Below are 273,808 nucleotides of genomic sequence, written 5' to 3' on the forward strand. Positions count from 1 at the left end.
GAAGAAGGAAAACTTACTATAGCCTTGAAATCAAAACACAAATAATAAAGGAAAGAAGTAGTAAAACACACTTGCCTTCATGAACATTAAGGTAAGACCCAATTCCATTTGGGCCTGTACCATGCCGATAATCAAGACCATTTTTCCATAGTGGAACTCAAGCAAGAATGTTTAGGGCATTCCCTATAGGAAAATGAACATGTACCTTCCTATCACAAACTTACAAGAATATGGTCAATACATTTCACCTAAAATGAAATACATTATTTGAAAAAGAAAATAAAATACCATTGGTTCCATTAGGAAATCGAGCATTTCCAAGTGCAATATGACCCTTGAGGACCTGTAAAATGAAGCAAACAAAATTACTTTGCAATACTTGAAAAAAATATAATAATAATAATGATAATAAAAAGGAAAAACAAAACAGATTAGCATTTACTGCAGTATAGCATGGTTTTTCATGTTCTGATGGTTTTCCAAAATGAACTGTCCTTCTTATATCAGTTGTTCGATGTAAATACTGCATAAATGCCCATAAAGATAACCACTTATAAGTTAAAAATGTATCAATAGAAAACATAGTCTATCTAGCTAAAATATTTAATAAAAATAAGTGCATGAATGTAGTTTGTAATTTTTACATAATCGTTACCAGTCAAGTACATATAATAGTTAATTATAGCTAACAAGCCTTTGCTCCTGAGTCAAAAAGATATATGCTGTCTGGATTAAACTCAGCACAAGTTTTTGCTTGTGACGCATAATGGATGATTGCAGCATTTGGACCAACCAACGAAATAGTAGGAAAACTTAAGCCTCTAAAATACTGCAGATATAACAGAAAAGAATATCTCTATCATGACAAATTTTGTAACAAAAACATACTCCTCTAGTGTATTACATAATTCAAATTTCAGTTGCTAATTAAAGCAAAGCCCTGACATGTAATGTATAATTAAATTAGCTTCACTTTTCAAAGGATTTTTTATCAGACCTATGCTATGCTAACTAGAAAATCTATCAAAATTATCATTATTTGGTCCATAAGATAAGAAACAAACATAAAACTATTTTGAGGAATGGTACCCCAACATTTTTACTATATCACTTTTTAAGAAGAACATTTAAAAGTGGTTGATAAAGTATGAATTAACATATCCATGTCAAAGTTCATTTAAAAGTTGAATACCCTTCATTTCTCTTCATATGTTGCACGAAACACACATTAAGGGACTTGTGGGAGTCAAAAAATTTGTCAACTGTAATTACCGAAAGTCCTTCGATAATTACCGATGAAACCTTCGATAATTTTTCTAGCAAGGGCAATTTGATTACCGATGGTTTCATCGGTAATTACCGAAGGTCCTATGGTAATCAAATTTTTTTTGGCAATTTTAGAACTTTTTTTGAACTTTATGGGGATTTTGCTATTTAGAATCATTGATGAATGTATATTTTGCATGTTGTTGCATGAAACACACATTAGGGGACTTGTGGGAGTCAAAAAATTTGTCAACTGTAATTACCGAAGGGCCTTTGGTAATTACCAATGAAATTTTCGATAATTTTTTTAGCAAGGGCAATTTGAATATCGATGGTTTCATCGGTAATTACCAAAGGCCCTACAGTAATCAAATTTTTTTGGCAATTTTAGAACTTTTTCCAAACTTTATGGGGATTTTGCTGTTAGGATCATTGATGAATGTATATTTTGCATGTTGTTGCACGAAACACACATTAAGGGATCTGTGGGAGTCAAAAAATTTATCAACTGTAATAACCGAAAGGCCTTTGGTAATTACCAATGAAACCTTCGGTAATTTTTCTAGCAAGGGTAATTTGATTACCGATGGTTTTATCAGTAATTACCGAAGGCCCTACAGTAATCAAATTTTTTTGGCAATTTTAGAACTTTTTCCGAACTTTATAAGGATTTTTCTATTTAGGATCAGTGATGAATGTATATTTTGCATGTTGTTGCACAAAACACATATTAGGGAACTTGTAGGAGTCAAAAAATTTGTCAACTGTAATTATCGAAGGGCCTTCGATAATTACCGATGAAACTGTCGGCATCGGTAATTACCGATGCACCATCCGTATTGATTTTTTTTTTAAATGTTTTCACTTCTTAAGGTCTGTTTCTCTCTTATTTAGTTTCGGATAAACACTATTTAAATGTTTTCACTTCTTAATGTTTTTTTTTCTTTAATTTTGTCAACGGTTATCATTAATAAAGCTAGATTTAACATGTTCTTAGTGGAAACACATACTATCATCGGATGGAATTGTGGTGATTCTTTTGTGACGGTGGACAAATGTCAATTATCGACGATGTATCGGTAATTACCGTTGGGCATTAATAACATCCTTGTAACAGTAAGAAACTTACAAAATACTGAACACAAAATGATATTTTACTAACACAATACAATAGATGACTTATAAAAAGGAGAAATGCAAATCTAAAAGAGGTTGGAAGAAGCTTTCAAGCTGGGAATATTCTCCAATCTAAAACTAACTAAATTTTAATGCATACCATTAAAACAAGTTCAAATGGTCCCAGGAATTTTAATCTTTCATCTATATGATTAAGTTTGGGGCTTTGAGATTTTATATCATAACAGCATATGGTTATATAGATGGGGTCTATTTAAGCATTAAAAGTGCCTTTTTTTTATGATGAATTAAAAAGATATCTTCTGCTAGATACTGTTAGTACTATAGGCACTATATCAATGGTCCCATATGCCACATGGCCATTACAGAGGTATAGGACCTTACGAGGCGATACAAAGGTAAATCAAAACACAGCATAGTTGAATCGGTTTTTTTCTGCTGTGCTGGTGGTAAAAGTGGCTTGTCCAAACGAAGGGTAGGAACAAATATAGCAGATAATTATGAAACATAAGTACGATAATAGACAAACCTGCCCTTGTCATCCAGGCCCAATAAATTATCTCCAACTGGACCCTACAACAAATGACACTTGGATTTTGTTACGTTTGAAGGAGAATGACTGTCTACACAAGGAGCAGAGCTCGTTTAGATCTTTATAGAAACTTAGTAATGCCCCAAAAAAAAAAAAAAAAGGCAAAGAACAGAGGTCCCACCTTAATTAAGCAGATGTTGGAGGACAAAGAACCATTTATGTTCCATGCCACAACTAAGCAAAAGTCCTTGTATCAAATTAAAATTATTTTGTTTTGGAAAGGCTAAAGAATGAAGATGATAAAAGCAAGCATCATAGAGATATAACGATTGAGAGACTAATTTTCATTTTCATTATTTTTGTTCCATAATAGAGAACAAAATAAGTAAAAGAGTACTTACCAACATGTATAATATATATACATTCTTGTATGGTTCGCATTTTTATTTTTTTTTTTCCTCTCTGCAATCTCACAGGTTTAGAAAAATTACCTCTTCAAGTACCTTCTAACCTAAATTACCTCTCCAGAAAAATTACCGCTTCAAGTACTTTCTAACCTATATATTAACACTTCTTCATTCACTTAAGATATAGTCCCTTCCAAAAAAAGCAAAAATTTAACAGCTGGTTTTTATTTCCTTCTAGTGTCTCTATATGCTCTCTCCCCTTTCAGATTAAGAATGGATGCAATATTAAATTTGTTTCACAACTTGAGAAACCAAGCGGATACTGAGAGTACCAAAGTATCTGTTTATATAACAATTAGCATACTCAGATAACAATATAGGACCCTTCTGAACACATACCACACTCATTCTTGCTTTAACTTTAAAATAATAACTTAAATAAAATAATACAATTCATATTCTTGTGAACAATACAACTGAGGGGAAAGATTGATAGTCTCCTACAGAAAAAATCGTCTGAGATGAATTATCAAAAATAGCACCTCCAAGTGCTTCAAGAGTGATAAAAAAAATTTTAAAAAAAAAATTCAAAATGTTAATGGAATGGCATAAGGTAAAAAATTTGGCATTTTGAGACATGACATCTTTGTCGCTGCATGCTCAAACTTCTTGATAGTAGCTTCATTCTCCTCCAAGCTAGTCTGAACAAAATACTTGACCCACCAGGATGAACTCCTCATCTTAGCCTTCAAAAAGGAAAATAAAAATAAAAATGCCAGTGTGTCGGTTATTTAGAAAATTAAATTGTTTATAAGATGATATTCAGACTAAAGCAGCCACGAGACACAGGAATATCTGCAGCACAATAATATGAGCTCAAATATTAAGATAAACCAGCCTTTCAAATGAAAACCTTTCATTCCTAAAGCAAAAAAGGTTGTTTTTTTTTCTTCGGTAAGCTTTTTAAATTCCTTATATTTTCTTTGATTCCTAAACCTCTCCATCCAATCTCACCATCTCAAGCAAAGGAAGATTATCATGAAAATGATCAATAACAAAATGTTAGCAGTTAATAGCTTATCACAATGAATTAAACAACTTTTGAAATAAAAGAAAAGCATATGAAAAATAAGTTTCAAATGCAGATATTCTTACCACCCTTCCATATTTGGATTCTGAAACTTTAGCTTTCCGATGACCAGGAGAGCCTGAATGGACATTTCAAAAGATGTCACTAGAAAACAATCATATATTTTTCATCCCAATATAGAAGTTTTACTACCATAAGTATCAAGCAAAGATTACTTTGAAGTTTGAACATCATAATAGAGCAGTTTTCTCAAAGAACTGATATCATTTAAATACTATGACTGTCCAGTACATTCAAACACAACAAGGAAAATCAAAATTTGCTGTCAAATAGAAATGTGAATATTAGAGAACCTTCTTTTAATTTATTAAATGTTTAAAGCATCTCATAATATTACAACATAATTTATACGAAAACTTTAAAAACATCCTACCACCTTTTGCTTTCGTTGGCATGTGGGAAGGCATTAAGGAAAAAATCTTAAAGCATTCCAATTTAATAATTGTGAAACTTGGGATTAAGAAAAATGCACCAAGATTGGAAGATAACATCATAATCTCATATAAAATTTGGTTTTCATGGTCTTCACTAAAAGATACTTATGTGCCAATTATCCATATATCTTATGTTCAGGAAGCACAGATTGCCAATCAATGCAAAAAAAAACAGTTACTAGAGACTCAGAATAAAGAGAGCATAAAGAGCAGCAATAGATAACCACATAGAAATGCAATTAACAAACAAAATACAGGGTAAAGCCTCTGTACTTTCACAAAATCTATTTAACAACTGTACGATCTTTTCACCTGTAAAGATCACAAGCCCATCAATAGATACCCTTGCCAGATCTGGGAGGGTCTTGTTAAGGTACCTAGGAGACAAATATTCCAATGCATCTGAAACAATTACGAGAGAAAATGATTTTGGCCTGTATGGAAGTGGAAACTTGATGTCGGCAATAGGCACAATGCCTTTCTTCATAAGAGCTTTGCAGTTTCTATCAGCATCCTCTATGTCATATGGTTCCACACCCGAGGCTTCAGTTTCTTTCTCCTTTAGCAATTTAGAAACCACTGAACAAGTATCAGGGCCAACATGCAGAATTTTGTGCATGCTGTCACCATATGCCTTTGCTAGGATGGGAATTGCTCGTTGGACCTCCACCGTGCATAAAAATCACCTGGAAATAAAAGGAAGTTAAAATCCTCAAAAGAGGTGACACCATGGAAAGTTAAGCTCTTTTTCAGAAGGAACAATTTCAACTTAATCTACCATGAACTTTTATATAACTTTTCAATTGGGTTGGCACTTCTACAATGTTCAAACAAGCGAGCAGCAAATATGCATTTTAAAGTTAGTTACTCAACAGTGAAATACATTATGAATTGATTGATCATAGGCTACATTGTTCATGGAAAATATGGTTTAAGCATGGTCGAAGCCTTACTACACAGGAATAGCTAAAGGAAAGCTCTGGGGAAAAAAATATCATCCGAGACTAAATCATCAAATACATAGTTATGCATCCATAATCACTCCACCTTTGATTTCAAAATCCAAAATTCATGAATAAATTCCAAGTAACACAAAATATGCAGCAACTAACATACGAAAATGTCAAACAAACAAGAAAAAAAGACCCAAAAAAAAAAATATTTACCTTCAACCTTGCCAACAGCCTCCTTAATGTTGACAAATCCACCTGTCATATTAAAGCTGAATTGCAGTCAAGCATAGCGAGTATAACAAAAATATCCCGCAAAGTAGTTCTCAGCCAAAACGTGATTGATAAACAGCCTCCCTAATGTTGACAAATCCACCTGTCATATTAAAGCCGAATTGCATTCAAGCATAGCGAGTATAACAAAAATATCCCGCAAAGTAGTTCTCAGACAATAACAAATTGATCATAAATTTTATGATATGATTACAGGGTTTAGATAATGAAAATTTGTGGTGGTCTATAACAAAAACTAGGAAATACACGATCAGACAATCATTTCCAGAGAAGTTCATATTCCTAAAGTGCGGAATTATAAGATGCCATTATCAAAATCAGCTCTTTATGTGTGTTTTACTTGCACGTACGTGTGATAAGTTAACATAGATAGTAACAAGGTAAAAACAACTATACTAAGATACGAATCAGTATCTTAAGACGGTGTATTTTATGACAGTTGTGCTGTCAAATATGGCATAGAAAAGGCTCAGAATTTATGACATACCCATTAAATTGAACAAGCGGAATGGTGACAACACGAATTTGATTTTTGGAAGTGCAACGAAAGCCCATGAAACAGCTCCTACAAAAGGCTCTGTTGGTATCAATCTCAATTTGACCCAAAGTTCCCCATCAATATCAAAATCTCGAACACCAATTGACACCACAATTGGTATAATGCCAAACTTTAGTGACAGCATTAAAAGCATACAGGCACCTCCAGTATAACAGAGACAGATTTGGTACCTGGATGAAATCAAAAGAAATATCTGCAGTTAGTTAAAATATTTAGCATACAAGTTTCAAAAAAAATAATTAAATATTTAGAGTATCCATAAAGAAAAAAAAAAACATAATCCTAATTTTGATTCCAACTTATCCTAAAATTAATCAGGAAAAAAAAAAAAACACCCACAAATGTTTTAAAAAAAACCCCCAAAAACTAATCAAATCGAAAAATCAAAGGAAAAATAAAGCAAACAGACCAAGCGTTTTATCAAAGAGGCCAAGCAAAACAACAAGCTTGGGCATTTGCTTCCGCCATGAAGCACCACCCTTGAGCTTCGTATAAAAATCCATGTCCTCCTTCTTCACAATACCCTAATTTCGAATTCCAAACCATCAATTTCTTTGTATGGAATTTTGACGACCAGAGAGATGAAACGAGGCTGTTTGGCAAAAAGGCAACTAAGTGAAGAAAGCTTGATGAATGAGAAGAAATGAGCCAGCTTTGGGGGAAAGATGATGAAAGAGAAGAGAAAAATCGGATGAAAAAAAGAAAAAAAAAACAGAAAAAAAATTAAAAAAATAAAAATATTTAATTTGGATATAAAAATATTTTAAGATAAATTAAAAAGGTATAAAAAAAATACTAAATGAAAAGGTAAAAATCGTTAAGGTCGTTCCTACAAAGACATTGGACCAAATTTTCCAAATAAATATTATATATATGTGTATATATATGAAACAAGGCCCAACCCATTAATAGAGGGCAACCAATAACCCCAAGCCCAACCCATTAATAACAGAAGACTGAATAAAAGCAAAACCCTGGCTGTACCTCGCTTCCTCTTTGGAGCCTCTCTCTGTGCCGCTCTGTGAAAACGAAGACGCTGAGAAATATCTGAGATTAGGTAACCGTCTCTTTGTGCTTTCAAGATTTGGTTTTTATTTTTCATTATTGTTAAGTTTTATTCAAATTAGGCTGTAAACGAACTATAGCTTTCTGGGTATGGTTAAATTTATACGTTTTCTGTTTATTATATGTTTAGCGCTCTTTATGTCTATATAGGGAATAAATTCTTAAAAAAAAAAAAAAAAAAAGTTTCAGTTTTTCATTCTGGTTCTGCGCCAGTTTTCATGTTTGTTCTATTTTGAGCTTGTAGAAAAGATTTCCAAGCTTTAATTATATAATATATATATATATATATATATATGTATATATATATTTTTTACACTTTTCTTACTCTATCATGTACTTTACCCTTGGAAAAACTTTTTATGTTTCGTGTTTGATTGAATCTCTTGCTTATCAATTATAGATTGGTCTTTTCTTAGTTTTTCTTTTCCTTTTCGAAGTATCGTATTGTTTATGCCAAATGTTCTGGTTAGAATTCTTGGCTTTGTTTGATGCTGGTGAGATGAGATTAAGAGTCAGAGGTTTATTTTCACTTTGCTACAATGTTTAGGTGCTGAGACGTGGAAGGAAAAAAAGACTTTGGATCTCAAATAATCTTGCATGTAGCTTCTTGCAGTTGATTTTGTTATTCAATAACCCTGTCTTTTTGTTTTCCATTGGTCAGTTTAGTTGTCCATAAAGCTGTTAGTTAACTGTCAGGGTATTTACGTGCGTCTATCTGTTGCTTCAGCATATAGGATTCTGGAGCATTTTTGCTGGTTAAGTTGCTGCAATTTGATATTTGGTTTTTCATTTCAAAAGAAAAATAATTGAAAGGAATATAATATTGGCTCTATTACAAGGGATAGGGAAAGCAACTTTAGAGTGAACTAGGACAAGGAATCCCTGATTCCCGTTAATCATAATAATTAGATATACTTACAAATAGCTTACACTTTCATGACCTTGTTTTCCCAAACTCATTATCTTTGGTTATTTTGACTTTCAAAATTTTGTTCCAATTTCCCTTGTATTTACAGCAATTATTTTTATTTTATTTTTTTAAGGTTAGTTTAAACTAAATTTTGTTGAATCTCTCAAGGTTCAGAGTTAGAACAACTGGAAAATGCAGTCTAAGGAGGCTCCTGCTTCCATGGAAGTAGAAGAAAATCATTCTGGACCAAATTCTACATCTGGTTCTTTGCCACCAAAGCCGAAGTTTGAGCCTTTGAAGCCTCATGAGATGTCTGATGGTCAAATTCAATTCCGGAAAGTCTCGGTTCCTCCTCATCGTTATTCGCCTCTTAAGAAAGCATGGATGGATATCTACACGCCAATATATGAGCAGATGAAGATTGACATTCGAATCAATCTCAAGGCTCGCAAGGTTGAATTAAAGACCAGAACAGACACACCTGATGTTAGTAATCTACAGAAGTCTGCCGATTTTGTTCATGCTTTCATGATGGGTTTCGATGTGATAGACGCCATTGCACTTCTGCGGATGGATGAGCTCTATGTGGATTCTTTTGAGATCAAGGATGTTAAGACTCTTCGTGGAGAGCACTTGTCTCGTGCCATAGGAAGATTGTCTGGTAAAGGTGGTAAAACAAAGTTTGCGATTGAGAATGCTACAAAGACTAGGATTGTAATTGCAGACACCAAGATTCACATACTGGGGTCTTTTGCAAATATTAAGGTTGCTAGGGACTCTCTTTGTAGCCTTATTTTAGGTTCACCTGCTGGAAAGGTGTATTCAAAATTAAGAGCAGTGACTGCTAGATTGGCAGAAAGGTTTTGATTCTGTAAGGCAGTAAAAGTTTTGATTCTTCATTTGTAATATTGTGAGTGAGTGTAGTTTGGCTTAGTGTTAAACATGTGAGGAGCCTGTTATGTCAAATTACTCGATTGTTATGATTTCATGCATACTTACATTCCTTTCTTGGATCTTCATTCAACAGCAGATTAACCAAACATAATCGCAAAAAATATTGTTTTTCGTATCTAAAGGTCATATGCCTGCTACACGGAACATGAGTTTATATGCTATTGATGATTATTTCCCTCTTTTGTTATTATTATTTTTTTATAGACTATGAATCATATTCTATGGTAGGTGGAAGTTTATTCCACCACTCTGATTTTTGCTCCATCATGGATGTGTTATGTAATTACCTACCATAATCAGCTAGCAGATAATGTGCATAGCAGACGATGTATGTGTTTGAAAAGGGTAGTTTTAAATTAAATCGAGGTTCCAAAAGGTGTGAGGCAATAAGCTTAGGCGCGGCTTCATGATAACAAAAATATAGGAACACCCTATTACGCATTACCTTGAAAGTTAAGATATGTAAGTCTATATCATCCTGATTGATGCGTTAAAGTTAGCAAGAACTAATCACAATAATAGATTTATAAAAATTTCAAGTTTTTAGATTTCCAATAAAAATAATCTTTTAAATCATAAATACTATAATTACTTAACAATTTACGGGGATATCTAACCATAGAGAAGTAGTCATTTTTTCATTTTAATTTATTTTGGTTTATTGTTCAAAAAAAAAAAAAAAAAGAGACAAACAAACTTCATTGGTTTATTTAATCTTAAAAGATGAAATTTTTAAAAAAATAAAAAGGCGGGCCTTATTGCACGCACCTAAGCCTCGCTTTAGTGACAAGATAAATCGTTGAGCTAGCTTGTCGTAGGGTGATATGGTTACTTGCGCAGAAACAATCCTCAAAAGAATTTACCATTAAGAGATCTATAACAAAATGGAAGTTCTAACAGAAAAGAAAATTTCAATGGAAAAGGTTTAGAACATCAAATGGTTCAAGTTTTCATTTGAATTGCAACACTTTTCGCTGGTATAGATAGCTTAAATGAAATGAGCTACCTAATATACAATTTCTGAACTAAAATTTTTTTTTTATAATTGAATTTTTCCAATAAATCATTATTCGCCCAATAAATCAATTGAAGTACATGTCCGATTCAACCCCCAAAAAGAAATCCAGCTGCCTGTTCTTCGTTGCCATTAAATAATTTAAGAGCTTGTATGACCGCCTCTCTTCCGAACCCTAGCTCAACAAGCTTTGCAACTTTGGCTTCAAAATCATTCCCCTGCACCACATAATTATTTGATAGAATCTCAGGCAATTTCTTCTCATTACAAACTGTACCGACCATGAAGTGCTTGTATAATAACGGCAGCGGTAAACTCAACAAGAATTGTTGACTGATAGCTATAATATAGTAGAGGCTAAATTTCTACAATGAAATTATCAAAGATAAAAAGAACTTTTACCTGAGCTGTGTCACCGCGAGCATTTCCTGCAGATCCATCACATGGGAAAGGGACGAAAAAGAAGAAGAAAGAAATCACTCATTATCATGAAAAACCATTTCATGTCAAGCAAATATGAATAAATTCAAGAAGTGAGAACCAACGAATTAAATCATACTAATACAAAATAAATGGAATATGAAGTATCCCCTGACAACTACAACTAAATTCAAAAACTAACCAGAAGACTGGCCTCCTGTTGATACGGTTTTGCTTTTACCTGTTGTTCCAGATGTCAACTGAAGAGTAACAGAAGAATAAAGAAAGTTAGATAGAGTTCAGCATATATACTAGAACTGCAGTGCCAAATATGACTACACGAAAATGGTTTTTTTTTTTTTTGGTTTGGGGTAGGAGCCACAAGTATATGATGGAGTTAACCCAATTAAGAATTTAAAGTACTGCAATTTTTCACCTCACACAAAACCAATAAACTCCTACTGGCGTTATTAATATCCAGAAAACTATTGCTTTCAGAGTCAATGAGAGTAGCTATAAATTGTCTATGAGCCAATCTTTGTTATGTAAATTTTCTTTCAAACAATAGTACATTCACACTCATGCATGAGGAAAGAACAATTCGTTTTTGGAAATCTCTCTTTGAAGATGATGGAAAAGTCCAGAATGTGACCCTCTAAATTCTTTTTTCAATAATATGTGCAAGAGCAGAATTTGCATAAAAATGTTCTAAGAAATCAGATATAAACTGCAGAATTATGTGATCAGTCAATACAACATCCAGAAATATTCACTTAGAGGAAAACTACCAAGGTAAAGGTATACTTACCACATCTCCAGAACCAGATGCTTGCTTGGAGTGCCTTTGTTCATCAAGAAAATGAGAAGGTATGTCTTTTTCTGAAATTGATACATAACGGACAGTTAAATGTCTTTCTTTCAAAAAGATTGACCATGATGATTTCCAGAGATTTAGTTGCAAAGAAAGAAGCTCATGCATATACAAATTGAAAAGTGAGCAACTCTTAAGTGTTAGAGCACTCGGAGATTGAAAGACCAACCTTGCAAAAATGGGACAGAAACTTCTCCTCCACCAACTCTGAGAACATTCTCTCTTAAATCTATGATACACTGAAATCATAAGCTAACTCAGAAATGACAAGAGATTATGAACCACAGAGAAAGATGCATCTATAAGCCATTAATTAAATAAAGGACGCTACCTGATGCTTACGGAGCATATCCAGACCAAAGAGAAATTCCATATTGGGAGCATCCAGTACCAAGAATGAGCAAGGGTAAAATATATTCCCAATCTACCGGTAGAATATCAATTATGTGTTAGCCAAGCATCAAAAATGATCATTTAAATGCTAGCATTATCCAATTCATTAATTTTATTAATAATAACAAGGGCAATTAGGAAAATTATATCGATTGTGTATAGAAAAGGGACTGTGTGTTTGTATACTTTATACACATACATCTGACATGCAAAGAGAGGGGGGGTGTTCAATGGTATGAAAAGGAGCTAAAGATTATCGGTAAGTTATGTTTTTTTATCATGAGTCAAATAATCTAATTGTAAATACTTAAAAGTTAGAAATCACTCAAAAGTTAGAAATCATGTGTGAAAATGTCGTAACAAATTTGGTATCCAACCAAAGCTTAAGATTTATGAGGTATATAAACATTGAAATACATGCCTGTAAGATGCAAGCAGACATGTATACAAGTGCATCCTTGATCCAACACATCAAAGGACACAAGAAACCACTTGCATTGAAAAACAAGGCACCCCCATTCACACAAATGTTATAACAATATAATAACAACATAAATATCTGAAATTCATTCTCCAGACTGGTGAATGTTACCTTGATTGGAGCTACATGTATTCGACCTAATATCTCTGACTGACCAACCCCATGAGCAACGCCCTTGTAACGTTGATCTAAAAGCCTTAGCAATCTGGGACATACCATGCCCATAACAAAAGATCAAAAAGCCTTATCAATTGAAAGTTTTACAATGCGAAAAGAAACAGAAATAACATTCCTAGTGAAAAGATCTGTATAAATATTTTAAAGTAAAAGTTGTATCCTTGCTCAAATAAAACTTATTATGATTTGATCAAAAGAGTGGATAAAAGAATATAAATGAAAATATCATCAAATGAAAACTGTTACATAACCACTTTAAATTTTCTCTCCTTATCTAAGCCATAAATCTTTCACATACTCATGCATGCTCTTTTTGAATAAAAAATATACATTAGTAGCCAATCATGAAAAAACAGAACACATCCAAAAGTCCATGTGTAAGAGTCTAACAAGTACAGTACAGTGAAACAAGCCCCTGATTCGCTGGTTCAACTGACAATGCATTACTAAGCATTATGATAAGAGGCACAAACACATGCAGGATGTATACAATCATGGCTCTTAATAATGTATCAAGCATTGTTTTAAGAGAAAAAAACAAAAAAAAAAACAAAAAAAAAAAAAGCAATTATTAAATGAACTAGAATTCAAATAGAGTCCATTAGATATGGATACAACACATACCCACAACGCTCAGCACAGCTTTTTGATATGATTGTTGACTGAGCTCCACTATCAACAAATGCCTAAAACAAAGTTAAAAAAATTAAGCCAACAACTATATTTTACCAAAAGAGCTGCATAACTTATAACAATCTCAAGTGAATCTGCAAAAAGTCAAAAGGAGGCCAAGAATGTCATACAATTAGAGAAAGTAACATAAATAACATAAGAAACATTGTAGCCTTCAGTTATCTCATATTAAACTGAACTGAGGTAAAAGGAAAGTAGCAGCATAGCACATCCTTAACTATTTAAAACTTTCTATTTACCTTCAAAGGAACACCATTGACCTCCATGTCAACATACAACATAACCTGAAGGTTACAGAAAAAAAAAATTAAGCTTCCTACAAAACCAAGAGATGATGAAATAAAGAAACAGCATATAGAAGTTGATTTCATACTTACCACCCTGGCAAAAGCTTCTGGATTATGTTCCAGGGCTGCTGCCCAGTTTTCATCAATACCTTTCTGTAATGTATTTAGAAATATTGCAAAACGTTACAATAGAATGAATTCTTATATGCCATATTCATGCATGTTACCCTAAAAAAACAAAACACATACAAACCTGACGTATAGCTGCTTCAATCTTCTTTTGTGCTTCAACATCAAAGGGATCAGCATACAGAAGGGCCTACCTCACACAATAACATGAATATAGATAAATTCACAACCTCATCAATCAACGTTAGTTTTAAGTTTATTATGACAAATCATATACTTAAGAAGCCTTGTAAGACAAGAAGAAATAAACAACTTGCTAGAGAAATATAATTAATTGACGGTTGAAATTCTTAAATGTTTCCAAAAAACTAAAGACATCAGAAACCATTTTCAGAAAATAGTAAGATATGGAAACAGATGACAACTAAAGACAAGGAATCAGAAATTGAGCAGAACTTAACCAACAAAGGGTCTAGAGAACCAGAAAGGCTACTTACAAGCTCCTCTTCTTGTTGACGTTTATATTCAGATCTTTGTTTATTACGCTCCCGTAAAATGTCCTGCAATTTATTCAGATCGCTCCCAAGAACAGCTTGTGCTAATTCAGGATCACTCTGTAAGAAAAAATGGCTAATGGCATAAATTCTCAAGAAATAGTTCATGCCTATAAAATTACAGCATTGGAATTAAAAGAAATAAAGGGATAAGCAATAAGAAATCGTTATAAATGGAAGAACTGTTCATTATGAAAAACTAATTCATCTTATTGCAGCTTTCTTTAGAACCATAAGAAACTTTAACATACAACCTTACCTAAAACCAAAAGGAAAGCTTAGAAAAAAATACTACTTTACCTGAAACAGCTGTCCCATTAAATTAGAATCATTCCTAATTTGCTGCTGGAACGCCCCAGGGTCTACTGCAGAACCATCCTGATTGAAGCTCAGATCATTCGAAGAAGCACTGAAATAGTTTAAATTTGCAACAGTTAAAACGAGAAGGCATGATTAAATTCTTAGTACATACAAACCCAAGCAATGACAAAACCTAAAAGCTAAAACTAAAAGTTCAGATGCAAATCATCTGGGGTTCGGTGACTATGAATCACATAAGAATGGGACAGCAACTGTAAACTATATGCTGGCAATAGAAGTTAATATGGTCATTTTGTAAAGGAGATATTTTCTATCAAAATTGAAACCAAGCACACCCGGATTTTGTGGTCATTATATAGTTGGGTACTTTGAACATATCCGCGCAAAAACTAATGGGCTAATACACATATAAGTCCAACAAAATATTCTTTTGCATTCTTTGACTAAAAAAAAAAAAAATTAATAATAATGTTTTTCATTCTATGTCAAAAAAAAAAATTAATGTTTTTCATTCTATGTCCCCCAAAAAAAAAATAAATAAATAAATAAAATTAATCTTTTGCATCATTTAGCTTCCTGCAAATTCTTTCATAACCTATTCAACTAAAACTACCCCAATTCCTCAACGTAGATTGTGCTACAGTGCTCGTACTCCATGTGAAGAGGTTTACCAAACTTATTAACCCTTTAGACAATAAAGTTATAAGAAAAGTACCTAGATGCGGCATTAGATACCATCATCACCAAATCTTCATCTTTTACACCAAGAGCACTCAGTTTCTCAAAATTTCTCATCTCCTTCCCATTGAATAGCAGCTGCTGCTGTTGCAGAGGTACACGGGTCTGTTTATAGCACCATTCCAAAACGTCCACAAATCAGAAATTATACAACCAATAATCATCAAAAAAAACAATCTTTGTACACAATTATTGGTTACCCAAATAATCGAAAAACAAAGAAACAAATAAATCTACTGCATAAGGCTTCTCAATAGCACTAGTAAACGAGCAGTGAAAGATCTAAAGCTATAAAGTTCAATCCTTTTTCTGCATTACGGGTCAGAAAACACAGCCAAAAATAAAAAATAAAAAAATAACCAAAAATAAGCAGTTTTCTCACCTCTACTTCAAGCAGAGCCTTTACGTTTTCAACCTGTCGCAAATTAAAGGAAAATAAAAAATAAAACAAAGAACAAAATTAAATTAAAGAAATAAAATAAAAGGAGAGAAAAACAAATTAGGGTTTTATTTTTACAGTTTCATGAGGATCAACGTCTAGGGAGAGGATCTGTTCGTCTGCAGTCATCACAGTGATCTTCATCTTCTCTTTCTGGGAGTGAAAGTTTGAAGCTTTTTTCTTTTCGTTTTTTCTTTGTTCCTTCACTCCCACTTACCAACTTTAATATAAAGAAAAGTGATAATTCTAATGCTACTAAAGCTTTGTTTACTACTCTCTCTCTCTCCTCTTCATCCTTAAGTTACCTTCACATTTAAAAATTTTAAAAAATAATAATAATAATTTCTGAAAATAAATGGACTCATCCAATTTTTCTCATATATTTCTATATTTCAAATGATAAATTGAAATTTTAAAACATTGGTAAAAGATTAAATATTTCTTAATATCTCTGGATATTTTGATCAGTAAAGGCAAATTTACATTACTACTACTTGTTTAAAAAAAATCGGCGAAATCTATTTTGGTTTGTTGTATAATTTATCTTATTCAAAAGGGAAAAACTAATAATTATTTCAATATTTTGCTAATTATTTGTGGTTTTTTTTTTTTTGGGTCAAAATCATGTGAAGTGGTTTGACCATTGGCGCCAGAGAGGCACAATTCATATATTTACATTTTGATTCTGAATTTTTTTTTTATATATATATTTTAGTTTTTGGATTTTAATTTTTATTGTATACTGATCCTTAAAATTATTTTTAGTTTATTTTGAATAGTTTTGAGATTTACACATTTATTGTAGTGTAAAAAAAATAAAATCATATAATTAAACAACTTCATAAAATCTTTTTTGCGTGTGGTACAAATGCATTGCATACCAAAAAATTAATAAAAATTAGATTAAAAAAATTGCGAACACAAAATATAACAAAAATGAAAGTTTATAACTAAAATGTCCCAAAAAGAGTTTAAAAATTAAAGTGCAAATATCAATATAATTCAAATATTAACAATGATAACGATCAATTAGATTTTAATAATTTTTAATTTGGAAAAGTCACACTTTTAATTGTTAATTTATTTTAATTTAAATCTTTAAATTTTAATTTGTTTCTACCTATGCTTCGAGTCATGGGGATGCAATGATTTGAGTTAATTTGTAATGTTCAAAAAAAATTAATTTATTTTATTTTCACTCAATTGAATTTTTAACTAACAATCATTAATGGTTTAGAAGTATTAGCTTAAAAATACAGGTTTTAAATTGTAACATGAGAAGCTATAAATTATAGCCAATAATAATATTAACTAAATATTTAATAAAAAATATTGGTTAAATATGACAAATCTATTAATCATTATTGGAAAAAAAAAATCGAATTGAAATATATATTTTTTTTTTACTATGTAAAACAATTTCGAAGGTATAAATATAAGCCACGAAACAATTGAATTAACTTGATTTCCACTATTCTTGAATTGATAAAATAGAAGATAATAGAAAAAATTTTAAATTTTTTTGAATAATTAAAACGAGGGAAGAAAAGAAATATAATATATTAATTCTTTTAATTTAACCAAATTTGTTTTCCTATATAAATTGACCCAAAAAAAAAATGGAAAACAAAAACTTTTAATAAATTTTTAAATATTTCAAAATTACCATTAATATTATTACATGAAAATATATTTATTATTTCATATATTTTTTTTACTTACGAATTATTCAAATAATAATTATTAATAAATATTTTTATTTTTTATTATTATTATTTTTTTTTCATTCAACCCATCTTTTCTTTCATTCAATTCCAAGCATAAATCCAATTGAGCTAGAATGTGACAGATTGAAACTTGATAATCAAAATCGACATGTTCTAATTTTATATTATTTATAATATTTTTTTCATTTTCTCATTTCATAGTAGTTTACAAGTGAACCAACACATATTCTAAAAATTGAAAGATAAAAAATACAACCACAAAAATATATAATTAATAAAATAGAAAAATACAACTTCTTGAACATTAGTGGTAGGTATGTATATGCAAGAAAGGCCATATTCCTATTCGCTCGATGTTCATCGCAAAATGACTAATAAATTCCTCTGTTGGCGCTAAAAGCAGCCACTGGGAAGACTCGGAGTGTGAGTGAAAGAGAGAGAGAGAGAGAGAGAGAGATAGAGGAGCTGTCTCCTTTTCTAGCCTTAAACCCCTTAATCAGAATTCCTCACTCTCCCCCATTTCCCTAAAACCCTAGCGTTCTCTGAGTAATTTACACATAGCGTTCTCTGAGTAATTTACACATACTTACATATATAATATAGTATATAATTCTGCATTATTCGCCTTCTTTCTTTCTATACATACTACGCTGCCCTAGATCCCCTTCAAAAAAACATTTTTTTTGAAACAAATTTTAACCCCATTTTCCAAGATTTTTCAATTTGATTGATTTTGATTTCGTTGATCGAAAAATAAAAATAAAAAAAAAAGCATTTTTTTTTTATTGGATTATTAATCGGTTTGTGGGTGACGAAGACGAAGATGTCGAGTAGGGAGGTGATCAAGCGAGCTAAATACAAGATCTCAGTGAAGGACCCTGGAACTCCTGGTGTTCTCAAAATGGTGCATTTCTGCTATCCAATTAATCCATTGAATTAAAAAAAAGAAAATTTGCGGAATCTTTTTTCAATATTTTCTTTTTTTTCAATATTTTCTTCTTCTTTTTTTAAAATAAATTTTAAAGAATTTGTACCTGACGCAGAATGAAAATAAGCTTTTATTCAGGCCAAGTGATCCCACGTCTGCTACAAAGCTAGATGTTGAATTTAGACATATTAAAGGTATTTGCTTTTAAACCAGTTTGCTCTTTTGCATTAGTGGCTTATTATTTGATTTGGTGTAAGCATCATGGTAACACAATGGTGTCTTTTCTTTTTCATTAATCTTCTTTGGTTTTGTTCATCCTTGTTGGGAATGTTCAGGTCACAAGCACACAAAGGAGGGCTCAAATAAACCACCTTGGCTTAATCTCCCCCATGATCAGGTTTTGCTTTAATTTTATATCCTGATTTGTTAAGCCCCCAGGATATTTTTATGCCCACTCATCTATCCATCACTGATTTTGCTTCTTGGAGATTGATTTTTGAAGTCATTATAGTGGAAATTTGTTAATTTATTTCGTTGGATTGCCGTTGTATTCACCAAATGGTATGCCCTTTAAAATCTTGGACTGTAATATGAAAAAACTCAATGTTGCGTTGTTCCAGGGGGGAAGTTACATATTTGAGTTTGAAAGCTTTTCTGATCTTCATATATGCCGAGAATTTGTAGGTAAGTTTGAGTGACAGCCATGGCCTATCAGGATAATTGATATTAATTTTATTTCCACTTTCAGTTTCACATTCTGCTTTACCTCTTTCTTATTGTCATTTGTCATTGATGAAAGATTTAATAATTAAAGATTAAAAAATATACATTTGCATGAAGAATAGTGTTATTACTTGTTGAAAATGAAGCAGTGAGAAACTATAGTTTGGATCTTCTTCTTTTCAATCAGATTAAGAATTTTTGTCACAATATCTGATTTAAGATCTGAGAAAAATGTTTTGATGTCTTTACCTTTATTGTTTTCCATTTAATGGATTTTGCAATTTCTGCTCATTGTTTTCTTTAATCTTATGTGTCTTGGTGCATTGGGTGAAATTAAATGTGGCATCTGGTTCTTTTGGATAGGCAATGCCCTTGCAAAATCTGGGGAGGCTGCAAAAGCTGCTTCTGTGGCAAAAGTTTCTCCTGCTACAAAAGTTGCTTCTGAGGGATCTGCCGTTACGCATCTTGATGAGCAACTCAGTACCACAGAAATGGAGCTCAGGATGAAGCTCTTGCGAGAGAATAGGTAAATTTATGCTTCTGTTCTAATGCTACCAGAAAGCTTACATGTTGATGTCTTTTGTCCGTTTCATGGACATATTTTACTTTTATTGAATCAAATGCAGCGTTATCTCCGTTTCCAATAAAATACACCCCAACAGTAAAGAATCACTAGCAACTCATATGATTTCTGCATATATTGGTTCAAATAGTATTTCTGCAACCTTATCATGTACTTTAAACTGATCAACTTCTACTGACAGTACATTTTAAAAGAAATATAATACAACTATAAGTTGAATCACAACATAGATAGAAAATAACCCATGCCTAAGAAACTGCCATACTTGGTTATTATTCTACATGATCTTCTCTCCCAGAAGGTGAATGTAGGTATTCCTACTTCCTCTTTTAGTACATTTTTCTTCTTCCGTTTCACCAGTTGATTTGGTTTTACGAATTATACTTTGTATTAGGTGTTTTACCTTTGCTTGTATAAGTTTTAATGGATCATTGGGAAACTCTTATAATTTGCATTTTCAAAGATGGTTGGAGGTTGGACTTTGTACCGTTTTTAAGAATAATTAACTTGATCTTCCTTATTAATAAACTATTTTCCACCGGATGTAGTGTCTTCACTAGATGACTGATGATTTTTTAAACTTTCTGTTGATTGCACCTAAATTAATCCACTGCAGTGAGTTGCAGAAACTTCATAAGCAATTTGTGATTGGTGGCGTGTTGACAGAATCAGAGTTCTGGGCAACAAGGAAGGTTGCTTATTAGTTTTTTTGAGTTCTTTAATCTTACATTGGATATTTCTTGTTTCATCAACTGTTTTTGTTGATGAACAATTTTTTGTTAAATATTGATTTTGTCGCATTATTACAGAAATTGCTTGATGGAGATAACTACAGAAAGTTAAAACAGCGGGTTGGTTTCAAAAATTCAATGATATTGGATACCAAACCAATGACTGATGGTCGGGTACAGCAGACTCTCTCTCTCTTTCTCTCTCATCTTCTAACATTCTTACAGAGTGCTTGTGGTGAGATTTGTTTAGTTACCATACACGGTTTGCACCCAGCCACCTGCTTGATGCTTTATGAATAGAGCTGTCTTCCATATACTGAAGAAAGAGAAGATTTCATTTGCTCCTTTATTGATTATTTCGTCTTTTTCTTATTGTTTTAGCTTGTTTTTTATTATATGAAAATCTCTTTGTTTTTATTTTTCTGTGTTTTACAGACAAACAAGGTCACATTTAGTTTGACACCAGAGATCAAATATCAGGCATGTTTCTTTCTTTGCACCTTCGATCCCTTTTTTGTTTCTTTACCTTGAAAATAGTTTTAGCAAGTCATTCAAATTTCTGCAATGCTTATCAAACTTATCTTTTTTGTTTTTCTAGTCATTGTGCATGCCTTTTGAGTCTGTACTTGTTGCACTTCATGCAAGAATTTTAAATTTATTAAATGTTTTTGCCATGTGACTGTTGCTCATGTAGAAACATTTTTATGCTAGATTTTTGAAACTTCCACATTGTCTGATAATACTTGAGATAATTTAATAGGTAAGACCAAAGGGCATTGCCAGGTCTTTACGGGGGTATTTTTGAATTGGTCAGAGAACCCTGGGCTTTTTTGTTCTTCTGACCATAGAGTTGTTGATCTACTCGTTTTAGAATAATATCATGAGATAGTTTATCGTACAGTTTGTTTGAAAGACGGTCTACCATTGTGCAACAGTGATTATCCTTTGTTGTTTCTAGAGTCTGGGTTGACTCTTAGTTGCTGGAGCCAGATGAAGGATTCACAAGTTTGGCGTATGATTATCTTTGATAGGATTTCTTGCTTTCTATATATATTCATCATATATGTGTGACTTTTCTTGTACTGATCTATAACCTCCTTATAGTTTGTTATGTCTTTTGTGTATAAGACTCAATCCTGCTTTAACTTAACAGATTTGCTTGTTTTGCAAATACTCTGTCCAGCTTTAACTTCACAGATTTGCTTTTTTTTTGCCAATACTCTGGAAGAGAGTCTGACTTAGTTTTCCTGCAATAATTTCTTTCCTGCTAACTGTTCTTTTCTTTTTTATTTTATTATTATTATTATTATTTTTCAGATTTTTGTTCTGAAACCGGCTGTTCATCAGGCTTTCCTTAATTTTGTTCCCAGTAAGGTAGTGTGGATGTTGAAGCAATTTCCTCCATTGTCTGGGTGTTTACCATATCGATTCTCACCCTTGTTTATTTATTGAGGGGTAGGCGTAAAAGGACCATCTAATTAGTACTGTGTCTGTTGGTTTCTTAGTTTGCTCAGATTATGCTTTGCCTTTTTCCCTTGATTTTTGACTCCCAGATGACAGAGAAAGACTTCTGGAGTAAATATTTTAGAGCTGAATACCTTCACAGTACAAAGAATGCTGTTGCAGCTGCAGCAGAGGCAGCTGAAGATGAGGAACTGGCCATGTTTCTTAAGGATGATGATATATTGGCGAGAGAAGCTCGCCAGAAGGTGCTGTTTTGGAGTGATATTTTCTTTTTGTTTTTCTCCATTTTAATAATGTTGTAACATTTCTGTTGCATTTATATTTTATGAATACATAGAAAGCTTGGAATATTTGTCCTTATTGTTTTGTCTTGTTTGCAGATCAGACGTGTTGATCCAACTTTAGACATGGAAGCTGACCAAGGAGATGACTATACCCATCTACCAGTACGTTTTATGGTTTCATTCTTCATTCTATTATATTATAAAAGTTCTGTGATCTATGTAGGAGGTTGTTCTATTTTGACAGGTCCTATTTTACATTTGTCTTTGTTACCTGCATTTGGTTGATATTTTAGCTAATTAAAATATTTAATCAATGATGTAATATTGTCAATAGGGTTTCTTTTGATTACCAACCAAAAAAATTAGGAAGAGTGATAACTTTTTGAATCTGCTATTCAGAAGGAAGGTTGTATATATATACTTATAATGGAAGGGTGTCAAGGGTGCTTTGAGTTCTTCTATATCTTAAGTTTGTTATCAATTGCTACTTTTTTAATTCAGGATCATGGCATCTTTCGTGATGGTAGCAAGGATATAAGTGAATCACAGCAGGAGCATTACAAGAGGACTTTGTCACAAGACCTTAACCGACAAGGTGCTGTTGTTCTCGAAGGAAGAGCTGTAGGTAAGATTTTACTGTGAATATATTTTATTCTTTATGTTAGTTAACTTGTAAAATAACATACAACGTCTATCTTTAATAGAGTTATTTTTCAAACCAGACTCTCTTTGTCTTTTTCTCTTCTTTACTCTTCTTCTTGTTTTCATTTCTTTTTTCCCTCCAATAGTTAGTAAGATAATAGTGGTTTTATGAATTGTTTTTACAGATGTGGACTTGGAAGATCCAAGAATTGTTGCACAGGCACTTGTGCGGTCAAGACCCGGTTAGCATGGTTTATTTTGTTAATTTGGATGTTATGCTGTTTCCCTCAGTTTTGCTACTCTTCCTAGCATAGCTGCTTAGCTTATTTCTACTGTGATTTTGCAGAAACTAATGAAAATGCAAGCCAGGAGAGGCTTGAGAGGATTTCTAGGATGACTGAGATAGAGGACCTCCAGGCACCTCATGATCATCCTTTTGCTCCACTGTGTATCAAGGTTCATTATATCTACATTATTATGATAAATATTTTTCAGGTTTCTGTTGTTTTAAAATGGTGTTTCATGTTCTTTCTGAACTAGGACCCCCGAGAATACTTTGATGCACAACAAGCTAATGCGCTAAGATCTTTGGATGACACTAGAGCTGGAACAGAACAAATGAAATGCAACCTGACTAATGAAGAAGTGTATGGCTCCTTGAGGAAGTCCATATCTGAAATAAAGACTAGGGGATTAAATGATCCCATAGTTAAGCCCGAAGTAGCTCTTATGGTAATTAAATCTTTGTTGCCGGCTTTTACTATGCTATTTATGTGAAGGACGTGAATAGATATAAATATATATATCTATTGCAATGTGTATGCTTCTGCAGTAAGAATTTGTAACTGTCAAATTCTATGGTCTAGGTTTTCAATGGGTTGACACAGAATATCTCAAGTAACAAGTATCAACTTGGAAAGAATCCTCAGGAAAGTATTCTTGACAGGTTGCCAAACACAACTAAAGAGGAGCTTCTACATGTGAGTTGACACCAGCTTATTTGTCATTTTTATTAATGAATAAGAATTATCGACTTTGTGAAAAACAAAAATCTGACTCCAGGTACTTTGTTTATCTCATAGTTGATTAACCACAATGTTTACCGCATTAGATTTTGCTTCTTTTCTTCTTCTTCTTTTCTTTTCTTTTTCTTTCTTTCCCTTTTTTTTTTTTCTTTTTTTTTTTTTTTTTTGGTTTTCTCATGTTAGGAAACACATTTCTTCTTTCCAGCATTGGATGTCCATTCAAGAACTACTGCGACATTTCTGGTCTTCATATCCAATTACAACAACATATCTTAATACCAAGGTTTGCTTTAACTTTATTAGTAACACAGAGGTTCCTATATTCCATATAACCTAAAATCATCGATTGCATGATTTTATGAAATCCAATTATGGCTTCAAACTTCGGCAACTCTATAGATCTGGTTTTTTTGTTCGTCTCTTCTTGATATACTTTAGAAGTTTAACCTTTGAAACCTAAACTGTTCTGTATTTTTTTATTGTAGTTTTTCCAAAATGTTGCATGTTATGTAAAAATTCTATATTTCATGGTCAGAGCCAAAGTCATCAGAGGCTCAAACTGTTGGGAACAAACAAAAAGAATATATTTGTGCTTTTCTCATTTAGGTATACTCTATTTTTATGGTTTCATTTTATGGGATTCATTCACGTGTTGATATGCAGGTAACTAGACTGAAGGATGCGATGTCACAAATTTACCGACAGCTAGAGGTATCTCATTAGACTCAAATCCACTGATATTATATGGACACTTTTAATGTTCGTAGTGTTTAATCTTTAATCAAATCCTAGGATATAAAAGCGTCAATGCAGTCAGATTTCCGGCACCAGGTTTCCCTCCTTGTTCGACCAATGCATCAGGTCAACACTTTCTTTCCATTTACATTTATTTGAGAGATTTTTGCATTTACTTATTAAGAAATCATCATTTCTCTATTTTTTTTAAAGATATATTTTGTGTCTTTGTTTTGTTGCTTTAAATATTTAAGTTGCAAGTTTTAAGTTCTTTAGAGGCTTGGTTGCCTTTCGTGGTGGTTGCCAATTTCCAGTTGTTCCTTCCATAATTATGTTTATCCTAACCACTCCCCCCGGCCCCCAATTCAGCCCAACAAAAATTGAAACCAAAAAGAAAGGATTGTGCATGGGTCTGTTGTAGAGAACAGAAACTGATCTTTTTTATCATATGCTACTGAGCTATGCCTTTGGAGCTGAACCATCTTATCTTGCAACAATGGAAAACTTGTTTCAACAGTGATAATATCTTCTGCCATCCTAGATTCAAGCTGGTTTGTTGTGTTTTTAGCTCCTTGGTGCAAGACATTCATTCAGTTGAACCCCTTATGCTTCTTTCCTGTTTACTCTGGTTGCCTGGTTCCTGATTCACTTGTTTGCAGCCTCATCTTTGTGAGGGATAAACAATGGTCTTGTAGCATGGTAGTACTAGTTAGCAGAGGTTTTCATTTCACGGATGTTCTTCAAAATTTTGGTTCACGGTTGACTTATCTTTAGACCTCATCTAATAAAAATGAAATGATCTTAGCAATGGTTACGGTAGAACTCATGGACAAAGGTCATTGTTTTTTATTTGCAGGCATTGGATGCTGCTTTTCAACATTATGATGCAGATTTACAGAAAAGATCAGCAAGGACCGGGGAGACACCAAATGGATATTCTTAGGAAAAGTTTTGACATAAAGTTTAGTTCACTGGTGTCATGCTGTTACAATTTTTTTTTTTTTTTTGGTCCCTGCCTCTTATCTTTTTTGCTGTGGCATGAAATTGTACATCATCAAATCAATTTTGCTGTGAGCTTATACAGGATATATTCATAAAATCGGTGTTTCTGTCCCCTTTAGTTTTGGCCATTGTTGTAAAAAAGCGCATCAATTTTCTACTCTTGATGACCCATGTGCATATAAATTTTGAGAATAAACAAAATGAACTTCCCTTCTTATGTCTGTATCATGCTTTAAAATGAACAAAATGTACTTCTCTTCTTATGCCTGTATCATGCTTTAAAATGCCATTCATTTTCACAGCCAATTTAATAAAGCTGTGGGCTTTTTTCTTTTTCTTTTACCTTTTTTTTTTTTTTTTTTTTTTTTCTTTGGGCTACAATAATTTCTAAAGGAAAAACATCTAATGGTGGAGGTGAAGAGTTTACCATCGGATGAAAGCCAGACTAAAGCTGCATTTGGACTCCTATAGTCTAACTTGATTGCTTCTCAGCATTAACTTATTGAAAGTTCAGATAAAATAATTAAGCACCAAATTTCATGGGGAATTAAATTACATACAAGATGACACTTTTATTGCAAAACTGGATAGAATGGCAATTTATTGGTATGCAAGAAGAGTTCAATCTTGTTCCAGTTAGGTGGACTTCCACACTACGTAGAAGTCATATGGTACCTGTGAGGCTGAAACGGGAAGCTACGTGGCTTGTCCAATACAATGTGAACTGATTGAAAAATCATTAACCAAACAACATGACTTAAGAAATCATTTTTTCCAAATCCAATTAACTTAAGAAAAAAGGAATAACGGTGACAAAGGCAGCACAGAAGCAGATCTAATCAATAATTTTATTTCATTTTTTTTTTTTTTTTGGTATAACGATCTAATCAATAAATTGATTAAACCATTTTAAAACAACATCTTTCCAAAGCATTGGCATATATATATATATATATATATAAATAAATAAAAAATAAAAAATCTATGGCAAACAGCATACAGAAAGCATCAAAACATTAAAAATTATTTAACCATTATCAACAACTACAAAAATAATAATAATAATAATAATAATAATAATAAACCCAGGAAATACTTATAAAAAAATCAACATGACATCCCAAGAACAACCCAGATTCCTAAATAGTTCAAGTACCCATGAATTCCAAAATAAAAATTTACAAACTAAAATAAAAAGACAAAAAAATATTCAAAAAAAAAAGAGCATAAAAATTAAAAAGAAAAAAAAAAATTCTTAGAATGGAGGAGGTGCTGCAAAACCCAAGAAGGGTCTTCCACATAAAGATCCATGAGCAGTTGGATCGCAGTAATTGACGGTGTCTTTGAGCTTGTGGAAGCCATTCTTGAATACTCCAAACCCGAATAACAACCCGATCAGCACCACTACCAGTATCAGGCACGTGCACAGCATGCATATCCTGCCTCCACAACACATCTTTGGCAATTGGGCGGTGCTTCTGATAACTATAAGACCCAAAATCTCAGCAGCTCAGTATTGGGTTTTTTTTTTTTTTTTTTTTTTCCTTTTTTTGGGATCTTATATAGGAACTAAAAAAGATTGGATTTTTGAGAGACCCACAAGAACAATATTGGATCTCGGGTTTCGTATAATGGGAAAGTTGGAGACTTTTAAAGAAAAGAAAAACGCGGAATATATAAATGTGTTGGGAATTGTGGCGTTTCAATGTCTCTCTCAGGAGAGAGAAATTTAAGAAAAAAGAGAGCAAACAAAGGCGACGCTATGAAGGAACTCTTGGGCTAACGGGTTATATAGATAGGTATATTGTAGCTCAGCTTGAAAGAAAAGCAAATTGAACCGTTTACACTTTAAAAAGTTCTTTTCCTTTTTATTATTTTTATTTTTCCTTTTGGATAATTAAAAAGCGAATTTTTTTTATTAATAAAAAATTGCGAGTTTGTTCCTTTTTGTTATTGTCGTTTATTGGTGGTTGCATTTTTTTTTTCCTTTTTTTTTTTTTTTTTGGATGAATATTGATGGTTGCTTTCAAAACGAGAAAGATGGTATTCTTTTCCGGGATATTGATGACGTGGAAGGGTGTAATGGGTGTAGTGGTTAGTGAATTTTTGATTGGGTTTACGTTCTTTAAGGTAATAAATGGGTTTGTAGTTAAACCACTCCTCTACATTCATTAGGAATTCTATTTGCAATTTCCTTTTTTTCTTTTTTTCTTTTTTTCCTGCAATGGTCTTTTTGGATTCTACATACACTCATCTTTTATGCAAAATTTTAAAACAATAATAATCGTTTTCAGCAAAATATGATAATAAATAAAAATAATATTAATAGAACCAACTTTTTGTTCACCAAATTAGCAAAAAATAAAATAAAATTGTTTACCAAATTTCATGTAGCAATCGATTTTGCAGTGTTTCATTTTCTGCACTTATTTATTCATTTAGCTTATATTGATTCTTCGACTGTTAATGTCAAAAGAAAATAAGAATAAAAATCTATTGTTTTATCAATATTTTTTTTGATGAATTGTTCATTTATTGATTGGTTTCGATCTATTGTTCTTTTATTTTAGTTACAGTTGCATTTGACATTTTTAAAATTATTCTTTTAGACTCTATATGCTAATTTTTGGCAATTAATTTAATTGTTAAAAGTCATAATTATATTTTCACAATATTCTTCAATTATAAAATGCTGCTTTGTAATATTTTTGTGACCTTTAATTAAAAAAAAAAAAAAAAAAACAAATGGATCTATTTTGATAATTATAGAAAATTAAAAAAATTAACGATTATTTTTCAAAAATATGGGATCTAAGTATAATTATGGCAAAAGCCAAGAGGTGTAAATAAAGTTTACCCCATTTTTTTCTTTTATTTTATTTTATTTTTGCATCTATGCCTTCACTTGTCATGATTGGTGACATCTTTGCCTCAAGTCCAAACTTTTTAATTTGGCGTTGGTGTTTCCCTCTTTTAGGCAGACTAAGAGTTTTATGCCCAAAATGTTGGTTCCATTTGATTTGGGTGTCAAAATTGGTATGTGCCATGCACATGAAGAGTGCTACGCTTAAAATAGGAGTGATTTGGTCATTTGCACATAAAATAACACTTAAATAATATTCCTAAATAATTTAGTCAAAATATGCAAGACATTCATCTAAGTCACCTACTCCAGCTACCACCATTTTTGGCAAATAAAACCTTAATACCACCGTCACCATTGCCAAAAAAGGTTAACAAGCTGTCGACCTATGCAACAATGGTATTATCGTCATCCAACTCTATCAAAATCCGCAGCATCAAAATTTACCTTTTCCCAACCCCACCCCCCCCCCCCCTCCCCCCCTTCAAAACCATTATTTTAAAACGTTATTACCACCATCTAGGAATGTCAACGGGGCGGGGTAGGATCCATTTTAAAATCCCATCTCTATTCCCGTGGAAAATTTTTCATCCCATCTCCGTGATTTTTTCCGTTTCTTTAGATGCGGGGCGGAGATGGAGATTTCCCTATCAGGAACGGGACGGGACGGTTTTTTTCCTTTTTTTATAATTGATATATATATTTTTTTGCATATTTATATAAAATAAATTTTTTGTAAATAAAATATAAATAAAGTGACTAAAATGTAATGAAATTACAAAAAAATACATCAAAGTTTAAAATAAAAGTATAATAAAATATATCAAAGTCCATATTTTAAATGAGCTTTACAATTATTATTGTACTTAAAACGAAAAGAATTTATTTATATTAGTTAAGTACTGTACAAGGACCTTTCTAGAGAGAAGCAAACTCCTACACAATCAGCAAGCATCAAACTCTTTTGAACAACCAACCGGAGCTTTTTCCACAATAATAGGCTCCTATACTAATTAAAATGCAGACTATAGTTAGCAAGGAAATGAAGTAATTTATTATTAGATCTTCCTATATACATGAATCATGATTAACACTAATCTCCCAATCTCTACCTAAAAATATTTTTACAACCCTCCACTATTATAGAATCATGATTTCACATCATCACAGACACATAACCATACTAAAACAAGGATGAAAACGAAAAGTTTTTTTTTTTTTTTTTTTTTGGCATACCCTCTGTTCAAATTATCGATATCAACTCTGAACTCTATATCATATGTCATATACATTAATTTGAAGGACTAAACCCTAAAGAAATAAAATTGAGACAAGAAAAAAAAGGAAAAAACAAAAATAAAGGAAAGATAAGAGACACAAGATCCTATATTGGTAAATGGTCTGGATCTGATGCGGCAAATGGTAGTAGCTATAAGCCTGTGAGGTGAAGGTGAAGGTGAAAGGTGATGAGAGTTGGTGAATGGTTTTGGATCTGGTGAGGTAGCAGCAACTGTGATTGTGAGCCTGTGAGGTGAAGCCGTGAAGGTGAAGGTGAAGACTGAAGACGGCAGCAAGAAGAAAATGAAATGGGTTGTTTTTCTCAAGGATTTTATTTTACATAAATTAAATTATATAAAAATAAATAAATAAATATATATTTATCGGATCGGGTTCGGGCCGAGGTTATTATTCCTTGGGCTCAGCCTGGCCCCGAACCGGGTTTTAGTCTACTGGCCCGAGCTCACCCCACAAGCCCGATTTTGCGGAAAAAAAACCGCCTGTTAAGGGAGGTGCACTGCAGGTTTCGAGCCTTATGAGTCAAATTGCCATTCCTGCCACCGCCAAAAGGTTTGTAGGCTACCGATCTATGCAACCATGATGGTTATGTGATGTAACTCAAGTTACTCAATCAAAAACAACTTCAACAAAATCACCGCCCAATGCAAAAGAGTCACCTAAGCCACCCACTTTGGCTACCACCATTTTTCTAACAAATGAGAGCTTAACACTATCATCAAAAGATTTATAGACTAATCTATGCAATTATAGTGGTCTTGCAACCTAACTCTACAAAAAACCACACCTCAATTAACGTTAACCAATGTTTCAAAATTTATTAAAGCTACCCATTTTGGCGGTTGTCATTTTTGGTGAGTAAGATCAAATCATCACCATGAAAAGATTCATAGGTTGCCGATTTTTGCAACCATGATGGTCCAATGATCCAACTCTATCAAAATATCACCTTAACTAAGAGGCAAAAATGGAATTTGGTAAAACCCTAATTTACTAGATAACCAAAAAATCTTTGTTTTCTTTATGGTCAATTCATACTTCATACGTGAATAGCTGGTAATAAGGTACCCTCCAAATTGATGAAAGGATAGTTTCAATGGTTAAACATCTCTATTTATACTATGAAAGCATGAATTTGAATTATAAATATATAGAGATTTAGAATAATTTGTAATGTTAAAAAAAAAAAAAGTACCGTCCAAATGAAGAGAAACCCATGTTTTGGGGTACAATGGCACAATTTGCCCATTAAAGAGGCGCAGGTGCCAATTTCAAAAGTTCAAAAGCAAAATACGCCAATACCAAAGATTAGGGACATTGGGGTAAAAAGGCAATTTCAAAAGGCCGAAATCACTTTCCATGTAAAAAAGGGTGCGTAGAAAGAACCAATGTACGTTATCCCATCAAGCTAGGCCTATGCCAAGCAAGCTATGCGGAAGATTAGGCCAGTTAGGCCCACCAGGATACAGTCCATTTAACATTTTTCTTCTGCTGTAAGTTATGGATCCTTAAACTCTGCAAAAAGAGAAGCTAAAGAACAACCATTTACATAAGAGAAGAAAGACCAGGCTTTTCAACAATGGACGAAGAAGTAGAAGTCAGTGCATTTTCGTGCTTCATGAATAACCAAGTTCAAATACTTTGTATCTTAACCAAAAACCCTCTCCCAGCCCTTTTTTGTATTGCAACATCATATAAATTTTTAGTAACTACATCTTAGTCAAAAAGAATCCTTAATGCCAAGTTTATTACAACCTTGGATAACATTATAGTCCCAATCTTTCTTATGCATTAGTTGCATGTTCATCATGTCAAGTAATCATCCAAATGTGACAGGTTACTGTAAGGGAAAAAAAAATAAAAAAAACAAAAACAAAATCAAAAACAAAACAAAAAACCAACTTGTGCATGAGTAACATTTCAGTAATAAAAATAATTTTCAAACTCGAACTCAAAATTAGTTTGACCATAAAATAATAGTGAATAAGTCCAAAAAAAGGATTGAATTTTGGATCACTTTACCACCTAATTTTTTAAAATAAAATAATGATAAAAAAATAATAAATAATAAAACAAAGCTTATTGGAGTAATATTTCTTACCCTCATACTTAATTTTTATACAATAAAGTTTAAATTCAGGTGGATGGCAAAATCAAAACGTAGCACATACCACTATGCAAAATGGTGTTGCCACTTTCCAATGTTATTATTTCTCTGCTTGGTTAATGGATTTTTATTTTTAATTAATTAATGAACGTCAAGGATGGCCATTGATGGATTTCAATTTCCCAAAAAAACCCCAAAATTTTCATAATTTCCATAAATACTTTTACTAGAAAACCCCCCCATAAATCAACCCCAAAAAAAAAAAAAAAAAATTGAAAAGGATGATCGGCTTTGATAATACTCGATTAGTCTTTACCAAGTCACCACCTCTTCACTTCAAAGTCGTTTAATAATTTAGTTTTTTATTATTGTTATTTTTGTTTAAAGCAGTTTTGCGGCTTCCAAAGCCCCTTCTTTCTTCTTTCTTCTTCTTCCTTTCAAAGCTTTAGATCTCACTCTGCAAAATAAAAAACAAACCCCCCTTTTTTATTCCACCAGCCAAACAGAAAAAAAAAAAAAAAAAAAAAAAAAAAAAGAATCATTAATCATAACTCTTCTAATCTCTTACTCTCTCTTCAAAATCAACTCTCTCTCTCTCTCTCTCTCTAAAAATTCTGTCTTTCCCAAATCCAAAAATTCTTTGGAATTTTTGATCTGCTTTTTAATGGCGTCCCCTGGGAATCCAAATCAACAGCAACAGGCATTTGACATGCATAAGTTCTTTAAAACCACAAACCCACCAACACCCACTTCCCAAAACCCTAATCCCAATCTGGGTTCTTCTACCCCATTCCCAATCCCACCTTCGTCTTATCCTCCACCTTCTGGTCCTTTCTCTTACCCTCCCAATACCGCGCCGTTTCACCAGTTCCAGTACCACCCTCATCCCCATCAACCTCCTCACCCCCACCACCAAATCCCTTACTCTCAGGAGCCCTCTAGCTTGCACCACCAGAGGTCTCTCTCGTATCCTACGCCGCCTCTCCAACCTCCACCTAATTACAACATTGCCACTCCTCCTCCTCCTTCTCCGACTAACAACAATCCCAACAATCCCAATTCTGGTGCCAGAATCATGGCCTTGCTTGGTGCTCCGTCGCCCAATATGGAATTGCCTCCGCAAGCCACATCCGGCGTGACGGATTTCTCTGGGCCCGCCGGAGCTATTCCGGTGGTGCCCACGATCCCTATGGGCATAACTCCGACGGGCCCGATTCGAATGCCGAGCAGTAAGCTTCCCAAGGGCCGGCATTTGATCGGCGATCACGTGGTTTATGATGTGGATGTTAGGCTGCAAGGTGAAGTACAGCCTCAGCTTGAAGTCACTCCGATCACCAAGTATGGTTCGGATCCTCAGCTGGTGCTGGGCCGCCAAATTGCAGTGAATAAGTCGTATATATGCTATGGATTGAAGCAGGGGAACATTAGGGTTCTTAATATTCATACTGCATTGAGATCTCTGTTTAGAGCTCATACTCAGGTTTGTTTTTAATTTCATATTATGGTGGTTTTGATTTGTTTCTTTGTGTTTGAAATTAATTGGTTTTTTTATGTCGGGAAAATGAGATCAGTAGTGGTAGTGGTTAATTGCACTGCTTGTGCTAAGGAGTAGATGGTAATATTGACTATATGATTAATGAAATAAAAATTTTAAGTTGTAAAATACTTTGAATGCTATTGATTAACTGATTAAATGACTTAAGAGTATCTTGATTAGTTCGGTTGGTTTAACTATTAGTCTACTAGTTTTTTAACTGGTTGTAACTTGGTATAGCTATGATTGTTTATGTTTGTGGATGTAATGCAAACATTTTAAACTGTTTTTATGAGACTGTTTTCAGTACTAGCTTCTTCCAGTAATTTTCTTTTGGAATCTGAAAGTTGGAATATCATTGTTACTTGTTAGTATTTTTACTTGATGTAAATGTAAATAGCGTAGTGGTGGTTGTGCAAAAGGTGCATTGGTGCTATTACTTTATCATCTAGGTATTTGTTGTTTGATGTCATTAATTATTGGTTGGAGTTGGATCGTTCTTTTATTGAGCTGGGTACTTTTGCTCATTACCTTCTCTCTCTCTCTCTTTCTGAGTGTGCGTACATATTATATTTTCTAAAAGGGAGAATTTCTAATCTAGGAGGGGGTTCTATTGTCCATTTTCAGGTGTTACTTTTTTATCCTGGAATCAGGATTATTTTATGAGAGAAATAAATATGAATTGCTTTTGTTATTGTCATTTGGTTAACCTATGTGATATCTTCTTCTGTCAGAGGGTTACGGACATGGCTTTCTTTGCGGAGGATGTTCATCTTTTAGCTAGGTAGCTCTCAATTCTGTAATTTTACTCTCTTTTTGGGTTTGTCTTTTGGTTGTTTGATGTGTTTTTTGGCAGTGTGAGTATAGAAGGACGCCTTTTTGTATGGAAAATTTCTGAAGGTCCAGATGATGAAGGAACGCCACAAATCACAGGAAAGATTGTTATTGCCATTCAAATTGTTGGAGAGGGGGACGCTTCACATCCACGAATTTGTTGGCATTGTCACAAACAGGTAATGCTTATATTCTTGATCAAGGTTTATAGCTATTTGCTTTTAATGCTTTTTACCCCTCTGTTTTCTTATTTTATTTTTTTATTTTATTATTATTATTATTACTTTTGGATGTGAAGAAGGTTGTCAATATTTTCATACTTGTAATTGTTTTGGGCACTTTTATACAGGAAGTTTTGGTAGTTGGGTTTGGAAAACGTGTTTTGAGAATTGATACTACGAAGGTTGGAAAAGTTGAATCCTTTTCTGCTGAGGAACCTCTTAAATGTCCTGTTGAAAAGCTTATTGATGGGGTGCAATTTGTTGGCAAGCATGATGCAGAAGTGACTGATTTGTCAATGTGCCAATGGATGACCACCCGTTTGGTTTCTGCTTCTATGGATGGCACGGTGTGTATCCTTATTATGTAAAGTCTTGGATATAAGTTTATTTTGTGATAATTAAACAAACTAATTACTTAACATTTCCTTTTTTTATTTTGATATTTCATAAGTGTTTCTTGTCTAATGCATCAATTTATGTAGTGGAGTGGAATACTTATTTGTGTAGTATTTAGTCATTTTCATACATATGTACACAGCATTACATCTTTTTAAACCCATTTCATCATTTGTATATGGCAATTGAATTTCAATGATCAGACAAAGTTCATGTTTGGATACAGATAAAGATTTGGGAAGATCGCAAGGCACAACCACTTGTTGTTCTGAGACCCCACGATGGTCAGCCTGTTAATGCAGCTACATTCTTGACTGCTCCTCACAGGCCAGATCACATTATACTTATTACAGCAGTATGCTCATGATACCCTTTTATGGTTGATAGTACAATTGTCCTAGATAATTCTTAAACAGAGTCACTGTGGCTCAGCTTGTTTAATAAGTATGCAAGTTGTGGCTTGTTTCATTAATTACATAAAACCTATATATGCAGGGGCCGTTGAATAGGGAAGTGAAGATTTTGGCCTCAGCAAGTGAAGAAGGATGGTTGCTGCCTAGTGATGGTGATTCATGGAAATGTACCCAGACCTTAGACTTGAAGAGTTCAGCTGAACCTCGAATTGAGGAGGCATTCTTTAATCAAGTTGTTGCATTGCCTCAAGCAGGCCTTCTCTTACTTGCCAATGCTAAGAAAAATGCTATATATGCTGTACACTTGGAATACGGTCCTAATCCAGTGTCAACACGAATGGATTACATAGCAGAATTTACAGTGACCATGCCTATTTTGAGTTTTACTGGGACAAGTATTTCGCCTCATGGTGAACATATTGTTCAGGTTTATTGTGTTCAGACACAGGCTATTCAGCAGTATGCTTTGGATTTATCCCAGTGCTTGCCTCCCCCACTTGAGAATGTGGGATTAGATAAATCTGATTCCACTGTTTCACGTGATGCTACTAGTGTTGATGGATTTGCTACCTTGGACCCAACTGGAGCAAAGTCAAGTGAGATCCCAGGAATTGCTTCTGCTTTCAAACCAACTGGCTCTGAGAATGCAATTGCAGGGAGATATCCTGTAAGCTCTAATACAGTTGAGGTGCCCACTTCAAAAGAAACTGCCACTTGGAATACAGAATTGAAACCTGCCGCTTTGACACCAGCAACTAGTGATGCTGAAATTGTTTGTGTTCCGTCCCCACCTCTTCCTTTGAGCCCTCGATTGTCAGGGAAACTTTCTGGTTTAAGGAGTCCAGCAGATAATTTTGAGCCAGGTCCCTCATTCAATGAGCATGCTGGAGATCAAACAGTTAATGATTACTCAGTTGACAGGCAGATGGACCCTATACGTGCAAACCTGTCCGATGTGCCTACATTGGTTGATGATTCAAGGAATGATGAGAAGAAAGTGGTGCAGGATGATATGTCTGGCATGCTTAATCCCCCTGTCATGTTTAAACACCCAACTCATCTGATAACTCCGTCTGAGATTCTAATGGCAGCTTCATCCTCTGATTCTATCAAACCTATTGATGGAAAAAGTGAAAATGAGGCAAATATCCAAGATGTAGTTGTTAATGGTGATGTGAGTAATGCTGAGTTGGAGGTTAAAGTTGTGGGTGAAACAAGATCTACTCATACTGATGAATATGGTCCTCAAGGAGAACATCAAAATATTGTTTCAGAAACTAAAGAAAAATATTTTTGCTCCCAGGCGTCAGATCTTGGAATTGAGATGGCCCGAGAATGTGGGGCGATATCTGCTGAAACTTATATTGCAGATGAGGCTCGGCAGGCTGGTGATGGCAGCAATTCAGAGCAGCTGGCCCAACCTTCTCATACAGGTGAGGAAGACCAGGATTCCACGAAAGATGTATCTGGGAAGGGTTCAGAATCATCTACATCTGCAACAGCTATGCCAATACAGACCCCGAACTCAAAGGCGAAAAAACAAAAGGGTAGAAGCAATCAAGCTTCAGGTCCTTCCTCATCTCCAAGTGTGCTCAATTCAACTGATTCCTCTGGTGAACCAGTTGGGAATTCAAGTCTGGAAGCGGCATTTCCTCAAATTATGTCTATGCAGGAGATGCTTAACCAGGTAGTTACTCAAAATTTCAGAGTTTTAGAAGTTTCCTATTACCACTATTGCAATACTTTCTGCATTAGTGTAGTTGAAAGAAATATATAGTCATTTTCAGATTGAGTAGGTGGCTGTGGACAACACCTTTGTTGTTTTAGAAATAGATGATATTTTCCAGCCTGTTAACACTTTTTGTTTTGTTTAGTTTTGTTTTATTTTTATTTTTTTCTATTAATTCTTTTGATGTTGATTTATCATCAGTGTTACTTCGAATAACCTTCTCATGCTACTCTCGTGTATCTCCAGTCCTATTCTTTGTTTTTCTGTCTTTTTTACTCAGTATTTGAAGTTTTTTGAACTTACATGTTTATGCATCTTTATATTTTATTAAAAAAGGTTTTATTTTGCATTGAAACATTAGTGCATGTGACATTCACATTAACCCTGTACATATTTCTATCGGTTTCTTAATTTAATTAAAATTTTGGTGCCATGTCTCTTTTTGCAGCTAGTAACCATGCAGAAGGAAATGCAGAAGCAGATGACTATGATGGTTGCTGTCCCAGTCACTAAGGAAGGGAGACGACTGGAGGCTGCTCTTGGAAAAAGCATGGAGAAGGCTGTTAAGGCGAACAATGATGCTCTGTGGGCTCGTTTCCAAGAAGAGAATGCTAAAAATGAGAAGTTATCACGAGACCGTACACAGCAAATAACTAGTCTAATTAGTAATTTTGTGAACAAGGACTTACCAACCTTGTTAGAGAAAACTTTGAAGAAGGAAATTGCAGCTATTGGGCCAGCTGTAGTTCGCACAATCACACCAACTATTGAGAAAACAATATCTTCAGCAATTGTAGATTCCTTCCAGGTTAGGATTATGAAAATCTTATTCTTCTCCAAAATGTTGCCATACTGGGATCTAATTTAGTCTTGTGCTGCAGCGAGGAGTGGGTGATAAAGCAGTGAATCAATTGGAGAAATCAGTTAACTCAAAACTTGAGGCTACAGTTGCTAGACAAATCCAAGCACAGTTTCAAACTTCTGGCAAACAAGCACTTCAGGTATGTATAAGTTCACCTTGACTTAGTTTATTCGAAAAGGTTGTGTATTTAATCTGACAATGTTTGGCCATAAATATAATATATAATTATGATGTTGTAGGGAAATCTAATAGGACTAACAATTAATCTCCTTTGTAGGATGCTCTAAAGTCTAGTTTTGAAGCTTCAGTCATCCCTGGCTTTGAAATGTCATGCAAAGCCATGTTTGAACAAGTAGATGCTACATTCCAGAAAGGACTTGCTGAACACACAAATGCAGCTCAGCAGCATTTCGAGTCCTCACATTCTCCTTTGGCTCATGCTTTAAGGGTATGCATACTTTTACCAAAGACTTACCTCCTGTTAAAAAGTGGGTTGCAAATGTTCTTTGTATCATAAGCTTTCTTGTCCTTATTTTCGTTGTTTTTTTTCCTTTGTTAAAAAAATAAATAAATAAAAAAGAAGGAGATTTCATGGATTAAAAATCTTGGTTCTTCACAATTATATATAGTAATTCAAATTATAAGAGCAACAACATGAAGACTTTGAGCTGTGGGAAATATATGCAATTAAAATTTTATGTTTTCTTTAATTGTGAAATTTAGTTGCTCCGGCCGCATGATGATACAGAATTGTTTGTACCACTGTCCTGTTTGGTGTTGTTTTAAGTCGTGCACTCAATATGATTTCAAATGTTTGATATTTTTCGCAGGAAGCCATTAGTTCCGCATCAACGGTGACTCAAACATTAAGTGGAGAGTTGGCTGATAGTCAGAGGAAGCTGATAGCTCTTGCAGCTGCAGGAGCGAACACTAGCGTTCCATTGGTATCCCAACTAAGTAATGGACCTTTGGGTGGTCTCCATGAGAAGGTTTTGCCCTCTTTCTAAAGCTTTTAATGGGTTTCTTGCAAGAGAAAATTGAAACTGAAAACGTGTTGTAGTACTGGTGTTTACGACAGGATTTGGTTCGCTCTAAAGTATATGCATTCTTGCTATCTATGTTAGGTGGAGATGCCCATGGATCCAACAAAGGAGCTGTCGAGATTGATATCCGAACGCAAGTATGAGGAGGCCTTCACTGGAGCTCTACAAAGAAGCGATGTGACCATTGTATCATGGTTGTGTTCTCAGGTATGGTTTTAGCTCGATAATGTCTTAAAACTTCCATTTGTAACAGGGATAAGGTTTTTAACAGATGTATGGTTGTCAACAGGTTGATCTACGGGGGTTATTAACGATGGTTCCTCTACCATTAAGCCAAGGAGTGCTGCTTTCTCTTTTACAACAATTGGCATGTGACATCGGCAATGATACACCCCGCAAACTGGGATGGATGACAGACGTGGCAGCCGCCATAAACCCAGCAGACCCTAGAATTGCAGTGCATGTACGGCCGATCTTTGAGCAAGTATATCAGATACTTCATCATCAACGTAGCTTGCCTACGATGACTGGTGCGGAGCAATCCAGTATACGACTGGTCATGCACGTCATCAACTCCGTGCTCCTGACCTGTAAATGAAGGCTGTACCCAAAACTCACCATTTTGTGCACAAAAATGAGAAAAGTAAAAAGGAAAAGCAAGCAATTTTACTTGAGGTACCCTCTATAGTTTGTATAAAAGCATGTCCATTATGTGTGATCTTTTAGTGAAAGGGTCCCTTTCTCATCCACCATGTAGAGTCGGTTTATGTTTCTAGTGAGCTTTTTATTTTTATTGTTATTTTAGGTATAATTTTTTTTTTTTTTTGGGGGGGGGTTCTTTGTAATTTATCTTTTTTTTTCATTTGTGAAATGTCTTTCTGAGTTCAAAAGAAATTTTGCATTATCTTGAAACTGCGGCAAAAGCATGTGTCAATAGTTTCACCCCTTTTTTTTTTTATTTAATTTATTTTCCTTATGGGGGGTTTCAATTCTGGTCTAGGAAGCCTTGCAGTCATTTTATCCTAGATTGGCTTTGATTACAATTCTTATGTTTATAATCAATTTAACAAAATTATACTGGAAAGAACGACGAAAAAATTAACAGCTCATATCCTCTTAAATTTACTATATTAAAACCTTACTTTTATGATTCTTGTATTTACTAAGAATGGGAAAAAGAAAGATAAGACAGAAGAAATGGACTGCACACCTGAAAAATAATTTTAATTTTCTAAGGTGAATGGAAAATGTGAACAAACATTTTTGAAGAATTACGAACCAACTTTCTTTCAAAAACAGCCACATAAAACCAGTAAGAATTTGGACCCATGAAAAAATTGACAGAAAAATCACTGCTGAATTAATTAATAAACTTTTAAGCCAAAAAATAATTAATTAATTAATAAGCTCTTCCTATTATTATAGCACAAAAAATGCTCTTTTCTTTTTTTTTTTTTTAACTGATCAAAACCATTTCCATACTTAAAGTTGCAGAATTTAGTCCAAAAAAAGATATTCAGAAACCCCAAAAAGAATAATCTTAATAGCACAATAAGAATTTACATGACTCTTTATCTCTCAACTCTCTACATTGATATTATAAAAAGTGATTTTTTTTTTTTTGGGCATTTACATTACATGTTAGCTAATAATACTAAATTTAGAAGCTTTAGTTCCACTTAAACCAAAAAAAAAAAAAAAAAAAGAAAAGAAAAATGGCCAAAAATATCTGGTTGTATCGCCGGGTTAAAAAGTCTGACGCTATCGGAGCAAATTCTACCAGCACTGATCCGTTTCCCATCTGCGGGTCGGGCAAAAGTCAAACGGCGACGAGGACGAAGACGACACCGTTTGTCTCCTCTGACGACGAGCACCCAATGAAAGGTCATAAAGAGCCCTAGAAGCCGGGTCAGAAAGCGTAGCATAGGCGTTGTGAATCTCGATGAAATCTCGGCCGTCGGATTCCGGATGAGAAACCGATGCATCAGGATGGTAAACCTTAGCGAGGCTTCTATAGGCGGACTTGATCTCGTTCTGAGAAGCGTTGTTGTTGATCCGAAGAATCTCGTAGAGGCTACCCCTAGAACGACAAGTCTCGGGTCGGGTCTCGGTGCAAGCCCTGGCAGAAACCTTGCAGCGGCGAAGATGAGCGGCGGAGGGCGTTTTGGTAAAAGACGCTGGGGTAGTATTGTGGGTGGAGGATAATCGATTTTCCGGCAAGGAAAATAGGGTCGTAGCGGCGGTGAGGGTTAGGGTTCCGGACATTTGGGTTTTTTTGAGAATTGGAAGAAAGGAATAGGAAAAATGGAAGCTTTTTGGGTTTTTCTCTATGTGTTTGTGTGTGTGGTTTTTTTTTTTTTTTTTTTTCCCTCTCTGTGTGTGTGTGAAATGGAAATGGTTTTCCTATTTTTTTTTTTATAGGGGTCAAAGAAGAAGGAAGAGAAAAGAGAGAGAGAAAGAAAGAGGAAAAGAAAGGCGTTTTGCAGGCACGAAGATCGATGCACGATAAAATACCGTGTGTGGAAGAAATCCAGTAAAAAGTGCATAGCCTTGGTTTTGTGGGGATTTCAGGGGGTGATGACGTAGCTATGCGGATTCTTTTATGCTCCTTGTACTACTATTTGCAAATATGTTCTAGAAGGTAAATGTTATATCCCATAAAGGTTTTTTATTCAATTAATACATTCGAGTATTAAATAGATAAAAAAAAAAATAAATTATATTTTAGCTTAAAAAAAAAAAAAAACATTATAAGTGTTTCTACAGTATTAATGTCAACCAACCGTCCTTTATTTTACAATAAAAATCATATCCATTTATTATTATTATTATTATTATTTTATTTTTTTGAAGAAAAAATGTATTGTTCAAAAAAAGTCTACACTTTATTTATTTATTTTTTTTTTAAGAGTAACCAAATAATACACCTTTTGATAGTGACCAGCGTACTATTAGTCTCTCTTATTAAAATGCAACTTTAAATCTGCAAGGTGATTAGTGATTCAATTTTTATTAACTTGCCCCATCTTCTCTCTGTGTGTATATATATATATATATATATGTATGTATCTAGACTTATATTGGAAGCTTTGGACATGAATTATACTTTCATTCTATTTAGATTATTTTTTGCCTAAAAAATTAATATTACTTTTCAGTATTTAGATATAAATCAGGTTTAAAATAATTATTAGTGAATAATGTGAGTATATTATTTGTTTCCAAGTCTAAAGAAAATTGAAAATAATACTATTTATCATCACACACAAATATTATTAATTAATCTTACATATTTCAATAATTAATTGTTCAAATTAAAATTTTAAAATAGAAATCATATTAGTAATTATTATGTTTGTAATGATTTTAACAATAATCATCATCAATAATGAAAAATAATAAATTAAAAAAATTAAGCAAACCAAAATGTTTAAAATCGGTTAGCTTTTAATTTCCTTATATAACATTCCCCAAAATATATATATATATATATATATATATTTGTTTATGTTTTCTTATTCTTTAGAAAATTGAAAGGGAAAGGAAAGTTAATCAAAACCTTTTGGCAAAAATATCGAAACCGAAGAAGAAAATTAAAAGCTATAATAAAAGTTGCTTCTCAACCTACTGTGTACCTCACACGTGTCCATCTATCTACTATCGAACACACAGACCCCCAACAGTCCCACGTGCCTAAAGTTTCTAGAAGGCCAAATTTCAGCTAAGAGCCACAATCACATGCTCTACCCAGTCCTCTTCCGTCCTGTGGACTCCCATTTGATCCTTTTTAATTCAAACGCTCTTTTCGTTTTCTGGTCCACACCACACTAACACACCAAAGAAACTCACGCATTCAGCGATGCAGTTTCATGAAAACGACGTCGCTCAGAAAGAAAATATATAATATTTGTCAAGAAAAGGACGGCTCACCCAAGCGTGGGCCACACATACACTCACTCAGTGGGCCACATAGGCCTTCTAGAAGCCCATTGTCTTTTCTTTAACATCAAAATACAAAAAGCTGTTACCTCTCTGTTCATCTTTGGTCCAACTACACCATACAAGATATAAATGCTTCTAGAAGCTTTTTGGTTTGGGTTTGGTTTTTTAGGTTTTGTTGGTTAATTGCAAATTTCTCTTTTTCCTGATTAAGCATTTTTCAGAAACAGACACCAATTGGCCAACCATACACCATTTAAAGAAAATAAAAGGAGTCAAAAGAGAAATTGAAATGTTTGTATAAGTAAGTTTTATTCATGTATTTTGTAGCCTTTTATCTTATATATTTAGCTACTAATTAAATAGATCAGAAATAGGTATGATTTTGCCCCCACCAAACTCATTAATAAATTAAGTTGAAGATTAAGTAGCATGCAAGTCCATGATGGATTTTTTTGTTTTTAAATTGTATTTTTCATCATATTATATTTTAATCAACTAGAATATTAGGTGAGAGATGATAATAGCAGTCAACCGAAATTACCTCCTCAACTTTTTATCTATCAAACTTAAAATTTTCTTATTTAATTTTTCATTCTTGGAGTTCATTTGATTACTTTTTTAACAAGTCTATTATTATTGATAAAGTTGTCTATCAAATTTCATAGCTACCAATTGCTGTAGAAAAACATAGTCTTAGAAAGGATTTTTTTTTTTTATATATAAATAAATAAAATTGTACGTGTCTATTATATTATTATTAGTAGAGTTATCTATCAAATTTCACTTCTACTATTAATTAGTACAAATGCAGTCTTTTAAGAAAATGAATTTATTATAAATAAAAAAAGAATGCACGTGGTTATTATATTTACCATGAATTTTTCAGGACCAGCAGAATTCATGCTGAACAATATATATATATATAAATTATTATTTTCTTGTTTGACTTTAATTAGTTACTTAATTATAATCACGTTTAATTTATTAATGAAAAAAATGATTTACCAAAAAAAAATTATTAATGAAAATTTAATTAACTAGGTATCATAATGATGGATGGGCTGACTTCACTAACACTGCCTTTCATGGGCGATAATGTTTGCTTGTCAATGGAGTGTTATTGGATAATGTAACTTAATTACTCCAATCTCACTCATCTTTCTTTTTGAACAAGTTCTTGTCTTGGTACTAGATTGATGATGTTTTTACTTTTTGATTTTCAGTTTTTTTTTTTCTTTTAAAGTTGTATACCACTTGATTGTTAGGTTTTATACCTAACTATAAACTTAGGTTACGTTTGTTAAAAAAATAACTATTTTTAAAAATTAAAGATTAGTAATTCTTAAGAAAAAAATATAGAATAAAATATCTATTTCTATTATTTAATTTGATAGGAAAAAAAAAAGCAAAAAAAATAATATGAGACTAACAAAAATCAAAGCATAAAAAAAAAAAACACGTATAATAGCGCATTTTGTATTTTTGTATTTTATAAAATACAAATTCTGAATTTTTTAGAAGGGATAACAATTATTTATTTTAAAAAATTAGAATTTCATAAAAATATATAAAAAAAATTTTAAAAATCCAACCAAATAAAAAAATATCAAAATTTTAAGAATTCTTATTCTATCTATCTTATAAACCAAATAAATTCTTAAAGAAACTAGCTAAATTGTTTATAAAATGAGATTGATTTTGATTGACATTTTTTTTTTCATCATAATAAATGCATATTATAATAATTGTTTATCATTTATGTAAGTTTGATCTCTCAAACTAAAAATAAAAACAGAAAACCAAAAATATAAACAATATTATCAAAAGTGAAGTTAATTTAGTTTCTATTATTTAGCTTCTGCTTCACTGTAGTGGGTGGATATATGATTATTATTCATCACTGCTTAGTTGGATGATTTTGACAAACTAATTGATTATTTGAGTAAGATGAATAAATAATAATTCCATGTATCACCCTAGTGATGAATGATAATACTGAGATGGATATCTCAACATCTATAAATTTTGGGTGATAAGCTGTACATAAAATTTTAAAGCATGAAATTTAACCAAAAAAATTATAGCATGAAAGAATATGGATAAGTGGGTTCCAAGTATCTATCATGTATATATCTTTGGGTGGGGTGTAATCCACGTTTTTTTTTGCTCACATGGGTTGTCCCAATTATTTTCAAAACCCGTTTCAATTTAAGAAAAGCCCATAAAAAAAGTTTAAAGGGAAAGCAAAAAAGTTTCAAAACAAGCTGGAAAGTGGAAAAGCAAAACTGTGAAACCCACAGCTTAAAAAGGTTTACAATTTGCAAAGCACATAGTTTCAGAGATATTGATGTATGGCTAGCAAAATGTGCTAGGTCTCTGTACTTGGACATTGAAGATCAAATCTGTATTTTATTCCCACTGAAAACTATTCGGTGGATGTGCAAGTTTTGATAGTGACTGATCGATATAATTGCTGCCCACTTTGGCTCAATTTGGAACAATGGTAATTTTTGTAGCTATTTTTAGAAGACAAGTTAGTTATTCTACTTTTTGATGTTAACTTACTATTTTATATATTATATAACATGCACATCAACCTTTTATATATATATTTTTTTATATGTTGTCATGCATTTAAAAGTTTTACTGTTTTTCTATATATGATAGCAAATTACCATAAAAGTTTAGTTTTTGCCTCGTTGTATAATGTCTTACATCATATATATATATATATTCATATAACACCGTGCTTTTCTACTTACCACAAAAAATAAAAATTAAAAAACACTGTGATTCTCTTATTTAAAAATCATGTATAAAATATTTTTATTCAAAATTCATCTTATCATTAGTAATAAGATGTTTTTTGTTGCTCTATTGCGAGTGACAAAATGATTTGATATATCAAGATTCGTGAATAAAAAGAAATTTCATGTATGCTTATATATTAATTTTCCTATAGTATATTTATTTGCATAAGTGCCATAGAGTGGACATGGCCAAACCTTATCCGATGAAAGATTGGTGATTTCACATGAGTTACATGTAAATATTTGTGCACAATAATGTAAGTATGTAGGCCAAATATATATACATATATATATATATATATATACACACACACACACACACTAGCATTTGTTGAAACCACACCTCATATTTTTAAATCTTAGGAAAGTTAGGATACTTAGCTCTTACTTTTATAGTTATATACATTTTTTGACATTTTAATTGTCTATGTATATAATTTCAACTATACTTTTTGCTATGTATAGGAAAGTACATAGCCCTACACCACACACTTAATACTATACTTGGCCAAAAGCTAATTTGTGTATCAAGATTATTATGTAGAATGATGATAATAAATACGTTATTAATTATGAATTCCTTTCCAACAAATTATGGATTAATTATTATGCAAAGAAAAAAAGCAGCTAAACTGGAAGCAAAATTAGTTGTTTGAAATGGATACCAAAATTCCACCACCAACGACCCACAAAAAAAAAAAGTAGCACACAACTTAAGAAAAATGATAAATATATAGATAATATAAATAAGCAGGGTCCCCCAATGGCAAATATATTCCTATTTCATATTCATATAAGAGGGACAGAGGATCAGAATATTATGCAGCCTAAATTTGAACATGACCACATAGCTTGACATGAGCACATAGCTTTTGTCCTACTGGAAGAACAAATTAAAAGTTCTTTTAAGGCTGTGAAGGTGGGGTTTCCAATATTCAAGCAATATTGATGTTGGATACTCGGTATTAATATTATTATTTATTTGTCTTGAAGCTGGCTAGGATTGAATCTAATTAATCAAATGGTTTGGAACTGTATAGGGGTTTATGTTTCACATCCTGATCCTGTTGCTTTCAGAGACATATATTGGGGTTGGTGAGGAAATGGTTCGCATATAATCCAAGTAAGAAGTTAATTTAGATAATAATATGACATATATTACCTAAACTCATGGATACTCCATGTTATTTGAGGAATATGTGCTGAGAACCCTTCAAGAAATTAAAAAGAAAAAAGGGGTCGGCCACGCACATATAAAGATGTTTAATTAATTTGATTTGGGAAATATCTAAGTCAGTCTGTTTTGGAAAATTGTGTAATTTTCTGTGTGCTTGTGTGTCTTTCTCTTTTTTCCTTTTTATTATTGTTATTATTAATTGGTAATAATACTAAATATTGTGTCTCTCTTCCTTGTACCTTGTTTTCTGATCCTTCAGAATATAAACCACATGGTGCAGATGCCAGCTGCAAACGGATCATATATATATATATATATATATATATATATATATATAGAGGAAAATTATAACAACTTGATATATAGATTTAAAAAAAATCTTGATATATTTACATGCTAGTAAATGTAATTATCAGCAAGGATTACATGTAAATCCGTGGAAATACATAATATTTAAATTTTGTAAAAAGTTATATATCCACCTGAGAAAACGATTATAGACATTTGTAAAATTTTGCTCTCATCAGATAAATTAATTCAGACAAAATTTTTCCAAAAAATTTTACATTACGCATAATAGGTGTCTTTTTACATGTAATATGTGTTGATTACATCTAAATTTGTGTTTTTTTCTATAAAAGAATATACATATATATATATATATATAATTTTGTTATAATGGACATTGACATCTATATTATGATAAAGACAATAATTACATATTATTAGCAATACATATTATTAGGAGATAAAATATGTACAATACTTTCATGAATTATATATAATTAGATGTTGTCCTGTTATAACGTGAACAGCAACATTTATCATAATAAAATTATACATGTATAATCCCTTTTTGGGACACCAACTTTGCCTTGTGGAATATAGAATTTTGCTAAAAAAACGGTGCAATACCTACCATAATGTGTATACCACTAGTTTTTTTGGCTAATAAACTGATATATTGTCTCCAAACGACTAATGGTGTGCACGTTACAATGGGGGGTTTGGCACGCATTACAAGCAAAGTTGTATTTATATATATCTCTTATCAGATGGTAATTTTAAATTAACAACCAATAATATCATATCAACATTTTAAGTTTATTTTTCTAAAAGCAAATATTTTAAAATTTAATTTTTAATAAATGCAGCCTAGTTAAATAAATTTAAAGATAGATAAATCCATCATCATAACACATGATATAATAAACATTTTGATGTCTTTAGTATTATTTTAGTTTTAAGCCATGGATTGATATGATAAAAAATTGGTGATAGATATAGATTTGTTACCATATATGCCTTGAGATGTATATATCACGGTGCAAGTTAGCTCCACATTACATATAATTCATGGTTACTCTTGAATTTTGATCCGCACCATAATGTGCATATGAACATCCGTTGTGAATATATATATATATATTCATGCATCCAAACAACAAAAGAAATTAGGATGGAACTTGGTGTGGACTGCAATTCCAGGTGGTTTTTTAGATAGGGGGGACCAAAAACATCATGCACATACATCCACCATGTTAAATTGAGGATAAGTTATGCTTTGTTGGAAGATAGTGCAGGAGAGATGTGTATTCATTTTTGTCATCTTGGTTAAGTTTACTATTTCCATAAAAGTTTTCAAAGGGGTCAGTGCCATTTCTGATGATATATATATATGCAAGTTAAACCTATTACCATATAGTATCAATACCAGACAAAGACAAGGACAGCAAAATTGGGCCCATGCTTACCATCTTATGGAGATACATAGCTGGCAATTAAGAGGGCCTATGGGCATGCAGTTAAGGTAGCTAGTAATAATCTAATTCAAAGAAACAAAAAGATGCATGATTCTGGATAATAGATGCCACCACTCTGTCCCTTCAGTTCTCAAGGAGATCAAATTGAATTCAGAAAAAAATACGACTCTAAAGGTCCATATTCAATATGTATATATATATGTATTACATAAATTAGTGAATTTGAAATTCGAGGCATATATGTGTATATATATGGTGTATTATATATATATATATATATGGTGTATTACTTTCATTATCAAATATATATATATATATATTAAGCAAAGACACATGAGAACATGGGTATATATACTTCAACATGCTTTTGTTTCGCTAACAATTTTGGTATTTGGTCCATGGTGTGAGTACCCCACAGTTCCAACTTAAGGATAAGGAAACCAAGAAAATTAAACAAGGGCAAATGTGGGTGACCGAGTGTTTGTGCTTTTTTATTTGAAAATACTTACACACAACTATTTGTCTTTTGCCTTTCAATGCAAAATTTGCTACCTTTAAAAATTAAAAAACAGTTGCAAAATGCTACCACTTTTGGGTTTCCAATAGCATAAATATGGGCTTTGACATACTGGATCGAAGAAGTTGTATGCATGGTTGTAGATTGTCATGGACATGGCTTGTGAGCCCATGAAAGCCCATTAAGAAGTTTAGTTATTTTGGGTGATGGAAAATATTCATGAGCGATGATCTCATGTTTGTCCTATATAGCTTTTTCATTTGGAGTTTGGTAATTCTTTTTTTCTTTTTTCTTTGGATAATAAGTTTGGTCATTTACAAGTAACCTATTGCATATATTCTAAAGGGATATAGATTTTGTACTTTTTATAAAAAAATATAACATCCAAAAAAAATTAAATACAGAATTGGAATCTGTTCTTGTTCTTACATTCTTTTTGGTATTTGTTCTTGTTCTTATATAATTGTAAAGACCATGGATGGAGGTTGTTGCTAGATGGCTTATAAAATTACAACAGCATATATAGTTATATACACGTGTAGCTTATAGCGAGCCAATTGATATTCTTCTGCTTGATTATCTATATCATATATATTTTTATATTTCAAATAGTTATAAGAATATCATATGATTGACCCCGCAAACAATTTATGTTATAAAAGAAACCGCACAACCCCCAAAAGAATAACATGGTTCTCACCCCACATTGAGTGGTTGATATAGCTTATAAGAAATATAATCCTGCTTGAGGGAATCTGTTTTCCAAAATCACAAACAAAAAAAATAAAAAAAAATATTAAAAAAGAAAAGAAAAAGAAGAAGGTGATTATCATGGTCAAAGAAAAATACAACCAATCTCATAGGTCATGAATGTAGCAAGAAAGAATAAAAATATCATATATCATGAAACAAACACAAGTGGTTTATATTAATATATATGGTTGACGTGGTATATTATATATATATATATATATATAATAAATACAAAATAATTGCTACAAGTTAAAAACATTATGGTTTGAAAGGAGGTAGTTACTTTGTCAATTGCCAAAGCGAAAGCTAAAAGCTAAATGACGTATAAAAACTATAAATGCCAAGTAGGATCTGATCCATCTGACGTGGCTCCAAATACTTTGTTCTCACTTTTGCATCGACCATGACATTGCTTATATAATTGATTCATCATCATAAATTATTCATATTCATATTCATATGGCAATTATGCAATGCTGTTTCCTGTTGGCTTTCTATTCCAATCTTTAATTAGTTTCCACCTCATTCCCACGTATATTCCACCATGACAAAACTTTATGAACCCCACCTACCCCTCTTAGCTGTCCCAAAACTATTGGCTATGGACCACTAAATTAAGTCAACAGATTTTTATGGCCATATCCATCTATTCTCCGCTTAATTGCCACGTCAGTGGGGATAATATGAGCCCGACTTCATTGAATAACGACTTCATTGAATAACGGCATCAAGAATTGCATGGTCCAGAAACGGACGTTGAAACTTGTTTCATCAATCAACATTCTGCAGCGTGCTGACACACACACACAACATACAAGAAAAATAACAAAATAAAAAAAATAAAGACGAAAAAAGTAGCAGCCTAGCGGAAAACAATCCCCCAGTCATGACATTTATAAGGGGAGAGAAATTGTAATGTGGGTTTTGACAAACTCTCTTATTTATGTTTAAAAATCCCATACTGCAATGTTGCAGGGTGTAGGACTCTGATATGATGCATATGATACTGTTAAAAGATAATTTTTTTTAATCACCAAGAAAATAATAAAAATATAATGAAAACCAAAAGGTTTGGCCCCCATGGATCCGACGGTTTGGAATTGATGTTGGAAAGGCAGGTCAGTTCACGTGCAGCAAAGTGAAAGATAAGAAATTTTTTTTTTTTTTTCCCTATTTTGCTTTTACCATTTGGTGATGCGATTTTTGTTTTTGGTAAAATCATTTTCTGACGTGATTGAAATGATATGAATGATTGGAAAAGATTGGTGGCAAAGCTGCAATGAACATTGTTAGAAAGTTAATGTTCCCGCCAAATAAATAAAAGAGATTTTTTTATATCTTCAACTTTTTATTTATTTTGTATTATTTATATCTTCAACTTTTTATTTATTTTGTCTATTTTTACTTATTTTCATTTTGACACAATAGCCAAGGAAAGACCCATTTTACCGAATTCAACGGAGCTCCTTGATTGCAATTTCATATTTGCATGACGCCTTGTTTATGAAAATTTTTTCCATGAGATTTTTCAGCTACCTCATTGCTTTTTGCTTCCTATAAATAGGACTCCCACAAGACAAAGCTTTTGTGCCAAGGCATTTTAAGCGTAGCTCTGCTCGTGAAACACTTTTGCTTCTTGTTGTTGTTGTTGTTGCCATTTTCATATCATTTTTGTTTTCCAGCAATAACCCAAAAAAGAAAAGAAAACAAGGATGACGATTGGAGCAGGGATTTCAGTGGCTGATGGGAAGCTTACGGTGTTGGGAAATACAGTGTTGGTGGATGTACCTGATAATATAGTGGTCACTCCGGCCACCGGTGGTGCATTGGCTAATGGGGCCTTCGTCGGTGTCACCTCCGACCAGATGGGTTGCCGGAGGGTCTTTCCTGTTGGCAAGCTCCAGTATGTTTTTTAACTTCTCTTTATTATTTCTTTGTCTGCTTTCTTTTGCTGGAGAAATTCAGAGGAGAATCGTAAAGTTTACAACTTTATTTTTGAAATCTGATCTCGGTTTTAAGTAAAGTTCCAATCTTTTTTATCTACACTCATTAATGTGATATGCAAAGTGCTAAAGTTTGGATTTTTATTTTTTATTTTTTTTCCTCTTTTGTGGGGTTTCCTTGTTCTACGAAATGATGCTAATTTTTAACAGGGGATTGCGGTTTATGTGTGTTTTTCGATTCAAGTTGTGGTGGATGACACAGAGGATGGGTACTTGCGGGAAAGATATTCCGTTTGAGACCCAGTTCTTGATTGTTGAATCACAATCAGAATCAGGAGGTTCTCATTCTGATGAAGGAGGCAGAGTTGGAGTTGATGAATCTTCAGTATACACTGTTTTCTTACCAATTCTGGAAGGTGACTTTAGGGCTGTTCTTCAAGGGAATGAACATGATGAGCTTGAAATCTGTTTGGAAAGTGGTAAAGAAAGGAAGAAAAACGAAAATAATTCAATTACATGTAGCCAATTCTCAAGAGCTTCCAATTGTTTTTTGAATTATGAAAATAATTTTGGAACTTCACAGGAGATCCTGCTGTCGATGAATTTGGTGGTAGTCATTTGGTTTTTGTTGGAGCTGGATCAAACCCATTTGATGTCATCACAAACGCAGTCAAGTAAGTGTTAGAACTGTTTATTTTAGGCAAATTTTAATTCGAATGTCATTAGCTAATGGAAATTTCATATCTAAGTTGTTCTTAATCATACAGTTTTTGTTTTTTATTATTTATTTATTATTTATTTTTTTGGGAAACAAGTTTTAATGACCCAAATCTCCTTCCATTTTCTATGAGAATAAATATATTGAAAGTTTTGATCTTGCGAACGGGTTCTAAATATTGACTTGGTTGCATTTCCACCCAACACAGGACTGTGGAGAAACATTTACTAACGTTCAGTCACCGCGAGAGAAAGAAGGTATTTTGTTAAGTTTCTCTTTGAAAATTTAGTGGCTTGTAGCTTGTTTTTCCGTGGCTATATATTTGCAACCTTTTTTTATCCACTAATCTTTATCACTTACGGTTCAGATGCCAGACATGGTGAACTGGTTCGGATGGTGTACTTGGGATGCTTTCTATACTGATGTTACTTCTGAGGGAGTAAAGCAAGGATTAGAGAGGTATTGATTTTGGATATTCTATCTCTCTACTTTGGGCTTTAATTAGCATCAGACAAGATAATAGTAATGAGAAAGTGTTTCTTCTACAGCCTAGAGAAAGGAGGAATTCCTCCCAAGTTTGTTATAATCGATGACGGATGGCAATCGGTCAGCATGGATCCCAATGGCATCGAATACAAGGCTGATAACACAGCAAAGTAAGCTTTTGATCCTGAATGTGTATAAAAACAAAATCCATCTATGTTTATAGCTACAAGTTACTGATTTTCCATATTTTGAAATTTTTTCTGTCCTCCAGCTTTGCTAACAGGTTGACACACATCAAAGAGAATCACAAATTCCAGAAAGATGGCAAAGAGGGTCACAGAGTAGAGGATCCAGCTTTGGGACTTCGCCATATAGTTTCCGAAATTAAGGAAAAACATGCTCTAAAGTAAACACTTTTTATTCATATATTACTACTATTGATTTGGAAAGCTTGTTTGGCTAGGAAGTGAATTTAATTCAATTTAATTTTTTGTTTCTAATTTGAACACCCCAGGTATGTTTATGTGTGGCATGCGATAACGGGGTACTGGGGTGGTGTTAGACCTGGTATTACCGAAATGGATCACTACGAATCCAAGTTGGCTTATCCTGTTTCATCTCCAGGAGTTGAGTCAATTGAGCATTGTGATGCCTTGAAAAGCATTACCACAAATGGTCTTGGCCTTGTGAACCCTGAGAAAGTTTTTAACTTCTACAATGAACTCCACTCGTACCTCTCATCAGCCGGTATCAATGGAGTCAAAGTTGATGTCCAGAACATACTTGAAACTCTAGGAGCAGGACATGGAGGAAGGGTAAAACTTGCAAGGAAATACCATCAGGCATTGGAGGCATCCATTGCTAGGAACTTCCCAGACAACGGAATCATTTCTTGTATGAGTCACAATACAGATGGTTTATACAGGTATAGAAACTCTTTCATGTTCTTTCATATTGCAATGTCAAAATCTCATTTGCCTTATTGTAAAGTTGTCAGCAATAATGTCGTGTTTGAATTCGTGTTGCAGCGCAAAGCGAACTGCAGTTATTAGGGCATCTGATGATTTCTTTCCAAGAGATCCTGCATCGCACACAATTCATATTGCATCGGTTGCTTACAACACAGTGTTTCTTGGGGAATTCATGCAGCCGGACTGGGATATGTTCCATGTGAGAAAGATAGATATGATTTTCTTGTTTTTTGAATTTTAGAATGATGATCAAGTTCTAATGTGTTCTGATTGTGAAATTTTTGTGTATGTTAGAGCCTACACCCAATGGCTGAATACCATGGAGCGGCTCGTGCAGTTGGGGGATGTGCAATATATGTCAGGTATAACCGTTTGCTTCACAAAGTTAGTCCTGACTTGAAACTATGATCTTTTGGGAAACTTTGTAATAGCTTCATATCCGCATATGGTGCAGCGACAAGCCTGGACAACATGACTTTAACCTTCTCAAGAAGCTTGTACTTCCTGATGGTTCTATCTTGAGGGCTAAGCTACCAGGAAGACCAACAAGGGATTGCTTATTTTCTGATCCTACCACAGATGGTAAAAGGTACATTAGGAGATTTGAAAATCTTTGACATACAACTTTGATTCCACGAAACTTTAAAAACTTTTTCCTAACAATTTTCTCTTTGGTTTTGCAGTCTTCTAAAGATATGGAATTTGAACAACTTTACTGGTGTGGTGGGAGTCTTCAACTGTCAGGGAGCTGGATGGTGTAAGGTTAGCAAAAAGAACCTTATCCATGATGAAAATCCGGAAACAATAACCGGAATCATTAGGGCTAAAGATGTTGATCATCTGCCAAAGGTTGCCGACGAGAAATGGACTGGAGATGCTGTTGTATATTCCCACCTTGGTGGTATGTTTTGCATTTCATGCAGGCAAATGATGTTTACTTTTATGATTGAAAATTTTTCCTACTCAATTTTCCTAATGGGATTTCATTTTCAATGTGAAATTACAGGAGAAGTTGTCTATCTTCCTAAGGATGTATCTTTACCAATAACACTTAAATCCAGAGAATATGAAGTTTTTACAGTAGTCCCTGTCAAGGAATTGTCAAATGGTGTTAGATTTGCTCCCATTGGTCTTTTGAAGATGTTCAACTCAGGAGGAGCAATCATAGAACTTGATTATGAGTCCAAAAGAAGTGCGGCAGTTGCCATGACGATTCGCGGTTGCGGTGTATTTGGTGCCTATTCGTCATCCCGGCCAAAGAGGATTACAGTTGATGATGGTTCAGAGGAAATGGAGTTTGGATATGAAGAAGGATCTGGTTTGGTAACTGTTGCATTGAGGGTTCCAGATGGAGAATTATTTGTTTGGAATGTAACTATTGAGCTATGAAGTATGTAGTTGTAAGATTATGTATTATTGTAGAATTAGGAAAATCCATTTGGGGGGGAGATTATTATTATTAGTAGTGGTGGTAGTAGTAGTAGGAGGAGGAGGAGGAGGAGCTTTCTCAAATAATCTTCCAACTTAATGTAGGAATTGTTTCCCCCTTAAGGATCTTTGCAATTTGCTTAATTGTAAGCTGAATGGAAAAAATGGTGGCTTTTTAAATCCCACAAAAAATGTAGTCTACAAGCCATACTCAAGAAAAATAACAAGATAATCAACATATTGAAGTAATGACACACCAAGAAAATCATCAAACTATAAGATTAAAGAGAGGAAAAAAAAAATAAAAAAAAATAAAAAAAAACTAAGCTTCACATGATGGAGCAAGAGTGTGAGTGCGGGTTTGGATGTAACTTGAGATAAAATCAGAAAAATAACAAATTAAAGATACCTAAAACTAATATAGAATCCAAGTTAACATAGCCAACTAAAGCTGCCAATGGGCCTTACATCAAAACTAAACCATATGAATGTTTCAAGTTGTAAGAGAGAGAGATATTTATTCCAAGGAACTTTAGACCTTGGCAAATCATTTTCTCAGATTATCAGCTGAAACGAACAAATGCTTGAAATTCTTTTAATAAGAAAAAATCTTGCAAGAATTGCAATTTTCTTTCTTTTAATTGGATTAAAAAACAGGGGGCAGAAAAAAGGTTCATTGGTTTTATGAACTTTGATTCACTTAAAAGCAATAAAAGGGTTCTTTTAATTTTTGAAGTGTGATGGTGGCCGGTGGGGAGAGCATGTACCTCCACGCACTCTCTCACGTGTCTAGCACATTTTCCAATTGGAGGATCTACTTTTTTTTAAAAAAATTATTTTTAATTTTATTTTTTATCCATAATTTAACAAAGTTAAATTAAATATAAGAATTGACAATGGTGGCTAATTTTACTAAATTGAACAGTTTAATAAAAAAAATCAATTTTTTAAGGGATAATGTAAACATTTTTTTTATAATTTAAAGGACAAAGCATCGTAATTCAGAGAGGAGGGAAGATTATTCACATTCCAATTATATAATTTTTTAATCAAACAAATACTAATTATGCATGTGAAACGTAATCAATTCAACTATTAATAAATTTGGATGGCTATGTTGGTTTGAATTGATCTTTGATCTTGTGTCATAAAAATAAAGAAGTATTAAAATACAAAAATATTCAAATATTTTTTTAATGTTAAACTTTCCAAAAAAATATTTTAATAATTAATATTATTTAACTTTAGATAATGCATAAAATAATTCAATTTAATATATTATGAGTAATGTAATTATTTAAAAAATTAAGCATAACAATAAAAAAATAAATTTGATCTATTTGAACAATGTAATTATTTTAAAACACTAGGTGAATAATGATGAAATATTAATTTTTATATTTTTAATCATTTAATTATTAAAGAAAATTATATGAATAATGCATAATATCAATAGAGTATAGCATAATATATTACAATACAAGTTAAATTTAGTGCAACAAAATTAATATCATATAGTACTGCATACGAAACACATTGTGAATAGATAAGTAAAACAAATATAAACTAATAAAATAATATCACATAAGAAATTGAATGGTAAGTTTTATTGATTGTACATTGGAAATTTTTATTGAAATGAATGAATCACGAATATAAATTAGATACTTCAATATTTTCAACTGACCTTTTCATTATTGAAGCTAATTACATGTTTATTACCCCCAAAAGAGAAGAAGATAATTACATGTTTATAAATATGCCTCACTTTTTTAAATTAGGATTTTATTAGGATCTTCTGTTTGGTTTTTTCTATACTTGTTTATGTTTGTTTTTCAATCCTAATTGTGTATTGGAAATTTTTATTAAAAATGAAATGAATAAATCATGAATATATAGATTAGATACTTCAATATTTTCAACTGACCTTTCCATTATTGAAGCTAATTACATGTTTAGTACCCCCCCCTCCCCCCCAAAAAAAAAAAAAAAAGAGAATTATATGTTTATAAACATGCCTCACTTTTTAAATTAAGATTTTCTGTTTATTTTTTTTCTATATTTATTTATGTTTGTTTTTCAATCCTAATTGTGTATTGTTAATTCAATAGATTATATATATATCCATTTTATTAATAATTTTTTTTTAAACATAATTAAATTCAAATAAAATAAACGTAATTAAATATTTTCTATGTTAAAAAAAGCAAATACAAAAATAGGAGAAAAATAAACAGAAGACCCAGAGCCGACGTTCTTGATGGTAATGCTAAAAGGACCTGCAACACAAAGTGAAGCCCGTTTAAGACTTAACTAGGCCGTCTCAAACACAACAATCCGGCCCATATATATTGGAAATTATGTGTTATGGGTCGGAACCCGATCTCCAACTCTAATTCTGAAGAACGAATGTAGAAGCAGCTGTCTGATACACCAAAACCCAGCGAGGACCGGTGGCTAAACCTCGCGTTCCAACTTGCCCGAGCTCACCGGAACGGCGACACCTTGGTGATCCGATTGGAAGCTGAAGCTTTTTAATTTTATTATTATTATTATTTTTTCCCTAAAGTGAAAGCCTTTTTTAGCTCGAAACTTAATCACTGTTAAGTTTTCATTTTTCGACATACGAAGCCAGACCATGTTTCGTAGCAGATTGATGCCGTTTTTTCTGCGGAACGCCAACTCCAAAGCTCTGTCCAACTTCACCGGAACGGCGTCATCTAGGATTTTGAAGGAAGAAACCTCAAGAGTTTTCTTCTCGGGCATGGCTACCAAATCCTTCCATCGCTTCCAAAATTTCTACCCCAAGGTTCTCTTTCCTTTTTATTCATTTTCCATTTTTAAGGAAAAAAAAAAAAAATATATATATATATATATATATATATATATATATATATATATATATATATATATATATATATATATATGGGTTCAAATTTCCTTCTTTTCGATTGTCATTGTAGGATCACATACCTTGAATAATAAATGTGCATTTCAAATTCTGAACTTGGGAAAATTTGGAATCTGCCTAAATTGAATTGGGTCATGAATATTTTATGATTTGGTGTTTTTTTGTGTGATAAAAATGTGATTTTTAAGCTGCCAGATTAATGTTTTTGAATGAAAGCAGACCATTTGGTAAATTTGTTTTGTATTTTTAGTAGATTAGAAACGAATGGACTCTGTTTTTAATCACTTCTGTAGTTCTTTTTTGGTGGCTAACATTTTCCATGCGAATCGAAGTTTCCATGATGGATGTGTTTAGAAAAGTTTAAAGGAAATAAAGGAATTGCCTCAGAAATTAATGCACATGGAATCCATATGTAAATTTGACTACTAAAGGAAATCCTTATGGTGTTTTCAGGGTCATTTGTTGCCATCTCTAAGGAATATGTCCACTGTGGCATCTGTTGGTGTGGAAAGCAAGGAAGGATTAAAGGTACTAGTAAATGGAGGACGTCGAGCTCAGAAAATGGTTGGGATCTGGCTTTTTGGCTCTGCTGCATGGGTGTTCAGTATGGTGGTACTTGGTGGTATCACGCGACTAACAAGGTCTGGTCTTTCCATGACCGATTGGAAATTTTCTGGTGGTCTCCCTCCTCTATCAGATGAAGAGTGGTTGCTCGAGTTTGAGAAGTATAAGCAGTCCCCTGAGTATAAGCGGTTAGTGAAAACAATATCATGCGTATTAGTAACATTAAAACTGGTTTGCATTGCTAAGCTTTCTTTACTATACATTGCTGCAGTGTACTGATATTTCTTTTCTTTAGCATTAACGGTGTTACTTGGTTTTTGATGCAGTGTACTGATATTTCTTTTCTTTAGCATTAATGGTGTTGCTTGGTTTTTGATGCAGTGTAAACCGAGGGATGAGTATTGAAGATTTCAAATTTATATATTGGATGGAATATGCACATCGTATGTGGGGAAGGGCATTGGGTATCATGTTTGCTTTGCCATTTTCGTATTTTCTTCGTAAGGGATATATTACCTTAGGGCTTGGACTGAGACTCTCTGGCCTTTTTGCCCTTGGTGCTGGTCAGGGTCTAATTGGCTGGTGGATGGTTAAAAGTGGTTTGGAGGTTAGAATAGATACACATTATTTTGTATATGTTTAATTTGAAATTATTTAACCTTGTGGATGTTTAATAATATCCCTTTCCGATAGGAACCTGCATCTGAGTATTCTCAGCCTAGAGTAAGCCCTTACCGTCTTGCTGCTCATCTTACTTCAGCCTTTGTTATATACAGCGGCCTTTTCTGGACTGGTCTTTCTGTTGTTATGCCTGAACCACCTGCTGAATCAGTAGCATGGGTTAAGGGAGCAGCAAAAGTAAAGAGACTTGCTATTCCTGTAAGCATACTAGTTGGCATTACTGCTGTCTCAGGAGCATTTGTTGCTGGAAATGATGCTGTATGTAACTACATCTATTCTTGTCTTGCTACGTCCCTTTCATGAAGGAGGCCATGTGTTCTACAGAGTTACTAATAACAGATTGTGATTATGTTATAACTGCAGGGGCATGCCTACAACACTTTTCCAAAGATGGGTGATACGTGGATACCTGAGGATGTTTTGGAGATGAAGCCACTTATTCGCAACTTCTTTGAGAATACGTCAACTGTGCAGGTGAATTGTTTCTCTGAGCAAAATTTTTTATATACTCACAATTTGATAATTCAAGATGTTTGCTCCAAGTGATATAAATCTGTGCTAATGTGCTATACAAGAACTGGGGAAAAAGAACAACATAATTGAAGAAATTTGATGGAGAATGTTGATCGAGGGCAATGATGTTGTAAATGATAATTTTTCTGTTATGTTTTCTCATCAGTTGTATCTTTGATATTCTTTGGAAGATAAATTAGGATCTTCTACTAGTAAGATAAGTCTTAAATTTCGGACCCGTGAAGCCCTGAGCCATGATTCTCTCACCACCATAATACCCAACTGCTTATGAGTTTTGTATTTGAAATTACAGAATTGGTACATCTTTCTCATGTTTCTTAAAGATGGAAGGTAAATGTCACTTGTCAGTATACTCTAAATTAATTCTTTTCCTGGTAACAGCTTGACCATCGAATCCTAGCAACAGCAACGCTAATTGCAATTGGCTCTTTATGGTGGTCCACGAGGAAGTTGGATATACACCCTGCAATTCGATCCTTGATTGGAAGCACTGTTGGCATGGCTGCTCTTCAGGTGTCTGTTTCCACAACTATCTTTGTGTTGGTTTAAATTTGTTATCAGGACCAATTATTTTATCAAGAATGCTTCATGAAAACGGAGTTCTTTTGGTGGATTAAATTCGTTAACTACTGTAACTGTTGCAGGTTACATTGGGCATATCTACCCTTTTGTCCTATGTTCCTGTTTCACTGGGGACTGCACATCAAGCTGGAGCTTTGACTCTTGTGACACTGATGATCCTTCTCAATCACACTTTGCGGAGACCATCAACGGCCCTTCTCAAATCTCTCCCTCAAGTTGCAAAAACAATCTAGAAAAAGAACTTTAGGATGCTATTTTGGACTAAGCATTTTTACAATTTTCCAACAATTAGTGGCTGCACTATTTTTCAGCCTGTTGTAATTGAGTTGGCCTAAGCATTCTTCATTCTTGAATTTAATAGAATCTATGATTTCAAATTTTGTCTTTTTGAGGTGTAAATAGTATTGGTTTCTGATGTATTATTTGAATGTTGTCCAAATAAGGACAAAGGAGGAGCTTTGTCTACTAATTAAGCCAAAAAGGAGGAGCTTTGTCTTTTTTGGCTGCTGAATAGAGCTAAGCTTTCTTTGAAAAGGACGGCTTTGTAAAATTGGCAGGACTTTCTCTTTTTACCGAATTTTTTATGGACCAAATCAGTGCACGCGTGTCCTCTTTGGAAAATTCGAGAGCCACGTAGAATGTATAAAAAACTGTCTCGTGAGATTCAAAATCAAACATGTCACCAAGAGTACTTCCTTTTTCAAAATAATAATGCTGTTAAATTTATTAAAATATTTATTAAATTTATTATTTAAATGATGATACAAATAAGGTAATATTCACTTAATTTATTTTTTTATTTAAAAATTTATTCATCTATACTTAAGTTATATAAATATATAAAGTAATAACATTTTAACATATATTATTTGATAAATAAAATTATAAATATTTTAGTATTTATAGTATTACTATTTTTAAAAATGATATATGTTATCAACTATGAATATTACTAATGGGATAGTAGTGGGATCTATGCTTATGTGTCAGTTATTAACTAACTGGTTCATGCTAATAGGAGGCCTACAGTGACTGCAATATGAGAGTTGCTTCAATGATGGGGTTTAGTTTCTTGGCTTCATTGACGCTTTTGCTCATAAGCTTTCAGCTATTGATGGTATCCAGTCTGGTGCTGTTCTTTGCAGGCTTCGTGCTGGGTGGAGCCATGTGTCACGTCCCGTGCAAAAGGAGTAAAACCCTTGAGGTTTAACCGGAAGACTCCACACTCTCCATGAAGGATCAAGAGAAGCCCGGAATATTCTAGAAGATTCAAGAACAACCTAGACTTATGTAGATTGGAATCTCTCTAGAATACTCCATGTAAATATCTTGTACATAACCCTAGAATAATCTAGAACCATAACTAGATAGGTGACATGTGTACATATCTAGAACTTTCCTACATGCCAAGCCCTCTATATAAAGGGGTTGGTCTCTCATTTGTAACATATCCAAGCATATCCAAGCACACCAAGTATTCTAGCAATACAAGTATTCTCCACATTCTCTCAAACTCTCCTACTTCCTACTCTCTCACTCTTAGCTTCCGCATTTTCATAGCTTATGAGCAAGGCTTACTTAGCAAGGGAGGTGCTAAGTGCCGCACGGGAGTGTTGGAAAAGCTAGGCCCGTGACAGTTGGTATCAGAGCCAATTGCTGCTCAAGCATATCGTTGGTGTAACGTGGAAGTAGGCAAGATGGCTAGCTCGGATGTTACCATCAATGTGGAGGGAGCTACCGAAGTGCGAGGTCGTGAAGAGCAACGCAACCCCAATGCGGGGAAGCAGAGGCATAAGTCCAAGTCCAAGGATGTGATGATGGGCGTAGAGTTGCGCTTGGAGGAGCATGCATCCCGAGTACAAGAACGGTTTGAGGCGCTGGAGGGTCGCCTAGATGGGCTAGAGTCGGAGGACATTGCCATCAATCAAGCCGTGAGGGGGTTACTCAATGGGCTAGACGATGCCTTGAGGAGGGAGCTCCGCGCGACACGCGACCAATGCATGGGGGAGGTAGCAGACCTTCGTGCAATGTTGGAGAGAGAATTGGATGCCATTCGCAACCAAATGGAGGATATGCGGGGTGATTGGGCTCTTTGCAAGAAGGCGGTGGCGTCGGGGACGACCACCATACGCGAGGGGCCACGTATCGATGTGCCAAAGCCCAAGTCCTACTCCGGGGCAAGGAATGCGAGGGAGCTCGAGAATTTCCTTTGGGGCTTGGAGCAATACTTTGAAGCAATGGGCATTGCGGACGATGCTTCAAAGATAAGGACTGCCACTCTCTACCTTAGCGACACAGCAATGTTATGGTGGAGAAGGAGGCATAGCGACATTGAGCGAGGTACGTGCACTTTCCATACTTTTGATGACTTTAAAAAGGATATCAAAAGGCAATTCTATCCGGAGAATGCCGAAGATGAGGCAAGGAGTCGCCTTCGACGACTCAAGCAAGTAGGCCATATCCGGGAATACATCAAGGAGTTCACCAACTTGGTGTTGGAGATCCCGGACCTATCGGATAAAGACTCCCTTTTCTACTTCATGGATGGACTACAACCTTGGGCCAAGACGGAGTTGAAAAGGCGTGGAGTACAAGATTTGGCTAGTGCCATTGCGTATGCCGAAGGCTTTATCGACTACTCCAACCAAAGAGACTCTCCAAAGCCAAAGGAATGGAAGGACAACCATGGAAAAGGTGGGGGAGAACCTAGTAGGTCCAAAGAGGATGAAAGGGAAGAGAATGCACACAAGCCAAAAGGCTCGAAATGGAAGCCACCTAGGGAAGGTAAGGATGCTTCCAAACCTAAAAACTCTTGTTTCTTATGTGATGGACCGCATTGGGTTAGGGATTGTCCGAAGAGGAAGGCTTTGAATGCCATGACCACCCAATACGAGGAGAAGCAAGAGGAAGGAACTAGTATAGGTTCCTTACAATTGCTGAATGCTATCAAGGCTGCTCCTAAGGAGACCAAGAAGAGTGGCCTAATGTTCGTGGAGGCGAAACTCAATGGAGTGCCCACCAAGGCGTTGGTGGACACGGGTGCCTCACATAACTTCCTATCGGTGGAGGAGGCACAAAGGCTTGGGATTAAGGCAACACAAGGAAGGGGCTTTGTCAAGGCGGTGAATTCGGACGCGAAGCCGCTCCAAGGAGTTGCTCGAGGTGTGAAAACCACCATTGGCGATTGGGAAGGCCAATTGAACCTAACGGTTGTGTCCATGGATGACTACAAGGTTGTCCTTGGCATGGACTTCTTCAACCAAGTAAAGGCTTTCCCACTCCCATTTGCTAACAAGTTATGCATCATGGATGGGGGAACGACATGCATGGTGCCTACGGAACAAGCTAGCCAGCAGGAGACCAAGGTTTTGTCGGCACTGCAAGTTGAGAGGGAGGAGCAAATCAACTTGGTTGCTGCCCAAAAGCCTAGTGAGGATGTCCCAAGCCATGCCAAGACACCTCCTAAGGTACAAGATGTACCAAAGGAGTTGCACCAAGGGAGCTTGCGTGCATTGGCTTCAAGTTGTGGAGACAACAAGAGGAAGCTTGTGGAGGCTAAGGGCGGGGCCTTAGCCAAACCATCACCTCAACAAAACGAGGTGCATGACGGGAAGGCACGACGCTATGTAGAGTCACTTCCCATTGTAAGGAAAGGGGGCACGGAGGCCCTAGCGGAAGGTAAGTCAAGAAGGGCACCCATGGACATAGCGACTTCACCCGACAAGAATGTGGAAGCCACACTTGCGGATCGAGTCGGTCAACATAGAGGCATGCCCAACTACACCAAATACTTGGTGAAGGAGAAGGACCTGCTGAATGGTGAAGTAAGTGGGGAGCACGAAGATACACAACGGCAACTCAAAGATCACATTCGGCGGGCAAGGAAGAAGGCGCGACGAGGGCGTCGCGAGTTTAGGTGGGGGAGAGTGTCACGTCCCGTGCAAAAGGAGTAAAACCCTTGAGGTTTAACCGGAAGACTCCACACTCTCCATGAAGGATCAAGAGAAGCCCGGAATATTCTAGAAGATTCAAGAACAACCTAGACTTATGTAGATTGGAATCTCTCTAGAATACTCCATGTAAATATCTTGTACATAACCCTAGAATAATCTAGAACCATAACTAGATAGGTGACATGTGTACATATCTAGAACTTTCCTACATGCCAAGCCCTCTATATAAAGGGGTTGGTCTCTCATTTGTAACATATCCAAGCATATCCAAGCACACCAAGTATTCTAGCAATACAAGTATTCTCCACATTCTCTCAAACTCTCCTACTTCCTACTCTCTCACTCTTAGCTTCCGCATTTTCATAGCTTATGAGCAAGGCTTACTTAGCAAGGGAGGTGCTAAGTGCCGCACGGGAGTGTTGGAAAAGCTAGGCCCGTGACACATGGCTGGCTTCACTTTGGATGCTGTCATGGCGGTCACGGGTTTGTATGCCTTAAGGTGGCTTTTTGAGCAAGTCAGAATAAGTAGGAGAGTGAAGGAAGAAACTTGGGAAGATTGAAGTTTGCATGCAGTGTTTGAGTGGTCTGAATGTATATTGTGCATTATGGTGTATACTAGTTTTTTTTTTCTTTTTTTTAAATAAAGAAAAAATTCTTAATAATTTCTCTTTTCGTCCTCATGCATCAAATTCATGATTTTTCAAATATAAATATAAATAGTTTATCTGAATTTAATTCATTTGATTATATAACTTTTTAAATATAAATATAAATAGCTTACTAATTGAGTTCAACTCATTATTTATATATGATATTAACTTTTTTAAAAATTAAAAAATCATAAAACAATTTATTAAAAAAATAAATAAATTTTTTAAAAAATAATAAATAAATAAAAAGTTCCACAAAATAAAACAAGGGACTAGTTTTCTTTCTTTTGACGTATTATTTCTTTTGACCATACGAAATTACACTTAGACTTGTATGGCTTTGATTTTTATTTATTTATTTATTTATCAATATTTTGTATATTTAGACCATACTAGTTTGTGAATACATGCATAATGAATGAAAATAACATCTCTATATGATATTGTTCTTCTTACAATTCCTTGCCAGGCTAGCCTGGTAAAAGTTATTATTTTCCAAGGCAAAAATCCAATTCCCATTCCTCCACCTTTAATGTAAGAGGATTAAAAATTAATAACGAAGAATTACAAAATAATCTAGTTAAATATATAGATGGTAAGAAGCAATCATTTGTTGGTTTTCGGATAAGATCCAACATTTAGATTAGATATTTAAAAATAAAAGAAAAAAGATTGGATTAGAGATGATTCTATATTTTGAATATATATATATATATATAAATGTATATGAATTTTGATATTTTATTTAGTTAATACAATAGATAATTTTTTTTTAAAAAGAAAATAATAAATTATTTTATATGTAAAGAATTTACCTTTTTTTGAAAATTAAAGAACTTGCTCTTACTTTGCAAAATTAACTACAAATTTAAAGAAAACTAACTTCAAATTATTAAAAAAAAAAAAGCCCCAAATTAATAATCGTATCAAATTTTAAAATGAATCTTTTATTATTATTATTATTATTTATTAAAAATATATATCATCGTTAAATGAAAATTTAAAAACAAAGAAAAAGAATAATGAGAATAATAATAAAAAGAAAGGAATAAGAATAATAATAAATATCTGGATAAAAATCATCGAAGAAACAGAAGAATAGAGAAAGAAAAGAAAATGCTTTCAAGTTTTAACGCGCTTATTTTCGGAAAAGATAAAAATTTAAAAAAAAAGTTTTAACGCGCTTGGTGGGGTCTCTCTCTGGAACAAGTGACCCAACAACTGCTTTGTTTGCGAAACTGTGTTGTGGTTTCCTTCATTTTTTTCTCCTTTTCTGATCCTTCAAAGCAAACCAAGCCAAAGAGATCAACAAACAGATTGAGAGCCTTCCTTTTATATCTTCCAACAACCTTTTCTTTTTATATGTAAGTCTCTGAATGTTTCCTCTTTTCCTTCTTTCTGATTCTGTTCGCTATTTTTGTTTCTTTTTTTCCATTTTCTTTGAATTTTTTTTTTTGGGGGGTCATTTTAGGATTTTTATTTTATTTTATGGGAATTCTTTGATGACCCTTTAGAAATTGGCAATCAAAAACCACATGTTTTTAACTCAGATCCCTGACCAAGCCCAACTATTATTTTGCAAGATGCCAAATGAGAGTGGGTTTGCGGGGATGTTTCAACGTTGCTTCAGTTTCACTACTATATTCTTGAATATGTTAGGATAAAACTGGGTTTTTTCTTCTGAGGCATAGTCAAACATGCAAAATTATGTATTTTTTTACTTAAAGATTTCATTTTTATGTCCAAAGATTGGAAATTTTTTTTGGCTTTCACTTTTAGTTTTCCTTTTCTTCATGGTGTATAGTTTTGAAATTGGATTTGGGCTGGAATTGAGATTAGAATCATTATATAATGTCCTGGATCATATTAGTCTTAGCTTTGGAACCGTTTTATGCAACTCGAGTTCAAGAAGACGAGTTGATAGTAGGAACTATTTTATTATTCCTTAACGGTTCATAATTTAGTTAATGTGTTTTAAAAATAAACGTAGCCTCAAAGTTTTAACGCCTTAATTACTTGTTAAATGAGTGTTTCAATGGGTTAAGCCTTTTAGTTTGAAGTATGCCAAACCGGGGCGTTGTTTTTTTTTTTTTTTGGGTTAATTGTCTTCTTGTGTCAGATTTCCTGGACATGATAGGGACTTGATTTTTCCAATGCGAAGAAATCTATGGGTAACGACATATTAACCACGGTTAACGACATATTAACCACATATTGCACTGATACCTTTTACTGGGTGTCAGAGTAGTATTGTGCTTTCACTAGGAGAATATGGATTATAAGTCAATGGTGGGAATCCAATCTCAACTTGAAGTAAGTTTGCTCCTTATCTTCTTTTTTGATCAAGGAACTTTATTTTTGTTTGGGTTTTAGGCATTTTGTTTTTTCCTAGTTGCCTTTCCAAACACAGTTTCCAAATTAATTAATAGAAACTCATATTAGCCAATTGTTGCCCCAGTTTGGTCTTAGGAGTGATGGTTCTGAATAAAATCATGTTTATTGTTACAGATGAGTTCAGTAGACAAGAGATCTATGAATGAGTTTGACGATGAGAATCTTTTTAGTCCAGAAACTGATGCTCAGAAGGCAACGTCTACTCAACCAACTGATCAAAGGTCATTTCCTGGAACGTTGCAGGCTAATGGTGATAAAATGTTGATAACTCTTGTTTATAAGAGTATAAAGACTGTAGTTTTCTCGAATAAACTCAACTTGCTTATGCCCTTTGGGCCTCTAGCGATTCTTGTCCTTAAATTGACTGGCAATCGTGTAAGTTCTAGCTCTTTCCTTGTACTATCATAGATAGATAGCTGTTTAAATATACTTATTAGTTTGCTATTTTGAATTATAGGGGTGGGTATTTTTTCTGAGTCTGTTGGGCATAACACCTCTGGCTGAGCGTTTAGGTTATGCCACAGAGTAAGTGCTTCTTCTTCTTTTTCTTCTTTTTCTTCTTCTTCTTCTTCTTCTGTTTTTTTGTTTTTCCTTTTTCTTAATTATGTTTTTAATAATATTAGTCTATAATTAGGTAGTTGACTTGTTTGTTGTTCTCATAGGCAGCTGGCGTTTTACACTGGCGCAACTGGTAATGTTTGAATAATAGCTTCACACATTCTTTCCAGGCATATTTAGTGTCATAATATTTTTTTATGTTCTAAAATGGTCAGCAAACCTTTTTCCTTCTAAGATCACTTTTTGACCCATCAAACTGGAATTTGCAGTTGGGGGTCTTTTAAATGCAACTTTTGGAAATGCAACAGAACTGATTATCTCAATTTATGCACTGAAACATGGAATGACACGGGTTGTTCAGCAGTCGTTATTAGGTTCCATTCTGTCAAATATGTTGCTGGTGCTTGGATGTGCATTCTTCAGTGGTGGACTTGTCTGTCATAAGGAACAGGTGTTTAACAAGGTAAAATGGTATGCGTTTACTTCTTTGTTTGGCATATTGATTGTTTCTTTTCCTCACTCCCCTCTAATATTTCAAACACAATCTGAATATTATTAATGTTTATTTTTTTCATATCCAATTTTAAAGAAAGATTTTCATAGAGTGGGAGATATCAATAGAATCTTTCATCCTAAAGCTGATTCATGTTGGTTTGCAGGCCACTGCTGTTGTGAATTCAGGATTGCTATTAATGGCAGTCATGGGCTTACTCTTTCCAGCTGTTCTGCACTACACACATACTGAGGTGCATTTCGGAAAGTCAGAGTTGGCACTCTCAAGATTCAGCAGTTGTGTCATGCTTCTGGCATATGGTGCATACCTTTATTTCCAGTTAAAGGGTCAGAATAATATGTATGAGCCCATTGTGGAGGTTGGTTATGTTTCTGTTGCCAAGAGTTCTATATTTTTATTGGTTGGTCTGGGTGTGCCATTTTTTATTTTATTTTATTTTTAATCAGTGTAGTTAGGATTTCATAGTTTTGTTTTTGCTTTTGTATTTTTCGCTATTAACCTGTTGATTTATGGTATGAACTCAGGAAGGAAATCAGAATGGAGAGATGACAGATGATGATGAATCTCCAGAGATCTCTAAATGGGAATCGATAATTTGGCTTTCAATCATGACTGCTTGGATCTCTATCCTATCCGAATATTTAGTCAACACTATAGAGGTATTATCTTATTCCTGATTTCTTCTACTTGGTTAATTCAGTGATACCTTGAAGTCTTTATAAAAAAATAGGATTAGCTGGTTGTTATAAATTTTGTCCTCAGTTCCTTCCTAATATTGATTTCTTTTAAGCAAATATAAGATGTGTTTAATCTTATTTCATTCTGACTCATGTTCGGAACATTATGGCTTTTGAGCATGGAATAGGAGCACATGTGTGTCAGGCTTAGCTAGTCAGATGGTCCTATCCTTATTAACACAGATCCTATTTATAAACTAGAAAAGAGGAAGTGAGTTGGGATTTTTGATAATCTGTTCAATTGGTCAAACACCAACCATGTTGCGTCTTTTTCTTGCCACATATTTTTATAGTTTATGCTGCTCTTTTTCTTTGTTTTCTGTAAACTTGAGCAATGGGGTTGCTCCTCAGGGTTGTTCTCGATATTGCAACCGATTATTTGTAGAGTTTAAATAGAAGGAATTTCTTTGAAATTATAATTGGATGGAAATGATTGCCAATCTTTGAGTTCTTTTTGTCATGCTGCCACGCTAACCTTTCTTCTGGATGGTTGGTTTTAGGGAGCATCTGTTGCATGGAAAATTCCTGTTGCATTTATCAGTGTGATTTTGCTTCCCATTGTGGGTAATGCTGCAGAGCATGCAAGTGCTGTCATGTTTGCCATGAAGGACAAGCTTGTAAGTCGAAAGCTTTATGGCTTTTTTTCATAAAATTCTTATCCTATGAATTGTACAAGAGTAAAAGTTTCTCTGCAGGACATTTCCTTGGGAGTGGCAATAGGATCGTCAACACAGATATCTATGTTCGGGGTAGGTTCTCATCTATTTGGTTTCTCTCAGTATATATTCTACCGATGATTATTTAGCAATATTTTCAATTTATAGCCTTATCTTTAAACTGCATTGGTGAGTTGGCCCAAGTATTGTGGCAGAAAGGATGTCTAGATTTCTCACTCTTTATGAATGCAACTTTATGTTTATAGATGATTTAGCATTTGCTTATTACTCAAAGGTAAAAGAACTCCATACTTTTTAGAGGGTAATTTCAATTGAATAAACAGTGAGCGTTGAGGGATCTTGAGTTGATTTTGACGCCTGTAGTTATAATTTTGTATTGAAAGTTGTTATCTCCCAATTTAAAAGGTATTAGAATTTACTATTTATGAGTCACATGCCTGGGAGGACCAGCCTAGGTGCAAGTTTATTATGCTTTTTCCTTTTGCTTTCTGTTGCATGCTTGAATGGCTCATGTATTAATAGATTAATTCATATATTTATCCATTAAATATTGAAGATTACGTTTTGGCATGATTGACCTCTAAATTAAAATATATTTGCTGTGATTACGGCAGATTCCTTTTACTGTAGTTATTGGGTGGATTATGGGGCGCCAGATGGATTTGAACTTTCAACTTTTTGAGACAGCAACACTTTTTATAACGGTCTTAGTTGTGGCCTTCTTGCTGCAGGTATGAGTCAGAATCTGAAATAAAGGAGCAACCAAAAAAAAAAAAAAAAATTGGTGGAATATATTGTTGTTTTAGTATTTCTACTGTTTGTATGTCAAATTTGAAAAAAATTGGCAGCAATTGAAAACTTTTGCATTGGTTTTATGTCAAAGTTTGAAAATTTTGGCAGCAACTGGAAACTTTTGCACTGTTTGTATGTCAAAAGTTTGAAAATGTCCATTATTTTGGTACATTAAATTCCTTTTTGACCTTTATTTTATTTATTTAATAATATTATTATTATTTTTTTCTATTAATTTTGGAATAGTATTTTTTGTGTTCGTCATGGTATCATCACATTTCTTTTGCAGGAAGGAACTTCTAATTACTTTAAAGGATTAATGCTTATTCTTTGCTATCTGATTGTCGCTGCCAGTTTTTTTGTACATGTTGATCCTTCTACAGTAGGTTAGTATTAATTAACGGAAAACCTTTTCACATTCTTGTTAGAAACCATGTATAAATTTTCTGAAGTTTTGAATGTTTCGTTTATTTTATTTTATTTTTACATAAATTCGTTCCTTACATGTTCTCGCAGATGATCACAGTTGAACACGTAATCCGCGAAGATGTTAATAGATGAGGTTGAATATCGGTATAGATGATATAATGAAGATGACCAAATGTAGAAATGGAATGAATTAAGGTCTTCCAAGTAGATGCATAGTCACTGAAACTCTCTTTGGTTCATCATTCTGTTGTATATATTTCGGTTTTTCAACCATAGTCCCATTTTTTTTTTCCAGCTTCTGCTTGTGCTTGTTCAGTGGACTTCATTGTCCATAAGTATCTTGCTGAGCTCGTTTACTTGTATGCTAAATTTTCGGTTTAAACATTTTTTTTTTTTTTTTTTTTGGGGAACTTGGTTGACACACATGCAGTGTAATTAATTGGTTATATGCTCTAGACTACCATGGTATACATGTATCATTGTTTATTTGATTATCATATATTAATGTTAATATAATTTAAGTGAACATTTGAAAAGATAAATTTTGTTAAATATAAAATAATTAAATATATTAATATAATATAAAAGTAAACAAATTGATATTATTAAATATAAATCAATTAAATAATAATATAGAAACTCTTGATCTTAGGTATGGTAGGAACAAAAATATTAACCCAAAAAAAAAAAAAAAAAAAAAAGGGGGAACAGAAACTTCAAATACACTATATATTTGATGCGACAGAAATAATTTTAAACCAATTAGTATCCTACCACATGGTATATATAGTATTCAATAACCAAATAAGTAAAAATGCGAGAGAAACAGAAAAGATCACACTGCCTGTTTTTAAAAACAGAAGTTTCATTATTGACTGTTGCTCTGTAATCTCCAATATACAGACCAAGTACTTGTTCATCCCTAGTTTGGTATGGAGAAACAGAATTTAATTTGCCAATTTAATTCTCAGTTATAACAGCTTTTAATTAATGTCCATATATATATATATATATATATATATGAACTTTGCTGGTTTATTTTTTTTTTTCCTATATAAAGTATTGAATTTTTAATGCAGTGGATAAGAACAATGATACAAAATAGTAATGCATACGTTATATCATCCCGATATTTTCTCATATACCATTTTCAGTTTCTTTTATCTTCATATTAATATGTATCATATTCTGTATTCCAAAAGCACCATTTCTAAGCTCGGAATATATATTTCTTATAAAACATGGTTTTGGTAGACGTAATAAACATTATCATCTTCATCATTATACATGCTTTACGTATAGATGCTGCATCCAACCTTCTAAACGAAGTGTGCAGCAAAACACCAACTCCGAATTTTTGTCTATCAACTATCGGTGCAGAACCCGGGGCCGCCACGGCGGATCTCAAGGGGCTCGATGACATTGCTCTTCATTTGTCCTTGAGAACCGCGGCGCAGAACAATGCTTTGGTGCAGACATTGCGTCAGAATACGACGGAGCCGGTGTTGAGCGGCAACCTTGCACATTGCAGTGTCAACTACGGCGGTGCAATCTACGCGCTGCAGCAATCCATCGTAAACTTGGAAAAGGGTAACTTCAAGGCCGTCGGCGAGCTTGCCGGAATATGTGCGGAGAATGTAAAAGATTGTGAGCGTGTTCTAAATGGAGGACCTAGCCATCCCTTGAAAAATGAGAACCAGAAACTCATTCAGCTTGCTGGGATTTGTGATGTCATTATTGGCATGCTTGTTTGAATAAAAGTGAAATGGGAGATTTTTAAGTTCTTGAGTTTGTTTGCTTATGTCAAAATATATAGAACATATTAGTAGGAAAGCAGTAGTTTTTGTTTGTTTATTTATTTATTTAGTTTTTTTCCTATGCCAATAATATATATATATATATATATATATATTTATTTATATATATATTTTTTTTGGGATAAATATGTGCCAACAATATAATATGATGTAAAAGAATTAGCAATTAACCTCACATATAGATGGGTGATCCATGTACCTATACATTTAAACAAAGATATTTTACAAACTATTGTTAATTCTTTCTTTTCCATCCAACCGTCACTACAAGAAAACAAGTATTGGCCATACACTCCTATCATTGTATCATTTTCACTATAATAATTTAAATATATCTTGTTAAAAGAAAAATACATTTACAATTAGTAAAGTTATTTTTCAAAAAAATGTGAAACTTTTACGAACCATATATTTAAACCAGATATTTTACAAACCACTGTTAATTCCTTTCCATCCAACGTCACTACAATAATTCATTCGCCGTACACTTTTATCATTGTATCATTTTCACTATAATAATTCAAATATATCTTGTTAAAATGAAAATATATTTACAATTAGTTAAATCATTTTTCAAAAAAAATATAACCTTTTTTTTTTAAAAATTAATAATGTATTCTTTTACTGATAAATTAATATGTTATTAATTCATTGATAATCAAATAAACCATTTAACTTAATAAGTTTTTATAGTTCCATGGGTATTTATTTATAGAGATTTTATTGTGTATATATATAAAATAAGTAAGATTATATCCAACAAATCTATCCAATTTTTTAAAATTCAACAAAAACTCTATTACATCTTGCTAGTTTTACATCTTACAATAAAGTAAACATTGATACTTGAAAATAGGTTTAAAGAAATTGATTTTCCTATATACATTTGAAAATCTAAATCAATAATGTTCGGTTCTTTGTAAGAGTCCAAAGATTTGAAAACTTACTCTCTAGATCAACTATTTGGCTCTCTCGAAGCACATGAAAAAAGAATAAGCAAGTTTTCTAACCAATCTATGGAGCAAGCATTCAAATCTAATTGCAATATCACAGAAAAGAATTATGCAACCTCAACAAACAACTCTACAAGAAGAGGAGGTTTCTTTAGAAGAGGACGTACGTGGAAGTCAAGGTGAAGGTAGAGCAAGAAGAAACAATTATGACTAAAGAAACTTCCTAGGTAATTCTAAATCTTATTGTATTATTTGCAAAAAACTTGGACATGAGTCAAAAGATTGTAGTTTTAAATGCACAAAATGCAAAATTTCTAATCATTCACAAAGAGATTCTTGGTATAAATACATACAAGAAAAGAATGAAATTAATTACTCTGAAATGGTTGAAGAAAGTCAAGTATTTCATTCATACATATCTGTTGAACAAGAATCAAAACATACATGATATTTGGATAGTGAATGCAATAGTCATATGAGAGGTGATCCACAACTTTTTGTAAAGATGTATGAAATTTTTTTATCCGAAGTAAAACTTAGAGATGTAAAGTCACATGAAGTGAAAGGAAAATGAGTAATAGTAGTAAACTCTAAAGGAGGTAACTTTAAACTCATTCATAATGTGTTTTATATTCCTGGCTTAACATCAAGTCTTTTAAGTGTTGGCCAGTTACGTTGAAAGAATTATTCTATAAATTATGATAGAAATGAAAGATAATTATTGATGAAAATAAAATCATAGTGGCAAAAATAAAAATGAATCAAAATAATGTTTTTCCTCTTATTATGCCACATGATGAAAACCTAGTTTTTCAAAGTCAAAAACTGAATGAGTTATACTTATGGCATTTACGATATAAGCATTTAAATTATAAAAGCCTAAAATTATTAAAAGACAAAAATATGGTTTTAGGCTTACCTCCTATTGTCCACATAAATAAAGTCTGTGAGGGTTGCATATATGGAAAAATGCATATATTGTCATTTTTCAAAAATACCTAGAGAGCAAAAGACCATTAGATTTGGTACATTATGATATTTTTGAACCAACTCGAACTCCATCTTTGAATGGAAGAAGATATTTCCTTCTATTTGTTAATTATTATACTCGAATGATGTGGGTATATTTTCTTAAAAAATAACTCAGAAGCTTTTAAGAAAGTCAGAAGCTTTTTTGATCTTCCAACAATTTAAGGCGCTCATAGAAAAGCAAGTCAGAAAGCCACTGAAGTCACTCTGGATAGACCGTAGTGGAGAGTTCATTTCTAAACCATTCATAGAGTACCACAAGAAAAATAAAGTTCAAAGATAGCTCACTATTCGACACACCTGCAACAAAATGGTGTAGTAGAGCGCAAAAGTAGAACAATTGCAAAAATAGCGAGAAGCATGTTAAAGAAGAAAGGCTTCCAAATGACTATTGGCCGAAGCGGTTAATACTGCCGTCTACATTTTGAATAGATCTCCAACAAAAGCTGTCATGAACAAGATCCCATATGAAGTATGGCACAATCAAAAGCCCCATATACAATTTTTAAAAGTATTTGGATGCATAGCTTATGCATATGTTCCTTCACAATACAGAGAAAAATTTGATAAAAAAACAGAGAAATATATATTTCTTGGATACAACAGTGAGTTAAAAGGTTACCGGCTATACAATTCAAAAACAACTAAACTGATAATATCTAGAGATGTTATGTTTGATGAATCTGCAGCATTGAATTGGAAAAACACTCCCAAAACAAGAGCAAAAATACCTGAAGAAATTCCTATTCAAGTTAAGTCAAATTCTCAACCAGTTTAAGAACCTGGTCTAAGCACAAGTTGTCAAGAAACTCCAAACCCAATCCAAATAGTAGATATATCTTCATATGATGAATCACCACAAAGAAAGATATGCTCAATCGTAGATATCTATGAATCTACTAATATGACAATTTTTGCATGTGAGTCTCCTGGTCTAAGCACAAGTTGTCGAGAAACTCCAAACCCAATCCAAATAGTAGATATATCTTCAGATGATGAATCACCACAAAGAAAGGTATGCTCAATCATAGATATCTATGAATTTACTAATATGACAATTTTTGCATGTGAGCCTCAAAATTTAGAAGAAGCAGCAAAAGAAGATATCTGGATTAAAGTAATGGATGAAGAAATTGGAACAATTGAAAAGAATGATACATGGGAATTGGTGGATCTACCTGTAGGCAAATATGTTATTTGACTTAAATGGGTCTACAAAACCAAGTACAAATAAGATGGAACAATTTAGAAGTACAAAGCATGTTTAGTCGCCAAGGACTATTCGTAACAGCCATGAACCGATTTAAATGAGACGTTCACACTAGTTGCTCGAATGGAAACTATTACAATAGTTCTCACATTAGCTAATCAAATGGAGGTACCAGTCTATCAAATGGATGTCAAATTTGCCTTCCTTAATGGAGAACTCAAAGGGAAAGTATAAGTGGAACAACCTTTAGGTTATACCATTAAAGAAAAAGAAAACAAAATCTTACGATTAAAGAAGGCACTGTATGGACCAAAGCAAGCACCACGAGCTTGGAACAACAAAATTGATTCATATTTTAAACAAAATGGATTTCAATGAAATTCAAGTGAGCTTTCATTATATATCAAAAAAGAAGGTGGGCAAGATATTCTCATTGTCTGCTTATATGTTGATGATTTGATTTATGCTAGTTCTAATCCAAAAATGGTAGAAGAATTCAAAAGTGCAATAATAAAATAATATGAGACAACAGATCTTGGTTTGATGAAATATTTTCTTAGCATCCAAGTTTAACAAGCAAAAGGAGAAATATTTATTTCTCAAGAAAAATATCTAAATGATCTTCTCAAAAGGTTTCATATGGACATTTGTAAACTATTATCCACACTAATGGCAATAAATGAGAAGTTACATAAGGATGATGGTGCAGAGAACACTAATGCAAAAAACTACAGAAGCTTAGTTGGATGCCTTTTTTATATAACAAATACCAGGTTAGATATTGTTTTTGCTGTTAGTTATGTTTACAGATTCATGCACGGGCCTAGTAAAAATCACTATACTACAGTAAAGAGAAATTTTTGCTATTTACAAGGTACCAGAAATCTAGGAATTAAGTATGTCAGAGAAGTATATGACAAGCTCATTAGATATATAGACAGTGACTAGGCAAGAATTGTAGATGACCGCAAAAGCACCTCAAGATATTTATTCTGCTTGGGTACAAAATCAATGTCTTGGTCATCAAAGAAGCAATTAACTGTGACATTATCTTTAGCAGAAGCAGAATATATATCAGTTACAGATGCAGCAAATGAAGTAATATGGCTCAAAATTTTTTTATCAAATATGCAACGTAAAGAAACTGCTCCAAAAATCATTAAGTGTGATAATATGTTAGTAATAGCAGTGATAAAAAATCTAGTGTTCCACAACAGGATAAAGTACATAGAAATTCATTCTCCTTCATCAGGTACTTGGTCGAAGAATAAATTAAACTAGAATTTATTAATACAATTAAGCAATTAACAGGTTTTTTTACAAAGGTAACAACAACAGATAAGCTAGAAAACTTCAAAAATTTTGCCAAAATTACAAAGGGATGTAAAAAAAAAAAATATTATAATAATAATTTGTAATTTCATAACAAAGTTGACAACTAAGAAAAGTTTGTAAGTAAATGGTTATCATAGAAGGAAGCGTATCATTGGCTTAGAAAAGGTTAGCATGACACGTGTAAGCTGGACCTTATATGTAATTTACAAGTATTGTGTAGGAAGTTGATAAGTTGACACGTATACTCATTTGAGCTGCACCTTTACATGAACCGAAAGAAAACAGCAAAGCACATGGCCATGTGTTAATTTTTTTACCGATTTTGAACCTTATAAAAGGATTTTATATCTAGCTGTATGAAAATATATACGTGAGCAATTATGACGTACATTTTATTTTATTTTACTTTTCTTTTCCTTTCAATTTTATATAGTCTCTCTTGGCCCACTCCTTTTCTTTTTACCAAACAGTATTTTTAACCTCCTCTATCATATTCAAACCTCCAATTTTAAATACTTTTTTACATATTCTCCAACAGTTTTGTGTTATTAAGCAATGGTGGGAGAAAAAAGTTTTCGAAAGTGATTCAAAGGAATTCATTGGATGCTTGCACAATCAGGTAACAAGCTCTTCATGGATCTCTGATGAATCAGTTATTGAAGATATCCTGGGATTTTTACATCAAGTGTTTCGTTGGAAGGTAAAAATTTCGTTCCGCGGAAGTTGAATGAAGCGTTGGATTCCATTGCACGCGCTGTTAAAAAATAAATATCTCCTTCCTGGCTGGGAATCTTGTTTAACTTGTGATTTCAGGCTTATTTTAGCCTGACATTCACCTTGATGTATCTTGGCTTTTCTTTATGAAAGTATCCTTTTGAACAAGAAAAAAAAGAAAAAAAAAAGAAAAAAAGAACTATTAAATCTTGCTTTTGCTTTCATATTCTCTTAATAGATTACATCTTACACATGAAGCAAACAGTGGTATTTGGGAAAAAAAAAAAAAAAGAAATTGATTGAGAATCTGATTTTTTTCTAATTTCTATATATGCTCGGAAATCTATATTCACAACCTCCTAGCTAGCTAACTACCAACTCGTTGAATTTGATAGTCATGTACGACTTTCATTCCGTGCGTTTAATTTAATAAACAAATTTCAATTATTTGGGGCTATTATAATAGGGTAAATATCGCTTTCGGCCCCCCTATAAAAGGGTAACTATGAACGTCATGTACGACTTTCATTCCATGAATCCATGCGTTTAATTTAATAAACAATTTACAATTTTCTGGGCCTATTATAATAGGGTAAATATAATTTTTGGCCCTCTCTATTTTGAGTTTTTTTTTTTTAAATAACAAATACATCACTATTTTGAAAATCAAATTATAATGAACTAATATATTTTAATCAAAAACACAATTTTAACCTGTTTTTATTCAAAAATACATAATATATATATATATATATATATTACAAAGACCAATCAAATTTATTTTTAGTTATTAACTCTACATTATTTCTTACAACATTTATGTCAAAAAAATATTATAAATGAAATTAAAATTATTATTTGGAAATATATATAAAAGAGAATAATATTTCATTGATTTATATAAATAAGTAAAAAGGTTAAAAGTGTTATTTAAGTTAAATATATGAGTTGACAAATAGCCTTCACTAATAAAGGGGCTAAAGTGAGACAAAAATGAAATACAAAGGGGCTAAAACCAAACAAAAATGAAACATGAGAGGGCTATAATACAATTTGGGGCTAATTAAAATTTAATACCCTCTCTAGCTAGGAAAAAATTTCACTTTCGGTCCTCAAATTCAAAATGTTCAAATTTAGGCCCTTATATTTTAAGTTGTGGCATTTTTGTCTAATTGGATTTTTGGCAAACAATAGATAATGATTTAAGGGTATTAAAATGATTTTTTTTTATTTTTTATTTTTTATTGAAGGTATACATTGCAACAAATTAAAACTAGAGGAATCTAAATTGAAACATATTGATATTGGTTAAATTTGACGGAATCCTTAGGCATTGCTAGGCAAAATATTTAATTGAATAAAAATGTAAAAATTTGAAATTTAAGACCTGAAATTAAGAAGTTTTAAATTTGAGAACCCAAAGCATAACTTCTCCAAACCAGAGAATAGTAAAGCATATTTAACCTTAGAAGTTTATAAGAAGACTAACTGTGGAAAATATGCATTTGGAAAAAAGTTTCAAAAGAGGAGGCCACAAAGTGATAATCACCCTCAATAACATATTGCATAACCAATAATCTTTAGTTATTTTGCTGTTGGTCATCCAATGGGACCCATAGATTTTGGAGGAGGAATTCATATTAGACAAGTTAACCTTAAGTCTTGGTGATTATAATTACAGACCACTCCCAAAATGTTCTTCCGTTTCTCTTCTCTTTCCCTTTGTGATGTTTTTCTCTCCAAAAAACTGTTTTCCGAGCATCAAATTTTGAAATGATGTTCATATTGAAAAAATGTAATTCAAAATTATATATATATTGTCGGCAAAAATTGTTGGGTTTGGTTTAGAATTTGGTTCTGTTGTTATATACAATGCATGAATTATGGAAGGAATATAAAACATATTGATTGTGGAAGAAGCAATAACTCCACGCAATAAGACAGTGCTGTGTGAAATAATGAAAGTGACATCATAGAAAACGTTGTTTTACAATATTTTTTGCATCCACATGGGATATCAAAAGAAAAATATAAACTCATCGAAAAGAAAACAAACTTTGTGCAATAATCTGTCAGTCTCCACCAAACTGTCAATAAGGAAAGTCTATATATATGACTTTTGCTGGTTTTTAAGTTGCTTATGAAACATAATATATGACTAAGTTGATGAACTAAAAGATTTTGCCTAACAGTTATAACGATGTTGATTGATAACCAATCTAAGTTTTGATCTGTCATTTTTTCTGATTCATATCTAAGAATTATAAGCCAGAGAGAGCCAGGCTTTGCCGATTTTTTAAGTTACATAGAGAAAAAAGTCTTTGTCTTTGTGCCTCTATATAATTGTCAGGTAATAAAAATTGCAGTTTCTTCATGGGTTTCGGCCAAGAGAGAAAATAAAAATAGATGATAAAAAAAGAATGGGTACTATTGGTGAAGAAGAAAATGTACAGCAGTCGCCACTACTCAGAAGCTTTTCTTCTCCCGATGATGATGATGGTCAATTGGAATTGTCCCTTAAAAGAACCGGTAATACTAACTAACTTCAATCCCCCAATAATTAGCTTTTTTTTTTGCCCCCCTACTACTTTTATTTTATTTTTTAATTTTTATTATTATTGTTCTGTGTTTATATTTCTGATGGAGATGGTATATAATTTTGTGAAGCTCTATTATATATATATATATATATATATAGCAGGGAGCAAGAGATTAAGAAAACCCAGAAATCTAGATGTCTGAGAGAGGGATTGAGAGGGTCAAATCCAAAATAATAGAAAGAAAGATGCCAATCAATATGAGGTGGTGCATAAATAGTTTTCGCTTAATTTGTATTTGTGGCATAGTTAGGCACAGAACAAGGAGGCTTTAAGATCCATGCATGCATGTTGGTTTAACATGGCACCATTCAACAAACTGTGCCACGTGGCAGTCTTTGGGGTTCTCTCCTTTTTAATTTTAATTGGAAATATAAGGATATGGATTCGTACAAGATAGTTTGGCAATAATTTCTGAATTGTAATAAGTGCAGGAGTGATATATATGTATTGGTAGTTTGAAACTAAGAAAAAGGGAAAGAAGAGTAAGTGGGAATATATTCTAGTACTCCGGAAACATGTGCCTCCCTCCCGCATATTAGATGCGGGAGCAAGTGGCACCATAATATTTTAGTATATACTTTTTTTTTTTTTTTGTGGCTAAAATTTTAGTATATACTATAGATATATGATAATAGTCCTCCTTCATATTCAAAAGTCAGGACTTTAGACATGTAGATTTGAATCCAAATTAAAATTAAAATTATTATTGTTTTCATTTTTAAGAACTTTTCAAAGAACATTGTCCTATTCTATTTCAGTGGTATGTTTTTATTCATTAGGATTTTTTATAAATACCATTTTGAATGTTAAGTCATATGAATTTTTTCAATCTTATTTATAATGTGCCTGTTCAAAAATCATGATAAATTTTTTCATCAAATACATACATTCCTACGTAGAATGATACGTAGCCTACCTTCATTGCTTGAATGGCAATAACAAATTATTATTATTATTTTCTTTGAATTTTTTGAAATTTGTGGAAGAAAATCAAACAAAGAATGAAATGATCAAATTTCACATAATGTTGAAGGGACCACATGGACGGCTGTGGCACATATAATAACAGGTGTGATAGGAGCTGGGGTTCTGTCTTTGGCATGGAGTGTGGCTCAGCTAGGATGGGTTGCAGGTCCATTGCTTATGATAGCCTTCGCATCAGTCACCATTCTTTCTGCTAGACTTCTTAGTGATTGCTACAGATATCCTGATCCCCAATATGGTCCCTCTAGAGTCCGATCCTATATGGAAGCCGTTGGCGTATACTTAGGTGCACTATCCTCTCTCTCTCTCTCTCTCATTTTATTTTATTTTATTTTATTATTATTTATTTATTCAACGTTTGTCGCATCCCCTGACAACTTTACTAAACTTCCAAAAAAATGTGGGACTTAATAATTTTGGTATAATTGAAAAACATTGCCTAGCAATTAGCATGTTTCCCGCTACATAAAATATAATTAGCCAATGTAAGCTTGTGATTTACCGGGTTGTGAATAATATGTTACAAAATTTTAATATCTGTTTCCGTTAAATCAAATAATTTAGCAAAAAAAATAAAAAATAAAAAATGGTACTAAACCTGTATCATGGTCCAAGTGGTATGACGCACATAGTGGGACTGCCATGTCTAAATCAACTTTTTTTTTCGGTTTTTTTTGGTTTTGTTTTTTTGCTAGTGTGGCTGGGCCCCCAGGCTCCCCTTCTCCCCACCCTAAGACTCCATCCCAAGCTCTGCCACTTGAGCTCCATGGCGAGTCTCATGTCTCAATCAACTTTACTTTGCTATTGTTGTGGACATATAATAGGGAAGGATAATTTAATTAGCTCCAAGTTATCAAACCAAAGATGTGGATGTAACACTAATGGTCATACCAATAATTCAATCTGGTTTCCCAAAAAAACTAAAAAACCAATTCGGTAGTCTGCACCAGTCTAAAAATACTTTCTATAGTGTTTGATAAAAACAATTTAAAAATCATTTTTAGCTATTTTGTTATAAAAAAAAAATTATCTATATGATGATTCTAAAAAAGGTACCAATTAAATGATTTTTTAAACATTATTTTTAAGTGATTCCTAGGAATCACTCCCAAACAAACCTTTAGATGGGCAAATTGTAGGCTTTTATTTATTTTTTTTTTTTAGTAGTGTTGTTGTTTTAAAATTATGGATTCAATGTAAGAAATTTGCTAAAACTTCAAGTATATTGATGATGTCAAACAAATTATGCGTCATGATAATTAAAAATTAAAAAGCTGCACTTATACAGATGGTTATAATAAAGAAGCTAAATTACAAGTAAAAAGTTAGTCGAAAAAAGCCATAAATAAATATAAAGTGGAACACCATGTTTGAAGAAGTAATGATGGTTGAATGGAATTTGATCAGGAGAGACGCAGAAAATAGTATGTGGAATATTTGTGAATGAGAGCTTATATGGCTGTGGGATTGCCTATGTAATAACATCCGCTGTCAGCCTCAGGTTTTCCTCTCTCCTCTTTTTCATTTTCTAATGAGTTTTACTCCCACTACATTTCTTGCATACTTTTCTTTTGTTTTTATTTTTGATGAATTGCTTTTCTTTCATGCTTGTTTTCATTTCATACCTTTCCTTTTTGCTATTATTATGATGACATATAATATACATATTAATTATGCTACATTGGGCCACATACATCACACTCAATTCTTAATCTTCCATCAACATTCAAAGGATGTGTGCCACTTTCTATGGTGGTGGACTTTGCCCATTGTAAGAGGGCTACAAATATATTATTTATGTATAATATAGTCATCTATAAAGGGTAATTTTATAGAGTGATTTTTTATCTTCTTTACTTTTTTCTTTTGTTTACTGATATTTTATTGAAATAAAAAATAAATAAAAATATCTATATAATAAAAAAATAAAAAATGGAAGAAAAATAAGTTAGGGATTCATTCCACATAATTGGCTTGTAAATGAAAATTGCATGCCTATCCATTATCATTCTAAATAAATTCTGAACAAATTATATATATATATATATATATATATATATATATAATTAGGCAAAATAACAATATAGTATTTTAAGTAAGAGTTTCTCTTTTTGCACAATCAGTCACAATTCTTTTAATACGATCAATGATTTGTTCTATCATATTGTTTAATACAATCAAAATCAAACTAGTTTCCACCCAAAAAAAAAATAAAAAAAAAAATACAAATTAGGACTGAACATAACTATGAGAAAAACATATGTAAAATGTTAGATCAAAGTACCAAACAAAACCAAATGAAAATTTTGATAGTGTGACTGTAAGTAGAAGCTTTATTATTATTATTATTATTATTATTTAAGTGAATGAACGATCATCCTTTTAGTCCAAGTCTAATTCTATGGACTTGGGCTTTGAAACAATTCTTTCATATAGACACGGTAGGGCCATGAATATTAAGATGATAGCTCTACCGTTGGCATGAGAAACTTCCCCGAAAATTTAAAAAAGGTCATAAGAAAGGAGTCACTAAATATTTCCTTCAATGGTAGTCACGAATTGTGATTGAGATGATGAAATGAAATGTTCAGTGAATTGAATGAGTCAATATTTGTTGCTATCATGTACATAATATCACATTTCAAACCGAATCACTACTTTCCGTGATACGATCGAGACACTTGCCCACATACTAAACCTTTAGAAGGATCCTCAAAATAGCATCAACCTTATCAATATAAACACTACTAACAAAATTCATTTGTCTTCATCTTTTAATATAAAAAACCATAAAACAATTTTGTCATCATGTTTTAATATAAAAACCATAAAACAATTTTTTATAATTTTTTTTGAAAAGAGATTAATGTGAATAAAAAAAATCAAATTGTCATGGAATTAAATGATCTCCTCTTATAAATCTGTATAGCACCCACACATGGAACCAATATAATGTGAGATTTGTAAGATGGGATTAGGTCGTCCTATTTTTGCCCAACATGAAAGATAAGTATGAATTTTATGTTACTGAGTAAAAATCAAGTGGTTCCAGGATTTGATAGTTACCCTACACAATGTGTCAATATGAGACAAGTCCCACATGTGGATTCCACGTATGGATTGTTTGAGGGGACTCTTAAATTCTCAACCGCCTGATGACAAAAAGATAAATTAATACGAAGGGCCTAGACCTCTATCCTTTTCTTATTTATTTTGTTTTATATATGTATATATATATATATATACTTTAATATAAAATACAGGATTTATATGTAAAAGTGTCTTTTGACTAGTTTGAGAAATAGGTTAGCTTTTTGGAGAACGAAAGAAAGAAAAGATTGCCCAGCAGGGAGATGGAGATGGTATATATGTGACATAACAAAGATACATGAGAAAATGTCTTGGCACACCCGTTTTCCTTGCTTCAATAATTCACCAACTTGCGTCTTCCCACAATCTTTTGCTATGTAGATTAATTCTCATAATATATATATATATATATATAAAATATGATATATGTAAAATATATATATATATAGAGGTCGGTCTACTACCAAATATATGTTTATATATATTGACAGGTGATCTTTAAGAACGTGGTGCATGACTTTAATTAGGAATACCTTTCATGATTCAGTCTAATGCATATGCACTCATTGATGATTTTAGTTTACTTTTGTTAAAAGTAAGTCATAGTCAATATTGCCTCGGGTAGGCTATCTTCAAAATCTTAGTGCAATGTTACTCATCAATATGCAGTTTGATACGGAAGAGGTCCAAAATTATCGCACAATATAGGTGTGTGTTTTGTGTCGGGGGAAAAAGACTTCTACCCACCCAAACTTACCACCCTTTTTTTTTTTTTTTTTTTTTTTTGGGGTAAGAAAAAGTTACCACCCATTCCAAAGATTCGAAAGCGAACAAGTGTATCTTATGGCACCACGAACTGGTGTATTTTTTTTTGGCTGGAAATTGGATTTGGATTAACTGAGTATAAAAAGTAAAATAAAATACTAACAAGAATAAAAAAGTATTGTGTACAAGAAATTCTGATGTATCTTTCTCTGGTCAGTGTCCACATTATCGGTCCAGAAACAGTAACAGTAACAGACAAAAACTTTTTCCGTCGTTTATATTTCAAAGATGCCCTCTACTTTGTTAGATAAGGGACTGATCACCCACTCCCGGAACGTTTCAATTCTGGGTCTGGACCTCCTGAAAGCTAGGCAAGAACATGCTTTGATTAAAGAGGAAAAGTAGAGAAAAAGAGGAAAAAGACTACGTTAATGATGAATGTGACTCAAAATGCTGATTCCCTCTATTAATTAGAAGGTCACGGCAAACATACTCTTTGCAAGACCATCGTTAGCCTTATTTAAGTGTTGAATTTCCTCTTTGAGTACCTCCACAAAAAACTTCTTAGATGTACTAGAGTGGTAGAGTACAGAGTATATGACAGCTTCTTCCTTTATCATTCTCTCTTCTTCCATCATACCAACTGGTAAATCTGGTGTCTCTTTTACAGTCCAAAAACCTCCATAAATCTAGATATGAGAAATAAGTTTTCTGCTTTGTCATAGGCATTTTGTTCAATTTACATCGATATTGCTGGTCTTAGTCCCTCTTGTTAATCTGCTGCAAAAGTTCGAAAAGAATAACATGGCAACCCTGCACTCTTTTGATGTAGCTAAGGGTTTCTCTGCTGATGATGAGCATCTAGTGAGAGCTGGTAAAACTCTTCTGGGTACAAATGATTAAATTTAAAATGCATTTGGGTTTTAAAAAATTTATCTAAATCTGGTTGCGAAAAACTTTCACTAGGAACCGTATGGACTTCTGTGGCTCATATCGTTACTGCTGTTATTGGCTCTGGAGTTCTTTCACTGGCATGGGGTACTGCACAGTTAGGATGGATTGGAGGACCAGTTTCCTTGCTTTGTTTTGCATTAGTCACCTATGTTTCTTCTTTCCTCCTTTCTGATTGTTACAGATCCCCTGACTCTGTAACAGGGAAGAGAAATCGCTCTTATATTGAAGCTGTCAGAGTGAATCTTGGTAGTAAAACTTTTTAAATCAACAACCCCCCCACAACACACACAAACACACACACACCATTGTTGTTCTTCATAGATTGGGCTATTTAGTATGTGATCTAATTTGTTTAGTGGTAGTACTTCAGGTAAAAAGCAGACATGGGTTTGTGGTCTGCTTCAATATTTGAACTTGTATGGGGCCGATGTTGCTTATGTAATTACTACTGCAACAAGTTTGAGGTACATACTTAATAGAGTACTCAAAAGAGTTTTGAGGGTGTTTCTCCCCATGTGAATTGCTCAGATTAATTTTTACTGAGATTGACTTTTTGCACCATCTAGTTTCTTAGCAATATCCTTTTCTCGCACCCTTTTTCTAGTTGAATCCATTTTGGAGAAAATATCCAGCAGAGTGATATTTTTAGTTGTTTTATTATGTTAATGCAGAGCAATTCAGAAGTCAAATTGTTATCACAAAGAAGGGCATCAAGCTGCATGTGGATATGGAGATGGTCTATATATGCTGCTATTTGGAGGTATACAGATTGTAGTGTCACAAATACCTGATTTCCATAACATGGAATGGCTTTCAGTAGTTGCTGCAATCATGTCCTTTGCCTATTCTTTTATTGGACTTGGACTCGGCTTTGCAAAAGTAATAGGTAAGAACTTCAGATTTTGCTGCCTTTATTTATTACAGGCCTTGTTAGTTGTTAGCTTGCTTATGAAAGAACTTTGAAACTCAGATTTTATTATCAACTTGAACCAGAGGAAAACAAGTAACCTTGACCAGAAATGGGACTTAAACATTAGCTTTCTTCATTGAGAAGAGAATGATTATATTCAAAGCCAAAACAGAGAACTTATTGCTTTTTTTTTTTTTTTTTTTTTTCCTTTTTTTTTCTTTTTCAATTGATTTACTGTTTTATAGACATGTTTGTAATTGCATTGCAGAAAATGGGACAATCAAAGGGAGTATTTCAGGAGTTCAAACCTCCAATGTGGCTGACAAATTATGGTTATCCTTCCAAGCCCTTGGGGATATTGCTTTTGCCTATCCATACGCAATTATCCTTCTTGAGATTCAGGTTCGATTCTTGATCTTTTAAGGAAAAAATAAAAATGATCATCCAAAGCATAAAATTTAAGTTCAAACACCTATACTTATTCATATGTTTACAATAAAAAGGAAAATAAGATTCATATGGAAGCTAAACTTGAATATACAATTTGTTCAATGAAGGATACCGTAAAGTCCCCTCCACCAGAAAACGAGACCATGAAGAAGGCTTCGTTGATCGCAGTCTTAGTAACAACCTTTTTCTACCTCTGCTGTGGATGTTTTGGATATGCAGCCTTTGGGAGTGATACACCAGGGAACCTCTTGACAGGATTTGGATTTTATGAACCTTACTGGCTCATTGATTTTGCTAATGCTTGCATTGCTCTCCATTTGGTGGGAGGATATCAGGTAAAATACACAACAGTTTATTTGGAATTTTTATGTAAACTGTCAATACAATCTTTACTTGGTGCATATGGAAAATTTTAATCCAACTCTAGGGAAGTGTGCTGCATAAACGTTACCAAACTACCGCTGAGTTTGTTAAGCTCATTCTTTATAAGCACTAAACCGGTATGCAAATTACTCACACTTATTTTTTGTATGCTTTGTCTGCCAGATTTACTGTCAACCAATATTTGCAGTTGCTGAAAGATGGTGTAGCCAAAAATTCCCAAACAGTGCATTTGTGAATAACTTCTACACCATCAAACTCCCATTACTACCAGGATTTCAATTAAGTCCGTTCAGACTATGTTTCAGAACTGTTTATGTTTTGTCCACTACTGGAATTGCAATGCTTTTTCCTTATTTCAACCTAGTTTTGGGTGTCTTAGGGGCATTGAACTTTTGGCCTATGGCTATATACTTCCCTGTGGAAATGTACATTGTACAGAAGAAAATTGGGGCCTGGACAAGAAAATGGACTGTTCTTAGGATATTTAGTTTCATTTGCTTTCTTGTGACAGTAGTGGGCTTAGTTGGATCAATTCAAGGACTTGTAAGTGCCAAATTGAGTTGATTGTGGAGCAGTTCAAGGACTTATGAGGGCCAAATTGAGTTGATTGTTTACTTTAACATATAGATGTACTTTGGTCAGAAGAAAATTGGGGCTTGGACAAGAAAATGGATTGTTCTTAGGATATTTAGTTTCATTTGCTTTCTTGTGACAGTAGTGGGCTTAGTTGGATCAGTTCAAGGACTTATAAGTGCAAAGTTGAGTTGATTGTGGATCAGTTCAAGGACTTATAAGTGCCGAATTGAGTTGATTGTTTACTTTAGCATATATACATACATATATATATACACACATATATATATATATATGTATACTTATGTTTGTATGTCCTTCATAAGTACAAATAAATCCATTGTGACACTTGTGGTTTGATTATTGATAATGAGTTATATGAATCAGAGTTACAGAATGGGTTGGTAGTGCCCAATCCGTCAATAGAAATGGTAAGCTTGGGCTTTAAACTTTTAAGTGAAGGATAAAACTGTTAGCAACCCATAATAATGCACTAAGTCAAAGTTCCAAAAAACAAGGGTTTTTTCCATAAATAGCCACCTTACAACTCCATTTTAGAAAAATAGCAAATTTTTTTTTTTTTTTTAAAACTAGCCACCTTGGGACAAAAATACCCTTGATAAAATTGAAAATTACACAAAAGCTTTCCTTTCTTCTATACCGTTCCTTTGTGGGGGTGGGGTTTATACAAAACTGTTCGTGGGGTTTCTCTAAACTCTTTGCATCTCATCGCCTCTCACTCTCATTTTTTTGTATTTTCTCATATCTCAAACTAAAATCAGGTAAAAATTTTATCTTTTTTCTTATTAGATGAAAGTAAGGAAATATATGTTTTTTTTGTTTTTTCTCTTTCTATTTTTTCTTGTAAGTTTTATTAGTTTAGGGTTTTTTAAGCTTTTTATTTGATATGGGTATGCAAGAAATTGATTTATGAGATGTTCTATGTGATTTTAAAGATACTTTAGGTGGCATATGGTTTGAAAATGGGAGAAATTTTGTGTAAAACTGAAAAATCGCGAAAAACAGTAAAAACGGAGGAAATTTGGCGAAAAAGATGAATTTCCGCCAATTTCCTCCAGTTTGTCAGTTTTCGCAATTTTCCGCCAGTTTTTCGCCAGTTTTCCGCCAGTAGGAAAAAGCTATATTTGGCCCGAAAAAAAAAACAGAATCAACTTTTTTAATACAGTTAATATGTTTGTTTAATATTATTCAAAATTTTATATATTTATTGATTTAGTTTAACATTATTCATTTAATTTTGTAGTCAAATGGAAGATGATGACATTGTAATTGCGGTTTTATACAATGGAACATTGGTACAAAATGATAGTGGTGATTGGGAATATCGAAATGGTAAAAATGTAATGGTTTCCGTCGGCAAGAAATGCACAAAATCAGAGTTAGAGGATGAGATTTTCAATTCTATTGAGATAGATCGAAATGAATATTTGCTAAAGCTAAAATGGATATATGGACGATGTGCAGAAAAGTTGGATCCTACAGAAATACGATGTGATAGGGATGTGAAATGCTTTCTTCAAGAAGTGAGTAATGGAGGGATGACAATGATGTGGCCTCCATTGTATGTTGAGGTGATTTCAAAAGTTGAACATGTATGTAGAAATGTTCATCAAACAGCATTTGCTTCGGATAGTGGGAGTAATCTTCATTCTTTTTCTTGTCCTCCAATTGGCGGTCGTCTACCACAAGCTTCCGGTACTGAACCAATTCAGGCTACATCTCAGGAAATTATGGTTCAAAAAACTCAGTTTAGAGATCAAGTTGATGTTCGTGGGGGGGCCTGGACATCATTTAACATTCACGAAGGAGTTGATGTTGAAGGTGAGTATGCTGAACGGTTTCCTAACGACGAGGAGTATGAGCAGTTGCATCATATTGATCATGATGAGAATTACAATGCAGCAGGGGATGATGTTGGTCATAATGATGTAGATTTTGATCATGAGTTGCCGGATAATGATAATGATATGCATCCTAAAATGAACAATGAAGGAGTTGATGATGTTAGGGTTCATCGTGCTACAAGTGACCACATATCATCGAGCAACAGAAGTGATTCTATGGCCATATTTTCGTCAAAGTTCACTGGCTGTGAGAGCATAGTAGTTGGACAATTATTTCGCAACAAACGTGACCTACAGAATAAACTGAGTATCTATTGCATGCGAGAAAATAAGGAGTTCAAGGTGACACGATCAACTACACAACGATATGAGGTTGTATGCTTGGAAAATACTTGTAAATGGCGACTACGTGCAACCACATTTAAAAATGGAGAAATATTTGTTGTGAGAATTTTTGATAATGTACACAGTTGCTCGTTAGATATCGTGCATCGAGAACACAAGCAAGCCAGTAGCCGGGTTATCGGGCAATGTATCAAATCTAAATATGAAGGTATTGCACGTGTTTACAAACCCAAAGAAATTCAACATGATTTTTTGCAGAAATATGGGGTGAATATAAGCTACAACAAAGCATGGAGAGGTAAAGAGTATGCACTTAACAGTGTTAGGGGATCTCCAGAGGAGAATTTTGCTAAGTTACCTGCCTACTGTTTTGAGTTAGTGTCGAAGAACCCTGGAACTGTTACACGTATCAAAACAGACGATAATAACAATTTTGTATATTTCTTTATGGCGATTGGAGCAAGCATTAGGGGATTTAAATCCCACATAAGACCCGTATTGGCTGTTGATGCAACTACATTGAAAGGGAAATACAAAGGGTACATGTATATTGCATCGGGCATGGATGGCAATAAGCAAATATATCCTTTGGCTTTCGGCATTGGAGATGGAGAGAACGAGCAAGCATATACATGGTTTTTCCAAAACCTGAAGGATGCCATCGGAGATTTTCCAGATTTGGTGTTTGTGAGTGATAGACACCCCGCTATTGAAAGGGCATTACGCAAAGTTTTTCCCAATGCATACCATGCGTTGTGCACGTACCATATAAGCAGAAATATTAAAGCAAATGGACATGCGAAAGATGAATCAATAATACAATGTTTCATGCTCACAGCTAGTGCATATTTGGTTGAAGATTTTGAGTTTTATATGGGGCAAATTGAGGCAAAAAACAGTAGGGCTGCCCAGTACATTCGATCATGTGACCCTACAAGGTGGGCACGTTCTCTTTGTCCATGTAGAAGGTACACTATCATGACCACCAATATTGCAGAAAGCTTGAATGGCATTCTGCTAGATGCTAGAGAGATGCCAATAGTAGCATTAATAGAGCACATACGGGATTTACTGCAAAGGTGGTTTTATGAGCGACGTACTGCAGGTGCAAAATTGACAAAACCTGTGACTGACCATATGGAAGAGCAACTCAAACTACGAAATTTGGAGTCCATCGGACTACGTGTGAAAGCCATTAATATGCATGAATTTCTTGTGGAAGGTGGGAGTTTGAGGGGTACAGTTAGTCTCCAATCAAAAACATGCTCATGCAAAGTCTTCGATCTTGATCAATATCCTTGTGATCATTGTATTGCCGCTTGCAGAGACTGAAAAATTGCTCCTTATGGCATGTGTTCTCATTACTACACCGCGGATGCATATCGTGCAGCTTATGCTGAGTCCATTTATCATTTGTTAGATGAAAAACAGTGGCATGTCCCGGATGACATGGCAAGTCGCATTGTTCTTCCACCAAGATGGACACGTAGGCGAGCCGGTAGACCGAGGATGCAACGCATACCATCCGAAGGTGAAGATGTTATTGGACGTAGATGTAGCCGATGCGGTGGTGTTGGACATTATAGGCAGAGATGTACGAATCCATTGTCTTATGCTTCGAATTAGAAAGTTTTAATTTAGTGTTATGGTTTAATATGTTTTGATAATTATTTCATATCTTTTTTTTTTTTTTGAATTTAATCCTAAATGAAAAGATGCTTTCTGGAATTGATTTTCAATCTTTAGTTTACATATCATTTTATGAAATGTCCAAATGATTTTGAAAATAAAAACAAACATATATCAATTTTATTTTTATTTAAAATGGTTATTGATTTTAAATGTCACTACATTTTTTGTTAATTCCATCTTCATCTTATATAATATTTGTCTCCACTCCCAATTTTTTTTACCCTACTATTAACTTATATAATCTATTAGAAATTGATTTTCCAAGTGGAGGAAATTAGTTTCTAATAGGAGTAAAAATTATTCAACGATTTCCGTTTGGAGGAAATGTTTTCCAACAGGAGGAAAACTATTTCCGCTTGGAGGAAAATTTTTCCGCTTGGAGGAAAACTATTTCCGCTTGGAGGAATTAGTGACCTTTCGCTTTCCGCCAAAATACGTGTCACTAATACGAGTAGAGATGTTAACCTGCCTATTGGGTTCGTAACCAAACCGTAGACCTGTAATTATGGTGAAGTCTCTCTGTGTAAATCTAGCACCACGCCCTCCAAAATTGAATACCATAGAGTCCTTGTCGTCACAAACACATTGCCTATACAGCATGCTGTTGACGATGTGGCCACTAAATTGTATCTCGTTGGCCTTCAAAAAGTGGCCAAAACAGCTATCCTCAAACTTCTTTATTTGGGCTGGAGTCAGTTTGAACTTAATATCGACACGGCTTTCCAGAAGTTCGATCTACAATTAACCTTTGCCCTCGATATCTCCGAGTCCCAAAACCTTCGTTGGTAATCTGAATCCATTTATCTGCAAATCAAATACAACAAAACATAACAGATGGAGGAAACATTTTTTCCGACACGAGAAAAGCCTGAAGGACAATTTTTCCGCCTGGAGGAAAAGAGGAAATTTTTTCCTCCAGAAGTAAAAAAATTCCCGCCAGGAGGAAAAAAAGAGAAAATATTTTCCTCGAGGTGGAAAATTTTCCAGAACCAAAATAACATACACCTAACGGGATTTTCAAACCAGCGCATAATACATTATACATTAGTAGTGTACATTATACATTGCTTCGTAAAGATAACCTATAGATATATTATGGTTTCACATTCAAACCTCCCATTAAATTCAAACAAAAACACAAGTTCACAATAGTTTTAATTCACATTTCACATTCTAACCATGCAACACAAACATTTCTGACTCACATGCATATACAAGAGAACCTAACCATCTTAGACACATAAACAGGGTTATATGATAAAGAATAAATAAACTGACTCACATCCTTAAGAATAGGAGCAGGAAGGTAGCATATGTATTGACCATCTGGATGTCTTTCACAGTGTTGTTCTTCACTAGAATTCAATTTAGAGTAGCGTAAGAAAGTGATCTCATTAGTCGTAGGAACAACCCCGTCTTTGAGATATCTTCTTCCAAGTAGTGCATTGATTACAGTCGATTTACCAGAGTTAAATTCACCCTGGTTAAAGAAAAATAAACAATTCTTAGGCGAACTGAAAATCTCTTGCAACACTCAGAAAGATGTGTCCAAAAAAGCAGCTGATTTTCCTCATCATGAAAAAAGCTGCCTTTTAATTCGTAAGGATGAAGTTTATTAGATAAATATAAAGGACCAAAGCACAACAGAATTGAAGCTTCAGAATAAAAAGACTATTCTGAATCTCAGTGCCTTCAAAACGAAATATTGCAAATGATCAACACTAAAGATAAAACTGGATTTTAAGATCAGAAAATTATGATATCAACAAATTATTTCGCCTCCAAAAGCACTCCATGGAAATGGCATAATGGAGACTCAATGAGGACAAGTTGCATGCTTATAAAGGACTGATGATTTTTTGAGTGAATAGAAGAAATGATGCAGATGACTAAAGATTTTACCTAAAATACTGTTCCTAGGCAGAAAGGTATGATAAAGTTTGTCGTTGATCCCCGAACACAGTAATTACAATTCTCAAAAGAACCCTGTTTTGCATGGTGAATCCTTATAGTGGCCTCATTAACAAGCCAGACAAGTGAAATATTAGCACATAAACATTCATGACGTTGAAGTGCATAATTATAAACCATGTTACTCTTTTGTCAACCTTGCATAGAGAATATCAAGGACCATCTTGCTTCTAAAATTCTTTTAAGTAAAAAAAACGATTCATATGAAATTAAGAGCTAATACCAATGTATATCCCTGGAACCAGAATTTGTTGAAGTTCAGCACACAATTACCACTATAGCCAGTAAAAATGGCTCATCAATCTGAGAAACTGCATCAGTGAGAAGCGAAACCTCCTCCATCTGTCAATCAAAACAATATTCCAGGATTTACCATAAACCAGACAACTTACAAAGTTGATGAAAAACCGTATGAAGATTAACTTCAACTACCAAATATGCAATTAAAAGATCACTAGTGGAGCAGCTCTCTGAATAACTTTTATTGCTTCAAGCAATATCAATTTCTCCCTGTCAATGAATTGCTTTTCTCTATCCTCTAACTTGATAAATCCAGCAACCGCTCTTCCCTCACGTACATTGTTATCCACATCCAAGAATTCAAGATTATTCAAATTATCAAGCTCATCCTGAGTCCTTAAATTTGGCGTGTATACATTATCAAACAATTCGCTCAAAGCATCATCACTAAACATCTCAAAACCTTTCAAAGTGGAAACTAATCCACTAGCACCAGATTTCAGTAATACTAATGCCTCTTTGAGTAACAAATCCTCTCCACCCGAAGTAAACATGGCAAAAATTGGTATCTTAACATTTCGAAAAACCGAGTTGGGCACAACATCAACCTGATTCTCTTCCCCAATACTATATATGAGAAAATCAGCACCTTCAGAATTTGAAGCATTCAAAGCAGCATCCAATGTTTGCACATTCCTCGCCACCAATGGAAGGAATACTGAATCAGACTTAGAGTCCATCATTGTGTTTCTTGCAACAATGGCAGGAAGACCTTAAAGACAAAAGGAAAAAAAAAAAAAAAAAGCATTTAACTTGCCTAGTCATATGGACCTTAAAAGAAGCTAAACGAAGACGATGAAGTGAAACGGATTAACAAAGGACCAATACCCACTTGCTAAAATTGACCGAAAAGAATTTGAATAAGGAAAATAACCAACCTTGATCAGAAAGCACCACCCCACTAGCATTAGCTGCGGCAGCAATATCGACTCGTTCGGAGACCAATAAATAAGCTCGGTCCCTAACCAACGACTTCAACTTACAAGCTGCTTCGTAGAGCTTCCCACCACTGGCTTCGGCACCATTGAGCACCACGATCCTAACCCACTTGGATACTGCCTTGTCAATCAACTCCAATGTACCATCACCATCCGCCAAGACGTCGTTTGGTTCCAGTTGCAGCACGAAACTGGGGACTTTGATCTCCGCCCGCTTGTAGCCGCCAGGATAGAGAGTCCTCGGCGGCTGTTGTTGCCGTTGCCGTTGTTTTTGTGGGTCTCGACGGTTTTGGTTGGTTGCCTGATATGGGTTCTGAGGAATTGATGAAATGGGAAAGTGGGTCCGGCGAGGTTGGGTCTTGAAGCGAGGTAGGCGGGTGTGGATTGGGATTGGGATGCATAACAGAGGGTGTAACTTGGAGGTCTGCAGAGGCAGGAGGAGTACCATGGGATAGACCATGCGAAGAACCCCCGACTTTCTCTGATATAGAGAAATAAAGAAAGATAAAGAAATGGTTTTCTAATGGTTTTCTTTTCTTTCTGTTTTTTTTCTTTCTTGTGTATTTTAGAATTAAGCGCGACAGTGTGAGAGACAACGAAGAGCCTTATCGGCAACCACTCCGTCTCTATGAGTCTGGTGGACTATAGACTATTATCTTCTTATCCTTACGCCAATGAAATCAACTAGAATCCCACCACTTTCCCCCACTGGTCACTGTCATCTATCCATCCTATTCATTTTTTGTTACGGCGGCAAACGGTATGGAAGGCGTTGCCTTTTGTGTGTCTCCTCTGTCTCTGGTAGCTCTCAATCGAACGACTCTTGCCGACACAACAATGGACGAGGACGATGCCGGCGAATGGGAGACGAATGTCGTTGAAAATGGTGGCCGGGATGGTAAGATGTGCATATGCCCTAGCTGCGTTTTCAAACGTTTTCAAAGGGAAAGTGAAAAAACAAAACCAAAACCAAAAAAAATAAAAGGCTTTTTGATAGAGAAAAGAACAAAAAAAAAAATATATATATATATATAGATAAGGGTACTTTAGTCCAAACGGGTAAAATATTGGTTAGTTTTTAAAAAAATAAAAAAATTTGCTATTTTTCTAAAATGCAATTGTAAAGTGGCTAGTTATCGAAAAAATCTAAAAAACAATCCTAACTACAGGCTATATGATGGTTAAAATTTATGTACTAAATTATCTAGTTTAGAAAGGAATAAAAGTTATTTCCATTTCTGCCCATTTTCAAGGAAGCTACAGTGAATATGGAACCTTTTTAGGACTTTGTTTTATTTTTTGAAACTTTGATTGATGATCTTTTCCTACTTCTTATTCACATTATGAAATGCTTGATCGGTAACCTATTATATACATAACTATTTCAACTCATGTTGACCATAACATTTTGATGGAAAATTCTATCGAGAAGTTGGGAAAACGTATGGAGAATTATAAGCTCTTGATAGAAAATATATGATTAAAGTTATTCTGAAGACCCATTTTTTGTTTATTAAATTCAACCCCCAAAATGAAAGACTCTGGCAATGACCAATAAGACAAATTAAAAAGTCAACAAAAAAAATCAAAGTATCCTTTCCCGCTATTGCCTGCAAATGTTGTGTGGTTCAGAACCATTTGCGTGATTCCTTTGATACTGGTATGGATCATCTTTTTTTCAGCGAAAAAAAAAGTAGTATGGATCATCTTTTTTTCCTTCATTAAAAGGAAAAAAAAAAAAAAAAATTATCAAAGTATTCTTTGACGTCGGACTTATCAAAAACTGGAGAAACTTCTCATACAAAATTGGAAGTACTTTTACTATTTTTGAAATCAATAAATGAACTGGTTTGTAATTCATATATGTGTTTTTATATGAATACATAGGTTGTTGAAACAGGAACGCTCTATTTGTCAAAACCAATATTATTTTGAAATTTGAGCTAGAAGCCACCGACTTCCACGGAACATGCGATAAGGAATTTTACATGTTCGTTTCATTACGTGTGTTTTACAAGCAAAAATTGAATATCATTCCACTCTAGACCAACTACCTAACCAGAAACTTTATTCTTTTCGTGAGAAAAATAATAATAATAATATAAATAAAACAAATAAAAATTGTACCGAAAAACTTGCGTGTGCGACACAGCATAAAAAAAGGCCAGTAATTAATAAAGCAGGACACGAAATCCAAAGCTAACGTATGTTAGGCTTAGAGGCTTAGCCTTCATGTCACTCCCCTCTATAAATCGCTGTGTGTTCCTCTCCATCTCAAAACGGTGTTTGACATAATATTATTTGGTTTAGAGGCACATTCATGGGGATTTTAAATGATGCAAATGATCAGATTCCTCTGTTGCATACTCAAAACTCTGAGTCTTCTCTTATTAGAACTGGTTTGTCTCCCTTCTTTCTCACTTGTATCACCTTCTTCTTCAATTTTATCTTGTTTTTTGTTTGAAATCAATGAATGTTATGTGTTTATAATCTATAAATATCAGAAAGTTAAAGAAAACAGAATCATATATGCTTGCTTATATGTAACTTGAAAGTGCACCAGAAAAATCCCATGTATACAAATAAAGACCAAGGTAGTAGAAGATGGTTCATATATGTATTTTGTGATCTTGGACTTCATATTTTGTATATCTGAATTGTGAAATTGATGTTTAAAAAAAATGTTTGAATTTTGTATATTGAAGGGAATGTATGGACAGCAGTAGCACATATCATAACAGGGGTGATAGGATCAGGGGTACTATCACTTGCATGGAGTATGGCTCAGTTGGGTTGGATTGCAGGTCCTTTGGCCATGCTTTCCTTTGCGCTCGTAACACTCATTTCCACTTTCCTTCTCTGCAACTGCTATCGTTCTCCGGATCCTGAATATGGGCTTCATCGAAACCGCTCCTACCTTGAAGCTGTTCACAACAATTTAGGTAAGGAAATCAAGCAGCTCTCTTCTGTTTTTTGTTAATCATGGAGTAGGATTTTGATTAAACATCTGAGTGTAATCCAACTAGGTTTTATTGAATTATATTATTAAAAAGGTCTTAATAAATCTTCTCAATTTAGTCATAGATTAATTGATGAGGAAAAAGGCTAGCCTTCGAGAAAAAAATTTCATAATAATGTGATTAGAGAGTTGGATATTAATCGCTGGATATTCTGCAATTTTGTCGTTTTGTAGCAAATCTAAGTAAATTGGATGTTTTGTAAACTGAAGCATCAATCAGACAGTCACAAATTATTCATGATGATGATGAATCTTTTATGATTTGGTAAAGAGGAAAAATGAGAGGACCAAATTATCTCCACCTTAGCTAGCCAGACAGCTGGTTAGGTGGTCTTGGCTAGCTTTTTTCACGTTGAACAAGTTTATTGGTTTCTGTCAAATCAACACCTAAATTAGATGGCCTTTCTACTCAAGGTTCCTTGGCTGTAAGAATTAGTCTCTCTTTCTTAGAGTAATATTAGAGTAATAGAATCAATCACCCATATAACAAATCAGCTTAACGATATAAATTTATATATGCATACATATATAATGACAGAATTTGATTTTGGTTTCAATGATTTTTCTTTTCCTTCTGAAATAAGGAGGTATGGAAAGTAATGGTTTATATGATTTTCAGGGAAAAAGAATGCGATGGTATGTAGTCTATTTCTACAAGTGGGACTGTTTGGGGCTGATATTGCCTATACTATCACATCTGCTATCAGCTTAAGGTATATGAAGGTCATCAAACTCTAGACAGTGCCTACAAATGAGAGATTTTCCATGATCCTGCCTGTTTTCAGTTTGGAAAACATAATGTATTAATATTTCTAGATTAATCGTCAGAATTAGATGTAATACTAAATATTTTTCCATTTGGATGCAGAGCAATTCAGAATTCGTACTGTTACCCTATAGAAGGGAAACTAGCCAATTGTCAATATGGAGATGCTTCTTTTATACTAATGTTTGGAGTTGTTCAACTTTTTCTGTCACAGCTACCTGATTTCGATAATATACAATGGCTGTCAATTCTAGCTGCAGTCATGTCTTTCAGCTATTCTTTCATTGGTCTTGGACTTGGCTTTGTAAAAGTCATAGGTAAACAAAGTTTATGCTACAAATTGCTAGAGACTTAGATTGGTTTTCATTTTTTTGTTTTTTTTTTTTTTTTTTTTTTGCTCTTCCATAACCTATAATAAATTTTTTTTTTTTTTTCTCTTCCAAAACCTATAATTTTTTTGTCATTATATTCACAGGAGATGGTTATATTAAGGGCAGCATTACAGGAATCTCAGCTTTTACTGCAGCTGACAAAGTATGGTCGATATCTCAAGCTCTGGGAGATATTGCATTTGCCTATCCATACTCCTTAATTCTCATCGAAATACAGGTGTGAAACTACTTTTGATTGAAATACCTAATAGAAAACCAACATTAAATAGCAATTTTGGGCGTTTAAGAAATGATTTAAATTTGCAAAAACATGAAGGATACTTTGAAGTCACCTCCACCAGAAAACCAGACAATGAAAAAGGCCTCGACCATAGCAACTGTTATTACAACCTTCCTCTACCTCAGTTGTGGAGGTTTCGGATATGCTGCCTTTGGTGATGACACACCAGGGAATCTCTTAACAGGATTTGAATCTTACGGACCACGTTGGCTAATCAACTTTGCTAACGCCTGCATTGTGCTTCATCTGGTTGGAGGTTATCAGGTATTTTTCCTACTCAAACATACCAATATCATGTTCAAATTCTTGGGTTACAGGTATATCAGACCTCAAATGAGCACTGCTATTCAGCACAACTTACGCTGCGACAATAGTCCATGTAGCATGCTCTCATTTGCTGGCTGCATTGCCCTTGTCAGCCAAAACTTATTATGTTCAATTGCAAACTTTTTCAATAAGAAAGACCATCAACAAATAAAATTACGGCAACAATTGTTGCATTGATATATGAGGCTGTCTCTACTTTCTATTCTGTTACTCAAAATCTTAATATTAAACAGGTATACAGTCAACCACTCTTTGCAAATGTTGAAAAATGGTTCGCTGAGGAGTTCCCAGACAGCGGTTTTATGAAGGAAAATTACACAATTAGACTCCCATTGTTGCCGGTTTTTACATTAAATCCTCTCAGGTTGTGTTTTAGGACAGCTTATGTTGTGTCAACAACTGGAATTGCAATCATATTCCCTTACTTCAACCAGATATTGGGATTGCTAGGGGCTTTGAACTTTTGGCCATTGACCATATATTTTCCAGTGGAAATGTACTTGAGGCAGTCCCAAATTGAAGCTTGGACAGCAAAGTGGTTCATGCTTCGAATTTTCAGCATTATTTGCCTGTTTGTGACCTTGTTTGCTTTGTTTGGTTCAATCCATGGACTAATAAGTGAAAAGCTAGGCTAAAAGGTCACAGAAAATTCTTTCATAGTAGGATCAGTAACTCATTTGAAAGTGATATTATGAATGATCCTTCCAGGCCTAAATTGTAAAAAGAAAAACAAGAAAAAAAAAAAAAATTGTTACCTTGTGTAGATTTATTATCAATCTGTTTCCAATTTTTAAAATATGAATAGTTATTGGGTAAAAATGTTTCATAACTATTTCAAACAACAAAAGCAAACATTGAGTGGCAATAATACGAATGTTGACAATGTCAATGTTATTGTTTGACATAGCTATATGTATATATTAAACTATAATTTTAATAGTTTTAGTTAAAAAAAAATGTTAATTTAACATTATATTAGAACTCAAAATTCTAAACATCAAAATTCAAATTATATTATGGACAGTTTAAAAAAATAATAATAATAACACTTTTAAAGATAAAAACAACGTATAAATAAATGAGAATGTTAGATATAGATAAATAATATATATGGTAAACATACTTATTAATAATTTAAATTTTTACGAAAAATGACAATTTAAGAACAATAAGTTGAGAAAACATAGATCGATAAATTAAAGTTTATAGTTTCCAGCTTAACTTATATCTATAAATCATATATATATATAATTTCTAATTTCCAGCTTAATTTATATTCATAAATTAAAGTTTCATGTCCCTATTGGATTTGTACAAACTACAGTATATATACATAAATATATTATTTGACATAGCAAACTAGAGCAGGCGCAGACCCACGTAGGGGCGGTGCCACGTGCCTCTCCCTCCTCTCACAATGTTTTTAATGCTTTTTCATTTTTAATGCTTTTTCATTGTTTTATCATTTAGCCTGGTATAAGTAGTGATATGCCCATTGTATCCCTTCTTTATTTAGTAATATTTAATTAGTTTCATTTTTATCTATTTCAAAGTTGTTTATGAAAATAAATAATATTTTAATATATATTATTTGAAAAATAAATTTCGTGAATATATTGCGTTATTGTTCTCGCTCTTACTCATCAGTTTTATTATTTTTCTTTCCCATTTCTTTTTATAGTTTTAATTCTATTTACACACTTATCTATGTCTATTTTTGGTTTATCCCTCACTTATGTATAGATATAATTATACTTATCTATATTTCTGTAGCAATATAATACTTATTTAATTTGTATTTTTTAATATATACTTATCAATAATTATAATTAGTTGATACAATTATTTAATAACATAAAAAAATATGTAATTAAAATAAAAATATATTTATTTAATTACTATTTGGTTTGTTGTAATTGCAGGTAAATTTAGCTGCTATTTTCTTTGGTTTCAGTTACAATTTTTATTTTTTTTTTGGTAGATTATTCCTAACAAATCAAAATATTTTTATTTTATTTTCTTTTACATCAAGTAATATGTTTATGTTTTTTTTTTTATTTGTAATGAATTTATTGTGAGTACAAAATCATATTTGGTAAAATTTTCCAATGACTATTTTTTATTTTTTTTTAAAGAAAAATAAAGAAACTTCCACTTACGGTTTTTTTTTTTTGTTTTTGTTTTTTTTGGGCAGTCCCCTGTGCGCCGTGACTCGAACCCGACAACTGTGGTGCAGGTAGTGGCGCTCGACCACGCGAGCAAGGCCACTTTTTCTTTTCTTTTTATTCCTTAAAAATAAAGAAACTTCCACTTACTTTACGCTAACTTGACCATCATATAATATAAAATATTATAATTTTGCACATGTATACGTCTTTTCTAAATATAAATTATTAATCACTGTGCAATTGTGCCTCTACCAAACCTTTTCTGGGGTCCGCCACTAAACCACAGAATATTTATGACATATGTCACGTTGAACTCTTTCTTGGTGAAGATACCTTTTTTTTATGAAACTTGGTGAAAAGACGTTGTACTTATCAAAAAGCTAGTTTTTTTTTATTTATTTATTTTTTTGCAAAAAGCTCGTTAATCATTCAAAATTCGAAGCACTTATTATTATTATTATTATTATTATTATTATTATTATTATTATTATTATTTGGTGAATGTATTATTGTTTAAATCGATGAATGAATTGGTTTGTATTCATAAAAAAGAAAAAAAAGAAAAAGAATTGGTTTGTAATTTTTTTGATAATAATTGGTTTTAGGGGCATTGAACTTTTGGCCTATGGCTATATACTTCCCTGTGGAAATGTACTTTGTACAGAAGAAAATTGGGGCTTGGACAAGAAAATGGATTGTTCTTAGGATATTTAGTTTCATTTGCTTTCTTGTGACAGCAGTGAGCTTAATTGGATCAGTTCAAGGACTTATGAGTGCCAAATTGAGCTGATTGTTTACTTTAACATATATACATACATACATATATATATATGTATATTTATGTTTGTATATCCTTCATAAGTACAAATAAAATCCATTGTCACACTTGTGGTTTGATTACTGATAATGAGTTTTATGAATTAAAGTTACAGAATGGGTTGGTAGTGTCCAATCCGTAAATAGATATGGTAAGCTTGGGCTTTAAACTTGAAGTGAAGGACAAAACTGTTAGCAATCCATAATAATGCACTCAGTCAAAGTTCTCAAAAACCAATCCTAACTATAAGTTATATGATGGTTAACTAAATTATCTTGTTTAGAAAGTAAGAAAAGTTATTTCCATTTCTACCTAATTGCAAGGAAGCTACAGAGAATTTGCAACTTTTTTACGACTTTGTTTTTTTTTTTGAAACTTTGATTGATGATCTTTTTCTATTTCTTATTCACACTATGAAATGCTTGATTGGTAGCCTATTATATACATAACTATTTCAACTAATGTTGACAATGACATTTTGATGGAAAATTCTATTGAGAAGTTGGGCAAACGTATGGAGAATTATAAGCTTTTGATAGAAAATATATGATTAAAGTTATTTTGAAGACCCATTTTTTGTTTATTAAATTCAACCACAAAAATGAAAGAGTCTAGTTATGACCAATAAGAAAAATTCAAAAGTACACAAAAAATTTTGTACTCAGTTTTTGTGGTAACGATCAAACTATCTTTTCCCGCTATTGCCACGTCGTATTCTATACTGCAATGTTGTGTGGTTCAGAACCATTTGCGTGATGCTTTGGTGCTCTTATCGGTCATCTTTTTTTTTTTGTTTTTTTTTTTTTCATTAAACAAAAAAAAAATTATCAAAGTACCTTTCCTCTGAAAGGTACATATTAATGCTTATCAATATTGGCAGAAGAGTCGAAATCAGAAAAGTATGGATGATGCATAGTTGCATCAATCAATATATATATATATATATTATATTTAAACATAAATTTCTAATTATATACTTATTCAAGCTTTCGACTTTAGTGATTAGCAGGTAATTAATATTTCGAATCAAAGAAAACAACTTAATTGATTGACAAGTAGAAAAACAGCATGCAAAATATGGATCTTTACTTTCATTTTCCAAGGAAAGCCCTTAAGCTGGTTAAAATGGATAAAACATTTTGGCTTGCACTAGTCTTCCTTTTTTTTTTTTTTTGGGTTTTGGTAATATTCGGCTTGCATTAGTTTTTTTTTTTTTTTGGGTAAATATTCGGCTTGCATTAGTTATCATAGCGTAGATACAGACTAGTTAATCAAATTCATATTATTTTGGAATTTATAAATTCCAACTTTATTTATAATCTTTCATATCCTGTTGGATTTCTTTTTTGTTAAACGTCCTATTTGAATTAAACAAACTGCAATATGTATATTTAATACTAGGTGTGGCCACGTGTAATGCACAGGTGGTTTAATATGAAATTTAAGTATCTAATAGGTCACTTTTTATTTGGAATATTTTTAATTAAAATTATTTTATGATTGTTATGGCATAATAATTTAAAAAGCATTTATTTATTAATTATTTTTTCAATTTTATATTAATAGGAAAGAGAAAGTTTATTTGAATAAAACAACCATATAGAGCATTTTATAAAGGATTATTTAATTTTTTTTTAAAAAAATAGGATATTCTCTTACTAAGCAAAAAATTAAATAAGTAGTGAAAACATAAAATATTTACATCGTAAATAAAGATATCTTAGCATTATTGATGCTTTTCTAAAATATTTGCAAGATTTAATAGAAAACTAGGTAATATCTAAACTATTTTCTATTACATCTTGCATTTTACAAAATATTAATATTAGTGCTACTATTATAAAAAAACAATGTATTTTGTAATAGTTTACAAAAAATTACAATTGTTTATCATCCCAATATTGACAAAAAAAATGTTCCATAATGACTAATTAAGCATTATTTCTTTATCCTTATGTTGAGCAAACTTTTTTTTGCTGTCTTATCATATAATAAGGGAGACTTTTGCAGTTTCCTGTGATTGATATTTTTTTCAGCATCGTTTGGTTGTGAAAGATTTACACTACTTGCCATTTTTGCCTTGCTTCCAAAACCTCATCATTGTTGTTAACTTACCAAATATTATTGATTATGATTCTCTCTTATTTCCAAACATAATAGATTCTAAAAGTTATAAAATACATGCATTAATACATTAAATAAAAATTTATGTATTTTTATAGTTTTGAAAAAGAAAATCTCCATGTATTGAGTTACTTTTGTTAATTAGATATGGCACAAAATCATTCTTCTTCTGTTTTTGTTTTTGTCACATGGTTCATATATCTATTACATATATATATATATATATATATATATATATAATTCTACAATCCACTCAATATAATATTTCTAGCAATTAACAATTAATATTTCCTTGCTACGTACATTTTTATTTTATTTTATTATATGTTTCATCTATTTTCAGTTTGAATTAAAAATATAACTAACAAATTCTAATTAAATAAGTTTGAAAATTTAACTTATTTAATTAAAATTGTCAACATTACTTCAAGTTTCAATGTGATACTTTATAACAGTAATATATTGAATAATAATCTATTATTCAAGAACTTTTTCTTTTTTATATTTTATTTATTTTTTCAATTTTAGTGAGTCAGTTATTTGCAAAAAAAATTTCATTTCTTTTCTGTTAGAAAATAAATTCATTTTTAAGTAAATTTTTATTAAGATTTGATTAAAGCAACTATTAATTGCATTTATGCATTTTATAAAATAATAAACCTTGGTCACTTAATTTTTTGAAAATATTATCAACAGTAAACAATGAACTTGTCATCAAATGATCTAAACCAACTGGTAATTGGATGTTTGCTATACAATTACGGAAACTTTGATTTAGTTCTTTGAAACATGTTTGTATCACCAATTTGGATTGGCTTATGACAGAATATAGATTCATAGTGCACGTTTGGTATCCTGTATTAACACTCTCCTTGCATTGTATTACTGGTGCTATCCGTGGAGGTAAAAGCACATGCCCCAATTCATACCAAATTTTGTGAACCCCACCCTTTTACACAACTCAAGCCGCACCATACAAACCCAGGAGAGGGTTGGGTTTAACTTGCACCATATAAACCCAATTCGTTCTTTTTTTTTTTTTCTTTGCCAATAATGGAAATTGCATATTATATTTATATAAAAGAATGCGTTGTCATATAACTGATGCAATTAGAAAAAATATAACTAACTTCCAAGCCAAAAAGAAAAAGAAAAAAATATAACTAATGTTTTTGTTTTTGTTTTTTTTTTTTTTCCCTAAAGCATATTTTCTTTTTCTTTATATTCTTTGTTATGTTAAGTTGGAAACCGTAAAGCTGACGGATTTTTTTTTTTTTTTCTAAAACGTTGTTCTTTTTTTTTTTTTTTTGCCTTTTTACCTTTTTTTTACTTTGCCATGGTATATTTGAAAGTTTATGACTAATGCTTTTTTTATTCCCTAAAATGTTGTTATTTTCTCAATTTAACATGTTGTTGATAATTAATACTTTAGATAAGGTTAAAACATTTTATAGCTTTTTTAAATATTATATAACTTTAGATAAGGTAATTATTATCATAAATAATAATCAAAATTATATTATGAATAAAATAATTATTTAATATAATTATACAAACAATAATAAAAAATAGTTTAATCTATTTTAAGTAAGATAGTTAATTCTAGCAATACTATAAATAATAAAAAAATATTTCTTTATTTTTTAAAATGAAAAAAAATAAAAATATATATATATATATAAATACAGCATAATATATATTTTATATATATATATATATATATTAAAATACAACGCAGGCTGATATTCATATAATTGGTTTTTGTTAGGGCAAAATCCAGAATGGTCAATGTTAGGAGAGAGAGATAGAAAAAAAACCACAATGGTCAAAATCGTCCTAAATTAGTAATAGGGCAAGATTTGGGGGACAAATCTGACCCACTAGGGCCACCACGTTTCGTGAGTCACAGCGGGATTGCTTCTCTCTCTTGACGCGAAGCCGATCTCCGGTCTGCTTCTCTCTCGACGCCGGTCTCAGATCTGCTTCACTCTATCGACGCCGATCAATACCTTCTTTTCTCTCTCTTGACGCCGATCTCAGATCTGCTTCTCTCTCTCGACGCCGATCAATACCTTCTTCTCTCTCCGCGAAGCACCCAACCCAATCTGCGTCCTTCGAGAAGCACCAGTCTCCATCTCCGGTTTAATTCTGAACTCTAGTTATTTTTCCAGCTTTTGGTGATTGGCTATCAATTTTTGATATTTTAAATATTTTATCTCTAAATTTTTGGGTTTACCGTTCTAAGGTATCGTGCATTTTTTTTTGGCATAAACTGCTTTTTTTTTTTTTTTTACATATCAATTTGTCCTCTTCGCGAATGTTTGCTTTCAAATTTTTTTTTTTTTCTTACATTTGTTTGCTTGTTGGATATGTGATTGGTTGTGTATTAAAAAATTCAATAAATAAAAGTTTTAATGGCATGTTAAATTTTTGAGAGCAAGGGTATTTGTATAATAAAGCCAAAACCAGCGGTTAAGATGAAAAACAAGGTAGTTGAGAGGGTGCAACCAGCTTTTGACACTTGGAAAAAAGCCAAAACGTGTAGGGCCAGATGCATTGCATTGCATGTGGATCAACTATTTAATAGTATTAAATATTATTTTATTAATTTTTTATTATGTATAAATTAAAAATTTATCGGATTAACTTATAAATAATATAATCAATTTTAAAAAGATTTTATCCAAAAAAATTCTATAGAAAATTAAAATTAATATATACAAATCAATATATGTATTAATATTATTATTATTTTTTATTGAAAAAATTTTAAACAATTGGATAAAATAATTTTGAATTGTATTTTTTAATATATATATATATATATAATTTTTTTAAAAAAAATTGGCAAAGAAGTCTGTGATGATCCAAAGTGCTTAAACACCACGCGCCACACAGCTCCGAAAGTCGTCTGTGAGTGATAAAATTTGTCGATTTTTGACCGTCTCAATCTCTCTCTCTCTCTCTCTCTGCCAAGTGTCTCACATGAAACTTTACTCTTTTCCTGAAAATAATAAATAAAAGAAAAATGAAAATTGTCCCGAGAAACTTGCGTGTAACACAGCATAAAAGGAGCCAGTTTAATAAAGCTGGACACGAAAATCAAAGCTAACTTATACTAGTCCCGGCGGCTTGTCCTTTATTTCACTCCCCGTCTATATATCGCTGTCTGTTCCTCTCCATTTCAACACTGTATTTGACATAATATTATTTGGTTTAGAGGCAGATTATGGGGGTTTTAACACATGCAAATGATCAGATTCCTCTGTTGCAAACTCAAACCTCTGAGTCTTCTCTAATTAGAACTGGTTTGTCTCCCTTCTTTTACACTTATATCACTTTCTTCTTCAACTTTATCTTTTGTTTTTTTGAAATCAATGGATGTTATGTGTTTATAATCTATAAATATCAGAAAGTTAAAGAAAGCAGAATTGTATATGCTTGCTTATATGTAACTTGAAAGTGCACCAGAAAAATCCCAGGTAGACAAATAAAGACCAAGGTTGTAGAAGATGGTTCATATATGTATTTTGTGGTCATGGACTTCATGTTTTGTATATCTGATTGGTGAAATTGATGTTTGAAAAAATGTTTGAATTTTGTATATTGAAGGGAACGTATGGACAGCAGTAGCCCATATCATAACAGCGGTGATAGGATCAGGGGTACTATCACTTGCATGGAGTATCGCTCAGTTGGGTTGGATAGCAGGTCCTTTGGCCATGCTTTCCTTTGCCCTCGTAACACTCATTTCCACTTTCCTTCTCTGCAACTGCTATCGTTCTCCGGATCCTGAATATGGGCTTAATCGAAACCGCTCCTACCTTGAAGCTGTTCACAACAATTTAGGTAAGGAAATCTGGCCGCTAGCTTCTGTTTTTTGTTAATCATGGAGTAAGATTTTGATTAAACATCTGAAAGTAGTCCAACTATGTTTTATTTAATTATATTATTAAAAGGGTCTTAATAAATCTTCTCAATTAAGTCATAGATTTATTGATGTGGAAAAAGGCTGGCCTTGAGGAATAATTTGATAAAGATGTGATTAGACTTGCATATTAATTGATGGATATTCTACTATTTGGTTGTTTTGTATCCGATTTTAGGGGATGTTTTGTAAACTGAAGCATCAATCAGACAGTCACAAATTGTACATGATAATGATGAATCTCTTATGATTTGGTAAAGAGGAAAAACGAGAGGACCAAAATGTCTCCAGCTTAGCTAGCCAGACAGCTCGTTAGGTGGTCTTGACTGGCTTTTACTTTTCATATTGAACAAGTTTATTGGTTTCTGTCAAGTCAACACCCAAATTACGTTTCTTAGTTTCACTATGTTATTGGCATGAGATGGCCTCTCTACTCAAGGTTCCTTGGCTGTGACGATTAGAATCTCTCTTTCTTAGAGTAATATTAGAGTAATAGAATCAATAACCTATATAATGAATCAACTTAACAATTTAAATTTATATATACATACATAAAAAATGACCGCATTTGATTTTGGTTTCAATGATTTTTCTTTTCCTTCTCAAATAAGGAGGTATGGAAAGTAATGGTTTACATGATTTTCAGGGAGAAAGAATGCCTTGGTATGCAGCCTATTTCTACAAGTGGGATTGTTTGGGGCTGGTATTGCCTTTACTGTCACATCTACTATCAGCTTAAGGTATATGAAGGTCATCAAACTATAGACAGTGCTTACAAATGAGAGATTTTCCATGACCTGCCTGTTTTCAGTTTGGAGAACATAATGCATAAATATTTCTAGATTAATCCTCAGAATTAGATGTAATCCTAAATATTTTTCCATTTGGATGCAGAGCAATTCAGAATTCGTACTGTCACCCTATAGAAGGGACGCTAGCCAATTGTCAATATGGAGATGCTTCTTTTATACTAATGTTTGGAGTTGTTCAAGTTTTGCTGTCACAACTACCTGATTTCCATAATATACAATGGCTTTCAATCCTTGCTGCAATCATGTCTTTCAGCTATGCTTTCATTGGTCTTGGACTTGGCTTTGTAAAAGTCATGGGTAAACGCAGTTTATGCTACAAATTGTTAGAGACTTAGATTGTTTTTCATTATTAATATTTTTTTTTCTCTCTCTTCCAAAACCAATAATTTTTTTGTCATTATAATCACAGGAGATGGTTATATTAAGGGCAGCATTACAGGAATCCCAGCTTTTACCACAGCTGACAAAGTATGGTTGATATCTCAAGCTCTAGGAGATATTTCATTTGCCTATCCATACTCCTTAATTCTCATCGAAATACAGGTGTGAAACTACTTTTGATTGAAATCCCTAATAGAAAACCAACATTAAATAGCAATTTTGAGCATTTAAGAAATAACTTAAATTTGCAAATACATGAAGGATACTTTGAAGTCACCTCCACCCGAAAACCAGACAATGAAAAAGGCCTCGACCATAGCAACTGTTATTACAACCTTGCTCTACCTCAGTTGTGGTGGTTTGGGATATGCAGCCTTTGGTGATGACACACCAGGGAATCTCTTAACAGGATTTGAATCTTACGGACCACGTTGGCTAATCAACTTTGCTAACGCCTGCATTGTGCTTCATATGGTTGGAAGTTATCAGGTACTTTTCCTACTCAACACACCAATATCATATTCAAATTCTTGGGCTACAAGTAAAACAGATCTCAAATGAGCACTGCTATTTAGCACAACTTATGCTGCAACAATAGTCCATAGAGCATGCTCTCATTTGCTTGGTGCATTGGCCTTATCAGCCAAAACATATTATGTTCAATTTCAACCTTGTTCAGTAAGATAGAACATCAACAAATAAAATTACAGCAACAATTGTTGCATTGATATATGAGGCTGTCTCTACTTTCTATTCAGTTACTCAAAATCTTAATGTTAAACAGGTATACAGTCAACCACTCTTTGCAAATGTTGAAAAATGGTTCGCTGAGGAGTTCCCTGAGAGCGGACTTATGAAGAAAAATTACACAGTCAGACTCCCTTTGTTGCCGGTTTTTACATTAAATCCTCTCAGGTTGTGTTTTAGGACAGCTTATGTTTTGTCGACAACAGGAATTGCAATCATATTCCCTTTCTTCAACCAGATATTGGGATTGCTAGGGGCCCTGAACTTTTGGCCGTTGACCATATATTTTCCAGTAGAAATGTACTTGAAGCAGACCAAGATTGAAGCTCGGACAGCAAAGTGGTTAATGCTTCGAATTTTCAGCATTATTTGCCTGTTTTTGTCATTGTTTGCTTTGTTTGGTTCAATCCATGGACTAATAAGTGAAAAGCTAGGCTAAAAGGTGACAGAAAGTTCATAATAGGATCAGTAACTCATTTGAAAGTTTTATTATGATTGATCCTTCCTGGCCTAAATTGTGAAAAAAAAAAAAAAATGATAAAAAAAAGTGTTACCTTATGTAGATTTATTATCAATACTACGGTTTCCAATTTTTCAAATGTGAATGATTATTGGGTAAAAATGTTTCATAACTATTTCGAACAGCAATAGATTGGCACATCTGGTGGCTCGTTGGGCCCTTGTAAATGAGAATCTAGAGGGTTTTTTTTCCCCTCTCACCATTTGTAATAATTTTGTATCAATTATGAATACGGTATGATTACTACTCCTTGATTCATTAGCAACATGCTGGTTTGTATGTTCGGTCCTTTTGGTTTACATAACACCCCTTTTCTGGCCAAAAAAGGGAAAAAAAAAAAAAATTCCAAACAACAAAATCAATCATTGAGTGGCAATAATACAAATGTTGATAATGTCAATGTTATTGTTAGACATAACTAGATGTATATATTAAAATCTGTTAATAGTTTTAACTTTTGAAATAAATGATAAGTTAACATTGTATTAGAGTTCAAAATTTTAAACATCAAAATTCAAATCAAAAGTTAAAAAAAAATTAACACTCAATAAAGATAAAAAAAACCTACAAATAAATGAGAATGTTAGATATAGATAAATGAGTGATATGCCCATTGTGTCCCTTCTTTATTTAGTAATATTTAATTAGTTTCATTTTTATTTATTTCAAAGTTGTTTATGAAAATAAATAATATTTTAATATATATTTTTCGAAAAATAAATTTCGCGAATATATTTCGTTATTGTTCTCGCTCTTACTCATCAGTTTTATTATTTTTCTTTCCCATTTCCTTTTATAGTTTTAATTCTATTTTACACACTTATCTATATCTATTTTTGGTTTATCCCTCACTTATATATAGATATAATTATACTTAACTATATTTCCGTAGTAATATAATACTTATTTAATTTCTATTTTTTAATATATACTTATCAATAATTATAATTAGTTGATGCAATTATTTAATAACATAAAAAAATATGTAATTAAAATAAAAAATATATTTATTTAATTACTATTTGGTTTGTTGTAATTGCAGGTAAATTTAGCTGCTATTTTCTTTGGTTTCAGTTACAATTTTTTTTATTTTTATTTTTATTTTGGTACATCATTCCTAACAAATCAAAATATTTTTATTTTACCTCAAGTAATATATTTATTTATTTTTATTTGTAATGAATTTATTGTGAGCACAAAATCATATTTGCTAAAATTATCCAATGACTATTTTTCCATTTTTTTTTAAGAGAAATAAAGAAACTTCCACTTACTTTATCACTAGCTTGACCATCGTCAACATAAAATTTTATAATTTTGCACTTGTCTAAGTCTTTTCGAAATATAAATTAGTAATCACTGTGTAATTGTGCCTCTAGCAAATTTTTTCTGGGGTCCGCCACTAAACCGCAGAATATTTATGACATATATGACGTTGTACTCTTTCTTGGTGAAATACCTTTTTTTAATGAAATTTGGTGAAAAGACGTCGTACTTATCAACAACCTAGTTAATCATATAAAATTCGAAGCATTTATTATTATTATTATTTTGGTGAATGTATTATTGTTTAAATCAATGAATGAATTGGTTTGTATTCATCAAAAAAATAATAATAATAATAAAAAGGAGAGAGAGAGAGAGAATTGGTTTGTAATTTTTTTGGTCATAATTGGTTTGTAATTTTTTCTGAAATAATTTGTTTGTAATTCGTATCTTGTATATACATACAGATATAATATAACTCTGCGTTATAAGGGCACCATTAATTTATTGTTGGCAATAAATTTTATTGATAATAATGAACGGGTGATGCGTGCCTTTAGGTAAAGACAATTTTGTTAACAAAATTTTATGTATATTTTATATACATTTGTTGTCACAGTAACAGGCTTTTTGTCAAAAGCTTTATTATTTTAAGTTAGAAACGACCATGTTCCACAATATCAAGCCACGTGGTGACCTATATGTGCCTGAGAAATTTAGATTTTTTTTTTAATTTTTTAATTTTTTTATTTTTATGGTTTGTGAATTTTTGATATTTTACTATAAAAATTAATAATATCAACTACAATTGACAGCTTACCTAACTTAAAACTTTTCTCTCTTTTTTTTTTTTTTTTTTTTTTTTTCTTTCTTTTTTTCTTTTGGGTGAAATAAGAACTTGACTCTTTCTTAGAAAACAAAATAAAATAGGAAAATTTCATCAACATGAAATAAAATAAGAAAATCTATGGAAAATCTTGAATGTGACTCAACACATAAACAATTACAGTAGAGCTGGACTCGAAAAGCAAAAGACCAAGACCCAGCAAGCTTTACGATTATTCATTTCTTAGTCTTTGGTTTCTTTCCATTTTCTCAAATATATGAATCTCTGTTCCTTCTGAAAACCGTGTTTGTCTTAAATATTATTTGGTCTAGACTTTAGAGGCAAATTAATGGGGGGTTTTACAGATGCTAATGATCAGGCCTCTCTGTTGCATTCTCAAATCTCTGAGTCTTCTCTCATTATAACTGGTTTGTCTCCCTCCTTTCACTCTTTAGATCATTGTCTTCTTCAACTTTATTTCTGTTTTTATACATACATTCACACACACACACACACACACACATATATATATATGTATGTAATATATATGCATATATCAGAAAGTTAAATAGAGCAGAATTATATATGCTTGTTATATGTAATTTGAAAGTGCACCAGAAAATTCCCATGCAGAGAAACTGAACAGCTGCTGATAAAATGTTTTGCATCATCAGTGTATAATAACGATGATATGGAAATAAATTAACGAAACTAATTGAGTACCATGCATGAAATTGATGTAAAAATGTTCATATATTTTGTGATCGTTAACTTAATGTTTGGTATATTAGATTTGTGAAATGTGAAATTTTTTTTTTGAATTCTGTGTATCGAAGGGAATGTGTGGACAGCAGTAGCACATATCATAACAGCGGTGATAGGGTCAGGGGTACTATCCCTTGCATGGAGTATGGCTCAGTTGGGTTGGATTGCAGGTCCTTTAGCCATGCTTTTCTTCGCCCTTGTAACCCTCACTTCCGCTTTCCTTCTCTGCTACTGATATTGATCTCTGGACCCTGCATATGGACTTTATCGAAGCCGCTTCCACCTTGAAGCTGTTCATAACAATTTAGGTAAGGAATCAAGCAATTGTTCACAACAATTTTGATTTAACCTTGTATATGTTACTAAGTCATATGTTAATTATGCATAAATATTAATTGATGCTTGAAAAAAGGCTGGCCTGAGAAGAAACCTTCATATAAGTCTAACTATACTTGAATATTGATTGATGAAGTATTATACAATTTGGTTGTTTGGTCTCCAATCTTCACAAATTGGATAGTTTGTGAGCTGAAGCATCAATCAAATAGTCACATTCACATGTAACGCATAATAATGATGAATCTTTTGTCATTTGGTAAAGGAGAAAAATGAGAGGACCAAAATGCCTCCAGGGACTAAACACTCTTGGCTAGCCACGCAATTGGGTAGGTGGTTTTGGGTAGCTCATAGTTTTCATGTTGAACAAATTTTTTGGCGTCTGTCAAGTCAACACCCACATAAGATTTCTCAGTTTTTCTATTTTTTTGGCATGAGTTTGGCTTCTACTCAAGGTTCCTTGGGGGAAAACAACAATTAGACACTCTCTTCCTTAAGAGTAATGGAATTGATCACATATATAATCTGATGAATCAACGTAATAATATATTTATATATATATATATATCTCTAATCATCAGTTGCTCTTATAATATGAATGTTGTGGGTCATAAATGGGTGTTTTGAGTTAAACAAAGTGTTGATGGTTCAATTCAAAGGTATAAGGTTCGATTGGTTGCAAAGGGCTTACATCAAAAGTCTTTGTTTGATTTTAATGAGACCTTTAGTCTTGTAATTAAGCCAGCAACAATCAGATTGATATTAAGTTTTGCTGTCTCATTACATTGGCTAGTTAAACAGCTAGATATTAATAATGCTTTCCTAAATGGTTACTAACAAGAAGTACTGTATATGTCACAACCACAAAGATATGAAAACAAACAGTTTCCTAATCGTATTTGTCGATTACATAAGCCTTGTATGAGCTTAAACAAGCTCCAAGAGCTTGGCTTGACAAGTTAAAAGGAGCATTAATTCAAGAAGAACTTGTTAACTCAGTTGCTGATTCCTCTCTATTTGTGCTAAGAACTGCAAATCATCACTACATATTCTTGTGCTAGTTTATATGGATGGTTTGAATGCAATCATCACTGGTTCTGACTTGAAAGCTATTGAAGAGCTTATTGCTGGTTTGAATGCTCAGTTTTCATTTGCGAATTGATGTTGCAAGAAATTATAAGAGTATGTTTTGACTCAAATAATGTATATAAAGGATTTTCTCATTAACACAAAGATGTATGAAGCAAATTGTTTTCCTTCACCAATGATGGCCAATAAACCACTAACTCCATCTAAGGGAGATATTATGCATGATCCACGGTTGTATATGAGGACTGTTGATGCTCTCTAATACTTAGCCATCACCAGACCTGATGTATCATTTGGAGTCAATAAACTTAGCCAGTTTGTAAAGTCTCCAGCTACAACCCATTAGGAAAGTTGTAAACAATTGCTCAAATACTTGAAACAACTGTTTATCATGGTTTATAAAGTTATAAGCTTCCACAAAATTGGGTCTCTATGGCTTTGCAGCTCTAATTCAGCTAGTGACAGAGATGACAGACAATCCATCAGTGGTTATTCAGGTTTTTTTTTTTTTGGTCCTAATCTTATTTTTAGAGTTCTAAAAAGCAATTAATGGTAACAAGGTCAAGTACAAAAGCTGATTACAGATCAATTGCTCACCTTACAGCTGAATTGTGTTGGTAGAACAACTTAATTACTAAGTTAAAAATATATTTTCTAGTCCTTCATAATGTGGACAGAATCTTAATGCAACTACTCTGGCATGTAATCCAATTCTACAACAACGAACCAAGCATATTGAAATAGATCAACACTTTGTTCGAGATAATTTTTTGAAAGTTTCATGGAAATTAGGTGTATACCTATGAAAGAGCAAGTAGCTCACTTGTTTACGAAACCTTTTTGGTACAATGAGGCTTCTCTATCTGAAATCAAAACTGAGAGTTGTGAATACCTAATGTTAGTCTTATCAGTTGAAGGGGGAATGATTCTTGTCTAGCAAACTTGTGATTGTCGATTCAGACATCATCAAGTTTGAGGGGGAATGTTGGACAATAAGTATTAGTTGTTAGTTGTGCCACATCACTGCTAGTTAGTTTTGCTTTGTCAGCATCTAGATTGGTTTCTGTTTTTGTAAATAAGCACGTGTACTTGTAGTTTCATTGTAACAAGACTCTAAGTTTGTTACAGTGACAGTGTCATTATAATATAGAGTATAACTCCATTGTGAAGCTAACTCGAATCATTATTTTCTGGGAAATAGAATTTTCTCTTGCTTTCTTTTCTTTTCCTTCTTCTTCCTTCTTCGTCTTCTGTTCTGTAAAACTATTGTAAATGTGCATACATAATACAGAGTTTGAATTTTTTTTTTCTTAAAAAAAAAAAAATTCTTTTTCCTTTTGGTGTAAAATAAGGAGGTATGGATAATAATGCTTTACATGATTTTCACGGAAAAAGAATGCCTTGGTATGTAGCCTATTTCTACAAATGAACCTGTTTGGGACTGCTGTTGTCTATACAGTCACATCTGCTATAAGCTTAAGGTATAGCAGGTCATGAATCTCTAGATGGTGCCTGGAAATGAGAGATTTTCCTATGGTCCTGCCTGTTTTCAGTTTGGAGAGCATTAGTATAAATAGTTATAGATTAATCCTTAGAATTAGATGTAATCGTAAATAATTTTTCCAGTTGGTGCAGAACAATTCAGAATTCCAGAACAATTCAGAATTCATACTGTTACCACATAGAAGGGAAGCTAGGCAACTCTGAATATGGAGATGCTTCTTATATGTTATTATCTGGGGTTGTTCAAATTTTACTGCCACAGCTACTTGATTTCCATAATTTACAATGGCTATCAGTTGTTGCTGCAATCATGTTTTTTAGCTATTCTTTCATTGGTCTTGGACTTGTCTTCGCATAAGTCGTACGAAACCATCAGAGACTTCAATTTGATTTCTTCTTTTTCTTCTTCCTAAAGCAATAATTTTCTTGTCAATATATTAAGGGAAGCAATGCAGTAATCTCTACTTCTACTGCAGCTGAAAAAACATTGTTGGTATCTCAAGCGCTAGCAGACATTCTTTTTTCTTATCCATACTCCATAATTCTCATTGAAATACAAGTTTGACATTAATTTTGATTGAAATACCTACTACAAAACCAACATTAAATACCAATTTTGGACATTTATGAAACGATGAAATTTGCAAAAACATGAAGGATACTTTGAAGTCACCTCCACCAGAAAACCAGACAATGAAAAAGGCCTCCATCATAGCAGCTGTTGTTATGACCTTCCTCTACCTCAGTTGTGGAGGTTTTGGATATGCAGCCTTTGGTGATGAAACTCCAGGGAATCTCTTAACAGGATTTGAATCTTATGGACCACGTCGGCTCATCAACTTTGCTAATGCTTGCATTGTGCTTCATCTTGTTGGAGGTTATCAGGTATTTTTCCTACTCAGCATACACATGTCATATTCAAATCCTCATATTAACTTTTTTGATTTGGGGGTACGCTTAAAACAGATCTCAAATGAGCAATTTAGCAAAAACTTTGTTCAACACAAGTCTATGTGGCATGCTCTCATTTGCTGGCTGCATTGGCCTTGTCAGCCAAAATATATAAGCTGTGTAGTCGTTCAATGCAACCTTATTCAATAAGAAAATCAGCAAATAAAATTATAGCAACATTACTACAGTGATGAGGTTGTCTCTATTTTCTATAATGTACTTTCTATTCAGTTACTCAAAATCTTAATGTTAACATATATTCTGTCAACCACTCTTTACAAATGTTGAAAAATGGTTAGCCGAGGTGTTCCCACACAGTAGATTTATAGAGGACAATTACAGAGTTAGATTGCCATTGTTGCCAGTTTTTACATTAAACCCTCTAAGGCTGCGTTTCAGGACAGCTTATGTCGTGTCAACAACTGAAATTGCAATCATATTTCCTTTACTTCAACCAGATATTGGACACGCTAGACGGCATGAACTTTTAGCCCATAACCATATATTTTCCAGTAAAAATTACTTGAAGCAGTCGCAGATTGAAGCTTGAAGAGCAAGGTAGTTTATGCTTCAAACTTTCAGCATTGTTTGCTTGTTTATAACTGTGTTTACCTCTATTGGATCAACCCAAGGACTAGTAAGTGAAAAACTAAGCTAAAAGGCTGCAAAAATTTCCTTCACAATGGGATCAGAAACTCGTTTGAATGTATTATAATGAATAATCCTTCTGGCCTAAATTGTAAAAAGACAAAAATGTTACCTTATGTATATAATTATCACTATTGTGGTTTATGATTTGTATTTATGTAAATAATTATTCCTTAGAATGTTTCATAACCGTCCGAAATGGCAGAAACAAACACTGAGTCGCAAGAAAATCCAAATGTTTGATGATGACAATTTGATTGGGAATTTGAGAAAACCTATAGAAAATAAAAACCTGTCAAGCTACGAGCCTAGCTATGAACTATAAGAAAAACGCAATAGTCAAACATCATTTTCCTACTGTATTGACAACAATCAATGTATATTCACTTGTTGTATCGAATTTGCCATTGAACTACACATTATACTAGTCAAAAGCAGTAATGTCAAATCAGTTTTTATGATAAAATAGTTAATTAACTAATAAGCATAAATAGTTTATATATATATATATTATTAATAAAAAATAACTATAAAATTCAGTGTATATTTATCCCAGATTTAAACTATATTAATTTTTAAATCAACAGCAATCACATTTAGTTACTATTTAATGTCTTTATGGATAAAACTTGTGACTTATATCCATATTTGGCATTTAATTTATAATTCCAGCTTCTACAAATTAAAGTTTCATGTCCCTATTGGATGCACATTTATACAAAGGACATTATATATGTTTTTTGGTAATAACGAAAAACATATATATATATATATATATTTTTATATATATATTTTTCCATATATACACATATATGGGGCTAGACTTATCAAAAAGCTAGGTAGCTTCTCTTATAAAATTGAAACTAAAGTTTGCAGTGTTGGTGATATATATGGAACTGGACTTATCAAAAAGCTAGGCAGCTTCGCCTATAAATTTGGTAGTGCTTTTATGACTAATCAAGAAATAGATGAATGAACATGCTGAGTCGTAATTCATATCATTGTGAAAACGTGTTTATTATATGTAGAAATATATGGTGTGACACTGATTGTCATTTTCGTCCGAAACCCATTATTTTGGACTGGAAAAGCCACCGACTTCCACAAAATCAAGCCACGTGGTCACTAACGTGTACTAAAACTTACTGGATAGTTTTTTTTATGGTTATGATATTTTACAAGTACGAAGGAATACAATTTGTTTTTTGTTGACCACTCACATGCAAGAAACTTTACTCTTCTCCACATAAAAAATATTGTCAAGAAAACCTGAGTGTGACACTTCATACAAACCAAGTGTAATAAAAGTTGGACACGAAAACTATGGCTACGGCTTATGATTATTCGTGATTATTATTATTATTTATATTAGTATTATTTGCTTTTTTTCATTTCTCTCCAATATATAAATCTGAGTTCCTTCACGGAATTTTATTTGACATAATATCATTTGGTTTAGATGCAGATCAATGGGGGGTTTAGAAGATCCAGAGTATCAGACACCATTGTTGCACACTCAAGTCTCGGAGCCTCTTATCAGAACTGGTTTGTTTCCCTCCTTTTTTTTCATACATATATCATTTTTCTTCTTCGAATTTGTTTTAGTTTTTTACTCTGATATTAAGGAATGTGATATGTACATATATGCATAATCTATATATCTACCAGAAATTGAAGATAGCAGAAATGTATCTAACTGAAAAGTGCACCAGAGAATTCCCATGTAGAAAAATTTAATAGCTGCTAGTTAATATTTTGCATCATCATCATATATGTGTATATATGATCAGGATGTGTTAATTAGTCAATCAAACTGAAAACCAAGTAGAAGTATTTTGTTGGCTTGCTCTGCATATTGAATTTACTACCATGCTTGACATGCAGAGATTGATGCCCAAAAAAAGAAAAAAAAAAAAAAAAAAAAAGAGAAAAGAAAAAAGAAGAAGAAGAAAGGTTCATATAATTTGTGATGTAAGAAGAAACTTGCTGTTTTTGTAGATTAGGTTTGTGAAATTGATGTTTGTAAAAATTGAATTTTGTATATTATAGGGAACGTATGGACAGCAGTAGCACATATCATAACAGGGGTGATAGGATCGGGGGTACTATCACTTGCATGGAGTATGGCTCAGTTGGGTTGGATTGCAGGTCCTTTGGCCATTATTGTCTTTGCCCTGGTAATCCTCGCTGCTGCTTTCCTTCTCTGCAATTCCTATCGTTCTCCGGACCCTGAATATGGACCTAATCGAAACCGCTCCTATCTTGAAGCTGTTCACAACAATTTAGGTAAGGAAATCACGAAGCTAGCTTCTATATATATATATATATATTTTTTTTTTTTTTGGTTAATTATGAGTAGGGTTGTGATTAGACATATACAAATAATCAAACTATGTCTACTTAATTATATTATTAGAAGGATCCTAATAAAACATTTTTAGTTAAGTCAGACATTGACTGATGCTGGAAAAAGGCTGTCCATGAGACAAAATAACCTCAAAAATGTAACTATACTTTGGATATTAATTGATAAGTAATCTACAATTTGGTTGTTAAGCATCACTCAGATTGTCATACTCACAAATAATGCATAATAATGATGAATCCTTTTATGGTTTGATAAAGGGGAAATATGAGAGGACCACAACGCCTCCAGGGACCAAAAGCTCTTGGCTAGCCTTGCAGCTGGGATCGGTGGTTTTTGGGTAGCTTTTACTTTTCATGTTGAAACAAATTTATTGGTGTCTGTCAAGTCAGCACCTACACTAGATTTATAAGTTTTAATATGATATGGCCTCTACTCAAGGATCCCCGAGTGAAAGCAATTAGATTCTCTCTTCCTTGGAGTAATGGAAGTGATGATATATATAATATGATGGATCAACTAAATAATATATGTACACATACATATGTAATAGCAGAGTTTTATTATTATTATTATTATTTTTCCTCAGAAAATTTTCTTTTCCTTCTGGTGTAAAATTAGGAGGTATGGAATGTAATGGTTTACATGATTTTCAGGGAAAAAGAATGCCTTGGTATGTAGCCTATTTCTACAAGTGAACTTTTTTGGGGCTGCTATTGCCTTTATTGTCACATCTGCTCTCAGCTTAAGGTATATGAAAGCTATCAAACTCGAGACAGTGCCTGGGAATGAGAGATTTTTCTTTGGTGCTGCCTGTTTTCAGTTTGGAGAAAATTAGTGTATATAGTTAATAGATTAATCCTTAGAATTAGATGTAATCCTAAATATTTTTCCATTGGGTGCAGAGCAATTCAGAATTCATACTGTTACCCCATAGAAGGGAAGCTAGGCAACTGTGAATATGGAGATGCTTCTTACATACTATTGTTTGGAGTTGTTCAACTTTTCCTGTCACAGCTACCTGATTTCCATAATTTACAATGGCTATCAATTTTCGCTGCAATCATGTCTTTCAGCTACGCTTTCATTGGTCTTGGACTTGGCGTCACAAAAGTCATAGGTAAACACAGTCTATGATACAAAACCATTAAGAGACTTCAATTTGCTTTTCTTTTTCTCCTTCTAAAACCAATAATTTTGTTGTCAATACAATCTCAGGAAATGGTTATTTTAAGGGAAGCGTTGCTGGAATCTCTGCTTCTACTGCTGCTGAAAAAACAATGTTGGTATCCCAAGCTGTAGGAGACATTCTATTTGCCTATCCATACTCTATAATTCTTATTGAAATTCAGGTGTGACACTACTTCTGATTGAAATACATACTAGAAAACCAACATTGAATAGCAATTTTGGGCATTTAAGAAATGACTTAAATTTGCAAAAACATGAAGGATACTTTGAAGTCACTTCCACCAGAAAATCAGACTATGAAAAAGGCCTCCACCATAGCAGTTGTTATTACAACCTTCCTTTACCTCAGTTGTGGGGTTTTTGGATATGCAGCCTTTGGTGATGAAACACCAGGGAATCTCTTAACAGGATATGAATCTTATGGACCACGTTGGCTCATCAACTTTGCTAATGCTTGCATTGTGCTTCATCTTGTTGGAGGTTATCAGGTATTTTTCCTACTCTAGCATACCAATATCATGTTCAAATCCTCACATTAAATTTTTTGATATGGGGTTGCAAGTAAAACAGATCTCAAATGAGCAATGATATTCTGGAAAAACTTGTGTTGCTACACAATTCCATTTGACATGCTCTTATTTGATGGCTGCATTGGCCTTGTGAGCCAAAACATACAAGCTATGAAGTTGTTCAATGTAACCTTGTTCAATAAGAACATCAACAAATAAAAACAACACAACCTTGCTGCAATCATGTGGCTGTCTCGACTTACCATATTGCACTTCTGTTCAGTTAACTCAAAATCTTAATGTTAACAGGTATATAGTCAACCACTCTTTACAAATGTTGAAAACTGTTTAGCCGAGGAGTTCCCAGAAAGCAGATTTATAAAGGACAATTACACAGTTAGACTCCCATTGCTGCCTGCGTTTACATTAAATCCTCTCAGGCTGTCTTTCCGGACAGCTTATGTCGTGTTAACAACTGGAATTGCAATCGTGTTTCCTTACTTCAACCAGATATTGGGTGTTTTAGGCGGTGTGAACTTTTGGCCCTTGACCATATATTTTCCCGTAAAAATGCACTTGAAGCAGACGAAGATCGAAGCTTGGACAGCAAAGTGGTTAGTGCTTCAAATTTTCAGCATTGTCTGCTTTTTCATTACAGTGTTTGCCTGCGTTGGATCAATCCAAGGACTCATAAGCAAAAAACTAGGCTAAAAAGGCTACAAAAATTTCCTTTAAAATGGGATTAGAAAGACGGAAACCCATTTGAATGTATTATAATGAATGATCCTTCCTGGCCTAGATTGTAAAAGGAGAGAAAAAAAATGTTACCTTGTGTATATCACTATCACTATTGTGGTTTGTGATTTTTTGAATGGGAATAATTATAGGCTTGATTGTTTCATACCCATCTCAAACACCAGAAACAAACTTTGTGTCACTTAATAAATGACAATTGGATTGGGAATGAGAAAACGTAAAGAAACGGCAACCTATGAAGCATTGGGGCTACCTATGAACTACAGGACAAACTCAAAAGTCAACATCATTTCCCTACCATATTGAAGCTTTCAAAGTATATTCATTTGTTGTATAGAATTTCCCCTGAAACTATACAATATACTAATCAAAAGCAGTGTCAAAATCAGAAACACTATAGATGATGCACTCATCAATATTTATTATACGCCATATTATATATATTGATTTCATTTTCAATTCATAATCAAATGCTCAAACAAGGTTTAAACTTATGTTGTGTCAACAACTGGAATTGCAATCATATTTCAACCAGATATTGGGATTGCTAGGGGGCATGAACTTTTGGCCCCTGACCATATATTTTCCAGAAGAAATGTACTTGAAGCACACCAAGATTGAAGCTTGGACGTCAAAGTGGCCTAAATGATTAAAAGGGAAAAAAATTAAAAATGTTACCATGTTTATATTATTATCACTATTGTGGTTTCCAAATTTTAAATGTGTAATAATTATTGGTTAAATGTTTCATAACTATTTCAAACAACAGAAACAAACATAGAATAACAATCCAATGTTGAAAATGACAATTCTATTGGAAGTTGGGAGAAAATAACGAGGAGAAAAACTACACGCAAATGCAAAAGAGATGCAACTTTGCTTTCATTTTCCATTCACCCAAAAAAACAAATAAATAAAAACAAAAACTTTGCTTTGATTTTCCATTTAAAGAAGCTGGTTAATAATGGGTACAACTTCTTTTTTTTTTTTTTTTAATCAATCACATCGTAAAACTTCTTTTTTGTTTTTGTTTTTATTTTATTTTGTTTTATTTATCTTTTTATTTTTATTTTTTTTTTTGTTTGAAGGATTGTGACTTTTTGACTTCCACTAGTTACCATAGATAGACTAATTAACTAAATCCATATATTTTTTTTAATATTTCAAAAAAATTTCCAACTTAATTTATATCTGCAAATTAATGAAGTTTCATGTTCCTATTTGATTTGCACAAACTACAGTATATATATATATATATTATATATATGACGTTGTACTTTTTCCCCCTGCTTTTTTTTTTTTTTTTTTGGGTGAAAAGACTTTTTTTTTTTTTTTAATCGAATTTGGTGAAAATAAGTTGGACTTATCAAAAAGCCAGGCATTCATATAAAATTGGAAGTACTTTTATTATTGTTTTTTTTTTTTTATTTAGGTAAATGTACTACTATCATTATAATTCTTTAAGTCAATGAATGGAATTTTTTTTTTTTTTTGGGATCATAATGAATAAATTTCTTTGTATTTTTTTTTTTTAATAATTGGTTTGCAATTCATATCACGGTCGAATATATTTTTATTATATATATATATATATTATATAGATAAATTTTACAATATATTTGATTTGTATGTAAATTTTAATACTATTTATAATTTTTTTATATAATAATATTGATAATAATTTTTAAAAAAATTATCATCAATATTTAAAATTCGTATATAATTATCCCTATTATAAACAAACTATGCACGCATATCTATTTTGGAACAATAAGTACGTATTATATATTAGCGGCTTTATGTCAAAAACTCTATTTATTTTCAACTGGAAACAACCGACTTCCGCTAAATCACACCACGTAGGTAACTACTTGTGCTAATGAATTTAATTTAATTTATTTATTTATTTTTTTTATGATTTGTGTATTTGTGCTATTTTTCAAGAAAAAATTAATATTATTCACTGTAGTGACCACTTGTCTAACTAAAAACTTTACTCTTTCATAAAAAAATAAAATAAGAAATTGTTTCTCAAAAGTTGATTGTTGCACAATTAATATTATAAATAACAATGTAATAAAGCTGGACACGAAAAACAAAATAACAAAGATCAAGCAAGCTTTACGATTATTCGTCTATTAGTCTTTTGGTTTCTTTCCATTTCTCTCAAATATATAAAAAATCTCTGTTCCTTCTCAAAACTGTGTTTGACTTAATATTATTTGGTTTAGACTTTCGAAGCAGATTAATGGGGATTTTAACAGACGCTAATGATCAGACCTCTCTATTGCATACCCAAATCTCCAAGCCTTCTCTCACTAGAACTGGTTTTGTCTCCCTTCTTTCACACTTTATATCATTTTCTTCTTCAACTTTATTTTAGTTTTCATACATATATATATATATATGCAGTCTGTCTATGGTGCGGACGGTACTTATGCGGATCACAATATTGGTGACAGTTTTTAATAATATTGGTGATGATTTTCTAAAAACCTGTTGTTAATACTATGAAAAACCGCCACTAATACTGCGGTCTTCATGCGGACTGTCTTCACCATAGAATTTCTATATATATATGTATGTATATATATCATCTACAATCAAGATAGCTAATGAAATTATAAATTATTATCATATATAAATCAGATTATTGACATAAAATATTAAAATTTAAAATTTAAAAATAATAAATAATTAAATATAAATTTAATGATGTATTAAAACTTTATTTATAAAAAATGAATATTTTTGGATTCGGTGGTGATTGGTAAATGCAAATTTAAAACCATGAGATTGTCTGACTCTAAGTAAAAGATAAATAAACCAGAATTATGTATGCTTGCTTATATGTAATTTGAAAGCACAGTAGAAAATTCCAATGTAGACAAATTGAACAACTGCTGATAAATTTTTTGTATCATCATGTGTGATGATATTGATGATTAATTAACAAAACTATTTGAGTAACATGAATGAAATTGATGTAAAAAAAGTTCATATATTTCATGATCATGAACTTTTTGATTTGTATATTAGATTTGTGAAATTAATGTTTGAAAATTTTCTTTAATTTTGTAATTGAAGGGAACGTATGGACAGCAGTAGCACATATCATAACAGCGGTGATAGGGTCAGGGGTACTATCCCTTGCATGGAGTATGGCTCAGTTGGGTTGGATTGCTGGTCCTTTGGCCATGCTTTTCTTTGCCCTTGTAACCCTCACTTCCGCTTTCCTTCTCTGCAACTGCTATCGTTCTCCGGACCCTGAATATGGACTTTATCGAAACCGCTCCTACCTTGAAGCTGTTCATAACAAATTTAGGTAAGGAATCAAGCAGCTGTTCAAAACAATTTTGATTTAACCCTGAATATGTTATTAAGTCATATGTTAATTATGCATGGATATTAATTGATGCTCTAAAAAATGCCGGCCCTGAGAAAAAACCTTCACGTAAGTGTAACTATACTTGAATATTGATTGATGAGGTATTCTACAATTTGGTTATTTGGCCTCGGATCTTCACAAACTGGATGGTTTGCAAGCTGAAGCATCAATCAATTAGTCACACTCACATATAATGCATAATAATGATGAATCTTTTATCATTTGGTAAAGGGGGAAAATGAGATACCTAAATGCCTCCAGGGACCAAACACTCTTGGCTAGCCACGCAGCTGGGTGAGTAGGTAGTTTTGGGTAGCTTATATTTTCCATGTTGAACAAATTTATTGGCGTCTGTCAAGTCAACACCCACATTAGATTTCTCTGTTGTTCTATTTTATTGGCATGAGTTTGGCCTCTACTCGAGGTTCCTTGGCTGAAAACAACAATTAGACACTCTCTTCCTTAAGAGTACTGAAATTGATCACATATATAATCTGATGAATCAATGTAACAATATATTTATATATATCTCTAATAATCTGCTGCTCTTATAATATGAATGTTGTGGGTCATAAATGGGTGTTTTGAGTTGAACAAAATTTTGATGGTTCAATTCAAAAGTATAAGGTTCGATTGGTTGCAAAGGGCTTAGATCAAAAGTCTTTGTTTAATTTTAATGAACCTTTAGTCTTGTAATTAAGCAAGCAACAATCAGACTGGTATTAAATTTGCTATCTCATTACATTGGCCAGTTAAACAGCTAATTTTTAATAATGCTTTCCAAAATGGTGACTAACAAGAAGTACTGTATATGTCACAACTACAAGGATATGAAAGCAAACAGTTTCCTAAGCATCTTTGTCGATTACATAAAGCCTTGTATGGGCTAAAACAAGCTCCAAGAGCTTGGTTTGAGAAGTTATAAGGAGCATTAATTCAAAAAGTACTTGTTAACTCAGTTGCTGATTCCTCACTATTTGTGCTAAGAGCTGCAAATCATCGCTATATATGCTTTTGCTAGTTTATGTGGATGATGCAATCATCACAGGTTCTGAATTGAAAGCTATTGAAGAGCTTATTGCTGGTTTGAATGCTCAATTTTCACTGAAAGACCTGGGAAATTTAAGTTTTTTTTTTTTTTTTTCTTGGGAATTGAAGTTGCAAGTAATCATAACAGTATGCTTTGACTCAAAAAAAGTATATAAAGGATTTTCTCATTAAGACTAAGATGTATGAAGCAAATTGTTTTCCTTCACCAATGATGGCCAATAAACCAGTAACTCCGTCTATGGGAGATATTATGCATGATCTGCGGCTGTATATGAGTACTGTTGATGCTCTCCAATACTTAACCATCACCAGAACTGACATATCAGTTGCAGTTAATAAACTTAAGTCAGTTTGTAAAAGTCTCCAACTACAACTCATTGGGAAAGTTTTAATCGATTACTCAAATACTTCAAAAACAGTTTACCACGGTTTAAAGTTATAGGCTTCAACAAAATTGGGTCTCCATGGATTTGCAAACTTTGAATTCGGCTAGTGACAGAGATGACAGAGGATCCATCAATGGTTATTCAGTTTTTTGTGGTCCTAATCCCATTTTGTGGAGTTCTTAAAAGCAATCTGTGGTAGCACGGTCAAGTACAGAAGCTGAGTAAGATCACTTGCTCACCTTACAGCTGAATTGTGTTGGTTGAACAACTTGATTACTGAGTTAAAAATATATTTTCCAGTCCCCCATAGCGTGGACAGAATCTTAGTGCGGCTGCTCTTGCATGTAATCCAATCCTACATTTGAGAACCAAGCATATTGAAATAGATCTACACTTTATTCGAGATAATTTTTTGAAAATTCATGGAAATTAGGTGTATACCTACTGAAGAGCAAGAAGCTGACTTGTTTACTAAACCTCTTTGGTACGATGAGGTTTCTCTGTTTGAAATCAGAACTCAGAGTTGTGAATACCTAATGTTAGTCTTATCAGTTGAGGGGGAAATGATTCTTGTCTGGCAAACTTGTGCTTGTCTATTCAGACATCATCAAGTTTTAGGGGAAACGTTGGACAATATGTATTAGTTAGCTGTGCCACGTCACTGCTAGTTAGTTTTGCTTTGTCAGCATCTAATCTGGTTTCTCTTCTTGTAACTAAGCACGTGCACTTGTAGTTTCATTGTAACAAGACTCTGAGTTTGTAACAGTGACAGTCAATATAAATACAGAACATAACTTCATTGTGAAGCTAACCCGAATCATTATTTTCTGGGAAAATAGAATTTTCTCTTGCTTTCTTTTCTTTTCTTTTTCTTCCTTCTTTGACTTCTTTTCTGTAAAACTATCGTATAATATACACACATGCATATATAATACAGAGTTTGATTTTATTATTTTTTTTTTTCCAAAAATTTTTCTTTTCCCTTTTGGTGTAAAATAAGGAGGTATGGATAGTAATGGTTTACATGATTTTCAGGGAAAAAGAATGCCTTGGTATGTAGCCTATTTCTACAAGTGAACTTGTTTGGGACTGCTGTTGTCTATACTGTGTCACATCTGCTATCAGCTTAAGGTGTAGCAGGTCATCAAACTCTAGATGGTGCCTGGAAATGAGAGATTTTCCTATGGTCCTGCCTGTTTTCAGTTCGGAGAACATTAGTATGAATAGTTGTAGATTACACCTTAGAATTAGATGTAATCCTAAATATTTTTCCATTGGGTGTAGAGCAATTCAGAATTCATACTGTTACCCCATAAAAGGGAAGCTAAGCAACAGTGGATATGAAGATGCATCTTATATGCTATTTTGAGGTTGTTCAAATTTTACTGTCACAGCTACCTGATTTCCATAATTTGCAATGGCTATCAATTGTTGCTGCAATCATGTCTTTCAGCTATTCTTTCATTGGTCTTGGACTTGGCTTTGCAAAACTCATAGGTAATTGCAGTCTATGCTATGAAACAGTCAGAGACTTCAATTTGATTTCTTTTTTTCTTTTTTTCTTATACCTAAAACAATAATTTTCTTGTCATTATAATTTCAGGAAATGGTTATATTAAGGGAAGCATTGCAGGAATCTCTACTTCTACTACAGCTGAAAAAACACTGTCGGTATCTCAAGCTGTAGGAGACATTGTATTTGCCTATCCATTCTCTATAATTCTCATTGAAATACAGGTGTGGCATTACTTTTGATTGAAATACCTACTAGAAAACCAACATTAAATAGCAATTTTGGGCATTGATCAAATGTTGAAATTTGCAAAAACATGAAGGATACTTTGAAGTCACCTCCACCAGAAAACCAGACTATGAAAAAGGCCTCCACCATAGCAGTTGTTGTTACGACCTTCCTCTACCTCAGTTGTGGAGGTTTCGGATATGCAGCCTTTGGTGATGAAACACCAGGGAATCTCTTAACAGGATTTGAATCTTATGGACCACGTTGGCTCATCAACTTTGCTAATGCTTGCGTTGTGCTTCATCTGGTTGGAGGTTATCAGGTATTTTTCCTACTCAGCATGCCAATGTCATATTCAAATTCTGATATTAACTTTTTAAATTTGGGGTTTCGAGTAAAACAGATCTCAAATGAGCAACGCTAGTCAGCACAGATTTTGTTGCAATACAAGTCTATGTCGCATGCTCTCATTTGCTGGCTGCATTGGCCTTGTCAGCCAAAAATATAAGCTGTGCAGTTGTTCGAGATAATCAACGAGTAAAATCATACCAGCATTACAGCAGTGATGAGGCTGTCTCTACTTTCTATAATGCACCTTTTATTTAGTTACTCAAAATCTTAATGTTAACAGATATTCTGTCAACCACTCTTTGCAAATGTTGAAAAATGGTTAGCCGAGGTGTTCCCACACAGCAGATTTGTAGAGGACAATTACACAGTTAGACTGCCATTGTTGCGCCTTTTTACATTAAATCCTCTAAGGCTGTGTTTCAGGACAGCTTATGTTGTGTCAACAACTGGAATTGCAATCATATTTCCTTACTTCAAACAGATATTGGGCGTGCTAGGCGGCGTGAACTTTTGGCCCATAAGTATATATTTTCCAGTAAAAATGTACTTGAAGCAGACGAAGATTGCAGCTTGGATAGCAAAGTGGTTAATGCTTCAAATTTTCAGCACTGTTTGCTTGTTTATAACTGTGTTTACCTTGATTGGATCAATCCAAGGAGTAATAAGTGAAAAACTGAGCTAAAAGGCTGCAAAAATTTCCTTCACAATGGGATCAGAAAGTCTTTTGAATGTATTATAATGAATGATCTTTCCTGGCCTAAATTGTAAAAGGAAAAAAGAAATGTTATCTTGTGTATATAATTATCACTATTGTGGTTTGTGATTTGTATTTATGTGAATAATTATTTCCTAGAATGTTTAATAACCATCTCAAACAACAGAAACAAACGCTGAGTCACATGAAAATCCAAATGTTTGATAATGACAATTTGATTGGGAAGTCGAAAAAATGTACAGAAAATAAAAACCGATGAAGCTATGAGCCTAGATATGAACTATAAAAAAATCGTCAACATCATTTTCGTACCTTATTGACAAAAATCAATGTATATTCATTGTTGTATGGAATTTGCCCTGAAACTACACATTATGCCAGTCAAAAGCTGTGGTGTCAAAATCAGAACACTATTGATGATGTGTTCATTAATATTTAATGTATACCATATTATATATATATTGCTTTCATAGTCAATTCATAATCAAATACCCAATCAAGGTTTAAACTTTATCAGTTTGCAGGCTATGCTCGGAATCCATAAATAGGGTGCGAAAAAAAGAAAAAAAAGAAAAAATGTACGTAAAAGATGGATGGGACATTTGCTTTGCTTTTAGATAAATGAATAAGATAAAGTTCATAATAATTTAATTTTTAAAAAATAATAACTCTATTTTTTTTAATATTTATTATAAAGTAGAAAATTTTGGTAATATATATGATATTGAACTTATCAAAAGGCCAGGTAGTTTCCGCTATAAATTTGGTAGTGCTTTTATGATTAATCAAGAAATAGATGAATGAAGATGCTTTGTTGTAATTCATACCATTGTGGAAACGTGTTTATAGTGTGTACAAATGTGCGGTGTGACAGCGATTGGCATTTTGTCCGAACACCCATTATTTTGGACTGGAAAAGCCACCGAACTTCCACAAAATCAAACCACGTGGTCACCAATGTGTGGTAAAAATTATTAGATTTTTTTTTTTTATGATTTTGATATTTTACAAGCACGAAGGAGTACAATATTCTACCATCGACCACTCATCTACAAGAAACTTTACTCTTCTCCACATAAAAAAATATTGGCTAGAAAAACCTGCATGTGACACTTCACACAAACCAAGTATAATAAAAGTTGGACACGACAACCATAGCTATTGGTTCATAATTAGTCGTCATTATTATTATTATTATTTTTTTTTATTTGCTTTTTTTCATTTCTCCACAAGATATAAATCTGAGTTCCTTCACAGAATCGTATTTGACATAATATCATTTGGTTTAGATGCGGATCAATGGGGGGTTTAGAAGATGCAGATTATCAGACACCATTGTTGCATACTCAAGTCTCGGAGCCTCCTCTTATCAGAACTGGTTTGTTTCCTTCCTTTTTTTTTTTTTTAATACATATACTATTTTCTTGTTCGAATTTATTTTAGTTTTTTTTCTGGTATTAAGGAATGTGATATGTAGATATATGCATAATCTATATGTATCAGAAGTTGAAGAAATCAGAAATGCATCTAACTTAAAAGTGCACCGGAGAATTTCCATGTAGAAAAATTTAATAGCCGCTGGTTAATGTTTTGCAAAAGACCAAGCAAGCATTACGATTATTTGTCTATTTAGTCTTTTGGTTTCTTTCCACTTTTCTCAAATATATAAAAAATCTCTGTTCCTTCTCAAAACTGTGATTGACTTAATATTGTTTGGTTTAGAATTTCGAAGCAAATTAATGGGGGTTTTAACTGACGCTGATGATCAGACCTCTCTGTTGCATGCTCAAATCTCCAAGCCTTCTCTCATTAGAACTGGTTTTGTCTCCCTTCTTTCACACTTTATATCATTTTCTTCTTCAACTTTATTTTAGTTTTCATATATATATATATATATATATATATCTAAACGTATATATATCGTCTACGATCAAGATAACTAATGAAATTAAAAATTATTGCCATAAATAAATCAGGTTATTGTCATAAAAGATAAAAGATAAATAGAGCAGAATTATGCATGCTTGCTTATATGTAATTTGAAAGCGCACCAGAAAATTGCATCATCATATCTGTGATGATAATGATGATCAATTAACAAAACTATTGGAGTAACATGAATGAAATTGATGTAAAAAAGTTTATATATTTTGTGATAATGAACTTTTTGATTTGTATATTAGATTTGTGAAATTAATGTTTGAAAATTTCATAAATTTTGTAATTGAAGGGAACGTATGGACAGCAGTAGCACATATCATAGCAGGGGTGATAGGGTCAGGGGCATTATCGGTTGCATGGAGTATGGCTCAGTTGGGTTGGATTGCCGGTCCTTTGGCCATGCTTTTCTTTGCCCTTATAAACCTCACTTCCGCTTTCCTTCTCTGCAACTGTTATCGTTCTCCGGACCCTGAATATGGACTTTATCGAAACCGCTCCTACCTTGAAGCTGTTCATAACAATTTAGGTAAGGAATCAAGCAGCTGTTCACAACAATTTTGATTTTTGACCCTGTATGTGTTATTAAGTCATATGTTAATTATGCATAGATATTAATTGATGCTCCAAAAAAGGCTGGCCCTGAGAAAAAAGCTTCATATATAACTGTAACTATACTTGAATACTGATTGATGAGGTATCCTACAATTTGGTTATTTGGTCTCCAATCTTCACAAATTTGGATGGTTTGTAAGCTGAAGCATCAATCAGATAGTCACATACCATGCATAATAATGATGAATCTTTTGTCATTTTGTAAAGGGGAAAAATGAGAGGACCAAAATGCCTCCAAGGAACAAGCACTCATGGCTGGCCACGCAGCTGGGTAGGTAGTTTTGGGTAGCTTATGCTTTTCATGTTGAACAAATTTATTGGTGTCTGTCAAGTCAACACCCACATAAGATTTCTCTGTTTTTCTATATTATTGGCATGAGTTTGGCCTCTACTCAAGGTTTCTTGGGTGAAAACAACGATTACACACTCTCTTCCTCAAGAGTAATGGAATTGATCACATATAATCTGATGAATCAACGTAATAATATATTTATATATATTTCTAATAATAAGCTGCTCTTATAATATGAATGTTATGGGTCATAAATGGGTGTTTTGAGTTAAACAAAATTTTGATGGTTCAGTTCCAATGTATAAGGTTCGATTGATTGCAAAGACCTTACATTAAAAGTCTTTGTTTGATTTTTATGAGACCTTTAGTCTTATAATTAAGCCAGCAACAATCAGATTGGTATTAAATTTTGTTGTCTTGTTACATTGGCCAGTTACACAGCTAGGTTTTAATAATGCTTTTCTAAATGGTGACTAACAAGAAGTACTGTAAGTGTCACAACCACAAGGATATGAAAGCACACAGTTTCCTAATCATGTTTGTCGATTACATAAAGCCTTGTATGGGCTAAAACAAGCTCCAAGAGCTTGGTTTGACAAGTTAAAAGGAGCATTAATTCAAAAAGTATTTGTTAACTCAGTTGCTGATTCCTCACTATTTGTGCTAAGAACTGTAAATCATCGCTATATATGCTTGTGCTAGTTTATGTGGATGATGCAATCATCATAGGTTCTGACTTGAAAGCTTTTGAAGAGCTTATTGTCGGCTTGAATGTTCAGTTTTCACTGAAAGATTTGGGAAATTTAAGTTTTTTATTTTTCTTGGGAATTGAAGTTGCAAGAAATCATAACAGTATGTTTTGACTTAAACAAAGTATATAAAGGATTTTCTCATTAAGATAAAAGATGTATGGAGCAAATTGTTTTCCTTCACCAATGATGGCCAATAAACCACTAACTCTGTCTATGGGAGATATTATGAATGATCCGTGGCTGTATATGAGGAATGTTGATGCTTTCCAAAACTTTAACTATCATGAGATCTGACATATCATTTGCAGTTAATAAACTTAGTTTGTAAAGTCTCCAACTACAGCCGTTGGGAAAGTTGTAAATGATTGCTCTAATACTTGAAAGAACAGTTTATCATGGTTTAAAGTTTTAAGCTTCAACAAAAGTGGGACTCTCTAGATTTGCAGACTCTGATTTGGCTAGTGACAGAGATGACAGACGATCCATAGGTGGTTAGACAGTGTTTTTTTTTTTTTTTTTTTTTTTTTTTTTTTCTTTTTTGGTGTCCTAATCTTATTCTGTGAGAGTTCTAAAAGCAATCTGTGGTAGCAAGGTCAAGAACAGAAGCTGAATACAGATGGATTTCTCACCTTACAGCTGAATTGTGTTGGTTGAATAAGTTGATTACCAAGTTAAAAATATATTTTCCACTCTCCTATAGCATGGATAGAATCTTAGTGCAGCTGCTCTTGCATTTAATCCAATTCTACATCAAAGAAACAAGCATATTGAAATAGATCAACACTTTGTTCGAGATAATTTTTTGAAATATTCATGGAAATTAGGTATATATCTACTTAAGAGCAAGTAGCTGACTTGTTTACTAAGCCTCTTTGCTACAATGAGGTTTCTCTATTGGAAATCAAAACTCAAGAGTTGTGAATAACTAATGTTAGTCTTATCAGTTGAAGGGGGAACGATTCTTGTCTGTCAAACTTGTGGTTGTCTATTCAGACATCATCAAGTTTGAGGGGGAATGTGGGACAATATGTATTAATTGTTAGCTGTGCCATGTCACTGCTAGTTAGTTTTGCTTTTTCAGCATCTAGTTTGGTTTCTGATTTTTTGTAACTAAGCATGTATACTAGTAGTTGTCATTGTAACAGGACTCTGAGGTTGTAATAGTGACAATGTCAATGTAAATACAGAACATAACTTCTTATGAAGCTAACCCGAATCATAATTTTCTGGGAAAATAGAATTTTCTCTTGCTTTCTTTTCTTCTTTCATCTTCCTTCTTCGTCCTCTTTTCTATAAAACTATTGAAACTATACACACATGCATATATAATACAGAGTTTGATATATATATATATATATATATTTTTTTTTTTTGTTTTCCCAAAAATGTTTCTTTTTTCTTTTGGTGTAATATAAGGAGGTATGGATAGTAATGCTTTACATAATTTTCAGGGAAAAAGAATGCCTTGGTATGTGGCCTATTTCTACAAGTGAACTTGTTCGGGACTGCTGTTGTCTATACTGTCACATCTGCTACCAGCTTAAGGTATAGCAGGTCATCAAACTTTAGACGAATGCTTGGAAATGAGAGATTTTTCTATGGTCCTGCCTGTTTTCAGTTTGGAGAACATTAGTATAAATAGCTATAGATTAATCCCTAGAATTAGAGGTAATCCTAAATATTTTTCCATTGGATGCAGAGCAATTCACAATTCATACTGTTACCCCATAGAAGGGAAGCAAGGCAACTGTGGGTATGGAGATGCTTCTTATATGCTATTATTTGGGGTTGTTCAAATTTTACTGTCACAGCTTCCTAATTTCCATAATTTAAAATGGCTATCAATTGTTGCTACAATCATGTCTTTTAGCTATTGTTTCGTTGGTCTTGGACTTGGCTTCGCAAAAGTCGTAGGTAATTGCAGTCTATGCTATGAAACCGTCAGAGACTTCAATTTGATTTTTCCTTTTTCTTCCTCCTAAAGCAATAATTTTCTTGTCATTATAATTTCAGGAAATGTTTATATTAAGGGAAGCATTGCAGGAATCTCTACTTCTACTGCAGCTGAAAAAACATTGTTGGTATCTCAAGCTCTAGGAGACATTCTATCTGCCTATCCATACTCCTATATTCTCATTGAAATACAGGTGTGGCATTACTTTTGATTGAAATACCTACTAGAAAAAACCAACATTAAATAGCAATTTTGGGCATCTATGAAATGACGAAATTTGCAAAAACATGCAGGATACTTTGAAGTCACCTCCACCAGAAAACCAAACTATGAAAAAGGCCTCCATCATAGCAGTTGCTGTTACGACTTTCCTCTACCTCAGTTGTGGAGGTTTTGGATATGCAGCCTTTGGTGATGAAACACCAGGGAATCTCTTAACAGGATTTGAATCTTATGGACCACGTTGGCTCATCAACTTTGCTAATGCTTGCGTTGTGCTTCATCTGGTTGGAGGTTATCAGGTATTTTTCGTACTCAGCATACCAATGTCATATTTAAATTCTTATATTAACTTTTTCAATTTGGGGTTTCGAGTAAAACAGATCTCAAATGAGCAACGCTAGTCAGCACAGAATTTGTTGCAATACAAGTCTATGTTGCATGCTCTTATTTGCTGGCTGCATTGGCCTTGTCAGCCAAAATACATAAGCTGTGTAGTTGTTCAATGCAACCTTATTTTATAAGAAATCAACAAATAAAATCGTAGCAACATTACTGCAGTGGTGAGGCTGTCTTTACTTTCTATAATGCATTTTCTATTCAGTTACTCAAAAATCTTAATGTTAACAGATATACGGTCAACCACTCTTTGCAAATGTTGAAAAATGGTTCGGGGAGGTGTTCCCACACAGCAGATTTATAGAGGACAATTACACAATTAGACTGCCATTATTGCCGGTTTTCACATTAAATCCTCTAAGGCTGTGTTTCAGGACAGCTTATGTTGTGTCAACAACTGGAATTGCAATCATATTTCCTTACTTCAACCAAATATTGGGCGTGCTAGGCGGCGTGAACTTTTGGCCCATAAGCATATATTTTCCAGTAACAATGTACTTGAAGCAGACGAAGCTTGAAGCTTGGACAGCAAAATGGTTAACGCTTCAAATTTTCAGCATTGTTTGCTTGTTTATAACTGTGTTTACCTCGACTGGATCAATCCAAGGACTAATAAATGAAAAACTGAGCTAAAAGGCTACAAAATTTTCCTTCACAATGGGATCAGGGACTCATTTGAATGTATTATAATGAATGATCCTTCCTTTCCTAAATTGTACAAAGACAAAAAAACAAAAAAATGTCACCTTATGTGTATAATTATCACTATTGTGGTTTGTGATATGTATTTATGTGATATGTATTTATGTGAATAATTATTTCCTAGAATGTTTCATAACCATCTCAACAACAGAAAAAAACGGTTTAGTCACATGAAAATCCAAATGTTTGACAATGACAATTTGATTGGAAGTTGAGAAAACGTATAGAAAAATAGTCAACATCATTTTCCTACTATATTGACAAAAATCAATGTATATTCATTTGTTGTATAGAATTTGCCCTGAAACTACACATTATACGAGTCAAAAGCAGTGGTGTCAAAATCAGAACACTATTGATGATGCATTCATCAATATTTATCGTATTCCATATCATATGTATAGCGGTTTCATAGTCAATTCATACCACTAGTGATAGAAATATTGGTGTTTTGTATTTATGGAAATATAAAAGTATAATTTTATGTATATATTTTTAGAAATATTGATGTCGACAGAAATATTAATAAAATTAAATAATATAAAAAATATAATTATTAGAATAAAATAATAATAACATAGTTTATAAATATTAAAAATTATTATAAATAAAAAAAATACAGTATTTATTATACATTTAATAAATATCTTAAATTATACTGTATATATATTTAATTATAAATCATTAATTTATATTGATATGACGATTTATATAGTTAAAAACTTCTTCACTCATGATATAGATATATTTAGATTAAAAGTTTATTCAAATATTATTTTTCATAAAAAAAATAATATTAATTAGCTATGGATAAATAAATATAAATTTATTATTATTTTGGATACACTTCTTGTTACTCTTATAAACATGTAAAATATATATATATATATATATATATATATTCCTAAAAAAATAAAAAGAAAAATACATGTAAAATAAAAGTTTTGTATTAAAATGAAACAAATGACAACATTGTAATAAACACAAAAAAATAAGGTGAAATTATTATTTTAAGCAGTGCATTGCTTTTGGAAAAAGTTGAAAGACACATGTCAATTGCATCGAAAGCAAACCAAAACAAAGTAATCGGAGTCCACAAAAAAGGAAAAAGAAAAAAGAAAAAAGAAAAAGAAAAAAAAAAATTGAGTCCTCCTGAAAATCACGGCTTTTCCCCCTTTCTTTTCTTCTTTTTCTGGGGCTTTCCTACTTTTTCAGAGTAATATAAAGAGGAAGAGACAGTGATAGAGAGAGGCGTGGAATATCTCTACAGCTTGCGAGCCACGGAGAGAGCCGAAAAGGCTAATGAGAGAAGGAGGACCCACAAGGTAAATATGGCTGATTTCGACAACATTTCTTCCTCCTATAGGTGTCGCCGCCCGTCGAAATCCAACATTATCACCAACATTTCGCTGAAGTCGTTGATATTTTTTTCCCCTGGAACTTTAAACTTAATCAGTTTGCAGGCAATATTCGTAATCCAACAATAGGGGCCCAAAAAAAAGAAAAAAAAAAAGAAAAAGAAAAAGTGTACTTAAAAGATGGATGAGACATTTGCTTCCCCTTTTCCGTTTAAAAAACGATTAGGGAAGGTCTTCTGTATATATAATCACTGTTAAACTATCTTTAATAATTTTGTTTATTATTAAATTTTTTATCACATTAAAAAAATAAATCATCATTCAAAATTTTTTTTATTAAATCTGTTTAAATATTCAGTTAAAATAATATAATAAATAAATAAATAAATAATGTTAGTGTGACCTTCTATTTTTGAAATTTTTTTAATATTATCAACTTTTTTTAAAAAAATAAACTAATATAAAATATTTAATTAACTAATAAACATAAATACCTTTTATATATACTATTATTAAAGAATACTTTTAATATTTATTGTACATTTACACCATATAAATTTAGACTATATTAATTTTTATATTATATAAATGAAAATTCACATTTATTTACTATTAAAGATGTGTTTATAGGTAAAATTTTTGTCTTGTACTAGTTACTAAAAATACAATCGAATTAATTAATATATCCATATTTGGCATTTAATTTATAATTCCAGCTCAAATTGTAAAGTTTCATGTACCTATTGGATGCACATTTATACAAAATACATTACATATATATTTTTGTAATAACGAAACACATATTATTTATTTATTTATTTTTTTCCCTATATACACATATATGGAGTTGGACTTATCAAAAAGCTCGTTGGGTTCTCTTATAAAATTGAAATAAAAGTGTGGTAATATATATGGACTTGGACTTATCAAAAAGCTAGGTAGCTTCACCTATAAATTTGGCAGTGCTTTTATGATTAATTAAGAAATAGATGAGTGACAAATGTACGGTGGGACAGTGATTGGCATTTTGTCCGGACACCCATTATTTTGGACTGGAAAAAGCCACCGCCCTTCCACAAAACCAAACCACGTGGCCACTAATGTGTGGTAAAATATAGTAGATATTTTTTTTATGATTTTGATATTTCACAAGCAGGAGGGAGTACAATATTCTACTACCATTGACCACTCACCTACAAGAAACTTTAACTCTTCTCCACATAAAAAGATATTGTCTATGAAAAGCTGAGTGTGACACTTGATACAAACCAATATAAGAAAAGTTGGACACGAAAACCATACCTACTGGTTCATGATTACTCGTCATTATTTTTTTTATTATTATTATTATTGTTATTTGCTTTTTTTCATTTCTCCCCAATATGTCAATCTGAGTTCCTTCACAGAATTGTATCTGACATAATATCATTTGGTTTAGATGCGAATCAATGGGGGGTTTAGAAGATGCAGATTATCGAACGCCATTATTGCATACTCAAGTCTCGGAGCCTCCTCTTATCAGAACTGGTTTGTTTCCTTCCTTTTTTTTTTTTTTTTTTTTTTTTTTAATACATACACTATTTTCTTGTTCGAATTTATTTTAGTTTTTTTCTGGTATTAAGGAATGTGATATGTAGATATATGCATAATCTATATGTATCAGAAGTTGAAGAAATCAGAAATGTATCTAACTTAAAAGTGCACCGCAGAATTTAATAGCCGCTAGTTAATGTTTTGCAAAAGACCAAGCAAGCATTGCGTTTATTTGTCTATTTAGTCTTTTGGTTGCTTTCCACTTCCCTCAAATATTAAAAAAATCTCTGTTCCTTCTCAAAACTGTGATTGACTTAATATTATTTGGTTTAGACTTTCGAAGCAAATTAATGGGGGTTTTAACAGACGCTGATGATCAGACCTCTCTGTTGCATGCTCAAATCTCCAAGCCTTCTCTCATTAGAACTGGTTTGTCTCCCTTCTTTCACACTTTATATCATTTTCTTCTTCAACTTTATTTTAGTTTTCATTTATATATATATATATAAATGCATATATATCGTCAACAATCAAGATAACTAATGAAATTAAAAATTATTGCCGTATACAAATCAGGTTATTGTCGTAAAATATTAGAATTGGTAAATGCAATTTCAAAACCGAGATTTTCTGACTCTAAATAAAAGATAAATAGAGCAGAATTATGTATGCATGCTTATCTGTAATTTGAAAGCGCACCAGAAAAATCCAATGTAGACAAATTGAACAGCTGCTGATAAATGTTTTGCATCATCATATATGTGATGATAATGATGATCAATTAACAAAACTATTTGAGTAACATGAATGATATTGATGTAAAAAAGTTCATATATTTTGTGATCATGAACTTTTTGATTTGTATATTAGATTTGTGAAATTAGTGTTTGAAAATTTTCATGAATTTTGTATTTGAAGGGAACGTATGGACAGCAGTAGCACATATCATAACAGGGGTTATAGGGTCTGGGGCATTATCCGTTGCATGGAGTATGGCTCAGTTGGGTTGGATTGCAGGTCCTTTGGCCATGCTTTTCTTTCCCCTTATAAACCTCACTTCCGCTTTCCTTCTCTGCAATTGTTATCGTTCTCCGGACCCTGAATATGGACTTTATCGAAACCGCACCTACCTTGAAGCTGTTCATAACTATTTAGGTAAGGAATCAAGCAGTTGTTCACAACAATTTTGATTTTTAACCCGGTATATGTTATTAAGTCATATGTTAATTATGCATAGATATTAATTGATGCTCCAAAAAATGCTGGCCCTGACAAAAAGCCTTCATATAAGTGTAACTATACTTGAATACTGATTGATGAGATATTCTACAATTTGGTTATTTGGTCTCCAGTCTTCACAAATTTGGATGGTTTGTAAGCTGAAGCATCAATCAGATAGTCACACTCACATACAATGCATAATAATGATGAATCTTTTGTCATTTGGTAAAGGGGAAAATGAGATGACCAAAATGCCTCCAAGGACCAAATACTCTTGGCTAGCCACGCAGCTGGGTAGTTAGTTTTGGGTAGCTTATACTTTTCATGTTGAACAAATTTATTGGTGTCTGTCAAGTCAACACCCACATAAGATTTCTCTGTTTTTCTATTTTATTGGCATGAGTTTGGCCTCTACTCAAGGTTCCTTGGGTGAAAACAACAATTACACACTCTCTTCCTAGAGTCATGGAATTGATCACATATATAATCTGATGAATCAACGTAATAATATATTTATATATATCTCTAATAATCAGCTGCTCTTATAATATGAATGTTGTGGGTCATAAATGTGTGTTTTTGAGTTAAACAAAGTTTTGATGGTTCAATTCAAAGTTATAAGGTTCGATTGATTGCAAAGAGCTTACATCAAAAGTCTTTGTTTGATTTTTATGAGACCTTTACTCTTGTAATTAAGCCAGCAACAAGCAGATTGGTATTAAATTTTGTTGTCTCGTTACATTGGCCAGTTAAACAGCTAGATTTTAGTAATGCTTTTCTGAATGGTGACTAACAAGAAGTACTGTATTGTCACAACCACAAGGATATGAAAGCACACAGTTTCCTAATCATGTTTGTCGATTACATAAAGCCTTGTATATGCTAAAACAAGCTCCAAGAGCTTGGTTTGCGAAGTTAAAAGGAGCATCAATTCAAAAGTACTTGTTAACTCAGTTGCTGATTAGTCACTCTTTGTGCTAGGAACTGCAAATCATCGCTGTATATGCTTGTGCTAGTTTATGTGGATGATGCAATCATTATCGGTTCTGACTTGAAAGCTATTGAAAAGTTTATTGCTGGCTTGATTGCTCAGTTTTCACTGAAAGATTTGGGAAATTTAAGTTTTTTTTCTTGGGAATTGAAGTTGCAAGAAATTATAACAGTATGTTTTGACGCAAACAAAGTATATAAAAGGTTTTCTCATTAAGATAAAAGATGTATGAAGCAAATTGTTTTCCTTCACCAGTGATGGCCAATAAACCACTAACTCCGTCTATGGGAGATATTTTGAATGATCGGTGACTGTATATGAGGAATGTTGATGCTTTCCAAAACTTTAACTATCAACAGATCTGACATATTAACTAAAACTTTAACTATCACCAGATCTGACATATCATTTTCAGTTAATAAACTTAGTTTGTAAAGTCTCCAACTACAACCATTGGGAAAGTTGTAAATGATTGCTCAAATACTCGAAAGAACAATTTATCATGGTTTAAAGTTTTAAGCTTCAACAAAACTGGGTCTCTATGGATTTGCAGACTCTGATTCATCTGGTGACAGAGATGACAGATGATCCATCGGTGGTTATTCAGTTTTCCTTTTTTTTTTTTTTTTTTTTTTTTTTTTTGTGTCCTAATCTTATTTTGTGAGAGTTCTAGAAGCTATCTGTGGTAGCAAGGTCAAGCATAGAAGCTGAATACAGATCGATTTCTCACCTTATAGCTGAATTGTGTTGGTTGAACAACTTGATTACTAAGTTAAAAATACATTTTACAGTCCCCCATAGCGTAGACAGAATCTTAGTGCAGCTGCTCTTGCATTTAATCCAGTTCTACATCAAAGAAACAAGCATATTGAAATAGATCAACACTTTGTTCGAGATTATTTTTTGAAAGATTCATGGAAATTAGGTATATATCTACTTACAAGCAAATAGCTGACTTGTTTACTAAACCTGTTTGCTACAATGAGGTTTCTCTATTGGAAATCAAAACTCAAGAGTTGTGAATAACTAATGTTAGTCTTATCAGTTGGAAGGGGAATGATTCTTGTCTGGCATACTTGTGATTGTCTATTCAGACATCATCAAGTTTGAGGGGAATGTGGGACGATATGTATTAGGTGTTAGCTGTGCCATGTCACTGCTAGTAAGTTTTGCTTTGTCAGCATCTAGTTTGGTTTCTGATTTTTTGTAACTAAGCATGTATACCAGTAATTTCATTGTAACAGGACTCTGAGTTTCTAACAGTGACAATGTCAATGTAAATACAGAACATAACTTCATTATGAAGCTAACCCAAATCATAATTTTCTGGGAAAATAGAATTTTCTCTTGCTTTCTTTTCTTCTTTCTTCTACCTTCTTCATCTTCTTTTATGTAAAACTATTGAAACTACACACACATGCATATATAATACAGAGTTTGATTTCAAACCACACCCCCCCCCCCCCCCCCCCCCCCCCCCCCCACGAAAATGTTTCTTTTTCCTTTTGGTGTAATTTAAGGAGGTATGGATAGTAATGCTTTACATGATTTTCAGGGAACAAGAATGCCTTGGTATGTGGCCTATTTCTACAAGTGAACTTGTTCGGGACTGCTGTTGTCTATACCGTCACATCTGCTATCAGCTTAAGGTATAGCAGGTCATCAAACTCTAGACCGTGCCTGGAAATGAGAGATTTTTCCATGGTCCTGCCTGTTTTCGGTTTGGAGAACATTAGTATAAATAGTTACAGATTAATCCCTAGAATTAGAGGTAATCCTAAATATTTTTCCATTGGATGCAGAGCAATTCTCAATTCATACTGTTACCCCATGGACGGGATGCTTGGCAACTGTGAATATGGAGATGCTTCTTATATGCTATTATTTGGGGTTGTTCAAATTTTACTGTCACAGCTTCCTAATTTCCATAATTTAAAATGGTTATCAATTGTTGCTGCAATTATGTCTTTTGGCTACTGTTTCATTGGTCTTGGACTTGGCTTCGCAAAAGTCGTAGGTAATTGCAGTCTATGCTATGAAACCGTCAAGAGACTTCAATTTGATTTCTTCTTTTTCTTCTTCCTAAAGCAATAATTTTCTTGTCGGTATGATTTCAGGAAATGTTTATATTAAGGGAAGCATTGCAGGAATCTCTACTTCTACTGCAGCTGAAAAAACATTGTTGGTATCTCAAGCTCTAGGAGACATTCTATTTGCCTATCCATACTCTATAATTCTCATTGAAATACAGGTGTGGCACTGCTTTTGATTGAAATACCTACTAGAAAAAACCAACATTAAATAGCAATTTTGGGCATTTATGAAATGATATAATTTGCAAAAACATGAAGGATACTTTGAAGTCACCTCCACCAGAAAACCAAACTATGAAAAAGGCCTCCATCATAGCAGTTGCTGTTACGACTTTCCTCTACCTCTGTTGTGGAGGTTTTGGATATGCAGCCTTTGGTGATGAAACACCAGGGAATCTCTTAACAGGATTTGAATCCTATGGACCACGTTGGCTCATCAACTTTGCTCATGCATGCATTGTGCTTCATCTGGTTGGAGGTTATCAGGTATTTTTTCCTGCTCAGCATACCAATTTCATATTCAAATCCTCATATCAACTTTTTCGATTTGGGGTTTCGAGTAAAACAGATCTCAAATGAGTAATGCTAGTTAGCACAGATTTTGTTGCAATACAAGTCTATGTTGCATGCTTTCATTTGCTGGCTGCATTGGCCTTGTCAGCCAAAATATATAAACTGTGTAGTAGTTCAATGCAACCTTATTTTATAAGAAAATTAACAAATAAAATCATAGCAACATTACTGCAGTGATGAGGCTGTCTTTTACTTTCTATAATGCATTTTCTATTCGGTTACTCAAAAATCTTAATGTTAACAGATATACTGTCAACCACTCTTTGCAAATGTTGAAAAATGGTTCGCCGAGGTGTTCCCACACAGCAGATTTGTAAAGGACAATTACACAGTTAGACTGCCACTGTTGCCGGTTTTTACATTAAATCCTCTAAGGCTGTGTTTCAGGACAACTTATGTTGTGTCAACAACTGGAATTGCAATCATATTTCCTTACTTCAATCAGATATTGGGCGTGCTAGGTGGAGTGAACTTTTTTCCCATAAGCATATATTTTCCAGTAAAAATGTACTCGAAGCAGACGAAGCTTGAAGCTTGGACAGCAAAGTGGTTAATGCTTCAAATTTTCAGCATTGTTTGCTTGTTTATAACTGTGTTTACCTCGATTGGATCAATCCAAGGACTAATAAGTAAAAAACTGAGCTAAAAGGTTACAAAAATTTCCATCACAATGGGATCAGAAACTCGTTTGGATGTATTACAATGAATTATCCTTCCTGGACTAAATTGTTAAAAGACAAAATTTTTTTGCCATGTGTATATAATTATCGCTATTGTGGTTTGTGATTTGTAGTGAATAATTATTTACTAGAATGTTTCATAACCATTTCAAACAACTGAAACAAACACTGAGTCACATGAAAATTCAAATGTTTGATAATGACAATTTGTTTGGGAAGTTGAGAAAACGTATAAAAAATAACAACCTATAAAGCTATGAGCCTGGCTATGAACTATAAGACAAACTCAAAAGTCAACATCATTTTCCTACTATATTGACAAAATCAAAGTATATTCAGTTGTTGTATAGAATTTGCCCTGAAAGTGCACATTATAGATGATGCATTCATCAATATTTACTATATACCATATTATATATATATATATTGATTTCATAGTCAATTCATAATCAAATGCTCAATCAAGATCTAAACTTTGTCGGTTTGCAGGTAATGTTGGGAATCAAAAAGTAGGTGGGAATTGAAAAAAGAAGAAAAAGTGTATGTAAAAAGATGTATGCTACATTTGCTTTCACTTTTCCATTTAAAGAACGGTTAAAGAAAGCCCTTAAGCTGGATATATAATTACTTCTTTTAATGGTATTATCTATTATTATATATTTTGTTACATTAAAAAAATAAAACCACAATTCAAAAAAAATTTTTTTTTTTATGAATATGTCTGAAGACCCTATCAAAATGATGTAGTAAAACAAAAAATAAACATTGTCAAATTATTTTGAAAACAAAATTTTCTCAAAAAAATTAATTTTTTCAAAAATAAACCAATAAGATATTTTATTAATTAATAGGCATAAATAGTTCTTATGTATACTATTATTGAAGAATCATTTTAAAATTGACTATACATTTATATAATATAAATTTAGACAATATTAATTCTTATATTACATAGACAACAATCCATATTTATTATTGAAAATATTTTTATGAGTAAAACTTTTAATTTATACTAGCTACTAAAAGTACAGTTGGATTAATTATATCCATATTTGGCATTTAATTTATAATTCCAGCTAATTTGAATCTACAAATTAAAGTTTCATGTCCCTATTGGATGCACATTTATACAAAATACATAATATATATATATATATATATATATATTTTTTGTAATAACGAAATACAGATCGTTTCCATATATACACATATATGGGGCTAGACTTATCAAAAAGGTTGGTAGCTTCTCTTATGAAATTGAAACTAAAGTTTGCAGCGTTTGTAATATATGGGATGGGACTTATCAAAAAGCTAGGTAGCTTCAGCTATAAATTTAGTAGGCTCTTATGATTAATTATAGATGAATGAACATGCTGAGTTGTAAATCATATCATTGTGAAAACGTGTTTATTATATGTACAAAATATATGGTGTAACAGTGATTGGCATTTGGTCCGCACACCTGTTATTTTGGACTGGAAAAGCCACTGACTTCCACAAAATCATACCACGTGGTCACTAACGTGTGCTAAAAGTTACAGATTTTTTTTTTTTAAAGCGCGAAGGAATTCAATATTCTACTGTTGGACCACTCGCCTAGAAGAAACTTTACTCTTCTCTACATAAAAAGATATTGTCTAGAAAAACGTGGGTGTGACACTTTCATAATAAAAGTGGGACACGAAAACCATAGCTATGACTTCATGATTATTCATGATTATTATTATTATTAATTGTTTTTTTAATATTTCTCTCGAATATATAAATCTGAGTTCCTTCACAGAATCGCGTTTGACATAATATCATTTGGTTTAGATGCAAAATCAATGGGGCGTTCGGAAGATGCAGATTATCAGACACCATTGGTGCATACTCAAGTCTCGGAGTCTTCTCTTATCAGAACTGGTTTTCCCTCCTTCTTTCATGCATATATCATTTTCTTCCTCGATATTTTTTTTATTTTTTTTGGTATTAAGGAATGAGACATATATATATGTATAATCTATATATATATATATATATATATATATATATCAGAAGTTGAAGAAAACAGAAATGTATCTAACTTAAAAGTGCACCAGAGAATTCCCATGTAGAAAAATTTAATAGCTGCTAGTTAATATTTTGCATCATCATCATCATCGTCATCATATATGTTGAGGATATGTGTGTTAGTCAATCAAACTAAAAACCAAGGAACTAGAAGTATTGTGTTGGTTTTCTCTGCATATTGAATTGAGTACCATGCATGATATGCAGAGATTGATGCCAAAAAAAGAAAAGGAAAAGTTTCATATAATTTGTGATGTAAGAAGAAACTTGCTGTTTTTATAGATTAGGTTTGTGGAATTGATGTTTGTAAAAATTGAATTTTGTATATTGTAGGGAATGTATGGACAGCAGTAGCACATATCATAACAGGGGTGATAGGATCAGGGGTATTATCCCTAGCATGGAGTATGGCTCAGTTAGGTTGGATTGCTGGTCCTTTGGCTATGATTTTATTTGCCCTCGTAACCCTCATGTCAGCATTCCTTCTCTGCAACTGCTATCTTACTCCGGACCCTGAATATGGACCTCACCGGAACATCTCCTACCTCGAAGCTGTTCGCAATTATTTAGGTCAGGAAGGAATCAAACAGTTGCTTCTTTTTTTCTTTTTTTTTTTCTGTTAATTATAACATTAATGAATATATATATATATATATATATATATAGATATATTCATATAATAGGAGAACTTGAATTTTTTGTTTACACTTTTCTTTTGCTTTTGTATAATTTACATGATTTTTTCAGGGGAAAAGAATGCCTTGGTGTGTAGCCTATTTCTACAAGTGGGTCTGTTTGGGATTGGTATTGCATATACTGTCACATCTGCTATCAGCATAAGGTATGATTTGAACTCTTGGTTTCTCTACAACCTTGTGCTAGTTAAGCTGCTCTGCTCTAACTTGGCAAAAAGCATTCGTGAAGTTGGAAATGAAACTTGCTTTGAAGCAATTTTTTGCCACCAAAGTATGTGGAAGTCATCCAACTTCTGACAATGCCTGCAAATAAGAGATTTTCCATGATACTGCCTGTTTTAAGTTTGAAGAGCAATAGTATGAATATTTACTATACTAATCCTTAGAATTTGATGCAAATCCTAAATGTATGCAGAGCAATTCTGAGTTCGAAGTGTTTCCACGTAGAAGGAATTCTAGCCAACTGTGCATATGGAGATGCTTCTTATATGCTATTATTTGGAGTTGTTCAAATCTTATTGTCACAACTACCTGATATGCATAATATAAAATGGCTATCAGTTCTTGCTGCAATCATGTCTTTCACCTATTCTTTCATTGGTCTTGGACTTGGCATTGCTAAAGTCATAGGTAATCCGAGTTTACACTATAAAACTCATTAGAGGCTTCGATTTGATTTCTTCTTTTTTTTTTCTTTTTCTTCCAAACCCAATAATTTTGTTGTCACTGTAATTGCAGGAGATGGTTATATTAAGGGGAGTGCTACAGGTATCTCAGCTTCTAGCACAGCTGAAAAAGTATGGTCGATATCTCAAGCTATAGGAGACATTGCATTCGCTTATCCGTACTCCTTAATTCTCATTGAAATACAGGTGTGACACTACTTTAGATTGAAATAGCTACTAGGCAACCAACGTTAAATAGCATTTTGGGCATTTAAGTAATCAGGAAATTTGCAAAAACATGAAGGATACATTGAAGTCGCCTCCATCAGAAAACCAGACTATGAAAAAGGCCTCGACCATATCAATTGTTGCCACAACCATCCTCTTCCTCGGCTGTGGATGTTTTGGATATGCAGCCTTTGGCGATGACACACCAGGGAATCTCTTAACAGGATTTGAAACTTACGGACCCCGTTGGCTTATCCACTTGGCTAATGCCTGTATTGTGATTCATCTGGTTGGAGCTTATCAGGTACTTTTCCAATTCCACATATCCATATCATGTTCAAATCCTCACATTAAAATTTTTTTGATCTGGGATTACAAGTAAAATAGATCTCTATGAGAAAAAATGCTTTTCAGCACAGCAAGCGTTGCAAAACAAGTCCATGTGTCTGATCATAGAAAAAAATTAAAAAACACACAAGTCCATGTGGTATGCTCTCCTTTTCTGGTTGCATTGCCCTTGTTGGCCAAAATATAGAAGTTGCATGGTTGTTCAATGCAACCTGGTTCAATAAAACATCAAAAAAATAAAATTATAGCAATATTTGCTGCAATGATGAGGCTGTCTTTACTTTCAGTAATCCACTTTCTATACAATTACTCAGTATCTTAATGTTAACAGATATTCAGTCAGCCGCTCTTTGGAAATGTTGAAAAATGGTTCATGAAGGAGTTCCCACACAACAGATTTACAAAGGACGATTACACGGTTAGACTTCCATTGTTGCCTGCTTTCACACTACATCCTCTCAGGCTGTGTTTCCGGACAACTTATGTTGTCTTAACAACTGGAATTGCAATCATATTCCCTTACTTCAACCAGATATTGGGAGTGATAGGAGGCATGAACTTTTGGCCCTTGACCATATATTTTCCAGTGGAGATGTACTTGACGCAGATGAATATTGAAGCCTGGACAGCAAAGTGGTTAATGCTTCGAATTTTCAGCATTGTTTGCTTTTTTGTCAGAGTGTTTGCCTTGATTGGGTCATTCCAAGGACTAATAACTGCAAAACTAAGCTAAGAGGCTACAGAAATCTCCTTCAGATGGGATCAGGAACTCATCTGAAGAAGATACTATGGCGAATGATCCTGGCCTAAACAAAACAAATGTTACCTTGTCTATATTATTATCAGTATTGTTGTTTCAGATAATCAAAATGAACTAATTGGTTCTGCTTGATATTATTTTAATGTGCAGAAACATGAAAATAACCAGCAATGACCTGTAAGTTGTAATTCTAATTTCATGTCATTCGAATAGGAAAATGGAATATCAGCTGCTAGGAAACCATCTTTGGAGATAAAAAGACTTGGCCGTTAAGATTATCTCTAATTAAAGAATGCTACAATGAAAATGGCATTTCAAAATGTGGAACTGACTTGAGCTCCAAATATTAAAACAACTGTAGGTAGCTCTCTGACGCAAATATTAAAGCAACTGCAGGTAAGGAACTGTGTGTTAGGTAATTGGTTTGATATACATAGTTGGATCAACTTTATACCAAATGATGGTTCAATATATGATATTAGAGCCTTGGTGGCCATGATGTCTTCGTGCATGGGCAGGCTTATATGTGAGGGGACAAGACAATATTTGATAATTTTCAAAGGGTGTTGTAACAAATTATAGAAATGTCATTCCCAATTCTGTATTTGGCAATTGCATTTTGAAATGAAATACTAGTTGTGCTCAAATTTGACTCGACACCTTATTTGCCTACCTACCATTGTAGGTACTATTGAGGTTTGGAACACACACATTTTGTTTGCTGCCCTATCTGGTCTGGATAGATAATTTTCCATAAGTGGATAGTTCTGTTAGCGGTAAGGAGTCCCAGAAGTTCGGCAAGAAAAATGTGTGAGCCTCACGTGCAACAATAACCCTAACTTTTCAAGTTGGGGGGCATGAAAGTCGATGGAAGTGAGAAAGAGTTGACCGCAGGTTCACCCATAAGCAATTACTTTCCTTCTCTTTTGCTTCTTTCCTTATATCAAAAGCAACATTCTTTTAATCCTTTTTTAAGGTTAAATCTCAGAATTTAAATCTCTTTCTTCATAACTCCTTCCTCAATTCATATCTTTTCTTTCCCAAATTTGGTTTATGGTACACCATTTTACTAGTTGGTATTTCTATTACTGTGGGATATGCATCCTTTGGGAGTGACACACCAGGGAACCTCTTGAAAGCATTTGGATTTGTATGAACCCTACTAGCCCATTGTTTTTGCTTATGCTTGTAGTTATTCTACATTTGGTGAGTGGAATGCCTAACCTTTTTATAAGCAATATTCAGACCAATGTGCAATTTACTTGTACTTATCCTTCTTTATCATGCTTTGGCGCTCACCCAAGTATTTGCAGTTGCTGAAGGATGGTTCAGCAAGAAATTCCCAGTGGACTTGTCAATAACTTCTACACCATCAAATGCCCATTACTACCAGAATTACCACCAAATCCTTTTATGACTGTTTCGGAACTGTTTTATGTTGTGTCCACTACTGGAATATCCATGGTTTTGGGTTGTAAAATGCATTAAACTTTGGACCTGTGGCTCATGTACTTTCCTGTGGAAATATACCCTGTGCAAAAGAAAGTTGGGCCTTGAGAAGAAAATGGACTGTTTTAGGGACACTTTTTATTCTGTTTTTTGTAACAGTATTGGGCTTTATTTAAAAAAACAGTATTGGGCTTCGTTGGGTCAGCTCAAATACTCATAAGTGCAAGCTGAGGGTATATATAAATAAATTGGGGGTTCATAGCTTAATGTAATGCATTCTTCATTAATGCAAAGAAATCCATTGTCAAAACTGGTTTTTCCATTGACAATGAGTTATACGAAAATGTGTAAGCTTGGGCTTTAAACTTCAACTGGAGGCAAAAACTGTTAGTTAGCGCATTCCAAAAGATTTTTTAAAATAAAATATTTTTTTATAATAAAGAATATTTTTTAAAATAATTTTCTACTTTTATTTTCTATTTTTATTTTTTCTATAAATATTTATTATTTTATTTGTAATTTTTTTTTATATAAATTATCTATCTTTTAAATATTATAATAGTAATATTAAAAAATATATTATATTCAATTAAATTTATATAATATTGAAATAAAAAATAATTTTAATTTTTTACATTTGAAAAATTAAATCAAATTTTTATATTAAAAAATTAAAATAAAAAATTTATTAAAATATTTTTTTAAATATTATTTTTTTAAAATAAAAAAAACGATACATTTAAACAGTTATTTGAAGATGTTGTTAGCCGCCAACCCATAACAAAGCATTATGTAAAAATTCTTAAAGCCCAGTATCCAAACGTATAGGTTATACTTTTAGAAAAAATAAAAATAAAAAGAAAAAGAAAAAGAAAGAAACACTATAAGTTATATTATGGTCATAAAATGTGTATTAAATTATCTTGATAGGAAAGTAGGAAAAGTTATCTGTATTTAATACCCATTTTCCACGAAACCTGCAGAATACAAAATAAAGGTGGAGGGGTCAATTTCAGACGCAAGAAAAGCGGGTTTGGGGATGTTTGATTGGTTATGAAGGGAACGATCATGGAGACACAGAAAATGGCAACAATGTCGAAACCTTTTCAACAACTATATGGGGCCAAGCAGTTTGTGACTGTCGAGGAGCTATTAAACTGTCACTTTTAAGGAGCTATTGGTAATTTGCCAGTATGTCGAGGTACTTTTAACTGTGTTTTTTTCACATAGGGAACCAATCCCGCAGCTGCTCATCTGTCTTGGCAAATTGGATAACTATGACTCTTCTTGGATGTAGTGAGAAGGTCTCAATTGGCTTCTTCCTACCATCCAGGGAGAAAAAAAGGTTCTACAGAGACGGATTGATTTTTTTACATATGCCTTTCTGGATCAGATGTTACTCATTCTGTTTATTTATTATATATCCATATATTATATTTAAAAACGAAAAAAAAAAAAAAAAAAAGAGTGTTTGAAGCTATTTTAAACTGTAGAAGCAACCATGGAAAGTTTGGTAACTAAATGGAAGAAAGGTACTTAACTACATCTGTAAAGTGTAATTTAAATTTTGACAAATCCAGTTATTGCATCAGAAAAGATGCAGGCTCCTATTTAATGTGATAAGGAGGTATCTTTCTTTTATTTTGTTTTAGCTAAAAAAATATTTTCAACTATAGAACTAAACATCAAGTGACACATAACCATCCGAAATGTTTGACATTGATATTTTGATGAAAATCCTATAAGGAAGGTGAGGAAACGTATAGAAAATGGCAATCTTTTGGTGTCTAATTAGATAATTAACTCATTCTTCAGAACTCTTTTTCTTTGTTTATTAATTTATCTCCCCCTCTGAACCTATTACTGGCCTAATGATATGACCCCTATACAAACGCAAAAGTCAATATTGTTTTGCTACAATAAATAATCAATGTATTTCAGTTGTTGTGTGGAAGTTCCCCTCCTCTTAACTGTTAATTATACCATTCAACATTGTTCAGAAGAGTCAAAATCAGAAAACTATTCATCAATATCATATTTCATCATCAACACGTAGCCTAATAGTTAATCGAACTTTAGACTTTTATTGGTTAGCAGGTAATATTCAGAATCTAAAAAATAAAAAAATAACTAAAAAAACGAGATAAACTGAATGCAGCAGAAGATGGATGCAAAGTTGCTTTCACTATCATTTTAAGGAAGGGTTACAATAGGTATAATCATTTACTTGCACCAGACTGGTTAATTATAAATCCATATTTATCCTTTAAGCTTAATTTATATCTACAAACTAAAGTTTTATATCCCTATTGGATAATTACAAAAAGTGCATATTATATTGTGAGGTTAGATATATAAAATAAACTAAGTCAGCTTCTAATATATATATATTGGGAGGGAGTATTTCAATAATTTTAATTTGGAAACAATGAATGAACGTGGAGGTTTGTAATTCTCAAATGCACATTAAATGTATGTACACTTTGTCACTGCAATAAGCCTTTTTTGTCAAAACTCCATTATTTTGAATTGTAAAACCAACGGAATCCGACAAAAACAGCCCACGAGCCCACCAACATCCGCTAAATAGTTTTAGAATTTTTTTCTGATTTTTGTTGATATTGATGTTTTTTAAAGAATATTATTGGATAATTGAAACAACAATACGCTCTTCTTGACCACTTACCCAATAAGAATTTCACTATTTTTTTCATTAAAAAATAATATAAAATAGTGTGACACTTAATAAAAACAAAAATAATAAAGCTGGAGATGAAAACAAAAAAAAAAGCCAGATACAGCCTCATGCCCAAAAAAGAAATAAAAATAAAAAAGAAAGCTAGCCATAGCTTCATGATTATTATTGCACTTTGCTTTCTTTTCTAATTTGTCTGCTATTATATAAATCTTTGTTCCTTCACATAGCTGTACCTGACATAAGATGGGGAGTTTAACAGATGCAGATTATCAGACTCCTCTGTTGCAAACTCAGTTCTCTGAGTCTTCACTCATAAGAACTGGTTTGTCTCAGTTCTTTCACACTTTATATGATTTTCTTCTTCAACTTTATTTTATTTCATTTTATTTTCTTCTTTTTCTGATTATATGTTCTGCTTGTATGTAATCTGAAAGTGCTAACAGAAAATTATCATGCAGACATATTTTCATTCATGATGTTCAAATTAATTAACCCAAGACCAATAGATTAGGAGATTTTGTGTTAGTTATCCGGCATGTTAATGGAGTCACCGTGAACTTTTTATTTTTTTTATATTAGATTTGTGACATATGACTGATTTGAAATATATAATTTTGTATATGGAAGGGAATGTATGGACAGCAGTAGCACATATTATAACAGGGGTGATCGGGTCAGGGGTATTATCACTAGCATGGAGTCTGGCTCAGTTGGGTTGGATAGCAGGTCCTTTGGCCATGCTTTCCTTTGCCCTTGTAACCCTCATTTCTGGATTCCTTCTCTGCAATTGTTATCGTTTTCCAGACCCTGAGTATGGGCCTCTCAGAAACCGGTCCTACCTTGAAGCTGTTCATCATAATTTAGGTAAGGTTTCATTATAAAGTACGCTCAGCTGCTTTTTTTTGGAGTTTGTTTGAACATCTAAAAATCAATTCAATATTAATATAAAATAAGGCCCGGTCCATTGATAGAAATTTAAAAGTCACCAAAGGTGAATTTTAGTTTAATAAAGTAATATGGATCTTACTGAAGATTGAATATAAATATATATATATATATATACATATATATCTGTACTAACAGGGTATGAGTTTTCATTTTTTTTTATTTTCTTTTGCTTGGTATGGAAAGTAATGCTCTATGCATGAATTTCAGGGAAAAAGAATGCCATGGTGTGTAGCCTATTTCTACAAGCAGGCTTGTTTGGGGCTGGCATTGCCTATACTATCACAACTGCTACCAGCTTAAGGTATATGAAGGTCAAAATTTAACTCCAAACTAATCCTTAAAATTTGATGCAAATCCTAAAATATTCTTCCATTGGATGCAGAGCAATTAGGAATTCATACCCGGTAGAAGGGAAGCTAGCCAATTCTGAATATGTGGATGCTACTTATGTGCTGATATTTGGATTTGCTCAAATCTTCCTGTCACAACTACATGGTTTCCATAACATACAATGGTTATCAGTTATTGCTTCAATCATGTCTTTCTGTTATTCTTTCATTGGTCTTGGACTTGGCTTAGCAAAAGTCATAGGTAAAATCCCCAATCTATGTTACAACAACATTTAAGAGACTTTGATTTGATTTCTTCCTTTTCTTTTTCTTCAAGGACCAACAATTTTTCTTGTCATTATAATTGCAGGAAATGGTTATATTAAGGGCAGCACTACAGGAATCTCATCTTCTACCGCGCTTGAAAAAACACTGTCAATATCTCAAGCTCTAGGAGACATTGCATTTGCCTATCCATACACCTCAATTATCTTTGAAATACAGGTATGCGACACTACTACTTTTGATTGAAAATACCCTATTAGTTAAAAAAGCAATTTTGGGGCATTTTAAGAAATGATTTGAATTTTGCAAAAAACATGAAGGATACTTTGAAGTCACCTCCATCAGAAAACTACGCTATGAAAAAGGCTTCAACAATAGCAATTGTGATCACAACCTTCATCTACCTCAGCTGTGGAGGTTTCGGATATGCAGCCTTTGGTGATGAAACACCAGGGAATCTATTAACAGGATTTGAATCTTATGGTCCACGGTGGCTTATTAACTTTGCTAATGTCTGCATTGTGCTTCATCTGGTTGGAGGTTATCAGGTACTTTTTTCAACTCAGCATACACATATTATCATGGTCTTGTCAGCCAAAATATTTAAACTGCTTAGCTTTTCAATTGAAACCTGATTTAACAAAAACGTCTAAAAAAAAATAGATAAATAAATAAATAAAAATAAAAATCATACTATTGCTGCAATCATGAGGCCGTCTCTTCCAGTATAGATTATGTTGCTCAAAAATGTTAATGTTGACAGATATACAGTCAACCACTCTTCGCAAATGTTGAAAAATGGATCGTGAAGCAGTACCCTGGATTAATGAAGGGAAATTACATAGTTAAACTACCATTGTTGCCTGTTTTTACATTAAATCCTCTCAGGCTGTGTTTCAGGACATTTTATGTTTTTTGTACAACTGGAATTGCAATCATATACCCTTACTTCAACCAGATATTGGGATTGCTAGGGGGCATGAGATTTTGGCCCTTGTCCATATATTTTCCAGTAGGAATGTACTTGAAGCAGAGCAAGATTGAAGCTTGGACAGCAAAGTGGTTGATCCTTCAAATCTTCAGCATTGCTTGCTTGTTTGTAACAGTGTTTTCCTTGTTTGGGTCAATCCAAGGACTATTAAGCGCAAAACTAAGCTGAAAAATGGGCAAAACTAAAGCTGAAGAGTGGGTCAGGAACTCATTTGAAGATATTAAGTTGAATGATCCTGGCCTAAATTGTAAAAAAAAAAAAAAAAAAAAAAAAAAAAAATCTTATCACCTTTTTTCCTTAATATTGAAAGTATGGGGATTTGAACTCAGGGTCATATTAAGCTAAATGATCCTGGCTTAAATTGTAAACGAAAAAACTGTTTCTTTTTTTTTTTTTTTTTAATACTGTACCTTGTGTATATCAGATTCCTAAAATGTGAATAATCATTGGCTAATTGCCTATGCTTGATTTTCTTTTAATGTGCCGAAACATAATATATATATACCTATATATATATATGCAGCAATTTACTTGCAATGCTATTCCATCTTTGGAAAAAAAAAAAAAAAAATTAATGCTAAGAGCATCTATCTCTAATGAGAAATATTAAAACAGCAATGTCAAATTTTGATATACCACTGAAATGCAAGACAAAATGTTGACAATTTCCCAGGGTGTGACAAATATAGCAATGTCACTATAAATGCTATATTTGACATTGTAATTGGAATTAAAATGCTAAATGTGCTAAAAATTTGACAATGACATCCTATTTGCCGATCTCTATGGGGATAGTTTTTGTCATTCAACATTTAACCAAAAAAGAGGGCAGATTGCATATGTTTTGTTGTCTCTAATGAGTCTGGATGGATGATCTTTGTCCTTGATAAGTAAGTAGTTTTGTATGGAAGTAAAAGAGAGACACAAAAGTTATGGAAGAAAAAATGTGTGAAGCACACGTGCAACAACAACCTTAAATTTTTTGCAAGTAGAAAGGCAGTCAACAGGGGAGAGAGAGAGAGAGAAAGAGAGAGAGTTGACCGGGCGTCTTGCGGGTGAGCTACCGGCCCATCTCTCACACGCTCTACAGCGTTGAATTCTTTAATATAATCATGCGCCTTTGATGCCTCTTGTTCATGACCATGCTAACTCTTCCTTATATAATAAGAATTTCCCTTTCACTTTCACTTACAATAAACAAAATATATATATATATATATATATATATTAACACACCCAAAAATCAATTCCTTTCCTTCTCTATTTTGCTTCTTTCCTAATTCAAAAATGCTACATTTTTAATCCTCTTTTTTTTTTTTTTTTTTTGGTTTTCTATAATCGACCTCAAATTCGGTTCTCTTTCTTTTATATCTCTTATTTCCTTGGTTCATCTTTTATTGTCCAAAACTTGGTTTATTATTAGACCATTTTACTACTTTGTTATTATTGCTACTACCACTTTGAACGAGAATTATACTCAGAAAAAACCTCAAAAGAAATGGGTCGGATTCCTTGCTGCGAGAAGGATAACGTGAAACGGGGACAGTGGACTCCTGAAGAAGACAACAAGCTCTCTTCCTACATTGCCAAACATGGCACTCGCAACTGGCGCCTTATTCCCAAGAATGCCGGTTTGTGCCTGCTCTCTCTCTCTCTCTCTCTCTACCTCTCTTGTGCATAATAGCTCTATATTCTAATATCTTTTTATCCTTTGTTTTCCATGTTATGTTCAAGGTCTTCAAAGATGTGGTAAGAGCTGCAGGCTGCGATGGACTAATTACCTTCGGCCTGACCTTAAGCATGGCCAATTCTCAGATGCAGAAGAGCAGACCATAGTGAAGTTTCACTCCATCGTTGGCAACAGGTAGTATACCAACAAGCGAAGCACTATTAACTCAAAACTCATGTTATGAAGAATCTCATTGTGCTTTTTCTTTTTCTTGTTTTCTATTGAACATCACAGATGGTCCATCATTGCTGCTCAGCTGCCTGGCCGTACCGACAACGATGTCAAAAACCACTGGAATACCAAGTTAAAGAAGAAGCTTTCAAGCATGGGCATTGACCCTGTAACACACAAACCCATTTCCCACCTCATTGCAGAGATTACAACAACACTTGCACCACCACAGGTAGCTCACCTTGCAGAGGCAGCCCTCGGCTGCTTCAAAGATGAAATGCTCCATCTCCTTACTAAAAAGCGCATCGATTTCCAGCTCCAGCAATCGAATGCAGCACCTGGAAACACCCAGTCCAATTACATAAACAGTAAGCAGGAAGAAAAAGATGACACAATCGAGAAGATCAAGCTTGGTCTATCAAGGGCCATCCAAGAACCTGACATACTACCCCCAAACAAACTATGGGATTCTCATGGACCGACATTCTCAAATTTCACAGGGACATGCACTACTTTCCCTGCATCGGGATTTCAGTATGGTCCATCATCTTTTAGCAACGAAGAGGATGGATCACCCTGGAATCAGAGTATGTGTACCGGAAGCACATGTACAGCAGGAGACCAGCAGGGTCAGTTGCAGGACAAACATGATGAAAACGGACTGGAATCCGAGGGTGGAAAAGAGATCAGAAACGGATCGATTATATTTAACTCAGATGGTGTCTTGTGGGATTTACCTTCTGATGATCTAATGAATCCAATAGTCTAACGGAAAACATAGAGATAAACTTAGGAATGCAATAATAACTCCCTACTTGAGAAAATAATAAGTGGCAACGATGAAAATGTAAATAATGCTCATTTTATAAACTGTGAAGGAAAAAAATATATATATAGATTATTACATAATATCTTGCTATCACTTCTCAATCAATGTGTAACAACCATATCTATTTTCTTACTATAAAATACAAATATATTCTCTAGATCAAGCAAAATATGACGATGAGGAGGATGTGTCGGCAAGAACCTGCAGTAAAAGAAACAAGTAATAAAAGAGATCAAAATAATCAAAGAAAAGGTTTATTTTCTGGGGGGGGGGGGGGGGGGGAAAAATCAGATAAAAGATTTTGTTTGCAGAAGAAGAAACATTTCTATACAGCTACATACCTCAAGTTGCTCTTCAGTAAATAAATCTTTCTGAATATTCCACGTATCAGCATGTGTACGCCGAAATTCAGCCACTGCTTTTGTAACTGTAGATTTTACAGGTGATGGCTCCCCACCAAAACGAGCTAGTAATGTTACATGCTCCGGCAACCAACTGAGAAAAATGAAAATTGCTCAAGAATTAAAACGATTTCTAAAGAATCAAATCAACCAACTGAGAAGAATGAAAATTGCTCAAGCATTAAAATGATTTTTAAAGAATTAAAATTGAACCAAAAAAAAATACAAATTGAACAAAAACAAATAATATATATATATATATATATATATACATAAAAGAGAAATTTTGACATTGAATTTGTTAGCTGATAAGGCACAAGAGAAAAGACCCAGAGCAAAATCTACAAAATTGATAGATAAGATAAATCTGCGCAGCTCACCGCCATTGTGGTAAACCAATGGTAGGCCAACGAATGCCCAACCAATATATGGACAGCAGTGGAGAATAAGCTTACCCAGCGATTGATTTACCATAGGATCCTAAGTTTGTAACCATATTAATGAAAATGTAGTTCTTCATAATTTAGTCAAATTTATAATAAAACTTTCCTACTCATGGGTGTTCAAAATTGTATGCTCAAATTAGAAAGAAACCAATTACTTCTTTACAACAATGATACTTTTCTTGTAAGCAATTTAGTAGATGCTCATATTAACAAAAATTTCTGGATGCTTCATAGCTATCCCTTGCTTTTAATTTCATCACTCAATCACCGGCTCAGCGTGGAATCACTTACAACCAAGTATTTGTTATATAGAACACTACTTGCATAAATGTCATAAACAAATACTTTATATTGGAAATTCTCAAAACGCATATGTTTAGTTTCTTATCTAGAACAAACAGACCTGGGTATATCATAGGGAGCTGATAACACACAAGCTGTCAAAGCAAGTACAGCACCATGAGTAGAAGCAATCGACTGACTTGAATTCAAATTTCTGCATTCACATAGTAACAGTGTCAAGATTTTAAATATATATTGATTGTCCTATACTTTGGTCTAGATGTACAAGAATTCAAACCAGATGAGATGCAAACTTTAAAGCATGAAAAAACATGTTAGCAATTCCAACTACCGATTATATATCTACGAAAAACATGTCTATCAATGCCAAGGGCAGAAAATTCAGTGGTAAACCCAATGCAATATATGTAGGCATCTTATATTCGAGGTTGAGCATATGCATGTTCCGGATATGCCATTATATGCTGTAAAACTAAATTCCATGGGCAATTATACCATTTAGAGAGAGAGAGAGAGACCAAAAAAAAAAAAAAAAAACCAACACTACTAGCATGAGATGCTCACAGAGCTTAAGAACAAAGACATGAATGTACAATAGCATACATTATTAATCTACAGAGATATATGTACAACATAAAAAGGTATATTAATAAAGTAAGAACAAAGAAGCATGGAAAATAACCTCTTCTTCTTCTTCCTCTGAAGATTACTTGCTTGCTTGTATGCCTTATCACGAAAGCCCTTAGCTAGATCTTCATCCCCACCCTTCATTAGCCCTGCTAAAACTGCAGCTGCATGCTCCCTTACCTGAAACAGCAATTAGATCATATAAATTACAAAATCTCACTTATCATCCAAGGACACTACAACATAAACGGAGCCATAGTCACTATAAAAAGGTTTTTAAATGACAACTGATCACAAATTTGATTCCACAATATCAAGAATAATAATTAAACATAATTATAAATTTTGAAAATTGAGCCCCCAAAAAAAAAAAAAGATATTACTGTAGACTTTATGTGGAATTACTGATAGAAATAAACAGTGACATTAGGAACTTGCCTCAACTTGGTTGTCTATAAGTAGCTTTTCTACAGTTTCCCAGATTTGTTGTTTCTCCGCGTTTGAAAGAATGAATGTGTGCCTGTCATATGAAAGAACATTCACCAATAGACTCAAATCATTGGTTGTCTTTAGTTTTGATAGTGAGTTCCTTGTTATATAATAAGTCAAGTCAAGAATAATAATAGAACCGGGAGATACTTGCCAGGATGGCTTGGTAAGCAAGCAACCAGTTATGCAGGCACTTATTTTATTTAAACATTTAACATCCCAAATGGAATTTAAACAATAAAAATACAAAGGCTCAAACATTTTAATGATAACTATCTTTTATGCAAAGGAAGATGGGATAAGATTCAATATAGAAATCCTTCTGAAAGACAGTACCTGTACATAAAAGTACGTAGATACGTCAATGTCGCAGATCTAATTCGCCAGTTGGAATCATTCGCTGAAGAAAGAATCACAGTTACAACATCCTGAAGATGAGGTTCCCAGATAATCCTCCACCTTAGCAATTCAAAAGCTGCCTTTGCCAAGGTTGACAAATCTTTATTTGAAGTATCCTTCAGAACGAAACTAATTTTTCTCAGTCCTCAGATATGAAAAATTGATGCCTAAGTTACATGCCATCATAGTTAAAGGGGATAATACCTCCCACACCCCCCAAGGTTTACCCTAAGTTCAACAAGACTCCTATAAGTTTTAAAACTATCAATTTATATCTTGCAGGGATTGTAAATAATGGAGATTGATGTTAATTCCAGAGTGTATGATGAAGATTTTTTAAGACTGGGTAGGCAGGAAGATGATATTATTAAAATCAGCAGGTCCCAGTTGGTCCAGTTTTATTTCAGCCAAACCTCAAGGGAGGTGAATGGTATTAACCAGACATAATGAATAAATAACAGAACAATAAAAATTACCCTAGATGTCATTTCTTACCAAATCAGATTCTGCTAAATTCAACTATAAATCATTAGAAACATAATATACCACTTAGTACATTAAAGTCATTAACATTACAGGTTACATCATGGCCCACATCCTAAAAGAGGGGCTAGAATCCAGGTAGCAAGGAAAGAAAACTGTTAAAGGTAGTAGCCGAACAAGTTAAATAAACTCATCGAGTCACAGTTAGCCACTAGTTCAAAAATGTAAGGAGAAGTCCTGAACCAAAATATAGAAAAGCTATACTAACTAAAAAACCCAAGACAGCTTTATGAAAGTCTCTCTTGAACTAGCACCCCTGCAAGTTCAATTTGCAGGTCTCTTAATTACACATATTTTTATTTCAGGAATAAAAAATGTAAAGCCTGGTAACGATGCTTTCCAAAATAACACCAACATATGACAGACTATCCTAAATCAATCACTTGGCCTGACTAAAAGATAGGTAGAAATAAACCTCAAAGTATCCATAAGTATGAATTCTCTACTTTGCATACCTGCAAGGATATCACGGGATAGAGAAGTCCCACGATCACATCCAGCAAATATGAAGACCTTCCAGACTTCAAAGATGAGATGATAAAATGGAAAAGCTTCACAAAATAAAAATAAAAATAAAAATAAAAATAAAAATTCATCAATAGAAGATTTTAAATAGTAGAAAATATTCTAAAACAATTTTATATAAAACTTTACCGTTTCCATCCATTTGGCATCATCTTGTGAATCACCATTCAGTATCCCATTTTGATAACTTGTATTCATTTTGCTTTCTGAGCTGTCGGACTGATTGGTATGCTGAATATTCATTACCACTTCAGATGCTCGTTCTACTAGAAATTGAACCCAAAGTTTCTCTTTAAGCTGGTTATTTACTTCCTTATTTTCTGCCTCATGCGAACAATCATGATCAAATGATGCATGAAGCCGAATATTAGAGCATAAAACAGAAAGAGTAACTCCTATTGCTTCCCTCACCTGCCCAACAAAACAGAAACATTAAAATACTACCCAAATCAACAAATAAATTCCCAAGGTTACTGCCATGGTTGGCTAACAATTAAAGCTGTTTGTTTCTTCTTGTAAGCTCATTTGATAACACATTTATGTTTTTGGTTTTCATTTTCTGCTTTTAGACCAAGCATATATGATTAATAGCTGGTTATATATGCCATACGCAAAAGCCAAAAAAATATAAAAACCGCTTATTGAGCCTACTTATTTAGTTATTTATTTTATTTCTCATTTCAAGCTTCTAACTATGTGAGAAGTCCAATTATCATTCAAAGAAAAAGCCTGATGCTATATGGCTGAAGTAAAACTTTTAATAAAAAAACCAAAAACCAAAAAAAGAAAACAGATACGTTGCCAAACAGCCTCCTAAATTTTACTTTCTAATACTGGATAAAAAATGATAACAATAAGATATAAGCACACTAATTAATCAAGAACTGACTTTACAAAAACATGGATGGATTAATTACCCACACAATAACTTTACCTAACATTTATAAATCTCTACTCCAGTAAATATGTGTCATATGTCAAAATGTGCAAGTGCCCACATAAAAGAGTTGGTGACTTAATACATAGAGCACAAATATGTAGAGCACTTACTCTTTTTTCTTCTTTTTTTCCTTTATATTCTTTTCATCTGTTGTTTTGGATAAGCACATGAAGGCAAAAAGAAAGTAAAAGTTTATTCCATTGATTTTGCTAGAAAGCAGAAATATCAAACAAATTTTAAGGAGAAACCTTAAGTGAAAATAATTAATTGCTTATTCTATAAAATCTCCCCCCAAATAATACAACCAGACAATAAATGTGAAAGAGAATTGAGCTGATTAAGAATTTTGCTAACATCTAGTGTCTCCTTTGTTGAATTATAATTGCACTGGAAGATGAAAAAAAGAGGCAAACATGTACATGCAACATTAAAAATATTTTATCAGAAAATTGGATAATCGTTTGACAAATAAACATGCTTACTTGAGCAGATGAATGGCACATGCTACCAAGCAGCTCATCGAGAAGTTTATAGTGGAGCTGAATTTCAGCTACTGGCATCTTTTGTGGGGATATTTCTATAAGTGCTGCTGAAAGAAATGCATAGCGTTTGGCAACTATAGTGGTAGTTACTGTTGATGGTAAAGTTGTGGCCAAACAATCAAGTATATGCTGCCTCAAAAGAGGGACCCTTGTTCCATACTTTCCTTTCCCAGTAACCGCATAACGTATACAAGCTGCCCATTCAGGTATCGATTCTACCGACTGTGATAGAATGATATTCCGCAGCTGGTCCATCATCCAGCTGTCCCATGCTCCTAAAAGACCATTGACATCAGAATGCAATACCCCAGCAAATGCTTCAGCAGCAACGCATTGCTTAGATCTTTCCTTGGCAATTATAAACTCTTCTAATGAACTTTTAAGTGCCAATAAAACAGGCATGCCACATTCTTGTATGAGACGCTTGAAAATCCGAGCAAAGTTTGAGTAAAAGTTGTCAGATCCTAATAAAGAGATCCAACTAGGAGTGCGCGGCCATGAAGATGAAAAGTCAAAATAAAAGCGAGTAATTGACTTGTCTGCTAGACTCTGGAAAGAAGAATTCCCATAATTTCCTCTCGAAGAAGTGTTTTCCATGTCAGTAGTTATATGAACATGAGAAAGACTGTTCAAAGTCTCAGTAAAGAATCCATTCTCCATAAAAATTTGAGTTAATTCTTCTTCGAGGGATGATTTTTTATGTCCTTGCTTGTTCCCAGAAAGAACAGTCTGTTCTCCAGGCGAAAGCTTATAAGGTGATTCTTTTAATAGAGTATTTAAAGCTGAGATGGCAAGTATTCTTGTCTGAGGAAGTTGACTTTTCAAATTTTTCAAAAAATGACCTGGAAAAGAATTGATATTAAAGTTCAAGAAAAAAATTAACAGCTGTACACTGTAAATGGAATGAAAACAATTTTAAAGCAATAAGTACACGAGAATATGAACCAACCAGCAGTTTCACTCAGAATATTAGAAGAAGAATTTGGATCATTCCTTGATGCCATAGCCAACAGGAGCAGAATTCGATTAGCCATCAGATTGTACCTGTACGAAAAGTAAACAAATAGAAAACTCAACTGGTAACTTCAAGAAATTTTAGTCCATGAAATCAATGTAAAATGTACTGAAAAACTTCCAGCAAATGAAATGTCAATAATGTCCAATTCCACATCAGTTTGTCAGAATTCAAGGAATAAATGAGAAAAGTTGCAAAGGGATTTGAGACATAGTTAAGCAAAAAATTCTACAACTCCTGAAAAAGGTGGTCAAGATAATCAGATTTAATACCTCCAGTGTAAGCCAGTAGAATCAAAACTCATAGAACCAATCTGACAAACCAAATCCGCAAAATCCTGACCATCTGGGTGATCCTTGGATGTCCCAAAAATGCTTCTAGATACTCCAGAAAAGTGGATGTTGTATTTGACAAAAAGCTGTTGGTACTCAGATTATATTAAACTACAACAAAATCAAGAACATATACTCTAAATCATCTTGAGCTAGTTACCTCATTAATTGCTTTCTGGGTTTTCAGTGATTCATGATGAGAGCTTCAAGCAGAAAGAAAGAAAATTAAAATGTATGACAACTTTTAACATTCAACAATAAATGAAATCAATTATAGATATTTCTGCAGATAAAAATAAGGTTACCTCGAAAGAATCCCAAGAATAAATGAAAAGAATGCCTTTTGATCCTGGAATAACAGAATAAATATCAGGACATTCATTGAAAAATCCGTACAGAAAAGTTTGTTTTGAAACACTACCATTGTCAAATGCTTGAGAACAACTTGTGTGGCAAGTATTGAGCAAGAACCTAGCACAGCATTTTCTGGTGAATTGGGATTCCGTAAGTTCTCAGTTAAAGTGAGAACACACTTTGAAATCATAGATGGCCATCTCTTGAGCATCTTTAAAAGAGATTTTCCAGCAAGCCTGGGTATCATGCCATCAGATCAGATTTGGTAAAGCACAATTCAAACTAGAACCATATGGCAACATATCAAATGGATACTTGTCAGAAGAAAACAAATTCTCAACTTTCAGACAAAATTCATTGTTCCTATGCAGCAATAGGATAAATGTAATGCATCTTAAATTACTTTTTTTTATTATTTTTTTTATTTTATTATTATTGGAAATCATGCATCTAGAATTATCATTCTTAAGTCTTTTAAGTTTCAAACAATTAAGCCAATGTTGCATGGTTTCCACCATATGGAAGATTTCCCCAAATACCTTAAGGCATATTTTCCTCGATAAATAAGAAGTGTACAGGCTTACCAAACAGAAAATAGAGACCACACATGGTCAGTTTAAAATTTCTGACACCAATCATATGCAAGCACTTAAAGCCAAAATTATTTGACAAGTAGATGACTTGTTAGATGGCTATTTAATATATCTTAAACCACACTACAAGTTCTAAAGGAAAACAGACAATAGATGTTTTTAATTGAAGAATATTGCGAATAAGTTTTAGCTTATGTATGAGATAAAGCCCCTCATCAAAATTAAAATAGATACAAGGACCAAAATAAAACTAAAAAGAATTAAGGTGTAGAAAATTTATTCTTACCAAGGTAATGCACCATACATTTATGCACTATGTACAATGTACAATAACATTAATGCATTTATTCAAGTAACATTATTCCATCAGATTGATTAAAAGCACAACATTTTAATCATATAGCAGGGCCACAAAAGATTAGAAGACTCACGCACGAACAGTTTCATAGCTGTGCAAGGACAGGTTTAGAAGATCTTCTATCAAAAGGTTCAAATGGTCTGATGGACAGAAATTCCCATCAGTGTGATATAGATAATAGGATGACTGTGATGATCTCCATGTATTATGCATGTATGCCTTGTCAATAAGTGCCCACCTAGGCCTGGAATGGAATAACATAATCAGGAGCAAACTAAAACATATATGTATATTTTGAACTAATAGGAGATTCCACTAAAGTACTGCACCTTCTTTTTCCTTTAGAATGAGATGACACAATGAAATTTATTGGAGGTTCTATTATAGCAGCAGATTCTAACTTCCAAGCTTGCCTGTGATGTGCCCACTCATCATATTCCAAAATTCCTATATAACAAGAGTACAGAAAGAATTAATGAGGCAGCATATAAAGGGAGAGAAAAGGAAGGGAACATCATACATCATGTACCATGTAAGTATATATAAAAAAGTACAGATTCATTTCCATTACCATAGTTTCCTAAATCATCCATTATACGAATAATGAGTATCAAAAGTATGCTGTCATCTGATTTTTTCTCTAATAAGTATCTGCTCAGTGCACAAAAAGCAACAAGATTAAGTAAACAAGCCACATAAATTGAAGGAATGAATTTGACAAAGAAATTATATCAAACATTACTTGCAAGCCGTATGAATAATCTCAGCAGCTTTTTCCCGCAATTCAGTACTGCCAACACTCGAACCAGTTGCTCCAGCTATCAAAAAAGAACCATGACCTGAATCTTCAACCATCCCATTTCTAGTGGATGGTCTGAAATCAGGTAAGCAAGACAAAACACCTTGCAATGCAGAATCTATACGCAAAAGAGTCACTTTTAAGTGCTCTTTCTCATCTCCTGGTTAAGAAGTTGCATATAATTGTGAGACAAAGAATTTCATTTATGTACAAAATACAAACAAATGCAGAATCTATACATAAAAGAGTCACTTTTTAGTGCTCTTTCTCATCTCCTGGTTGAGAAGTTGCATATAATTATCATGTAAAGTAATTTCATTTAGTATAAAATACAAACATGTATATCAGTGCACATAAATTGGGCCATACATGTCAACATTGATAAGAGAACTATCAATATGCAATCTCAATACGATCAAACATTTTACATCTCAGAAAGAGGGTGGAGGAAGGGAAGGAATATCTAGAGAGTTATACCTGGATCAGTATGCATTTTAGTTTGGCATATTCTCAACAGATCATCCAAAGCTGAACGAAAATGAAGGTCCAAAAGTTCATTTGCAAACTGAACTTCTTCAACACTTGGGATGTGCCACTTCGGTCCCATCAACAGTTTATCATCAGAATAATCTTTTGTGCCAATCCATGCCTCCAATGCAGCAGTATCTGGATGATGCAAAATACACCTAGAAAACAATAATTTTATATCATTTATAAATATATATTTTAATTTATTATTGATATACTACATAAAGGGGTCACAACTTTTATTTTGAAACCATCTTCATATGGAAAAATCTAATAGTCTAGGGAAAATGCGAAACCTTAACATCAAACGTTCTTATTAATTTCAAACATCCCCACTTGCATACTAACTTCTTGTGCATACTTATTCCAGAAAGGCATGTGAATGTCTCACACATGCTTAGCATATAAACATGGCCAGTAATTCATATTCTTTTTACACACAAAATTTAGAAAAAGGAAAAGACACTTTATACATGGTATGCCAGTAAAATAAAATAATACATAGCAAAGGAGGAGGTATACACTTACTTGTACTGATCAATAGGATAGTAAAAAATCAGGCATCCAAGGAGGGATCGAAGAAGTTGATCACTGGCTCCATTGATCTGTTATTTGACCAAGCAAATGGTTCAAATAATTCAATGAATAGAAGAATCCCCACACACAAACTTGTGAGAAGTTGCTAAACAAAGAGGTATTAATCCATAACAAGATAAATAAAAACCTTCCAAGATGGTGACTCAAAAGCATAGCCAATAGCTTCTTTTAACTGATCCTTGAAGCGGAGAACTGCACTGCCTGCATAGCTAATAGAAATTGATAATAATTTCATTTGGTATTCCACTGCTGTTTCAAGAGCTGGAGAGATCGTAGGTTTTGCCTGGAAGAAATCATTCCATATTTAAAACAAAAATCTAGGTTTAGAAAAAACGATACAACCAACAGCACAAAATCAAAAAGACCTTGGTTGAAACTGGGGCATTTGATATCCCGCTTCCTCCAAATCCAGTGACAGGTATTCCTTTTAAAGAGGATAAAACAGAAACCAAAATAGGCTCAACAAGTTGAGTAACTGCCTCTTCTGGGTTTGAATGAACACATGCGCAACAAAGCAGTCCAACCTCTGCTATTGCCCCAGGAAGAATATTTGTCCTCACAAATTTGGAGATCTTCCTCAAGGCCTGTTTTTGGTAAACAAAGAAAAGTTTACAATGTATTTCACTGGAATGTCTGATAAAAGTACAAAACCACTTGACTGTGCATTTGAGTCAACAACTGAGACCTGATTATACAGAGGTTTTGAAAGTCTTGCAAATAAGATCTCAAGCATGCAGTAATAGTATGGACCATCCTCAACCAGAAAAGTTCCTGATAATGCTGATAAGTGTATACCTTCATTCCTGCAGGCACAAGATCGATTGTTCTCACAATGTGGAGATGGGGAAAAGTTGATATTTCAAATACAATACAATTGAACTAAGAACTAAACCAATAACAGATTAAGAAAGTGAAGGATTGGGGATTTGGTTCACTTACATAACGCTGCTGGGTTCCAAGTGTAAAAGCAAGGAAAATAAGCGACATAAGAACTCATCCAGCCATTCAGAAAAACGAAGCATTGGCATGAAGGGTAGTGAATCTATATCATCATCCAATGAAACCAACTGCAAATATCCAAGATCAGTAAAGCATTTATGCAGCTTATTAAGGTGGTGGCTGCAGATTATGTACTTACATTGGAAAATATGGAACCAATTAATTGCATGGTTGCCAAGGTTTTAGGAGGATCATTGGCATCCATACCAAGTAACGCATTGGACAATGAAGCCATCAGAAGATCAGTTAAAGCACCATCACTACCAAGATCAATTGTTGCTGCTGCAGAATCTGAATCTGACAGGGACGTGAGACATAGAGAACGCCCAACAAATGCTACTGACACCAGTGCAATTTTTAATTGATGGGTTGCAGTCATCTGACTAGACACAAAGGTTAGTAAAAGAGAAGTTATTTCAATGAAACAAGCTCCACTTATAGGAGGAATATAACTCTCACATAAAAGAGCCACACTAGAGCAAGGGAGAACCTCATATTTTAGAGGTAATGTATAGAGAAAACCAAATATAATTCATGTGATTTAAAACTAGTTTATTAATGAGGAAACAGATGGGCCATGACAAACCGTTTCCAAAGCCATATGGAACCTAGATGCAACAAAAGGCAGGACCAAGGTAGGCTCCACATAAGACAAGATTGAAGTGGCAGCAGCAACTGTCTCAGAAAGATGTTCATTTTTGCTATATTGACCACGATCAATTAACTTCAGCAACACATTGACAAAAGACTTCCTTTCTGATCTTCCTAGAAAATGGTCAGCAGGCTTGCTGCTATCACTGTTCCTGTACTAACAATAATTTAGTATAAAAAACATAAACATGATTAAATATACATACAACATATCTCATCTTGTAGCAAGCATATTCTTACAGTTGTTCATTCTGTAGGCGTTTTTGGAATGAAATTACCAAATGGAGCAAAAATCGCTCTAATGAATAGGTCCAGCGGCCACCATTAGAGGGGTGGTAGTATCTATAATAAGAAAAAACAGAAAACAACCAATAAAAATAAATAACTTAAAACAAACTTTTAGTAGTAGAAATAATAAAATTAATATGGAAGTATACAAACTGTTCTAAGAGGTTGACCAATTTCTCAAACTGCTCCTGTGACTTGCTACCAGGTTTTAATAAATACACCTGCAATTGAAATAATAGCATAAAGATGCATTCCAACCCATTCATACAGGCAACAGAACAATTCATCAACAACGCAAAAATTAGACAACACCATATGAATCTTACAATTGACTTTGCAATGGCCTTTGCAGGGGTCATTGTTTTATTTGAGAACAAGAACCTTGTGTTTCTGGGAACATCCACAGCAAAGGGGAAGGATCCACTTCCATTTGCCACAGGAACCTATAATTTTCAGAAAGAAGCATGAAATTCCACCATGGTAGTATCAAAATCATCCAGCAAAACTGTTTACTTCGGTCCTTACTATCATTCCAAGAGAAATTGAGTATGCAGTTACAGAACATGTCAGCGAAGAGCCCTTTATAACAAACTTTAGGGATACACTAACCTCAAACATATTTAAGTATCTAGTGAAAAGTGTGGGTAAAAAGCATTCCCAGTCAATAAAGTCGTAGTTTTTTACAACACGAGCAACAATGGCTGCCCATTGACTATTCCAGAATTGACAGTTTGGTATAGATTCCCACAGATTCATACACTCTTTAATCCAATCCCTGCAGTGCCAATGGGTGGGTTTTTCATTTCACCAATAAGTCATGCAGAAATCATAAAGGAAAATTTCCCAAACAATATGTGCTCTTACTGTGAAAAGAAATCCTTGTTGTCCAAGTTTGTAGGAAGAAACAGTCTCACAAATCCCGATCCATCAAAGGATGAATTATGCCACGGGTTCTCCAATAACGATCTGCACATTGGTTTCATTAGGCAGATTGCAACAACATCTAAAAGATGAGTCAAAGCTCCAATGCCTTTATCCATTATTGCCTAGCAAATTATTCTATCCACTGATGTATTTAGAACATTGATATTGATAACGGGAATATCACAACTTAATAACTTGAACCAAGTGGAAGATTATGTAGTTCCTCTCTCAAATTTTAACATCAATTTTAATGACATAAATTCCATATGATGGATGAAAAAGTACTGTAAAAAACATCACTTTCCTCAGTCTGATTATAAAAATCGAGGAGGAGAAGGAATGAAGCACTTACCTAAACTCAGACCATATCTCAAATGCAGAACCTGGTGGGAAAAACCTCCGGCAGGACCGGACAAGGGAAGTAATAGTCTCAAAATGCCTTTGTCTCAACCTCCAACCTTCTGGACCAGCATTTCTATAGCAAGTGCATACTCAAAGTCACTATCATATAAAGTACTAAAAAAATTGTTCCAACATCTGTGTTATATGCCACTAATTGTAGAAAATTATCAAGCAGATAGTTAAAGATCAAAAGAGGTATTAATAAGCTAAAACCTTACAGAGAAACAATGACAAGAAGCACAATAACAACCAAAAGTTCATTTATTAAAAGGGAAAAATAAGTTGAAATGCACCATAATGTTGTGCAAAGATCAGAAACAGAAAAAATAGTAGCTAATCATGACTATAATATTTTAACAATCTTATTGGTATGAATAGTAGCTAATCATGCAATCCCTTCATGCCTTTTAACAAAATATACTTAAAAACAGATCCTATAGTAAAAATAATCAATCTTTATACACGTCACACACTTGAAAAGTAAAATACATAAGACCCACCTGCTGAAATGAGTATGGATTAGAGTATCATAAAAGGGCCGCCATGGAACTTTCAAGGACAACTTCTTCCGATACTTGTTAAGTACCCTGACTAACATATTTCCCCATCTAACCTAATTAACACAAAGAGAACCATCATTTAGGCAACAACAAAAAATGAGCAAGTACCCAAAAAAAAAAAAACAAAGTTTTGATATAACAAGGGATTACCTGGGCATAAAGCTTGTTCTGTGATATTCCAAACAATTCTAATCCAATCTCAACGATAGCATTGACATCTTCCAAAGATATTTCACTTTTTGCCTTTGTGAAACTACAAGGCAAACATATGAAACGTTAGGTTCGTTCCTGTCAATAACCCTTTCAGTTGTGATAAAGCATAAATGAAAATGTTACTCCCAAGTAAGCCATATTGCAACAAAAGACCCATATGGCACTTCTTAGAGCAACATACATCAAGAAGAAGAGTGGTCAGCAACACATCTTGCAGGAAATTATTTGTATCTACCATTATTATGCATTCTATGAAAAGCCACATTTGGCAGTTGCTAGGCTCACATAGCCAGGCCAATTCCAATTCCATCCTACGAAGACAAACCATCCTAGGCTTTAATGCATACTTGTGTTTAAAATATAAAAGTGAAAGAGAAAGAGTGAGAATGGTTGCCTATTGGCCATGGGTCATTACTATGACTGACAAAAGCAGGATTCTCTATAATGGCTGGAGTATATATTGTAATAATACTGCAGCAAAAATCTTTGTTTGTTGGGAGCAAACTCAAGCCAACGAGAGAAAGACATCTCAAACAACTTATTCGCATACTGCAAGTCATGTCTGAGGACTTATGTGATCACATAAACATAGGCAAGTTTACTTGGAAGAGGACTACCTAACCAGCGCTAATAATTTATCTTTGCCAGACCAACAAGCTAATTAGCATTACCACTGCAACACCAGCATGAACATCTAATATAATAAGCCAAATATAAGACCCTCTGCTAAGACTCATTTAAAAAGCTTCAGCTAATATTGATTGACAAAAATTGATATCCACCCCCATAATTTTGGCTCCAAGTGGGAAAGGGTAAAAGCTCTAATCTTCTCAATTACAGCTTAAAAAAATAAAAACACCAGGGCAATGCCATCCAATGACATAAGCATTAACATGCCTCTCCATAACTTATTAAATTGCTTAAACAGAATTCCACAACTTGTTGACCCATTAATACTCTCTGCACAAGCAAACCATAGCTCCAAAACCCAAGTAAGAGATTAAACGACCCAATACATCCAAATTCCAGAATCCCAATAAGACCCCAAAAAAAAAAAAAAAATTTAAAAAAAAAACCCAAAAAGGAATTCAAAATAATAATAATAATAATAATAATAATAAGCAAAACTTTATACACAAGGGAAAAAAAAATAAAAAATCAGGCAAAGAAAAAAAAAGTAAAAGAGAAAACTAACAGGTCGATGACGGAAACCCATTTGAGAGTGGAGTAAACGGAATCGGGATCGTCGGTTCTGTATGAATTCCTAACAGAGGAAACCACGCGAGCAAATGAGTCCTTCTCTCTCTTGGTTTCTTCGGCCACCGGCGGAGGAAGCCATGCATTGTAGAGATGCATATTCTGGCAGTGTGGAAAGTCGGTAGCAAAAAACAGCAAAAGCAGCCAGAGAAATTTTCTGGCAAATCGGGAAAAATGGGAAAGAAGAAGATAGAGAAAAAGAAAAAGACTGACTTTGTGAAGAGAAAGAGGGAGAGACAGAAAGCTTTAATGGTTTCACATAATGTTTTCTTTTCTAACAAGAAAAAGAAAACCTCTGGGTGTCGATAGAAAGTGACAGATTGATACTTTGCCAAAAGAAGAAAAAAAATTGGGATTTTTGAGAAATTCAGATTTTTTTCTTCACCTTCTTCACAATTCACCAAATAAAAAATACATAAAAACAGAGAGACTTGGAGAAGGGGTTGTGTGGGTGACTGGCTACCTGCACCGCTGGTTTCCTTCCTCAGTAGTTTTTGACTTTTCAGTGCTTCCCAATTCCGTTCATGTAATTTTCAATCTCATTTCATGAAAATTACACATAAAAATTAAAACTTTTTTTTTTTGACAACAAAAACCAAAAACGAAAGAGGCTTTATGGAAGAAGGAGGGCCACTGGATATTTATTTCACGTATAAAGATTAAAAACGACGTGTCCACTTTGGCTATGAGCCAATGACAAAGTGTGAAACTCGTGTCCGTGTGTTCAAGTAAACCAGTCACCACCACACCACACCAGCCACTTATTCCAATTTTTTTATTTAGTTTTTTTTTTTTTTTGGGTATCAAAAAAAAAAATTAAGTATATTGGTGAATGACGAAGCATCCCTGAATATACTTGCACCGTTCATTTTATTTCATTTCGTTGTATTTGTGGAAGTGACAAAAGTCTCTTAGGTTAAAAAAAAAAAAAAAAAAAAAAAAAAAAAGGTAAAAGTAAAAAAAATACCCATTTTCAATAAAGATATTTGCAGCATCCATGATTCAGATACCTTTGATGTGTTTGATAGGTTCAGGGATCAATTTGCTAAATTCAATATGCATTTTGGTCAATGCCTATAAAGTTGTATCACAAATGGGGCCCCCTTATACAGTACTACTACAACCCCTGTCAAACACATTTCCACACACACTAACCTTTTATTTTTCTATTTCCTTGTTTTTTTTCTTATTATTTTATACCTAACAAACATAAATAGAAAATTGAAAAGTTTGTCAAGGTTTTATGTCATTGCTTACCTACACTTTTAATAATGTACATATCTTTTTAGTTGAACCAGTAGTATAATTTTTTATGTTTTTCTTGACAAATCATCTTAGTTAATAAATGGGTTTTTTTTATTCATTAAAAAATAAATAAATCGGGTGTTTGTACAAGTATTATTATATATACATTTCTAATTCAATGAGCAACTTCTTATTATTGCCATTTATGCGCACACCTTATTGCAAAAAGAATATGTACAAGCTGTTCAATTAAAAAAAAAAAAATCAAACTTTTGTGCTAGGTTGTATATAAAAAAAGAGGGTTTGTGATAGCTTTGCTAAAAAAGTTTATGTAATTCCTTTAGAATATATCCCCTTATAATTCATATCTATATATATATTGTTTTATGAGTATCATAATCAGTAATCAAATGTTAAAAAAAAGTATATATACCCTAGTAATATGAAGCAATGATTTGTTATATCAAGGTCTCATTTGAACAACTTTTGCTTATGTTTCATAATTTAAGCTTCTCATTTTTCATTTTTTGCAAGTATAACTTAATCTTCTTCTTAAAAAAAATAAAATAAAAATTATTAGGCAGCTATACTTTACTAATTCTAATTAAAAACTCTTTTAAGAATTTGTCCAACACTTTTAATAGTTGTAATAACATCAAATGTCAAAGTAATGTTTTATAAGTCATGCCAAATAAGGTTTAAGTCAATAGGATTTAATTTAAAAATTAAAATAAATAATTTTTTGAAAATAAATAAATTGTATATAAGATTTACGTCCATTAAAAAAACAAAAAGTAAAAAAATTGTCCTAAGGTTCAAGCAATGTTAGAGCAGAAAGAAAAATACTGGGCCGGGTCAGTAAGTGGACTTTGAGAAGTAGGACTTGTTAGAGATATAGGCCTCGTACTAACTCCAGCTTGGGAAATAATGCCGTTGGAACAAAATTAAAATAATAATTGGACTTAGAAGAATCAGACCGTTTGGCGAAAAAGTAACCGTTGCCATTTTTCTCCATCTCTATAGCTCTCTCTCCCTCCCTCTCCCCCTGTGTCCCAGGCTTTTCTCAACAAAATTTATCACTTTAAATACCACATCCCTCTCTGCTTTTCTTCACCCAAAGCCATTCTTTATCTTCTCTCTTACTGCAAAACTCTCAAAGCAATCTCTCTCTCTCTCTCTCTCTCTCTGGTTGCTACCTCACTATCACCTTCAGCATTCATTCTCTGCATTTTTTTTTTTTTTTAAGTTTTTCCGTGTTCCTATTTTCTACAATGGCTGAAATGAAAGATACCCACATTGTAGAAATCCCAGTAGACGCAGAGCACCAGCAGAAAATGCAGTGTGCCATGGATTCCATCTCTACTGCAATCCAACACCACCCATTAATGGAAATCTCCGGTAGCCCCGGCCATCTTTTGCTTCTCAAACTCTGGCAAAGAGAAGAAGATCTTTTCGGCCGCCGCATTGCTCTTAAAGAAACCAGAATGGGATCCATCAAACAGGAGATCTTCCAACTATGCTGTTTCTTCTTGCTCTTTCATGGTTTTTTCTTAACCATGCTGTTTACCTCTTCGGTTCAACCCGAAAACCAAGATCACCATGTTTGTAAGAAATGGTGGATTCCGAGTCTTTTATCAATTGCAACCTCGTTTGTCTTTGTGGTGTTGGTCCAGATCAAGCTCTGTGGGTACTGGAAAGTTTGGAAACAGTTGCAAAGGGAAAAAAGTGATAACAGAGCTCTTACAAGGTGTATTCAGGAGTTGAGGATGAAAGGGGCAAGCTTTGATCTTTCTAAGGAGCCTCAGAGTGGGAAGAGGATGAAAAGCTCCAGCGTTGAGATCACATGGAAGCCTCTCACTTTGTGCTCTCAGTATCTGATCACCCTTTGTCTTGTTTGTTTTTCAGGTTTGGTCTTCCCTGCTTCCAAACTCATACTCTGTGGGTTCTGAGCTTTTTGTTCCGTTACTTTCAGTTTCAAGATCTTATATTCAAAGGGTATCAAAGAGGTAATTTTCTGCTACCTTTTCTCTATCGCTCAATGTCAAAGGTTGGTGATTGAAAATTTTAATCTCATCAGATCATGTCTTTCTGTTTCACTTTTTCTGCAGGATGTGATTTGGGAAGATCACCGAAGAAGTATAGAGAGTCATAGCCAGAACGAAGTTATTAATCGGTGTCGATGTATAATTAATTAATCCATTCCATTATGTAAAGACATTATTTAATCCATTCCATTATGGTTTTGATTTGTTCTTGACTGGCTTTTTTATTCGTTGAGATTTGCCAGGCACAAAAATTTGTTGAGATTTACATGATGACACCAGAACGAAGTTATTAATCGGTGTCGATGTATAATTAATTAATCCATTCCATTATGTAAAGACATTATTTAATCCATTCCATTATGGTTTTGATTTGTTCTTGACTGGCTTTTTTATTCGTTGAGATTTGCCAGGCACAAAAATTTGTTGAGATTTACATGATGACAATGAGGCGGTACAAGAAGAGTCAGCGAATTGCAAAAATTTGGAAGCTTTCATTGCTTCTTTTTACGAGAGGGAATGAAGCATACTTGGTCCGATAGCCAGTGTCCCAGTTGGAGGAAAGATTTGAGTCATTTTTTCTGCATCTGGACCGTGTCACCAATGCTGAGGGTTTCAGATTTGGCCCCCCCCCCAAAAAAAAAAAAAAAAAAAAAAACACGAAATTTTACGCACTTAACTGCCTATTCCATTGTAAGACAATCATGTATGGCAATATGAGAAGACACTCCTTGTGTACACACCTTCTTCGAAAGTTCAAAATGAACAAAGCTTTCACCTACTCTCTCTCTCTGTCTCTCTCCATATATACATACATATATATAATATATATATGTTATATATATATATATATATGTATGTATCTGAGAATATCTATGTGTATGGCATATATAAGAAAGTTATCAGATCCCGAGAAGCTAGGATTTATGTACTCGTAAGAGTATCATAAATTAACACCTACAATCATGGTTCAAAATATATTATCAACACTCCCAAATTTTGATAAATAGAAGACAAAAACAGTGTAAAAAGAAGCAACTGGTCAGAAAATCTTGTGTGGCATTTTAAAAGCCAAATACTTGAAAACAGCCAATTACAAAATTATGCGGCACTATCAAAGCCAAATATTCGAAAGACACCTGCAACAAGAAAACAAATTCTATTAGCAATTCTGTTGTGCCTCAGATTAAATGAATCATTTGCAAGAGTGGCGCAAGATTACCTTCATCAGCCTGATACTTGTTCTTGTCATCTCCAGCATATGCAAGCAGATTATATTTGGGATTCCATTCAACGCTGTTCATGGCAGCGCGGCAGGGAATTTGATGCACTGTCCGTCCAGTTTGAACATTTGCCTAATTTTTCACAAGAATCAATAATTAGATGTATCTACTCAATTTTTTATATTACCAAAAAAAATCAACTCAATTTTTAAATGGAATCGTTCGGAAATCACCACATGAATGGGATTATTTCACTAGCATATATAGTTCGATCTTCTTCACCTAAAGTGAATATCTATGGTCCAAGCTGCAAACGAATTTAAGCCCCATGGATACTTACTATGTCAATGAATAAGTCCTCACTGGCTGAAGCTATATAATCTCCAGTATGGTTGAAGCTTATCGTCCGGACAGGCCATCTGAGAAAGGTAAGGTACTCAAAGGTCATTGTCTAGCATGCAGATGATTTAGGTCCATGATGCATTAAGTAAAAAGGAAGCCCAAGGTGAAAACTTACTCAAGTTTTGTAAATGTTCTTACACAGAGCATCTCTGAAATGTCCCACAGGCTGACTAAGGAATCAGCACTTCCAACTGCAAAATATCTGTAACGGTTGGCAGAAGGATTCGTTATGTTCCAAGTTAATTTTGTAATGGAAAACATAAACAAAGTAAATTTTTATGATGGGATCCGTGACTGTTTATGCAAGTAAGATATTCAATAAAAAGATAAGACAGCTTTGTGGCACACCTCCCAATTGGGTCAATTGCAATGCAATAGCAACCAGCTGTATGAGCCATAAGAGTGTCAAGTGGTCGAAGAGATGGGTATGCTAGAACTTCAACAGTACCTGGACATAAGCATATAGGTTCAGATATCCATTCTAACAGGCAGAGTGAAAAGCCATTGCACAAAAATTTGCTCACCATTTCCAGTTGTCAAAAAGAACTTGTCGCCTGTCATGTTCCAAGCAATCTCATTTACCTGGAATGAGAAATACTACATAAGGAACCTTTTACGTATAAAAAAGAATGATAAAGATATGATTTGGTGCATCCCATTTGACCAGGATGAAGTATCTATCTGTAAGTATAAGACAGTTGACTTGTGAAATCCTGCCATCAACCATGCAGACAAACCCCCTTTGTAGTTTGTCCAACATGGTCAGTTTCTAAGGTTATGTTAAGTTTTGACATTTTGACCCAATAGGCCTTGTACAGCTACAATAAGAACAAATAAAGGGAAAACTAGCATCTGCCTTTACATGGCGTTACCTCATAATTGAACTTGCGCTTATGAATTGGCTTGAATTTCCGAACATCTAAAATTGTTAGTTCATCATCCTATAAACAAGGAAAGAACACCATTAGAATAAATTACTTCAAGATCCAATGATGGACAGATGATGGCATGAAAACAGATAACCAACCACACATAAACCAAAATCATAAAATGTGACAGGCTGAAAGTACTCAAATTTGAAGAGGTTTATGAGTTTAGCAAATCAAGTATAGAAACATACCCTATTACCAACAGCTATGTGAATCCCATCAGGTTTATAGGTGATGTTAATGTTCTCTCCACTAAGTTCTGCCTGCTGAGTGCATTTTCCACCTACATAGCCAAAGCAGCAATAAAGCATCTACTCTCAGCTCTATGAATAGCCATGCATCAAATTAATATATCTTTACCACTTTACAGAACCACCCATTAAGAATATTGCATTAATGGAAAATGGAAAAGGAAGAATAAGATTTTACATTTGCATTTGACTTTCTGTCTTTCATATTGCATATTTAGAAATGACAGCACATTTTAGAGTCAAAGACGCACTTTACAGATCTGAGCGCTATACTTCTTTGACAATCATAAATAAAAATCAGGAGGGAAAAGTGAAAGTTTAATGGTTCTTAAAACAGTCAAGAAGAAGATAATCAGATCTTTTTAAACACCAGCCTAAACTTCAGTTTCCTACCAGTTTGTTCATGATAATGGAGACACATATTTAACAAGGGGAAAAAAAAAAAAAAAACAGAACAAACAACTCACTTCGTGCATCCCATAGACGGACAGTCTTGTCTCCTGAAGCAGTTGCAATTAGATCAGCATGCTTAGGATCCCAACACAGCTGATCCACACTATCAGTGTGTCCCTTCAATTCAATATCTTTAACCTTGCCCTGTCAATAATGAATGTAATTTTCCAACATCATCATCATCAACAACAACAACAACAAAAATACTAATGACTAACAACTTAATCCACCATCTTCCACATTGTGAATTGGCATTTCAATCAGTTCTCAAGAAATTTAACTTATGTCCCAAGACTCATTTTTATTCAACTTTGAGCAGAATCAAAGCAATACTCCATGCATTTTTACAGTTTTATCAACATTTTCCACGCTGTGAATTTGAAATTGCGACCATAATCCACCCTCAATGAATTTAACAACATTTTTTTTTTTGGTTCTCAAAAAACTACAATCAAATACTTTTTAAGGGTTTCCCTCCCAAGACTCAATCTTTATTCAACTTAGACTCTATTTTTACACTCCTAAAAGCAACATTTAATGCAAGCATGACATAAATTAGAAAACATAAAATTCTTACATGTCCATGGGTCTCGATATGCCAAACTCTTGCAGTTTGATCCACAGAACCGGAAGCAAGCTTCGTGCCCGTGCAATTCCAAGCCACCGAATGCACCTTTTTTCGTGGAAAATCTCAAGTAAGAGTTAAAAAAATCAAATAATCAAAGAAAACCCATTACACTATTTCTACAGTTGGAAATTTACAATTTCAAGACATATATATATATATATAGAGTGTGTGAGAGAGAGAGAAACCTTTTTCTTGTGACCTTGATACTCTCTGCTTTGCAAATTCTTAAAGGGAATTGTCTCCTCCATTTTTCTACAGCTTTTTGAAAAATCCGAGTTTGGGGTCGGTTCTCCGTGAAGCTGAAGCAGCTTCCACCGTTCCCAGAGCGGTCGAAGAAAACGGTGGTTGTCCGCGGTCCCTGGCTTCCGGCTACTGGAACTGTTTTTAAGAGAGGCTTGAGAAGGCCGAGGTGGGACAGAATTTGTAAAAACAATAATGATATAGGGCATTTTAGGCATTTCAGCCTATAAATTGCCTATGGATCAAAACCACCTATTCCTTGGTAAATAAAAATAATTGATGTAATTTTAAATTTTTTAATGAGATTCAATATTTTATTTCATTTTTATTTTATATAAATTACATATTAAAAAACTTCTAAAAAAAAAAAAAAAAACTATGTAAGTATAAATAATTTAAACATCATTCGATTTTATCTGTGCGATAATTTTTTTTAGATTTATTAAATTAATAATTTTACATAATTTATGCAATTATTTATTTTGTTGAAAGTGAGAAAACAATGGTAAATAATAAAAGTATGGATTTGAATTTAAAATGCGAAGAGGATAGTCCAACTAATTTTTTTTTTTTTTAAAAAAAACATTGACATTTTGATTTTGTATATTTAATGGAGGACTGGCAAATTTTGATATTATTATTGAGCATCATTGACTACAATTTTCAAACTATAATGCAGGTGCACTTTAAAAACTTTTGGTATTTAATGAAGCAAAAAATAAAGAAATAAAATAAAACTTTAAGTGTATACATTTTAGAATTTATATTTAAACACTTTAATTAATACGGGGCGATATAAATAACTAGACAATATTAATTTTTATTTTTCTATTTAAGATGTTATTAAATACAAAATTCTAATTTTAATCTAAACAACAAATTACCCAAAAAAAAAAAAAAAAAAAACCTAAACAACAAATAAAGAAAGTGATTAAGCAGTAACGGATGCAAAAAATTATGTAACCAAAATATTGGTAAAAATTGATATACATTTTGAGATTAAAAAAAAAAAAAAAAAAAAAAAAAAAAAAAAAAAAAAGGATGGAAACACAAGGAGAAAGGGGAGAGATAGGAAGGAAGTTTGGAGAGGAGGTATAAAACAAAGGTGGAGAAATTTTTCCACCGACGCTTGGATTATAGAGAGCGCGTCTGGTTGGGTTCGTCTTTCCCACCAGCCACACAAACCACGCACAGAGACAGAGACAGAGAAGAAGAAGAAGAAGAAGAAGAAGAAGAAGAAGCGATAGTATAAGCCCAAAGGAAAAGTCGAAACGCATCGTCGTTTGGGAGTGAAAGTGAAAACAAAAAAAACAAAAAAAAAAAAAAAGGGAAAAAGAAAATGACGTCGTCTTCAGGTACAGGGAGGTTTATGGCGTACTCTCCGTCTCCCTCTGCTCCTCACTCCCCTTCCCCTCATCTCTCTGTCTCTGGGCTCCGCTCAGCTTCTTCTTCCGCCGCTCTCGTCATCGAGCAGGAAAAGTAAATCTTATTTTCCAGATCCCCACCTTTTTTTTTTTTTTTTCCCCCTTGCTTTCTGCTATACTAAGATCTAGCTTTAAAGTTTTTTTTTTTTTTTTTGTTGGGTTTTTGGTTTCTTGAAAATTGATATATATATTTTTTTTTTCCCGTTTGGTTCTCTCATCTGTGATCGGAAGTTTATTAGTTTGTTTTTTTGATCGGTGTTTAGTGTTCAGTTGAAACTCAGTTCTTGTAACCCATTTTGTTTTATTAAGATCCTTTATTGTGTATAGATCGTGTTTTTTTTTTTTTTTTTTAATTGTTGTTTTAGGAGTTAGCTAATTTGTTGAATTGCACAACCCATGTTTTTGGATGATAAATATCTGCTTCGATCTGATTGAGTTTATTTAAATCTATTGCATTTTGCATTACTCTAGCAATTTGGGTTGTCGTAATTGGACTGGCTTTCTTGTTTTGTTAAAATATTTAGATATGTATGCGATCCAATTACGGTTTTTACCACTTTAACGAATAGCATCAACTTGTGTTGATTTTTTTTCGGAAACTTGAATGCTCAGTACCACTTTCAAGTTTCCACTCCATACACATTAACACTTGCACCGGACACTTTCTGATTGTTAGATTTTTACTTTCTTCGTCTTGAATACCTGCTTTAGAGTAATTATGTTTTTATATATGACCGTCAATGTGGCTGATTTGACCTTAGTCAATTGTCTTTCTTTACCGTCAATGTGGCTGTTTTGACCTTAGTCAATTGTCTTTCTTTTGCTCACTGTTGCCAGATATCTATCTGAGTTGCTTGCAGAGCGTCACAAACTCAATCCATTTATGTCTGTGCTCCCACATGTCTGCAGGTTGTTAAACCAAGGTGAGTTTTAGAATCAGAATCTGGTTAAGTTTGTCACTGTTTGCCACTTTTGTTCATATGTACACAAAATGGGATGTCACTGGGTGGAAGCTCGATAACTGATTAACTATGTCAATAACAAGTAGGAAGCAATAACCAGTCCTAACCGAATGGCATTATGTATTTGCGATTTACATATCTGCGTGTAACTGTAGACAGAGACATAGTTATAGACATTGGAGACAACTTAATTTTTGCTTATCTAATATCCATAATAACAGTATAACACAAAGTTGTCAAAACAAAGGCAGAGATCCTTTCCTTAATAGATCAAGAGCAATTATCTTCGATGCACCTTTTAACTTTATTTTGTAGACTAAAATTTATAAATGACTGACATATTTTAACTCCTAGAGATACCAGTGGTCCTAATTTTGTTAATGGTTGATTGGTCGAGTTAAACTACTTAGTGCGCCTGTCATAACTTCGTAATTGTTTCTGTCTGACAAGAAAGTTGCCTTTTAATGTCATAACTTTGTAAGTCCTCGGAAAGTTGCTTGCATAGTCCCAATTTATTGTGCTTCTTTTTTTATTTTATTTTTTTTCCCTTCTTTACCTTCTAGGTTTTGTGGCCCTGTATCAGTTAACAAGGGAAAAAAAAAATTAAAAAAAAAATTTAATGTTGAAAAATAAGTGAACCCAATTAGTGGGGCATAGCAAAGTTCAATAGCATTTGCAGCATTTGAAATCTACTTCGTCTTACTGCTTATTGGTTTATAGGTTACTTCAATTTTTTTAAATAGAGCTTCAAAATTCTTGTTCCTTTTTGGCAAAACATGCAATTAGATCTAAACAAATTCTCTTTGTTGATTTTATGTTGGGACCAGTTAGATGTGTAACGACATGTATGTGTTATTCAATGGTGAAGGTGAACTGTTCTATTATTATTTTTGTCTTTTTGACAATACAAGATGAACCTTTGAGGTGTTGTCTTTTTGACAACACGACGACTGTTGGCCCGTGCAAATTTGTTTCTTGTTATCACCAATCCTTGTTTTCTTGTTACAATTAGTTTTTGTGATAGAAAGATAAAGATTAAAGGCATTTCTTATGGAAATTGCTCGCTGTATTTCTGAGTTTTTAAGATGATGACCATTATTTATTCAGTTTTAGACAAAGTTGAGTATTGGCTTTAGAATCTAAAAGGACTAAGCAGAGAAGAATATAAAGTATTATTAAATAATATCATTTTCATTCTGCTGCTCTTTTCTTTACATTTAAGGGAATATAATTGACTTTAGTATTTTTTCTTTAGAGGAATTGAAAAAATAGTTATTTCTGTCATGTTAAACAGCTGGTTGATTTATTATACGGGCGGTTCTGGATGTTTGGTGGTGGATCACTTGAGGTTTCATAAACTGGTTTTGTTGGATTAGGCTGTTGGTATAATCGTATTTGCCTCTGCAACTGTCATATTTTGCTAATTCAGTAAATCCAATTGGTTCCCTAGCACTTGGCGCCTGATTTGATTATAGGGGTATTTTATTATTTGTCTGAGTATGGAGTATTCATATGACAAGATGGAGATAATTAGTATTTCTTAGCATAGTTTAAGAAGGAAATGATGTATCATTGCTTTGTGCAGGATGATAAATGTGATACGGTTGCCAACCCTTATTCACTTTTTTACAGTATATATGATAATTTTGCTTCATTAAAAGAAAAGAAATTTGGTCTATATGTCAAGTTCCTAGCTTGTTTTGATGTAGAAGCTTTTTTCGTGGAGTTGGAAGTACTTTTGTGTCTGTTTAGGATCTTTCTTGTGGAATGTGGTTTTTTGATTGTTACTCTTTTTACATCATCTTTTATGGTGGAAACCTGTGTCATCTTGTTACTATGTTGTTGATAATGATTATATTTCTTGTTGCTACTATGGTGGTTCCTAAATTTATAGTGGAGGGTCAAGGAAGTTCGTTTCTATGCCAAGAGTATTTTTCTATTGTATTTATGCTCTTTTGGTTTTCTTCACCTGTATTAATTAGGGTTCTCATGAACTATGTCACACTCTGTAGTTTGTGTAACTAATTAGTTTGTTAACCTTTGTTGGCTTTGTTAGTGTTCATGTAACCGTCTTTACATATAACAAGATGAAAGTAAATTACATGTTCCCTTGTTCTTAAACTCTAGAATTCATCCTTTTAGAAGTTAAATTTATTTCTTTCAGGGAAGCTTTGATTTTAACTAACTCTCAAAAGTCCGTGTTCTCTGTCCATTTTGTGGTAACTGCTAACTTTTAACAACTGCTGACTGGTACATCTTATTCTTGAAAATTGACATTTTTGGAGCAGAAATATTGCGTGTAACCACACTGTTGGGGAATGCATCAGTTTTAGGTCAAAGTGGGCTTGAACATGCTAGCCCCCTGGCTTCTGGAGGAATATTTTCAAATGGAGGTGCCGATGTGAACGGATGGGCATCACGGTTTCAATCAGAAGTACGGATACTAACCATTAACATAACCTTATTTTACGTCTAATTTACTGTATTTTAGAAGCATTTCTGACACGATTTTTTACATTTCATTCTAACTCTTGACATTTGTTTGACTGCTTGCAATTTTAAGTTGACACTTTGTGACAGGTAGTCTGAGGCTAACATCTCAAGCAATGAATTAGAGTAGCTTAGTATTCTGTTTTGGAAATCTACATTGATCAAACAGAAACATTATCTGCTAGATGGCATATCATCAAATCCTTATTTTTGGCATATAACTGAAATTCCTGCTTCCAGAGAAAGCTTGGTTCTGAATATTGAAAAGGGATTTGACAGTCAATCTGTAGGAATTATTGAGTGCTGGAGTCCTTTACTTCTTGCGTATAATGCTGACCCTTTGAATATGCATATGGTTGTTCTTCTTTTGCCTTATTAGGCTGATCAACTGTGATACCATTAACTTGTTTGGGGAAGACATTGTTATTTATTATACTGCTTTATCAGCTATTGGGTCCTATCTGACGCAACAAAGGGAAAGGCGGAACCAAAAAAAAAAAAAAGGAAAAAAAAAAAAAAGGGACCAAATGTTGACCCTACTTGCAGTAGCCAAAGAAAATGAGTATGTTGGTTTGATATAAAGCTTTGTTAATGGTCTTTTATGGATAAATTTGAATATGAGAAAATGTATTTAGTCTTATGTGAGGTTTGTTGAGCTGCATATTATTTTTCATGTTATATCATTCTTTTTTTCTCAAAGTGTTTTTAGCATTTACTTGGAGTTGCTCACATGTTCTATGTTGTGAAATCCTTTTGGGATTTCTACGTAGCTCATTATGAAGAATGATATATTATATCATCCCATATAAATTGAACGAAGAGAGATTGTTGCATTAATATGTTGAGTTTGACAATATTTCGAATTGTAATGTCCAGATGTCAAGTTTATTACAGTCCTCATCAACACAAAACTGGATGAGTTCTCAAAGTAGCTCATCAGGGTTAATTGTTAAGCGAACAATTAGAGTGGATATCCCGGTTGAAAAATACCCAAATGTATGTATAAATTCTTGTATTGTTCTTTATTTGTCAGGATCTTTATTCTATTACAGCTGTCTGATGTTGACTTAATGTTGCAGTATAACTTTGTTGGGCGTCTTCTAGGTCCAAGGGGAAACTCTCTTAAGCGAGTTGAAGCAAGTACGGAATGTCGTGTTCTGATCAGAGGTCGTGGTAGCATAAAGGATCCAGCCAGGGTAATAGTGAGACTCTCTTAGTCTTTGATAATTGTGAAATTCATTGAGAACATTTCTTTATAGCACTGTTTGCATCAGATTCCATGAGAAATCCTTCAGCGTGGTTCCTCTTGTGAATTTATTACTTTAGGGGTTGATAGAGTAAGGGAATTTGTAGAAAGTGAAATCCATAGACGGATTAAGTACAATTACATGTTCTGCCTATTTCCCAGTCCATCTCTTTATTGTGTGCGCAGCTTTTTGTAGCTAAAAAGCAGGCTTCATGTTTGTTAGATGTGATTGAATCCTATGTGAAAGTCATGCCATTGATTGCATCCTATGTGAAAGCCATTCCATTGTCAATTACCAGCCAAGAATCATCGAGTAACTATTTATTATCTATTGACTTTCCTGTTAAGGGCTATTTTTTATGGGTAACACAAGGCACCATTAATAGCATCTGAGAATGATTGAGAACAATAGTAAAATATCAAGTCTGGAATCTACTTGGTACATGATGTGAACATGTTGGTTGGTTTTTGTTAATTCCATTTTTGTTTGAAAAGCATCTCGTGGTTATGTAGTCCAAACTGTAATTGGTGCATAGTACTCCTTCAGGATGCACAACATCTCTGCCTAATGGGGATGATAGAATGATCAATTGTATATCATTTAAGTGTGCCAAATGCCTTTATAACAACATTTCTTGTTGGAGACCCAAGTCAGTCTTGAGTGTTGCCTGTGCTAAACTTTTTTGGAGGCTCTTACTTTATGAGATTGAGTAGTTTTCTGTATGTATATTTGGATAGAATAATAAATCTTTGCTATCATATTTTTGTATTGTTTAATATTTCTAATACTGTTTGGTGTTTAACTGATCAACAATTTGGCATTATATCCATTTCAATTTTATATTGCTGAAATGGAAATTCAATAAATTTTCTGTCTCCTATTGTCAGGATGAGAATGTGCTTTTTTAATACCTTTTTAATACCATATTACAAATGGAAATACAATGACATTCCAGTATCCTGTCATCAGGATGAAAAATTAATGTTTGTATACGGTATTGGTACAGGAAGAAATGATGAGAGGAAAACCAGGGTATGAACATTTGAATGAACCTCTTCATATTCTAGTCGAGGCAGAGCTGCCGGTTGAAATAGTTGATGCTCGATTAATGCAAGCACGTGAAATACTTGAAGATTTGCTCAAGCCAATTGTATGTTTTCTCTTTTCCTATAATAAATTGTCTTTATCATGTTTATAAGCATTATTCATTGTTTCTTTTCTTTTTTTGTTTTTGTGTTTTTGAATGATATCAATATTTATTCTATTTTTAGGATGAATGCCAAGATTTCTACAAGAAACAGCAGCTGCGAGAATTGGCAATGCTTAATGGTACTCTTCGCGAGGAGGGTTCTCCCATGTCTGGCTCAGTTTCCCCGTTCCACAACAGTCTTGGTCCAAAGAGAGCCAAGACCAGGGGTTAATGGATCCACAATTCTTGATGACGGCTCTCAATCTTGTGTGCTAATTTCTGTGAGTAAACAGCGGGTCCCCTGCCACGGGTGTTGTGTGTCAGACAATGCCTCCGACTGCCATCGGGGCACTGGCACATACATTATGTGCCAGTTCTAACTTTGTTTCTATATGATATGAAGTGTGTTTATCGTCTGTTTTGGGGGAGGTTTAGTGACCATATTTGCATAGTAAAAGAACCGTTTTGAGTTTGGAGGGGTTTGCTTTTGTAATGTTGCATAGGGCAGTTTGGTCAGAGCAGCATCTCTCTACGACTATCTTTATATTTGTTAGGCCTATTTATGTGGTGACAGTTTTGTTGCAACGATGGGTTGCAGTGAGAAAGTTACATAAAGGTATGGCTTGTATACACATATTATAGTGAGTCTCTACCTAAATGCGTGTTGTCGGGGTTGGAATATTTTGTAAGTTTAGATGGTATTGTTAGATTTGTTACAAGTTAATTCTTCATTGTCGTCTAGTAAAATTTGTTTATCCGAATCTCTTATCTTCGTAATGTCCCATATTTGGTTTCATAAGCCGGAACATATTCTTATTTTAATTGGAATAAACAATAAACTTCATATAAAAACCAACTATGCACGTAAAATAGGTGCTTTTCTTTTTGTCCCATGGGAAATTCGAGCAAGGTCGACTTGGTTTGTTTTCTTCGTTTCTATTTCCATTTAAAAAAATGAGGGTTGGTCCAATTGAGATAATCCAAGTGTCATGAAGAAATTACTTTTTTATAAGATCAACTTTTTATGAGTGATCATGCATATGTATAAAATTAACAAAGCAATTCTATAGTTAACTTTATATAATAGAATGGGGTCTACAAATGCTTATTAGAAAAAAAGAAAAAAAAATTAATACAGATGTATTGGCAAGCAAAATTACAAGGTTATTTGTGATCATTTTTTACCTTTGCGTTTGTTTTATTTGCTGCCTCGTCGCATTGCTCCTTTTGGTCTATTCTTTTCTTCTATCAAAACAGTAAAACATTAAAACATTAACGCAGCACCATTTTTATTTTTATAAAAAGCAAAGATCCTACAGCATGAGCTGCAAATTGCTAAGAGTTTTGGGAGTATTTTTCTTTTTATATTTACACGGTAATTCAATAATGGAATGATGATTTAAACCTTACATATGGTTTATATCACTCTGATGCCATTATTAAGTGGCAAAAAAAAAAAAAAAAAAAAAAGCATCATGCAGGATTTTGGTTGGTTGCTCTAACAAGCTTCAGCTTTAGGCTGCCGAAGAGAGACTCAGCAAATACCGTATCAATTTTTCTCTTTTCCTTCCCCTTCATCTTCATCGTCGTTATCATCTATTCCACACCAACGAGTAAATGCAAATAGAAATTCTTTGAAGTTCACCATTCCATTCTTATCCCAGTCCATCTCCTCTGCAGTAGATCCAAACAGGCAATGGAAGTTAGTTAAAATCCATATGAAATATGACACCACTTTAACGAACTCCCAAGTTTTCACTAGCACATGATTCTTGAAGTAAATCTTCATAGAGGAAGTCTCATCCTCCATAGAAGTCAAACAAATTCAATACGTTTTAGAAAAGAATGTGTGGATGATCTAGCAGGAAATATGTCATGCAAATGAGTGCATATAATCTTCATATTTGGGTGTGCCTCTGAGAGAGAGAGAGAGAGAGCTAACCGAATCTTTTCATGGCTATTCGGCCAGAAGATCGTTCCCCTGATGTAGTTTCATTTATGGCTTCAACCATTTCACTCTTGCTGACATAACCATCCTTATTCTTGTCCAAGAACACAAATGCATTCACCAAAGTTTCGAATGTGGCCTCCAGATTTGGCAACCCCATCGGTGATTTCTAAAGAAGTCAAGATGTACGAAAAGAGAGAAAGAAAGACTCAAAAAAAAACACATCAATTTGTTCAATTGCCTCTCAACAGATAAAGTTTTAGAAATCAATGACCAAGATAGTGGTAAAACAACCAGTTTACTTATGACAAGGCTTATAATTTAAAATGGTAAGAGGATAAAAAGAAATATATCTATACATATATATATATATATAGATAGATATATATGAAAGAAGAAAAAAATAAACATGTAGTGTGATTTGGATACTGTTTGAAGGGAATTCTGGCCATTCTTGAGAAGGTAGACAAGACAGAGAAGAACATTGAACTCATTAAACTTCATTCCCATATCCTCATTAATGTCACATGCCTTAAAGAGATCGTTGATTTCCTCTTCAGAAAAAGAAATTTCCAGCTTATGGAAACACTTTTTCATCTCTTCTTGATCAATTGCACCATTTGAATCCTCATCTGTGAAAGAGATTAAGCACATATCTTCTAAGTTACTTAGAGGAGGAAAGAAATAATAATGCATTTTAAATGCATCTCCATGGTAGAAGATTAATCAATTCAGTAAGATACAAAAAGCAAGATCTTTGACTCTAAAACCTTTAAGGGAAACACAAGAATGCTAGCAGCGTACGGTTTTTTAAGTTTATGAAGATTTTGATCCGAATGTTTTACTTTAGCATGACAGCACCAAAAATACTTAAAGGTCATTTTGTTGACATTGTTCCCCTATTTCTTTTGGCAAATAGATATTTCACGAACAAACAGAACCGAAAATGAATACGTACCAAATTGTTCAAAAATCTCTTTGCAATTTCTTAAGCTCTCATCGATCTTTGGGAATTTCAATATTATGCTGTTGAAAGATTTCACATTAGTTCCTTGAGATGACCTCCGCTGCATGGCTTCAACCATTTTGGCCTCGAGTTTCGTTTCTGGTACTGAAGCCTTTTTAGGTGATTCAGCCTTTCCTACTACACCCCCCATTGCCAGTTATTGCACAACGAAAATGGGAAGCAGGACAAACTTTAATTACACTGTCAACCATGTAACCAAATGAAGATTTTAGAAGATGTACAAACAACTGCCAAACTACAAGCGTAACAAAAAAACAAAACAAAATGTGAATCACAACATCAAAAGATCAAAATGTTCCATATGTAGAAAAAGTCCTAAAATATAAGTTTAAATAACCACCACTCAAGGAAAGCCTGAAAACCCAACTAGCTGGTCAAATACAGCTAAATAAATAAACTTGAGTAATATCCTTGTTGATAATCATCCAAAAATATAAAGAATTTCACTTACTTAAAAGAGGGGCTTTGAATCAGGAAGCCAAAACCCACGATTGATTACAAATTTGGATACCAAAATATCATATCCATATATCTATCCCATGATAATCCTAAATAGCTAGCTCATGAATCTGAGAAGTGATACGAATGAAACCATCTGAACATCAACAAAAAATGAAAAGAAGCCAAAACTTGCATGCCCTATTACTAGATCAAATCATTAATTATGAATATACAGGTTTTCACTCTAGAATGATCCATGCAAAGTAAATGCTTTCTTTATATGTATTTCTGGTACTGGGATTTCTTGTTGAGAATAATTTCATGTTTATTCGTCAACCAAAAACTTAGCTTTCAAAAGGGCAAAAAATAATAACAAAATAAGACAAACAATGAAAACGAAATTTCAAGCTCTGAGAATAAAGACGACTATATAACAGGAAGAGAGACAAACCAGAACTTTCCAAAAGGGTTCTTCTTCTTACTGAATGAATCCTCCCAACAAGATCAGGATCACAAAATATGAAAGAACCAAAAAAAAACCCACAAACAAACAAACAAGGAGACAAAAGAAAGGGTTGTCCTTGTTGGTCCTTAAATATTGAATCATAAACCACCTGGGAAAAGAATTCAAAAAAAAAAAAAAAAACAAAATGAAAAATAGAATAGGAAGCAGGAAAAAGGAAAGCTAGAAGAGTGGTGAAATTGATGAGAAAGAAAAGGCCAAAGAAGAAGAGGAAAGAAGGTGCAAACTTAGAAGTTAGATCACAGGTGATGATAAGCTAAAGCTAAGGAAGTGGGGGGTGTTTTTGTTTACTAAGTTTGGATTGCCTTCTTGTCTCATTGGCTTAGGAAAACCAATATTTGTGCTCCACCCACCACGTATTATCATATCATCTTCCTCCCCCATTTACAAAACGCTGACCAACTTCGCTGACCATTCACAATTAAATAATCATTAGATTGAATCCCATTTTTCTGCATCATGGTCAGAAAAGTTCAGAACAATAAAGAAGCAGTTTATTAAATTTATGATCAGAATAAACTTTGTTTATTTATAATATAATATATTATACAGGTAGATGATGGAGATAATTTGGAAAGAGTTATCTTTTGTATGATTAAAAATTTCTTCTATAATATGTTATATATGAATTGATAATGGGCAGCTCAGTTTTCATGTCATGCAAAAGTTTATAGAGATTAAAGGGATGAATTTGAAAAGTCCTGATCTTTCATTGTAGTTTTGATTTAGGGGTTTTAATCTTTTGTGGGTTTGTACACCTAACAGAAATTGACAACCACTCTGATACTATGCTATTGGGATATCCACATGCCACTATGCCAGGGTTTAGCTTGTATCAATTGGGCAAATTGGTCTTTTGGGTGGGTTTAAATCATTTGTATTATTAGTGTTATGATTATTGATGATTAGGTAATAAAAAATGGGAGAATTCGAAGGTTATGTTTCCAAAATGTTCTAGGTCTTTTCTCCTTTTTTTTTTTTTTTTTTCTTTTTTTTTCCATATATATTTATTTGATTCTATGGTTAAGAAAAGGTCAGCTGAAAGTATAAAGAAAACGCGGAATCAAACTACCTTTTTTTTTTCTTTTTTTTCTTTTTTAATAAAAAATGGGAGAATTCAAAGGTTATGTTTTCAAAATGATCTAGGTCTTTTTTTTTTTTTTTCATATATATTTATTTGCTACTATGGTTACGAAAAGGTCAGCTGAAAGTATAAACAAAGTGGAATCAAACTACCTTTTTTTTTTTCCTTTTTTTTTTTAACAATTCATGTGACTCCTGTGTGAAATTGTTTTAGTCTGTGTTTTTTTTGAAAGAAATTATATAAAAATTAGATTGTTAACTAGATCCATGAAATATATATATATATATATATATATATATATATATTTATCGAGACTTACGCACCAATTACCAGCTAATTTCATATTGCCATGGGAACTTGCAGTGTATATTTTGACATTAATAATTAATTTTTCATGCACAAAAATGTCAATGCAAGTGATATACCATTTTTATTTATAAATTTTAATTGAAAAATGTTATTTCTTACAATTCTTAATGCAATATAATTTTTAAATAGTTATTATTAAAAAATATTTTAAAATTTTTTAAAAATAATAAAATTAAATAATTTAATTAAAATTTATTATATAAATTGATAATCATCCAATTGTGATAAACAGTAAAATTGTCATAATTATAATATCATTAGAAAAAAGAAAAAGAAAATAAAAGGTAACAAACCAAAAAGGAAAAAGCCCATTTAAGCCCATATACAAATTTGGTAAATTAATAAATCTGAGAAAAAAATTAAGGAAAAATAATCGAGTCATATTACAAAAGTAATATAAATAATAATAAAAAAGTTAAACTAATTTCTTTCAACTTCTCTCTCTTATTTATTGATAACATTAATTTTAAGTACGCAATAATATCTCTTATTTCAAAAGAAATATTTATGCAATATCTAAAAAAAAAGAAGGAAAAAAAAAAAGAAAAAAAGAGAGAGGTAAATTAGGAAACGCAAAATAAAAGGGGAGACAACAAATTAAAAGGTGCCACGTAAAGAGGTCGCGTGGCACAGTGTCACCGCTACCACCAGGCGATAAATTTTGGGTAAACGAAAGCGTTTCATCATATAAAACCAAATTCCCACGCTTCGCTCTCTCATTCGCTACGCTACGCTGCTTTGTTCTCTCCCTCTTCTTCTTCTTATTCTTTTTCTTTTTTTTTCTCTCTCCTCTCTACATCCTCTCACTGCAAACCCTAGCTGCCTTCCAAGGTAAAAATCGAAACGATTTTTCTTTTTGACTTTCTCTCTTTCTTTTTTTTTTTTAATTATCGGCCTGATCTTCGTCTTGTTGCCGATTTTTTTATTTTTTGGGTTCTTGGGGGTTCTCAATGATTTTCTAATGAATACGTTCTGGTTTCTGGTTTATATTTGTGTATACTTTTTATTTTTTTTATTGTGTTTGTGTTTGATCATGATTGTTATTTAATCCGATTAAACTAATATGTTGTATTTTTATTACCAAAAACAAACAAAAAATAAAAAAAATGTTGTTGTATTTATTATTTTTTTGTTATTTATTTTTTTTTTGTCTCCTTCTCGGAAGGATCGTCGTGATGTCTTTTTTTGGGATTTTATTTATTATTTGTTTTATTTTTTTATTAGTGTTAGCACTGTTCTTCGGTGACAGAAACTCATGTAAGTAATTATGATAGATTTTGTGATTTTCCTCGGAAAACAAAACGGAAATAAAATAATAATTCATTTCAGTGAAGTTGTGTCTTATTAGGGAAAACATAGGCCGAGTTTGGCCAATTGCAAATTGGTGTAAAAAAATACATACATATATATATATATATATATATATATATATCTGAAATCTCTATTTGACATTTTTTTGGATGAGAATCTAACCAAATTTGGATAGTTTGACTGAGAAGACAATAAAGAACACAGTCAGTTTCTTTTGAAGTCGTATAAATCCATTAAGTTTGGATTCAATTGTATGTTACTGAATGCTATTTGGTTGTTTGTAACTCATCTTTTACCTTGTGGATGAATGTTCTGTGACAGTGTGAAAGTTGGGAGTTTGCGATGGCTTCAAAACGTATTAACAAGGAGTTGAAGGACTTACAAAAAGACCCTCCTGCTTCTTGCAGTGCTGGTATGCTGATCTTTTCTTTTCCAATGGCATTGGTCGTATGCCATGTATAACTAATCATAGTTGAATCAATTATTTATGAATTTTAGGATTGTAAAAATAGTAAGGAGGAATGTGAATATATTGAAAAAATTGTGTGTTTCTAGTTGAACCTAACTTCTTGATTTTTATCCGCTATGCTGGTACGTTTGTTGCTTGTTAATCTGGGCATTATCACTCTCTTTCTCTTCCTCCACCTCCTCTCTGTCTGTTGGTGAATGTGTTATTGACATAGACTGTTTATCACACGTCTGTTGAGGATGGTGTCTCAGGGTATCTGTTTATCACACATCTGTTGAGGATGGTGTCTCTGGGTATCTGCTAAAGCGTTGTTACTTGTCTTTTGCTATTGAGGTGTTTGAACTGATATGGGATTTTTGTAATTTTTTACTCGCAACTTTAGTATAATACCTACATAAATGTTTTGATTTATAGTAGAGGAGATATATTTAAATTGCAAACTAAGGCGCTCACTTCCTACAGGCCCTGTTGCTGATGATATGTTCCACTGGCAAGCAACAATAATGGGTCCAGCAGAAAGCCCATTTGCTGGAGGTGTTTTTCTTGTATCCATTCATTTCCCACCGGACTACCCATTTAAACCACCAAAGGTGTAGAACTACAACCATTTCTTGTTCAATATGCTTGATTCCTTTTATCCATCTGTCTGTGTGTGTCACGTATTTATTTCACTACTTGAAATATTGGAACTTGTATCTATTCTTTTCCGATAAACATGTGCTCTGTTATTTTCTTTTATATCCTATTAAGGATTGGGGCAGTGTTTTGATTTTGCACGATCATAATACCATTACAAAATCGTCAAATTCGGTTAATGGGAGAGAATCTACCCAATTGTGTACCTTTATTGTCTTGTATCACTTTCATTGCGATCCTCTTAAGGTTTGGCTATTTGAATTGTAATCAATTGCATGCTACAAAACCCTAAGTAACTAGTGACCTAGGAACTGCTGGTCAATATCTGTAGTGGTATAGGAATTGTCACTTGTTGCTCAGTTTTTGGTTGTATGGTGCTCTAGCAATTGAAACTTTTATAGCCCTTTAAAATTTTTGAGGGGGTGACGACTAAAATGGGGGGAACCATATATAGTTGAATTGGCCAGTACTATTGGAATTGTGGTCAAAGTTATATCTATATATATATATATATATGTATTTTATATATATGTATTTTCTTTTTTTTTCTCCCGTCAATTGCAAACTTTCATCGGGGAAAATAGTAATATTCTGCACAAGTTTGCTTACTCTTATGTACCGTACAGGTTTCCTTCCGCACCAAAGTTTTCCACCCTAACATTAATAGTAATGGTAGTATCTGTCTTGACATCCTCAAGGAGCAGTGGAGCCCAGCCCTTACTATATCCAAGGTAATATACTTTGATATCATTCATCTTTCTTTTATAATTATTATTTCAGTTGTCAGCTATGCATGCTTCATTGTTGTTGGACTTGGAATTTCATCTTTCTTTTATTTATGATTACTATTTACTTTGTCAGCTATGCATCTGCATTTTAATGTTTTTAGACTTATAATTTCATAATTTCTTGCAGGTTCTCCTCTCAATTTGCTCACTGCTGACGGATCCAAACCCAGATGATCCTTTGGTGCCTGAGATCGCTCACATGTATAAAACCGACAGGGCAAAGTATGAGTCTACTGCTCGATCCTGGACCCAGAAATATGCAATGGGATAGGTGCTCTCTGCTGGTGGAGTCTTATCATGTTTAATGCCCTATCATAGTAGTAAATAAATAGAAATTGAAAAAGTATTGGAGATTAAGAAACTTGTTTGGAATGTTTGTCGGTCTCTTTCAGAAAAATATATCAACTTTAGACTATTTTAATAGGTGGCTATAGTTATGGAAAAGTTGCTCCATAATTTTATGTTTTATATTTTTTGCATTTATATTTATTCTGGTTTGCACTATTCTTTTCTTTATTTTTCTTCCCCCCCGCCCCCCGGGGCCCCTTAAAAAGACTAAAGAAAAAAACCAAAATTTTGCTTTTGGAAAATTTTTTTTTTTTTTTTTTTGGAAGGAAAAAAAACAATTTTTGTTTTGATGTCCTCTGTGGTTCTGCTCGGACCATTAGAAAGCTAATGAGGAAAATTATTGGGATGTCGAGTGTTTAGTTATAATGTTGCATTTTAGGCTCAACAGCTATTCTATTATAGTGTGTGATATTTTATATAAGTTAAAGGTAAATGGAAGGACGGATTGACATGCGATTGTGTAGGGCTTATCATGACGTTTTCTGTATAGTTTCACAGCGAGGAAAGAGTTTGGGTTGAATGTAACCTAAATGCATTTCGGTCACTGGCCAGTAAGTGGTTGGGCGGGTGGGCCTTTGTCCTCTCTGAATTGAAATAGTTATTTATTAATATCTTCTTCTTTTTTTAAGTTCTTTTAATTTTGATATTGATTTGGCATTTGGACTATAGGCGTGAGTCCGCTGCTTGATGTGTTTGTTTCTAACTTCTTCCTGTTTGCAAAAAATATCTGCTTACATAAAATATCTGTTTGTTGTGGATGCCATTTGGTAACATTCTGATGGAGTTCTGTGTTGGAGCATTGAAATTTTAGAAGCAAATATCATTAAAAAAAATTATATGTATATATATATATATATGAGAAAACTAAAATTGGAGGAGCGGCCACGAATGACAATCTTTTGTTAAGAAACTGGTACCTTTCATTGTTATTATTTCTGTTACATGTTATTTCTAGTCAATTTGTAGGAAAATGCGGTAAATTCTTCCTTTTTGTATTTTTTTATTTTGAATCGGGTAGTATTGAGTATTATAATATTTTAGCAAACAATAAATAGATATAAAAATATTAAAAAAAAATGTTAAAGTATGGGGAGGAGTGAAAAGCTGCAGGAAGAGGAAACAGATAGAAGTAATTGATCAGAGAGGAGAGGAGAAATGAGTGCGATAAGAAAAAATAAATAAATAAATAAAAAGTAGAGAAATGGAGAAATCCAAAGCAGATGTGGGGGGAATAGCAATAATAATAATAATAATATAATAAGAATGACTGAAAGTGAAAGAAAAAAAGCCTGAAGTAGTCACTTCACTCTATAATACCCAGATAATAACCAACCAGGAACCAGGGGAAGAGAAGCAGGAAGAGAGAGATACATTCTCTCGAGTAGAATGTAGGAGTGTAGACTGAACGAGTAGGAGTAGGACTATCCATCTATCCATCTTCCAAGTTCCATGCCCATCAAATCCAAATGACTTTCTGGTTTACTTTTCCTTCTCTCTCATTTCTCTCCTCTTTTAAATCTCTGTGTGTGTGTGTGTAGTCTGAGAGTGTCTTTCTGTAGTATAGCGTAGCACCCCAAATGCCGGGTGTGTCAGAGATACCCCCAATCAGAGAATCACGGGCTTCTTTTTTTGTTTTTGTTTTTTTTTTTTTTTTATAAGTTTTGCTTATTATTTATTATTATTATTTTTTTTAACAAACAAAGAAACAAAGGAATTCTTTATTCATTAATTAAATATTATTTGTTAATTCACAGTCAAAAATAAATATCTAAAACCAAATAGAAATGGACTGGCTGGAATTGATTGTCTCTGGAGTTTTTGCTCCAGGTCTAATCTATTGAATGACTCGGTGCTCGCACTAAAACACTGCTTAATTAAAACGTCCACCGTATGGACATGAACATGAATATATATATATATATAATTTTGTTATAAAATATATATATATATATATATTTTATAATAGGATATAACATCAAATAATATGTTATTTAATAAAAAAATTTTGCAATATTTTATTGAATGTTAAATACCTACATTCATTTTGAAGAGAGTTATAACAAAAAAAAAAAAATATATATATATATATATATAAAAGACAATTCTATGATTAAGATTATCTGCACTAATCCGGAGCAAAATAGATGTTATTTTAAAAAAATTCTAAATAGCATCAGTTTTTTTTATATGTATGAGAAAAAAATTGATATTATTTAAAATTATTTTTTAAAATAACGTTTATTTTTTTCTAGTTCATATCTGGACGGTATTGACAATAAAACAAATATATATATATATATATATATCATTTTTATGATTGGAGTAATAGTATATATATATACCATTACATGGTGTCACGCTAATTTGATGGCCATATTATAATTGAGAGGAATCATAGAATTATATATGATGCGTGTAATCTTTTCTCTGGGTAATGGAATCCAAATATATATGACGGGCAACACACCTATCTTTTAGATATGTACATTTATTTTCAGCAAAAAAACAAGAAAAAGTACGTAAATTTATTTTTATATGTGTCTATCCTCCAACAACAAGAAAATAAAATAGGAGTGTTGCAGTCCAATATATCTTGGCTTCATGGTGGAGATGAATTTTGTACATATGTATATACATATCCTAGGCTGTGCGTAGCTTAATTGGCTAGACTGGCATGCTATGTATAACATTGGTAGAGGGAGTAGAGCAGTGACAGTGACCTGTAACTGCAACTGCAGGTGGAAGGTGCAGGTCTTTGGGCCAAGAGACGACAACTCTTTTCTGTCTTTTCTAGAATGACTTATCTACCGATCCACTCCCTCCTCAACACACACACACACACACACACGTAACTCAACAATAATTCTCTATTTATAACCACCTCGTAATTGCCTCAGCTCACCTTAATTTCTTCTTAATCACCTTCACAATTATCATCCATGTAATATATTATATGTTTCTTTTCTGCATTTTTAGATTTGGCCTTATGAGAAGCAACCTCTCAGGTTGACCCTTCATTTTCACACAACTATATTCTTGTATTTTTATATGTTCTGAATTTTCGATTTCATGCCTACGCTTTTGGTTACTTGAAGGTATCAATATAGTATATGTATAATATGTATATGTGTGTATAAACCAAGACAAGCAACAAATGCTCTCCATATGACCATCAACCTTCAAGATGGTGGCCGTGGTCAGAGTCACATGTACATGCTTACTTGCTTAGGAAACTCAAGGGCAGTTTTGTATGCATTCGTAAAAATTGGCTATCATTGTTCCTTTTCATTTCCTAATAACGATAATTCCAAATTCTCTCTGGAGTTACATTTAAACTTATATATATATATATATATGTGTTAGAGTAGAGCAGTGGTACTGATTTCCGCAGAGAAAAGGACAGTAACACATTAATGACAATTCTTATTGCCTTTTTGGATGAACCTCTATGTCTGCTTGCATTTTACTTGATGCATGTCTCTTCACATTTCCTTTTCATTCTTCTTCAATTTCAACAAAAAATAAAAATAAAAATAAAAATTATTATTATGCAAACAGAATTGCCACTTTCCAATCACTTGTTTGGACCACCAGTAAAAATAAAAAGATTTCCTCTCACTTACTGCTAGGCCTTGTTAGTAAAATTTCAACATATAAAACAAATTTATATATTCTGCAAAAATTCCATATTTATTAGTTGTTTACATCAGCAGCATATTAAATGCATTGCAGAGAAATGAAAAGCATCAGAATTAATGAATTGATAAATAAATATTCCAGCATTAATTAATATATAACAAGAAAAGAATGATGTTGAGAAGCTTCAGTGGTGTTGTTTTCCTTAATTTCAAAATGTGTGAATCTGTGATGGACAAAGTGGGAGACAAAACAAAAGCTTTCTTGGTTGTCTTTGCAAGTAATTTAATTTAATAAAACCATGCAAGCACGCAAGGCATGCATGAAAACATAATGAGCAAATGAAAAAAGGGAAAGATCATTATCAGAATCTCAGTTAAGAAAATCTTGTTCTTTTTTTACATTTTTTTTTTTTTTAATTCCCTATCAAAGAGCACATATATTGTTACCCTTTTTTCTGTTTTTTGTTTTGAAAAAAAATATAGTCTGACAACTATAGACAGCAAAAGAAACAAGCAAAAAAACAAAAGTAAAAACAGAGACTGAGTGGTAATTAAAGAGCATGCAACTTTGTTTTTGGGGGGAAAGTAGTTAAGATTGACATGACATCAATAAATGTATGTGTTTTTGGGAGTGAAAATTTGGATGGAAAAGTAGTTGGTTTTTGTAGGTGTGAAAGTTGGGAGAGACATGCACAAAACCCTTGTGAAAATTAATGTGGGGGAAAAAGGATCACCACATATTTACACATTGTCCTCATCAATCATCAATGAATGGCATGCAAATGATGTATATGCAAGAATTGGATGACTGCTGTGCCTGTGGTGGTGTGTGGTTTTTTTTTTTGGTTTGGTGGGCCCCACCCTAACTCCATTTTTCCAATCCATCTGATCGATCTCCATCATCATCACCACCATCATATCTGTCACTTTTGATGCTGATTAAGGTTATAATGGAGAAGGCAAATTTAAGTGAGAAAGTGATCATATTAATGCTTTGTTTTCCAAATAGCACATGAAATTTAATTTGGTTAACAAATTAATAAGATAATATTATATTATTCTATGTTTTAAATTTAATTGATAAATTTGATGACTTTATCGTTATTGAAAAAATCAATTGTCATAGAAGAATCTTGTATGAGATTTGCCTATATTTCAACTATATCCATTACTAGGCCCTTAGGGTGGTTTAGATGGCAATAGTCCCTCTAATTGACTACCCCAATCCAAAGTTGATCCTGGTGTGGACTTCTTACCAATAATAACAACAAAAAATAGAAACTATATTCATTAGTGGTGTGAATACTAATAATTTTTTCCCTGTTACTTTTTTTTTTTTTTGCTAATATATTCATGCATTTACATAAGCATTTTACTTTTAATTTTTATTTTTATAAAATGTAAGTATTTTTAAATATAACATAGTAAATTAGCATTGCATATGAAATTTTTGGTTTACATCCCATTCCTTAGTGAGGCAAGCTTTAATAGAAGTTAGGATGAATGAGAGAATATTAATATTTTTATATTATAGTAAGTGAGAGAGAGAAGAGAGAGAGAGAGAGAGAGAGAGACTGGGGCGAGTGCGTGGCTCCAAATCACCAAACTTTTAATATTAAAAAAAAATAAAAATGAAAATAAAAAAGAAAAACAATTATAAAACGACACGCATGCAAATCTTAGGAGAGAGACCACACTAAACCGACAGAGGATGAGTTGACTACTACAACTAAGTAATTAAAATAATATTAATAAAAAATAAAAAATATAATAATATAATAAAATAATAAAGCAAAATAAGCAAACCCAAACCAAAAGCAACCCAACCACAGGCACTGTTGGCGATGCAACTGGAACCTTCACAAACTAAAAACTGATTAAATATTTTTTTTTCATAACTTAAAATTAATATAAAGATACAAAATATTAAAAATAAATAAATAAAAATATAAAATTACACGCTCCCCAAACCCAAACCCAAGCCAACCTCGACAAGGCCACAGCTCAAGCTCAAGCTCCAGAGTTTCCTCTTTTCCTTCTCCAAGTCTCTCTGTTTGTCAGCTGTTGGAGCTTTCTTCCCATTTTTTTATTTTTTTTTTTCACTTATTTTGCATTAATTAATTTTATTAAATTAATTATATTTATTTAATATATCGTTGTCTTCACACACTATTTCTCTGTGCTAATTCCTGCTGATGATTCCAACTGCCAAATTTTCTTCACTTTCTGATCTACTACCTCTCGTTCTTGGGTTTTTCTTCCTAAGGTAACCCACATTGCTAATTTCCTATCCCAATTTAAAATTATTGGTAAAGTTTTTATTTTTATTAATGTTGTTCCGGGTTCACCTTTTTTTTTTTTTTTTTGGGGATATTTTTTTGTATTTTTTTGTTTTTTGGCCATCGAGTTTAATGCGAGATCCAGAACGCTATTTAACGTCATTGTTTTCAGATTTAATGAGCTTTCGTATTTAGGAGGGTATAAATGTGACACCCTTTGATGGATTATTAACATTAATTTATTGATGTTTCTTAATGCTTTCACTCTCTTCGAACAGTTTCGGAGCTTTCCTTTTTTATTATCATCTACTATTATGGAGTGGCTTTCTTTGTTTTTGCTTATTTTGGGGTTTTCTTAATGGGGTTTCCTTTTTTATTTTATTTTATAATTTTTTTTTCTCTAATATATTGCTCTTTCACTTGAGTTGAATTGGATTAAATTGAATGGTTTTCAATCTTAATGGATTTTACTTGGGATTCTTGACAATAACATACTAAAACGCATGAAAGGTGGCAACTTTGATGCCCTCACCATTAAAAAACTATTTTTTATTTTTATTTTTTTTAAGATCCATTTGTGTATATATTTCCAATATTTGGAAAAGTTTACTGGATCTCTGTTTATTTTCTTAACCTGAAAGTGATGAGGAATAGTAAAAATCCTTGCCTTCTTAAAGTTTGTAGTTTTCCTGCGGATTTGGAGGAAACCAATCTAGTGGGAAGAGGCTGTAAAGGAAAGAGAGGCCTTTGTGGTGATGTAGTTTGTGTTTTTTTAATAGTAAAAAAAAAAAGTTGGTAAATTTCGTCTATTCACTTGAGGGAAAGTACTAAAACTCGTGAAAGATGCTTCCTTTTTCATGCTCTGCCATCCTCATTTTAAGCAAAGGCAACCTTGGTGTATTTTCTAATTATGTGTATGGTTGAATGCTTAATTACTACTTCTGATTCTTGTGACAGCATATAGAAACATGTATGTGCAAGAGTTTGCTGTGGATTTGTTCTCTTCCTCTGAAGATTAGGAGCAACAGAGTCAAACTCTTTCTTTTTGAGCTGGATTTGAAATGTCAGGTATGTTTGCTGGTTGGTGAAGACCAAAAAACACTTAATATTGGAAAGCATTTTATGTTTGTTTTTTGGAATACAGCTAATGCTATTTTTTAAAAATGTATTTTCTTTAGTATAGGACTCATGGTTAAATATTGACCTGCTACATAGTTATCCTTAGGCATTGCATGTAGATTGAGAGACAGAAAGAGAGAAAGGAAAAGTGATGTGTTTGTTATTTTTATGCTTATCTTTATCTGTTACTTGAAGGCCTAGACGGATTGAGTGGTCATGATGAAATTAGAGAAAGAAGATCGGATTTTGAGAATTCAGAAGATGAGAGAAGGCGTTCAAAGATTGGCAATCTCAAGAAGAAGGCAATCAGTGCTTCTAATAAGTTCACTCATTCTCTTAAAAAGAGAGGAAAAAGAAAAATTGACTACAGGGTTCCTCCAGTTTCCATAGAAGATGTACGGGATGCAAAAGAGGAGAGTGCTGTTCTAGAATTTCGGCAGGCACTTCTCGACAGGGATTTGTTGCCGCCTAGGCATGATGACTACCATACTTTGTTAAGGTCAGTCAGATCTTCATGGTATATTATAATTCATGGACAAAGTGGCTTCTTTAATTATTCTTTCTTATCCTTTCTCCTGTTGGCCACTGAATATGTACTTTGCTGCAATCACTTATTTCTACTCTTTATTTTGTAGATTTTTGAAAGCTAGGGATTTTAGCATTGAAAAAACAATCCAGATGTGGGAAGAAATGCTTAATTGGAGAAAAGAGTTCGGAACAGACACCATTCTGGAGGTAATAATGTCAGCTTTTGCTGCTAACTGTATGCATAGATTGACAGGCTAAACCTTCAGTGCTGTTGTGAAAAATGATGCTTGTGGTCTCTTATTACAGATGTAAAGACAGCAATGGATTGATTATGATAGAAACTAAATATGTTCAGCCACTTCACTAGTGGCATTTGAATATTAGTGCTTGTCTAATGATCAAATTCAGCTTGTATGAGAACTAAGTTTGAATTTTCTTTTATGTATCTCTAATACCATTTTGGAATTGACCACAACAAAGGATTTCAAATTTGAAGAGCTGGAAGAAGTCTTGCAGTATTACCCTCAAGGGTACCACGGGGTTGACAAGGAAGGCAGGCCAGTTTATATTGAAAGGTTGGGGAAAGCTCATCCAAGTAGGCTTATGCAAATAACCTCAATAGAAAGATATTTAAAGTATCATGTCCAAGAGTTTGAGAAGGCTTTACAGGAGAAATTCCCTGCTTGTACAATTGCTGCAAAGAGACAGATATGTTCAACAACAACAGTATTGGATGTGCAAGGCTTGGTATGTAAATTCTATGATGGAGTGCTTCTTAGTTCAAAGTTGGTTGATTGCCAAAAATGTCGTGGCTTTCTGCTGTTGGTTCCTCTGCATGACTTGAATTATTAGTACTTCTTTGTCACTTTATACCATGTTTTAATTACCAGTTTGATCATTTAGTTCCTGTACTTAAATATCTGCTAGATCAATATTTATTAATGAAGAAATTTTATAATTGGATATGATTTCAATATAGATTTTCCCCATATCTGTGTCTGATATGCCATTAATTACAGCTGCATATTTGCAGAATTTTAAAACCATCCTTTTTTGTTCTTTGAAATATAGGGAATTAAAAATTTTAGTCCAACCGCTGCAAATCTCTTGGCAGCCATGAGCAAGATAGACAACAATTACTACCCTGAGGTATCTGATTCATCCCAATATTGTTTATTTTATGCTTTGCTGTTGTAGCAGCCTGAAAATTTTCTCCTACCTGAATTCGCAGACACTACATCATATGTATATTGTCAATGCTGGTCCTGCTTTTAAGAAGATGCTTTGGCCTGCTGCACAGAAATTTCTTGATGCTAAGACAATTGCAAAGATACATGTAAGGGATATTCAATATTGGTGGTTTTTTTATTATTATTATTATTATTTTGCAGTGGGATGTTGTCTTACTGTATTGACTGGGGAATTCGTTTTCTTAAATTGCAGGTCCTGGAACCAAAATCCCTTCACAAACTACTTGAAGTTATTGACACAAGGTATATCTACCTTATGTTCTTTGAAAATTTTATTCATAATACTAATTGCTTGCTTACTTTTACTTGCAGTCAGTTGCCAGAATTTCTGGGTGGATCGTGCACATGTCCTTGTGAAGGAGGTTGCCTTAGATCCAATAAGGGTCCATGGAATGATCCTGAAGTAATGAAAGTAAGAACTTTTTTTGGTTTTGTGATTTTGCTTATGTTATTTGTTGATCTATACATTTATAATGAAATTGTTACAATTGAATATTTGGGAACTGATCTTCCGATTAACCAAGTTCTCTCATTTGTAGCTTGTACATAATGCTGAAGCAACATTTGTGAGGCAAATCACTAGAGTGTCTGATGATCAGCAGAAATTTAACTCATATATTCAGATACGTCCACTGAAGGCAAGTTCTCACTATCAGAAGTTTTGATGTGTCGGTGTCATTACGTAGAGATATAACATGTATGCATCTTTTGCTTACCATCCAGGGAAGAAGCAGCGATACGTCAACAGCAGAATCAGGGTCCGATATTGATGATCCTTGTTCTCCATTAGGACAAAGGAGTTTTGCATTTCCTCGCTTGGCGCCTGTCCATGAGGAAGTATGTAACATTGTTGTATATATGTACTGTGAATTGGATTGGGTTGGCTCTTCTTCTTCATATATTCTGTTTTATGCAGGTCGGGACAACAGACCCAAATGCCTATTTTAGCTGTGATGATCATTTTCCTATTGTTGAGAAAGCTGTTAGCAATGATCAAGAGCTGCATAATTTTCAGGATCAATCAATTATAAAAGATAGGCCGGTGAATATTTCTCACGATGCAATATCACCAGAAGGTATCTGTTTGTATAATTTTATTATGGCAACCAATTTTCTAGATTATGCTAGATCCATGTATTTTTATGTTCATAGAACTTGGCAATTAGGTTTAACTATGAGTAGCTGTGTTTTAGCTATTAATTAGCAATCTAACTTTTAAATTTATTTGTTAAATTCATGTCTATTTTCAGGTGGTTCAATTAGCCAATGGCTCAGCATAATTAAGGAAAAATTTGAAAAGCGGGATATTCGTCGTGTGGCAAGAGTGCTAATGTCTCTTCTAGTCAAACTGTTTGCAGTTTTTCGTAGTCTACGCATTGAATCTTGGAGAAGGCAGAATAACATTTACCCATCTCATTCAGAGGAACAAAACTTGAACATCCACTCACCAACAGCTGAAGCTGTGAGTGAAGTAGACTGCATCCTTCCATGCATACAGCGTCTTCAAAGATTGGAAAAAGTTTTCGAGGAAATTAGCAATAAACCTGCTAAAATTCCTTTGGAAAAGGATAAAATTCTCATGGAATCATTGGAAAGGATCAAGTCTGTTGAGTTTGACCTTGAGAAGACAAAGAGAGTATGGTCTATTTGATTGTGTTTAGTCATCTGATTGTTGGATTCTAGTTATGCTGATGATAATACTTTCACTTTAATCTCGTTTTTACAGGTAGTTCATGCTACAGTGGTAAAACAACTTGAGATTGCTCAGTTGTTGGAGAATTTACGGGAGTCTGGATATCAAGTAAGTCGGTTTATGTAAATTTTAGCATGTTAAGCTCATTTTAATTGTATCTCAAATCCGGGACATCATTGAGCCTTTCCATGGAAGATTATGAGGCTCGATCCATGGAAGTCCCTATGCGGTTTAGTTGTCACACTTCTTCTTGCTTACAACTAAATATGGGCCTGACCTCTTTGGGAAAGCAAACTATTTTTCTCTTAATGTCCCCCCCCCCCCAACAACAACAACAAAAAAAAAAAAAAAAAAAAAAAAAAGAAGAAAAAAATAAAATAAGGAGGTCGCCAAGTGTTAGGATACACAGATTTGTGATGTTAACAAAATAAAGAGTCTATTGTACATGGAGTAAAATATTTGTTGAGATAAAATCTGACATTTTGTGAGGATGCTTGATGCAGCAGCGAAGACCCTGCTGTTGAATACACAAAAAGCTGGAACAACCGGGTATATAGGGAGGTACATTCAACCGAAGATGTGATTCTGGGGGCCACCATTTCTAGTTGCTGATACTTGGAGGAACACAGGAAGATCAAAAATTTTTCTTTTTTCTTTTTTCGTTTTTGGCTCATAAAATGTTCCTCTAATACCGAGTAGTCCAAGTGTGTTAAGTTTTATGGACCGTAACCGTACATAGCCTTGAAAATCTGTAGAGAAAAAAAAATGTTAAATGGAATACTTTTCACTTCAGCAGCATGTTTAGCTTTGCAGCATGGTTAATTTCAACTTGCATTCTTTTCTACCGAGTACAATATTGTCTCTAGATGAATTAGATGCTGTCTTACTTAACAGTTGGAATATTGTAATTTCCTATGTTACTAGGTGAGGAACCAATGGCACATTCCTTCTTCTAAGAATTTTTGAGTCTGAATTCTTTCATCCCAAAATAAGAATAAAAACTTTGACTTTTTGAGACTCCCATCAAAATAAGAAAAAATGGAAAAGAAAAAAGAATTTAGGACTTGAAAGACAAGAAAATTTCATGATTGATTGGAGGAAAATTATTTGATTTAGTGGAGGATAGCTTTTTGAAAACCGTCCATCTTCTTTCCCATCAACTCCTTCTCTAGCTGACCATCCATTCGATGAAGTTTTTAGAGACAAAAAAAGAATATGTAAGAACAGCTAAGAGCTAAGCTATTATGGTGGGCCATAATTAATTAAATTTTTTATTAGGGTGTGACAGCAGGATTTTGGTTGGATATATGAAAACTTAAAACCACGTTACTTAGGTAGGGAGGGGATGATACGCACATTTTGGTTGCTTCCTGGAACGTGGACTCCAAAACAACCATCAATGACAATATAAAAAGTAAACAAAAATTAATGTCATAGTCTTAAGAGATTTATGATTGACGGTAAATTAACCATTTGTTTTTGTTTTTTGTTTTTTTTAAAGCAAATGCAGAATACAATTCTCAAGTATCAAATAAAGCAACATTAGGTGATTTCATTGATCATGATATTCACACTACTTATCCAACATTTTTAACAATGGATTGCATTCCCAATCTTCTCTCCTCCCTCCCCCACAAAAAATAAAATAAAAATAAAAATGGCCAGAGCTTTTTTTATTTTACTAAATAATATTATTAAGTTATTTACCAAAAAAAGAAATAATTATATATACTTATTTTTCTTCGGATTTCCTAAAGTCTAAAAAGCAGTAAACTGGTTGATAAGCTGACAAACTGAGCAAAGATTTAGTGCTTATAACGCGGTTACGCGTATTCAAGCTGTAACCCATTTGTAAGAAATACGTAATCACTCTTTTTTTTTTTTTTTTTTGGTTTTTTGGTGTAATATTCGTACAATAAATATATTTACATCTACTCACTTGTCTTCACCAAAAATAAAATTAAAAAAACAAAAAAAAAAATCTACCAAATTTTCTGCTTCGAAATATGTCTGTTTATTCAGCTCTATTGTATAATAAACTCTATTGTATGTGGGGTAAGCGTGGTGATAATAAAAGCTTTAAGCTTTTTTATTATATCTTCTTTCAGAAATAAAATTAGATTTCAACAGATAGGGACGGCAGGTAGAGAAAAAGAGTTTTTTGAGTAAACATATAAAGGGAGATCTCTCTCATTCTTTCACTTTGGAAACCCTGCAACCCAGCAAATCATGGAGTTAAATCACAGCTTCTGCATCTACTCTGCAATTCTTTCTTCTTTCCTTTTGATGGCTTTTACTGCTTCTGCTTCTCCTTCCATTTTCATGTCAGGTAACTTGTTATTTTTAGTTGAAAGTTTTCTTTTTTTATTTTATTTTATTTTCTTAATGAGTTTTTAGTGTTAGATTGGAACAAGGTCTAAGTATTTCTTGTGTCTTTTTTTTTTTCTTTTAAATAAATTTACAGATAGAATCTTTGAATCTCAGGCTTCTATCGGCCGGAACCTCCTTCAGGCTAAGAAAGGTTTCATTTTTCTTCAACCCTTTACCTCAAATAAATTTGTTTCATTTTCTTTATTAGATTGAAATGCATTAAATACAAGAGGTGCTGCCTAAAGATACAAAATCAAAGCTTCTTTTGTCATTTTCCTCTCTATTCTTGTTTCCTGTAAGATTTAAGTACATTGATTGCTATTGTTGATTAAAACAAAATGGGATCAATCACCATAAGCTTAGATGGATTAGACTTTCTCTTAAGCAAATCAAATCTCTTGTATGGTTTTGTATGGAAAATGTTTTATTCTATACCAGACTAAGAATCCTAAGCCTCTCAGATTTTACATGAATTGGGCTATGTGGAGCTTCGAAGCCAATCAGCCATTTTACCTTTCTACCATGTCATTATTTAGTTCTTTGGCTATATAAGGTGATAAATCAGAGTTCATTGCACTCTATTTCCAGAATTCCATGTAAATTGCAAATTTTCAGCTGATATCTTGTAGCAGAAGATCCCTTTAAAGACAAACTTGATCTTTAGTTGGCTCATATTCTATATAATTCCTTTTTTGGTAAAATAATGTCCCTAGAGCAACTGTTTACACCAAATAGATGTCAGATTGGAAAAGCAGTTAAAAGTATCTAACCAGTTTGTTTAATGAAGCAAAGCGATTGTGTTGATTATTTGCACTTTGAATATGCTGTATTTTATCTCACTCTTAACTCTTAATCCCTTTAGATTATTGGGATGCCAGTTAAATTCAAATAGATGTCAGATAGGAAACGCAGTTAAGTATCAGACCGGTTTGTTAAATGAATCAAAGCAATTGTGTTGGTTATGTGCATTTTGACTATGCTGTAATTTATCTCACGCTTAAATCTTAATTCCTTTAGATTATTGCAATGCCCATTTAACCAGATGATGATCGAGAATATGTTTTTGTTTATAGCTCATTTTTAGGTTGTTTTCTTTTTAGTTTTATTCAATGATTGGGATGTTTGACGTTGTGAAAGCATGGTCCAAGTCTAAGGGGATTATTCCTTGTGTGTTATCTGCAGGTTGTTCCGAGAACTTTGAGTTCAAAAACTACACTATCATCACAAGCCAATGCAAAGGACCGCACTACCCTGCTGATCGTTGTTGTGCGGCATTCAAGGAATTTGCATGTCCTTATGCTGAATTGTTGAATGATTTAACCAATGACTGTGCTTCAACTATGTTCAGCTACATTAACCTCTATGGAAAATACCCACCTGGCCTTTTCGCTAGTGAGTGCCGGGAAGGAAAGCAAGGTCTTGCCTGCCCTGCAACACCACCGACATCAGTTGCAAATGATACAAGCGGGAGTGAGACTTGTTATCCATTCCTATTACAGTTAGTAGCATCTGGAGTCCTAGCCTTGTTGTTCCAGTTATTATGAACATACCAGATTCTTTTGTCTTATATATAACCATGTGAGAATTACAATTTTTCATTCATTGAGCTTGTGGCCTTGTTTTACTACGGTTGTGCTAGGGTTAAGTAAATGTGATAAAGTATAATGAATTTAATTATGTATCAATTATCTTTGTGCATTTGCGGCCAAAGAATTGTTTCATTGGAGCGTGGGATTGTGCATTACCGTCACAGATATTTTGCTGGAATATAAATATAATTCTTATTTTCTTTTTCTTTTTCCATTCTACTCGTTAGAATGTGGAATTCGTCATTTTAAATAATCCAATGGGGGCCCCAGATGTGGATTATCTTTATATCCCTCTATTGCTTAGAGTTGTGTTTGTGTGGCTGTGAATGATTTTCACAAGTTGGGACAAGAACAAAAATCTTCAGCAGCATATGTCACATTACACCCACGAGGCAAATACTCGAGCAAATTGGTGTCCCTTGCATGGCTGCTCTAGCACCTGCTTCTCTTCCAACTCCATTCACAAAGAATAGGATTCCAGCCACCTCCACCTTAGTTTTGCTTCAAATGTGCCAAAACTTCCAGGAGATAAGACAAGTACATGCCCAATTGGTTGTTTCGGGACTCCTTCACTGCCCTCCAAACGCAGGGAGGCTCCTGGAGTCCTATGCGACCTTATCACACCTTGACTATGACTTGTCAATTTTCAATGCAACGCCTTGCCCTGATGTGTTCGCCTACAACACCATCATCAGAGGCCTCACACTGGGTAAGGATCCCTATCATTCCCTGCTCATGTATAATCAATTCTTACTAGATGGTTTATACCCAGATAATTACACCTATACCTTTGTCCTCAAAGCATGTTCTCAATTGAAGGCAATCTCTGAAGGAAAACAAGTGCACTGCCAGATACTCAAAGCCGGAACACCACCAGATACTTACATTAACAGCTCACTGATAAGCATGTACATGAATTCAGGTAACTTGAGTTGTGCAGAACATGTTCTTGCAGAATTCTCACAAGAGAACACACTCGCTAACAATTCTATAATTTCGGGGTACCTTAGTCAGGGATTTGTTGAGAGAGCTCGAACAGTTTTCAATAACATGGCAGCGAAAGATGTTGCATCTTGGAGTGCAATGATAACAGGATATACAAAGAATGGTCTTTATGCAGAAGCCTTGACTATTTTTCAAGAAATGATGGTTTCCCAAGTTTGTCCAAATGAATCAACATTTGTGAGCTCATTGTCTGCCTGTGCCCACATGGGAGCTCTAGACCAAGGAAGATTGATACATGCATATATCAATAAAATTGGCGCTAAGATTACCGTTAAGCTGGGTACTGCTCTCATAGACATGTATGCCAAGTGTGGCAGCATCAAATGTAGTTATAAAACCTTTAGAAGAATGGCTCACAGAGACATAGTTGCATGGGGAGCTATCATTTCTGGGTTTGCAATGCATGGTGAAGCCTGTAAATGTTTTGAACTGTTTGATGAGATGGTTGCCCAAGGGATTCAACCAAATGAAGTCATCTTCGTGGCCATTTTATCGGCTTGCCGGCATGCTGGATGTGTTGAACTTGGGCATCGCTACTTCTATCAAATGGTGCATGATTTTGGGATCACACCATCTATTGAACATTATGGATGCATGGTCGACCTCCTTGGACGTGCCGGACATTTGGCAGAGGCAGAAGAATTCATCTTGGCAATGCCAGAAGAACCCAATTCAATAATTTGGGGTGCAATACTTAGTGCTTGTCGGACTTATAGTGGCCAGAAGATAGGGAATCTCGCATTCAGGCATCTAGCAGAGCTTGAACCAATGTCTGGCGACCGGTATAAACTTGCGGGGCAAATGTTCAGTTATGCAGGGGAGAAGGAAAATGCAACTAGAATTAGGAAGTTTATTAAAGAAAATGATTTGGGGACAACCCGTGGTTTGAGCTTCATCGAAGTTGGTTGTGTTATCACAGAATTTGTATCTGGGAAGGTTGATCATAGAAGAGGAAGTGAAATCCACAGGATGTTGGAAACCATTAACAGGCAATTAGAGATCGGTAGACAGTGAAATTTGACGCACACGTCTTGATGTTGGGAAACAGAAAAATACCAGCTATTTGGCCTGTGAGGCCTAGGCAAGAGAAGAAAAAAGATGTTTGAAAATTTAGAGCACCTAGAGGAATCCTCCATGGTAACAGCAATTCAGCTTTTGGTAATCATTATGTATTAGCACATATTCTACACCATCGAATTATTCTTCCATTACTCTTTTACAGTCAACTTAAAAAATAAAAAATAAATACCCAAATACTATATGACACTTGGAACTATTAAATTTCAGTTGACTCTTTCTTTTAAATAGACATTACAAGCTGGACGATTCGTGTCGCATACTTGTTGAAAGTCTATAATGTTGACCTAAACTTTTATCGGAAACGCCAGCTTCTTACACAACTCGAGTACGGAAGGGCTCTAAATAATGCCAAATTGTGATATTCACCAAATGAGATTCGCTCTGGATTTCCGCCGAAACTGCTTCTTTGTCATGCACCAATTACGAGGGAAGGTGCTCAACTGTATGAAAATTATGAGGTAAAACCATATTATAGAAATATGAAACAGATATTGAAACTAGTAACTCCACAAGTTTTTGACAAAAAGCCAGTCGTCAATTTTTTGATCAACATTCATCTCATACACAAACCAATTATCTATTTTTCTATGTCCTGAATATTATAATTAACATGTCATATTATAGCATGCTATGTGAAATTCTATACTTCCAAACATGTTTGCTAAGAGAGAGATGGAGCTTACATTGCTGATAAACTTTGCCCCAAACCATGCAGTATCTGTACCATATGGAGGGGGAACGACTGTAATGCCACTGGACAGAGATGGTGAGCAAAGTTCATGCAGTTCCTTCTCTAACCTGCCTGAACCAGAAGTGTTCAAGAAAGAGTTGAGAGTCTCATACTCAATAGTCAAACCATCTAATTTTACCAATTTCAAATGGTTTCTGTAGTACTTGATGCGGAAATGTTCATATCATCATTTGGCTTTGTCATTAAAAGCAAAACAAATCACTTCCAAGTAATTCATTGTACCTGCCAATCCTGGTAAACATGCAGTTCCTCCTGACAATACAATAGTCTTGAACCAAGTGTCATCACCGGTTAATTCGGCTGCATGGCAATGATCCATACAAAGTGCTACAGCCTGGGGCAAACCCATTGCTCGCCTGTGCCAAGAAGTACAAGAATACTTGAAACCAACCTTCCATGGAAACCATAATTCCAACAATGTTTATTTTACTGTTCAGCCAGAGTGTATTCCACTAGAGAAAAGAAATGCAGATCTAAGCCATCCCATCCTTTAGTCTAAATTTTTTAAGAATTAATGTTTTCAAGCATCCATGTTCATGCTTCATACATTTCATATATAAATTAGACTACCAGGTGAACAAGTAAAAGAGCTATTATTGAAGGGAAAACATGGACTTCACTCAAGGAGTCAAGCAACTCCGTGATTCCCATTACATATTGCAAACACTAGACAGCAGGACCCAATTGTTCTAGATGTTTCCAGCACATATAATATTTAGCCAGATTAAGGAGGAGGTTATCTATCCAAAAATTCCTAACAAAGTTAGTTAAGTACATTTACTGGAATAGTTACACACCTTTAAGCAAGTCACTTGAAATCAAAAGCTACATTTCAGATAAACTCTAGTTCAAGAGATATGAACATGCTACAATTCAGATTATAAATATCAAGTATATTTTCTCTGAGAAGTTCTTCATTCTCAGTAAATTGGCCGGTATATTGGGCATGAACAGTAATTTAAGGATATATTGACAACAATTGAGATATTGAGGAGAGAAAAAAAGAAAAGAAAAAAAAAGTAAAAAAGATGTTTTTTGCATTGGAACTCCAGAAATTCTAAACATAAAATAATGGAGGAAATGAAGTGAGTGAGTTCTATAGGGTGTATGTAAACTATCACGTGCAGGACTTACACTCCTGCAATTTGTGGCTGGAATAAGATTTCTCCTGTTTGAAACCGTTCCTTTGAAAGGGTAAACCAACCTTCTCCTGATTTAAATGATGCTTTTGTATCTTTACAGAGTTCAGCTTCATAATCAGCAGCAACATAACAAAGATTCTGTAAGGCAATTGTTGGCATAAAATAAGTCAACTTCAATCAAGGACTTTGTGTTATGTCTGGAGCTTAGCAGTCACTAAACAGAAGAATATAAATATATGTAGTCATTTTATTTGTCATTGTTTTGGTCCATATCAACCCTGATATATCCAATTAAAAAGATTAAAACAAAATAGCTTAGTCCCATAAAGCGATGATATTTATTCAATAACCACAATCTAAAGTGCCAAACAGATAGCAGTAGTACCTCTTTTAATGTTCGAACAGTATACAATGATTCAAAATTTAAATTGTTCTTCTGCATCAACTCTCTAAGAAACCCGGTAAGTTTTAATGCTCCCAATCCCACAACTTCCACGCCCACCTTGCGCATTACTTTACCATTCAGAACTATTATAAAAACAATACGTGTATGAATGTAAAGTCTAACCAATCTCATGCAACCAAAAAGTGAAGCTAGTAGCACATACATAACCAGAAACAGGGGAAAGAAGAAACTATCATGACCAAAAAGTTCAACCAATGAAAATGAAAGAGAATTTGCATCAAGCATGACTTGACTTCGAGCTAACATGTCACATGCAGTGAGAGGTAACCAGATTGACAGGCAATAATTAGTTGGAAAGATAAGAAGATTGTGAATCAATTTGACTGGGGAAATTATACAATATTGTAAGTGTAAAACTGTGAGTACCTCCCAAGTAAGCACCAAATGTAAGTTGACACTTGACTCCAACATTTTAATTCCCTATTAGTTTCTAACAAAATACAGAGATGAATCAAAATTTGGAGATAGAACAGCTTACTTGGGACAATAGATGTGACCTGAAACCCAATATTTACAACAATTCCTGAAGTTCTTCTGGCTGCATACAAAGCTAAAATTGCCTAGAGTTTCAAAACAAAAAAGAATAATGCATAAGTTCAATTGGAATCAGGAAGAATGAGTGAAATTCAATGATAAACAGACCCCGCAAGAAGATATTTTGTTGAAACCAATTCATCAAATTTTTTGATTTATATTATGTTTTGAAAGAATGTTAATCATTAGGATACGATGAGGGGTGTTTGGTTGAGGGAGACAGAAGGGGTGTTACCTGATTAATTGCACAAACAGCAGGAACATTCATGTCGAAGAGGGTTGTATATATGGCTTCTTTGAGCTGACGTCTTGATGCTTTGGCAGCTTCGGTATCTGATAAAAATACATAGAGCAACTGATAAAAGTACACACAATGAAAGAAGCATGCAGACAGAGCTACATTTACTAAATGGTAGAAAACCTAAATTTTGACATAACCACGTTTGATTAAAAGGTTGACATAACCATGTTTGATTAAAAGGTTAGTAGAAGTTCTTGTGAGAAAGAAAGGAATCTCAGAATAGAAGGTGGTCGGTCCTTCAACAGTGAGACAAAGTTTCAATTTTTTTTTTCCCCCCCAAAACATCAATTAGACAATGGTGGTGAACAAACTCTGGATGGAAGCGCTTAGATAGAAGCTTACCATCATAATGGCAGATCGGTATTGACAAAACCACTGGCTGAGAAGACGGTTTCACCTGCATCCTGCTAAGAAATACAATCAACAATTCAAATATAACTGAAGCCAAGATTCAGGGCTGCAGTGACATGGATTATGGTAATTAATGCAAGTACTCAGTTCAGTATTCATATACTTCCAATCTAATATTTAACGGAAATCAAAGAAATACAAAGACAGACCTGCTGTAAATAGTTGCAAAAAACTGCCTAAGTCTAGAGTACATTGGAGACTCGATGTTACCAAATTCCTGCAAATCACATAATTTCAGATAACACATATAAGGAAGAATCCAATTTATGTGGGAAAAAAATACCAAAAAAAAAAAAAAAAAAAAAAAAAAAACAAGAAGAAGAAGAAAAAAGAAAGAGCTGGAAACACATCATACAAGCAAGTTGCAAAGTTGAGATCACACCCATAAGTAGAAATTCGTCTACGAAAGATTTCATAAACTGGTAATTAAAAAAAAACCTCACCAAAAAAGTTGCTGACCTCCCAGATGGACAAGCATATTTGCTCCAGCCAAATTTGCAATAGCCAGAGCCACCTTCCCAAGAAGACGGTGAGAGAATGAGAATGCATATATACATCATGTATGAAAGTTGCAATGGTTACTATCAAAACGATTAAATTGATTGATAAGATTAAAGGGGGTAGTACAATACATCAGAAATATATATATATATATATATATATTATATATATTTCCTGGTGGCAGCATGCTATCACTCACTAAATTCTCTCCTTGAATGTTAAATTTTGATGGGTTTCTGCTACTAATTTTCAAAAATTAAAAGAGAGAGAGAGAGAGAGAGAGAGAGAGCAAATCATCATTTCTTGAATTAAAAGAAATGACTTGGAAAGAAAAAAAATCAAAACTTTACTCAGCCACAATAAGTTGCACATAAATGAGGATGTTAAAAATTCTCACCATCAATAATGACAGAACCCGGAACTAGCATACGCTGACCATAAATACCCATCATCGAAAACTCTGTGAGCTGACCAGACAATGCTCTGCAATCACAGTATTTTTCATCAGTGAAAATTTTGCAATTAAAAAAAAAAAAAATTGTTTTCTAGCGAGGACTTACTGAAGTGGGGCACCGGATCTCAAATAGGTTTCAGCGAAGATAATGGAGTCGAACGAATCGTGCTGGTCCTGCCGATTCTGGAGGAAGAAAATCCAGAGCCGATCATCGGAAACGAGAGACTTCCATAACTTGCAGACGACGCTCATCTTCGCAGCTTCCTTTGGACCAAGCAATCTCAGTATTTGCATCAATATATCAGACGGTATTTGATCGAATGCCCCTATAGACGACGAAAACGACGAAGACGACGAGTCGTCGTGGGAAGAACGATGCCGTCGCTGTGAATTGGAGTTGGAAATCGAAGAACGGTTGGAAACCGATTCCCAAACTTTCTTCAACAACAACGTAGCCATGCCCCCCAAAAAAAATTCTATAAATCAGTGAAATTTTTGATTACGCATATATATAGTTCAGTATTTTTTTAAATAGTATTATCGGAGAATCTTCCTAACCCCCAAAAAGAGAAAATGATTTCCCGGGAGTCAAACAGAAGGTTAGTAAGAGGGCGGACTTTTCAAGAGGAGAGGGAAATGAAAGCTGACGTGGGATGTTTCACCGGCACCAACACGTGTATAGATCAATAGCCACATAAACGGCGTCGTGGTTGGTTCATATGGGATTTCACATAATGGGCCCGCGGCCCAGGCCCATATTGGGTGAAAATAAAATTGTTTCGGGAAATTGAACCCGACGTGAATCGAACACGCAACCTTCTGATCTGGAGTCAGACGCGCTACCATTGCGCCACGGATCCGGTTTGCAAATTCAACCTCATTTTAGATATAAATCTAAAATTAAAAAATTTCAATATTTTCAAACAAAACCAAAATAAGAGATCCGAAAATCTCTGATCCATAAGGAACCAATAAAAAAATGCCCAGTCACCACCCAAAATCTCTAAGGCTCATTTCCCATCCTCACAATCTTTTCTGTTTCACATGGTACACAATCTCATCCATTACCATCTTTAAAGTTTGATCTTTAATTATCCAAACTCAACACAAACACATAGAGAGAATACCAATCTAATTCTCTTTTAGACCCTTTGAGGTAGCCAGCTAGATTTTGTACAAGCAGCAACAACAATGGCAGCCTCAGCTTCCTCAACCTTGTTATTCACACCAGCCACAATCCAAAAGAACAACAACACCATCTCACCCTCAAACATAACCTTCCAGGGTCTCAAGCCACTCATCACCAAGCCAAACACCAGGTTGAGCCTCAACAACTTCACAGCTTCCAGGAGTAGGACTAGCAGTGTTGTAGTGAAAGCAGAGCTCAACCCATCTCTAGTCATCAGCCTCAGCACTGGTCTGTCACTCTTCCTTGGTAGGTTCGTATTCTTCAGCTTCCAGAGAGAAAACGTGGCCAAACAGGGTTTGCCGGAGCAGAATGGTGTAACCCACTTCGAGGCAGGGGATACCAGAGCTAAAGAGTACGTGAGCCTTCTGAAATCCAATGACCCTGTTGGTTTCAACATTGTTGATGTTCTTGCTTGGGGTTCTATTGGTCATATTGTTGCTTACTACATCTTGGCAACCTCTAGCAATGGCTACGATCCCAAATTCTTTGGCTGATTGTTATCCATCCCCTGCATCATCATCATCATCTTAGATCTTCTTCTTCTTCTTCTTCTTCTTCTGCATTTTCTATGTTGTTGTAATTTGTATAGCCTTAGTTTTGTTGTTTCTTTAATTTAGACGCGGTTAATTTTCTTCTTAATCTCTCTCTCTCTCTCTCTCTCTCTCTCTCTCTCTCTCTCTACTTGTTTCTTACATCATTCTACTTTCTTTGTGTGGATTGGAAAACTAAAGTTTAATTTAGATCATTTCCATGATGGAGTTGAATATACACACACACACACGCACACACGCATTTTTTACGGCACACTTCCATGCCAATAATATTGCTTCTCGTAGATTTGAAGGACAAGTTTTTAGCTTTGGTTCTTATCTGTTAATTCGTCCTGTTATGTATATGTTCTTATAATGCTGAGCATTTGCTTGTTATAATGGATTTATCTAAATGTTCAACCTATAACTAAATCAAATTATGCTTGATCCAATATATGTATATGAAAAGTTATTGTCCATAAAACTTGGTCTCCCAAATTCCATGTAAAATATATCAATTGTATATAGCCAGATTATTTTACTAAATATAATATCTAAATTATTGCCCATCATTGATGGCCATTTCCTAGTTAAATGGGTTTTTTAAAATTAGCTTGTACACTATGTTATTAAATCGGGTTTTTTAAATTAGCTTGTACGCTATGTTTTATGAAAGAAAAATGTCCGCTTCAATATGCAGAATTTACAATCGGAATTTTGAACATAAAAAATGAAAGATATTTCTTTGTGAGAGTGGCGTTGTTTAGGCATAAAAATAATCTATACAAGAAATACTTTAATTTCTCCACCTCCCATAGTTTGTGTAAACTTATCAGATTGACTTATTATGCCTTCTTAATTCCTTCCAGAACATTACCTTAAAAAAAAGAACAAAAAAATTATGCCTTACATTTGTGAGGCTAGCTGAAAAAAATATTTCAGTGGGATGGAATTACCATTGGTTCTTTTTTTTTTTTTTTGGGGTGAATGAATTACAATAGGCTTTATTCACATGTAATATATGGGTTTCACAAGTGCATGTGTCTTTTTTTGTAAAAGGGCTTCACAAGTGGATGTGAATAAGGCATGTAGTACACCTTTTTCCACCTTATAGGGTAAGAAGTACGTTTCACATGTATATTTTAGTCCAAATATTTTTCCAACAAGCAAAAATCTATCTTATATTATTGTATGTAAGTATACTATGAATCTATGTTCTATTGTAAATTTCTATCTTTTATCTTTTTATTTTGTTTTATTTTATAGCCTAAACAACTTTCTTTATTTTATGAAGTACACACCAGTAAAAGAATTCCGCTTTCAATTCTAACTTACTTTTAATTTCTAAGTGATTATGGTACTTAAGGAAAAAAAAAAAAAAAGAGTATTAATAATGATAAAACAAAAATTTACCAAACTGGTAAATCAATAAAAATAATTAAATATAATGATAAAATAAAAACATGGTCCTCGTATCCCATTCCACCGCCACCAAACGATCATTATTCCTGAATTTTTATCTCTCAAAAAAATTTCCTGAATTTCAAGTTTTCTACTTTCTATTTTCTAAAGCTACCATATATTATATAAAAACGAAGGTTTTTTTTTTTTTTGGGCCACTTTTGGTATGATTTCTTTTTATTTGGCTAGAAGCCGTACATAAAGTAACATTTTCATATCTTTTCTGCTGTGCGGGTAGAAAGCAAACGTTGATCAATCATGAACGTCACCATCTTGCTGCATTCTCACTCTTAGAACCTAATCTATGCTCTGTCTTTTTTATATATTTTCTTTTACTTTAGGAAAAAAAATAAAAATTCAAACAGAGTCCAAGGGTTAAGTTTTGTTTGGAACAAAGAGACCTTTAGAATTATTACCAAAAAAGAAAAAATAAAAGGAAAAAAAAAAAGATACATACCTCTTGTTTTTTTAGGTAAAAAAAAAAAAAAAAGATACATTCCTCTAGAATAGTTTTTGCAGCCTCTAGTATATTTCTATGCTTTTTAAAACCCCACCAAATAAAATTAATAAAGGAATATAACAAATAAAAGAAAACCATTACCACTAGTTTAATAATATAATTGTAATAATCTAGTTTTAGGTTGCCCATACAGTATCTGCATATATATATATATATATATATATATTGATCAAGTTATCTTCCAGTAAAGATTAGGATTTAGGAATAGAAGGAAAAATTAAAATCAATCTGTCTGGTTTTATACCTATTTTAATCTTTATCTATCTATCAATCTTTACCGCTCTCTCTGTCCTCTGACTAAAAAGAAATGTTTACCCATCACCATAATCAACCTGAAGCTGAGGTCCCAAAACCAATTTCGGAAAACACTTCAGCCTTTTCAGCTCAAAACCATCAACTACGCAGTGAGACCGCAAACGGGTTTTCACCGCCACTCACCGCCACCGCCAAGTCTTATCCTTCAGCAACCGCCAAATATGAGCAAGTCGTTCAAAGTTCGGACCTTTTTTGGGAAAAGCTCAAGGATTTCCACACTTCCTTCGGAACCAAATTCATGTGAGTTGTTCGGTTTTTCCCTTTTTTTAATATTATTTCTCAAAGTTTTTATTTTTATTTTTATTTTTTTTTATGTGATTTGATTTATTGGGTCCATATTTTTTTCCTTTTTATTGTTTAATTTGTTATATATTGGGAATTATTTATTTATTTATTTGTTATTATTATTATTATTATTATTTTTTTTTCTATGTACTCTACCTGGTTAATAAGCACTCATCTATTTGCCATTGTTTGTTCACTACATTTCCTTTACTGGAACTTGTACGCCCTCCATGGTTTTCTTATTCCATTGAATTATTCTGCATCTCCCTTGGTTTTAATTGATTGGATGGGCGGATAACACTGTATAAAAAAGAATCATTTTTTTTTTTCAAGTATTTATGGCCAAGTCAGGATCTTGATTGAAGAAGTTAAAGATGTAGGTAACATGAAGTTGAACGAACCCGGTCGTATATAGCAAATCATCATTTTCACTAATAGTTTATCATGTTGCAATACGAACCTGGTCCTTTTCCTTTCCATAATCGGATAATTAGGCATTTATCGGAAATGCATAGTTGAAAAATAGTTAAATTTGCTACCTTAATTCAAATGTTGCTTTCTCATCCAATTTTGATCTTTCTTTTGATATCTTCCATAACTGGGAATTTTATTTTTTTTTTCCCAAAGAAATTGGTCACCAGCTTTAAAGCTTCCATTTACATTTGCACAAACCATGTTTTAACTCTTTGATGCTAATTGCAATTTTTGCACTATGATAAAATGTATGTCGACGGTATCAATTGGATTTTTGGGAGAAATTACAAAGAAAGAGGTAGAAGCTGCTATATTTGACTTTTGAATCCCAGAATAGCCATAAGAAAGAGAACCTAACCTTAACTTGATATTCATGGTTGGGCCCACTTTCTTTATATATAAGCTTATGGGGATAGTGGTGGCTTAACATTGTAATGAAGCATCGGTGAGCTTGAGTTCTTGCTTTTGAATCTTGGTTCTCCTATTTGCAAGTGTCTGTGTAAGGGCATGGATGGACTTACATGTGATGGAAGTCTAATAATAAGCTTCATGTACATAGTTATGTCAACTTCCTATAACCATAAGGTAATTTAACATATACTTATGTAAGTTTTCAATTGGGACAAACCGTTGATTGGACTCCTAGTTCAAAACTAGTGTCGTCTATTTTAATACTTAGATGATGGTAACCAGTTTTCTTGTTTATGTAACCATTTGCTCTATACCCTCAATATTTATTCAGTGTCAGTGAAAGCATGATGCAGAATTAATGTTCATCGGGTCCATTATTCAGTTTTCCAATCCTCTATGGCAGATGTTCATGTGCTTGCAAAAGAATTCTGTTATCTACCTTGTTTACTCTATCTCTTAAGTGCACTTAATTGCTCATTTCTTTTTGCCTTTTGTTTTTTACTCTCTTTCTCTCTCCCTCTTGGTTCATTACATGCCCATAGGGCCTATGGTTTGCGTAAACCTCTTTGTCACTGGTGAAAGTGGGAATTTGATTGTTAGTGCTTGGTGGGACATGAAATCCTTTATTAGACTGAATTGAAACTGGCATCTATTAGTGTAGAAAGAAGTCTCCTATTTATTTGTGTTTTTCTTCCTTCCTTTTCATAAAAAGTTTTTTGGCATGTGAAGATAGCAAATACTTTTTTGGCTTAACATAGCCTCATATAACGTTGGGAGTAACCTCTTCTTTCACAATTTCTTTTTCTTGGTTTTGATTTCTGTTTCCTGCAATTTACATATAAGGTTATCTAAACGACTGTATTTGAGCTTTCTTTTCTCTTAATCAAATGCTTTTTTATTGCTTTAAACATGTTGAAGTCCTATATTATTTCATTGGTGTCTGTCTTTGTCTCCATTCTGGATCATTGAGCTACTTTTCTTCATCTTTCTCCATTCTTCTTTGGTTCATATGAAACATTGGTTTTCTTTGGAGTGGTTATTCAATGGCTTCGTCTGTTGGCTTATTCTTGTTATTGACATTGTTCCTCTAGCAATATGGACAAGTTTTTGGGTTCTATTTCACCCTTTGACGGTATAATTTTCTGTCTGGAAAATTTTTAGTTCTTTTATCTTCTTATGGTGTATTAGTGTTTTCGGCATGAACTCGAAAAAGTTATCTATTGTTATTATTATTTGTTGAATGGTAGTATAGTGTCTTTTTGATATACATTGAAAGAAAGTTTTATCATTCATGACGTGTAATGTAAGTCCCAAATAGGTGATAATTTCAAACAATACTAAACCTTTGCTTAGGAAGTTGAATAGACTTTAAAAAGGGCATCAGCTATCTCTTGGATGTGGGTAATTGTTTAGTCATTTGTTTACAATCTAGTGTGGACATGATTATGTAATTATTTTACACTTGAGCTTTTTTCTTGCTCTTATTGCCATGGTTTTGCTTTTTGTACGATGAAGTTTTACAAACATACAAGTAAAATATTACAGATGAAGGAGAAACAGTAATGGATGAGGATATGATTAATGTAATTCCTTTATGCATTTTGTTTCCCTAGGATTCCTACAGTAGGAGGCAAGGCTCTGGATCTACACCGCCTTTTTGTAGAAGTCACTAATCGTGGTGGCATTGAAAAGGTTTGTTTATTAGATTCTGATAAATCTAGTAAATAGACTTTACAAATAAAAAAGTTTTGAGTTCTGAAGAATCTATCATATCAAAAGTGGTCACAGCCTCAATTTCCTTTGATTTGAAATGAAGTTTTCTGAATATATGCTTAGGACTCACCCGTAGTTTTAACAAGTAAAATGGTTGTGAATGTTGGCTGAGACAACTGATTGTCATGTTGGAATGCTTTAAACATTAAGTTGTCTTAGTTAAGTCGCTTACAGGTGTTTAAGCCTCTGTGTGGTATGGTGGCTTATTTTTTAGCGAAGGGCACATATTGATTGTCCTAAGCTCTTTTGCTTTAAAAAATGGATGTTTAGCTACAAATCAATAAGTGCTTGTTGACCAAAAAAAAAAAAAATACGCTGTTTTAAGGAAAATGGAGAAGCCAAAAATTAAGGCTTCTCAAAAAAAGCTCTGCTTTAAGCTTATCGGAAAGCTCAAGAGCATTAAATGAAATAGTAAAAGCATTTTTTAAACTGACAACCAAACACTCATTAGTTTTTCAATAAAAGCTCTTTTTATATAAACTCTATTAGAAGAAGCTGTACAGTTAAAAGCTTTCTTATATAAGTTATACCAAACGGACCCTTAGTAGTGCCACTTTCTCTATACAAATATCATCTATCTTTTTTATTTTATTTTTTTTGGGTAGTTATCAATTATCTTACTCTGTTGTTTATTTGACCATTTAAATTCTCTGAATCTGTTCATAGGTAATCAGAGATCGAAAATGGAAGGAAGTGATTGTGGTCTTCAATTTTCCAACAACAATTACCAGTGCTTCATTTGTTTTAAGGAAGTACTATCTATCCCTGCTTTATCACTTTGAGCAAGTTTATTATTTCCACAGACGAGTTCCTTCATTCTCAATGCATGGTATTGGAAACATGGTTCTTGGTACTTTTGAAGTGTTTCTCTAATATATATATATATATTTTTTTTGGGTTCCATATAATCGAATGAAATTTGGTTTTGTTATTCTGTTTTCCAGATAATGTAAACAGTAACCTAGCTGATGGTTTGGGAACCCCAGAGGATGGTGATGCTAAAAACCAGTTAACCGGTCTGGGTAAGTGTAACAGCTGTTTGTATATCATAATTCTACTGAATTAACGTCTTCATTTGGGTCTTGCTGTATACATATAATATAAGTTTGTTGTTCTTTGGAATCTGGACGTTACTAAATTCCCTTTGGTAAGCAACTCATAGAATTGCTTGAAATTCATAATTTTCTTGAAACTAGTGTAGAAATGCTGTTCCTGTAATTCTTTTGAAGTTGTGGAGTAAAAAATTTGTCATTTGTGATTGACTACTTTCCAATAGGATCTTGGCTTTTTCTATAATCTAATGAGATAATTTTGTTGTTTTATTTTAACCTTTTGCCATTATATGGTCGTTTGAGTGAATGGTTTATTTTAACTGGTAGAGCTGCAATAAGGATCTTTGGTTTCTATGTTTATGCAGCAGGCCTGGAATTGCAGCCTGGCTGTTCTGTTACAGGAGCAATTGATGGAAAATTTGACAGTGGATATCTGGTTACTGTGAAAGTGGGTTCTCAACGTCTGAAAGGTGTGCTATATCATATTCCTCTCAACACGTCTAAAAGCAGTTACTCTTTGGATATGCATAATCGCCGGAACCGGAAGAAATCCAGGTTAGCATTACGTGACCCCTCTCGGCCCAAGTCAAACAGGAGTGGTTATAATTTTTTCTTCGCCGAGCATTATGCCAGGCTAAAACCTATGTACTATGGGCAAGAGAAGGCCATCAGCAAGAAGATAGGAGTCCTGTGGAACAATCTCACAGAGGCCGAAAAACAGGTATTTTGCCACGGCCACAGCATTTATAATTAGCTTGTGTCATATTTTACATAAATTGATCTCAGAAGTTAGCATTCTTAAACTTATTCACAGGTCTTGGGCTGATATTTTATATATGATTTTGTGACATGTATATATTATATAAAATTGTTAGACAAATATATGAACTGCCTATGACTTCCTTTGTGAGAGGTAGTTTATTTATACATAATATTTGCTACTGGGGATTTGATGCAGGTTTATCAGGAGAAAGGGCTGAGGGACAAGGAGAGATACAGGACAGAGATGATGGAATACAAATCTTCCTACAATTCCACAAATCAATAGCCAAATCCAAACTATTAGTTTTAGATATACTCTTTTAGTTCTTTAGGACATCATTATTTCGATTGTTGTTGTTGTTGTTGTTGTAGCTTCTAATATTTATTGCTTGTTGTTGTATTTTAATGTCACTACTCATTTCTATATTATATGCTTCTCTTCGGAAACTGAGAGGGTAGAAAGGGCATGCAGCTTTGTAATATGCAAGTGGCTTAATTTTTATTTTTTTTAAAATATTTTTTTTGGTTATATAAAATTGTGTTGTGAAGAGAAGAATACGAATGCAGCAAATTCAGTTCACTGTTCAGACACCATAATTAATTAATTGTTGGTTTTAGGATTACTGGGTATCGCTTAAGAGAGTGAAATGGTATAATCACAATTCAACTTTGGCTTGATCTCTTCAGTTCGATTTGATGACCTACTAGAATTTGTCTGTGGATCAACAGTTGATGGGATTAAGATATTCTGCTCAAGGTCAACGTGTTAATGGTGGAAATAGAAGAAAACGAAAAAGATAAGTGGGTTCTTGTTTGACTTCTATTACCAGTAACATGCAAGTTACTTCCATTAATTATAATACAGAAACCATATAGGCGATTAATATTGGACCGACGAATGAAGAACAAATAAAAAATAAATTGGGCTTTCAACAAGTTGTAAATGTAATGCTAATTTATAATTTATTTAATTTTATCTTTAGCAAAGTATGGATATAGAAGCATGCGGCCTTTGAAAATTGTTAGAGGTCGTATTAAGCTTTGGCTAATGGGTGGCATTTGAAGGTAAATTTTTGCATTATACTGTCATTAAATACTTTTTTCTTTCTTTTTTTTTACCATATAATTGTTCTTCCACAATTTGTCATAGCGAGGTGTCATAGTGGAGTGAAGTGAAGTGTTTAAAGGTTAACAAGCAATAATTTAAAATAACCCAATTTCTTTAAAGTAAATTTTGGATAGGAAAAACAAAATATTATTTTCATTATTTTGCATTGGATGGATAATATTTCCTACTTGAGGTGCCATATAGAGAATAAAAAAAGGAAAATCTCATACTTAAATTTGGATGTGAATGAATATAAAGAATCTGACAGAGTGGAAATTTGATTGTGCACCAATTTCATTCTTTTAAATGTAAAATTGAATTAATTGATAACCCAAACTTAGCCGCAGACAAAATTAGTAAAAAACCAAAAAAGATTTTTTTTTTATTATTATTTTTTTTATTCTAGGGATTTTGTCAAATAACTTCTAAAATTCCAGAGGTTAATAACTTGTTCGTCATCGTTCATTTGCTTTGTTTTTTACTATAAGAACAAAATAATATTAATGAATATAACCAAACACATGTCATGTTACAATATAATGGCAAGATCATCTTTTTTGTGAATCCTTTATTATTAATATTAATATTAATTATTATATGTAATGAAGAGATTTCATTAGGTAGGATAATGGTTAATTTAGCCAAAGGGAGATTTAAAGGGTTATAAATTTTGGGTAAATAAAAGCGTTAATAATGGAGATCATAATTATATTGGTACATACGCATGTTTGTATCGCCCATCTAGCTAGCTAGCTAGCTGGCTCGGTGTTAATTTTGCAAACCCCATTCATATTCATATTATATTTAATTTGGAAAGTTTCTTTTTATCCAACCTTACCATAAATGAATACATGAAAACCTAAATGAAAAATAAAATAAAATAAACAGTATTGTGGGGGTTGGGGGAGAGGGAGTGTAGATAGTGGTGGAGTGAATTGTGAACTGTGGTAGAAGTTGGAAGATTCCGAAAGCCAAAAATTAAGGACCAAGAAGAACGTGACACTGGATCAAAATTTCCCCACTAACCCAAACCCCCTAATCTCTAACCCCCATTATTTATTTTATATATACATATTTTTTGAAAATAATTTATTTATATGCATAGCAGTTGAAATTAATTAATACACAATGAATGATGAATGATGAATGATGATCATAATCAATTTTAAGCAAATTTAAGCAAAAGCAAAAGCCTTATGGAAAAGTGTTCTAAATTAGGAAACTGAAGAGGGTGAGTCCCATTGTTGGTCTGTCATGATCTCTTTCTGAGCTATTTCGTCTTTTAGAATATTCCATTATCTCTCTCTCTCTCTCTCTCTCTCTCTCTCTCTCTATCTACTCCGATTTTTGTTTCCAATTTTATGCCCTCTGATTCCTATTTCTATTATACCTCTCTCTACTAACTCACCACCGCGTTTTTTGTTTTTTTTTTTTATTCTTACTTAGCGTTTAATCTCTATTTTTTATTATTAAAAAATAAAACCTAATTAAGTGGGGATATGTTTATTGCTTCGTAGACAAGCTTACTTATAAATATATATATAAATCTTTTTTCTTCTTTTTCTTTTTTCTTTTTTTCTCATTCATCAGTAAGAGTAGAGATAGATTCTAGTATTTTTCTCCCAACCCAAACATCCTAGCTGCTGCTGTAAACCTCCACCCCCCTCATCATGGAGTTAAAAGAAGAAGCCACAGGGTTCGTGAGCTCCAAGCTCAAGATTCCGAATCCTCCCGGAGAAGAAGAAAAGCAACAGCAAGATCAAGAAGATGAAGAAGAAGAACAGCAAGATCAAGAAGATGAAGTAGAAGAACAAGAAGGTGTTGTCACTGTTGGAGCAGCTGCTGGAACTCGTGTGTGCCAATTGTGCGGTAAGATTTTCAGATCCGGAAAAGCACTCGGAGGTCACATGAGAATGCACTCTCAGTACTCTCAACCCGCCGATCGAAATCGGAGTAGCAATAGGAGTAGAACTACCGCCGCCGCCGCAGCCGCCGCCACTCACTTTACGGCGAACACCACTACTACTACTACTACAACAACAACCAACACGTCCGATCATACGACGCCGCCGGTTTGTTGCGTGTGCGGAAAGAATTTCCTCTCCATGAAAGCTCTTTTTGGCCATATGAGATCGCATCCCGATAGAGAATGGAGAGGAATTCAACCTCCTCTTCCTTCTCTTCCTCCGGCCACCACCGCAGCCGCCACCGCCAAAACCACTACTTCCTCATCCACTCTCTCCGACGACGATCAAATTGCCGATTCAGCTTCCGCAGCCACTGCGGCCGTTGATTGTCATCATCATCGTGATGTTGATCTGTCAAAGAGTTTGTACGGTTGCAGTTGGCCTGTCAGCACCAAGAGAGGTCGCAGTGGCAGCATCATCAGCAGCGGCAAAACCGTTGCGAAGAAGAACGAAGCTGAGGCTGTATCTGATCTGCTTATGCTGTCTCGCCGCGGCAGCACAACAATTGATAAAGAAGATCAAGAATTCAATTTCAGGAACAGGAAGCGACCTGATGATGATGATGACGTGGACAAAGGAAAAGCGAATTACAAGCTTCGTCATGTTGGAGAGGATTATTTTTACTCGGATAGTCAGAATTCCGAAAGCATTAATGCAATGGGCAACATAAAGGACGACACCATGAACATGATGATGATGAAGAAGAAGAGAAGGAAGATGAAATTGGCAGACCTTGAAGAAAGAGGAGTTATGGTTGCAAATAATGCTAATAATAACAATACTGATAATAATAGATCATACACTTGCAATATTTGCAATAAATCTTTCCCAACCCACCAAGCATTGGGAGGTCACAGGTCTAGTCACAATAACAGCGTCAACAACATCAGGAAGATGGTAATCAATCCTCACTCTCACTCTTATCATGTCGATTATTATGATCATAATCATCATCAATCAACTCATCATGATATAATCCTCAGGATCATCATCACCATCATCAATGCAAGATTTGCAAGAAGATGTTTCCAACTGGTCAAGCTCTTGGGGGTCATAAGAGAAGCCACTGGTATAATAATATCAATAATGCCCCTGTGGAAGTCTTAGCTGATCAATCTACATCGTTATCGCCTGGAGAAGCTAGTCAGACTACTAATCGTCTGAAAGCAGTTATTAGCTTTGATCTCAATGAGCTCCCACCTATGGAGGAGGAGGATGATAATAATGATAATGATAACGATGATTATGTTGAGCAAGTTGTCTCCACTTCAACTTTGACTCTGCAGGTGAGCTAGCTAGCTAGCTACAGTAACTACTGTACTAACAACAATTTACTACAGCTTCTTATTCTTCTAGTTGCAAAATTAGTTAATTAGCTAGTTAGATTGAATTCATGATTAATCCCCAGTACAATTTGGAAGATAATTAATGGAAGTGATCATCAGCTAAGTAGTGATAGTTGAAGATGGCATATAGTTTTCGGTTAGGTTTTTGTTCTTTTCAGTAGTGGTGATGAAAATAGTATTTACAGAGGAACCCTCTTGGTTGTTTCCTGTTTAATCTGGTGGGGTCATTAGGCCTTTGTCTTTTGTGTTAATTTTCTTCATGTAAAGCATGATGGTCCGGCAGGATTGTTATGAAGGGAAATATCCAAAAGGGCCTACTTTCTTTCTTTTCTTCCTTCCTTTGAATCTTCATGTATACATTTATACTTTTGGACCCTATTCCATCTAATTTCAATTTTCTTAATTATTTGGTTGTTTTTCCAACTTTTAACAATATTCTTATATAGTATTCTGTCTTCATTCGAAAAGGCTCACCAAGTGTTTTAGCATTTTTTTTTTTTGATTTTATTATTGATTTATTTTTTTATTTTTAGTATTCTAGAGATTTTTTCAAAAAGTCAAGAAAGAGTTGGTACCAATATATCACCGGCCTCGTACCGTAACTTGCAAGAGAATCAATGTTCAATTGTCTTGTTTTTTTGTTTTTCTTGATTAAATTTATTAACTTGATCTTCCTTTTTTTTATTTTTATAAAATAAAAAAGAAAGAAGTTTCTGATTTCATTGACAAAAACATTGAGGTCCTAAACCAAGTTGGTCGGATAAACTACGTATTTGTGGGACCAATGGATATGATATAGAAAAGTATGTGTTGCAATCTAATATTTTTACTTGTATGATGCACTAAGAATGTTGAATCTATATATATATAAGTCCAGTTTCTTGATCTTGAGTTAATTGTGTACGCGTTAGTTACATATGACTGGGTCAGCAAGATAGGCGTATAGACTTGGTTAATGTGTTTGGCTTTGTGTGTGATATTCTATAGGGTGAAAATTCTATAACTATACGTATGTAAAACAATTATAGGCTAAGCAAAGGGGAAATGATGAATGAGAAGGAAAATGAGAGAGCTTAGTTGTTATATATATATATATATATATATATATGAGAGATATTTTAGCAAGAATATGTTGAAAGAGGTGTAGGGGAAGTGTTTTATTAATCAGTACGAAATAGTCTGCAAACACAGATGGAGGAGGAGATAAAGGGAATGCCTCAACTGTTTTATTGACAAATTCTCGTGACCATTTGAAAGCAACACTTTTTATAGTACGATTGCCGAATAAATAAATAAATAAACAGAAACACTTTTTCTGTAATACAAATATAATATCACTTTTGACTAGCTTTATACGCCATTAACACCTTTTTCACGCCATCTTCTCAATTTCCAATTCGTACTATCTCTTCTCTCTCTCTCTCTCTCTCTATATATATATATATATATATATATATAAAAAGAGAGATTAATTTTAGTTTCAATGTTTTCCATTGTATTCGTTTAATCTATTAATTAACATTAATCGCATATGTATATATATATATATATATATTTTTTTTTTCCATGTAAAGCATGAAAGTATGTGGTTATTCATGATGCTCTTCTTATAAAGTTTCAATTAAATGGTTTGTCATTTGTAATAAAAATTAAAAGCATTAGAGTCACGCACGCTAGCAAAGTCATTGAAGAGTTGTAATTAGAAGGAAAGAAAATAAATCATTTGGTTGTGCATCCCTCTTCAATGTTTTTGAATCAACCCCTAATTAAATATAATTAATACCATTTGTATATATGAGCATTTGCATGCACTTTTCGCCCTTGGGTTTACAAATAACTAATCGCCCAAATTAAGGATTCTTTTATTATAGTGATTTACAAATACAATTGACTACTTTTTAACTTTCAGGATAAAGGGCAAATTTTAGCACAATTAATTTCCTATAATGAATGATTATTAGCATGCTCAAAACACATAAGCACTGCTTTAGTTAATAGAATTTGAGCGAGTTGGTAAATGTGGCCAAAAAAAATAAAAAAAAATTAATGCATATGAATATGCGTTTGGAACGGAATGAATGTATACTAGACTTTGGCGCTTAGTTCCATGCATAATAAACAAATGAAATGCTATTATCAAAAAATAAATAAATAAATTATATGCACAGTATATAAACATGCAAAACAACATGTAGTTTATCGAAAAAAAATGTAAAACAACGTAATATGCGCATAGAATCATGGAATAGAAAATATTAACGTGTAACAGTTATACTATTATCCATTGTGGTCTATGATCATGTACAATGGTTTTTTTTTTTTTTTTTTTTTTCCAAATGCTTTTATTTCTTTCTCATAGTACATGTGCAAGATTTGCTGATCTCCATTTGGCTTTGGTTTGAGCTTTTACTCTTTCTCCCTAAAAAGGGCTTAAATTTTAATGCAGTGGGAGTGAAATTGCTACTGAAATCCCAACAGATGGTTTGGAGAAGAAATATACAAAAGCTGCGGTGGTCGTCTAAAGAGATGAAACTTCTAATTGAAAAAAAAAAAAAAAAAAAAAAAAAACCAAGGTTATTTTTGTAGTTCTCTATAAAAATGAAGTGGGAATAGAAATTTGAATTGTGTACAAAGAAGCACCCTAAACAAATCATAAAAATTCTGCATTAATATGTTATTACTTGTTCGATAGTGAATGGCTTGGTAAACAATATTTACTTATATAACAATTGTATAGAAAAATTTTCGACAAGGAGATACACGATATTGCCAAACGCAATGCACATAGAAATAGGAATCGTTATTTGACAGTTGGTGCGGGCCACCTTAACAATTTGTCTTTAGTAAGCAAACAGAACAGCCCAACTTCTTATGAACCAATTAGGATACGCGTTATGTATTCCACCATTTGTCTACTGACTTTTATGACTGGTTATTCGAAGTGCAAAAGTCAAAAACTAATGGTTATAAGTTATAACAAACACACCAAACACAACTCCACTTCCACCTCATTAAAGTACCTCAGAAATGAATGCCAAAATAAGACTTTCCAACACAATATAGACCGACTGGTTCCAAGGTTATAATTCTGACAAAGTTCTATTGACTAGAAACAACAAAAAAGTTTACAACAATGTGTTACAAATCTGCAGAAATGAAAATTATAAACAAAAATAAAAAATATAAATAAAAACCCAATATTACAGGCTCATTCCCCCTCACCCCTCATCCGGAATGTAGAAATTGTTCTAAACAATAACAATAGAAACTTAAAAACACATTCAAATATTTGCCTGAGATGCTGGAAAATACCAACCAAAAAACCAAAAAAAAAAAAAAAAATGAAAACTCGCAGACTTAGGTAGGTACAACCGCCCCAGTATAAGGCGATAACTGCAACCAAAAAACCCAAAAGGCTACGACCAATAATAAAAACTGTATAAAAAAACATGAGGAAACCTTACATACCCTCCTCTGCATGATCAAAACTTCTTCGGTCCCTAAAATATCACCACAATATTTTTCTAACTCCTCAGCTTGTTTCTTTAGCTTTGCAGCCTTGTTTTCTGTTTCTCCAAGCTTGTTTATCATCTGTGCTTGCTCATTTGCAAGAGACTCTTGTTCTTCAAAGAGCGTGATTTGGTTACTTGCAGCAATCTTCAAGCTTTGTATTGTCCTTGTTATTGCCAGATATTCAACTTCAGCTTCTATCCTTTGCTTAAACAGGCCTTCAAGCTCATATTCTATCTCTCTACTTTTTTTTTCCAGTAAATCTGTGGTGCTACCAGATTCTTCCTTTGGGGACTTACTACTATTAATAGTGGCTTCAAGTTCTGCAATCCGGAATGACTTCACCTCGAGCATTGCCCTTGACTCTTCCAGTTTGCTTTCCAAAGATTGTATGTTCTGTTTCAAGCTCAATATCTGCATTTCCAAAGAACTCACAGCACTTGGTCTGATATTTTCAGAACCCAACTGCTCAGATGAGTTGGGTTCATGAATTTCTGGATCGCTGGAATCAGCAGGTCCAGGTACACTGCTACCATCCACCCAGTTGTTAGGCGATGGCAAAGGCTCCTTCCCAATCTCCTCTAGTTTCTTGACCTCTGGAAGAGAATAAATAACTCCATTAAATCAATTTTGCATACAAATCACATTTAAGAAATTACACCAACACAATAAAATTTAAATTAGAAGGAAAAAAAAAAATCTAACAAAAATTGGTTACGATCAACTTAGCAGATAATAAGCCATATTTGGTAAAAACAGAATGCAGCCACTAACTTCATTGCAGTAAAGAGTAAAGGCAATTACTATAATGAGAATTCTGTCAGCATAAACTTCAGTGTGGAAAAAGACAATTAATCACATGATATTAATCTCTCAACCACAAACAGACAAGCATATCTAACGTTGTGAAAAAGCAAATGTCTTCTGCAATCTGCTTAATGGGCAGCCAACTGACATGCTTTCACACTAAGTACTCAAATAATAAGTTCTATGAGTATAAACTATAAATGCATTACAATAGATAGCATGTTAGATGGGAAGGCATATTATAACAATTCCAAGACTTTTTGGGGTTCAGTGAGACAACTAAATGATAAGGTGCATGCTCACAAACAAGTTGATATGTTTACAAATCTCTTATTTTCCACAGACTAGAGAGGACAAGTGAAAACAAAATAGAGAACATTGTCCATGTGTGTGTGAAAGAAAGGGGAAGGGAGGTTGAAAAACGATGAAAGTTAAAACATCTATAAATGTAAAGAAGAATTCCAACTAGCATGGCAAAGAAATGTTGGTATTAGTAAACTTTTCAGGATATGAACTTGCAATACAAAGTAATTGACAAATCTTGAATAGCCATAACAGACTCAAAATTCTAGAAGACCCAAAATTCCAAAATCATGGAGCACATTTAAAACAATTGTAGCCGTAATTCCTGCAACCGACTTCTACTTTCTTACACCACGAACTACATGTAGCCTTTGCTCAAAAGGCAAACTTCCAAATTGCTACTCACTAACCCAAAATACATATTTCAGTGTGATCAAGCTCCTTATGCATGTCCAAATGGGGCAAATTTAACATATATGGAATTAGTTTCCTAAAAAATCATCCTTGAATACACAAAAAGCTCACGCATGTATAAGACATGGTCCACAAGGAACGATAATCTACCTAATTCAAATCCTACAAACATCCAGTCTAAACATGTCCTAAAGCCCGCTTCCTTTTCCTTTTTCTGTACAACTGGCCATCTTTAGCATCTACACAATCCAATTAAAGTTATATACAGGAGGCCAATGAGACACCTCGCAATGCAATAACAAGAAATTTTCTTCATGGTCCAAGTTTTAACAACAAAACCAAATCTGCCTAAAAGTAAGCACATACAAAATAATTTACATCTTAACCAATTCAGGCCATAAAAGGCTAAATTACCTCTCTCAGTCATTAAACAAAGATTCAACATATTATTTCAAGTCCCCAAGTCCAACTGTCTACCCAAAGATAAAAAATTTCTGTACTTGTCAAAAGAATGCAAGCATGATCTGTACATAATATAGCTTTAAATCACCTTGTCTACATGGAACATGAAATATTTATACTACTAACTTGTTTTTCCTTGCACAGATAAGAATGTAAAATAACCAAAATCTTTTTAGAGGTACTCAAAGCACATGTTTATAATGGTGTAGGGATAACCAAATTTTGGATAGCACTGGGGGAAAAAAAAAAAAAAAAAAAAAAAAAAAAAAAAAAAGAAGAAGAAGAAGAAGAAGCATAAACATATTTCAAAATATAGTACATCTGCAAAGCAATATGATAATTGCACACGAGCAATGCACAAAAGAAAACCAAAATTTTTTATCGATGTTATAACAAAGAAAATTGGCTAACCTTTTTCAAGTGCTTCTTGTACAGATTGAAGGCTAAGGATAGACTCAACTAGTGGATCCTGGTCTTTCATGAACCCATTATTCTCACTCTTTTCTTCCTTAACTCCCGAATATACATCTGCCACTAAATCATCTTCTGAAAGAACTTCAACTTCTTCCACATTCTCTTCGCTATAACCCGTTTGAACTTCCTCACTGAAGTGTCGTTCACTTGCATGACCTTCATCGCTATTCTCTCCATCATAACTCATTGACCTTCCACTTTGCTTTCCGTTACTTGCCAAAGTTGCACCCTGCATAAAGAAAAAGTTGGAGCTTCTCGAGTCAGATTCGACACTGGAATGAGAGTTTTCCTTCTCGATTTTGACCCTTTCTCCTCTGTGCTTTTTGCTGCTCTCCGCTTTTCCCTTTCCCTCTTGAACCCTTTGAGTTGAATTGACGAAATTCTTTCCACTTACGTTCTTCATCCGATTTTTTACATGCCCCACTACTGCAGGCAGGTCATACCTGGCCTTAGGGGCACTGGCAGCTGTGGAAGATTTGCTACTCCGATCCTCACTGTTCTCAGATTCTGTACCAGCAGCAAAAATGGAACCAACAGCGAACCTAGAATCCGAACCAGAAGTGTGCATTGCAAAGCCATCAAGAGCTCCAACATTGTTTAACAAATTTGCAGATCCAACAGAACCCCCACTGTTATGCTTGGTTTCAAGAGGTAAACGTTGAGGTTTAATAGAGTTTCCAGGAGCAGATAAGCCGCGCTTCAAAATTTTACTAGTATCTACAACACTAGCACTAGCATCCTTATTAAATTCCCTCCTAATTCGCCTCCATTTCTTCAATCCATAACCTTTTGTACTAGGAGATTTGGATTCTGGTACAGGCGAATTCAGCCTGTTTTCAATCCCTCCATCCTTTTCCCTAGTATCTGCTAAATTTTCAGTACAATACCCATTATTCCTAATTTCCTTATGATCATCACCATCATCGCCATGAGACACTCCCTGGTCCACTTGATTATCTTCCACAGATTCAAGAGCCGAGCACTCACTTTCCAAATCCATGTCAAAAAAAAAAATTTAAATTTTGAAAGAATTCTCTCACACAAACCCACACACCAAATTAAATTTTAGATCAAGATCAAGAGCAACAACTATCATTCAAGCTCATAGCTCAAAATCTAGCAAACCTGGAAAAAAAAAAAGATCAATGACTGTCACTGGAATGAAATTTACATGGAATTTTCAGAATCCAGGCATTAATACATATTCGGAAAACAATCATGAAATTGAAAGAAAAAAATCCCATATATATAAACGACGGATTCAAAGTATTAACAACAAATACTAATAAAATTGAAAGACAATCGAATTGGATTAAAATTCAGATAAATGATAAATTTTCATTTATTCTATATATTTTTTTTTAAAAAAAAAAAAAAAGGAAAGGTATTTGATACATACCAAGATTCAAAAATCATAATTGAAGGTCGGAGATGACGAGGATGGAGAAATTCGAAGGTGATGAATGAGAAAATCGAAGGGTATGGAAACCCTAAAACGATGTTGGATTTCCATTTTTATAGGCCATGAAAATTATTGAAGGATTTTAGGTAAATAAAATTAAAATATATTTTTAAGGAAATAAGTCTAACGTATAGCAAAATTAGCGATCAGGGGTTAAAAAATAATAATATTAATTAATTAAACGGAAAAAATAAATTTAAAAAATAAAAAAAGGAGAACGTGGGTCGATTCAGATGGGCCACATGGAGTGGGATGGCCCACACTAACACAGTTGGTCACCGCTGGCCATCTGTTAAGAACCGTACGATGGTTCTATTTACAGAAGTGCCAATTTTTCTTTTTTTACCCCTCATTTACAACAATGCTCTCTTTCTTTTTCATTACAATAATTCTCTTTTTTTATTTTGATATTTTAAATCCATATGAAATTTTTTATTTCAATATCTCGATTTGGCTTTTTAAATATAAATATAAATAATTTATTAATGAATCCGATTCATTTCAAAAATACTGTTATTGCTCCCAAATAATGGAGCAGATAGACAAAAAACCAATTAATTATATCTATTTGAAAAAATTGTGAATTCAATTTTTGATAAATCTGAATATTGGTATAGATACCATTTACAGAAATACTATAGAAAAAGATGATAAAGATAACCAAATTGATGATGTAGGGGATAGTTTTTTTTTTTTTAAATAATTTATCTAATTTATAAACTATTTAAAAAAATATTTTTTTATGATTTAAACTCCAAAATATTTTACTACTGAAATTGGATAGCTTGTAGACTGCTAACGGATTTAAAAAAATCACAAGTTACTAATAATGCATAATTTATGGACATGTGAACAGAGAATACTCAGACGTCTATTTTTTATTTATAAAAAAAATGTTATTGCTCTCAATTATTTTATTATAATTAATTTTCCATTTTGCTTCGCACCGTTTGGACTGGGTTAGGAACGGACGTGGGGCCTGCAATAAGGACGTGTGTGTCTAGTTTCTTCTCCGTGGATGGAAGTTTCAAGTGAACTCAATATAAAATAAAATAATAATAATAATAATAATTAATAATAAAAATTTTCAGAAAACTTAGTTTGTTTACTTTTACCATATGACCCATTCTTTTTTCAATTCAACTTCGACATATACGATTTCCTATAAACTTCGATATGCATACTTTTCAGTTTCACCAATAAAAAATTAAAAAATAAAAAATAAAAAAACTTGGATAAGCATGCCTAAATTTTCACCAAGAAACATGCATAATTGTTTTTCATTTTGATATTAAGGCTGCACAATTTCCTTTATATATAAAAAAGAAGTATCTCAATCAATTATTAAAAAACTAAAAAACTCAATGATGGAACCAAGTTACAGGCTGGGAGGGTCGTGGCCTCCAAAGTTTTTGAAAAAATTTTTCTCATGGTCAAGTGCATATCAAATTCACCTGATAATTTTTTTTTTTATGGTTTAAAATTTAATTACTGATAAAATATAATTTTAAGGTTAAATTCCAATATAGAATCTCCTAATTTACTATTATTTAATGCCACATTTTTATTATAAAAATATCACTATAGCTTTTTCACATTATATTTTTATTTCAATATAATATTATTTTTAACACTTTTATTAATAGAATTAGAATTTAATTAGTTTACTCTTTTTTGACAATTTTATTTTTTTAAGAAATTTATAAAAAAAAATAAAATTTAAAAATACAAACAAACATACATAAATATTTTTTAAAATATAGGTGCTAAAATCCTCCTTCCAATTTATTAAAATAAAAAGTTAGAAAGGTATATATAATAATCATGATTGTTTCAATGACTCAAATACAACTTCAAGAAGTAAGTTTATCAACATTTAATACATTTGAATTTTCTTTTAAAAGAAAAAAACAAGTTAACTATGAGTTTGGTTATATTATTTTCATTTATTAATTTTTGTTATTCTTTATTTTTAAGGATGGTTAAAAGAATTTAATTAAACGAAATGTAAATTGTTCAAATTCTAGCTTTATTTTTAAGAGTTTAAAATAAATAAAAAAAATAAGTTGAAATGAAAATTAAATATAAAAAAAAGTATTGATATTTTTCATAATAAAAATAAAGTATTAAAAAAATAGCAACATAAGTTGGAATATAGTGATATTTACCCTAATTTTATTAATATACTAAAATTTTATTTTGGCAAATTGAACTTTATAACCGCATGTGACCATAAATGAATTTGTTAATATAAACTATTGAAGCAACTCAAGAATTGAAAAGGAAAATCAATATGCTAAAAGCATGATTGATTTCTTATATATATATATAAATGTGTGTGTGTGTGTGTGTACAACTTTGATATGTTAATAACATTGTTTCTATTTTATGTTGGATACCTATTCACATGATAATGATTAAAAATTATTATTTGTTCAATTAGAATTTTTGTTTTAAATCATAAATTAATAGGACAATTTCAATATTTAACTCGGCAATATATTCTCATTTTATATTGTAATATATCTCCAACATATCATTACTATATATATATATATATATATATATATATATGTAGTTAGTCTTAATTCAAAACAATTTAACATTCTTAAAATTAAATCTTATATCTTGATTTTTAATTTTACCACTTGAGCTGAAAAGTGGTAAAACATAGCCCAATTGTCAGAAATCAATGGCCAACATTAAAAGTTGATTTTAAAAGAGCCAGATTGTCATGACTTAAACCTTTTCTTATACATATAGTTACACTATGTTTAAATTGATGGAATAAATGTGAATAGAAAGTAAATAATTTAAATATCTTATTTTTATGGTTAAAATAAGTTAAAAATAAAAATAAATGAAAGGAAATAGAAGAAATTGGTTTTTTTTATACTAATCAGCTTTATTTTCATTCCAAAATTGGTAGGAAAAGGAAAAGTTTTAAATCAAATTTTTTAAAATCTCAAAATTACTTTGATTATTATTGTATAAAAATATTTAAGACTTTTAATATCATTTCCTTTTCTTTCCCTTCATTAATCATCCAAACAATAATTATTAATAATTTTTTTCCTTTCCTTTCCTCATTTAACATATCATTTTTTTCCCTCTGTTTTTCTTTTTTCCCCTTTAATACAAACATAGTGTTAGTCTCAAATTAGAGCGGCTTGAATTTTTTAAAAATTAGGTCTTAAACTAAGATTTTTGATTTTATCATTTGAGTTAGAAAAAATGGTAAACCCAACTTGTAAGAAATCAAAAGTCAAGATTTCGGGCTGGATTTTAAAAAAAGAATCGTAAATCATTTGCTAGATTTTTATCATGTAATATATTTAGAAAAGATATTTTGGCCCTCATATTGAGTATTGTTGATAAGTGATTAGGTTTTATTTTATTTTATTTTTTTGCAATACTATAAATTATGAGTTTTTTGCTACAGTAATGATTAGTTAAGTTGATTTAGAAAATTTAGTCTCAAAATAAAGAACAAAAGAAAATTTTAAATTGTGCGAAATAAATAAACTAAAAGAACAAACTAAGAACTTGAAGAACTAAGAGAAATTCCATAGAGAATTTCTATGTAGATTCTAAGGTGTGAAAATAATGATGGTTGCCTCTCCTTATATAAGGATCAACAGAAGCTTCTAGATAACTTATAGGCTTAATAAAGAAAAAAATAGTATTTGTTTATTTTTTTAGAAAAAGGTAGCATTTGTTAAAATGTTTATTATTTTATTTTGTGTTTGATTTTTTTTTTTTTTTTGTAATGAAATGTTACTTTCTACAAATTTATATTTCTAATTTCGATCACAAATTTAGTTTTGTGCATATATATATATATTTGGAGAAAATCTAATAACTAATATTCCAATTATCAATTAGGAAATAACATTTTATGTCTAATATAAACAAGTAGAAATAAAATTTATTTAAATGATTTTTTTTCTAAAAGACATACTTTTTTTATAAATTAGATTGAATTAGCAATTAACATTTTATTTTTATGTAATTGAGAATGTGACTAACTTTTAGTATTTGTCTTCTTACAATATCTCTTATTATAAATGAGAGATAATTTTAATTAAATTAGAATTCTTTGATACTATTTTCAAAAAGAAAAGGATGATTATATATATAAAATAATTTAATATCAAAAATATATTTCCAATTTATATTGATAATAGGTACACATGTTAAATCCTAAAAATATCATTTTAATTAATGATTCAATACTAATATTAAAAAAGTAAGGACTCTTAACATTTACCATATTATTATGGATGTCTAAATATATTTATTTATATATTGAAGGGGAAGAGTCACTCCACCTATTATCAAATTTTTATATCTTATTGTATTTATATTTGGGGATTAATAAAGAAAGAGATTTTTTTTTTTCCTTTCTTTTTTCTTGAATTTGTAGGATCCCAACTCTAGAACTCCGATAAAGGAAGCTGAGATTTACTCATAAAGAGCAAGACTGCTCATTAGTATAGGTGTGCTTCTATTCGTTGAACCTTCACGTTTCAGGCTATCATTTCCTTTACTAATATCTACAACTACAAGTGGACTAGTGGAGATATTCAAAGAAAATACAATATTATATATATATATATATATATATATACATATGGAAAAAGCTAAGCTTCTGTTCGATAGAAACGAAGGGGAAGATGCATGGTAATGGGAACTTAAGGGAAGTGGTCAACGTTATTTATTTTATTTTCATTTGGTAAGACTAAGACATACAAAACTTAATACCTCCCCACCACTCCACACTCCACGCTCCATATTTTGACAAAAAAAAAATTAAAAAGTGACAAAGAGAAAGACAAGGAGTGGCCCACCGCAAACACAAGTAGAGAGCATTTGAGCATCGTATGTGTAAGAAAGTGTCCACCTTTCACCATGCAATATTTACAAACCCCACGTTCCCATCCACATTTATTATTAATTGCCTAACTCCCCATTCCTCTTTCTTCTTTTTATTTTTTTTTTATTATTATTCTTTTTAATAATTTCTTCAAGCTTGGCTTAGCTCTATAATTATGGCAGAGAAGAAACTTCTTTCATTATGATGATTTCACCTTAGACATCAAATAGAGGAGGGGTGCATGTAGCAGAATTGGGTGTGTCAATAGTCAATTAGATTTTGTTCTCCTACAAAGCCAAACCCGCAAAAATGAAAAAAATAATAATAATAAGAAAAAATAAGAAAACCCAAACCGCCATTTTGTATTTCTTCTTGTCCTTTTGTACCTTTCTTTTGCCCTTCTATAGCTCTCCGACCAATCTATTTCTCTCTCTCTCTCTCTCTCTCTCTCTCTCTCTCTCTCTCGCTTTATTATATTCTTAGAGGGTTCGGTCTTAGTCTGCCTGCTACTTTTAACAGCAGCCACAACATCTCATTTTGCTCTGCGAAGACATCCATGCAAAACAATGTACTGCAACTAACACCTTAAATTTCATATGAGCATTTTCTACCCATCAAAACAAACAAACAAAAGAAATGGAAAATAAATAAATAAATCTGATTACTAGCTATTGTAAGTGGCTGCACTACTTTTTTGAGTTTTCTCTGCCATCAAAATCTAGGACTTAATTTCAATGTATATATTACATACATAAACAGTCATGCAATATATATACACGAACACACACACACACACACACACACACACACACACATGTAAATAAGACCCTGGACAATGTAAACGAATGGTGATGAACACTTTCATGTTTATCAAACAATCAGCAGAAAATAAAGAAGCAAGTAGTGATCATCGATCCGTGTGAAAATTAAGAAGACATATCTATCATCACAATCTGTACGTGCATGATCTTTTATGTGTGTTTTCCTTATATATGACACGCTTATAAAAATATATGTATCTGCATGTTTATTTATCACGCAATTCCTTTTTCTTGATTCCTCTTCCTTAATTCGATTCTACCAAAGACTTTGCATATTAATATATATCCTAGTTTTTCCATCAGCTTGTCTGAGACTATTTTATATATATATATATATATATAAAGAGACCATTTTGAGTCCGATTCATTAGTATTTATAATTTCTAACATCAATATAAGCAGTTTTTCTACAATGTTCCAAATGGAATCTCAACAATTTCACAATATTATTTCACTGATAAATAGAAGTCGAGGATTTGCTTAATTTTTGTTTGGTGAATTTATATCATATATAAAAAGGAGAGCACAAAATGCCATAGGGTCAGTGATATATACATGCGTTTATTCTATATGAAGACTTATCACACAGAATATAACTTGATTTCCAAGACAAAATTGCCAAATTGTGAATCTCATTTTTTAAGAGGTCAAAAACATATGAAAAAGAGTTGTCTCCATAACAACCTATATAGAGAAGTAAATACAAAATAATGAAAGAAAACATAAAATCCCAAAAAAAAAAAAAAAAAAAAAAGGGAAAATTTTCCATAAAGGGACACTTGACTCTATTGATTTTAAGCCAAGGTTTGTTGTCAACTATTATTCATGGATTGTACTTATACATCGTCTACTGATCTCAGGGGTAGCTTAAAGCATGCCCAAGCAGAAGCCTCAAAAACTGCATATTATAATTTTGAACCAACATTCAATAAAGTAAATATGTATACCAATTCTATCCATGACCTCAACTGCTAATCTTGTTTTGTGCGGGCTCCTATCTCTTTGATCAACCACCACCATCATTTTCACTATCATCCCAAAGCTTCCAGCAATATCCAGTGAATGCATGATTAATGAATGGAGGTAAAACCTGACATATATAGGATAACCAGGTGGAAATAGCCAATCCCAAATGAAGATCGGTTACTACAATAAGCCTGGAGAATTATACAATGCCGGCCTCAGTTGTGCTTTTGAAGATGACGCTGCAACAAAAGATCTTTGTTGAAGCACAACAGAACCTTCTGGTGTACAACTCCATCTTGCATGACTCGCATTTGCTCGCCTGGGGGGTACGGCATGAAAATTGGTGTTGTGTGACAATACTGGTGGCTCAGACTGGAGTGGAGGGTCATAGGGGGACGGACAACAAGATAAAGTGTTGGGACGCATTGATGAGTTACAATTGGGCATCAAAGTGCCTGATGAAACTACATAGTTCTCCCCCACCAACCCACCAGAGTGCCTTACAACTTCACTGGTTGAATTATCAGCTTCACTTTCAGGAACATCATCAATAATAATGATTTCTTTATTGGAGTTGGCAGCAGAAGGTGCATTCTTCTGTTGGCTGTCAGGAATGGTTATAACTCTCTCCATATGATTTGCAAATGCTCCAGCTGGTCTGTTCTTAGACTTACTCTGGGGAGCTGCAATGTTGTAATCAGATTTGTAATCATGAGGCTCAATAAGTGCCATGAAGCCACCATCCATATGCTGGTTTGAAAACAAAGATCCTGGTCCTTGAGAAAGCATACTGGCTGTCTTCGGACCAGCATGAGTTCTAAAATTGATAGGGAATCTTGCATCAAAGCACCGCTCCTCTGAGATAAGTGGATTCTGACCTAAAATTACGGAACCCTGAGCAATGTTAGGAAGGAAGGAATGGTACACCTGATTTTGGATATTGCTGGGAGAGACACCAGAATATGGAGGAAGCTGTGAAGTTAGATGGTTAATTTGGGAATGAGGTTGGGCCTGCCCAAGTGGCATGGATTCATCTTCATCTCTATTGACCACCATCAAATTCTTACCCATCAACCTGAGTATAGAATTAGAAGAAGAGGGACTAACAGAATCACAATCACTACGACCCGAGAACTTCAATCCAGCATCAGCTGAATCCCTTGATGGATTGGGGCTGCCAGGGCACTTCATGACAGGGAGAACAACATTATGAGATTTTGAAGTTTCAGACCTTACTTCTGAATTATTGGATCTTGTGTTCATATCGCGACTCAATTGCCTTTCCATTGCAGGCATCATTATTGAAGCCATTGCACGACGCCTTAATAGTTGCGAATCTTGATAACTTAAAGTGACACCCTGAGAAGCTCTTTCCTTCCTTTGGCAACAACAAGGCTGATCATCACTTTTGAAGCTTAGAGGTTTCTTGTTGACTTTAAGTTTCTCTCTATCAAAAGTAAGTCTTTCTGCTGCTGCAGAGGTTGTGTGAGGAGCTAAAGCTGCATTTTCTACTGAAGAATCAAGGCTACCACCTGATAAGTTTGACCTAACTCTTTCTTGCACCAACTGAGGTCCCACAGACGGTAATGGTTCAGAAGACTTAGGTTCATATCTTGTAGCTGTGAAATTAGAGATGGTTGATGTTGCAGAAACAGGTGAATCTGAAGAATCTCCATCAATGAAATCGTGCTGATCTTGAGAAGACTGAACACGGCTTGTGGTTAATGATGAGTTCCCTTGAAAATCTTCCGAACCCATATCCCTAGGACTCGGCAAGAATGATCCTGGAGGTCCTGGAATAGGTATCCGATCAACCTCAGGAAAAGAACTTCCTTGTGCAACATCAGAATCCAATTCTTCCCCAATATGAACATTTTGCACAAGCATGCCATTTCCAACTTCATCAGCACAAAAATTATCTTCTCTACCAACAAAAGTAGGCTCAGGCAAACCTGCCAGTACTTCAGCTTCAGATAAAGGCCCCTTATGTTGTAGAGAGTTGGCTTGGGTCTTGGAACGATCAACCAGATTTTTATGCTCAGGATCCATAGCTTTACTCATGCTTGAAACTGTCTCTCCAACAGCTATTCCAGAAGATGATTGAGTGACAATGTCATCTATAGAGCGTTGAACCTCTTTATGTGCAGCACCATCAACTTTGTTTACAAGAACAGCTGAATCTATATTTTCCCCTCTGTCATGTTGATAACATTCAGGAGCTATCTGTGAACTCTCCATGACCATGGTTTCTTTTCTTCCAGAGATGCTTAATACTCCTATTTTTTGTCTGATTTCCAATACATTATTTCTGCAAAGAGATCTTTCAGTACTTTCATCTTCCCTTCCAGACTGATTTGCCGCATAATTGTGCATGAAATCATAAGGTCGATCTTCTTCAGAAGATTGGACCACAATCTCCTCATCTACATCTGCCATTATATTTTTATTGGTGATGGTAGACTCAGATTCAGTCACAGATACCCGGCTGCTGACGGATAAGCTATTCTTCATTAAAGAGGAAAATTTCATGGCTTTTGACCTGGAAGAACGACAACTTCTAGACTGTTTTATACTAACCCCAGGTGGAAAGTTAGATTTATCAATTGGATCTGCACAAATATCAACTGTCTCATTGCCCAAGAAAGTAGGACAGGTTTCAGCAGATTTAGGAGGTTCCAGCATGTGATAATCATTACTAGAAGTGTTGTTTTTCCTCAACTTCCGCTTCATCTGTGGAAGTGAACCTTTGACATTGCCTCTCATATTAGCTCCAGACAAGGGGCTTCCTGCTCTCTTTCTCCTGGGAGATTGCTTCCCCAAGTCACTGACCTGGGCTTCATAAAATACATCATTCTCCATTTTCTCACTGTTCTCAGGTGACGAAATTTGTTTACCAGAAAAATTCTCAACTACTTGATCGCAACTCCGATCCATAAGAGAATTACATGACTGGTCATTCTCAACCAGCAAGTCCTGAGGTACTCGCCATTTACATCCCACAGGCTGGCGGCAAACTTTATTATTGAGCTTCTTTGCAACACCAGTTCGTTTGGAGCACACCCATTGTCTTAAAGTACCAGAATTACAAGGATTTACCTGCTTCTGCACATGCCGTCCCCCCCTTCCAAAACATTCTTTTGCTCCAGAATATCTTTCTTGACTCCTAGAAATCTGTTTAACAATTAAAGTAACTTAACGATTATACATTGCTCAACACACACGCCAGCAAATTCGAGAGAAAGAAACATTCAAATTGGTATACTGCAATAAATATGCATCATAAAATTTCAAATGCAGTGTTCTACCACTAATTAAGTAAATGTGTGAGGAACTGAGGATCAGTCTAAACTTGACCACAGTATTAAACTGATCACCAATGGACGTCTAACCAAAAAATAAAGGGACCCAAGTGCAATAAGCATTTCAGATGGACATCAAAACGTGTATTTCTTTTTTCTTTTTTCTTTTTTTTTTTTTTTTTTTTTTTTTTAACATCATCAATAAACAGTGTTCTCCTTTCAAGGATTAGTAATAGCCGGAGAAACTTGTTTGGTTAAACAAAAGAAGAAAGCAATCAATAAGATGGAAAAATAAATGCGTTGAAAGCAAGAGAGGTTGTACCTGAGAAGAAAGAACCTTGGAAGAGAGTAACTTTTTGTTTTGAGAAGGAAGTTTAAGATACTTGTGATATTTAGATGCATGGCACTTTTTCTTTTTGGTTGAAAGGAATTTGCCTCCTTTTCCTCCTTTCAAAGGCTTTCTCGGTCGAAGATGCTCTAGTACTTTTGACACTGATGGGGCATCATCATTGAACTTGGACAAAATCCGAAGTTTGGTGCCATTAGCATCTATATACACTGGACCAACATCAACAACAGTATCATTATCATGATGAACAGCCAACACTCTTTGCTTTTTATCTTCAGCTGCAGGCATCTCAGACTTCTCAATATCCTGATGAGCAGGAAAGCTTGAAACCGAGGAAGCCCAGCTTGAGCCATTTCTTTTGTCAAGATCTTCCAACGTGCAACGTTGCGCTGTAGAATAGATATCCACCATCAACCTTGTCTTCCTAGGCTTAATTCTATGCCTGGTTAGTTTAGAGTCCACTGTCCACTTGGGAGTTGACTCCACAGACAGGCACTGATCTATATGAGCATTCAAGGTGGTATTAGATGGGGATGAGAAAGTTTTACAAACAGGGCAAGTCTTGGAAGCCATTGGTTCAGATATGTTGGTACAAATGGAAGCTATATCTTCAGTGGAGCTTCTTTCCGACTGGCCACTGAATTTCACAATCAACCTGCACTTCTTACCGGAGGTTCGGGTGGTGGTGCTTTCGGTGGTCTTGGGGGGAAGAGGAGGACCTGCAGCGTCAGCTTCAACTGGTGAGCTAGCTGGTCTGTTGGTAGGAACTGACTCTTCTATCTCCGATTGAGAAATACTAGTACTTGTAATTGTGGATGGAAAATCATTTTCTCCTTCAGACCTACATGAAATAGCTGAGATATCTGCTAGCTTCTCATTTGGCTGAGTCTCATCAGATGAGTCTAATACCACATGTTCATGATCATCAGGCAAAGAAGAAGGCTCCCCATCAATAATAGTATTGCTTACTATGTTTTCATTATCAACCGTACATGATCTTTGAAATGATTGATTATTCCTGACTGCATCAAGGGGCTGAAATGGTGGCAATAGATCCTTCACGCCATGATTCAAACAAAGTTGCAGATTTTTCAGCGAAAAAGGCCAATTCGTCTTGATATCCTTTCTCCGGGCAGTAAAAACATAATCTCTGCAGAAAAAAGGAAAATTATTAGACCTCGTTACAAGAAGATTAGATAAGCAAAATCCCACATTAAATACCAACCAGATCATATAGCAAAGCCATATTCTATATATGGTCCAGATACAAAGGAATTATTTATTTTTTAAAAAAAAAGAAAAAAAGAAAAAAGAAAACTTAAAGAGAGACTAGGAAAAGTACTGTTGGACCCTTTTATTCTATGTCAATTCAACTCAACGAAGGGGATATCTTGGACCATGGAAATCAGAAGGGAAAATCACATGAACAGTGAGAAACAAAAGAGCCAAGATTTACGCAAGTGAAAAAGGAGATTCCATGATCTAGTGAAACTCAGAACATGTACTCTTTCTGCAGTCTGATGCGTGATATGGGTTAGAACAAGTACAGACTGCATGATAACAGAAGCAAAATCTCTGAGATGAACCACATGGGCAACATGACATGAAATCACAAGCAACATCCGGGAAGAAAAAAGCAGGTAAAAAAATTCAACCAAATCTACTTGAAGGGGCAAATGACAAAGCTAGGAAATGAAGCGCTAGGAAATGAAGCACATGATGAAGAAAAACGTCTGTCTGGTGGGATTTAAGAGCCGTGAAAGAGATCATTAGCCAAAGACACAGAGCAAAATAGAGACAAAGAGGTGTGGTCATGAATTAGGCCCCATGTTGGACTGAGCCACAAGCAACATCTTATTCTGGATCTGACTCAACACGCTCTCAGCTACATGAGAGACGACTTCGACATCAACACAGAGAGAGAAGAAGCAGTTAGAGGCAGATGATAAGAAATAGTAATTAGCACCAAAGACCCAAAATAAAAATAAAATTTAAAATAAAGATAAAAAGGAAAAGAGAAAGAGAAGGGCTTTGAAATCTGTTTCCATGAACTATTCCTCCTCATTTTTTAAGAAGAAAACAGATGGAAGAAAATTACCTTATGGAGAATTTGGGAAGTGGGTTTTCATCAAAAAGGGGTGGCTTTGGTAGATCTACCGCAGACAAGGCAAGCTTATCAGAAGCACTCTCATCACTACTGTGTTTCAGCTGTGGAATATCATCACAAGGACATGGGGGATCTGGTGGATGTTTTTCAACGGATAACATCTGATGAAAAGCTTCTCTCTTCTTGTGCTGTTTTCCAAACAGTCACAAGCTCTTCCTCTACTACTACCACTACTACTACTATATCTCCCTCTGGGCCTTATCTTTAACTTAGACTTCAGCATATATAACAACAGGCCAGCCCCTCCCTTTTTCTCTGTCTCTCAATCTTTTACTTCAAACCCCACCACAACGACACCAACAAATCAGAAATTAGAAGCCGTAAAAAGATCAAACAGCCCCACTGGAGTCTTCTTCATCCATCAGCCCTGCAAGAGAAATGAAAATCAAACATGAGATGATGATCTTTTTTTAAGGAAAGACCCAGAAGAAGAAGAAGAAGCAGAAGAAGCCAGCTAGGAGATTCCAGAACCCTCTAGATAACGTTATTTTATGTGATGGGAATGAGTGAATTTAAAGCATCTTTAGAGTTTGAATCAGCAAATTCCAAGAACCCGATTGATCAAGCAAAGAACAAATTAGGTAAAAAAAAAAAAAAAAAAAAATTTAAACAAAACCCACAAGCAAAGATATTGCCCAAAATCTAAGCCACAAGAGTGTTATTTTATGTGGGTGGTAAACCCAGAAAATATAGCTTAGAACAGATACTTGAAGCATCTCAAACTGCTAGCAAACTCTCACACAGTCAATCATATCTATTAAAAGCAGAAAGGCCAAAAAAAAAAAAAAAAAAAACCACATGTAAGATGGTAGAGCGTTTGGAATTTAGAAAGGAAGAGAAATTTAAACCAAAAAGAAAGAATTCGGATATATGGACAAAGAGATCTCACAGGCGAGAGTCTATAGGAGGACTAGGATTCAAAAAATCAAAACTTGATAATCAAAGAGATTGATCCACGATGATGAAGAAGAAAAGACTGAAAGGTTTTGAAAGAGACTGAGAAAGCCCAAATCTTAGGTTGTGAAAGTGAACAGTTAAGATCGACCACCATGACCTGATTGATTCTTTTTTCCTTTTTTTTTTTTTTTGGTAGAAGAAATAACAAAACTTTTACCAAGTAGTGGTCAAAAAAGAAATTTGAAGGTTACCCAGAAATTCAAAAAAGAGATGGGAAACCATCGAGATCATAAAATCATGAGGGAGATTTCAAAAACATTTGGTGAAGAAGTTTAACATAAAACCCAGCAAAAGATTTGCAATAAAAATAAAGAAAAGGAAAAAAGAAAGAAAGACGAAGCAGATGATGTTTGAGCAGAAGAAACCCAAAATCAAAGAAATCGCAGATAGAGCAGAGCAGAGCAGAAAAACCAGACGATATTATTGTACAAACCTTGTTGCTAAGCTTAAAGCTTGCTTTTTGTTTATTTTTTTAAATTTTACAGAGATGGGTTGGACAAAGAAACGGGAAAAAATGGAGTCTTTGAAAGACTAATAAACAAGAAAAAAGCTTAATAAGAGAGAAGAAAGATGAAGAGAGAGAGAGTTTGGAGAGAAAAAACAGCACCACCCACTCACACATCAAAAAGGGCATCAGGTTCTCTTTCTATACAAAAAGCAGGTTTGTACCATTAAACACCGCGATTCACCTCCCATCTGTGAATATGCGTTATTAAGAGACTTTGGACTGTTGGACAGAGAGAGAAATATAGAGAGAGAGAGAAATAGAAAAGAAAAGGAGGAGCGAGAGAAAGTAAGAGAGAGAGTAATCTAATGTGTGTGTTTGTTTGTGGGAGTGTTTTTTTTTTTTTTTTTTTTGGTTTTTTTTTTTTCTTCTTAACATACAAAATTATACAAAAATACAAATACAAAGCTGTCCTATCCTAGACCTACCCTACAACCTCCTCTCACTCTCTCTCTCTGTGATATTGTCATATTTTTATTTAACTTTTTTTTTAAATTCAGAATTTTTTAATATTTTTATATTTGATTTGTCATGGGGGGCTATGTTTTTGTTTTTTGAAATGTCAGTTTTAGTCCCTTCCTCTCTCTTTAATTTCCAAACTCGCACAGAAGGCCCATGTTTGCCATACTACAAGACAAAACTCACACAATTATCACCTCCCTTGACAAAAGTATCCAAAATTTACCACCCCATTCCCCTGTTTCTCTTATCCTTCTTCACCCCAACAAAAAGTTCCCAATCTCCTTTCCTTTTTCCTTCTTTCCATCCATATTTATATGTATAAACAGATATATATATATAGCAAAGTATATCATCATTGTTTCAAAATATCCTCTGCTTCTTCACCTAGGAATCACCATATGCACCCATCAATCCATCCATCCATCACATTTCACATTTTTCATTCCCTCCACTACCCTTACATACAATGTTTATGTTCAACGTGTAACACCTGATTATATGTTCATGGGACATATTACTTTAGATCTAGATTTTCTGTCCCAGTTTTATACCTTTATTTCTATTGACCAATGCAATAATTTCATACCATTTACCGTTTGTAATAAAGAAAAAGAGATAAACTAAACATACTAACTACTTTTCATACAACATAAAATTATATCATTGATCAGATAAGAATATAAGAATAGAAAATAAAAATAAATAAAAAATTGAATGGAAAATTTTCATCCTATAACTCCAACTACATGTAATCGGGGCATTACACATCTAATATATATATATATGGTTATATCTGCATGCAAAAAAAAATAAAAAAATCTCGTTTATAAGATATTAATTGGTAATATTTTTTTACCACAGTGCTTAATTTTTCCATAGTCATTGTTTGCCTGCAAATTGGTTGCAATTTGTTCAACACGCACAGATCAGCTGGCAGAAAGAAGTATGATGCTATACAACAGATGCTGAGTTAGCAAGAGCAATCATGCATAAAAAATGAAGCTACTTGCTCTTCCTCTACACCACAACTTTTTTTCTGTTTTTTTCCAAAATGATGTGCTACGGGTACGTCGTAACGAAACCGATGTTTTTGTTTATAAAAATTCAACAAGAATTAAGAGATTAAGTAATACTACTACTTGAGATCAAAAAGGAAACTTATAGAAAAGCATAGAGAAACATAAATTAGTACAGATAAATATTCACCAGCTGTGCCCATGCCTCTGTTTTAAAAAAACATAAAAAATAAAAAGGAATTAAAAAAATAAAATAAAATAAAAAGGCTGTGCATGTCTCTGCACATAAAATATATGTAATAATCTAGAAAACGGCCGACTTATTTAGTTTAGTTAAGCAAAAATTATTTTTACATGATTCTTCTACAAATTTTTTGACACGTAATAAAATATAAATAAAAAAATTAAAATATTAAATTACTTTAATTATTTTAAATACATATTAATTAATTTTTATCATGTACTAAAAACTTTTAAAAAAAAATTATACAGAAACAATGATTTTTGTATTTTTTTCAAATTTAAAAATATCCATTTATTTAATGATTGTCTAATGTTTTGTTTACTTTTATTGATTCTAATTTACCTCTATTATTTTTTTAACTATTTATATATTGACATATGTATATATATATATAATTTATTATTTGTAATAATTTTTATTATTAAATTCTAAAACTTTATAAACATGGTCGCTAAATATATACTTGTATTATAATATTATATATATATATATTTTTTTTTTTGGGGAATAATAAAGATACCAATTAATATATCAAATAATTTATCAAAATACAAGTTTAATTTAAAAAAAAAAGGGCAAGTTTAATTATATTATTGGTTTATATTTTAGATTTTATTCTTTAAAGGATTTATTTATTCATAATTAGGATATATTAAGATTTCAGTTATTAAAATAAAAACACGATTTGGTACATATTTTTATAGATTAGTTTGCACCATTAGCATTAATTGTGCTAATATTCTATTCCATATAATTCCAATAATATAATCTAAATATTTTATGTAGTTACACGTCAAACATATATAACAGGACTTTGATATATATATATATATATATCTATAATATAACTAGGCTGATTCTATTTTTTTCTATGTAACAGGACTTTGATATATATATATATATATAACAGGACTGATTTTATATTTAAATAAAATTTATATATTTTTCTATATTAGGGTGTCTTTTGTTGAAGAACAGATGTTGTAATTTCATGAACTTGTTCAAAGCATGTGTATATAAATAAATAAATAAATATATGGCATTTCTTTTTTGATATTGTGTAAATAAACAAATAAATATATGGCATTTCTTTTTTGATATTCTGGACGAGTTTGATTTATTCTTTACCTCCATTATATTTATACAAATAGTCACATAAGATCATGGATCTTAGATTAAAAGTTAATGAATAAGATATTTATGTATATATGTATAATTTGACTCCAACCAAACTTGACCTGTTATTGATGTATGGACATCCCCTGTGGGTCACGAGCGTAGAAATACATACCCTAAGTATTAAAATAGTCAAAAAGATTGCGTTAGTATTTGATTGGTAGGGCATACTACTGTTCATCAATATTCTTGGTAAAGCCACCAGGGTATGGTAATGGTAATGGTAATGGTATCACAATTATTTATTTTTATCTTTTCTCCAACTATTCGATCAAGTATTTAAAATGAAAGAAATACCCATTATATAATGGGAATAGGAATATAAATATAATATTTTTGTATTTATATCCCTAATTAAAGAAGGGGGAATGAAAAGAGAAAATTTCCCAATCAAAAATAGTCATATATATATATATATAGTCTTAACAAAAATAAATAAATAAATAAATAAAAACAAAAATATATATATAGATTGTATTATATGTATGAGTGGCTTTGTTTTGTTTAAGAAAAATGGCACCGGGAAGGCTGTTTTTGGGCATACTAACAAGCTGTTTTCCGGAAGTATTCATGCATCTACACCCACAAAAAGGCGCAAACAAACAACAAGTTCATGGACACTCAAATTTTTGTTAGCAAGTGATATTATATTTATAATTTTGATACAGTAGAGATTTGACGAAAGATTTATAGAGAGGAACATATCATGTTAGGTGTCATACCAAAAAAAAAACAAAAGAAAAAATTGAATGAACCACTAATTGTAATTATTATTATTATTATGTTCCGCGCATATTTTGGTGCTCTTTTCTTATTAAGATTTTTTATTAAAAAAAAATCAAAACAAATACTTAAAAATGTGTACTATTTAGTTTAGGTGGATTGCCATACGGAAGCCATGTAGAATTTTATGGCATAGTCTAAATGTCTGTTCGGCAGCATAGTAATGCATGCCCAACATTACTAGTGATAACTGACTATATATATAATACTTCCAAATATATGGTAACAGGCATTAAGAGTTACCAAATTTTCGACTTTTTTTTTTTTTTTTTTTTTTTGTTTTTGGGGTCACTACTGTAATTTGTACCTTAGTTTTCGAAAAAAAAAACATTTATAATATATATATATATATATAATTGAGTTCCTATTTAACATTAGGAAATTTTTTTTTATCAATTTTTTAATAACATCAATTATATTATTAGTTTTTATTATCCTATATGGTTTATTTTATCCTAATAATATTTTGGAACTTCACTAAATTTATAAACTTATATTAGATCAATAATGCATTTGAAAATATAATTTAAAACTAATAAAAAAAAAGTTTTCAAATTAAAACTATCAGATTAAATTAATATAAGTTTAAATTGATCTATATAAATAAATTGTGTAGCCAGTGAATCTATAATTTTATTAAATAAACTATGCTTATAAGTGATAAGGATTATGACATCACATTAATTTTTTAGACTTAAATTCAAATAATTAAAAATTATCAATACATCCAAAAGGCTAAAAGGCAAGCACTTATCACATTAATATTTCGTTTAATTAAATAAGGATCCTTATGAGAGATAAAACTTTATATATAATGGTTTATGCATTAACGCATGTGCCATTTCTCCCACTCTCCCATCTCTCTTCTCAAACTTCCATAATCTCTCTTCTCCATGCAAATCTAAATTACCAACATTGTCTCTCTGCAATTCCAATGCAAATCTAATATATTAGATCATATATCTTAGAACTCAGGGTGAAGCTGTTTACCAATTAGAACATCTTATTTTAATTTGTTTATTTATTCCACTTCCAAGTTCCAAGTACAATATATAGGATTTCGTGAGTTGAGTTACTACTAGACTCACCACTTTCTATCTTTAGATTGTATAATGATTCCTTACATTTACAGCTCTCTATTATCTCCATTCCATTATATTTCCATAATTCATTCTCCAAGCCAAAATTAACACCACTCTAGTTCTTTAAAAAGACTTGGTTTTTATGGAAGTTAATTCTCTATCTGAATCTTTTTTCTAAGAAAAAATTATAGTAAGATTTGATTAAATAATAAGACATCTTAAACTGAAAGATGTGCATTAATTGTGAAAGAAAATGTTAAAAGGAGGATTCGATTTGAAAAAATAATGAGAAAGAAATAGTACTTTATTAGCGAAGGTGAATATATGGGCCTGTCCTATCTAGGAGTTGAAGATAGGTAGATCCTTATTCCATTGATTGAAATATATAGTCTTTTTTGATTTTTTTGGTTTTTGGTTAAAGGTGATGATTGAATTAACAAAGGAGTGTGACAAAATTGTACGTAAAAAATAAGATTAATAATAGTATTAATTGCTTAGTAAAATATTGAAGAACCAACTAATGTCGGCAAATATTGCATGCAAAATTGCTCCAATTTTCTATACAGTCCACAGAAATCACGGACTCGATATGTAATCTACACCTTGCACCAACTTTAATTAAAAATAATAATAATAATAATAATAATAATAATTTGTTGAGTCTCAATCTCACTTTCGCTCTCGCTCACCATCCACCCATGTCCTACACCATACTTCCATCATGCCTCCTCTTCTATCTTTAATTCTTCTTCTTCTAAAACTCTTCCATTCCTGCCAGCCACAACCTTTTACATTCATCTCAAAAATGCATTTTAAAGTTTCAATATAACTTAAAACCCACCTCTCTCAGCTGATACTAATATTTAAAAGAAACAAAAATAAAGAAAAAAAAAAAAAACCAAAAAACTTAAAAACCCCAGTTCATTCAGTTGCAATTTTGCTACTTGCAAGGAGTGGAAGTGGGGCCTTACTCTGCCCTTCCACACCCCAAACTCTGTAATGGAATTCAAGGGGGCCAAAAAATTAATAATAATAATAATAAAAACAAAAAGCAATAGTTTATAAAAACCCAAAAAATAAAATAAATAAATAAATAAAAAAAAGCTCAAAGGTTGCTCTCAAGCCAAGTCACAAATCAGAGGGAAAAGGAGATGAATGGGCGAGTCCAAATTTGGTGGGTCCAGCAGGGGATGGGAGGAATATCAGCCTCCCGTACCACTACAACTTGCCTTTGCCTTCCTTTTAACCTTAAATTCAGCTCTCTGGTCTCTTTCTTTCTTTCTGTTTTTTTTTTCTTTCTTTTTTTTTAATACATATATATATATATATAATATTTTTTTGGAATTCAAATTCTCCCTACTTTACAAGCCCACTCAAATGAAGCTCTCCAATGGGTTGACTGACATTCTCATGCACCCCAGTAGTTAAAGGACTTGAGGGATTAATTTGAAGTTACAACTTAATTTACTCCCACTGTTTGGTAATCAAATTCAATGATCAACGTAGCTGATAGAATCTGTTCTATAATGTTTAAAATTCTATTCAATGGGTTCTCAATTTCTTATTTTTCATTGTCACTTTCTTTTCCATTAAACTGTATAAACAAATCATCTACAAAACCCACAGGTACATAAGCAATTGGTAGACCAAGGCTTTGAGATATTTAAGTTCCATAATAAGTGTCTTAGCCATCTTCCGCACTGCCCACAAAATTCTATATTGCGAACTGCCCAATGCCAAACTGTCCCCCTTCTCTAACAATGAAAAGAGTCTTTTCCTGCAACGCCAACTACAAGTACAAAAGCTCTGAGTTACCATTTCTACAACAGTTAATTAACTACATAGGAAATCAATTATCATCACTTAGGCCTATTCTGACTAATGACATAGTAATATCTTTTATATATATATATATATATATACACACATCATGTTTTGTAGCTGATCATATTTCTCATAAACGTGCACATTAAAATGATCATTTAACTGGCAGACGGTCCATAATAGCACAATCAAAACTCAGCTCCAAGGGGCCATAACTCGATACAGATTTTATTTTGACTTTGATATATAAATTCTGCATTTCCCATCAAAACGAAAATCCAGTCGTTCATTATCAGTCAATCACATCCTATCCCCATTCCTATTCTATCTAACAGAATATTATGAGTGTCGTGGGCTGGTGAAGCAACTCACCAGAATTCCAGATTTATTTGAATGGACTATAAATAAGCAAAAAGAACATAAGCCAGCAAAGTACTACATATTCATGCATGAACAAATAGAGACCAATAGAAAAATGGAACATACAGGTAAAACACTTGATTACAACTTAATGTAACTTGCCAAATGCATAAAAACTTTTTAAGGACTATCATATAAAGTAAGCATCGCTTTAAGCACTGAAATCAATGTATTACATAGAGCTATTTCTAAATTAGCATATAATAAATAGTTCATCTGATTCTTGAAGTGTCCCTTTAGGTGAATCGCAAATCACAGTCGATAAATCTTTGATGGCTTAACTAAACTTTTTCTGTATATTAAACATGCACTCGCATATTGTCACTTACAGTGCGTAGTATCATTTCCAATACAAATTCAGTATTACATTTAGATGGCTTGGCTAAATTTGATAATGTCAGGCCAATCAGGATATAGAAACTAATGATGGATTCCTCATTCATATCTCCTAACTACCAGGAACATATATCTACTAAACAAAGTGAAAAGCCAAAAGAAGGGGTAAAAAAAGAAAAAAGAAAAAAGAAAAAAGAAAAAAAGAAAAAAAGAAAAAAAGAGGAAACAGAAGCACTTGATATATCTAAACTTCTGGCCAGCGAAGACATTTACTTGTAGCCTTTATAAGCAAATCAAATGAAAACCAAAGCATGTCTGCTTTTGGAAAAGATAATGTTTGCTACAGAAACCCCTTAAATCAATACTAATAACTCAGCATACCGAATTATATGTCTGAGAGATTTCTATTAGTAGCAGAGTCAAAATGGCTTCCCATACTCTTGCGGTGGCGGCTGCTCCCAGGGCCTCAGAAAGGCTACACATAATTTAAGAAGCAATTAGTTTAATGAAACAACACAAGGAGAAAACAAGAACAAAATGCAAGAAATTACAGAATAAAGGTAATAGAGTGATTCTTCAAACACAACAATAACGTATGGATATAGCAGAACTATATTAACTTAAATGTCCTAAATTCAAGTTCAACACTTGTACCCTTAGAAGTTCTAATTTGTGAAACTTCAGATTAGCCTTTCAATTTCTTCAACAGGATTTGAATGGAAATTGCAAATAACTTTATCATGATCGAGCTTTAATCAATGCACCTCCATTGAAGATGGAGCAAATAATAACGAGCAAAAAACAATGACATTTTCTGTCCCAACAAAAAAAGAAATATACCAATTTGCATTTGAAAGAATTACCTTAATCTACAGTATTTTTGTTCTTTTCCAGAATGCAAAATAATTTAATACCAGGGCAAACCTGTCCCCTTTATCAAAGGTAAAACCCCAATTTGGATCTCAGAAAAATTGAAGAAAGAAAGGTAAAGTTGTATAAAAGAATTGAGAAAGGAAGGCTTTTTAAGTCTTTTCCCTTCCCTTCGTCTCATCCTACAATCAAACAGGCACTGGGCAGTCATTTTGATTATTTTCAACAGAAATTGGTATATATGTTCCATCTAATTTCTGTAAAAAGAACCCCCCCCCCCAAAAAAAAAAAAAAAAAAATCATAAGAAAGGTGCATAACCATGATATATGTTTTAACAAGCATTCACCATCTTAGGCAGATCAACCACAGGTCCTAAAGCTTTTCTAAGAAAACAAACCATTAAATTAAAAATCTGGCATACTTAATGGTATTTCTCCCAAGGACATATATATTGAATCATCATCCGCAAGAGTCGCCTGAAAAAGTCAAACCAAAGACGGAAACATCAATTGAAGTTTAGGGGGGAAAAAAAAAACACTTGGCAATGCTTAAAGCAAACCATGCACTCAAGGAATTTAGAAACAGTTTATGAGATAGCAGCAGGAATGCAAGGAATATATATTCAACTAATGCAAGTAAACACGAATCAAATAATCATCTAGTTCTCAGGAGCTTAAATTAGACAAATACTTGTTGAATGAATAAGTCAATGGTGGTACCTCTCCATTGTGAAGACTAATGCCATTATGCATAGAATTAATGTCCTCCGGTACTGACGAACAATTTGGAAAATCATTTCCAAGCAACTCCATCATAAGCCCATAACCATCTTGAACGTCAGGAATATCACCAGTATTCTGAGTGTGGTTAGAAAAGCCCTCCAGACCACCGTATACAGTCTCTGTCCTGTATATACATCAACAAAAATACGACTCAATAGAAGTGACAAAGAAACATAACATCCACAAAATCTATACACTGCAGTTGACATGGTCAAAAAGTGCTCAAACTGATATCACAAAAGGCAAATTCATGCTTACGTTATTCGTGCATGTTTGAAAAATAAACTTTCAACTCATGAAGGAAGAATGGTGACTTAAATAAACTTACTTTCTCTCTGCAATACTTAAGTTCTTGTCTTCTGGGGCAGAATCATTTTCTAAATCTATGACTTCAATCTCTTTCCCATCAACTGGGAGTGGGCACCTACTATTCTCACCAGCTGCATTGGAGTTACTAATTGACAAGTCAATATCTAATGGTGCTGCTTCTCTTTTTATTTCAGAAAGAGTGGGGTAAATAATAATTGGATCACCATCATGGTTGTCATGTGTATCAGAAACTTCCATGAGATTAAGGTCACAGATCTTAAATGAACCTGGAAAAAGCTGCTTTTCTTGTGCATACTTGACACAGTGTTCACTTGCCTCTTTTGGGTACGAAGAATCATTTGCCACTCCACCATCATGATAAACGTCCATCATAGCTTTCTCATTGGACATAGCACCACCTTCCCGTAAACTGAGTTCCTTTTCATTCAAATTAGAAAGGCGGAAGCTCTCATCTGCCTCAATAACCGTGGAAGGAAGCAACACTCTTGATTTCTTGGTGGCCTCCTGCATATCTTTTTCTTCTAAAACTCGTTTCTCCCCTCTTTCCTTAACCATGGGGCCGCAACTTCCAAATCCAATCTGTCCCTGACTTGGTTCTTGATCACTGTGACACATAAAAGCTCTATCAGAGAAAGATAGAGATCGTAAGCAACCATTCTGTTCCATTGTATAAGCGGTATCTAATTCTTTCACATTTTCAGCAGCCCGGTCAGCCTGAGCTTTAATAATTTTGGGGTCGAGATGTCCTGAATCATGAGTTTCTTCCATTAGGACATCACCTGAGGAACCACCATGAGCAACTATAGTGGCCTCTTCCGAATCGTTTTCTAGTTCAGCGGTTGGAGGTGGATCAACCTTTGGGCTTTTAGAAGTCAAAGAAGAGCGGGTTCTGGTGGGAACCTTAGCAAATTTGCACAATGTTAGTAAATCAGTGCTAGTGTTGCCTGAGGGATCACTCTCCACGGCTTTATGCTGCTGAATGGACAATTCCTCATTCTGTTTCTCAGTTTTATCAATACCAGAAGAATCCTCAACCTTCCCATTCCCTCTAACATCTTCAGTTTCAATGGCACCGGTTTCCTCTCCGGTCCGGTTCGACGAGTCTTCCCATCCGCTAGAACTTGGCCTTGAGCCACTTCTGTCATCCAAAAACTGGTACTTTTCCAATTTATATTCTGAATCAGCTGCATCCTCACTTTTAGAAGCTAAATCATTCAAGCCAAACTTTTGCAACCCATTATTGCCAACATCTTTACTAACTTGCAGCTCATCACGCTGCCCAGAAAAATTTTCGCCATCATCATCAACAACAAACTCGGTGTCTGGCGAAACCCTACTAGGTCTATCAGGAAAAGAGCCACTCCTGCTATATTCTCGTTGTCCCCAGTCAGAACCATAACCTCTATAATTATTATTCCCTGCCCTCCTTCTTCCACCACCTCCTCCTTTGGCATGATTTCTAAACCCTACCGAGTTAAAGTCATCAAAAACAAACCTCCTCCTACCTGAACCGGTATCGGAAACTGCATTCCCAAGCCGGGCAAGAGCCGAAGTCCGGCCACCACCACCACCCTCCTGCGGAAGTTGAAGATTTTCTGTATCCTGCTGCCATAACTCTCCCACCTGCTGTTGCTGCTGCTTCTTGAAGCTTCCGTTCTGCCATTTCGAAGAAAGAACTGTGGAAGGCAACAATCCCTGGGAAACCAAATACTCGGCGGCGAGTCGACCTGCCTCCATAAAGATATCGGGTTTGCGAGGGAGAGGAGGAGCAGGTGGTGGCGGCGGCGGAGGAGGTGGTGGTTGTTGTTGAAAAGATTTGGGGTGGGAATGAGCTGCGTGAGGGTTTCGTCCAAAACCCCCACCACCACCACCACCGCGATTGAAATTGCGATAGTCTGAAGGAGAAGAAGAGTAGAAGCCACCATGGTTCCTTATAGAGGTTTCGGGTGAGATCCGAGAAGAACCTAAAACCATTCCGGTACCGGAACCCGACCTGTTATACCCATTTCCGGGGCTCCGATGCCGGGCATGCATGTTTCCGCGATTGGTTTCCGATTGAAACAAAAGCAAGGAATTTTCTTTGAATCCAAGCTGATAAGCAAGAAAAGGAAAAAAAAAAAAAAAAAAAAGGTTCTCTTTTGCTTTTCTCTTTTTTTCTTTTCTTGTATTTCGAAGCTTAAATTTTACGAAATTGAGCTAAAAAAAGAGAAAGTGAAGAACTATGCAATATATGGATCTGTAACCATCATCGTTATCGTCGTCGTCGTCGTCTTCTTAACCTCTCTTCCTTTGGGGGCGATTCACAGAATCATTGAGTCCGGTTACTATTTTACGTAATTTTTATTCCTCAAAAAAAAAAAAAAAAAAAAAAGAGAAAAGGGGAAAATCTTGTGCGTAAGATCAGCAACAGCTGAGACTCACAAGATGATGAAATTGAACGGTGATAATGAAAGGACAGTGAATTTTCCCAGTCTTACAGATCTTTGATGAATTAGATTCTTGCAGATCCGCCATAAAAATCTATCCCTAATTCTCTCTCTCTCTCTCTGCTTTCAATCAATTACCATCTCCTCCCACCATTTTTATTATTCTTTCTTTCTTTCTCTTTCTTCTTCCTGTTTACTTATTCTCAGGCAAAGCAGATAATTAACTAATTTTTAATTTACGTATTTCATTTTTATTACTAATTATTATATTATTTTTTACTTACGTATGTAAATTGTTTTCATACCAGCACACTTTACTTTTTCGTATTTTATTATCATTATTTTCTTTAAAAAGTTATAACACTTAAACATATGAACGATCAAAATTAATTAAAATCTCAAGTTTAATTAGTTGTCATAATAGCATAACATTCATTCTTTAAAAAATTCACTGTTCACTAGGCTTTACTATCAAAATATGTTCCTCTTTTTTTAAAAAAAAATAAAAATGTAAATAAAATAAAAACCATTAGATATGTGTGATTAAATAGTGGTCGGCTATAAAGCTAGAGTCAAAATAGTGAATACAGACCACGGGAAATGAAAATATTAGTTATAGACACATGAATATGAATAGCTAACATTCACTATCATCTTCCGCACAAAAAGTCAAAAAACCATATTTGATATACACACGTACCCTATAGTTGGTTTTTTAAAAAAATTTTCAGGGAAAAAAAAAAAATTGAAACCTGATTATATTATCTAACAATTCTCAATAAGCTATCCATAATAAAATAAAATTATAGCTCATCCATTATCTTAGATTATAATATTTATATTTGTATCATTAAAAATGTAAATTCTAATAAAACAATTGACTTTGCTACAACATGTTTAGGTAGAAACAAATGATCCTGTAATCTGGTTGACCATTTTCTCAATGCAGATGCATTATTTAGTGAGTGAAGAATAAGAAGAACTGGTGTGTGTATGTGTGTGTGTGTGTATATATATATATATATGTTGTTAGATCATGAAAATGCGTGAGGTTATTTACTTTGTATAACATTTACACCCATGTATAAAAAAAAAAAAAAATAATAAAAATCATAAATTCTGATATATCATTTCCATTCGTGAATACAAAAATCATACATTCTTAAAAAAAAATTTAAAAAAAAATGGTAAATGATTAAAAAAAAATATTTAGTTTTGTGCCGCTTTTATTTGTAACTCTCTTGGAAATATTAATATTTTGTACTAAAGAAATAAAGTTACAGTATATTATTTAATTATTTATATTTTAAATAAAGTCACCTCTGTTGTTGTATATTAATCAATGCAATTTTCTCATAAAAAGGAAATAATCATTCTCTTCCATATCTAATCCAAGTATTGTTTTTTGATCTCGTCTCGTCTCGTCTCGTCTCTAAAAAAACTGTATAAAACAGAAGTCTAAAACTGTTTCTCATATTCAGTGTGGATTCAAATCGTTTTCAGATATTTCAAAAGGCCCTAATAAATGCTTGGTTTCTGTTATGGTGTCCAAGGAAGAAGATAATGAAATTTGGCATTGAGATGAGATAGGAAGAAAGAAGAAGATGAAGATGGCAGTAGGCGAGGAATACAAGGAATCAGATCGTCTCCTGAGATCCAGTGATATAAGCTGTGACAATGCAGAACAAGAAGCTGACAGAGACTTAGAACAACAACAACAACAGCAACAGCAACCTCAACCTCCTGGTCATTCTCATTCCGATGATAGAGGTTTCTCATACTCTGCTCGCCGCCTCACCATCATCCCCAGGGTCAGGGACAGAGTAGTACTTTCCACACTCGATCCACCGCCTCCTCAGTCTTCTACTTCTCACCGAAACGATGAGCTCAGGGACAGCTCTCCTCCCGAATGGGCTTTGCTTCTTCTTGGCTGCCTTCTCGGCCTTGCTACCGGTCTTTTCGTCGCCGCTTTTAACCGCGGGGTATTTCATATTATGCTTTATCTTTCTTCTCTTATCAATCATATACATCCACCTGCTTTTGTTTGACTAGGAAAAAAAAATAGAGCCATAAGCAAAAAATTGAAAAAGAAAAAGAAAATCCCATTTTGGCAAGCAGAAAAACATCCGTTTTTGAGTTATAATGGTGTTTTTTTCATTTGTTATGGTTTTTGAATCGTATCAAAACCTGCCCATCATAGCTTAGTGTCTCTTTAAGCTGCCACAGTGTTAAATTTGCTACCTTTTTACTGTTCTTGTTTGTCTGTTATACCCATTATCTTATTTTTAGCCAATTTGTTTGGGGATGCAAATTTATTGAATTATTGCCGTTCCTGATACCCACACTTGGTCTTCTGAATTGCCCTTTTTTCTTCTTACTTTTTAAGTGGATTGACACCACAATGTAATGCTCATCTAGGTAGACGCCATACATGAAAAGGCCTGGGCTGGTATTCCAAAAAATGGAGCTTCGTGGTTTCGCATGCAGAGACTGTCTAACACTTGGTATAGGATACTTTTAACACCAGTTGCCGGTGGAATTATTGTTGGCTTTATGAATGGTCTGCTTGAAGTATTGGACCGGATAAAGCAGTCGACTTCGTCTCATAGACAGGGATTTCATTTGCTTTCTGGAGTCTTTCCCACCGTAAAAGCTATCCAGGCTGCTATTACTTTAGGAACTGGTTGTTCTTTGGGTCCTGAAGGCCCTAGTGTGGATATTGGAAAATCATGTGCCAGCGGATTTTCAATAATGATGGAAAACAACAGAGAAAGACGGATAGCCCTCGTTGCAGCAGGTGCAGCAGCAGGAATTTCTTCAGGTATCTGGAATTTCCCTTCTGCATATAACATATTATTTGCGTTTTACTAGTTAAAAGTCTTTCTAAATAATACTGTTCTTTTCAGTAAATATTTCTTTTAAAATATATATATACATATATATACATATATATATATATATAGAGAGAGAGAGAGAGCTAAAAAGATGTTAATGCACGATACTATGTGGTTATTCATTTATGTGCAATGAACAAACTGTTAAACTACTGACTCTATCTGTAGGCATAAGGATTATGACACTTCTGTGTAGTATTTTTGTTTGTTTTCAGTTTCTGTTGGGGTTGGGGGAATTGGGCGATACAGTCTATATATAGAAGCCAATGCACATTGGTTTAACTTTTCCTTAATAGGGATAAATGCAAAAAGTAGCTGTTCTTGAGATCATATCTAGTACCTTCCTGGTTTAATGAACAGTAGCACTGGAAGCAAATGGACGGTAGGAAATCTATTAATGGCTTATGCAGATTTGTTTCCAAGATAGAGCAGTTATGTTGGAGGAACTATTTCTGCAATTTGAGCGGCACGCTTCTTCTCGTGTCTATTGCTATTATTGTTCTTTTTCTTGTAATTTGTGTTCCTTGATCAAGGCTTCTATTCTTGCCTAGCTGAATTATCATGAGTCTTCAGTTTCCCTGTTAGTTCACTCTGTTAGGCATGTCCTAATTATAATTTTTCTTGCATATCTTTTCTTTTTGTTTTACAAATAAATGTGGCTTTTTTATGTTTTCTCCTTCAGGCTTTAATGCAGCAGTTGCTGGTTGTTTCTTTGCCATTGAAACTGTGTTAAGGCCTCTTCGTGCAGAAAATTCACCTCCGTTTACCACTGCAATGATTATACTGGCCTCTGTTATATCTTCAACAGTATCAAATGCTTTACTCGGGACAAAATCTGCTTTTATTGTGCCTACATATGATCTGAAATCTGCTGCTGGTATTTAGCCATGCCCATACTTTTTTTTTTGGTCTTTTTCTTTTTTCGCTTTCAATATTCTTTTCATGTATGAATCTATGTTTTTTTTTTTTTTTTTTTTTTTTTTTTTTTTTTTTTTTTTTGGCTAAATTAGAGCATGCACTTTTATAACTTTATCTACTGGAGATCTTTTATTATCTTTACTGAATTGAGGGTAAAGAACAGTTTTGAAACTGTTGAAGTACATGTTATCTGTCAACTTTTCTATATAGGGGGTTGTAGACATATGTAGTGTGTCCATTTTGCATAATTATCTATAGCCCCAAACTTTTGCAATTATTTTTGGAGTATTCTGAAATAGTATATTACCTCAATCATGGTTAATAATATAATTAGTTATCTAAAATGTGAATGATCTTTGTTTTTGGTATTTATTTATCAGTTACTGTTAGTAAGTGAACAAAGAGAAGGGAAAGAGAAAATGTAGTCTGACTTGACTTGAGAAAATAATCCACATTCTTTGGTATAAACAGAGGTTCCCTTAAAAGCAAGAATAAATTATCTACTTTGCACTTGAGATAACATGGCATACTTGTTTCTTTCTTACATACTATATGTTTGCTTACTGCAGAATTTATATATGAAATCCATATTGTGGCCATGCCTCTGTAACCTAAGCTATTGTTTCTATCACTTCTTTTCAACTGATAGAATATTTAGAAATATAAATGGAACATTAACGGCATTACTCATTTTGGAAAAATAAAATAAAAAATTAGTTGAGTTTATATATTAAGAATTGCTGAAGAATGCAATATACTGATCCCTTATCTGTCTCTTGGGAAACCTTAGACTGTTGCTCAAGTTAAACTTTTGAGCATGCTAAGTTTATCTTTGGTTCCCAACTTTCTGGCTTAATTTTGCATTTATAAGCTACTTTCTATTCATGTGAGCATGTGCAAATCACGTAATGCATTGATGTTTCTATCATGGGAATTGGAATAATGTGTGTGTTTGGGGAAATAAAACAAGTATCTCTATATGGATTAAATTGTCTTGCAAAAGATTTGGGAAGCTTGTGATGCATGCCTGTGGTGCATGTGTTATCTATTTATTTACAATATATTTCAATTTGTTGTTGCAGAACTACCTCTATACCTGATATTGGGCATGCTATGTGGTGCTGTAAGTGTAGCCTTCACTCGCTTGGTTGCTTGGTTCACGAACTCATTTGAGATTATCAAGGAAAAATTTGGCCTTCCTGCTCTTGTGTGCCCTGTTTTAGGTGGTTTTGGAGCTGGGATAATTGCTCTTAAGTATCCTGGAATACTCTACTGGGGTTTCACAAATGTTGAAGAAATCCTTCATACTGGGAAGACTGCTTCAGCTCGAGAAATCTGGCTCTTAACTCAACTAGCAGCTGCAAAAGTTGTTGCCACAGCTCTATGCAAGGGTTCTGGGCTCGTAGGTGGCCTGTATGCCCCAAGTTTGATGATTGGTGCTGCTGTTGGTGCTGTATTTGGGGGCTCAGCTGCAGAACTTATCAACTCAGCAATTCCAGGAAATGCTGCTGTTGCTGAG

General features: G+C 33.3%; 37 protein-coding genes, 1 long non-coding RNA gene, 1 other non-coding gene and 1 pseudogene across 86 annotated transcripts in view; 27 read left to right on the forward strand and 13 right to left on the reverse strand.

The window, feature by feature from the left end:
- Positions 1 to 3,778: 3,778 nt before the first annotated feature.
- On the reverse strand, positions 3,779 to 5,608 carry LOC112490510 (probable pectin methylesterase CGR3; annotated as a pseudogene).
- A 2,030-nt stretch (positions 5,609 to 7,638) lies between these two features.
- LOC107417625 (uncharacterized) lies at positions 7,639 to 9,717 on the forward strand. Of its 2 annotated transcripts, none has more exons than XM_048467310.2 (2): positions 7,639 to 7,786; positions 8,873 to 9,717. In XM_048467310.2, exon 2 carries the CDS (start codon positions 8,897 to 8,899, stop codon positions 9,569 to 9,571), a length of 675 nt encoding a protein of 224 aa, XP_048323267.2. In that variant the 5' UTR covers positions 7,639 to 7,786; positions 8,873 to 8,896; the 3' UTR covers positions 9,572 to 9,717. The 2 variants fall into 2 exon arrangements, with proteins under 2 accessions (XP_048323267.2, XP_048323269.2); XM_048467312.2 differs by having other exon boundaries at positions 7,668 to 7,786; positions 8,879 to 9,717.
- Positions 9,718 to 10,582: 865 nt separating this feature from the next.
- LOC107417635 (protein DNA-DAMAGE INDUCIBLE 1) lies at positions 10,583 to 16,461 on the reverse strand. Of its 2 annotated transcripts, XM_016026255.4 has the most exons (16): positions 16,255 to 16,459; positions 16,120 to 16,152; positions 15,715 to 15,842; positions 14,979 to 15,087; positions 14,622 to 14,738; positions 14,249 to 14,314; positions 14,086 to 14,148; positions 13,948 to 13,992; positions 13,640 to 13,701; positions 12,950 to 13,043; positions 12,296 to 12,388; positions 12,134 to 12,203; positions 11,902 to 11,972; positions 11,296 to 11,353; positions 11,076 to 11,101; positions 10,583 to 10,891 (listed from the first exon to the last, which is right to left on the reverse strand). In XM_016026255.4, the coding sequence occupies exons 1-16, from the start codon at positions 16,318 to 16,320 to the stop codon at positions 10,763 to 10,765; spliced, it is 1,230 nt and encodes a 409-aa protein (XP_015881741.2). In that variant the 5' UTR covers positions 16,321 to 16,459; the 3' UTR covers positions 10,583 to 10,762. The 2 variants fall into 2 exon arrangements, with proteins under 2 accessions (XP_015881741.2, XP_015881747.2); XM_016026261.4 differs by lacking the exon at positions 12,296 to 12,388 and having other exon boundaries at positions 16,255 to 16,461.
- Positions 16,462 to 18,175: 1,714 nt separating this feature from the next.
- Positions 18,176 to 26,235, forward strand: LOC107417688 (general transcription and DNA repair factor IIH subunit TFB1-1). The gene is made up of 20 exons (XM_016026325.4): positions 18,176 to 18,807; positions 18,947 to 19,025; positions 19,167 to 19,228; positions 19,452 to 19,515; positions 19,918 to 20,080; positions 20,754 to 20,829; positions 20,947 to 21,042; positions 21,304 to 21,348; positions 22,186 to 22,242; positions 22,422 to 22,577; positions 22,713 to 22,778; positions 23,118 to 23,241; positions 23,444 to 23,500; positions 23,605 to 23,714; positions 23,799 to 23,990; positions 24,125 to 24,238; positions 24,489 to 24,566; positions 24,947 to 24,994; positions 25,076 to 25,144; positions 25,875 to 26,235. The coding sequence occupies exons 1-20, from the start codon at positions 18,727 to 18,729 to the stop codon at positions 25,959 to 25,961; spliced, it is 1,824 nt and encodes a 607-aa protein (XP_015881811.2). The 5' UTR covers positions 18,176 to 18,726; the 3' UTR covers positions 25,962 to 26,235.
- A 786-nt stretch (positions 26,236 to 27,021) lies between these two features.
- Positions 27,022 to 27,840, reverse strand: LOC107417696 (uncharacterized). The gene has a single exon (XM_016026333.4). The coding sequence runs from the start codon at positions 27,474 to 27,476 to the stop codon at positions 27,276 to 27,278; it is 201 nt and encodes a 66-aa protein (XP_015881819.1). The 5' UTR covers positions 27,477 to 27,840; the 3' UTR covers positions 27,022 to 27,275.
- A 4,727-nt stretch (positions 27,841 to 32,567) lies between these two features.
- Positions 32,568 to 41,034, forward strand: LOC107417410 (enhancer of mRNA-decapping protein 4). The gene is made up of 12 exons (XM_016026032.4): positions 32,568 to 33,766; positions 34,555 to 34,604; positions 34,677 to 34,833; positions 35,004 to 35,222; positions 35,498 to 35,626; positions 35,767 to 37,371; positions 37,862 to 38,221; positions 38,295 to 38,414; positions 38,553 to 38,723; positions 39,106 to 39,264; positions 39,400 to 39,525; positions 39,608 to 41,034. The coding sequence occupies exons 1-12, from the start codon at positions 32,951 to 32,953 to the stop codon at positions 39,914 to 39,916; spliced, it is 4,221 nt and encodes a 1,406-aa protein (XP_015881518.3). The 5' UTR covers positions 32,568 to 32,950; the 3' UTR covers positions 39,917 to 41,034.
- Positions 40,832 to 41,888, reverse strand: LOC107417135 (chaperone protein dnaJ 11, chloroplastic). The gene has a single exon (XM_016025710.4). It carries the CDS (start codon positions 41,581 to 41,583, stop codon positions 41,095 to 41,097), a length of 489 nt encoding a protein of 162 aa, XP_015881196.1. The 5' UTR covers positions 41,584 to 41,888; the 3' UTR covers positions 40,832 to 41,094.
- Positions 41,889 to 51,221: 9,333 nt separating this feature from the next.
- LOC107417578 (probable galactinol--sucrose galactosyltransferase 1) lies at positions 51,222 to 56,064 on the forward strand. The gene is made up of 14 exons (XM_016026188.4): positions 51,222 to 51,398; positions 51,963 to 52,183; positions 52,434 to 52,702; positions 52,807 to 52,897; positions 53,150 to 53,198; positions 53,309 to 53,400; positions 53,490 to 53,597; positions 53,699 to 53,833; positions 53,942 to 54,352; positions 54,456 to 54,597; positions 54,693 to 54,760; positions 54,853 to 54,987; positions 55,082 to 55,299; positions 55,405 to 56,064. The coding sequence occupies exons 2-14, from the start codon at positions 51,993 to 51,995 to the stop codon at positions 55,785 to 55,787; spliced, it is 2,292 nt and encodes a 763-aa protein (XP_015881674.3). The 5' UTR covers positions 51,222 to 51,398; positions 51,963 to 51,992; the 3' UTR covers positions 55,788 to 56,064.
- A 2,134-nt stretch (positions 56,065 to 58,198) lies between these two features.
- LOC107417200 (cytochrome c oxidase assembly protein COX15) lies at positions 58,199 to 61,482 on the forward strand. The gene is made up of 7 exons (XM_016025799.4): positions 58,199 to 58,635; positions 59,191 to 59,489; positions 59,683 to 59,908; positions 59,995 to 60,240; positions 60,346 to 60,456; positions 60,898 to 61,029; positions 61,161 to 61,482. The coding sequence occupies exons 1-7, from the start codon at positions 58,465 to 58,467 to the stop codon at positions 61,329 to 61,331; spliced, it is 1,356 nt and encodes a 451-aa protein (XP_015881285.2). The 5' UTR covers positions 58,199 to 58,464; the 3' UTR covers positions 61,332 to 61,482.
- Positions 61,483 to 66,905: 5,423 nt separating this feature from the next.
- Positions 66,906 to 72,328, forward strand: LOC107417544 (vacuolar cation/proton exchanger 5). 2 transcript variants are annotated; one of them, XM_016026155.4, is made up of 13 exons: positions 66,906 to 67,065; positions 67,821 to 68,014; positions 68,210 to 68,470; positions 68,553 to 68,620; positions 68,758 to 68,786; positions 68,923 to 69,116; positions 69,313 to 69,525; positions 69,692 to 69,826; positions 70,405 to 70,521; positions 70,600 to 70,653; positions 71,196 to 71,312; positions 71,663 to 71,759; positions 71,890 to 72,328. In XM_016026155.4, exons 2-13 carry the CDS (start codon positions 67,973 to 67,975, stop codon positions 71,901 to 71,903), a joined length of 1,341 nt encoding a protein of 446 aa, XP_015881641.2. In that variant the 5' UTR covers positions 66,906 to 67,065; positions 67,821 to 67,972; the 3' UTR covers positions 71,904 to 72,328. The 2 variants fall into 2 exon arrangements, with proteins under 2 accessions (XP_015881641.2, XP_015881646.2); XM_016026160.4 differs by lacking the exon at positions 67,821 to 68,014 and having other exon boundaries at positions 66,908 to 67,065.
- A 715-nt stretch (positions 72,329 to 73,043) lies between these two features.
- Positions 73,044 to 73,556, forward strand: LOC107417126 (pectinesterase inhibitor-like). The gene has a single exon (XM_016025698.3). It carries the CDS (start codon positions 73,044 to 73,046, stop codon positions 73,554 to 73,556), a length of 513 nt encoding a protein of 170 aa, XP_015881184.1.
- A 7,500-nt stretch (positions 73,557 to 81,056) lies between these two features.
- On the forward strand, positions 81,057 to 89,933 carry LOC107417503 (probable amino acid permease 7). 2 transcript variants are annotated; one of them, XM_025073944.3, is made up of 7 exons: positions 81,057 to 81,389; positions 82,494 to 82,730; positions 83,852 to 83,945; positions 87,925 to 88,139; positions 88,432 to 88,565; positions 88,721 to 88,948; positions 89,160 to 89,933. In XM_025073944.3, the coding sequence occupies exons 1-7, from the start codon at positions 81,281 to 81,283 to the stop codon at positions 89,559 to 89,561; spliced, it is 1,419 nt and encodes a 472-aa protein (XP_024929712.2). In that variant the 5' UTR covers positions 81,057 to 81,280; the 3' UTR covers positions 89,562 to 89,933. The 2 variants fall into 2 exon arrangements, with proteins under 2 accessions (XP_024929712.2, XP_015881606.1); XM_016026120.4 differs by lacking the exons at positions 81,057 to 81,389; positions 82,494 to 82,730; positions 83,852 to 83,945 and adding exons at positions 86,600 to 87,173; positions 87,266 to 87,499; positions 87,624 to 87,717.
- A 4,062-nt stretch (positions 89,934 to 93,995) lies between these two features.
- LOC125418391 (probable transmembrane GTPase FZO-like, chloroplastic) lies at positions 93,996 to 97,651 on the reverse strand. Of its 5 annotated transcripts, none has more exons than XM_060817245.1 (5): positions 96,622 to 97,650; positions 95,899 to 96,455; positions 95,717 to 95,785; positions 94,755 to 94,952; positions 93,996 to 94,276 (listed from the first exon to the last, which is right to left on the reverse strand). In XM_060817245.1, the coding sequence occupies exons 1-5, from the start codon at positions 97,139 to 97,141 to the stop codon at positions 94,214 to 94,216; spliced, it is 1,407 nt and encodes a 468-aa protein (XP_060673228.1). In that variant the 5' UTR covers positions 97,142 to 97,650; the 3' UTR covers positions 93,996 to 94,213. The 5 variants fall into 5 exon arrangements, 3 of the variants coding, with proteins under 3 accessions (XP_060673228.1, XP_048317828.2, XP_048317830.2); XR_009638984.1 differs by lacking the exon at positions 93,996 to 94,276 and adding an exon at positions 95,375 to 95,488 and having other exon boundaries at positions 94,814 to 94,952; positions 95,667 to 95,785; positions 96,622 to 97,646; XM_048461871.2 differs by lacking the exon at positions 93,996 to 94,276 and having other exon boundaries at positions 94,615 to 94,952; positions 96,622 to 97,651.
- A 1,174-nt stretch (positions 97,652 to 98,825) lies between these two features.
- Positions 98,826 to 125,316, forward strand: LOC107417244 (probable amino acid permease 7). Of its 3 annotated transcripts, none has more exons than XM_048474041.2 (7): positions 98,826 to 99,080; positions 122,396 to 122,632; positions 123,368 to 123,461; positions 123,617 to 123,831; positions 123,930 to 124,063; positions 124,163 to 124,390; positions 124,721 to 125,316. In XM_048474041.2, the coding sequence occupies exons 1-7, from the start codon at positions 99,002 to 99,004 to the stop codon at positions 125,120 to 125,122; spliced, it is 1,389 nt and encodes a 462-aa protein (XP_048329998.2). In that variant the 5' UTR covers positions 98,826 to 99,001; the 3' UTR covers positions 125,123 to 125,316. The 3 variants fall into 3 exon arrangements, with proteins under 3 accessions (XP_048329998.2, XP_015881354.2, XP_048330006.2); XM_016025868.4 differs by lacking the exons at positions 122,396 to 122,632; positions 123,368 to 123,461; positions 123,617 to 123,831; ... (1 more) ...; positions 124,163 to 124,390; positions 124,721 to 125,316 and adding exons at positions 99,387 to 99,623; positions 100,320 to 100,413; positions 100,569 to 100,783; ... (1 more) ...; positions 101,175 to 101,402; positions 101,699 to 102,241 and having other exon boundaries at positions 98,868 to 99,080; XM_048474049.2 differs by lacking the exon at positions 98,826 to 99,080 and adding an exon at positions 121,677 to 121,891.
- LOC107417229 (probable amino acid permease 7) lies at positions 108,346 to 113,211 on the forward strand. Of its 3 annotated transcripts, XM_016025842.4 has the most exons (8): positions 108,346 to 108,714; positions 109,795 to 109,882; positions 110,187 to 110,423; positions 111,149 to 111,242; positions 111,397 to 111,611; positions 111,724 to 111,857; positions 111,957 to 112,184; positions 112,480 to 113,211. In XM_016025842.4, the coding sequence occupies exons 2-8, from the start codon at positions 109,804 to 109,806 to the stop codon at positions 112,879 to 112,881; spliced, it is 1,389 nt and encodes a 462-aa protein (XP_015881328.3). In that variant the 5' UTR covers positions 108,346 to 108,714; positions 109,795 to 109,803; the 3' UTR covers positions 112,882 to 113,211. The 3 variants fall into 3 exon arrangements, with proteins under 3 accessions (XP_015881328.3, XP_024928497.3, XP_015881321.3); XM_025072729.3 differs by lacking the exon at positions 109,795 to 109,882 and having other exon boundaries at positions 108,347 to 108,714; XM_016025835.4 differs by lacking the exon at positions 108,346 to 108,714 and having other exon boundaries at positions 109,612 to 109,882.
- On the forward strand, positions 115,109 to 120,522 carry LOC107417108 (uncharacterized). 4 transcript variants are annotated; one of them, XR_009635916.1, is made up of 4 exons: positions 115,109 to 115,482; positions 115,891 to 116,127; positions 118,871 to 119,632; positions 120,098 to 120,522. It is a non-coding gene; the product is annotated as an uncharacterized LOC107417108 (long non-coding RNA). The 4 variants fall into 4 exon arrangements; XR_007241068.2 differs by having other exon boundaries at positions 118,871 to 120,522; XR_009635915.1 differs by having other exon boundaries at positions 119,224 to 120,522.
- Positions 125,317 to 131,276: 5,960 nt separating the features above from the next.
- Positions 131,277 to 132,893, forward strand: LOC107417099 (probable amino acid permease 7). 2 transcript variants are annotated; one of them, XM_060817052.1, is made up of 4 exons: positions 131,277 to 131,488; positions 131,595 to 131,728; positions 131,827 to 132,054; positions 132,364 to 132,893. In XM_060817052.1, exons 1-4 carry the CDS (start codon positions 131,332 to 131,334, stop codon positions 132,763 to 132,765), a joined length of 921 nt encoding a protein of 306 aa, XP_060673035.1. In that variant the 5' UTR covers positions 131,277 to 131,331; the 3' UTR covers positions 132,766 to 132,893. The 2 variants fall into 2 exon arrangements, with proteins under 2 accessions (XP_060673035.1, XP_060673036.1); XM_060817053.1 differs by lacking the exon at positions 132,364 to 132,893 and adding an exon at positions 132,136 to 132,355.
- A 1,104-nt stretch (positions 132,894 to 133,997) lies between these two features.
- Positions 133,998 to 139,795, forward strand: LOC132799221 (probable amino acid permease 7). 3 transcript variants are annotated; one of them, XM_016025823.4, is made up of 9 exons: positions 133,998 to 134,176; positions 134,521 to 134,616; positions 135,029 to 135,265; positions 137,847 to 137,940; positions 138,095 to 138,148; positions 138,266 to 138,309; positions 138,409 to 138,542; positions 138,643 to 138,870; positions 139,199 to 139,795. In XM_016025823.4, the coding sequence occupies exons 1-9, from the start codon at positions 134,098 to 134,100 to the stop codon at positions 139,598 to 139,600; spliced, it is 1,368 nt and encodes a 455-aa protein (XP_015881309.3). In that variant the 5' UTR covers positions 133,998 to 134,097; the 3' UTR covers positions 139,601 to 139,795. The 3 variants fall into 3 exon arrangements, with proteins under 3 accessions (XP_015881309.3, XP_015881300.3, XP_015881293.3); XM_016025807.4 differs by having other exon boundaries at positions 133,999 to 134,176; positions 138,095 to 138,309; XM_016025814.4 differs by lacking the exon at positions 134,521 to 134,616 and having other exon boundaries at positions 138,095 to 138,309.
- Positions 139,796 to 142,209: 2,414 nt separating this feature from the next.
- LOC107417210 (probable amino acid permease 7) lies at positions 142,210 to 148,226 on the forward strand. 4 transcript variants are annotated; one of them, XM_048473992.2, is made up of 9 exons: positions 142,210 to 142,335; positions 142,466 to 142,554; positions 142,927 to 142,989; positions 143,479 to 143,715; positions 146,328 to 146,421; positions 146,575 to 146,789; positions 146,890 to 147,023; positions 147,124 to 147,351; positions 147,683 to 148,226. In XM_048473992.2, exons 2-9 carry the CDS (start codon positions 142,476 to 142,478, stop codon positions 148,082 to 148,084), a joined length of 1,452 nt encoding a protein of 483 aa, XP_048329949.2. In that variant the 5' UTR covers positions 142,210 to 142,335; positions 142,466 to 142,475; the 3' UTR covers positions 148,085 to 148,226. The 4 variants fall into 4 exon arrangements, with proteins under 4 accessions (XP_048329949.2, XP_048329927.2, XP_048329922.2 ...); XM_048473970.2 differs by having other exon boundaries at positions 142,212 to 142,335; positions 142,894 to 142,989; XM_048473965.2 differs by lacking the exon at positions 142,210 to 142,335 and having other exon boundaries at positions 142,342 to 142,554; positions 142,894 to 142,989.
- A 1,587-nt stretch (positions 148,227 to 149,813) lies between these two features.
- LOC132799222 (probable amino acid permease 7) lies at positions 149,814 to 153,125 on the forward strand. The gene is made up of 7 exons (XM_048474000.2): positions 149,814 to 150,023; positions 150,504 to 150,740; positions 150,918 to 151,011; positions 151,281 to 151,495; positions 151,604 to 151,737; positions 151,835 to 152,062; positions 152,438 to 153,125. The coding sequence occupies exons 1-7, from the start codon at positions 149,945 to 149,947 to the stop codon at positions 152,837 to 152,839; spliced, it is 1,389 nt and encodes a 462-aa protein (XP_048329957.1). The 5' UTR covers positions 149,814 to 149,944; the 3' UTR covers positions 152,840 to 153,125.
- Positions 153,126 to 157,086: 3,961 nt separating this feature from the next.
- Positions 157,087 to 160,039, forward strand: LOC107417167 (probable amino acid permease 7). Of its 3 annotated transcripts, none has more exons than XM_016025764.4 (7): positions 157,087 to 157,335; positions 157,641 to 157,877; positions 158,169 to 158,262; positions 158,344 to 158,552; positions 158,661 to 158,794; positions 158,896 to 159,123; positions 159,464 to 160,039. In XM_016025764.4, the coding sequence occupies exons 1-7, from the start codon at positions 157,257 to 157,259 to the stop codon at positions 159,617 to 159,619; spliced, it is 1,137 nt and encodes a 378-aa protein (XP_015881250.1). In that variant the 5' UTR covers positions 157,087 to 157,256; the 3' UTR covers positions 159,620 to 160,039. The 3 variants fall into 3 exon arrangements, with proteins under 3 accessions (XP_015881250.1, XP_015881255.1, XP_015881241.1); XM_016025769.4 differs by having other exon boundaries at positions 159,476 to 160,039; XM_016025755.4 differs by having other exon boundaries at positions 157,088 to 157,335; positions 159,339 to 160,039.
- A 150-nt stretch (positions 160,040 to 160,189) lies between these two features.
- Positions 160,190 to 162,566, forward strand: LOC107417400 (transcription factor MYB80). Its single transcript, XM_016026021.4, has 3 exons — positions 160,190 to 161,197; positions 161,301 to 161,430; positions 161,530 to 162,566. The coding sequence occupies exons 1-3, from the start codon at positions 161,065 to 161,067 to the stop codon at positions 162,233 to 162,235; spliced, it is 969 nt and encodes a 322-aa protein (XP_015881507.2). The 5' UTR covers positions 160,190 to 161,064; the 3' UTR covers positions 162,236 to 162,566.
- Positions 162,313 to 177,925, reverse strand: LOC107417391 (proteasome activator subunit 4). 2 transcript variants are annotated; one of them, XM_048463317.2, is made up of 35 exons: positions 177,319 to 177,925; positions 176,061 to 176,163; positions 175,851 to 175,963; positions 175,301 to 175,423; positions 174,889 to 174,990; positions 174,634 to 174,799; positions 174,351 to 174,467; positions 174,178 to 174,245; positions 173,977 to 174,078; positions 173,672 to 173,882; positions 173,225 to 173,464; positions 173,026 to 173,153; positions 172,772 to 172,889; positions 172,452 to 172,670; positions 172,214 to 172,369; positions 172,018 to 172,094; positions 171,439 to 171,647; positions 170,905 to 171,121; positions 170,734 to 170,813; positions 170,492 to 170,609; positions 170,236 to 170,406; positions 169,279 to 169,447; positions 169,163 to 169,206; positions 169,018 to 169,060; positions 168,798 to 168,943; positions 168,460 to 168,554; positions 167,451 to 168,352; positions 166,158 to 166,439; positions 165,959 to 166,054; positions 164,898 to 165,076; positions 164,511 to 164,592; positions 164,128 to 164,252; positions 163,546 to 163,638; positions 162,637 to 162,790; positions 162,313 to 162,496 (listed from the first exon to the last, which is right to left on the reverse strand). In XM_048463317.2, the coding sequence occupies exons 1-35, from the start codon at positions 177,477 to 177,479 to the stop codon at positions 162,455 to 162,457; spliced, it is 5,451 nt and encodes a 1,816-aa protein (XP_048319274.2). In that variant the 5' UTR covers positions 177,480 to 177,925; the 3' UTR covers positions 162,313 to 162,454. The 2 variants fall into 2 exon arrangements, with proteins under 2 accessions (XP_048319274.2, XP_015881496.3); XM_016026010.4 differs by having other exon boundaries at positions 173,672 to 173,888; positions 177,319 to 177,924.
- Positions 177,926 to 179,679: 1,754 nt separating this feature from the next.
- Positions 179,680 to 181,297, forward strand: LOC107417076 (uncharacterized). 3 transcript variants are annotated; one of them, XM_048467613.2, is made up of 4 exons: positions 179,680 to 180,631; positions 180,734 to 180,806; positions 180,913 to 180,974; positions 181,081 to 181,297. In XM_048467613.2, exon 1 carries the CDS (start codon positions 179,897 to 179,899, stop codon positions 180,572 to 180,574), a length of 678 nt encoding a protein of 225 aa, XP_048323570.1. In that variant the 5' UTR covers positions 179,680 to 179,896; the 3' UTR covers positions 180,575 to 180,631; positions 180,734 to 180,806; positions 180,913 to 180,974; positions 181,081 to 181,297. The 3 variants fall into 3 exon arrangements, with proteins under 3 accessions (XP_048323570.1, XP_060669915.1, XP_060669914.1); XM_060813932.1 differs by lacking the exon at positions 180,913 to 180,974; XM_060813931.1 differs by lacking the exon at positions 181,081 to 181,297 and having other exon boundaries at positions 180,904 to 180,920.
- Positions 181,298 to 181,572: 275 nt separating this feature from the next.
- On the reverse strand, positions 181,573 to 184,963 carry LOC107417066 (THO complex subunit 3). Its single transcript, XM_016025625.4, has 11 exons — positions 184,739 to 184,963; positions 184,503 to 184,598; positions 183,940 to 184,069; positions 183,413 to 183,504; positions 183,165 to 183,233; positions 182,817 to 182,874; positions 182,641 to 182,740; positions 182,408 to 182,494; positions 182,231 to 182,309; positions 181,890 to 182,022; positions 181,573 to 181,806 (listed from the first exon to the last, which is right to left on the reverse strand). Exons 1-11 carry the CDS (start codon positions 184,799 to 184,801, stop codon positions 181,769 to 181,771), a joined length of 945 nt encoding a protein of 314 aa, XP_015881111.1. The 5' UTR covers positions 184,802 to 184,963; the 3' UTR covers positions 181,573 to 181,768.
- Positions 184,964 to 185,827: 864 nt separating this feature from the next.
- On the forward strand, positions 185,828 to 192,866 carry LOC107417490 (KH domain-containing protein At5g56140). 2 transcript variants are annotated; one of them, XM_016026103.4, is made up of 7 exons: positions 185,828 to 186,272; positions 187,055 to 187,140; positions 189,507 to 189,613; positions 190,546 to 190,665; positions 190,749 to 190,865; positions 191,923 to 192,066; positions 192,188 to 192,866. In XM_016026103.4, the coding sequence occupies exons 1-7, from the start codon at positions 186,133 to 186,135 to the stop codon at positions 192,335 to 192,337; spliced, it is 864 nt and encodes a 287-aa protein (XP_015881589.1). In that variant the 5' UTR covers positions 185,828 to 186,132; the 3' UTR covers positions 192,338 to 192,866. The 2 variants fall into 2 exon arrangements, with proteins under 2 accessions (XP_015881589.1, XP_015881583.1); XM_016026097.4 differs by having other exon boundaries at positions 185,829 to 186,272; positions 189,468 to 189,613.
- A 503-nt stretch (positions 192,867 to 193,369) lies between these two features.
- On the reverse strand, positions 193,370 to 196,738 carry LOC107417331 (probable calcium-binding protein CML21). 3 transcript variants are annotated; one of them, XM_048461832.2, is made up of 6 exons: positions 196,336 to 196,738; positions 195,973 to 196,135; positions 195,012 to 195,260; positions 194,483 to 194,685; positions 194,048 to 194,222; positions 193,370 to 193,779 (listed from the first exon to the last, which is right to left on the reverse strand). In XM_048461832.2, exons 3-6 carry the CDS (start codon positions 195,208 to 195,210, stop codon positions 193,655 to 193,657), a joined length of 702 nt encoding a protein of 233 aa, XP_048317789.1. In that variant the 5' UTR covers positions 195,211 to 195,260; positions 195,973 to 196,135; positions 196,336 to 196,738; the 3' UTR covers positions 193,370 to 193,654. The 3 variants fall into 3 exon arrangements, with proteins under 3 accessions (XP_048317789.1, XP_048317781.1, XP_048317792.1); XM_048461824.2 differs by having other exon boundaries at positions 195,973 to 196,738; XM_048461835.2 differs by lacking the exons at positions 195,973 to 196,135; positions 196,336 to 196,738 and adding an exon at positions 195,532 to 195,888.
- A 1,434-nt stretch (positions 196,739 to 198,172) lies between these two features.
- On the forward strand, positions 198,173 to 201,169 carry LOC107417535 (ubiquitin-conjugating enzyme E2-17 kDa). Its single transcript, XM_016026145.4, has 5 exons — positions 198,173 to 198,328; positions 199,130 to 199,220; positions 199,740 to 199,867; positions 200,540 to 200,644; positions 200,829 to 201,169. The coding sequence occupies exons 2-5, from the start codon at positions 199,151 to 199,153 to the stop codon at positions 200,970 to 200,972; spliced, it is 447 nt and encodes a 148-aa protein (XP_015881631.1). The 5' UTR covers positions 198,173 to 198,328; positions 199,130 to 199,150; the 3' UTR covers positions 200,973 to 201,169.
- Positions 201,170 to 206,609: 5,440 nt separating this feature from the next.
- Positions 206,610 to 212,348, forward strand: LOC107417560 (phosphatidylinositol/phosphatidylcholine transfer protein SFH13). 2 transcript variants are annotated; one of them, XM_016026178.4, is made up of 15 exons: positions 206,610 to 206,953; positions 207,924 to 208,034; positions 208,281 to 208,584; positions 208,721 to 208,820; positions 209,094 to 209,360; positions 209,685 to 209,762; positions 209,845 to 209,949; positions 210,057 to 210,106; positions 210,176 to 210,275; positions 210,403 to 210,501; positions 210,587 to 210,700; positions 210,780 to 210,939; positions 211,114 to 211,499; positions 211,590 to 211,664; positions 212,063 to 212,348. In XM_016026178.4, exons 2-15 carry the CDS (start codon positions 208,028 to 208,030, stop codon positions 212,078 to 212,080), a joined length of 1,863 nt encoding a protein of 620 aa, XP_015881664.3. In that variant the 5' UTR covers positions 206,610 to 206,953; positions 207,924 to 208,027; the 3' UTR covers positions 212,081 to 212,348. The 2 variants fall into 2 exon arrangements, with proteins under 2 accessions (XP_015881664.3, XP_015881657.3); XM_016026171.4 differs by having other exon boundaries at positions 206,612 to 206,953; positions 212,060 to 212,348.
- Positions 212,349 to 213,496: 1,148 nt separating this feature from the next.
- LOC107417454 (GPI-anchored protein LLG1) lies at positions 213,497 to 215,721 on the forward strand. Its single transcript, XM_016026071.4, has 3 exons — positions 213,497 to 213,885; positions 214,021 to 214,077; positions 215,109 to 215,721. The coding sequence occupies exons 1-3, from the start codon at positions 213,786 to 213,788 to the stop codon at positions 215,468 to 215,470; spliced, it is 519 nt and encodes a 172-aa protein (XP_015881557.1). The 5' UTR covers positions 213,497 to 213,785; the 3' UTR covers positions 215,471 to 215,721.
- A 79-nt stretch (positions 215,722 to 215,800) lies between these two features.
- Positions 215,801 to 217,806, forward strand: LOC107417421 (pentatricopeptide repeat-containing protein At3g62890). 3 transcript variants are annotated; one of them, XM_016026040.4, is made up of 2 exons: positions 215,801 to 216,224; positions 216,318 to 217,806. In XM_016026040.4, the coding sequence occupies exons 1-2, from the start codon at positions 215,939 to 215,941 to the stop codon at positions 217,532 to 217,534; spliced, it is 1,503 nt and encodes a 500-aa protein (XP_015881526.2). In that variant the 5' UTR covers positions 215,801 to 215,938; the 3' UTR covers positions 217,535 to 217,806. The 3 variants fall into 3 exon arrangements, with proteins under 3 accessions (XP_015881526.2, XP_024922893.2, XP_060672598.1); XM_060816615.1 differs by having other exon boundaries at positions 216,091 to 216,224; positions 216,335 to 217,806; XM_025067125.3 differs by having other exon boundaries at positions 215,801 to 217,806.
- On the reverse strand, positions 217,656 to 222,765 carry LOC107417437 (actin-related protein 8). 3 transcript variants are annotated; one of them, XM_016026062.4, is made up of 12 exons: positions 222,267 to 222,761; positions 222,104 to 222,189; positions 221,649 to 221,719; positions 221,355 to 221,422; positions 221,137 to 221,198; positions 220,729 to 220,826; positions 220,438 to 220,519; positions 219,879 to 220,021; positions 219,486 to 219,631; positions 218,574 to 218,707; positions 218,284 to 218,402; positions 217,656 to 218,040 (listed from the first exon to the last, which is right to left on the reverse strand). In XM_016026062.4, exons 1-12 carry the CDS (start codon positions 222,617 to 222,619, stop codon positions 217,963 to 217,965), a joined length of 1,440 nt encoding a protein of 479 aa, XP_015881548.1. In that variant the 5' UTR covers positions 222,620 to 222,761; the 3' UTR covers positions 217,656 to 217,962. The 3 variants fall into 3 exon arrangements, with proteins under 3 accessions (XP_015881548.1, XP_015881541.1, XP_048330780.1); XM_016026055.4 differs by having other exon boundaries at positions 221,137 to 221,201; XM_048474823.2 differs by lacking the exon at positions 217,656 to 218,040 and having other exon boundaries at positions 218,314 to 218,398; positions 221,137 to 221,201; positions 222,267 to 222,765.
- Positions 222,766 to 222,948: 183 nt separating this feature from the next.
- On the reverse strand, positions 222,949 to 223,020 carry TRNAW-CCA (transfer RNA tryptophan (anticodon CCA)). The gene has a single exon. It is a non-coding gene; the product is annotated as a tRNA-Trp (tRNA).
- Positions 223,021 to 223,218: 198 nt separating this feature from the next.
- On the forward strand, positions 223,219 to 224,103 carry LOC107417186 (photosystem I reaction center subunit V, chloroplastic). The gene has a single exon (XM_016025780.4). The coding sequence runs from the start codon at positions 223,352 to 223,354 to the stop codon at positions 223,841 to 223,843; it is 492 nt and encodes a 163-aa protein (XP_015881266.1). The 5' UTR covers positions 223,219 to 223,351; the 3' UTR covers positions 223,844 to 224,103.
- A 1,804-nt stretch (positions 224,104 to 225,907) lies between these two features.
- Positions 225,908 to 231,414, forward strand: LOC107417308 (high mobility group B protein 10). 4 transcript variants are annotated; one of them, XM_048474841.2, is made up of 7 exons: positions 225,908 to 226,415; positions 228,959 to 229,037; positions 229,785 to 229,947; positions 230,063 to 230,140; positions 230,536 to 230,725; positions 230,804 to 230,891; positions 231,129 to 231,414. In XM_048474841.2, the coding sequence occupies exons 1-7, from the start codon at positions 226,168 to 226,170 to the stop codon at positions 231,216 to 231,218; spliced, it is 936 nt and encodes a 311-aa protein (XP_048330798.1). In that variant the 5' UTR covers positions 225,908 to 226,167; the 3' UTR covers positions 231,219 to 231,414. The 4 variants fall into 4 exon arrangements, with proteins under 4 accessions (XP_048330798.1, XP_048330794.1, XP_048330788.1 ...); XM_048474837.2 differs by having other exon boundaries at positions 225,919 to 226,415; positions 230,539 to 230,891; XM_048474831.2 differs by having other exon boundaries at positions 225,925 to 226,415; positions 230,536 to 230,891.
- Positions 231,415 to 233,073: 1,659 nt separating this feature from the next.
- On the forward strand, positions 233,074 to 235,759 carry LOC107417299 (uncharacterized). Its single transcript, XM_025073051.3, has 2 exons — positions 233,074 to 234,904; positions 234,991 to 235,759. The coding sequence occupies exons 1-2, from the start codon at positions 233,711 to 233,713 to the stop codon at positions 235,300 to 235,302; spliced, it is 1,506 nt and encodes a 501-aa protein (XP_024928819.1). The 5' UTR covers positions 233,074 to 233,710; the 3' UTR covers positions 235,303 to 235,759.
- Positions 235,760 to 238,422: 2,663 nt separating this feature from the next.
- Positions 238,423 to 242,880, reverse strand: LOC107417143 (WPP domain-interacting protein 2). Of its 2 annotated transcripts, none has more exons than XM_016025721.4 (3): positions 242,723 to 242,880; positions 241,261 to 242,309; positions 238,423 to 239,459 (listed from the first exon to the last, which is right to left on the reverse strand). In XM_016025721.4, exons 1-3 carry the CDS (start codon positions 242,737 to 242,739, stop codon positions 238,711 to 238,713), a joined length of 1,815 nt encoding a protein of 604 aa, XP_015881207.1. In that variant the 5' UTR covers positions 242,740 to 242,880; the 3' UTR covers positions 238,423 to 238,710. The 2 variants fall into 2 exon arrangements, with proteins under 2 accessions (XP_015881207.1, XP_015881225.1); XM_016025739.3 differs by having other exon boundaries at positions 241,261 to 242,448.
- Positions 242,881 to 249,243: 6,363 nt separating this feature from the next.
- LOC107417346 (uncharacterized) lies at positions 249,244 to 257,071 on the reverse strand. Of its 5 annotated transcripts, none has more exons than XM_016025975.4 (4): positions 256,890 to 257,071; positions 255,195 to 255,630; positions 253,070 to 254,246; positions 249,244 to 252,619 (listed from the first exon to the last, which is right to left on the reverse strand). In XM_016025975.4, the coding sequence occupies exons 2-4, from the start codon at positions 255,362 to 255,364 to the stop codon at positions 249,629 to 249,631; spliced, it is 4,338 nt and encodes a 1,445-aa protein (XP_015881461.3). In that variant the 5' UTR covers positions 255,365 to 255,630; positions 256,890 to 257,071; the 3' UTR covers positions 249,244 to 249,628. The 5 variants fall into 5 exon arrangements, with proteins under 5 accessions (XP_015881461.3, XP_015881456.3, XP_015881447.3 ...); XM_016025970.4 differs by having other exon boundaries at positions 256,839 to 257,071; XM_016025961.4 differs by lacking the exon at positions 256,890 to 257,071 and adding an exon at positions 256,654 to 256,832.
- A 5,893-nt stretch (positions 257,072 to 262,964) lies between these two features.
- Positions 262,965 to 268,675, reverse strand: LOC107417467 (uncharacterized protein At4g26450). Of its 5 annotated transcripts, none has more exons than XR_003056321.3 (5): positions 266,050 to 268,675; positions 265,659 to 265,845; positions 265,337 to 265,415; positions 264,450 to 264,543; positions 262,965 to 263,277 (listed from the first exon to the last, which is right to left on the reverse strand). XR_003056321.3 is itself a non-coding variant. In XM_016026076.3 (5 exons), the coding sequence occupies exons 1-4, from the start codon at positions 268,083 to 268,085 to the stop codon at positions 264,488 to 264,490; spliced, it is 2,334 nt and encodes a 777-aa protein (XP_015881562.2). In that variant the 5' UTR covers positions 268,086 to 268,674; the 3' UTR covers positions 262,965 to 263,277; positions 264,450 to 264,487. The 5 variants fall into 5 exon arrangements, 3 of the variants coding, with proteins under 3 accessions (XP_015881562.2, XP_015881570.2, XP_024930437.2); XM_016026076.3 differs by having other exon boundaries at positions 265,361 to 265,415; positions 266,050 to 268,674; XR_003056322.3 differs by lacking the exon at positions 265,337 to 265,415.
- A 1,165-nt stretch (positions 268,676 to 269,840) lies between these two features.
- The window catches only part of LOC107417192 (chloride channel protein CLC-f), a 7,524-nt gene continuing 3,556 nt past the window's right edge, over positions 269,841 to 273,808 (forward strand). The window contains exons 1-4 of one of the 2 annotated variants that reach the window (XM_048467461.2): positions 269,841 to 270,459; positions 270,896 to 271,298; positions 272,054 to 272,248; positions 273,372 to 273,808. The exon at positions 273,372 to 273,808 is cut by the window's right edge and continues 18 nt beyond it. In XM_048467461.2, the coding sequence (XP_048323418.2) occupies positions 270,082 to 270,459; positions 270,896 to 271,298; positions 272,054 to 272,248; positions 273,372 to 273,808 (1,413 nt within the window). In that variant the 5' untranslated portion in view covers positions 269,841 to 270,081. The remainder of the gene's footprint in view (positions 270,460 to 270,895; positions 271,299 to 272,053; positions 272,249 to 273,371) is intronic. The other variant, XM_048467459.2, reaches the window with a different exon arrangement.

Source organism: Ziziphus jujuba, chromosome 1, assembly GCF_031755915.1.
Source record: "Ziziphus jujuba cultivar Dongzao chromosome 1, ASM3175591v1".
NCBI classification, from domain to species: domain Eukaryota; kingdom Viridiplantae; phylum Streptophyta; class Magnoliopsida; order Rosales; family Rhamnaceae; genus Ziziphus; species Ziziphus jujuba.

What these genes read in the sequence shown, in the direction of transcription:
- LOC107417244 (XM_048474041.2), top strand. Translation starts at nt 99,002, where the DNA reads ATGGGGATTTTAAATGATGCAAATGATCAGATTCCTCTGTTGCATACT. An exon ending in AGCTGTTCACAACAATTTAG is followed by an intron (nt 122,633 to 123,367) that starts GTAAGGAAATCA and finishes CATGATTTTCAG; the next exon opens with GGAAAAAGAATGCCTTGGTA. An exon ending in ACATCTGCTCTCAGCTTAAG is followed by an intron (nt 123,462 to 123,616) that starts GTATATGAAAGC and finishes CATTGGGTGCAG; the next exon opens with AGCAATTCAGAATTCATACT.
- LOC107417331 (XM_048461832.2), bottom strand. Translation starts at nt 195,210, where the DNA reads ATGGGGGGTGTAGTAGGAAAGGCTGAATCACCTAAAAAGGCTTCAGTA. An exon ending in AGAGATTTTTGAACAATTTG is followed by an intron (nt 194,686 to 195,011) that starts GTACGTATTCAT and finishes TCTCTTTCACAG; the next exon opens with ATGAGGATTCAAATGGTGCA. An exon ending in AATAGCCATGAAAAGATTCG is followed by an intron (nt 193,780 to 194,047) that starts GTTAGCTCTCTC and finishes GATCTACTGCAG; the next exon opens with AGGAGATGGACTGGGATAAG.
- LOC107417454 (XM_016026071.4), top strand. Translation starts at nt 213,786, where the DNA reads ATGGAGTTAAATCACAGCTTCTGCATCTACTCTGCAATTCTTTCTTCT. An exon ending in TCCTTCCATTTTCATGTCAG is followed by an intron (nt 213,886 to 214,020) that starts GTAACTTGTTAT and finishes ATAAATTTACAG; the next exon opens with ATAGAATCTTTGAATCTCAG. An exon ending in CCTCCTTCAGGCTAAGAAAG is followed by an intron (nt 214,078 to 215,108) that starts GTTTCATTTTTC and finishes TGTTATCTGCAG; the next exon opens with GTTGTTCCGAGAACTTTGAG.
- LOC107417400 (XM_016026021.4), top strand. Translation starts at nt 161,065, where the DNA reads ATGGGTCGGATTCCTTGCTGCGAGAAGGATAACGTGAAACGGGGACAG. An exon ending in CCTTATTCCCAAGAATGCCG is followed by an intron (nt 161,198 to 161,300) that starts GTTTGTGCCTGC and finishes GTTATGTTCAAG; the next exon opens with GTCTTCAAAGATGTGGTAAG. An exon ending in CACTCCATCGTTGGCAACAG is followed by an intron (nt 161,431 to 161,529) that starts GTAGTATACCAA and finishes TGAACATCACAG; the next exon opens with ATGGTCCATCATTGCTGCTC.
- LOC132799221 (XM_016025807.4), top strand. Translation starts at nt 134,098, where the DNA reads ATGGGGGGTTTAGAAGATGCAGATTATCAGACACCATTGTTGCATACT. An exon ending in AGCTGTTCATAACAATTTAG is followed by an intron (nt 135,266 to 137,846) that starts GTAAGGAATCAA and finishes CATAATTTTCAG; the next exon opens with GGAAAAAGAATGCCTTGGTA. An exon ending in ATCTGGTTGGAGGTTATCAG is followed by an intron (nt 138,871 to 139,198) that starts GTATTTTTCGTA and finishes TAATGTTAACAG; the next exon opens with ATATACGGTCAACCACTCTT.
- LOC107417143 (XM_016025721.4), bottom strand. An exon ending in ACAAGAAGCACTTGAAAAAG is followed by an intron (nt 239,460 to 241,260) that starts GTTAGCCAATTT and finishes ATTCTCTTCCAG; the next exon opens with AGGTCAAGAAACTAGAGGAG.
- LOC107417635 (XM_016026255.4), bottom strand. Translation starts at nt 16,320, where the DNA reads ATGAAGATCACTGTGATGACTGCAGACGAACAGATCCTCTCCCTAGAC. An exon ending in TTCTGTCCCATTTTTGCAAG is followed by an intron (nt 11,973 to 12,133) that starts GTTGGTCTTTCA and finishes TATCAATTTCAG; the next exon opens with AAAAAGACATACCTTCTCAT. An exon ending in CTCGCGGTGACACAGCTCAG is followed by an intron (nt 10,892 to 11,075) that starts GTAAAAGTTCTT and finishes TATGTGGTGCAG; the next exon opens with GGGAATGATTTTGAAGCCAA.
- LOC107417503 (XM_025073944.3), top strand. Translation starts at nt 81,281, where the DNA reads ATGGGTACTATTGGTGAAGAAGAAAATGTACAGCAGTCGCCACTACTC. An exon ending in TTATCCTTCTTGAGATTCAG is followed by an intron (nt 88,566 to 88,720) that starts GTTCGATTCTTG and finishes TGTTCAATGAAG; the next exon opens with GATACCGTAAAGTCCCCTCC. An exon ending in ATTTGGTGGGAGGATATCAG is followed by an intron (nt 88,949 to 89,159) that starts GTAAAATACACA and finishes TTTGTCTGCCAG; the next exon opens with ATTTACTGTCAACCAATATT.
- LOC107417467 (XM_016026076.3), bottom strand. Translation starts at nt 268,085, where the DNA reads ATGCATGCCCGGCATCGGAGCCCCGGAAATGGGTATAACAGGTCGGGT. An exon ending in TTAAGTATTGCAGAGAGAAA is followed by an intron (nt 265,846 to 266,049) that starts GTAAGTTTATTT and finishes ATGTATATACAG; the next exon opens with GACAGAGACTGTATACGGTG. An exon ending in CTTGGGAGAAATACCATTAA is followed by an intron (nt 264,544 to 265,360) that starts GTATGCCAGATT and finishes AATTATGTGTAG; the next exon opens with CCTTTCTGAGGCCCTGGGAG.
- LOC107417391 (XM_016026010.4), bottom strand. Translation starts at nt 177,479, where the DNA reads ATGCATCTCTACAATGCATGGCTTCCTCCGCCGGTGGCCGAAGAAACC. An exon ending in AACAAGGATTTCTTTTCACA is followed by an intron (nt 174,800 to 174,888) that starts GTAAGAGCACAT and finishes TTGGCACTGCAG; the next exon opens with GGATTGGATTAAAGAGTGTA. An exon ending in TTGGTTCCATATTTTCCAAT is followed by an intron (nt 173,154 to 173,224) that starts GTAAGTACATAA and finishes GGATATTTGCAG; the next exon opens with TTGGTTTCATTGGATGATGA.
- LOC107417299 (XM_025073051.3), top strand. Translation starts at nt 233,711, where the DNA reads ATGGAGTTAAAAGAAGAAGCCACAGGGTTCGTGAGCTCCAAGCTCAAG. An exon ending in TCAACAACATCAGGAAGATG is followed by an intron (nt 234,905 to 234,990) that starts GTAATCAATCCT and finishes TATAATCCTCAG; the next exon opens with GATCATCATCACCATCATCA.
- LOC107417167 (XM_016025755.4), top strand. Translation starts at nt 157,257, where the DNA reads ATGGGGAGTTTAACAGATGCAGATTATCAGACTCCTCTGTTGCAAACT. An exon ending in GTCTTCACTCATAAGAACTG is followed by an intron (nt 157,336 to 157,640) that starts GTTTGTCTCAGT and finishes TGTATATGGAAG; the next exon opens with GGAATGTATGGACAGCAGTA. An exon ending in AGCTGTTCATCATAATTTAG is followed by an intron (nt 157,878 to 158,168) that starts GTAAGGTTTCAT and finishes CATGAATTTCAG; the next exon opens with GGAAAAAGAATGCCATGGTG.
- LOC125418391 (XM_048461871.2), bottom strand. Translation starts at nt 97,141, where the DNA reads ATGGTCTATCCCATGGTACTCCTCCTGCCTCTGCAGACCTCCAAGTTA. An exon ending in GGTGGTGCTTTCTGATCAAG is followed by an intron (nt 96,456 to 96,621) that starts GTTGGTTATTTT and finishes TTTGTCTTTAAG; the next exon opens with GTCTTCCTGCCATTGTTGCA. An exon ending in CATTTTTACTGGCTATAGTG is followed by an intron (nt 94,953 to 95,716) that starts GTAATTGTGTGC and finishes TTCTTTAACCAG; the next exon opens with GGTGAATTTAACTCTGGTAA.
- LOC107417688 (XM_016026325.4), top strand. Translation starts at nt 18,727, where the DNA reads ATGTCGAGTAGGGAGGTGATCAAGCGAGCTAAATACAAGATCTCAGTG. An exon ending in ACTTGTGCGGTCAAGACCCG is followed by an intron (nt 23,501 to 23,604) that starts GTTAGCATGGTT and finishes GTGATTTTGCAG; the next exon opens with AAACTAATGAAAATGCAAGC. An exon ending in AAATTTACCGACAGCTAGAG is followed by an intron (nt 24,995 to 25,075) that starts GTATCTCATTAG and finishes ATCAAATCCTAG; the next exon opens with GATATAAAAGCGTCAATGCA.
- LOC107417625 (XM_048467310.2), top strand. Translation starts at nt 8,897, where the DNA reads ATGCAGTCTAAGGAGGCTCCTGCTTCCATGGAAGTAGAAGAAAATCAT.
- LOC107417076 (XM_048467613.2), top strand. Translation starts at nt 179,897, where the DNA reads ATGGCTGAAATGAAAGATACCCACATTGTAGAAATCCCAGTAGACGCA.
- LOC107417437 (XM_016026055.4), bottom strand. Translation starts at nt 222,619, where the DNA reads ATGGCTACGTTGTTGTTGAAGAAAGTTTGGGAATCGGTTTCCAACCGT. An exon ending in ACCGATCTGCCATTATGATG is followed by an intron (nt 220,827 to 221,136) that starts GTAAGCTTCTAT and finishes TATTTTTATCAG; the next exon opens with ATACCGAAGCTGCCAAAGCA. An exon ending in CTGTTTGTGCAATTAATCAG is followed by an intron (nt 220,520 to 220,728) that starts GTAACACCCCTT and finishes TTGAAACTCTAG; the next exon opens with GCAATTTTAGCTTTGTATGC.
- LOC107417560 (XM_016026171.4), top strand. An exon ending in TGGCGCCTGTCCATGAGGAA is followed by an intron (nt 210,701 to 210,779) that starts GTATGTAACATT and finishes TGTTTTATGCAG; the next exon opens with GTCGGGACAACAGACCCAAA. An exon ending in ACCTTGAGAAGACAAAGAGA is followed by an intron (nt 211,500 to 211,589) that starts GTATGGTCTATT and finishes TCGTTTTTACAG; the next exon opens with GTAGTTCATGCTACAGTGGT.
- LOC107417066 (XM_016025625.4), bottom strand. Translation starts at nt 184,801, where the DNA reads ATGGAGGAGACAATTCCCTTTAAGAATTTGCAAAGCAGAGAGTATCAA. An exon ending in ACATAGCTGTTGGTAATAGG is followed by an intron (nt 183,234 to 183,412) that starts GTATGTTTCTAT and finishes CCTTGTTTATAG; the next exon opens with GATGATGAACTAACAATTTT. An exon ending in AGCGCAAGTTCAATTATGAG is followed by an intron (nt 182,875 to 183,164) that starts GTAACGCCATGT and finishes TTCTCATTCCAG; the next exon opens with GTAAATGAGATTGCTTGGAA.
- LOC107417099 (XM_060817052.1), top strand. Translation starts at nt 131,332, where the DNA reads ATGAAGATGCATCTTATATGCTATTTTGAGGTTGTTCAAATTTTACTG. An exon ending in TAATTCTCATTGAAATACAG is followed by an intron (nt 131,729 to 131,826) that starts GTGTGGCATTAC and finishes AAAAACATGAAG; the next exon opens with GATACTTTGAAGTCACCTCC. An exon ending in ATCTGGTTGGAGGTTATCAG is followed by an intron (nt 132,055 to 132,363) that starts GTATTTTTCCTA and finishes TAATGTTAACAG; the next exon opens with ATATTCTGTCAACCACTCTT.
- LOC107417229 (XM_016025842.4), top strand. Translation starts at nt 109,804, where the DNA reads ATGGGGGTTTTAACACATGCAAATGATCAGATTCCTCTGTTGCAAACT. An exon ending in AGCTGTTCACAACAATTTAG is followed by an intron (nt 110,424 to 111,148) that starts GTAAGGAAATCT and finishes CATGATTTTCAG; the next exon opens with GGAGAAAGAATGCCTTGGTA. An exon ending in TGGCTTTGTAAAAGTCATGG is followed by an intron (nt 111,612 to 111,723) that starts GTAAACGCAGTT and finishes TTATAATCACAG; the next exon opens with GAGATGGTTATATTAAGGGC.
- LOC107417200 (XM_016025799.4), top strand. Translation starts at nt 58,465, where the DNA reads ATGTTTCGTAGCAGATTGATGCCGTTTTTTCTGCGGAACGCCAACTCC. An exon ending in AGAATACGTCAACTGTGCAG is followed by an intron (nt 60,457 to 60,897) that starts GTGAATTGTTTC and finishes TCCTGGTAACAG; the next exon opens with CTTGACCATCGAATCCTAGC. An exon ending in TTGGCATGGCTGCTCTTCAG is followed by an intron (nt 61,030 to 61,160) that starts GTGTCTGTTTCC and finishes TAACTGTTGCAG; the next exon opens with GTTACATTGGGCATATCTAC.
- LOC107417578 (XM_016026188.4), top strand. Translation starts at nt 51,993, where the DNA reads ATGACGATTGGAGCAGGGATTTCAGTGGCTGATGGGAAGCTTACGGTG. An exon ending in TTTCCTGTTGGCAAGCTCCA is followed by an intron (nt 52,184 to 52,433) that starts GTATGTTTTTTA and finishes AATTTTTAACAG; the next exon opens with GGGATTGCGGTTTATGTGTG. An exon ending in CGGACTGGGATATGTTCCAT is followed by an intron (nt 54,598 to 54,692) that starts GTGAGAAAGATA and finishes TGTGTATGTTAG; the next exon opens with AGCCTACACCCAATGGCTGA.
- LOC107417410 (XM_016026032.4), top strand. Translation starts at nt 32,951, where the DNA reads ATGGCGTCCCCTGGGAATCCAAATCAACAGCAACAGGCATTTGACATG. An exon ending in TGTTTAGAGCTCATACTCAG is followed by an intron (nt 33,767 to 34,554) that starts GTTTGTTTTTAA and finishes TTCTTCTGTCAG; the next exon opens with AGGGTTACGGACATGGCTTT. An exon ending in GATGTTCATCTTTTAGCTAG is followed by an intron (nt 34,605 to 34,676) that starts GTAGCTCTCAAT and finishes GTTTTTTGGCAG; the next exon opens with TGTGAGTATAGAAGGACGCC.
- LOC107417696 (XM_016026333.4), bottom strand. Translation starts at nt 27,476, where the DNA reads ATGTGTTGTGGAGGCAGGATATGCATGCTGTGCACGTGCCTGATACTG.
- LOC107417210 (XM_048473970.2), top strand. Translation starts at nt 142,476, where the DNA reads ATGGGGGGTTTAGAAGATGCAGATTATCGAACGCCATTATTGCATACT. An exon ending in ACATCTGCTATCAGCTTAAG is followed by an intron (nt 146,422 to 146,574) that starts GTATAGCAGGTC and finishes CATTGGATGCAG; the next exon opens with AGCAATTCTCAATTCATACT. An exon ending in ATCTGGTTGGAGGTTATCAG is followed by an intron (nt 147,352 to 147,682) that starts GTATTTTTTCCT and finishes TAATGTTAACAG; the next exon opens with ATATACTGTCAACCACTCTT.
- LOC107417544 (XM_016026155.4), top strand. Translation starts at nt 67,973, where the DNA reads ATGGATTATAAGTCAATGGTGGGAATCCAATCTCAACTTGAA. An exon ending in GTTTTACACTGGCGCAACTG is followed by an intron (nt 68,787 to 68,922) that starts GTAATGTTTGAA and finishes TGGAATTTGCAG; the next exon opens with TTGGGGGTCTTTTAAATGCA. An exon ending in ATTTAGTCAACACTATAGAG is followed by an intron (nt 69,827 to 70,404) that starts GTATTATCTTAT and finishes GGTTGGTTTTAG; the next exon opens with GGAGCATCTGTTGCATGGAA.
- LOC107417308 (XM_048474831.2), top strand. Translation starts at nt 226,168, where the DNA reads ATGTTTACCCATCACCATAATCAACCTGAAGCTGAGGTCCCAAAACCA. An exon ending in AAACCAGTTAACCGGTCTGG is followed by an intron (nt 230,141 to 230,535) that starts GTAAGTGTAACA and finishes ATGTTTATGCAG; the next exon opens with CAGGCCTGGAATTGCAGCCT. An exon ending in TCACAGAGGCCGAAAAACAG is followed by an intron (nt 230,892 to 231,128) that starts GTATTTTGCCAC and finishes GATTTGATGCAG; the next exon opens with GTTTATCAGGAGAAAGGGCT.
- LOC107417421 (XM_025067125.3), top strand. Translation starts at nt 215,939, where the DNA reads ATGGCTGCTCTAGCACCTGCTTCTCTTCCAACTCCATTCACAAAGAAT.
- LOC107417186 (XM_016025780.4), top strand. Translation starts at nt 223,352, where the DNA reads ATGGCAGCCTCAGCTTCCTCAACCTTGTTATTCACACCAGCCACAATC.
- LOC107417346 (XM_016025975.4), bottom strand. Translation starts at nt 255,364, where the DNA reads ATGTTATCCGTTGAAAAACATCCACCAGATCCCCCATGTCCTTGTGAT. An exon ending in CTTCCCAAATTCTCCATAAG is followed by an intron (nt 254,247 to 255,194) that starts GTAATTTTCTTC and finishes TTTTTTCTGCAG; the next exon opens with AGATTATGTTTTTACTGCCC. An exon ending in CCAAGGTTCTTTCTTCTCAG is followed by an intron (nt 252,620 to 253,069) that starts GTACAACCTCTC and finishes ATTGTTAAACAG; the next exon opens with ATTTCTAGGAGTCAAGAAAG.
- LOC107417490 (XM_016026097.4), top strand. Translation starts at nt 186,133, where the DNA reads ATGACGTCGTCTTCAGGTACAGGGAGGTTTATGGCGTACTCTCCGTCT. An exon ending in CTCGTCATCGAGCAGGAAAA is followed by an intron (nt 186,273 to 187,054) that starts GTAAATCTTATT and finishes CACTGTTGCCAG; the next exon opens with ATATCTATCTGAGTTGCTTG. An exon ending in GCATAAAGGATCCAGCCAGG is followed by an intron (nt 190,866 to 191,922) that starts GTAATAGTGAGA and finishes GTATTGGTACAG; the next exon opens with GAAGAAATGATGAGAGGAAA.
- LOC107417535 (XM_016026145.4), top strand. Translation starts at nt 199,151, where the DNA reads ATGGCTTCAAAACGTATTAACAAGGAGTTGAAGGACTTACAAAAAGAC. An exon ending in TCCTGCTTCTTGCAGTGCTG is followed by an intron (nt 199,221 to 199,739) that starts GTATGCTGATCT and finishes CACTTCCTACAG; the next exon opens with GCCCTGTTGCTGATGATATG. An exon ending in ACCCATTTAAACCACCAAAG is followed by an intron (nt 199,868 to 200,539) that starts GTGTAGAACTAC and finishes TGTACCGTACAG; the next exon opens with GTTTCCTTCCGCACCAAAGT.
- LOC107417126 (XM_016025698.3), top strand. Translation starts at nt 73,044, where the DNA reads ATGGTTTTGGTAGACGTAATAAACATTATCATCTTCATCATTATACAT.
- LOC107417135 (XM_016025710.4), bottom strand. Translation starts at nt 41,583, where the DNA reads ATGTCCGGAACCCTAACCCTCACCGCCGCTACGACCCTATTTTCCTTG.
- LOC132799222 (XM_048474000.2), top strand. Translation starts at nt 149,945, where the DNA reads ATGGGGCGTTCGGAAGATGCAGATTATCAGACACCATTGGTGCATACT. An exon ending in TAATTCTCATTGAAATACAG is followed by an intron (nt 151,738 to 151,834) that starts GTGTGACACTAC and finishes AAAAACATGAAG; the next exon opens with GATACATTGAAGTCGCCTCC. An exon ending in ATCTGGTTGGAGCTTATCAG is followed by an intron (nt 152,063 to 152,437) that starts GTACTTTTCCAA and finishes TAATGTTAACAG; the next exon opens with ATATTCAGTCAGCCGCTCTT.